Here is a 241,317-nt window from a genome sequence, read left to right as displayed (position 1 = left end):
CCTACTCCAGGGGATCTTCCTGACCCAGGGATTGAACCAGCATCTCTTATGTCTCCTGCATTGGCAGGCAGATTTTTTACTACTGTGCCAGCTGGGAAGCCCTCTATTTCCCTCTACTATTAAGGGTTAATAGCATACTTTTTAAGGGGGGCTATCTGTATAGGCTAGTGAAAAATATTTCTGTGTCGCGTAGTTCACTTTTTCCTCCCTTTATCAAGACAACCTGTGCTTTAGATATTTAAAATCTTAGGAACTCTATTATGTGGATAGGTTGCTGAAAAATAGACCAAAACATTTTATTCTATAGATAAAAATGAATGCTTAGGACATATTTGATATATGCTTAGTGCACTATGCTTTGTAAACCAAGACTATGCATTGTAGAAATCAGTCTTGCTTTAAGTTTACCAAAGATTTTGGTCAAAGTTGAGTCTTACTAATTTCTAAGTCACTGAGAAATAAACCAGTTTAATTCAAGAAATTACATCATTATTGGGAGACATTTCTTTATGTCTTAAATTCTTATAAGGAAGTGATGATAATTTTTAGAGACCTCAGGTCTATCCTTGCATTGCTAGTAAATAGCAGAATGGCTTACATGTAGGCACTGGTTAAACATTAGTTTAATTAATTAATTGTATTGGACAGTTTAACCATGATAAAAATACATGCATTTATACAGTTTTATATAACTAACTTTAATAAAATCTAGCTTCTGGATTTTTTAAAACAGTAAGCATTTGGTTTTAGCAGCACTGAAAATGTCTGAAAATTTTTAACTTTTAACTTGAAAATTTTTCACATAGTTAAATGAATTTTAGTCATTCTAATATGGGAATTTTACATACTAGGATGTTTTAAAATTTTATAAGTATTGTAACTTATGGAGATATTTAATTATGAAAAAGAAGACGAATTAATTTTCTGATATATGTTTAATAAGGTTTTATGCCTTTATGACAGATAATTCAGTCTTATATTTAGCAGTGTTTTCCAAATTATGACCCGTATACCACTCCTGGAACATGAGATGATTTTAAGTGGTACACAGGTGAACATTTTAAGAAGAATTATATATTTTTAATGTGTATCAGAAGAAAAATGTAACTCTAAGTAACAAGTAGAAAATAAATTGAATAGGTTAAGAAAGTTGATTGAAAACTGACAAGTTTACATACAACAAAAATTGTAAAAGTAGATGTGAGTGGCTGGAATTTAGGGAAAAAGGTATGATGTTTTCATTTTTCTTTGAAAATTATGTTAAACTTTCAAAGTGATGAAAGTAAATTACACAGTTTTAGGAAAACTATAAAAGGATGAAAAATGAAAGTAATGATTTCACCAAATACCTCCCCAATCTCTTAATGATTACTAATTTTATTTTTTTGGCAGTTACCATCATAATAGTAGCCAAGGTAAATAGACATTATTTTTTGACACCATATTATTACAGGCAAGGAATTTAGCATGATAATACATTACCTTAAGACTTTTACTTCCCAGTTTTTTAGTGCATTAGTCTTCTCATGCTGCCATAACACAAAATACCACAGACTGTGTGGCTTAAACCACAGAAATTAATTTTCTCACAGTTCTGGAGGCTAGAAGTCCCAGGTCAAGGTCCAGCAGGGTGGGTTTCTGGTGAGCCCTCTCTCTGCCTTTCAGAGAGCTGCTTTCTGACGTGGCCTTTCCTTAGTGTGTACACATGGAACTCTGACGTCTCTTCTCATAAAGACATGGAGCAGCTAAGCCTGTGAGCCACAATTAAGAGAGTCTGTGCACCGTGAGGAAAAAGTCTGTGTGCCACAATTAAGACCCATTGAAGGCAAATCAATAAGTATTTTTTAAAAAAATACATTAATACCATGGAATCAGAGTTTCACTCTTATGACCTCATTTAATCTTAATTACTTCCTTACTCCAAATACATCCTCATTGGGTTTAGGGCTTCAACATAGGAATTTGGAGGAGACACATATTTAGCCCACAGTAGTCAGTTGAGTTACATTGAAAAAAGTGAAAAAAAGTGAAAATGTTAGTCCCTCAGTCTTGTCTGACTCTCTGCGACCCCATGGACTATAGCCTGCCAGTTTCTTCTGTCCATGGAATTGTCCAGGCAAGAATAATGGAGTGGGTAGCCGTTTCCTCCTCCAGGGATCTTCCTGACCCAGAGATAGAACCCAAATCTTCTATATTGCAGGTAGATTCTTTACCATCTGAGCCACCAGGGAAGTATTTCAAATTCACCAACTCCTCTGCAGTTACCCTAGTCCATGTTACCATAGCTTTCACCTGAGCTATTGCAATACCTTCCTCACCAAGCTCCTTGAATTAAGTTCTATGCCTTTCATGACCCATTTTATATTCTTAAATGTACTGTGCTTGCGGAACCAAAAAAATTAAGCACATCAATGTCAAAATATACCAGTGACTTCTTGGGTTCTTATTCTAAGACTCAAATCCCAACCCTTCTTGCTAGTAAGGCCCCTGTATTCTGGCTTCCATCTGCTTCTCCAGCCTCACGTTGTACTGTTTTACCCACGTTTTCTGGGATTTGCCCACACTAACTTTTAGTTTTCCTAGCTTGTTTGTCCATTAACACCTACTCTCTTTTGTCAGATGTCAGCTCTATCATTACTTTCTGAAGGAAGGCTTCCCCTGATCTGTCTCGAAGTCAGTACCCTTTCTCTTACATTAATACTTTTGCTTCATGGAATATACCATGGTATTATTTTGACACTTGTGCTGTCCTTTGAATTGCATAAGATGGCAAGTCATGAAGGCAGGAATTGCCTTCCTGTCCATCTATCTATCCTTGTTCCCAAGCATTGCATATAAACCCTCATTAAATCAACTTTAAGTGATTATATAGTCTTTTCTGCTTTGCTTTTAGGTTGATTTTACATTAAAAGTCAACAAATAAGTTAAAATATTAAATTTATAGAAATATTATTGAAGACACAAATAGTATGATAGTATGATATTTTCTTTTCCATAATCCAAGGTTGCTAGAACGGGCTTTCCTTTCATTCCTTTCTTTTGCTCAAAAATATACATATTTTTGTCATTTTTATTCCTTTTTTGTACAGCTCATGGGATTTTGTTTTGTTTCCAGTTGCTTTGCTTTTCTCTTAATGTAATAAAGAAAATGTACTTGCTCTTATCAGATTAAGAATGTTCGTGTTCTCAATCATGTTTGTTATGAATTATTTTTTAAAAATAATTTTAATTTTTTATTAATTAATTCATTCACTTTAGTCATGCCACACGTGGCTTATGAGATCTTAGTTCCTCAACCAGGGATTGAATGAACCGTGGCCCTCAGCTTTGACAGTGAAAGCGTGGAGTCCATTGGACTGCCAGGGAATTCCTTATGAATTATTCTTGAAGACATTCTTCACATAATCATTTGCCTTCTGTTTTAATTTAGCCTGTTTTATTTTGAAATTCTTTCAAATTTACAGAAAAGTTATAAGCACAGGAAAAAAAATGCCCACAGTCCTTTCACTGATTGCTTAGCTGTTGATATTTCATATTTGTACTCTCTTTGAGTGTATATAACCATTTTCACTAGTCTTTTTCTGAAGCATTTAAGAATAACATGCAGACATGATGCCCATCCAGCAATAAATATTCCAGAGTGTATTTCCTCTAAGGACACTCTCCTATACAACTTCCATCCAACCCTCTGAAAAAAGGAAATCAGTATTGACTTTTATATTACCATCCAGTCTTACACACCCCATTCAAACTTCACCAACAATGTTTCTTTTCATTTCTGGTTCAGGATCCCTGAGGAAAATTTCAGAGGGCCTAAGAAATAGAAGCTTTGAGGCCTTCCTGACATGTATGAAAGTGTCTTTCCTATGCCCTCACACTTGACTGGTGGTTTGCCTGGGTCTAGAAGTCTGTTTCCTCAGAAGTTTGAAGACACTTGACCACTGACTTGTGTATGCAGTGTTGCTGACAGAACCCTAGTGCTAGTCTAATACTTAGGTCTTGGATAGTAAGGTGGTTTGTTTTTTTATTTGCTTGTTTCTGGAGACTTTACAGATTTTTGTCTTAGTTTTTAGATGTCTGAAATTTCACTTGCATCAATTTTCTTGATGTTTGGTGTGTCTACTTGTTTTGAAGTCTCAACATTTTCTATAGCTCAGGGATTTAATTTAAAAAATTAATCTCTGCACTGCCTCTATTCTCTTTATGATAATTCTGTTGGATGGTTGGTCCCCTAGACAAAGCCTGCATTTTGATTTTTTTTTTCATTTTTAAGCATTTAAATCTTTAAAAACACAGAAAAGTGAATATTTACAAAATACATATAGTTCAGGGACTTACCACAGAGCAAATCACTGTGTAAACTATTGCCCACATGAAGAAATATGAAACATTGTTAGTACCCAGAACTCATTCCTGCTTCCTACCCTTTCCCAGTCACTACCCCCTCTTCTCTAAAGGTAGCCACCATTCTTCCTTGCTGTGATAGTAATTTTCTTGCATTTTTTTTTTTTATGGTTTTACCACCTAAGCATGTATTCCTGCAGTTTTGCTTTACAAAAAACCTTTACTTAGTGGAATTGTATGGCATGTATTTACATGGCTTTTTTCATTCAGTGTTGATTGTGGGACTTATTTGGGTTGCATGTAGTTGTACTGAATTTTTCATCAATGTATTATTTTATCGAGTTGGTCAAAAAGTTCGTTCAGATTTTTTGTACCATGTTACAGAAAAACCCGAACGGTTTGGCCAACCTGATATGTGACTGTGCCACAATTCTTCCATCTACTGTTAATGGACATTTGGGTTGTTTTTAGCTCTGAGTATTACATACAGTGCTGCTGTGGACATTGGTACACATGTCTCTTGGAGCACATGTATACACATTTCTTTGGAGTCTGTGCCTAAGAGCAGAATTGCTGGATCACAGACCTATTAGATGATATTAATGAGTTTTCCAAAGTAGATTTTACCAGTTTATCTCTACTCATAACAGTTTAAGGGTTCCCCTCAGTTTAAATTTCATTTAAATACAGGATTCATTCATTCAATATTTATCGAGCCTCTGTGAGGTGTCAGATACTATTCTAAAGGCTGTGCACGTAGCGTGCTTTCATTGTGTGCTTATATTCTAGAGAAGGGAAACAACAGAAATAAACATGCCAGGTGGAGCATTGGTGTTAGGATGTATTTGTTTACTCGGGCTGTTGTAACAACGTACCATAGACTGGGTGGCTTAAAACAATTTATTTTCTCCCAGTTCTGGAAGCTAGAAGTCTGAGATAAAGAAGTTGGCAGGTTGGTTTCCTGTGAAGCCTCTCTCCATGGCTTCCAGATAGGGGTCTTCTCCCTGTATTTTCATGTTGTCTTCCCTCTATGGGCATCTATCCTCCTCTTATGAGGACACCCACTCATAATGGATGAGGGACCATTTGAATGACCTTATTTTAACTTAAATACCTTTTTAAAGGGCCTTTCTTCAATACAGTCACATTCAGAGGTACTGGGACTTAGGAGTTAAACATATAAATTTTAAAGAGACATAATTCAGAGCATAATAAATAGATGCTGTTATGATGTGGTAACACATTAACCCCCCAAAGCTCAGTGGCTTAACACAACAAAGTTTATTCCTCACCCCTGCAACTTCTCAGGCAACTAACTGCCTGATGAGGTGACTCAGTGATTCAGTCTGTTTCTGTTGTGTGGCCTGCCAGTGCAACACGTGGTCTCTGAGATTGCTGCAACAGCGGAAGAGAGCTGGAGGGTTGCATGGTGGCTCCAATATGCTTTTGCCTAGAAGCATAGAAGCATCCTACTGTTCACAGCCCATTGGTCGGAGCTAGGCATATGGCCCTACCTAACTGTAAGAATTGTGGGGGTGGGGAATGGATATTTCATGAGCTGGAAATGTCTCAGCCACAGATGGTAATAAGTGCTAAGACAAAAACCAAGCAGAGAAGAGTGACAGATATGAGTGCTGTTTTAAAAGGGTGGTCACGTACAGTCACTATGAGAAAGTTAACATTTAAGGAGAGTCACAAAGTGAAGAAATGGGGAGAAAGTGTTCCTTGCTTGAGGTAATGAAGAAATGAGGGCAGACAGAATGGAAACCACAATTACAGAAAATTAACCAAACTGATTGCTTGGATCACAGCCTTGTCTAACTTGATGAAACTATGAGACATGCCATGTAGGGCCACTCAAAACAGACAGGTCATGGTGGAGAGTTCTGAAAAAACGTGGTCCACTGGAGAAGGGGATGGCAAACCACTTCAGTATTCTTGCCTTGAGAACCCCATGAACAGTATGAAAAGGCAAAAAGATATGACACTGAAAGGTCGGTAGGTGCCCAATATGCTACTGGAGAAGAGTGGAGAAATAGCTTCAGCATTGGAAAAGACCTTGATTCTGGGAAAGACTGAAGGCAGGAGGAGAAGGGGCCGGCAGAGAATGAGATGGTTGGATAGCATCACCAACTCGACAGACATGAGTTTGAGCAAGCTCCCGGAGTTGATGATGGACAGGGAAGCCTGGTGTGCTGCAGTCCATGGGGTCTCAAAGAGTCGGACACGACTGAGTGACTGAACTGAATGAAGAAATACCAGATAAGCCTAGTGGCTGGAGCAAAGCAAGTGAGGGAGATGACAGGAAATAAAGGGCTATTTCATGGATGGGGTCTATAGGCAAGAACTTTGGGCTTTATTCTGAATTGAGAAAACTGGATTTAAGTTTTGAAAACTCATACTGGGGATAGTGTAGAAGAAAGGCTGTAGGATGGAAGTCAGGTAAAGCAAAGGTATAGCAGTTGTCCATGTGAGGAATCATGGGGCTGGGCTGTGTGGGGCTGCAACATTCTCCTGGATGATTTTCACCCTCTCCTGAAACCAACAGCAACATCTCTCCCCGTCAGCTTTTTTTTTTTTTAAACTATGAATAACTGGAGAAGAAATTCCACATGCTTCAAACAAGTCTACCAAGCTAACCGTATCTGTCTGCTCACCAGCCCTTGTTTACCTATCTACAGATGACTGACCCCTTGAGTTTTTTTCTATGGTTGTCACACTCTCCTGCATCAGTCTTTCCTTATCACTGGACTGTTTCTATTAGCATATAAATATTTAAACAGAAAAACCTTAACGCCCACATCTTTTGCCTGCTGTTGTGCCATTCCCCTGCTCCTCTTTACAACAAAAAACAGCTACTTGCTGTCACCATTTACTATCTCAAAAATCAAACTTGAAAGAAAAAAAATCAAGCTTGTATCCCTAGCACTTTTTTAAAAAAATTAATTCATTTATTTTAATTGGAGGCTAATTACTTTACAATACTGTAGTGGTTTTTGCCAACATTGACATGAATCAGCCATGGGTGTACAAGTGTCCCCATCCTGAACCCCCCTCCCACCTCCCTCCCCATCCCATCCCTCAGGGTTGTCCCAGCCTAGCACTGTCTTAAATGCTCTATTCTCAAGCTCTCAACAGACTGTAGTACTGCCAAACCCAAAGGTCAGTTTTCACTGCACTCAACTTCTCAGGACCAGTGACACACTTAGGCACTTTCTTCTCTCTCAAGCATTTTCTTCCTTCAGGATTTAGGATTCCTCTTTTGTTTCTCCTCTCACCACTGCTGCTGCTAAGTCGCTTCAGTCGTGTCCAACTCTGTGCAACCCCATAGACGGCAGCCCACCAGGCTCCCCCGTCCCTGGGATTCTCCAGGCAAGAATACTGGAGTGGGTTGCCATTTCCTTCTCCAATGCATGAAAGTGAAAAGTGAAAGTGAAGTCGCTCAGTTGTGTCCGACTCTTAGTGACCCCGTGGACTGCAGCCTACCAGGCTCCTCCGTCCATGGGATTTTCCAGGCAAGAGTACTGGAGTGGGTGCCATTGCCTTCTCCGACTGGCTGCTCCTAAGTTTCCTTTGCTGATCTTCTAATTTCTAAAGTGCCATGTGACTAGCCTTTGGATTTCTCTTTTGCCAGAAATTATGTAATTAATGTCCTTGGTCAGCAACTTTCAGTGATTTTCAAACTGTAGGACACAACCAGTACTCAGTTAAAAAATCAATTGAGTTGGGAGCAGAAGTTTAAAAAAACAAAAAAAAAACCAACAGAAGAAAGATAAAAGGAGAGTAAATTTGCTTCTTGAAACTTTTAAGTTATACACATGTATTTGGTCAGTATGGAAAATATATTTTGAATTCTGGATTGAAGTCAGAAGTTATCAAAGTTAGTGCTCTGTATGATCTCATTCAATCCTGTGGCTTTCTTTAATACACTGACCAATCAATTTTTATCTCTGTGCCTCCCCAGAATTCCACTATCTTATAATCCATTGCTAACTGTACATCTCCATTTCAATGTCTATTAGGCATGTAGAGTTTAACTGTTCAGAATCAAATTATTGATTTCCCCCCAAAACTGCACATATCCCTTCTTCTCTATCTAAATGACAGTTCTCTTCCTTTGGTTGTACAGGTCTGAAATCTTTCACATCCACCTCTAATCAATCTGAAAATCCCATTTACTCTATATTTGAAATATACCAAACACTATGTGAAAGAAAATTTTCACCAGTGTACTACAGGAAGTTCAAAATCAAGAAAAAATTGGCAAATAGCATGATGAAACCATAGACTTTTTAATTATTAATAAAAAGACACTTAGAATCAGGAAACAAATACAAGGGGTGCTGCTACCACTTCACAGCTTTGTGGCACCTTAGCAGGTTACTGTTCACTCTCTGTTTGAAAGTGAAAGTGAAGTCGCTCAGTCATGTCTGACTCTTCGAGACCCCATGGACTACAGCTTACCAGGCTCCTCCGTCCATGGGAGTTTCCAGGCAAGAACACTGGAGTGGGTTGCCATTGCCTTCTCCAATGCATGAAAGTGAAAAGTGAAAGTGAAGTCACTCAGTTGTGTCTGACTCTTCGCGACCCCATGGACTACAGCCTACCAGGCTCCTCCATCCATAGGAGTTTCCAGGCAAGAGTACTGGAGTGGGTTGCCATTGCCTTCTCCCTCTGTTTGAAAGTCCCCCATTATTCCTTTATAGTCATCATTCTGCTGGGTACACTTGTATAGCTACTGTGTTAGATGAAATGCCACTGTAGAGTTATATACAATTGCAGTATATCTTATATCTTGTTTGCAGTGAAACATTAAAAAGACTAGAAATGGTTACATGTGTTTAACCATTTGGTGGATGGTCAGATTTGACTGGCTCTTGGGTTAACACTGGTCATCTGGCTCAGGACTGACCCTTTGCCCACAACTTGTAGGTGATGCCTCTCTGTGGGTTTAGGCAATGGAAAGGTAGTATATTAGGAGTCCCCATCACCACAGACAGACTTGGAATTGTACTCCCCTTGGAGTGGGCACCTGGTCACCCATACTTCCCTTACCAGCAAACTCCCACTCTAGGTGCAAAGACTTCTTTCCAGTTGTTCTTATAATTTCCTTGCTGGCAATCTTGTCCTCAACCCCAGTCCCTGCATGCTGAGTTGCTTCAGCCTTGTCTGCCTCTTTGTGACCCCATGGACTATATAGCATGCCAGGCTCCTTGGTCCATGGGATTATCCTGGCAAGAAGACTAGAGTGGGTTGCCATTTCCTCCTCCAGGGTTATCCTACCAATCCAGAGATCAAATCCACGTCTCTGCATTGGCAGGAGGATGCTTTACCACTGAGCCACCTGAGAAGCCCCCAACTCCAGTCCATGTGGCAAGAATCCAGACCTAGGACCTGGATATATTCAAGTTGTCAGCTCCCATTCCCTTGGGACTCTGATCTGTTCTACTAGCCTGTTGCCAAAGGCCTATGATTAGCATTTAATGGGCACTGTATGTGCTGGGCACTTTAAAGTGGTGTGCCAGCATTATTTTATTTCATCTTTATTCAATAGGTATTTTCTTAGATAGATAGAGAAAGGGGCTCAAACGTTAAATTGCCTACACAGTAATGGGTGAGCCAGGACTTTCCTTAGCATCGCCTCTATGAGTACTGCCTAACTCACAGATCCTTCTGGATCTACAAAGGTTCTTTGCCACTTCCTACAGAAGAATGGCAGGATCCCCTGGCCATAGATCAGACAATTTTCTTTGCTTCCCAGATATGGTCTAGGCATAAGGTATACCAATGGAAGATACTGTTCCTGCCTTCATGGAACATCTGCTGCCAGAGGCAGTGAAAATCAGCCAAGTTGTGGTACCTTGCCTTGTAACCTATTTTCCATAGTACAGGATAAACATGCAGATGATTCATCACTATATTTTGTACTCTCTGTAGTGTTGCATTCTAGGTGTGTTATAGAAATGAAGATGGTATTTGACCTTGTCCCTGGTGGCTCAGACAGTAAAGAATCTGCCTGCAATGCGGGAGACATGGGTTCCATCCCTGGACTAGGAAGATCCCCTGGAGGAGGGCATGGCAACCCACTCAAGTGTTCTTACCCAGAGAATCCCCATGGACAGAGGAGCCTGGTGGACTACAGTTCATAGGGGTCACAGAGTAGGACACGACTGAGCGACTAAGCACACTGGGGGTAAATATTGACTTAGAGGATATTTTGAGTCCACTGTTTTGACCCTGTCAATTTGCTCATAGATAGCTAAGTATGCAAAGTGATCGGAAATAAATGGAGGAACATGATTATTCGATAGTTCACACCTTGACAATAGAAGGACTCTGGAATATTTAGGGGTATTTGCTCACATTTTACCCATGAATTCAGTAAGATAATATAAACTTACGTCTTTTACCCAGTTTATAGTGAATATTATGGGAGAACCTGTCAGTGGCTTACTATGCTTCTGCAAAGTTTAATCTAGGAAAAACTACACTTGGTAGAAGTAGTCACTACAATCAGAGTGACCTCGCTAAAATGAGAAAAGTCTAATGTGGACAAAAGCTCAACGCCAAATCAAATATATACTCAGATATGTTTCTACTTACATATACAAAGACCAATCATGGAAAAACTGATAGTACAAAATATAATTTAAAATAAAAATCGGAAGTCCATAAGCCATCCTCACACACACCCTTTCAATGGCGGGGGAGATGGTTGGCTGCGGACCTTCATTCCACAGTGGGGAGCAAAACCAAACAATTGTTCGTTAATGAAGCTCAAATCATCATTACTTATTCCTCTGCTCTCCGTTTGTTCGCTAGCTTTGGGTAGGTAAGGCAGTATTTTCCATTTTTCTCTCCAAGTTCAACATCTTGAAGCCGGACGGAATTCCCTCCCCCATCCAAGACACGAATAATACACGCAGTCAGCCCCAGAGGTCACTAAACGAAGAAGCCGGGTGGCGGGAGACTTTCCTTTTCCTCGCCGGGTCGGTCAGGGCGTGTCGTTGGTCGACTCTGTACAGACGCAGGTGAAGGGGTAGCACCGAGGAACCTTGTGGTCGCCAATCTCCCGCCCCTAGAGCGCCGTCGTCGCTGGGCAACGCCTCCGCCCCACCCTGGGCGAGCACGTGACGTATGCATCACGTGACGGGCCAGTCGGCGTCCTCCCGCGGAGGGGTGTAAACAGGCGCTGCGGTGGCCGAGCTGCAGCGTCTGCTGCGTCCGCGTCTCCGGCATGTTCCAGGCCGGCGGGGGCGGCCCTGCCGCGAGCTCAGCGCCCACTTGAGGTAACTCCTAAGGCCTTCAGGCCGGCGTACCCCGCGCCGCGCGCAGCAGCCGGTGCCAGGCGCCGTCGAGGCCGGCCGAACCCCTGGCCCTGGCAGGGGGTGTGGCTGCCGACTGTGTGGTCCGCGACAGGTGGGCGGGTCGGGGGCGGCCGTCGAGGTCGGCACTCCGTACCACCCTGGGCCACGGCCCGGCGCGGAGCCGGTCGCAAGTAGGCAGCGACCCCGGGATGTGGGCTCTTCCGCCCAGGCTCTCTAGCGTCCTTGGATCCGGCCAAGCTGGGGGCCTCAGGAGCCATCGGGAGCTGAGGGCCCAGGGCTGCCGACGTGGAGTCCCAATTGAAGTCCTGCCCCCGACGGGCTGTGAGACCTTGGGCAAGTCAGCCCTCCCCTCGGCCTGAGTTCCCACATCTGTAAAATGCAAGTCTGGACTATATAATTTGTGAGGACCTTCCGTTTCTGACGTGTGTGATCTCGAGAGAGACTTGCATACATTGGCAGCTGCCAGAGAGAAAGGATAGGTGGTTTGTCCTTCGATTTCTGAATTTCTGTTTGACTTTCAGTTTTTCATCCGACACAATTTGGATTGTTGTTCACTAGGGTGAAGTTTTTAATGGAAAACTTAGAGAAAGTCATAATGGTTTATGTTTCTTCCCCCCCCCCCCCCCCAGGCTTTTAGGAATGCAACGGAACCTTCTTTCTTAAAGTCTTGTTTGGGACCCTGATATGTCAAAAGCAAAATCTTTACCTGCCTACTGTCTTCCTCCCCCTTCCCCGGTTCCCACTACCCCTAAGGCCCCCAGAGATCCCAGGTTGAAAAGTGCTGTTATAGAGTGGCTGTTTTATGTAATTGTTAATTTGATGGGATCGGGAAGATGACTGTAATGAGTATATGAAGTTTTCTGTTTTTTCCTTTGATTTTGTCCAACCCTATGTCATGTAGTATGTTCCCCATATATAGTGGAACAAGGCCCCCAAATTTCCTAGAAAGACCTTTCTCTTTCCATCTTTTGTTGCATCCCTCTCCCGGAAAAGGAAGCATGTTGTGATAGTGAGACCTCGTGCCTTTTTGCTGGTTTAGCTGCTTGAGCACAGAATGGGAATGGAGGACTTTGAAAGACTTCTATTTGAGACCAGCTGAATGCACTAGGCTATTTCCTCTGAAAAATAGGAAAGTTGGGAGAGTAGAGGAACTAAAATCGTTAGAGCCATGGACTAATGTGAACACATTTCCAAATTTGGAACCCTGGGGCAAGAGAATTTTGGATTGTGAGAGAATTGTGTTTGGGAGAAAAGAAGATCCTGTTTCATGTAGTGAGGGAACATAAACAGAATCTGAGATGGTGGTGTGTAGGCAAAAAGATTTCCAGGAGGATTTTTTTTTTTAAGCCAAGAGAAATAGTTTCCTATTATTTTGTCGTTGTGTTGTTGTTTATCCATTCTTTTTTGTTTGTTTTATTTACTTTCGACTGTGCCTGGTCTTCGTTGCTGCAGGTGGCCTTCCTCTTGTTGTAGTGAGGGGGCGCTATTCTCTAGTTGCAGTATGGGAGCTTATTGCAGTGACCTCTTGTGGAGCCCAGGTTCTAGGGCGCATGGGCTTCAGTAGGGCTTCAGTAGTTGCAACGCGTGGGCTTGGTAGTTGCAGCTCCGGAGCTCTAAAGCAGAGGCTCGATAGTTGTGGCACCCTGGCTTGGTTGCTCTGTGTGGTATGTGGGATCTTCCCGGACCAGGGATCAAACCCGTGTCTCCTGCATTGGCAGGCAGATTCTTCACCACTGAGCCACCAGGGAAGCCCTCCTAATTTGTTTTTGAAGACTAAAGTTGGTAAGTGTATTAAAATTCACAGTTTGTTATTAAAAGTGAAAACCATAGTTGAGAGCTTGTCTGCCTGGTGCTTCAGTGAGGTGTATGAAAATTGGAGGTCTAGTGGACCATAAGTGGAACCCAAGGTGACTCTCCTAGATTTGTGTGTTCTCTTTTCAAAGCAAACTCACTTCCTTGATCTTTGGCTTAAGTTTAGGCAAGTCACTTCCCTTCTTATGGTCATAGTTTCTGCTACTAAGTGAGGAAATTGGACTGATTTTGGCTTCCCTTAGGGTTGCCAGATAAAATACAGGACACCCAGTTAAATTTGAATTTCAGTAAACAATGGGTAAGTTTTTAATGTAAGTATTGCATAGGGCTTGCTTTACTAAAAATTCATTGTTTATCTAAAACTTAACTTGGGTCAGTATTTTTATTTGCTAAATCTGGCAACCTTAGCTCCAACATTTTTGTCTTCTTTAAATTAGTTCCAGGAAGATTTTATAGATGCATAGACAGGGGTGAATTGATTCAAGCAGTCAAGACCCCTTGTTTGTTATCAGTAGCAGTGTCTAGTTCTTGAAGAATTGCTCTGTTTCTAATTGGTTTCCACCCCCACCCCACATGTAGCAATTCCCTTTCTGCTGTAATCGCATACTATTTAGGTTTATGTTCTTGGTTGTAAACAGTTTAAATAACTAAAAGGAAAAAAAATTGCCAGAATTTCTAAAAGCAACAAAACTGGGTCATGAAGTGATATATACTGTTTTTTTCCTAGAAGAAGTACTTTACAATCCCACTTATTCTCCAGTTATCTGACTGACTTGAAGACATTTTCCAAAGCAGTGGACTGCTCCAACAGTAAATAATCCTTCAGGAAGTCCTTAGGCCTTTTGCTTTGGCTGCCTGTGAGTATGGAAGTGACCAGTACAGGCACTCTAGACATGTAGTTTTAACTGTTTATCAATTTTGTGTTTGTTTTATTTTGAAGAGTTTCAATGTTGAAATTCTTTTTCAAGGAATATAATTTTTAAGTCTTCATTTTTGAGAATGAAAAAAAAAAAACAATCCTGGCTAGGCTGGATCTAGTTTCTCTGCTTAACTCACTTTGAAATTCCTGAAGTTTCTAATTCATGTTTTCATTTAGTAGCCAATTAACAGCAAAAGCATGAGTGTCGCCTTTGAGCCAGGCTCATGTGATCAGTGTTCTAGTTCCTCGGGTGCTTAATCTGATAGAGGAGTTTAATCACGTGCAATCTAGGGATAAATGTGATGAGGACCTTGAAGTGATACAAATGTTGTGGAAATTGAGAGGAGGATCAGTACCCAACAGGTTAGATTGAATGGCAGAACTTCCCGGAGGAGGTGGTATTTAATCTGAGTCATGGTGGGGTCAAGAAGACAGGCTTACAGAAGGGTGAGAAGATGCTGGAAAGGGCAGGGGAATCCATCTTCTCAGTTCTACAAAGCATACACATTGTTGGATTGAAAATAGTTGATAATTTTGTTTACATGTAGTTTTTGATTCACTGTGATACTTGTCATCTGCGTTAAGTTTATTAGCATGGCGCTGCTTCAGTGTGTATCTCTGTTATCACAAAGACCTTCAGATGTCAGTGTAGCTGTTTGGGAAAATGTTTATGAAATATGTCACTCATGAAACCATGTGAATGAGGAACTCACAGTGAGTTTTGAAATTTTATTTTAAATGAAGACATGTTTCAAAAAATTTTAAGGATTTTCTCTATATTTTTCTTACTTTTTAAAAAATGCAAAAGATTTATATTTATTAACATTAAAAGATACCTGAGATATTGTATGAAAAATGTAGAACGTAGAAGTTTTCATGTATGTTTTCTTTTTGAAAGCTTTATGGTTTTAGGTCATATATTCATATATTTAAATTTGTGATCTATTTTGGGGGGCTGATAGAGGTGTGTGGTGTGAGGTATGGGTTTGGGTTCATTATTTTCCTTTATGGATACACAGTTGTTTTTGTATTATTTGTTGAAAAGATTATCCTTTCTCTATTGAATTTCTCCATCCTTTGTCCACTGAATTTCATTTCTGTTGGAAATTAGCTGACGATACATGTGTGTGGTTCGTTTCTGGACTCTGTCTCCTCTTGATTTGTTAGGTCCTTATGTCAGTACCACACTGTCTGCCTTACTGTGGCTTTATGTATGGTTTGAAATTGGTCAGTATAAATCCTCCAACTTTGTTCATTATTTTCAAAACTATTTCAGATATTTTTGGTTTTATGTATTTTCATAAATATTTTTAAATCGGCCTGTTAGTTTCAAAAACTTCTTGGAATTTCAATTACAATTGCCTTGAGTTTCTGGATCAATTTGTAGAAAATTGCTATCTTAATAGTGAATTTCCCAATCTGTCATTTATCTAATTCTTTAATATTTTGCAACATGTTGTTTTTTGTTTTTTAGTGTATGCGGGTCCTATACATATTTTGTCAAATTTATATCTTTAATATTTTATGATTTTTAATGTCATTATAAATGGATTTAAAAAGTAATTGTCCACTTTTTCATTGCTAATATGTAAAAATGCATTGGTTTTGTATATTTCCTCTGTATCTCACAGCATTTCTAGATTCACTTATTATTTCTGGTAGTCTTTAGGTCCGTTTTTCAGGATTTCCTATGTATATAATCATTGAATAAAGACAGTTTTACTAATTCATTTCTGCTCATTACTTCTTGCCTTCCCTCCTGCCTTTCTCTTTTTTTCTTTTTTGCCTGAGTGGCTAAACCTGGCTAGAACCTCAAGTCCAGTATGATGATAGAAGTGGTAAGCAGATATCCATATTTTGTTTCCAGTGTGAGGAGTAAACATTCAGTCATATACATGATACAAATTAAAGCACTAGCTATAAAATTTTTTATGTTAAATTAGGCTTAATAAAAATTAAAAGCTTCTGTACTTTAAAATTTAAACTTTCTGTACTGTTTTAGGGCTTCCTAGGTGGCACAATGATAAAGCATCTGCCTGCCAGTGCAGGAGATGCAGGAGGCGAAGATTCAATCCCTGGGTCAGGAAGATCCCCTGGAGGAGGAAGTGGCAACCCACTCCAGTGTTCTTGCCTGGTGAATCCCATGGACAGAGGAGCCTTGTGGGCTACAGTCCATGGGGTCGTAAAGAGTCAGACACTACTGAGCGACTGAGCATGTACACATGTACTGTTTTAAGAAAAGGGAAACATATGCTCCAGTTAGGAACAAATATTTGCAATTCATATATCTGACAAAGAACCTTTATCCAGTGTATGTAAAGGACTTCCATAATCAATAATGGGCTTCCCTGGTGGTTTGGTGGTAAAGAATCCACCTGCCAATGCAGGAGACATGGGTTTGATCCCTCGTTTGGAAAGATTCCCCTGGAGAAGGAAGTGGCAACCCACTCCAGTATTGTTGCCTGGAAAATCCTATAGACAGAGGATCCTGGCAGATTATAGTCCATGAGGTTACAAAAGAGCCGGACATGACTTAGTGACTAATCAACAACAATAATCAATAATAAGAAGGCAGACAATGCCCAAATCACAACATTGGTAAAAGATTTAGACAGACACTTCACGAAAGAAGATATTTAAATTTTTTGATAGGCACTTTAAAAATTCTAAACGTATCTAGTCATTTATGGAAATGCAAATAAAAATGAACAGCTGTTTGCCTACAGAAGTGGTTAAAATTTGTAAGACTGACAATAGCAAGTGTTGGTCAGGACACCGAGCAACTAAAACTTGCATAAATTGCTAGTAGGAGTGTGTACAGAAACTTTGAATAACAGTGTGACAATTTTCTGTTAAAGTTATACATATGCTATGGTCCAGCAATTCTATCCCTGATTATAAAATAAAAACTTAATATCACAAATGACTTACACCTCAGTGTTAGAGATCAAAACTGGAAATAGGCCAATATCTATTAATGAATATACAAATGAAGTATTACTCAGTAGTATAAAGGGAACTACTGATAGTGTAAATTTTACGCTGAACAAAAGCCCCACACAAAAGAATGCATACTGTATAATTCCATTCATGTTGATCCTAAGCCAGCAAAACTAATCTATAATAAAGCAGATTAATGATTGCTTGCAATCAGAGGTGAGGGAATTGACTGCAGAGGTACAGGAAAGAACTTTTTGTGGTAATGAAAATGTTTTGTCTGAATTTTGAGTAGGTAGTTGTTACACTACATACACTTTTGTCAAAGCTTTTCCAACACTTAATATGGGTTCATTTCATGTAAAGTGTAATTTAATACACTTGATTTTTAAAAAGCAAGGGTCTAAACAGCATTTATAGACTAAGCAAATATATTTGTGTATATGTAATGATTTTATTTAAAATACTTTAATGTGTAAACACATGTACATGAAATGTCCTGAAGCATGTTCAAATTGTTACCAATTGTGTCTTGATGGTGGAATTTTAGGTGATTAAAAAATGATTGAACTTTTATTATTATTTGAATTATTTTTTCAATGAACTTATCTTGACAAAAGAAAAGATTGTTTTTTGTCATGTAGACATTTTATTCCTGGATGATTTTGTCCTTTAAATACTGAATAAACGTTGTAATAATTCTAAACTGTATTTTAGAATTTAAACACTATTACTCTGTAATCAGTGCCAGTTAAGACCAAAACCTTACGTTACCTTCAGTATCCCTTGGTCTTCCCTTCACCCCATCCTCTTACTTCCCCACAGACATGACTGCTACTCTTAAGAGTTGTGTTTATTATTTCTTTTTTTAAAATAGTTTTACCGCATGTGCATCTCTAAGCTATGTTGTTTCTATCCATGCACTGTTGAACTTACTAATTAGAATTATACTGAGTGTACATTTTTGTCACTTGCTTTCTTATTCTACATAATATGACTTGATATTCGTCTTTATTTTCATGTGTGGTTGTAGGTCATTGATGTTTCATCGTTGTATTACATTATTTTATATGAATATTCCACCATTTTACCTTTGCACTTTTAATGAATGAATAGGTTGTTGATTTTTTCTTTTTGTCATGAGCAGTGGTGACGTGAATATTTTGTGTGTGTCTTCTGGTGCACACGGACGAGACTTTCTCTGAATATATAATTACTTCTAACCATAGCTGCTGGGTTGTAGGGTAATGCATTTCTTCAGCTTTTCTAGAAGTATTTGTTTTTTATTGAACTCTAATGAATTACACAAACTTCAGAGGCTTAAACCAAGACGTGTTTTAATCTCGTAGTTCTGTAGGTCAGAAGTGAGTTCAGCTTGCTTGGGTGATCTGCTTTTTGTCTTAGAAGGCTGAAATCAAGTTGGATGGGTGAGTACATGCTGAGTCGTTTCAGTTGTGTCTGATGCAATGTGACCCCATGGATTGTAGCCCTACAGGCTCCTCTGTTCATGTCCAGGCAAGAATACTGGAGTGGGTTGCCATGCCCTCCTCCAGGGGATCTTCCCGACCCAGGGATGGAACCCTCTTCTCTTGTGTCTCCTGCATCGGCAGGTGGGTTTTTTCCCACTAGCGCCACCTCGGAAGCCCCCAGGTTGGGTACATTTATTTGTAATTAATTCAACTCTTCCCCTATTAATAGTAGATATTTAGTATGCTCTGATTTTTCTCTTTTTTAACAGTATTGCACTGACCATTCTTGTGTAAAAGTCTTTGAATATTTGTGGGAGTGTTCTTGTAGTATAGAATGCTAAAAGTGGAATTGTCTGGTTAAAGGGATTTAAATTGAGTAGTGGTAGTTGTCTCAGTTTTTATTTCATCTGCATTTCCCCTGATAATGTTTATCTTTTCCCCATTTCTTTGCCCATACTATCTATTGCCAATCTCTTTATTTTTCTGCATTTTAAAATTAATGTTTAAATTTTTATCACAGTAATACCTGGATATGATTTAAAAATAGTAAGAATAAATGCTTGTAATGAAAAACAGAGGTACCTTTTGTTTTCTTGTTTGTTATGGTGGTTACCTCCATATTCCATAACTTAATGCTTATCTCACTGTTAATGATTTATCAACTTTAAATGTTATGCATTGCTGTCCTGTTTTGAGAATGTAGGCATCTTGAACTCTCCTTACTTACCTTTTCTCCACTTCAATTATGGTTATAGTCCTATTTTTATTGAGATCAGTAATTAGTATTTAGTCACTGACTAAATTCTTTTTTTAACTATAGAGCCAAATTGTAGTCTGTGACTACATTTCCTTTCTTCAGTTCAGTTCAGTCGCTCAGTTGTATCCAACTTTTTGAGACCCCATGGACTGTAGCACGCCTGGCTTCTCTGTCCATCACCAACTCCCAGAGCTTGCTCAAACTCATGTAGTTGGTGATGCCATCCAACCATCTCATCCTCTATTGTCCCCTTCTCCTCCTGCCTTCAATCTTTCCCAGCATCAGGGTCTTTTCCAGTGAGTCAGTTCTTCACATCAGGTGGCCAAAGTATTGGAGCTTCAGCTTCAGCATCAGTCCTTCCAGTGAATATTCAGCACTGATTTCCTTTAGGATGGACTGCTTGGATATCCTTGCAGTCCAAGGGACTCTCAGGAGTCTTCAACACCACAGTTCAAAAGTATCAGTTCTTCAGCACTCAACTTTCTTTATGGTTCAACTCTCACACCCATACATGACCACTGGAAAAACCATAGCTTTGACTTTGTCGGCAAAGTAGAGTTGTTACCTCACTTTTTCACATACATCACATTTTTCATGTACCTTCTCATAGACAAATTATTACTTTTAACAGATGCTGTATCACATCATCTACAATATCACCTTTCCTGTCAGTCTCTATACTCTTCTGGATATTTTTCCTCGTAAAGCCTTTCATCATCTTGCTTTAATGTGAGTCTTACTGCTCCATCTCTGTGGGAGGCCTTTTCTCTGGGTCTTTCAGTTTCTCCAGAGAATCATCTGTTTTCCCACTGTGTATTCGTCTTGGTAGTTGAAAGCTCTTGCTCCTCACGGAGTATTCCGTAGACCGTCCACATTGGTATCATCTCAGTGGTTGTTCAAGATGTAGGATCTCAGGCCACATCCTGGACCTGCATCAGAACAAGATGACTTATTTGCAGCAGCATTTTTGAAAGTGCTGGCCTGTGCTGTGGCAACAGCAACAATAGCAACAAAATATTTTTTGTCATGCAAAGTCTAACACAAGTTGGATTTAACTCCTCCCTCTGTAGCCATGCCATCCAACTTTCAAGATGGCAATAGAAGAGAGCTGGAGGAGCTCAATGAATGTTTTTAAAGGCCAGGTCTGGAAGTGGCTAGTGTTATTCCTCCTATATTATATTGGTCAGAAATCAGCCATGTTACCTCTAACATAGTTGCAAGTGAGACTGGCAAATGTAGTCTTCTAATTTGCCCAGGAACAGGGAACAGTGTAGTGGGTAAGTAGCACTGACTTTTCTTTAGTTATCCATTCTGGTCCCCAAACTGTTTCATTCTCAGTTCAAAGTATGGGCATACCTTGGACATATTGTGGGTTCGATTCTAGATCAAAGCAATAAAGGAAATGTTGAGATAAAGCAAATCACATTTTTTTTTTTGGTTTCCCAAAGCACATAGAGATTATGTTTATGCTATGCTGTAATCTGTTAGTATGCAAGAGCATACTCATAATACTATGTCTAAAAACAATTTACATACCTTAATTTAAAAATAACGTATCGCTAAAATGTGCTTATCATCATCTGAGCCTGCAGTGACTCACAGTCTTTTTCCTGGTGGAGGGTCTTGCCTTGATGTTGATGGCTGCAGCTGACAAAGATGGAGGCATCTCTGAAGGTTGGAGTGGCTGTGGCAGTTTCTTAAAATAAGACAGCAATGAAATTTGCTGCTTTGATTGACTCTTCCTTCCATGAGCCATTTCTCTGTAGCATGCAGTGCAGTTTGATAACATTTCATCCACAGCAGAACTTCTTTCAAAATTAGAGTCCATCCTCTTAAATCTTTGCCACTGCTTTATTAACTAAGTGTATATAACCTTCTAAATCCTTTGTTGTCATTTCAGCAGTTCAATGGCATCTTCACCAGGAGTAGATTCCATATCAAGATACCACTTTCTTTGCTCATCCATAAAAGTAACTCTTTCATTAAAGTTTTGTCATGCATGTGTGCTAAGTCACTTCAGTCATGTCTGACTGTGCAACCCCAGGGACTACAGCCTTCCAGGCTTCTCTGTCCATGGGATTTCCCAGGCAAGAATACTGGAATGGGTTGCCATTTCCTTCTCCAGGGGATCTTCCTGACTTGTGGATCGAACCCCTGTCTCTGCATCTTCTACACTGGCAGGTTGGTTCTCCACCACTAGTGCACCTGGGAAACACATGTCAACTTCCAAACTCTCCTTAATTTTGATAAAGTTGATCAACTTCCAAATGCCTGTTAATTCTTTCCATGAATCATGAATGTTTTTAGTGATGTCTAGAATGATGAGATCCTTTCTAGAAGGTTTTCAGTTTTGCCCAGATGTAGCAGAGGAATCACTATCTATGGCTGCTGTAGCCTTCTGAGATGTATTTCTTTCTTTTTTTTTGAGATGTATTTCTTAAATAATGAGATTTGAAAGTCAAAATGACTCCTTAATCTATGAGCTGCAGAATGGATGTGTTAATGGTCATGAAAACAATACAATAATCTCATTACAGTATATCTCCCCTAGTGCTCTTGTGTAACCAAGTACGTTGTCAATGAGCAGTAATATTTTGAAAGGAATCTCTTTTCCTGGACTTTGGGTCTCAGTAGTGGGCTTGAAATATTTAGCAACATGCTGTGAAGCGATGTGCTGTCACCGGGCCTTTGTTGTTCCATTTATAGAGCACAGGCAGAGTAGACTTAGCATAATTCATAGAGACCATTGGATTTTCATAATTGAGCATTGGCTTTAACTTAAAGTAACCAGCTGCTGCTGTGAAGTCACTTCAGTCGTGTCCGACTCTGTGTGATCCCATAGACGGCAGCCCACCAGGCTCCACCGTCCTTGGGATTCTCCAGGCAAGAATACTGGAGTGGGTTGCAGTCTCTAATAAGAGTGAGTCTGTCCTTTGAAGTTTTGAAACCAGGCATTGACTTCCTTCTAGCTATGAAAGTTTTGGATAGCATCTTCTTCCAATATAATGCTGTTTCATCTTCATTGAAAATCTCTCATTTAGTGTAGCAGCCTCATTAATTATCTGGATTAGGCTTTGGCTTAAGAAAATGTGGCTAGTTTGATCTTCTATACAGACCACTAAAACTTTCTCCATGTCAGCAGTAAAGATATTTCTAGTCGATTCAGAGTACCAGTAACCAAATATATTTTTGGTTTTTGCTAGCAACAGCCAATAGTAAATAATAGCAAAAAAAAAAATAAAGTTTCATTTTCCAGTTGTTCCCCAAACAGTTTTCAAGTCATCATGTGTGTGATCTGCTTTCTGAATTATAGCCATCAACAGATTTTGTAACTATTTTTTCAGTCGCTAAAAGTGGATCATCATCTTTTCATTCTCTAATAAGAAGTTTATCGTTGCCTACAGAATGGTGACTAAGAAAATGCAACTTGTTCAGGTTTTCATTATGATAGCACCCCACTTCTGATAGCGGTTTCTTTTGGGGAGATGGCCAAGGTACAACTTGTTTTTTATCTCTATTTTTAGCCAATATTTTACTGCTACTCATAACCTGAGGCATAAGCTCTTTGGTATCTTATAGGTAAATTAGCTCATTCTGTATCCTTGTTATTTCATGTACTTTTTATTATGGCTTTCTCCATCTTGCAGATTTAATTACTATTCCCATATTTTCTGTCTTTAAAAAACAGTTGAAATCACTTTCATGTACGTGAATGCTCTCTTCCCTCATTTGTGGCCTTGTGATTTGTCTTTTTTCTTTCCTTTTTAAAAATTTTAATTTTTCGTTTTGAGATAAATGTAGGTTGATATACAGTTGTAATAAATAATGTGGAGAGATCCTGTTTAAGAGATCCAGTTTTCCCCAAAGTTAACAGCTTGCAAAATTTTAGTACAATATCATGACTATGATATTGACATCTTTATAGTCAGATGTAGAGTATGTCTGTCATCACAAGGATCCTTTATGTTATTCTTTGTAACTTCCTCTACTCTCCTTACTCCCACTGCCTTCTTAACCTCTGGCAACCACTAATCTCTTCTCCCACTTCTATATTTTGTCTTTTCAAGGATATTCTATGAATGGAATTATATATTATGTGACCTTTTCAGATAGGCTTTTATCACTCAGCATAATTCTCTGGAGATTCATCATGGTTGTTTCATGTCCAAATAGTTCTTTTTTATTCCTTTTTTATTTCCAAGTAGTATTCTGTGATATGAATGTGCCATAGTTTGTTGACTCATTCACCTGCTGAAGAACATCTAGTTGAATAAAGCTGTTGCTAACATTTGTGTGCAGGTTTTCCTGTAATGATATTACTTCATTTCTCTGGTATAAAAGTCCTGGAGTGCAGTTGCTGGGCTGTATGATATTCACCTGGTTTAAGAAGTTGCTCAAGTGTTTTCCAGAGAGAATGTACCATTTTACATTCCTACCAGTACTGAAAGGATGATTCAGTTTCTCCTTATCCTTGCCCACATTTTGGTGTTGGTACCATTTCTTATTTTAGTAATTCTGGTAAGTATGTAATGGTACTTCACTGTGATTTTCATTTGCTTTTCCCTAATCGCAGAGTTGGACATGACTGAGTGACTGAACAACAAGAATGGCTAGTAAGATTGAACATATTTTGACGTGTTTATTTGTCACTTGTGTATTCCCTCAGTGAAAGTCTCTTCATGTCTTTTGCCCATTTACTAATTGGATTTTTGTTGTTAATTTTTGAGAGTCCTTTATATACAATATCTTAGATACAAGTCCTTTGTCAGTGGTTTGCAAATATTTTCTCTCAATCTGTGGCTTACCTTTTCACCCTTTGAAGTTCAGTTTATAAATTTTTCCAGTTGGAAATCATGTCTTTGGTGTCAAGTTTAATAACTGTTTAGCCCTGAATTCTGAAGATTTTTTAAAATGCTTTTTTCTCCCTGAAAGCTTTATAGTTTCAGGTTGCACATATAATTGAATGAACTGTTTCAGTTAAGGTGTTGAAACATGACTTGAGGTTCACTTTTTTTTCCTTATTGCTCTGGCACCATTTGTTGAAAAGTTATTTTTCCTTCATTGAATTGCTTAATCAAAAATCATTTGGGCATCTTTGTGTGGGTCTATTCATGTGTTATCTATTCTGTTCCATTGAATTGTATGTCTGTCTCTCTAATGCCACACAGTCTTGATTAGGGTAGCTCTGTGTTGTCATTCAGTAGCTAAGTTGTGTCCTACTTTTTGTGACCCTGTGGACTGCAGCATTCCTGGGTTCCCTGTGTTTCACCATCTCTTGGAGTTTGCTCAAACTCATGTCCATTGAGTCAGTGATATTATTCAGTCCTCTCATCCTCTCTTGGAGAAGGCAATGGCAACCCACTCCAGTACTCTTGCCTGGAAAATCCCATGGATGGAGGAGCCTGGCAGGCTGCAGTCCATGGGGTCAACGAAGAGTTGGACACGACTGAGCAACTTCACTTTCATGCATTGGAGAAGGAAATGGCCACCCACTCCAGTGTTCTTGCCTGGAGAATCCCAGGGATGGCGGAGCCTATGGGGTCACACAGAGTTGGACACAACTGAAGTGACTTAGCAGCAGCAGCAGCAGCAGCATCCTCTCTTGCCCACTTTTCCTCCTGCCTTTGATCTTTCCCAGCATCAAAGGAAAGGGAAATCTTTCCTGTGAGTCGGCTCTTCACATCAGGTGGCCAGAGTATTGGAGCTTCAGCTTCAGCATCAGTCCTTCCAATGAATATTCAGGGTTGATTTCCTTTAAGATTGACTGGTTTGATCTCCTTGGTGTTCAAGGGACTCTCAAGAGTCTTCTCTAGCACCACAATTCGAAAGCATCAATTCTTTGGCACTCAGCCTTCTTTATGCTCCAGCTCTTACATCTGTACATTACTGCTGGAAAAACCATAGCTTTGACTATACAGACCTTGTCTTGAATTCAGTAGACTGATTTCTCCCATTCTGTTATCTCTCAAAGGTGGTTTAGCTTTGTCTTTCCATATACATTTAAAAATATTTGTGTCTGTGTCTACAAAAGTCTTTAAAAGAATTTAACAGGGATCTTCTTGAGTTAGTGTATTCATTAGGGAATAATAGACATTATTATTTTGTTGAGTCTTGTCCATGAGCACAATTATTTATTACTTTTTTATTAGTTCCCTAATTTCTTTCACAAGCATTTTATAGTTTTCAGCATAAACGATCTTTCTTACATTTATGCCTAATATGCCATTTTTTCATGATTGTAAATGATGTTGTGTTTTTAATTTCCATGTCCTTGTTTTCATTGCTAGTATTTAGAAGTACAGCTAATTTTTATATGTTTATCTTGTATCCTGCAACTTTGCTGAATTCTGTTAATCTGGGAGTTTTTTTTTTTTTTTTTTTTTGTAGTTTCCTTGGGATGTTCTGTGTAATCTGAAAATAGGTATGGTTTTATTTTGTTTCTTTCTAATCTGTATACCTTTTATTTCTTTTCTTGTTCTACTGCATTGGCTAGAACTTCTAGCACTGTATTAAGTAAGAGTTGCCTTTTCCTCAATCTTAGGGGCAGAGCAGTGATTTTCTCATCATTAAGTATAATGTTAGTTGTAGGTTTTTTGGTTTTTTTTGTAGATGCTCTTTTTCAAATTAAGTATGTTCTTTTTTATTCCTATTTTTCTGAGATTTTTTAAAAAATCATGAATTGATGTTGAATTCTGTCATATGCTTTTTCTTTGTTCATTGGTATCATCCTATGATTTTATTCATTAGCCTCTTAACACTGTAGATTACACTGATTAATTTTCTTTTTTAAAAAATTTTTATTGAAGTACAGTTAATTTACAATGTTGTGTTACTTTCTGTATAAATGATTCACTTTGTACAGCAAAGTGAATCAGTTATATAGCATATAACATATATCCAGTCTTTTTAAAGATTTCCTCAATAGGTCATTACAGAGTGTTGAGTACAGTTCTGTGTGATATATAGTAGGTCCTTATTTGTTACATATTTTATGTGTTGTAGTGTATATATGTCAGCCCCAATCTCCCAATTTATCCCTTCTCCTGATTAATTTTCAAAAATTGAAAAAGAATCTTATATCCTTGGGATAAGCCTCACTTGGTCATGGTTTATAATTCTTTTTGTATTTACTGAATTCTGTTTGCTAATACCTTAAGGATTTTTCTTTCTGTTCAGAGAACTTCCTTTAGCAGTTTCATCCTTTGAGGGTACATCTGCTGGTGACACTGTCTCTTAGTTTACTTTTATCTCAAGTGTCTTGATTTCCCCTTCCTCTTTGAAGGATATTTTTTATTGGATATTGGGCTCTGAGTTGATAATTCTTTTCTTTCAGTACTTGAAAGCTGTTGTGTCTTTCTGACCTCTCTGTATTCTGATGAAATATATGCTGCCATTTAAATATTTTTTCCCGTATAGGTAAGGTGTTATTTCTGTCTCATTGCTTTCAAGATTTTTTTTCCTTTAGTGTTCAGAAGTTTAACTGTTTACATGTCTTACTGAGAATTTCTTTGAGTTTATCCTGTTTGCTCAGAATCTTGAGTCTGTAAATATATCTTTTACCAAATTTGGATATTTTCAGCCATTATTTCAAGTACTTTTCATCTCAGTTCTCTCCAATGACATGAATGTTAACTCTTGAGTTATAGACCCACAGGTCCCTGAGGCTCTGTTCATTTTTCTTTTGCAGTCTGTTTTTCTCTTTGTCATTCAGATTGGGTAGTTTCTATTTGTCTATCTTCTGGGTTACTGCTTTTTTCTGTCTACACCATTCTGCTGAACCCATCTCTTGGTTTTTGAATTTTGGTAATTGTATTTTTCAGTTCTGAAATTTCCTTGTGGGTCTTTTTTATATCTTTGCTTCTTTATTTCTTTGCTGAGCCTCTTTTTTTTTTTTTTTTAAACCAAGACACAGTAGTGGTAAGGAAGAAAGTTCCAGCTACTTACCCAACCTCCTCTTGACACCACCCTGATGAGGATGTTGGGATGCTTGGTTACATCTTGGTGAGAGAAGATGTCTGATCTACCCTTGGTTTTTGCTGGCATGGGTAGGGATGTGACGACAGGTTTTTTCCTGTGGTGTTGTGGCTCAGTGGTAAAGAATCTACCTGTCATGCAGGAGACACAGGAGACACACGTTTGATCCCTGGGTCAGGAAGATCCCCTGGAAGAGGGCATGGCAACTCACTCCAGTATTTTGGCCAGAAAATCCATGGACAGAGGAGCCTGGTGGGCTACAGTCCGCAGGATCGCCGAGTCGAATATGACTGAAGTGACTGAGCGCAGCAAAATATGAGTACAGATTTGTCTGGAGTAGGGTGATTATCTTTTTTTTTTTCTTTCTAGGTTGACTCTTTCCTACTCCTCTGGTTAGAAAGAGCAAGCTTTTCTTGGAGCTTTTGTTCACTCCTTGATGTTTCTGGATTTGCCAATTCTTTGGCTCCAACTTTGGATTATATGAGGCAAAAAGAAAACTCAGGAAACTTAACAAGATGTCATTCCTTGAATCCTGAGATCCCTAGCTAGTCTGCCGCCTTCTTTCTGCCTTTGAAAGTCTTCTATTTGTTTTATATAAAATATGCAGAGTCTTTACTTGTCCTTATTGGAAAAGTACATTTACTCTAACTTCTGAGAAGTATAAGCTTCTTTTTAAGAAAAACCTTTTATTATTTTAATAGGGTCTTGATGGAAAAGGAACATAACCTAAGTATTCAGTCCACACCTTTATTACTTCTTAATATTTTATTACATTTGTGTGAATTAGGCAGATTGAATATATTATTTGCTTAGTGCTTATATATTATTCATGGCACACATCTTATGTGGAAGAGCCTTTGGGAAATAATTGAGAGCGTGAAGCTTTGCTTGCATAGGGTTTCTCAAAAAGCTCCCTGTGATAAATGAGTTCCTTCTGTGATACTCCCCAAAAGATTAGTTTGCTTCTTGGTGAATTTCTTTAGGGTAGTTGATGTAGAAGACGATACTGTAATACTATAACCTAATTTTTTAAGTTAAAATGACCTTTTATTTTATGCCAGGAGGCTATAAACTGTAAATCTTTAAATTTATCTTGATTTGTTAAAAAATAATGTAAATATTTTCTCAGGAATGCTATCTTTTATATTAGATTGTATCAAAGCGTTAACATTTTAAAGAATCACTGGAAGTCTTAAGTTAATTCAGTTGTGATGGTGTTAGGGACGTTCTAGTGCTTACCCATGTTGCCTAATGGTTTAAGGATGTGGCTTCTAGAGCCAGCTTCAGTGCTTACTGGTGACCTTGGAGCTGGGTTTCCTCATCCATAAAGTGTGAATGATCACAATTACACTAGTTCATAAGGTGATCGTGATACTGTGAGTTGTTTTGAACCTGTGCAAACTGAAAATATTTTTCTATTTTGTCATAAAACTTTAAAAAATGTCCATTCTATTAGTAAGAGCATCTAATACAACTTGATACAGTTCTGCGGAGATCAGACTTAAGAGTCAGGAAACCTGAGTTCCACTCCAAGCTTTCCTGTGTAGCTGCTTGACTTTTGGCAAGCAGCCTTGCTTCATCCTTTTCTATCTTATTTTACTCATTTGTAAAAGTAAGATTGAGTTTGAACTGGTTGATCTTTAATATTCCTTCTATTTCTTCCATTCTGGGGTTTTTTTGTTTTTTTTTTTTACCTCAGTGAATCATAATTGAGTTCATGAGGAGAGTGCATTTTACAGCCTGGAGAAGAAAAGGGTTTGGGGTGAGGAGGACAAGATAATTTTACAGAAACTTTTAAGTACTAATGTGTTGAAAGTAATTAAGTTTGTTTCTCGCAATTCTGATTGAGGGCAAAACTAATGCCTGTGGATGGAAGGAGGACTGCTCTTGTCTCAGGGTAATGGACACACTTCTAACACTTATTAATACTCCTGTCCAGCATTGAAACGGGCCACCATAAGTGCTGGACGCTTCGTAACCCTACAGGGATGAAAGTCAAGGTCAGACTGGCAAATGATGTATCAGAGTCAGGTCAAAATTATTTAAGTCTCAGCCAGGGATGGTGCTGGATGACTTCTCTAACCTTCTGGCCTCCCATGGGTGGAAGTCATGACATGATAAAATTGTTAAAATAATCAAGAAAAAAGATACTATAGTGTGCCACAGAGAGCACTGACCTTAACTGAATTATAATAATGGCCTTTTATATACTAAATTCCTTTTTATCTGTAGGTTTTTGTTGTTGTTGAAGTGCAGACTAAATACTTTTTGTTCTCAGTTTTGAAGATGTTGCTTCTCTTAAGTCTTATGTAGTTTTGATGATTTGTGTGGGGAAAAGAGCACTATTATTTTCTTCTCTTTGAATGATCTTTGAATATTTGTCACTTTTAAGCTAAGCTGGAAAGTGTGAGTTTGGGTTCTTAGGTCCTTGAGATAGGCAGCTAAATTTGTCATCAACTATGTGGGTGCATTGCCAACTTCTCTGGAGATGTTTACCAGTCTGGGCAATTTTGATAATATTATCTTCTTACAGTTTCTGCTATGAGGCAGTCTTTGAAGAAATATGTGACGTGTGGCAGAGCAAGCCCTTGAGGAAGAAGAGGTATTCTTATTACTTTTATTAAATTATAGTGTTCTTGTTCCCAACTCCTGCAGTAGAAATTTGGTCCAAGGGAACAACTCTCTCACTCTGCCTTAAGCATCTGGCTGAGGAGACTTTGTGTGCATGTGTGTGTGTATTTACATTTCCTAAAATGCCTCAAATCTCCTTTACCCACTGTGTGTCCTGTTCCTGCTGAGTTGGGTTTAGATCTGCTGTATTGGTGGATAAATCAGTTTACAGCAGGTTTCTCAACCTTAGCACTGCTGGCATTTGGGTATGGAGATTTTGCTGTGGGGACTGTCTGGCTCATTTTAGAATGGTGAGCAGCTTTCTTGGCCTCTTCACACTAGATGCCAGTAACATCCCGAGAGATAGGGCAACCAAAAATATCTCCAGGACTTTGCCAAAAGTCCCCCGAGTGGCAAAAGTCACCTCAGTTGGAGGTCACTGACTTATGAATACCTCTCAGGCAGCCCTGTGCCACAGTTGTGGTCATTCTCCTCCCATCTGGTTTCTCCATGTTGCCAACCTTGCTTACAGCCTCTTCCTCCTCACTGTGCTCTGCTCATCTAATTAGCTGGAAAGCTGCCAAGTGGAAGGTGGATTCGGTGGGGAATAGGGTGGGGCTGGAGTCAGGTGTGGCCCTGGGTAGTGGCTGAGCACTGCAACATGCAGATGGGTGTGCTTTTTTGGTGGCGGCTAATGATTAGACTTAAAAACAAATGTCCTTTGATGCGAGCCTGAGATGACAATGACACTGGTGGTCCTGGCACACAGCACTAATTAGGTAAGTGTCTGTATGTTTCCTGAAGCCTGCCTTGGGAGTCTGGAGTGTTGAAAGAAAGCTCTTTTCTCCTTAATGGTTTTATTTGAAAGAAGCAAAGCAAAGAGAAGCTGCGTCTTGGTGAACTTCCATATTCAATTTAGATTTCATTTTTGAGGTGACTTCAGTAGCTGGATGGAGCCAGTTTTTTTTTTAATGTGCATGAAATGAGGTGGGAGAATTTGTAAATATTAAGTAGCAGATGTTTAATGAGTGCAACTGGGGATGGTCCCATGCCCTCAAGAAATGCTCAGAGTGCTGAGAGGGAGCAAGAAACAGGTAATTGCAAATGTACCACCTTGGAAGGACTGGTGGCTCTATCTTGGGTAGGGGCAGGTGGTAAGGGGTGGGCAAGATAGATAAACTTGAGACTAGAACAAGTGTTTGTAGTCCTTGTTTTATTAATTTTCAGACAATCAATGTTCATTATTAGTACTTTTTTCTGGGTACTACTGATTGTTTTTTACCTAATTGGAGTCATCCTGAATGCCCGTTTTTATAAGCTTTATTCTCTTGACATTTGTTGCATGACATTTCCCATTTTTAGTACCTCTTAAGGACTGCACATTGCATTTTATGATTCTATCTCAGTTTATTTAACCACTTCCCTGTTGCTTAACATTCAGCTTATTTTAAAGAACTTTGCTACTGGAAATATCCTTTGATGAGTAACTTCGGGCATACACTTGAATCCACATTTCAGATGATTTCCTTAGGATAGTGTCATGAACTGGGTAAAGTGGTATGGATATTTTTAAGATTCTTAGAATATAGTGCTGAAGTGCATTGCTGAAAGTTTCTAATTAACATTCCCACAAGCAGGACGTTGAGTGGCCATTTTAGGATATTCTTGCCAATGTTGTGTGTTTTAAAAAAGAAAATAACCTATTTAACAGATGGAAAACATCTCATTGTTATCTTCCTTTGCCTGTTTAAATTATTAGTGAAGTTGGCTATTTGTTATTGTTTTTCCTTTAAAAGTACATTAGTTCCTTTTGTGAATTGGCTGCACATGTTTTTTCCCATTAATCTTTTGGGGGTGTTACTGCTTTTTTCTGATTCCTTTATACAATTTGTTTATATATTGAGGGAAGCGATCATTTGTCCTTCGTGTTTATCCAGACACTTTTCCAATTTTACAGTTGTGCCTTTTGCTTAATGTGTGACTTTTAATTTTGATACGATTTCAGGTTTAGAGAAAAAGTGTAAGACTGTGAAGAACTACCACATATTCTTTACTAAAATTTACCGATTGTTAGGATTTACCCCATTAGCTTTATCAGTGTTCTTGCCTGGAGAATCCCAGGGACGGGGGAGCCTGGTGGGCTGCCGTCTGTGGGGTCGCACAGAGTTGGACAAGACTGAAGCGACTTAGCAGCAGCAGCAGAATTTACCCCATTAGCTTTATCACTCTCTCTATGCATATATGTAAATGCATTTTTTCTGATTCATTTGAGTCTAAGTTGTGTATTTCTTAAGACCTGGGACAATCTCTTATATGACCACATAAAAATTTAATAATTGATACAGTACTGTTATCGAATTCAGACTTCATATTGCATTTTCAGCAGTTGTCCCTAAAATGTCCTTTATTGCTCTTGTGTTCTCTGTTCAGTGTGCAATCCAGAATGATACTGAATTTGATTGTCATGTTTCTTTAGTCTCTTTTGATTTGGAATAAATCCTTAACCTGAATTTTTCACTCTTGACATTTGACATTTTTGAAGACTATGGACCAGTTTTTTTCTTTTTTTTTCCCTCTCTAGAATGTTTCCCAATTTGTGTTTCTCTGAAGTTTCCTCCTCGTTAGATTCAGGGTATACATTGTAGATAGAATTACCTGAAAGTGATTTTATTGTTCTCAGCACAAGACGTTTGGAGCCTCCAGTGCTAGTTTGTTCCAATATTGATGATGACATTGGACACTTGATTAAGTCACTGTTTTCCATATTTCTTTACTGCCAAGATACAGATTTTTCCATTGACGTTATTAAGTATTGAAAAGTGAAAGTGTTAGTCCCTCAGTGGTGTCTGACTCTTTGCTACTCTGTGGACTGTAGCCTGCCAGGCTCCTCTGTCCATGGAATTCTCCAGGCAAGAACACTGGAGTGGGTAGCCATTCCCTTCTCCAGAGGGTCTTCCCGACCCAGGGATCAAACCCTGGTCTCATGTATTACAGGCAGATTCTTTACCGACTGAGCCACCAGGGAATCCTATTCCTCTTTGAACATTCACCCACATGTTTTCGCGTCCAGTGATGATTTTAGCGTCCAGTGATGAAATACATACTTCCTTCTGTATTTATTTGGAGAAGGAAATGGCAACCCACTCCAGTACTCTTGCCTAGAAAATTCCATGGATGGAGGAGACTGGTGGGCTACAGTCCATGGGGTTGCAAAGAGTCGGACACGGCTGAGCGACTTCACTTCTGTATTTATTAGTTGGTATTCTGCTGCAAAGAAGAGCTTCGCCCCTGTTTATTTATCTGTTTGAATTATTCGTAGATCTGTTCTTATTTGGGGCTTGCCTGGTGGCTCAGATGGTAAAGAATCTGCCTGCAAAGCAGGAGACGTGAGTTCGATCCTTGGGTTGGGAAGATCCCCTGGAGGAGGGCATGGCAGTCCATTCCAGTATTCTTACCTGGAGAATCCTCATGGACAGAGGATCCTGATGGGCTACAGTCCATGAGGTCACAAAGAGTCAGACGCAACTTAGTGACATAGCACTTTATTATTTAATGACCTATAATTCACTACACAGATTATTTTATGTATCTCCATAATTTGAACATTTTTTGCTTTCTGGTGCAACAAGCTACTCTGGGCCCATTTTGTGTGCCTCAGCCTTCAAATCAGCTTTTCTTCAGGGAGCCTTGTTCCTATTAGTGGGAAACAAGATCCAGGTGCATGGTGCATGCAACTAGCGTCATTACTTCTACTCCTGTTTTGTGGACAGAGCTAGGGTATGTTTGTAGGTATGTAGATACACATACTTGGAGAAGGAAATGGCAACCCACTCCAGTGTTCTTGCCTGGAGAATCCCAGGGACGGGGGAGCCTGGTGGGCTGCCATCTATGGGGTCGCACAGAATCGGACACCATTGAAACGACTTAGCAGCAGCAGCAGCAGATACACATACACATGCACATATACATTTGCGGTTTTTAGTTATATATTTTAAAAACTGTTAGCTCGTATTGATACTGCTGCTGCTGCTGCTAAGTCACTTCAGTCGTGTCCGACTCTGTGCGACCCCATAGATGGCAGCCCACCAGGCTCCGCCGTCCCTGGGATTCTCCAGGCAAGAACACTGGAGTGGGTTGCCATTTCCTTCTCCAGTGCATGAAAGTGAAAAGTGGAAGTGAAGTCGCTCAGTCGTGTCCGACTCTTAGCAACCCCATGGACTGCAGCCTACCAGGCTCCTCCGTCCATGGGATTTTCCAGGCAAGAGTACTGGAGTAGGGTGCCATACTGCCCAATGTTAATTAAGACATTCTGGTGCCCCTCCTTATGTTGAATTTGTCATATGCTTTTGCATCTTGTTTATACACAAGGTATAAAGATATTCTCCTGTGTTTATTTCTAGGAGTTTCATAGTTTTGGTTTAGGTTAAAATTAAGAGATACAAACTTTCAGTTACAAAATAAATGATTCATAGGTATGAAATACACAGTATGGGTAATATAATCAGTAATTATATATAATATCTTTGTATAGTGACATGATAACATGTTTATCATGGTGATCATTTTGAAATGTATAGAAATATTGAATCACTGTGTTGTGTACCAGGAACCAACAGTGTTTTAGGTCAGTTATACTTCAACAACAAACAAACTAATAGAAAAAGAGAAGAGATTTGTTGTTATCAGAGGCGAGATGGGAGGTGGAGAGAGAAATTGGATGATGGTAGTTGAAAGGTACAGACACTCATGTAAAAGATACTTAGGGATGTCATGTACAACATGATGAATACAATTAACACTCCTATATGTTATATATGAAAGTTGTTAAGGGAGTAAGTCCTAAGAGTTCTCATCAAGGGAGGAAACGTATTTTTTCTTTCTTTAATATTGTATCTATGTGAGATGGTGTATGTCCACTAAGCTTATTGTGGTAATGTTTCATGATGTAGATCAAATCATTATGCTGTATACCTTAAATTTACACAGTTCAGTTCAGTTCAGTTGCTCAGTCGTGTCCAACTCTTTGCTGCTGCTAAGTCGCGTCAGTCGTGTCCGACTCTTCACGACCCCATGGGCTACAGCCCACCAGGCTCCTCCATCCATGGGGTTTCCCAGGCAAGAGTACTGGAGTGGGGTGCCATTGCCCTCTCCGTCTGACACTTTGCAACCCCATGAATCGCAGCACGCCAGGTCTCCCTGTCCATCACCAACTCCCGGAGTTTACCCAAACCTATGTCCATCGAGTTGGTGATGCCATCCAACCATCTCATCCTCTGTCGTCCCCTTCTCCTCCTGCCCCTAATCCTTCCCAGCATTAGGGTCTTTTCCAATGAGTCAACTCTTCGCATGAGGTGGCCAAAGTGTTGGAGTTTCAGCTTCAACATCAGTCCTTCCAATGAATACCCAGGACTGATCTCCTTTAGGATGGACTGGTTGGATCTTAGAACCCCATGAACAGTATGAAATTTACACAGTGCCGTATGTTAATTATACCTCAGTAAGACTAGAAGGGAAAAAGAATTGCTGTGTATACTGAACTAAAACTTTTGAAGTTTACTGTCTCATAAAACCTGATACTTTGAAACTGACTTAGAAAAGTGAAGTGAAGTTGCTCAGTCGTGTCCGACTCTTTGTGACCCCATGGATTGTAGCCTACCAGGCTTCTCTGTCCATGGGATTTTCCAGACAAGAGTACTGGGATGGGTTGCCATTTCCTTCTCCAGGGGATCTTCCCGACCGAGGGATCGAACCCAGGTCTCCCGCATTGCAAGCAGACACTTTACCCTCTGAGCCACCAGGGAAGCGTAAAATTCAGAGCATGAAACTTACTTTATAAATTTTGACATCAGAAGACTATTTTATTCTTCAAAGTAAATGCATCAAAAATGTAAAAAAGATTTTGGATCCATCTCAAATTATTTTTGGTTTATGATGTCAGATAAGGGTTAAAGTTGATCATTTTTTTCTATATGAACATCCAATTGTTTCAGCACGTTTGTTGAAAAGGGTTTCCATTTCTGTTAAATTGCTTTTGTGCCTCTTATGAAAATCGGGTGACCATGTCAGCGTGAGTCTATTCCTGGACTCTCTGTTTTGATCAATTTGCCTGTTGTTAGACCAGGACCATGCTTTGATGATTACTGTGGCTTTACAATAAGTCTTGAAGTATAAGTCCTTCAACTTACTCTTTTTTAAGATTGTTTTGGGTCTTTTACGTCCTTCACGTTTTCCTGTATGTTTTAGAATCAAATGGCCAATTTCTGCAAAAACATCTATTTGGAATATGAACAGAATTCTGGGCAGAATCAACATCTTTACAGTAATGAATTTTCCAAATTACAAACAAGGCGTATGTCTCCATACCCTTAGATATTTAATTTCTCTTATCAGTGTTTTTTAGTTTTCAGTATATGAGACACGCATGTATTTTGTAAAGATGATTCATAATTAATCTGCTCTTTAACATTAAGATAAAATTTTAAAATTTCATTTTCATTTTGTTGTTAGTCTGTAGAAATGTATTTGGATTTTGTGGAATGACCTTGCATCCTGCTTGCTAAATTGACTTAGATTAATCTGGCTAGACTAATTTAGATTTCCTAGAAATTTCTTTGTTAGTAATTATGTACTCTGTGAAAAGAAACAGTTTTATACCGTCTTTTCCAATTTTTAGTCCTTATATTTCTTTTCTTGCCATATTATACTGGCTAGGACCTTCTATCTGTTGTTGAACAGAAGTGGTAAGAGTGGGCATCCTTCCCTTATTGCCAATCAAGTGGAAAGGGCCTCAGAATTTTACTATTAAGTGTTTTATTTGCAGTAGGTTTATATGATTAAGGAAATTTCTCTGTTTCTAAGTGTGCTGAGGTTTTTTTTTTTAAAAACTCAGAATGGATGTTGATTTTTGTCAAGTGCTTTTGTTGCATTTGTTATTCTTAATTGTGATGACATGATACTGACTTTCAGATATTAATGTAACTTTGTGTTCCTGGGATAAACTCCACTTGGTCATGATATGTTACTGTTTTTATAAGTTGCTGATTTTTCCAATAGTTTGCTAAGGATGTTTTCATCTGGGTTCATGAACTATGTTCATGATTTGTAGTTTTGTTTTTTTTTTTTTTTAGAATTTTCTTGTTTAGATTTTTCTGACAGTTTTATGCAAAGCATGTAAATGAGGTGGGAATTATTCTCTTCCTTATTGTTTGATAGGATTCACTAGTGAAACCATTTGAACTTTGATTTTTCTTTTTGCAGAAGGGTAGAATAACCAGTTAATTTATTTAACAGATATATTGCTATTCAGATTTTTAACATTTCAGCATGTGTCAGTTGTGGAAAGTTGTGTTTCTCTTTTTCCATTCTCTCTACTTTAGACCTGTATTTTTAAACTCAAAGTCTATCTCTTTGCATATCTTGTGAAAGATATGGTTGGGTCTTGATTTTTTGGTTTTTGTTTTTCTTTATCCCCATTCTGACAGTCTCTACCTTTTAATTGGAATATTTGGTCCCTTTATATTTAATGTTCTTACTGATACACAGTTGATTTTCTTTATTCATGTATTCTATATCTGCAAATACAGAATAGAATCTATAAACCTACTCACTAAAATTTAATTCTGATCCCCAAATCAGTACTGACAGTGCTCTCAGCATCATTCACCAACATGCACAAAGCAGTGAAATTTTTGAGTCATCTAGTATTCAGGCTCTCAACTGATGTTGAACAAGTCATACTCTACCTTCTTGTTTCATTTCTCATACTGTAAACATATGTCCTTTTTGTGATCTATTCATTACCATGTTCTTCACATTTGTGTGTGTGTGTGTTTTTTTTCTTATGAGTTCATTATTTAAAATTGCCCCTAAGCATAGTGCTGAGGTGCTGCCTAGTGTTCCTAAGTAAAGAAGACTGTAATGTGCCTTACAGAGAAAATAGGCTTGTTATTAGGTAGACTTCCTCAGGCAGGAGTTAAAATACTGTTGATCATGAGTTCAGTGTTAGTGAATGGACAAAACGTATTTGCTAAATAAGGTGTCTTCAAACACAAGCAAACTAAGACAAGCTTATGTATTGATGGTTGACTGAAGTGTTGTGACCAGAGACTCCCTGGAACCCAACCTTGTATTTCCCATAGGAGCAATGGTTCTGTGTTCACTAATTCCATGTTCATGCCAACTTTGTAGAAGATAACTGTGCACAGTGAGAACTGAATAAAGTCAGGTTTAGATCTTTTTTTTTTTTCCCCTCCCTTTTTTGTTACTCTTACTCCCTTACTCTATTGATTGTTTTTGATATTCCATTTAATAACTTTTTTTTAGTGGTTGCATTTGCAATTGTAGCATTCATCCTCAACTTATTGCAATCTGTCCTACTCTCTGAGTTAATGTTTTACCATTAACTTTGCAACAATATAATCCCATTCTTGTCACATTCACCTTACTGTTGTTTTCATATATTTTACATAAATCTGCATTGTAAGTGTCCATGTTGCACTTGCTGCATTAAGAGGAGAAAATGAGAGATAGTTCTTTGTTAATCCACATATTTCCATCTCTGGTACCCTTCTTTTCTTTTTGTAGACTCTAGTCTTTATCAGGTATCATTTGCTGGGAATAAATTTCCTTAGTTTTTGCTCACCTGGACTTCTTTATTTTGCTTGATTTTTGAAGGATATTTTTGCTGCATATGGAATTCTTTCAGCATTATGGATGTCATTTCGTTGCTTTTTGGCTTCTTTTTTCTGATAGCAAGTGTTAATTCATACTGTAGTTACTGTTATTGTTGTCATTGTTATTATTTCTTTCTAGGTGCTTTCAAGATTTTTCTCTTTATTTTTGGTTTCCCTCAGTTTATGATGCTCAGATACAGTTCTGTTTATATTGATCCTATGTAGGGTTCTTTCCTTTTCTCCTTTGCCTTTTGCTTCTCTTCTATTCTCAGCTATTTATAAGGCCTCCTTGACAACCATTTTGCCTTTTTGCATCTCTTTTTCTTGGGGATGGTCTTGTTCACTGCCTCCTGTACAATGTCATGAATTTCTGTCCATGGTTCTTCAGACACTCTGTCTATCAGACCTAATCCCTTGAATCTGCCACTTCCACTGTATAATTGTAAGGGATTTGATATAGATCATACCTGAATAGTCTAGTGGTTTTCCCTACTTTCTTCAATTTAAGTCTGAATTTGGCCATAAGGAATTCATGATCTGAGCCACAGTCAGCTCCCGGTCTTGTTTTTACTGACTGTATAGAGCTTCTCCATCTTTGGCTGCAAAGAATATAATCAGTTTGATATTGGTATTGACCATCTGGTGATGTCCATGTGTAGAGTCTTCTCTTGTGTTGTTGGAAGAGGATGTTTGCTATAACCAGTGCATTCTCTTGGCATAACTCTGTTAGCCTTTGCCCTGAGTTTGTTTTGTACTCCAAGGCCAAATTTGCCTATTACTCCAGGTATCTCTTAACTTCAAACTTTTGCATTCTAGTCCCCTGTAATGAAAAGGACATCTTTTTTGGGTGTTACTTCTAGAAGGTCTTGTAGGTCTGCATCAAACCATTCAACTTCAGCTTCTTCAGCATTACTGGTCAGGGCATAGACTTGGATTACTGTGATGTTGAATGGTTTCCCTGGAAACAAACAGAGATCATTCTGTCATTTTTGAGATTGCATCCAAGTACTGCATTTCTGACTCTTTTGTGACTATGATGGCTACTCCATTTCTTCTAAGGGATTCTTGCCTACAATAGTAGCTATAATGGTCATCTAAATTCACCCATTCCAGTCCATTTTAGTTCACTGATTTCTAAAATGTTGACATTCACGCTTGCCATCTCCTGTTTGACCTCTTCCAATTTGCCTTGTTCATGGACCTAACATTCCAGGTTCCTATGCAATATTGCTGTTTACAGCATTGGACTTTACTTCCATCACCAGACATATCCACAACTGGGTGCTGTTTTTGCTTTGACTCATCTCTTCTTTCTTTCTGGAGTTATTTCTCCACTGATCCAAAGAATTCCAAAGAAGAGCAAACAATAGAAGAGTTCTGCAGAGAATAGCAAGGAGAGATAAGAAAGCCTTCCTCAGTGATCAATGCAAAGAAATAGAGGAAGACAATAGAATGGAAAAGACTAGAGATCTCTTCAAGAAAATTAGAGATTCCAAGGGAACATTTCATGCAAAGATGGGCTCAATAAAGGACAGAAATGGTATAGACCTAACAGAAGCAGAAGATATTAAGAAGAGGTGGCAAGAATATACAGAAGTCTATACAAAAAAGATCTTCATGACCCAGATAACCATGATGGTGTGATCACTCACCCAGACATCCTGGAATGTGAAATCAGGTGGGCCTTAGAAAGCATCACTAGGAACAAAGCTAGTGGAGGTGATGGAATTCCAGTTGACCTATTTCAAATCTTGAACGATGATGCTGTGAGAGTGCTGCACTCAATATGCCAGCAAATTTGGAAAACTCAGCAGTGGCCACAGGACTGGAAAAGGTCAGTTTTCATTCCAATCCCAAAGAAAGGCAATGCCAAAGAATGTTCAAACTACCACACAATTGCACTCATCTCACACGCTCACAAAGTAATGTTCAAAATCCTCTAAGCCAGACTTGAACAGTACATGAACCATGAACTTCCAGATGTTCAAACTGCATTTAGAAAAGGCAGAGGAACCAGAGATCAAATTGCCAACATCTGTTGAGTCATTGAAAAAGCAAGAGAGTTCCAGAAAAATATCTTACTTCTGTTTTATTGTCTGTGCCAAAGCCTTTGACTGTGTGGATCACCACAAACTGTGGAAAATTCTTAAAGAGATGGGACTACCAGACCACCTGACCTGCCTCTTGAGAGATCTGTATGCAGGTCAAGAAGCAACAGTCAGAACTGGACATAGAACAATAAACTAGTTCCAAATCGGGAAAGGAGTACATCAACGCTGTATATTGTTACCCTGCTTATCTAACTTACATACAGAGTACATCATGCGAAATGCTAGGCTGAATGAAGCACAAGCTGGAATCAAGATTGCTGGGAGAAATATCATAACCTCAGATATGCAGATGACACCACCCTTATGGCAGAAATTGAAGAAAAACAAAAGAGCTTCTTGATGAAAGTGAAAGAACAGAGTGAAAAAGTTGGCTTAAAGCTCAACATTCAAAAAACTAAGATCATGGCATCTGGTCCCATCACTTCATGGCAAGTAGATGGGGAAACAATGGAAACAGGGACAGACTTTATTTTCTTGGGCTCCAAAATCACTGCAGATGGTGACTGAAGCCATGAAATTAAAAGACGCTTGCTCCTTGGAAGAAAAGCTGTGACTAACCTAGACAACATATTAAAAAGCAGAGACATTACTTTGCCAACAAAGGTCTGTCTAGTCAAAGCTATGGTTTTTCCAGTGGTCATGTGTGTATGTGAGAGTTGGAGTATAAAGAAGGCTGATTGCTGAAGAATTGATGCTTTTGAACTGTGGTGTTGGAGAAGACTCTTGAGAGTCTCTTGGACTGCAAGGAGACCCAACCAATCCACCCGAAAGGGAAATCAGTCCTGAATCTTCATTGGAAGGACTGATGCTGAGCTGAAATTGCAATACTTTGGCCACCTGATGCTAAGATCTGACTCATTGGAAAAGACCCTGATGCTGGGAAAGATTGAAGGCAGGAGGAAAAAGGGAACGACAGAAGATGAGATGGTTGGATGGCATCACCGACTCGATAGACATGAGTTTGAGTAAGCTTTGGGAGTTGGTGATGGACAGAGAAGCCTGGTGTGCTGCAGTCTATGGGGTCACAAACAGTTGGACACAAATGAGCAACTGAACTGAACTGAATATAGAGTTCACTGAGTTTCTTGGATTTGTAAGTCAGTGTCTTTTAATCAAATTTGGGAGGTTTCTAGCTATTGGACCTTCAAATACTTTTTCTGCTCCCGTATCACTCTCTTTGCCTTCTGATCTCCAATTATACATATATTATATTCCTTGATGTTATTTCACACATTTGTGAGAGTGTTCATTTTTCTACAGTCTGTTATTTTTTTTTCCAGCTTGGATAATTTACATTAGTCTGTTTTCTGATTTCCTAACTTTTCCATCGTCTCCAAATTACTGTTAAGATCACCCATTAAGTTTTCATTCTTTTCAGTTCTAGGATTTCTGTTTGGTTCTGTTTCATAATTTTCATTTCTCAGCTGAGATTTCCGTTCTTTAAGACCATGTTTTCTCAACTTTCTCTCACTTACAGTGACTAACAGATAAAATAGGCCTATTTTTTGCTATTAGAGCTATTCTTATTTTCTTTTGGTTAATGTTTAACACTTTAAATTCTTTTATTTTCAACTTTTTATGTTATTATTCATCATAGGTCTTCTGTAAGCAGTATATAACTGGAACTGTTTGTATTTTATAAAATTATCTCATAAGTTGTATTTTAATTAGCAATTTTAAGTAAATTTTGATTGTGAGCTTCTCTTCTTATTCGGATTTAATCTGTGAGAGTCCAGAGGATCTTAATTGAAGATATTTTCCTCAAGAGACCATTTGAGTACGAATTCTGCCAGGAGGTAGGGTGTACCTTTGTCAAGGATAACACTGTCCACTTTTCCGAGTACTGTACTTAAGTACTCATCACAGGCGCATTTTATTCACGTGACCTTGTGAGTGGAAAGGGGTTCTAACAATTTCTTGATTGGCCTGTTACCCTCCTGATTCTCACTTTACCTTCAGTCCTTAGTCCTTCTGGAGCTGTCCGGTGTTAACTCCTCAGACCTTTGGAAGTTCTGCAGTGTCATTATCACCCATGCCACTCTCAGTTTTGTGACTAACAGCTGCTTCTTCCTGTGCTGTCTATTCCTTGAACTTTCACTGTTCTACAGTCTTTTTGAGAAGTGCCTTTAACTCTATATTTATAACTCTCTTGTCTTATGCAGTGTAGTGTGAATGACAGGCACCATGTTCTCCAAACCACATTCTGTTCTCATGCTCTGTGGCTTTCTTTGGACTAAACTCAGACTTTTGATTTAGAATGAATGGTGCCCTACCCCCTGTCCCCCCACCTCTTGAGAGTTCCCAGACTTCTGTAAACTGGCCTTTAGCAGGACTGACCCTGCGCATAACCTCAGTCATGTGCAAAATCCCTCTTATCTTTCCTGGAGCGGTCCCAGTGCAGGATCAGCTGGGAGTCAGGCTTTGGAAGAAAATGTTGTATGTAAGTGATTTTCAAAGCTAGTGATTTAATCAGGATTCATCTTTCTAAAATAGAAACACCAAAGTTACATTTAAAGTATAGTAACAGGGAGAAAAATATCAGTGATACTTTTATTTGTTAAGCACTTATACTGTGGTAGGTTATTTTACTAGATTTATAGTGAAGTCATTATTATTATTATTGTAATTATTTTATAGGCCTGAATAGGCATATTTAGCTAAAAGTCTGTTGAATGAGGCTTGGCACAGTGCACCTGTTAGATTGGCACTTTATACTTCCCAACAGTCGTGCCATCCTTACTAGGGGGCAGCTGGAGGAGTGGTAAACCCCAATGAACGCAGTCACCAGAGGACTACTGCTTTGGTAGTTGGTGCTGCCTCATTTGACTTGTTGGAGAAGGCAATGGCACCCCACTCCAGTACTCTTGCCTGGAAAATCCCATGGATGGAGGAGCCTGTTAGGCTACAGTCCATGGGGTCACGAAGAGTCGGACACGAGTGAGCGACTTCACTTTCACTTTTCACTTTCATGCATTGGAGAAGGAAATGGCAACCCACTCCAGTGTTCTTGCCTGGAGAATCCCAGGGATGGCGGAGCCTGGTGGGCTGCCACCTGTGGGGTCACACAGAGTCGGACAAGGCTGAAGCGACTTAGCAGCAACAGCAGCATTTGACTTGCTTTAGCTGCGGGCCTGCCTCTTCTGACTCCTCACTTGCATTCAGAGTGACTATGAAGCTATATTCCAGCTGTGTCCTCTCTCTACACAGGGGTTCATATGGATCTTCTGTTCATAGTCATACTTCTGACCTCTTCCATTTCCTTGAATGATTATTTTTTAAATCTACTGTTATTCTGCTAGTAGTCCATAAAGTTTATTATGAAAATAATTTTACTTCATGTATAGAATAAAATAGGCAGTGGGTAGGAAGTAAGAATAAGCATCTTTTTTGCTGTTGGTTTTTTTTTTTCCAGTTTTATTGAGGTCTAATTGGCATACAGCACTGTATAAGGTTAAGGTATACAGAAAAATGATTTGATTTACATGCATCATGAAATGATTACTACCATAACTTTGGTGAATTTATTGCATCTTTTGTTTAAAGGGTATAGAGTTTCAGTTTTGGAAATTGAAAATGTTTTGGAGATCTTTTCCTGACAATGTGAATATAATTAATACAACTGAACTGTACATCTAAAGTGGCTAATTTCATAAATTTTGTTACATTTTTTTTCCTACAACAACAAAAAAAAAGAGTATCTTTTGTGGAATATAAATTTAAACGGTTAAGGGCAGAGTTTTGAATTTTTTTTACCTTATTCATTGTATTTGGTTCTATTTACTCATCCTTTACCACAGATTGAATCAACAGATTAGAGTTATTGGAGAGTCCAGAGCAGAGGAGATGTTTACCAAACAGAATTTATAGGTGCTGAGAAAATATTAGATGAGTTATTTCAGCGTTTGGTTCATACTGATTTTCTTGTCTGTATGAAAATACATGCTTGTATTTTTTTTTGATTCAGATGTTTTATGTGTCTTCTCAAAGAGAAGGGTTTTATAATGAGGTGAAAATCTCTGAGAAGTGATAGCTGACTTTAAAAACAAATAACTGTTTCCTCGTTTACATTTATATTATTTTTAAATTAGATCTTGGGTTACTTGGGCTTCTCTTGTTGCTCAGCTGGTAAAGAATCTGCCTGCAGTGTGGGAGATCTGGGTTCAAGCCCTGGGTTGGGAAGATTCCCTGGAGAAGGGAAAGGCTACCCACTCCAGTATTCTGGCCTGGAGAATTCCATAGAATGTATAGTCCATGGGTTTGCAAAGAGTCGGACACGACTAAGCGACTTGCATTGGGTTACTACTTTGATGATTGATTGAAACGTTTTTCTCACTATAGTTTTTTTCCCCTGAAAAGTGCTATCTAGAGGGAGAAAGTAACTGAGGGAGGGAGAAAGTAACTGACTTTCAGGATCATAGAGTAAACAGTAAACTGTGCAAATTAATATTAAAATTCTCAATTCTTAATAGACTTAGCCACCGTTGGGATTTACCCAGAGGAAAATGGGGCCAGAGTTGCTTTTCTTTCTTTCAGCTTATGCTTTGTAATACATTATAATGCAGATCACAGTAATTAAGGCAGAAAGATTAGGAAACTGGGAGGATTCAAGGTTTAGTCATAAAGAAACACCAGTTAAATTTTCAGAAATATTTCACCCGTGCTTTATATAGAACACTGTGGGAAATGCTTAAAAGAAATAGAGACAATCCAGAACACTGAAGGGAATGCTAAAGAAATATGTAATGGTCCAAAGAGAGTTCAGCCTTTTTCACTTTTACAGTTCACTGTAGGGAGTGATCTGTAACTAGATAGTATTTTGTTTTAGGGTTCACCAAAGAAACAGAACCAATAGTATATACAAAGATAGATGGATAGAGAAAGATTCTTATTGATAGATTTTAAGAAATTGGCTCATGTGATTGTAGAGGCTGCCAAGTCTAAAACCTGCACACTAGGCTGGCAGATTGGGGAACTGAGAGAAGAGTTGAATCTGAAATTTGAGACCACAAGTCTACTGGCAAAATTCTCTCTTCTTCCAGAAGAGACTAGGGGTTTTTTGTTTTAAGGCCTTCATATGATTAGATGAGTCCTACCCACATTATAGGCACTTCCCTGCTGGCTCACACAGTAAAGAATCTGACTGCAATGCAGGAGACCTGGGTTTGATCCCTGGAGAAGGGAATGGCAACCCACTCCAGTATTGTTGCCTGGAGAATCCCATGGACAGAGGAGCCTGGCAGGCTACAGTCTATGGGGTCACAAAGAGTCGGACATGACTGAGCAACTAACACACACCCACATTATGGAGGGTAATATCTTTTACACAGAGTCTCTTGATTTAAATGTTAATCATATCTATGAATATACCTTCACAGAAACACCTCGAATAATATTTGACCAAATGTCCGCGTACTGTGGCCTATTCAAGTTGATACATAAAATTACCCAGCACGTATATCGAAGAAGCATTTTGTGTATAATTAAATGTCAAACTGTAAACAATATTGGGTACGTGTTATGGGTGGTAAGATAGGAGTAGGGGAGCCTCTTTTGACGTTTCTTTGCTCACAGAGGAGATAAATTCTAAGATGTGCTCTGAAAGCCAGGAAGTTTTTGGCCTGGTGTGCAGAGTGTATACAACATCCCAAGAGGGTGGATTAGAATGAACAAGGGTGGAGCTGACCATGGCATGGGCAGGAGAGGATTTGTCCTGGCTGGAGAGATAGTTCTTAGATGGTGAGGCAGGCCCTGCTCTGATTTCTCTACCTTACTTACTGCGTTAAGTAGAGAAGATGCTTGCTCCAGCCTGAGATGACAGATGGCTGGTGCAGGGCTGTCTGTACCACCAGCATTATATGCTACATTATACAGTGTAATGAGATGAGAATTCTTCTGCATAAAGCATTTCAAATGAGATAGAGCTGCCTTAGATTTTTGTTATAAAATGTGCCCAGAATCCTTTCTTCAGTTAGTTTAATTGCTTCGAAAGATGTATATGTTTGTGAAGAAACATAAGATCTTCAAATGATGTGAATTGCTGCCAGATCTTCAAATGATGTGAATTGCTGCCAGTTGCTGCCAGTAGTAATTCTAATCTTTAAGCCTTGAAATGTTTTAGGATCCATTCTGAAGTAGAATAGAGCCCAGTAACTCCCTCTCCCCCCACATTACAAATTAAGGAACATAATCAAATTTTTAGATGTAACAGGTGTAAAGACACTTTGTAATAAAAATTCTTCCAATGAAAGTAGTTATCAGAGAGAAAAATAGCAAAAACAATGTATGTTAAATAATGGCACAAAATAGCCCCTGAGTGAATCACCTCTCCCTGTCTCTCCCCCTTTGCAATGTGGGTCTGCTTGTTTTTCCAATCAAGTGGTAGAGTCTGTTTCCATACCGTTTGTACTGGAATGTGCCATGTGGCTTGAAGTGGCCAGGGGAGCATAAGCAGACACGATGCAAGCAGAGGCACGATGTGCAGTAGGCCAGCTTCTTGGCCTGCTGCTGCCATCCTGTGAAGAAGGCTGAGAGGAAGGGCACCTGGAAAGGGAGGCCCAGCCTTCCTCACTGAGCCCAGTCCCCAGCTGAACTGGGCCCAATGCAGCAGCACGTAAGTTAGGTAAGAGCAGCAGAAGAGCTGTGCAGTCAACCCATGGAATTGTGAGAAATAGGAAATCGTTGCTGTTAGGCAACTAAGGCTGGGGTAGTTTGTTACCCAACAATGGCAAACAGAAACATCCTGTGACTAATAGCAGGAATTCATCTCTGTAATTCTAATTCTGGCTTCACTCCTGAACCCCCAAGGAGCCCACAGTCCAGTGAGGGAGGCAAGAATGTAAGCAAGTCACTCCAATCCAGTGTGGTGCATGCCCAGGAAGGCCTCTGGACTGCTGCAGCCTTGACTTTTTCTCTGTCCCCTTTTCTTCATCTGTAAGGATTAGATTTTTCCCTGCAGGACAAGCATTGAAGAACGCTTGGAGGAACTAGAGGAAGAAGATTAGTTCTGTACTTCATTGAAGGTGTTTTCCATCTCTTATGTCTGTCAGACTCACACTTCCCTTTCTCAGAAGAGAAATGCTGAAAGAACCCTAACAAGTCTCCTCTTTTCCTTTTGTTAAGGACTAGTGTTTTCATTATCCTTGTATTTGTCCTGAAGAATGCCCATGGTTATGCCCCCTTAACTTTCCTCTGGTTCAGACTCTGCTGGAAGATTCAGACATTCGAGTCCAGGCCCTTTCCTTGTAATCATCTCAGGTTCACCTAATTCACACACATGGTAGAGTGGTTCTGCTGAGGCCTCTCTGGGTCACTGGGGAAGTCACAGATGGCCTGCAGTGTTTGAATCTGAGTCCTACTTGCCTCACACTATCTGCTACTCACTCACCATCAGCTTTGGCCTGCCCCTCACGCTGTTCCTTGAGATTCTCAAGTGCACATTGCAGCCTGCAGCACTCTCGTCTCCTGGCCCAGTTGTGTTTGCTCAGGACTTCCAGCACCAGGCTCCCTCAGTTTTCTTTAGCGGCCCATTCTCCTTCCGCTGGCCAGCATTTTGGGGGTATACCTAGAGTCCACTCTGTCTTTCTTCTTGGCTGCCTCATGGCTCAGATAGTAAAGAATCTGCCTGCAGCACAGGAGAACAGGGTTCAGCCCTTGGGTCAAGAAGATCCTCTGGAGAAGGAAATGGCTCCCCACTCCAGTATGCTTGCCTGGAGAATTCTATGAACAGAGGAGCCTGGCAGGCTACAGTCCATGGGGTCGCAGAGTCGGACACGACTGAGCGACTAACACTTTCTTTTCACCAGCCTTTCAGGTTGCATGTTAGAAAATTAATCTTGAATAATCTACTGGAGTAGTTTAAAAGATACAGCTTTAGTTTTAAATAGTTGTACTGGTTTAAGGTTATGTTATTGTGTATGTAATATATGTGTAACATAATAGTTTAAGATATGCACTGTAATTTTAAAATGCAGTATTTTTCTGTGGCTTGTGATGTATATTTGTAAATCAACTCAAAATGATAAAGTTAAATATCCAATTTTTGTTATAAATTGGACCTAACTTTTCAGGCATGTCTTGCAGCCTTGAAGTATATAAATTATTATTTTGTCAAATTTTTAACAAGTATATCCATTACTTTGGTCAGATGACCTCCTATGCAGACAAAATTGCAGCAAAAAGCATGTTGCTATTTAATACTTAAAACTGTGGATTCTGTGTTATTGTTTGTATCCATGTTGATCATACCTCTTCTTTATCATAATAAAGCCAGCAACACACCAGGTTTTGTCTTTTTCTAACAGCTGTGCTACAGTGAGATGAAAAAGAAAAAAACCTACATATTTTAGATTCACCTTGTAAATTGCCACAGGCTACTACAGCTAGTGAAATATGGCTGAGCAGCCTTAGGCAAGTTGCTTAACTTCTCTGAGCCATGTGTGAAGTGAATATAAGACAGTTTCTCTATTTTCTGGCACTGCTGTGAGAATTAAATGAGATAATACGCGTAAAGTATTTACAATTTGTCAGTGCTTTCATCTGTTGTGTTTTTAGCCAGCAAATTACTCTTCAGAAATTCTATTTCTATACTTCTCAGCTTGTTTCTCTTACATTATCATTTTTAAATTTTTTATTCTTTGGATTTCATTTTCTAGTTATCCTCAGCATTGCTTATTTGTTATTTTTCATGTAGCATTGAAATTATTCTTTATTACCTTTGGTCGTACTCTGAATTATTCTAGAGGATTTTATTTTATTTAACATTTCTATCTTTAATTTTATTTATTTATTTATTTTTGACTGTGCTGGGTTGTTGTGCGGGCTTTTTCTAGCTGCGGTGAGCTGGGGCTAATCTCTAGTTGCGGTGCCTGAGCTTCTCATTGTGGTGGCTTCTCTTGTTGCAGGAGCACAGGATCTAGAGCATGCAGTCTTCAGTAGTTGCAACACATGGGCTCAGTAGTTGTGGCTCCGTGGCTCTAGAGCACAGGCTTAGTAGTTGTGGCGCACGGGTTTAGTTGCTCCCTGCATGCAGGATCTTTCTGAATCAGAGATCGAACCCCTGTCTCCTGCACTGGCAAGTGAATTCTTTACCACTGAGATAGGTACCAGGGATACCCTTTAGGGGATTTTAAAACTAACAAAATCTTTTTTTGTTTGTTTCTGAGTAAACTTCATTTAGTCTTTGGGATATGTTTGTGTGTTTTATCATTTTTTTCTTCGCTTTTAGTAATTGCATCTATATTTTCTGGTAGTTACTACTTTATTCTGATGCATTTAACTTTTTAAAATTCATTTTGATATTTTTAATAAGCTCATTGTTCTTGAAGGTCATAGTGTTAAACAGACCAAGTCAAAGCTTTGTCTCAGACTGTTTTTTAGTGGGTGGCATATGGAGGCCTTGTAGTGTTACTCTGCCATCTTCCCTAAAATTCTCAGAACCCTGAACTTTAATTTTGACCTTAATTTCAATAAAGAGTGGATTTAGAGTAGTCTTGATGCCTTGTTACCTGTTGGTCTGGTGTGGGCTTGACAGTGGCCAGATGTGAGTTGCTTGTGAGAGAGCATTCTTCCCTGGTTGAGTGAGGGGAATAGGCCTTTAAGGATACTGTTAGTGAAATAGCATATTTTACGCCCTTCTTTAGTAACTTGTCACCTATTCTTCACTGTATTTCTGACTCAAAGATTGAAATTGCTAAACTGTATTTTATGAAACTTGTTTTTCTCTTTCTTAAAAGAACTCTTATCCGCAGTTCTTAACAACTTATAATTGTAACCTTTTAGACTTATTCTTAAAAATACTTGGATTGCATTTTGAGTTATTACAATTTTGGACTTAGTCTGATGTGGTCAAACTGTTGCACATATTTAAAGATCAGTTGTTTCTTCCCAATTGATATGAATTGTACCAGGATAAAAAATACTGAATTTTTGTGTTATCTAAATTTCCACTGTGCTACTTGATCAGCATTTGAGACAGTAAACAGTGTTACTTATAGTTTGAGTTATAAATGAAATTCCCAGTTAGTCCTGGTTCTTGTGGGAGAAAAGTTGATTTAGTCAGGATTTACTGAATGGATATTATGTGACAACATTGGGCGAGAGAGCGCTAATACAAGGATGAGCAAAGTGAGATAGGATTTCTGCCTTTAGGGAGTTTACTTCCCAGTAAGGGTGAATGTTATTAATTAAAGAATTTAACAAAAGTAAAATTCCAATTGTGATCCTTGTTAATGAAGTAGAGGTTCTTCATCAATGCTATAAAGACCTGTAAATGTGGGATTTCCTGAGTTTGTTGTTGTTGTTGTTTAAGTTTACGTTTGACTTATAATAACTGTCAAGACTGTTTTCCAAGGTCTCTATACCACTTCACATTCTCAAGGACAGTATATGAGGGCTCCAGTTTCTCCACATGCTACAGTTAATATCGATGGTCTTTTTGATTATAGCCCTTCTACAGGGGATATGTTCGTTACTCAGTCATGTCCAACTGTTTGTGTCCCCACGGACTACAGCCTGCCAGGCTCCTCTGTCCGTGGGATCCTCCAGACAAGAATACTGGAGGGGGTAGTCGTTCCCTTCTTCAGGGAATCTTCCCGAACCAGGCATCAAACCTGGGTCTCCTGCATTGCAGGCAGATTCTTTACAGTCTCAGGGAAGCTCAGGAAGGGAAGCTCAGGAGGGATATAGTATTATCTTGTGGTTTTAATTTGCATATCATTTCATGAGCTTACTAACTATTCATTTATCTCTTTGGTGAAATGGCTATTAAAAACTTTTGCCCATCTTTAAATTGTATTGTTTGTCGTAAGTTGTAGGCGTTCTTTAGATATTCTAGATACAAGTCTATCAGATAGATGATTGTCACGTTTTTTTCTCCCAAGTCATTGTTTTAGCTTTCTTGATGATGACTTTTAGAACACAGAAGTCTTGTTAAATTTGGTCATCTGATTTATCAATATTTTCCTTTGGAGTAAAATGCACAGAGGTGGTCATTGATGCCAGAGATACGGATTTGATAACTTGGGAAAAGGGAACACAGAATGAGAGTGGGAGAGGGTAAAATGGAGTTTTGAGGAATCAGAAGATTTACTGTCATGTGAGTATGCAGGTCAGGAAGCAACAGTTAGAACTGGACATGGAACAACAGACTGGTTCCAAATAGGAAAAGGAGTACGTCAAGGCTGTATATTGTCACCCTGCTTATTTAACTTATATGCAGAGTACATCATGAGAAACGCTGGGCTGGAAGAAACAAGCTGGAATCAAGATTGCCGGGAGAAATATCAATAACCTCAGATATGCAGATGACACCACCCTTATGGCAGAAAGTGAAGAACTAAAGAGCCTCTTGCTGAAAGTGAAGGAGGAGAGTGAAAAAGTTGGCTTAAAGCTCAACGTTCAGAAAACTAAGATCATGGCATCTGGTCCCATCACTTCATGGGAAATAGATGGGGAAACAGTGGAAACAGTGTCAGACTTTATTTTTTTGGGCTCCAAAATCACTGCAGATGGTGATTGCAGCCATGAAATTAAAAGACGCTTACTCCTTGAAAGGAAGGTTATGACCAACCTAGATAGCCTATTTAAAAGCAGAGACATTACTTTGCCAACAAAGGTCCGTCTAGTCAAGGCTGTGGTTTTTCCAGCAGTCATGTATGGATGTGAGAGTTGGACGGTGAAGAAAGCTGAGCGCCGAAGAATTGATGCTTTTGAACTGTGGTGTTGGAGAAGACTCTTGAGAGTCCCTTGGACTGCAAGGAGATCCAACCAGTCCATCCTAAAGGAGATCAGTCCTGGGTGTTCATTGGAAGGACTGATGTTGAAGCTGAAACTCCAATACTTTGGCCACCTCATGCGAAGAATTGACTCATTGGAAAAGACCCTAATGCTGGGAAGGATTGGGGGCAGGAGGAGAAGGGGACGACAGAGGATGAGATGGTTGAATAGTATCACCGACTCGATGGATATGGGTTTGGGTAAACTCCGGGAGTTGGTGATGGACAGGGAGGCCTGGCGTGCTGCGATTCATGGGGTCGCAAAGAGTTGGACACGACTAAGCGACTGAACTGAACTGAACTGAGTGAGTAAATGTGTCAAGTCAAATAACATGGGCCTAGAAAATGTCCTTTAGGCTTAACTGCCATGGAGATGGCTGTTGACCTTACTGTACTGAAGCTAGATTGTGATGAGGTGAAATGTGCATGGGAGGTAAAAAAATGTCAATTTGAGTGTAGAAGAGCTCTAAGGTATAGAAGAAGAGCCTTATTTTGCTTTAGAAAAGCAAGATAGATGGGATGATCCCAGGAGACAAATGATGAGTCAGATGAAGTTTTATCCCTTTCTTTTTTCCTTTCTTTTTAAAATTTTCATTGAGAGAATGAATATCCTTATTCAGCACCTAAATCGTGACCCAGGTATAATGTCACATTTGATAAAAATATGTGATATAGGTATTGTTCTATTTGAGGTCACATGAGTCTCCTGCCTGTTTTCTGTTTATACTTTCTCTCCATTTGTTTCTTCAAAATATTTTCAAAATGAAAAAAGTAATAAATGCACACAGCTTTTTGAAAAGTGTAATGGAGGCCCAAGCTCTCTCATCCAGACATCTTAGGTCGGAAATACTTTAAACTTCAGAAATTTTCAGATTCTAGAAAGGTAATCTATACATGGTGTGTAATAGTGAGTGCTGTTATTGGGGTAATACCCATAAAACTCATTAATATTTCCTTATTGAAGTATAATATTTATACTGAGTTGCATAAGTTTTAATAGAAACTATAAATAGCTTCCTATTAGTTCAGGTCAGGTTTTGGCCCCTAAAGAGTTTAAGATTAGGTCTTAATGTTAAATAAGACCTAATACATAATGTTAAATAAAACTTATACATTTCTTTACTAAATATAAATAAATAAAAGTTAGCTTTGTTTTGGTATTTGTCTGAATTTTGGAAGTGTATGTAGGAGATGGTAGTACCCAACCTCCTATAATGAAAAACAGTAGTCCTTTGCTCCACTCCTCCACCGCTCTTGTCCTGCTCCACAGAGGCAGCTTCGTATATGTCATCGTTGCATCTTCTGATTGTTGCCTCCATGTTTTCAAATGATACACTCATGCTATTTCTTGACTTATAAATATTAGACATTATCTCTTGCTTTTATACCCCACCTCTCTTCTCCCTATCCTCCGGATTTAGTTATGTCATGATGTTGTTTATATATCATTATAATATTTACACCATAATCAATATTGAACCATTGTTCACTTTAGAACCAAATGATTATGCTATCTTTCTACTGTAGTCTTGTTGTTGTTACTTTATATTTTCACTGGTATGATCGTTATTAGACTTATCCTTAGTTCTTCTAAGATGTCCATGGTATTATCTGTCACTCCGTCTTCCCTGTTGAGACTTCTTTTGTTCTGGAGACCTGCTTCTGGAAGTTTTCCATGAGTCTGCTCCACTCTGTACCAGTAGTCTGTAGGCCTGCAGTGCAGTTACAGTCCTGGAACTTGCACTCTCTGCCCCTTCTAAGTTATAATGGCTGTTTTGTGCATTCTTTGTTTTTCTCTTCCTTGATTTTGTCCTTTATTTTGCTAGAGTACATCTTCCACGAGTTTACCATAAAAGGGTGCATGGGAAATTTATTACCGGCTGTACATCTATAAGGATGTTGATTGACTTGTTTAAAAGGATTTTTAAAACTTTAGAAAGTTATCTTTATTTCCCCGAGGTTTTTTTTTCTTGTTTTCTTTTTGTGGGTATGTATTATTTTGGTTCCTTCATTCAGAGCTCTTCTCCTAAGTTTGATCAGTAAGTGAGAAAGGCCAAGAACAGGGAGCAGAGATTAGATAGACTGCATTGAACTGAGTTGTGGGAGCAAGAAAGTGAAGAGCACTGAAATGTAACTTAAAAAGTGGTTATAGAGGGAAAGTGAATAGAAGCGTTGAAAGCATTTTCTTTCTACTTCTGTTTTTAAAGATGCTGCTGCCGCCGCTGCTGCTATTGCTGCTGCTGCTGCTGCTAAGTCACTTCAGTTGTGTCCGACTCTGTGCGACCCCATAGACGGCAGCACACCAGGCTCCCCCGTCCGTGGGATTCTCCAGCAAAAACACTGGAGTGGGTTGCCATTTCCTTCTCCAGTGCATGAAAGGGAAAAGTGAAAGTGAAGTCTCTCAGTCGTGTCCAACTCTTAGTGACCCCGTGGACTGTAACCTGCCAGGCTCCTCCGTCCATGGGATTTTCCAGGCAAGAATACTGGAGTGGGGTGCCATTGCCTTCTCCTGAAATTCTGTATCAGTGTAGATTTTTATTATTTTTCTACAGCATCTAGTGATATAAACTACTTGTTCAGTGCATTTTTGGGGAAAACTGATTCTGTTACTTTGTTGACGTGAAGGAGTCTTTAGAAAGGATGGGATGACAATATGGGGTAAGGGAGGTGGCTGGTAGAGTGAGGCCCCGAATAGCCAGGTGGGGAGGATGGCAAAGAGCCCAGGTACACTTCCAGAGCTGGGGCTACTTCTTCCCTGAAGTGCATAATATAATTTATTTAATTCATGAAAGGGTTGAGAGCAATGGGCAGGTTTATATGGTTGGTGGCGGGAAATTGAGGGACTTTTGCAATAAATTGTCATTTAAACAACAAAAGTGCCTGATCTCATGGTCAAGTACACAGGGGCTTCCTTCACACAAGGAAATCTGTTATTAAGAGAGAACAGTCTCTTTTCCTCTGGTGGAGAGAAGTCTTTCACTATCTTGAAACGAGATTTCTTTTATAACCATCATTAAAAGAAAAAAAACATTTACTAATAGCCCATGTTTATTATTCTTTTCTGTGTTCTGTAAAAGATAATGGTTCCTGCTGCAGATTTTTTTTGCCATAGCAACAAGGACAAACATATACTGGAAAAGCAGTGTAAGCAACAGGTAGTCTTAGTGCTGGGCAGATGCTCAGATTTATTGATAGTGGACAAGTACTAACCTCCCTTTGTCTGCCATGTTAATAATGCTGTGTTCCTAGCACTGCATGTTCTGAGCCACCATTTCTGAGGATGTATAAAGGCCATCCCATTGCAGTTGCATTTTGTGGGAAATATGTGAACTGAAAGTAGCGTGATATGGAAATATTAATAAAGGCTTGTGTTGCGAAAGTGTTAAGTCAGTCAGTCATGTCCAACTCTTTGTGACCCCATGGACTGCAGCCCACAAGGCTCCTTTGTTCATGGAATTCTCCAGGCAAGAATACTGGTGTGGGTAGCCATTACCTTCTTCAGGGTATCTTCCTGACCCAGGGATCAAACCTGGGTCTCCCACATTGCAGGCAGATTCTTTACCATCTGAGCTACCAGGGAAGTCCAGTAAAGGCTTACTATTCATAAAATATGAAAGAAAGCAGTCTTCAAAATCAGTAACTGCAATGAAAGTCAGATGTAATAAAACCCTGCAAAGAAAGGCAAGCTATTCCCATAATACACTATACTATTTTTTTAAGGAAAAACACTCTGCAAAAATATTAGAGGAATTGCTGGAAAAAATCTAAAGGGAGCATAAAACAAACACTGCAGTAGTTGAAAACATTAGTGTCCTGAGAATGCATCTTCCTACTTTATTCCTGTAGGAAAATTAGGCTTTATTTCTGTGAGGTCTTCAGAAATGTATTCATCACAGAAAATAAGCCCTCTTAACGGTTGTATACATTCATCAATAACATAAAATTCTGGCTATTACCGACCTATGTGGAATGACTTGAGCTTTTAAAAATATGTATCTAAACTATAAAAGTATTGCATTGTTACTGAAAGTTTAGAAAATAGAGAAATGAAAAGTTATGAGTATTACCACATCATTAAACTGCTGTTACCATTTTTATGAATTTCTCTCCTAGTATCTAACTATATATTAATATTAAATAATAGTGACAAGGATATGCTTATTTTGCTTTATAATTTATTTAAAACTCTAAGAGTTTTGCTTGTAAATATAATGGTACGTTTTGGTTGAGATAGGTTTTTTTTTATAGTTAGGCATTTTCCTTTGCTTTTTCCTAAAAGGTTTTAAAATCCTGTGTTGGTGTTGAGTTTTATCATTTGATTATATTAATAGCATCTAATGACATAAATGATTGATTCTGCAGGTTTTCCTTGGAAACCGGATTCTATTCCTGTGTATTCAGATGTGATGATATGCTGGTGTCTCCTAGTGTGCACTGTGTACATATCTTGGGTTTCCCACAGGCATGTCAAGCTCAATGTGCCCATGGCCAAACCCTCATGCATCTCCCAGTCCTCTCTGCATTCCAGTCTTGTGAAGGCACAGCCAGAAACCAGGGGATAGTTTAGACCCCTCACTAGATCATGTCAGCCCTCCTTTTCTAATGGTCTCTCTCCTCCCTCTAAGTTCTGTTCTTGGTCTGGTCTTGGTCATTCAGTGCTGTGTGTTACAAGTGGTCTCCTCACTCCTAATGCTTTTGTGTGTGTGTGTGTGTCTGCTAGCTGCTGTTCACAGGCTTCTCATTTCTTATATGAACCATTCTTCTGATAAAAACAGGCTTAACTTAAGTTGTTTATTTAGAGTGCCAGTCAGGATACTGCGATTCAACAGCTTACAATGGGGAGGAGGAGGGCACTGCTGGAGCCTGGTACCCTGTGTGCAGGGATGCATGGAGGCATGCAGACCCGGGGTGATCGTCTCCTAGGGGATTTGCCACTGATATCTTGTGTCTTCTCCTGGCTGCCTTCTTTGTCATCTGTATTTGTCCCCAGCATTGTTGAAATGGGCAGAATCCTTCGCTTATCTTGACCATCTGGGAAGCACACAGAATAGCCTGATTCTTAAGCCACTCTGGTTGTCTTCTGGATTGGGCCTTCCTGCCTCTCCCCTTATAGGGATAGCATTGTCAGCCATACTTCCCCTTGGAGTCATGCTGCGAGAGGTCCTAAGTAAATGTCAGAAAGGATTTGAGGTCCCAGTGGTGTATATCTTGTGTCAGACTGAGGTGTAGAAGGACAGAAAATAGTACTGGAAAGACAAAGCCAATGAACTGGCCTTTTTAAAGCAGTAAGAGGCATCATTTCAGAAGCTTGAAAAAGCAGACTGGAAAATATGCTGATGCTAAAAACCCTGATATTTGTGTATGTGGACGTAATTTTATTTGGCGTCACAATAACTCTGTGAACTGAGTAGAGATTCTTACCTTTCTGTTTTACAGATGAAGAAACAGCCTTTGAAATTCAACAGTTTGCCCAACATCACGTACTTAGTATTAATACTTAATAGAATCATGACTTGAACTTAGGTTTCTGATTGCCAATTTTATGTACTCCCTGTTACCTTTCTTAAATCTAGAAGAGTGATAACAGTGGCCATCTGCATGTCATCAGATAAATTACATTAGGGATAGCACAAAGGAAAAATCAAAAGTAATCTGTCTTAATCCATGTGATTTTCATATTTTTACACATTGTTATTGAGATACGGGCTCCCGTGGTGATTCAGATGGTAAAGAAGCTGACTGCAATGCAGGAGACCTGAGTTTGATCCCTGGGTTGGGAAGATCCCCTGGAGAAGGGAATGGCAACCCACTCCAGTGTTCTTGCCTGGAGAATCCCAGGGACGGCGGAGCCTGGTGGGCTGCCGTCTATGGGGTCACACAGAGTCGAACACGACTGAAGCGACTTAGCAGCAACAGCAGCTTCTCTCTGATGTAGGACCCAAGGATTGTGGTGCCTAGTGTGGGTATAAACCCCTTACTTCTTGGGGAGAAGGTCCATTTATTTGCTTGTCTGTAGATTTATTTTTTGATTAGTTTATTAAGATTTCTCTTGATTGTGTGTCACCACACGAAGAGTGGGAGTTTTTGGTGAGAGCATGCCTTTTCTACCCGTTTCGATATGACCTTTTATCCTTTGTTGTGGAGCCGGTGTTCAGATAGTTCTCAGGTTCTGTTCAGAGGAATTTATCCTCCTGTGTAGCTGTCTATTTGTTGTGTCTGTAGAAGGAGGTGAGTTTAGGATCTTCCTATGCTTCCATCTTGAACCCAACTCCACACTGGTTTGCTTACCATTCATTTGAGGTAGGTTTTGAAATCAGGAGATATGAATTATCCAACTTTGTTCTTTCAAGATTGTTTTGGATATTCTGGGTCCATAAAACTTTTAGGATCAACTTGTCCAGTTTCTGCAAAGAAGTCAGCAGAGTTTTCGATGGGGATTGCTTTATTTGTAAGTAAGTTTTGGGAGGATTGCCATCTTAACAATAGTAAGGCTTCCGATCCATGAACATGCTGTATTCATTCCCATATTCTCTTCAGCAATCAGTTTTTTCAGTTCAGTTCTTCTAAATAATGGGTGCTCATATTATGTGTGTTGTATTTTGCAAGGTAACTTTCGTGGAATTAAAGTCCTCATGCCTGGATTGTCAGACGTAGCGCAAAGGTTTTAACTATTGCTCTTAAGTAAGCATGACTTGAGTTGATATAAAATGATTCTTGGAAATTATGTAAAGAAAATAGTATGAGTAATACCTGCTTTATGCTTTTTGTATGAAACTTCACATGCAAAGTGGCATGGTTTATTTTGTAGGTTGGTTTTTTAAATTATCATTTTTTATCCTAAGTATGTCTGGCATAGGACAGGGATTTCTTCAGGCAAGCTTTCAGGTATAGTACCTGAAGTAGGGGTGTATAGCAGAAGAGTAGCTTATGTGGCTGTAACGAGGGAGGTCCTGTAAAACTTTGCAATAAAATTTAAAATTTAAACCACTCGCAGTTTGTGTTTCTGTGGCATAAATAGTCTTCCCAGGCTTGACATGGTCAGGTACCAATGATGTAATAATGATGATTATACCAGAAGCACCAAAGGCTACTCTTGGTATGCCATGTGGTGGGACTCCAGGCATGGTTAGTTTGAGTAATCATTCTGAGTCCACATGGAGTTTTTCATCTCTCACAGAAGAATTTAATTCATTACTGTAATACATCGCAGCAGTAGGTGAGTGCCTCTTGTCTTATGTAATGTGAATACATGTATTCAGACCACTTGTTTGAGCACGGTGCTCCATCTTGGGTCAGCCTCATACAAAGGCTTGAAATAGAGTACGTGATGTATAATGTCTAGTCTTTAACATTTTATATATTATTGAATATAATATCTAGACACAGGTGAAGAATCTGCCTGCAATGCTGGAGACCGGGTTTCGATCCTTAGGTTGGGAAGATCCTCTGGAAAAGGGAATGGCTACTCACTTCAGTATTTTTACCTGGAGAATCCCATGGACAGAGGAGCCTGGCAGATTAAAATCCATGGGGTTTCAAAGAGTCAGACATGACTGATAACTTTCACTTTCACTTTTTTCAATATTACTGACTCTCTTTTCCTGTTCTGTTGGTTATCAGTGATTACTTGCCAGTTATTAAACTGGGCTTTTTAAAAACAGGGTATTTTTTTAGCTTATTTTCTCACGTGTGTTGATTCTCTCTGGCTTCTTGTTCCTTCCTGTTGCTTGTTGATCAGAGTCCTGTGGAAGAAATCAATTTTGTGAGTCCTGCTGCTCTTCAGTTTGGTTAGTAACACTGTTAGAGGTGGGAGCAGCCACTCAAACACCTGCTTTGGTCCTGAGCACAGTTAGGGGAGAGGTGTAACAATGGCTGCTTGACAAATGTGAACTTAGTATTATCAGGCCCTAAGTTGTTCATCCTCCCTGTCTAACGCCCCAGCTCCAGTACATGTTTAGTAAATGAAAATCCCCAAATTAGAGATTCATTCTTTTTTTTTTTATAAATTTATTTATTTTAGTTGGGGGCTAATTACTTTACAATATTGTAATATTTTTTGCCATACATTGACATGAATCAGCCATGGGTTTACATGTGTTCCCCTTCCTGGACCCCCCACCCACCTCCCTCCCCATCCCATCCCTCTGGGTCATCCCATTGCCCCGGCCCTGAGCATTTGTCTCATGCATCGAACCTGGAATGATGTTCTGTTTCACATATGATAATATACATGTTTCAATGCTATTCTCCCAGAACGTCCCACCCTCACCTTCTCCCTCAGAGTCCATAAAATTGTTCCATGCATCTGTGTCTCTTATTCTGTCTCGCGTATAGGGTTATCGTTACCATCTTTCAAATTCCATATATATGCATTAGTATACTGTATTGTTGTTTTTCTTTCTGGCTTACTTCACTCTGTATAATGGGCTCCAGTTTCATCCATCTCAGTAGAACCGATTCAAATGTATTTTTTTTTTAATGGCTGAGTAATATTCCATTGTGTATATGTACCACAGCTTCCTTATCCATTCGTCTGCTGATGGACATCTAGGTTGCTTCCATGTCCTGGCTATTGTAAACAGTGCTGCGATGAACATTGGGGTACACGCGTCTCTTTCAATTCTGGTTTCCTCGGTGTATATGCCCAGCAGTGGGATTGCTGGGTCATATGGCAGTTCTATTCCCAGTTTTTTAAGGAATCTCCACACTGTTCTCCATAGTGGCTGTACTAGTTTGCATTCCCACCAACAGTGTAAGAGGGTTCCCTTTTCTCCACACCCTCTCCAGCATTTATTGAGATTCATTCTTTTGGATTAAGGCTTCCATCCTTTGTTAAAATTCAAGCAGCATCAAGCATTATCTTGTTAAACATTGTGGATTGTTTGGATAATTTATATTTAATTGGTTTTGTACACAGAGTTTGATAGATCTCAGTGTAGGCAGAGATAAAGAACACATAATTCAGTTGCTAGGCACTTTGGAGGAATGTAGGAGAAAACTAGAAAAAAAAGGAAGAGCTGCCTGGAATCGTGAATATAGCTTATTCAGACATGTTACTTTACCTACAGGCAGGCTTCAATGGTTCCAGGAATGTCTGGGATGACCCTTATCTTCCCTGTAATATTCTTAGAGCAGGGTTAGCAAATCCCAGGCTCATGGGCCGAATCTAGTTTGCCACCTGTTTTTGTAAGTGAAGTTTAATTGGAACGTGACCATTCTCATTTCTTTACATACTCACTATGGGTACTTTCATGTTACATTGGCAAAATTGCGTAGTTGTAACAAATAGGCCCACAATGTATAAAATACTTCCCTCTGGTTCTCTGTAGAAGTTTGCCAGTAACTGGTCTAGAGAGTCTAGACTTTCAGAAGGTTAAGCATGGATCATAGATATCTGAAACTTATTTTAGACTTCTTAACTTATAGTCTCACCATTATATGGACCCAAGGTCTGTGGTTTTAAGAAAAGATCACTACTATCAGCTGGTTCAAGAAAAAATGTGTAACTTCAAAAATATTCTTAAAGGATGACACTGCTACATTTAAAAACTAAGTAGCCATTGGAGGATTAATATCTGATTATACATGTACCTGGGGGTTTCCCATGTGGCTCAGTGGTAAAGAATCCACCTCCCGGTGCAGGAGACGCAGGAGACACAGGTTTGATCCCTCGGTTGGGAAGATCCCTGGTGAAGGCAGTGGTAACCCACTCAAGTATTCTTGCCTGGGAAATCCCATGGACAGAAGAGCATGGCAGGCTACAGTCCATGGGGTTGCAAAAAGTTGACAGGACTGTGCAACTGAGCATGCACACATGCATACATGTACCTGATCCACCAGACTTTTTCAGGTGCTCCCACCTTATATGAGAAAAGTGTTGCAGTTTTTCCCCCACATAGGCATTTATAGTCTGTCATTTTTGAAGATGAAGTATTTATGTTAGACATTGTAACTTATTTAAATAAATATGAATATAAATATAAAATGCTAATCTCACTGTTGGAAATTTTAAGTGTTTCAGTTATGTCTTGTCTTCCCTTCTCTCTCTCAGCTTGAAGTCCATGGCCCAAAATGACTCTACCACTGGAGACTTTCTTCCGTAAAGAGGAAGATCAGACAGGAGGCTGGGATGAACATGCCACTGCATCAGATCTCTGCCATTCCATCCCAGGATGCCACCTCTGCTAGAGTCTACAGAAGTAAAACCAAAGAAAAGGAGAGGGAAGAACAGGTATGGGGGGAAATACCACTTTTAGCTTTATTATTTTTGTTGTTTTTATTAAAACAGTCTAGAATAAGTTCTGATGATCCATTTTTTTTCTGATAATGATTTATAAAAGCATATGGTGTGAACAATTTCACTCAGAAGAAGTTGTCTTTTTGTAGGTTTCTAGATCTGAAAACCTCCTCTAGGTTTTCAGATTTTGCAGTCATCTCTAGTGGTAGAGTACATGGTTTCTGGATGTCATATGTTCAGTATTTTAGTTTTTTTCAACTTGCTGCAGATGCAAAAATATCTCCCAATATGTTTCCCACATTCTATCAATTGTCACTTAAGTTAGTAGTCTTCATTTAAGGTTCAATTAAGTTATAGCCTCTTCTTACAATTCTTCTTAGCCCAAATGGATATTTAAATACTACTCAGTAGAACATTTCCTTGGTCTAGAGTACTTGCCTATACCAAGTTGAGGCTGTTAATTCTTCATTCATTGTAGTGTCTAATGGGTACCAGATGGGAATTTCTTAGTATGTATTTATATGTGGCATCTGTACATATTTGTGTGGAATAGAGAAAGGAAAGTGTCCAACATTGTAGCAGAGGATGTCTTTTGCATAAAACCCTATTGCAGATTTGTTGTAGGTGGGTATTCAATAAATACTTACTGAATGATATGATCTATTTGATGGAATTTTTAAGGTTAAAATAAGTAACGTTTCCCTCTTGTGCTTATTTATCATCCATATGTCTTTTTTTTGTTGGACTGTCTATTCAAATCTTTTGTGCATTTAAAAAAAACCCACCAGTTTTCTTACTGTTAATTTTGAGCATTTCTAATGTAACCTAGATACATGTCCTTTGTCAGATATGTGCTTTACAAGTGTTTACTCCAAATGTTCAGATTGTCTTTTCATGCTTCTGCTGGTGTCTTTCAAAGATGAGAGGTTTTTAATTTTGGTCAAGTCAAATTTATTGATTTTTTTCCTTGTTTGCATTGTACTTTTGGCATTCTATTAAGAAATCTTGGCCTAACCCAGGGTTGCAAATAATATCTTCTGTGTTTTCTTCTAAAAATCTTATGCTGCTGCTAAGTTGCTTTAGTCGTGTCCGACTCTGTGCGACCCCATAGACAGCAGCCCACCAGGTGCCCCCGTCCCTGGGATTCTCTAATAGTTTTGGCTTTTTGTGTTTATCTATGATCTATTTTGAATTAATTTTTGTAGACTGTAAGAAATATATATCCAATGTTATTTTTTTACATGAATATACAGTTGTGGCCAGTAACATCTGTTGAATGGATTATCTTTTCTCTACCACATTACCTTAAATCTGTTGCTTATATAGGGGTGTGCTTATTTTTGGAGTCTCCTTTTCCACTGAGGTATTTGCCCATCTTTACATCAATACCTTACTGTCATGAACATTCTGACTTTACAAGTCTTAAAAATCAGATAGTGTTCTTCAGCAAACTTGTTTTGCCTGTTTTAGATTTCTTGCATGTTTATATGAATTTGAGAATCGGCTTGTCAATTTTTACACAAAAAAGTCTACCGGGGTTTTTGTTGAATCTGTAGTTCAGTTTGAGGGAGAACTGACATTTTGACAATATTGAGTCTTAACCCATGAACCAAATGTATCTTCTCTTTAAAGTGAAAGTGAAAGTCACTCAGTCGTGTCCGACTCTGTGACCCCATGGACTATACAGTCCATTCCAGGCCAGAATACTGGAGTGAGTAGCCTTTCCCTGTTCCAGGGGATCTTCCCAATCCAGGGATCAAACCCAGGTCTCCCGCATTGCTGGTGGATTCTTTACCAGCTGAGCCACAAAGGAAGCCCAAATTATTTAATTGCTCTCAGCATTGTTTTGTAGCTTTCAGTGTATCTTTACACATCTGCTGTCAGATTTATCCCTAAATACTTTGTAATTTTGATGCTATAGTAAATGATACTGCTTTTAAAATTTTAATTTCCTCTTGTTCATTGCAAGCACAGAGAAATAAAATTGATTTTTTGTGTCTTGATCTTATATCTTGCAATTTTGCCAAACTCACTTGTTAGTTCTAGTAAATTTTTTGTAGAGTCCACTGAATTTTCTGCATAAGCAGTCATGTCATCTGTAAACAAAGATAGTTTTATGATACCCTTTCTCTTTGGATACCTCTCTCCATCTTTCTTCTCTTAGTGAAAATCTCCAGTACTGTACTGATTAGAAGTGGTGAGAACAGTCATCCTTGTGTTTCTTGTGACCTTAGAGGGAAGCATTCATTCTTTCAGCACTAGATATGATGTTAGTTACATTTTTTGTAGATAATCTTCAACATATGGTTCCCTTCTGTTTCTAGTTTCCTGAGAGTTTTGATCAGTTTTTATACCAGTAATTTGTATCTTCTCTCTCTCTTTTTTCTTTTTCTTGATCTGGCCAGAGGTTTATCAATTTTATTGATCTTCTTAAAGAATTCTTTTGATGTCATAGATTTTTCTCTCTTGTCGTTCTATTTTCTGTTTCTTTCACTTCTGATGTAGTATTTATAATTTCCTTTCCTCTGTTTCTTTTAATTTGTTACTCCTTTTCTAGCTTTTTAAGGTGGAAGTCAGGATTATTTGAGATCTTTCTTATTTTCTATCATAGGATTTAGTGATTATAAATTTCCCAAGTTTTGTTTTCATGGCACTCCACAAATTCTGCTATGTTGAGTTTAATTTTCATTCAGTTCAAAATACTTTCTAATCTCCCTTTTCATTTTTTCTTAGATCCATGGGTTATTTTTAAGTATGCTATTTAATTTCCAAATTTTCTGGACTTTCCAGAGATCTTGCTCTTAATTCATCTCTAATTTAAATCCATTTTGGTCTGAAAACATATTTTGAATAACTTAAATCCTTTTAAATTTATCAAGACTTGTTTCATGGTACAGAATGTGGTCTCTTTTGGTAAATATATGTGTATACTTTAAAAGAATATATTTCACTGTTGTTGGATGTTTTATTTTGGATAATTCTAATTGTTGTGTTTTTAAGTTCATTGTATGTTAGTCACTCAGTCATGTCCGACTCTGCAACCCCTGGACTGTAGCCCATAAGGCCCCTCTGTCCATGGAATTCTCTAGACAAGAATACTGGAATGGGTTGCCATTCCCTTTCCAGAGGATCTTCCTGACCCAGGGATCGAAGCCGGGTCTCCTGCATTGCAGGCAGTTTCTTTACCCTCTGAACCACCAGGATAATCTTTTCTCTTTCAATGTCTGATCTGCCATTAACTCTACTTAGTGTATCCTTTATCTCAAACGTGATATAGGGTTTTAGACCATGCCTAGTTTCTTCCTAGAAATACGTGTAAATAAAGAGATGAATATACATCTTTAAAATATTCCTGTCCCAAATTACTGCCTTTGCTTGGGTGTCATCCACCATGAGATCATTTGTATGGCTTCTTGAATCATCTATCTGCTTTACCTGCAAGAGTCCCATGAGTTTTAACCTCATACCTAGAAACCAGGATTTCTTTTGTCATCTGTTTACCTTTTCTTGGTTTCTGGAGTGGTTTTTTTCAAACTTGCTTCAAAGCATGTTTTTCCTGTCTAGCAATCAAATATCACTGTGACAGGGTGGGAGCTATTCTAGTTGCTCAAGTACACACAGGAAGTCATAGCATGGTTGCAGTTTGAGAAGTATATATATATATACAATATACTTGTTTTCTTTGAGAATGAAGGGATAAGATTAGATGTTTTTCTAGTAATAACATTATCAAACATTAAATACAAGTTGATCTGTCTGAACCATTACATTTTCTTATAATGTACATACATAGATTTTGAAGCTTGAATGTAGATAAAATTATATACAACTATGAGGTCTCGCCATTTTAAATATTCTTAGTCAAAAGCCAGCAGTATTGGTTCTAGCTGTATTAACAACTTACCTTTCCCAGCCAACTTGCACATAAGTCTTAAACTGGTAATGGTTTGCTCTTTACTTATTTGGGGTATAGAATTGGACAGATGTGCAGAATAACTGTAGCTGACCTCTGTGTTGTTGGTCTGTTGAGAATTTGCTAGATAAGAGTCTTATGTCACGTGGGTCAAACCAGGAGTACAGTTTGGGCATATGGAAGTGAAGCACTAGCAGTTGGCTTCAACATGTTATGTATAAATTGAGTGAAAATGGCACATGAATATATTTGTGTGGTACCAATGCAGGACTCAGTGATTATGGTTTATTGGTTGTCACTTTTCTTTTACAGATGTCCTATTAGTTAAATGATTGAGAGGCAGATCATTTTTCAGATTTTCTGTCAGTAAGCCTATTGAAATAAGAAAACCACTCAAATTTGTTTTTAAATGCAGAGGCTTCAAAAAATAATATATCTGTCGCATACTATAATAGTTGTTAATGACTTTTATATTTGATGTCAAGATAACTCCTTTATTTTACACAAATGGAGAAACAGGTTCTCTTTAGAAACATTTCTAAAGAGAAATGTCTTGCCCATGGACACTTGAATTTGTGTATTTTTTTCTAGATTATTTTATTTGCTCTTTAAAAACAGTTTCACATGAATACAGATGCACTCCATACATTTATTCTTTCACTCAATTATATGTCAAGCAGGTATTCACAGAATATAATATACTGGAAGGGGTCCTGCCCTCATGGAGCCTGTCATCTAGCAGGGAGATGGGAAAGAGAATGCAGAATGTAACACTGCATGTTGCAGAATGCAGTGAATGTTCTGATGGCAGCCTCCTCAGTGTGTTGTAACAGGAACTTTTTGATCTGTGATGCTGTAACTGTGCTTTTGTTTATCTCATTTCTGCTTGGGATTTAGGTGTTCTTTTTCAGTTTTTGAATTTGAGGACCCAAACGTTTCTTCACTTTTGAAATTTTTCCACCCATTATTTCCTCAAATATTGCCTCCCCTGCATTCTCTTCATTCTCTTCCTGGGAATAAAGCTCACTGTGTCTTCTGCCATGTTTCATGGCTGTCTGTGCACTGGACTCTGGGTGATTTCTTCACTGTCTTCTTCTGTTCATTGATACTCTCCTTGGCCAAGTCTAGACCTTCCGTTAAGATTTTAACATCTACATGTTTTTATTTCACATATTTTTTCCCATAATTTCTGGTATTTGCATTATGTTTTCTTATTTCTCATTTATCTCTGTGAACATATAATTCAAGTTTCTTTCCTTTAGTTTTCCTAGTGTACTATGAATTTTGTGCTTATGTATAAAAACCTGAAACTCTAGATGATAAGAAAATTCTTCATGGTTTGCAGTAAATATGCTTGATACATTACCTTCAAATAAGTAGAGGTGTGCAGTTGTCCACTAATTAATTACTCACTTCACATGTGGCCATTTTTACAGCATCTGAATAGGTGAAGGCACCACTAAGGATTTGTTTTATTTAATTTAATATAGTATACTTATATATACTTGGGCTTTCCAGGTGGCGCTAGTAGTAAAGAACCCGCCTACCAATGCAGGAGACATGAGAGATGTGGGTTCTGTCCCTGGGTCAAGAAAGTTCCCTGAAGGAGGGAATGGCAACCCACTCCAATATCTTTGCCTGGAGAATCCCATGGATAGAGGAGCCTAGCAGGCTATATAGCCCATGGGGTTGCAAAGAGTTGGACACGACTGAAGCGACTTAGCACATGTATATACTTATGTCATGTTTATTCTGTACAAAGCACTGTTCTTCTAAGGGCTTTACAAATACTAATTCGTTTGATCCTCATATGAGCCCTATGAGGTAGGTATTGTTGTCACTCTCTTTTTATAGGTGTTCAATTCAATTCAAGAAAAATTGAATGAGCTGCCCAAGGCTCCCTGGTTGGTGATTGGCCCGTTGTGGAAATGGTATTCAGATCCAGTCTTCACACCCATGCTGTTCACTCTCTTGCTCTTTGCATGCCACTCAGCCAGCCACTATCTCTTCAAGCCACATGTCCCTCTTAATGAACCTCACCCAGCTCCACTCCCTTTGTGTCTACATTCCTGTAGCACTTAATAAGTCTGTACTGAGCCCATTTTAGGTATTCTGTTTACTTTGTATGTCTAAATCATGTCTTCATTAATTTATTCATTCTTTGAAAAGTAATTAAGCAACTGTTACATGGTGGCTTTCAGTATAAATGTGGTATAAATACAGAGACACTCTCTGTGCTGCTTAAATCTCTCTCAAGCCGTGTGCTTGTGTCAGCCCCCATCACAGCTGTGGTCCAGGACCTCCCTATTTCTACTGCTGCAGCAGCCAACATACTGGCCTCCATGCTTCAGCCTGTCTCTTCCTGCCCTGGGCACTGCTGGTGGGGAAAATAGTATGCAGTTCAGTGTGGTAGGTGCCATAGTCCAGGGAAGCACCCCTGTTCCAGTCTTGTGGTGACAAGGTTTTTCTGGAAGAAGAAATGTCAAAGATGAGTCCTTAAAAAGTAAGAGTTAGGTGAAGGTAAAGGAGAAAAGTGCTTAAGGCAGAGAGAGAGGTACAAGGCCAGAACTCCTAGGGACACATGGCATGTTTGAGATACTAAGAAAAAACTCACTGTGCTAGAACTTGAAGTGTGCAGGCCAGGCAGTGAGATAAGTCAGGCGTGGCCACATCGGTGCTGAGGGTACTGAGATGTCAATGCAGGTATAGAGTCCAGAGTTGAAGTTCTGTTTTAGTTAGGTGACCGTGTAGTTTGGTGAGGGAAGCTGGGGAGGAGACCACTAGTTTTAATTTGCTAAGTCATGTCCAACTCCTTGCAACTCCATGGACTGCAGCATGCCAGGCTTCTCTGTCCTTTACTATCTCTTGGAGTTTGCTCAGACTCATGTTCATTAAGTCAGTGATGCCATCCAGCCATCTTTTCCTTTGTTGTCCCCTTCTCCTCTTGCCTTCAATCGTTCCCAGCATCAGGGTATTTCCAGCGAGTCTGATCTTTGCATCAGATGGCTGAAGTATTAGACTTTCAGCTTCAGCATCAGTCCTTCCAATGAATGTTCAGGACTGATTTCCTTTAGAATGGGCTGGTTGGATCTCCTTGCTGTCCAAGGGACTCTCAAAAGTTTTCAGCATCACAGTTCAAGAGCATCAATTCTTCAGCGCTCAGCCTTCTTTATAGTCCAACTTTCACATCCATACATGACTACTGGAAAAACCATAGCCTTGACTAGACGGACCTTTGTTGGCAAAGTATGTCTCTGCTTTTTAATATGCTGTCTAGGTTTGTCATAGCTTTTCTTCCAAAGAACAAATGTCTTAATTTTGTGGCTGCAGTCACCATCCACAGTGATTTTGGAATCTGAGAAAATAAAATATGTCACTGTTTCCATTGTTTCCCCATCTGTTTGCCATGAAGTGATGGGACCAGGTGCCATGATCTTAGTTTTTTGAATGTTGAGTTTCAAGCCAGCTTTTTCACTCTCCTCTTTCATCTTCATCAAGAGGCTCTTTAGTTCCTCTTCATTTTCTGCCATTAGAGTGGTATCATCTGCATTTCTGAGGTTATTGATATTTCTCCCAGTAATCTTGATTCCAGTTTGTGATTCATCCCACCCGGCATTTCACATCATGTACTCTGAATATAAGTTAAATAAGCAGGGTGACAGTATACAGCCTTAATGTACTCCTTTCTCAATTTTGAACCAATCAGTTGTTCCATGTCTGATTCTAACTGTTGCTTCTTGACCCGCATACAGGTTTCTCAGGAGACAGGAAAGGTGGTCTGGTTTTCCCATCTATTATAGAAATTTCCACAGTTTGTTGTGATCTACACAGTCAAAGGCTTTAGAATAGTCAGTGAAGTGGAAGTAGATTATTTTTCTGGAATTCTCTTTCTTTTTCTATGATACAACGGATGTTGGCAGTATAATCCCAGGTTCCTCTACCTTTTCTAAATCCAGCTTGTACATCTGGAATTTCTCTGTTCACGTACTGCTGAAGTGTAGCTTGAAGGATTTTGAGCATTATCTTGTTAGCATGTGAAATAAGTGCAGTTATACAGTAGTTTGAATATTCTTTGGCATTGCTTTCTTTGGGATCAGAATGAAAACTGACCTTTTCCAGTCCTGTGGCCACTGCTGAGTTTTCCAAATTTGCTGGCGTATTGCTTTCAGCACTTTGACAGCATCATCTTTTAGGAATTGAAACAGATCAGCTGGAATTCCATCACCTCCACTAACTTTGTAGTAATGCTTCTGAAGGCCCACCCCACTTGACTTCACACTCCAGGATGTCTGACTGTAGGTGAGTGACCACACCATCGTGGTTATCCAGGTCATTAAGACCTTTTTCCTACAGTTCTTTTGTATATTCTTGCCACCTCTTCTTAATCATTTCTGCTTCTGTTAAGTCCTTGCCGTTTCTGTCCTTTATTGTGCCCATGTGTGCATGAAATACTTCCTTAGTATCTCTGATTTTCTTAAAGAGGTCTCTAGTCTTTCCTCGTTTATTGTTTTCCTCTATTTCTTTGCATTGTTTTCTTAAGAAGGCTTTCTTATCTCTCCTTGCTATTCTCTGGAACTCTGCATTCAGTTGGGTATATATTTCCCTCTCTCCTTTGCCTTTTACTTCTCTTCTTTTCTCAGCTATTTGTAAGGCCTCCTCAGACAATCACCTTGCCTTCTTGCATTTCTTTTTCTTTGGGATAGTTTTGGTTACCACCTCCTATACAATGTTACGAACCTCCATCCATGGTTCTTCAGGCACTCTGTCTACCAGATCTAATCCCTTGAATATATTTGTCATCTCCACTGTATAATCATAAGGGATTTGACTTAGGTCATACCTGAATGGCCTTGTGGTTTCCCCTACTTTTTTCAATTTAAGCCTGAATGTTGCAACAAGGAGCTCATTATCTGAGCCACAGTCATCTCCTGGTCTTGCTTTTGCTGACTGTATGGCGCTTCTCCATCTTTGGCTGCAAAGAATATAATCAGTCTGATTTTGGTACTGACCATCTGATAATGTCCATATGTGAAGTCGTCTCTAATGTTGTTGGAAGAGAGTGTTTGCTATGACCGTTGTATTCTCTTGGCAAAACTCTGTTAGCCTTTGCCCAGCTTCATTTTGTACTCCAAGGCCAAACTTGCCTGTTACTCCAAGTTATCTCTTGAATTCCTACTTTTGCATTCCAATCCCCTATGATGAAAAGGACATCTTTTTTTTTTTTTTTTTTGGTGTTAGTTCTAGAACATTTCGTAGATCTTCATAGAACCGTTTGACTTCAGCTTCTTCAGCATTAGTGGTTGGGGCATAGACTTGGATTACTGTGATGTTGAATGGTTTGCCTTGGTAAGGAACCAAGATCGTTCCATCATTTTTGAGATTGCACCCAACTACTGCATTTAGGACTCTTGTTGACTATGAGGGCTACTCCATTTCTTCTAAGGGATTCTTGCCTACAGTTGTAGATATAATGGTCACCTGAATTAAATTTGCCCATTACCGGTCCATTTTAGTGGCTGACTCCTAAAATGTTGATGTCCACTCTTTCCATTTCCTCCTGGATCATGTCCAATTTACGTTGATTCATGGACCTAATATTCCAGGTTCCTGTGAAGTATTGTTCTTTACAACATTGGATATTACTTTCACTACTGACACTCCACAACTGAGTGTTGTTTCCAGTTTGGCCCAGCCTCTTCATTCTTTCTGGAGCTATTTCTCCGCTCTTGCCCAGTAGCATATTGGACCCCTATCAACTTGAGGGGCTTATCTTCCATTGTCATATTCTTTTTGTCTTTTTATACTGTTTCTCAAGGCACGAATACTGGAGTGGTTTGCCATTCCCTTCTCCAGTGGACCTCGCTTTGTCAGAACTCTCCACCATGACCTATCTGTCTTGGGTGGCCCTGTAAGGCATGGCTCATAGCTTCATTGAGTTAGCAAGACTGATCCATGTGATCATTTTGGTTAGCTTTCTGTGATTGTGATTTTTGTTGTGGAGGCTGTGGAGTTGTAGTTCTTACTTCTTCTGTCTGCCCTCTGATGGATGAGGATAAATGGCTTTTTCAGGCTTCCTGATGGGAGAGACTGGCTATGGGGAAAACTAGGTTTTGCTCTGGTGGGCAGGGCCATGCTCAGTAAATCTTTAATACAATTGTCTGCTGATGGGTGGGGCTTTACTCCCTCCACATTAGTTGTTTGGCCTGACTCCAGTCCTGGAGTCTACAGGCTCTGCCTGCATGCTAAGTCACTTCAGTCCAACTCTTTGTGATCCTATGGACTGTATTCCACCAGGTTCTTCTGTCCATGGGGATTCTCCAGGCAAGAATACTAGAGTGGGTTGCCATACCCTCCACCAGGGAATCTTCCCCACCCAAGGATCAAACCTGTGTCTCTCATGTATCCTGCACTGGCAGGTGGGTCCTTTACTACTAGCACCACCTGGGAAGCCCTAGCTCCTATAGGCTCCATGGTAGCACTAAGACTAGGTGATGATGGTCTGAACCAAGGAGGTGGTGCTGAGAATGAGAAAAGTGAGCAGATCGCAAGGAGATGATCAAGAGATCAGGAGACTAGAACAACAGTGCTGGTGGCTGATAGATAGTGGTGGTCAGATAGAGGGCCAGATAAATGAGCTCTGGCCCAGATTAAAGGCTAACATCATTCACTTTGAGAAGGGTGGCAGGTTAGGGGAAAGATGGTGAGTTGGGTGGCAGATGTGCAAGTATGAGGTACTTGTGGGGTGTCCAGCTGAAAGTATCCAGAATTCAGTTTTGTCTGAATCTCTGGAGGAAAATCTCTCTAAGCCAGAGATAGAAATTTTAGAGTTGGTAACATATAGACAGTAAAGGATGCCCTAGGAATGGATAAAATTTTCAGTTAGAATGAAGAGCCTGAGGAGAAATCAAGGTATGTGGTCAGACCCTAAGGAAGCAGAGTCACCATGTTGCATCACTGGGGGTCACAGACACCCTGTGCTGATAGTTATCTTTGGTGCTTGCTGTATTTTAGAGTATTTTATATCTTTCTTCCATGCCTCTTCTGCAGAGAAGAGGCACCCCTTTCATTCAATTATCCTTGTGCTTTGTGCATTTTTTGTGTTTGCTTGTGAACTCAGTTGACCACGTTTCAGAAGCCTGTCTGTTTTAAAGCATCAGGAGGCTACTTCTGGGTTCACAGCATCTGAGTATATGTGAATAACTAGTAGTGACTACAGTTACAGGAACGTCTTAATATTATCTTCTCCCTCAGGGCTTTGGTTTTTGAATTAGGCTTAGGTCAGACACGGCTGAGTGACTGAACTGAACTGAAGTAGGCTGATTAAGGCATAATGCTTGTGTATTGCTAGCTATCGTATTAGCTCTTATAATATATAGCAGAATCACCACCCAAATTGTGAAAGACACGCTCAGGTTAGTCATCCAGTACCCTAAGGTTCATCTCTATTTGCTCCCTGAGAGTGAAAATCTTCTCTTCAAATTTGCTGTGTAAACCTTTGCTTACCAGCATGGTGTTTGTGGCCACTCAGTGTCACCATCTTTCTCTCGGGGCATCAGTGGTCCTCCCATACCAACCTCCAGATAGCAATTGTCATCCTAAATCTAACTCACAGGTGTAGAGACTAGAATCTTTTACCAAATGAAGTTTGAAAATGCCTTTGAAAAAATTATTCCTTTTTTTTTTTTTTTTTTTTAATAAATTTATTTATTTTAGTTGGGGGCCAATCACTTCACAACATTGCAATAGTTTTTGCCATACATTGACATGAATCAGCCATGGGTTTACATGTGTTCCCCCTCCTGGACCCCCCACCTACCTCCCTCCCCATCCCATCCTTCTGGATCATCCCATTGCCCCGGCCCTGAGCCCTTGTCTCATGCATCGAACATGGAATGGTGTTCTGTTTCACATATGATAATATACATGTTTCAATGCTATTCTCCCAGAACGTCCCACCCTCACCTTCTCCCTCAGAGTCCATAAAATTGTTCCATGCATCTGTGTCTCTTATTCTGTCTCGCATATAGGGTTATCGTTACCATCTTTCAAATTCCATATATATGCATTAGTATACTGTATTGTTGTTTTTCTTTCTGGCTTACTTCACTCTGTATAATGGGCTCCAGTTTCATCCATCTCAGTAGAACCGATTCAAATGTATTTTTTTTTAATGGCTGAGTAATATTCCATTGTGTATATGTACCACAGCTTCCTTATCCATTCGTCTGCTGATGGACATCTAGGTTGCTTCCATGTCCTGGCTATTGTAAACAGTGCTGCGATGAACATTGGGGTACACGCGTCTCTTTCAATTCTGGTTTCCTCGGTGTATATGCCCAGCAGTGGGATTGCTGGGTCATATGGCAGTTCTATTCCCAGTTTTTTAAGGAATCTCCACACTGTTCTCCATAGTGGCTGTACTAGTTTGCATTCCCACCAACAGTGTAAGAGGGTTCCCTTTTCTCCACACCCTCTCCAGCAGCTCAGGGCCCGCTCCCCGGCCGAGTAACCTGAAAATTATTCCTTAAAGCTCAAGATAATGCTGAGAGATTTTTGAAGAAAATTTGAGCTCTAAGCCCCTTACTTAAAAAGTATTTATTATGAAAAACAGAAAAATTGTGGGGAGACTACTTTAGGTTTAAAGAAACTAAATAGGCATAGCAACCAAATATAATGTACAAACCTTGATGCAACCTGCTAGGAAAAATTAGCATCCATAAACTGAATTTTTTAAGACAGATGGGAAATCTGAATATTGTCTATATATTAGATGATAATTATAGAATTATGACTAATGTTCTTAGATGTGAAAATGGCACTGTGGTTATACAGGTGAATGTTCTTGTTCTTAGGATGTGCATGCAGAAGTATGTAGAGGTATGTGTGTCTGCAACTTACTTTCAAATGGTTCAGCAAGGAAAAGAAAAAAGTGTGTGTGTGTGTGTGTGTCAGAGAAAAGAGAGGAAGAAAGCAGTTGTGGCAAATTCTTTAACAGTTGTTGCATCTTGTTGAAGGATAATAGGGTATTCATTATACTGTTTTTTCAGCTTTTCTGTGGATTTTTTAAAGTTTCAAAATATAATGTTTTGGGAAATAAAAGAATAGGCCATTTTCTAATATGAAGTAAAGCTAGAGTTGATAGATAATTTAAAAAGCTGGTTGATGAATTATCTAATGAGTTGCTTCATAGGTATTCAGATACTTAAAAATCTGATTCCACATGTTTTAGGATTATGCTATCATTGGTTGATATTTATGTCCAGTTGTTGAAATAGAGTTCTATTTTTAAATTGTTTATTGCTGATCATTGATGTTTCTCACCCATCTTATTAGAATATTCAAAATGTAAGTTGTGACTAGATTAGATTTTCTCTGTGTTGTATTTGAGGAGGTGTACTTCCTTTGTTTAGATTTTCATGCTGTTGAATATCTGTGCTTGAGGTGTTCTCAGATGTGTGTCTTACTCTGTCTCTTGTTGCCCTTTCTTCTGTGATGTACTAAAGAAGAGCCTTCAAACTAGTGTGTCCAAGGCTGGGAGGCGTGTACAGTTTTTCCAAAGGGCACACAAGCATGAGTAGGCTTAAGAGGATCTGTGTCCAGATCTTCCTTTTCCACATATACTTGAGCTAAAACTACTCCTATAAGTTTTCCGCTTATGTCTCCTCTTCTACTTGAAGAAAGGAGATGCAAGTGGAAAACTCACTCAGCAACATTGTCCTAGGAAATAAAAATCTCAAGCCATCAAAGGGACAATCAGAATTACTGTTTTGGGGAATCTCCTTTTACTAAATAATCAAATGACTGTGTGCCTGCCTGGTTATTTTCTCTCTTCCTGTCATATAAACTATATTTCTGAGGCTTCAGAAGTAGGGTATGTTGGCCTATGATTACATGTTCTGAACTCAGATACACTATAGATACAGGTTGGTATAAAAAATAACTTCATCTCTTCTGTCCCCCCAAAATGCCATTCTCCAATGAAGATTTTTTGAGGGAGAAACCTTTAAGAGCAAAGCAAAGGAAACTTCAAGTGACAAAATGGCTTTTTAAAAAATGGTACTGATGAGCCTATTTGCGGGGCAGGAGTAGAGACAGAGACTTGGGAGAATAGATTTGTGGACACAGTGCGGGGAGTGGGGGGTGGAGGAGAGGGTGGGACGAATTGAGAGAGTAGCATTGAAATGCATACATTAACATACATAAAATAAATAGCTAATGGGAATTACTGTATGACACTGGAAGCTCAGCCCAGTGCTCTGTGACAACCTGAAGGGGTGGGTTCTGGAAGGGAGTGGGAGCAAGGTTCAAGAGGGAGGGGATGTGTGTATACTTAAGGGTGATTCATGTTGTACATCAGAAACCAATACAACATTGTAAAGCAATTATCCTCCTATTGGAAATAAATTTTTAAAAATGTAACTTATTTAAAAATAGCTGATTTTTTAGCTATTCTTGGTTCTTAATTGCTAGGATGGTCATTAGCTATAGAGTAGTGCACATTTGAACAGCTGTAGTAGCACTTGCTAATGAACCAGTTGTTTTAAATGTGACTGGAATATTTTCTTGGTCTATACAGTTTTTCAAGATATTCCAGGTAAAATAAGAGGATAAAAATGTTTTGATATCTTTCTGATAAAATGTATGTCATTCAGTAAAGTAGTTAATACCTCTTTTACTGAGTCATGTCATGAAATATCTATTTCAATTATACTTAATTCTCATAAAATAATTTATGTTCTCTACCTCCTATTAATAAAAAATGAAATTTTATTCTTGCCGCCAGACTGATTTATTTTTATCAATGTTGTAATTACTGTAAGTTATTAGTAATTTCACCTTGTATTTGCTCCACACTCTCTCATGTGGTAGAATGGAATTCATAGCCTACATAAGTTTTTAGATCATAACAGAAGCACATGATTGAGTTCTCCTGGAAACGTGGTGATTGGCCCAAGCCTGACTCCTACGTCACACCCAGTTTAGACCCTAGTCCTTTTCTGAATCTTAAGTCTGACTTGACTTTGCCCAGATCACACATATCTTCATTCATACATTTTATTTTACCTGGCCAACACTACTTCAGCATTGATTTTTCCAGCATTGAGGAAATTTAACCTGCTATTAATGTAGTTTAGATTAAAAGTGCCGTGTACTGGGTCACGTATTCAAGGATCACTTAAATGCTTAAGCATGTTACTATTGTGAAACTGTGTTTTTCCTCTATTTAAGTGGGTTCTTTATAAACTCTCTATAATGTGTATGTTCAATAGAGACTCCATTCTTCCTTTTCATTCTCCATTCTTCCTTTTCATTCTCCATTCTTTTTCTCCATGGATGGGTGGTAGTGGGTAGATATATAAAAGTGAAAAAGAGAAGCTAGCATCTCTGTCTCTGATGTGGCATTTGAGAAATTCTGCTATGTAGTTGTTACCAGTTAGTTGTTTACCTGTTTATATCCCACAGTAGAGTATGAATTCCTTACTGGTAGGGATGATACCTTCTTCATCAACAGAAATCCCTTGTAACTAAGGATGGTGCTGTCCATGTTTGAATGAACATATACCCTGTCTTTTGTGAATGATAATTGTAATTCTTACACAATATTTACATTTTCATGTTAAGAGTAGGTCAAAAAAAGTATAAGATGGCAGTTGGAAAAATCTGGCAAATATTTTCTTGTTTAAACTTCCTGCCAATATATCTGTTAGAGCTTCCATAGCTGTGGGATTCTCAATTCTTCTGTTATAAAACTGACCCATTCTCCAGGTCTCTGACAAGTTCAGTGGTTTGAAAGCTAAGTCATTTTAATTACTGTATGATGCACCCTTTATTAGAAGCATTGTGGTCTAGAGCAATGATACGATACTGATGACTTCAAGAATGCTCTTGAATGTGACATATAAAGAAGAAGGTCATAGGTAGAAAACTATACCAGTGTCTGAGGATATGGTTTCCAGCTGAGCTGGAATCAACTGACCAGGTCGGGACTGACATTATAGAGATAATGTGGAAAGGTTCCCACAGGGTACTCCCTCAGGCAACCTGTTAATAGCTGAGAAAGTCCAGTCCTCTTGAAATGCTCATATAAGCTTATAATAAAGGTCAGAGCAAACGGGATATCTCGTTCAGTTTTGGGCAACATTTGAGGGAACGAGTTTCGAGATTATGGGGAGTAAAAGTTCATCAGATGAAGGGTATTCAGAGCAATGGCAGAGAATTCACCAGTCCATGAATGGGTGTTGACTGTAGGCAGGCAGGATTATTGATACTTCCCTTTTATAATTTCTACTGCTTCAGGGATGTGTGATTGCATTTGTCTTAAGAGTTTGAAGGTCTTGGTTGGAATGTCAGTAGTAAGGAGAATACACATATCCTCAAGTGTGGACTCTGCATTCTGTCTCACTTCGGTCTCTCTTTTCTACATTTCATGTGGCACTATGATCATAGAATCAAAAGTGCTCTGGGGCAGCCCCAACTTTGATGCAGAGTTCTTATGAAAATTGAAAGGATTTACCTGACAACTATTGCCTTGCCCTGCATCAGAATTCTTACAAAAACCTGGCCCTCCATAATCAAGCCTTTCACCTCACACACCCAAAGGGAATCAGAATTCTTTATGAGATACTTGGAATATGTGTGAGTCCATCACTTGTATTAACTGCCAGGGAGGCTACTCTGTGGAAAAATACCTTTACCTGTATACATGTAGGTTTTAAGGTCTTCAAAGATGGTTCTGTCAGTGGGACTTCTAAATCCAGCGACAGAGATATTTGAAAAGAGGATATGAGTCAAGGAATAGATGATAGTAGTTGAGAGACAGTAAGAACAAACAAAATAATAACTCAATAAATTTACTTTACAATTTAAAATATAGAAGAAAGTGGATTGGTGACCATGGTGATGATTTTCTTAAAACTGGAGAATTAGTTTATCACATAGAATTCATGTATTACCTCACAATTCCTTGTGCTTCTCTGATGTTTTGTCATGGGGAGAATGTTGAAAACCCTTTCCTGTGTTATATATATTTAAGATGTGTTCACCTAAGCCTTAACCTACTAAGGAGGACATGGAAAACACAGGAAAATGTGAATGACACTATGTTCCAACATCTTCCCTTGTAAAGTTTTAGTTTCTTACAACATTTACAGGCCCTTCTTATAGAAGTTCTCCCTTTACAGTATTCGCTCAGTCCTCTATATCCATAGGCTCCACATCTGCGAAGTCAGCCAACTTTGGATCGAAGATATTTGAGGAAAAAATTCCAGCAATTTCCCAAAAGCAAAATTGAATTTGTCACAGCTATTTACAAAACACTTACATTGTATTAGGTATTATAACTAATCTAGGGATGAGTTAAGGTATATGGAAGGGTATATATAGACTATATGCTAATGCATTTTATATAAAGAACTTGAGCATCTGTGGATTTTGATATCCATGGACGTCCTGGATCTCTAACCCCTCCATGGATACAGAGGGACAGCTATATACATATTATCATTCCTGGAGTAAGGAGTAGAAGAAGCTTCTAAAATCTAGGGTAGATTTATACATGTATGTGGTCCATAAGAAAGAGTTTTAATAACCTGGTTAAATGCTAATGAAGTCATAATCCTGCTGCCCGCTGACTGATAATCTAGGGAAAATGGGTGTCCATGGTGTGCTTTGTTAATGCCATCGTGATGGGTTTCGGGGGTGGTTGATCCAGCTTCTCAGGGACATACGTAAAGACCCAGGTTCTGTCTGTCCATCTTCTCTACCATTAATGGGGTTTACTTCATCTCAAGGCAGATTTTCACTGATGTTGTAGTTAGCCTTCATGGCTGTACATGAAGGAGCGTGTTGCTCTCTCTGAGGAAGAGGAGCTTGTTGCTCTCTCTGAGGATGAGAAGGTATTCCCCGGATGCTTCCTGCAGATCTCACCTCCTGAGCCAGAAGAGGGTTCTTTCCAGTCCACCTACTCCAGGAGAAAAATGCTGAGGTCAGCATCCTGAGATGGTAACTGGGAAGAGAGGACTACTGAAGAGAATTGGGGCTCTGTTGAGGAGGAAGAAGGGGAGGCAGGCTAATAATACTCACTCTCGTCATTTTATTTTAATGCTACTCTTTTGATGTCTATTATTGCCATAAGGTTTTTGAGTTAGAACTGTTTTTTTATGTGGCCACGTCAGGTGTCTTTCTTTGTTTCTGAGTAGTGTGACTTCTGTTTTAAGATGGCAGAGTGAAACCAAATTTCAAAATATCCGTCCTTTTAGACTTAAATATATGAACAACAAATGGATAAAAAATTAGCAGGAATATGCTAGCAACAAATTCAAAGAACACAGCTGATGGTCAGTGAGAGAAATGAAAAGTTTCCATAAATTCAGAGGGTTTGGCTCAGGGTCACAAAGAATGACCCTCACTGTGCAGAAGCTCTATGAGAGAAAAGTATAGTGAGCAAATACTGCAAAATCACTATCGGGTATAGCAGGAGAGTGGGTGAGGACAGGCAGTGCTGTGCTGTAGGAGCACTGGGACTTCCAGGAGACTGGAAACCCTCCCCTGGGTGGTTCTCTCATGTGACAAAGAAAAGCAAACTGGAGATCATTACTTTGAGATGTCCAGGCTGGGAGAGAAGTAGAAAAGAAAGATAGAATGACACTATACCCTGGTGCTGATTATCTGCATCAGTAAACCAGGAGTTAGCAGAACACCTGACAGCGGTAGCTTTGATAAAGTCAGTCTCTGGAGCACAGTAAGTGGAGGAAGGGGCACAGAGTGAGCCCAGGATGACAGGGCTCCCTTATCTCACTCATGATTGAGGTGGGGGTATACAGGGGGTTGTCAGAATTAGGAGGAAAGGGAGTGATTACAAAGGAACAACCTGATTCTGATGGGAATGAAATCTCACAAGGATTGTGGAAATTAGAGAATGTTAGAATACATCCCTGGGAGAAGAGAGCAGAGTGAGGCTGCTTGGAGCCCTAGCCCCAGCTGAGCTTTTTCCTTTATCACACTCCTGAACTTCCCTTCCACCCAGCACACCTGCACAAAGCTGCTGACAGCTGAGGATGTGGCTGGGAGGGGACAGGTTCCCCTGGACTACATAGTAACACCAACAGAAGTGCTCCACAGAACGTCCTGTGAAGAATGCCCTGAGCCAAACAGAAGACACGGCCAGGCCCCTGCACTCAACAGCAAGGCAAAGAGAAAGGCACAGTGCCTGAGGAAACAAGATGCAGTCTGTTCTGAAAGAAATAATAATTTCCCTTCAAAAAAGAAGAGAATTCCTGCATGAGCTATTAAGAACCTGAGTTTCATAGAACATTGGCTTGGAAATGATGATGATAATAAAATAACAGAATGAGGTGGAAAGGGGAAAATGCGGAGCCAGGGAGACTCAGAGAGAACCAGTTTGCAGAACACACAGAAGCAATTACGAATGGAATGACCTTCCCTAGTGGCTCAGTGATGAATCACTGAGTGACTAAACAACCACATAAACAACTATGTCAACTCCTTATAGATCATTTTTTAGGGCTTCACTGGTGGCACAGTGGTAAAGAACCCACCTGCCACTGAAGAAGACACAGGTTCAATCCCTGATCTGGGAAGACCCCCTGGAGAAGGAAATGGAAACGCACCCCAGTATTCTTGCCTGGAGAACCCCATGGACAGAGGAGCCTGGTGGACTGTGGTCCATGGGGTCTCAAAGAGTAGGACATGACTTACTGACTGAACAACAACAAAGGAATGGAATAATCATGGATGAAAAATTAACTTACTGACAGAGTGCAGTCTTGAGAAATTCAGTGAGTGCGGAAGAAAAAACAAAGATTGAAACAGGTGAAAATGATAGGTGTGGCGTTGGAGTTCCTGGAGGCAGAGCTGAACTAGAAGTATGGGCCTTCAGGTTTTCTGTTCAAGTTCCTCTTGGAATTAGGTTTTTTTGTCACAGAAAACTGACCACTTTAGACAGCACTCATTTGGAAATGTGTAAGCATTGACAAATGGTGAAAATGAATGTTCATGTTCTTCCTAGAAGAATACCAATGAGATGAAAGATTTATTTATAGCCTGAGAGACCAGGAAAATTCCCCTTTGAAGCAATTTGTTTCCTGGCAGTGATACTAAAAGCTCCCTTCCCCCACCACACGATGATTTTCTGTGCTTTGCAGGAACTGGTCTTTTGTTAAATGTAAATCCTGACCTGCTGAGCTCAGGACAAACTGCTTTTCCTGCAACCAGAACCCACTTTGTAGGACAGGTTCTATGGAAAAAAAAATTTTGTGTGTGTGTTCTGTCAGACATCTATGGTTAATCATTGACATTTTCTACATTAAAAAAAAAAAAATCTCTCAAGTAAGTCCGGGTGATAGGTTAGCATGAAAGAAGAGCAAACAAATCCACCAACGTTTACTTTAGTTGACCAGAATACTGAACTTTCGTGTCTTGCATGTCACGAAGTATGGTTTAGAATCCTTACACTATAAATTGCTGTGGGGAGTGAGTAGTGGATCGTAGAGCAGAAATTGGTTGCTGGAATGGACTTGTCATGAATTATTCATTCACTACCTAGTTCCTAGGAAATCAGCTGGAGGAAGTAGTTAGTCCAGTTTGATCACAGGAGTGGTATGCCGCGGGCTCCAGCAAGCCCTCACAAGTCCAGCAGCAGGGACGGGGTGCTTCTGCTGGCGGCTGTAGGGCCGCAGCTGCTGTGCACTGCAGGCGGAACCAGGGAGCATGCTGCTGGCGGAGAGCTTCCCTGAGGACTCCCTGATGCTTCTTGCCAGAAGATGAAGCTTCAGGTAGGTGGGCCGAATTTCTCATCCAGCTTAGGGATGCCATTAGGCCTCATGGAACAAGTCTACATAGAACTGGAGTTGCACCAAGGGTGCCTCATTAGTAAGGTCACCAGCTAGAGAGGCTTAATAGTTTATTTCCATTTTTCAAGTGTGTACTTTGTTTCCGACAAAACTGTTCCTTTAAATTGTGAAAAATACACATGTAAGTCTGTAAGCTATAGTGTATTTTTTAATGATATCTCCTACTCTTGGTGTAAAAAACGTGGCTTTTTAAAAAAACAGGGCTTTTTTATTGACTTAATACTGGTCATGTAATGTAAAATCATGGAACTATGGCTTTAGAAAATCATGAGAAAGACAACTTAGTTTATAATGTGAGTGAGCGCAGCTGCAGGGTCCATTGTGTTTTCTAGAGGAAAAGCACCTTGGTCCTTTCTGCCGGAGCATTCACTCTGGGAAGGTCTTTTAGCTTCTCGTAAGATGGAAAATGCATAAAAGATGGAACAGTAACAAAGGGCCTTTGTTCTGTTTGTTGGTATTATTTACTGTGTGTTTGTGTGTCTGCGTGCGTACACTGTCTCGCTCTTGCCCTATCTTTCTCAGTAAGCCAGATATGTAATTTCATTTGTCAGGGACATTCTAATGTTGCCATTTGCATATCTGTCTTATTTTGTATGGATGCTCTGTCTATTAACTTTGCTGAGGCTATGAAATGCTCTTGAGCTGGAGGGACAAAAATAGTAAAGATGAAAAGAGTCAGTCTCCAGGAATCTGGGCCAAATGGGATATATGTATTTGATCATGAAATACTAGTTATAGTTCGAAACTCTTAAGTAAGCAAACATCCCTTAAACCCATACACTGTGAGCTCTGACACAATCAGAGAAGATCAGCAGTCTCCTTCTGCATCATTTCTTAAGCTCCACAAGAGAAAGGGATCTTTATTTTGTTCACTCATCATTCCCAAGGGCCTGGAATAGTACAGGCAATAGTGCTTGATAAACGTGTTCCCTTAATGAGAATATTCTTTACTAAAGAATGGTTAGAACCATTCCTACAAAGGTTGTAGTAGTTGCAGTGTTACAGTTTCTGTAACTTTTAAAGTAACAACTAGTATTTATTACTAGTCATATCTATATGGATTGTAAACTGGCATAAAATTACACATGAATATGAGTGCATAATATTCTGAGCCAACAAAAAGAATAAACTGAAGCAACAGTTACTTACTCGAGAACCCTCAAAAACCCAATATCAGGGAAATTGTTTTATAATAACTTTTATAAAAATGTAGTATGAATTTTATTGATAAAGATTTTTCAGCTGACTTCAAGGATTTATGTATTTTTTGATATATAAAGAGTTTTAAAATAGCAGGAATTAAAATTGTTCATTTTACTTTATATTCAAAAAATGAAAATTAATGGAAAAATAGATTTGAAAAGGATTATTTTCATCAATACATTATTAGGGATATAATCATGCCATGTTACATGTAACATTTTAAAAGGTATTGAATTTATTTGTCTATGTCAGAGGCTTTTTAAACTGTAAACCTGTTTATTCATAACTTCTAGGGTAAGTTTAAGACAGCAGTATGTGTGGTGCTGAGTGGAACTAAGCAGGGCAACTTATTCCTCATAGATAGTATCACATTTGAGAGCTCTGCACAATGAAAAGAAGTTATCTCTGTTAACCTCTCTCTCCTCCCCACTCCCACACAAACCCACTTTATAAAGAACAAAACTGAATCCTGAAAACATAGATGAATGGCCCAAGAACAAATGGTTGGTTAGCTGATAGGGTTTTATGCTTGACAAGCTCAAATTTTTTAGTTGCTTGTTACTTTATTGTTGTCACAGTAAAATTTTAAAAAATGAAGCAGATAATCACACTATTATGAATTTGGATTGTATTTCACTGAAGGCAACTATTTTGCATTACTTATTGCGTTAGTCCATTTGTTGAAATACAGTTTTAGAAATTGTAGTTTTTTCACCATATTTTTTTCTGAGTTAAAATTGTAATGATTAAATATGCCCTAAACTTTATTTTAAATTTGAATTTTTTTGTAAAATGATATTTTGTGCTGTTTTTGTTATTCCTTAAAACTTCCTGCTGCTGCTGCTGCTGCTAAGTCTCTTCAGTCGTGTCCGACTCTGTGCGACCCCACAGACGGCAGCCCACCAGGCTCCCCGATCCCTGGGATTCTCCAGGCAAGAATACTGGAGTGGGTTGCCATTTCCTTCTCCAATGCATGAAAGTGAAAAGTGAAAGTGAAGTCGCTCAGTCGTGTCCGACTCGTAGCGACCCCATGGACTGAAGCCCACCAGGTTCCTCCATCCATGGGGTTTTCCAGGCAAGAGTACTGGAGTGGGGTGCCATTGCCTTCTTTGGTAAAACTGCCTAGGTTTTGCTTTTATTTTTCAGGTAGAGATTGTTGCATAATTTTTCCAAATCCTTTCTACCAACTGTGTTAGTCTGCTTGGGCTGCCTTAATAAAACAGTATGTGTATAGAGACAGAGAAGGATCTCTTTCTCTTTCCCTTCTGAAAGGGATAAGCAAAATGTGGTAAATCCAAACAATAGAATGTTAGACCCGCAAAAAGGATCGAATATTGATACATACTGCAGCATCAGCGAGCTTTGACAGCATTATATTAAGTGAAAGAAACCAGATTCAAAAAGCCACATTATTTTTTGTCTGACTCCATTTATGTAAAATACAGAGATAGAAAGCGATAAATGATTGTTATGGAGGGGCTTGAAAGAGAAGAGTGGGGTTTCATTTTAGGGGAATGAAAATGTTTTAGAACTAGACAGTGAAGATGGTTGCTGCATGTTGCAGGTGTACTAAATTTCACTGAATTGTGTACTTTAGAATAGTTGAAATTATAATTTTTCTATGTGTTTCACCACACACAAAAAGAATGAAACAGATAAGATGAGCTTAAAAGCAGAAAAAATATTTCAGGAAAGGGTAAAATCATGATTCTCATGAACACATATTAAGGAATTTATTATATTCATGTGATACGAAAGAACTAAGTCGATGCTTAACCAGTTCAAAGGAAGAGTCAAAAGAACATCAATTTATGTAAAGGAAATATTGAGATAATTTCAAATGGAGATAAAACTGGTTTTTCCATGGGGGTGAGGGTGGAAGTCAAAGTCACTCTCAGATAGGACATCTATCAAGTATCTACAGTGTAGAAAGAATTGCACACAGCTCAATAGTTTTCCACTGAAACTCAACATTTTTTCCTTCTCTCTTTTGATAAAAAAATAAAATCTCATAGAAGAATTACTATTGATCAAAATTAAGATACTATTATATTTAGCCTGATGATTTCTATATATATATATATATATATACACACACACACACAATAAAAGTGTTAATTTCTCTTACAGTCCTTCTTAAGTTTGCTTTACTGTAAGTTTTTCTAAGGACTATCAGGCTGGATTTTTTGAAGCTTCATTAATTGTGGTCCTAACTTTAGGTAGCTAAGCCAAGAAGTTGCTATCCAGTTTTACCTACAGTACCTATAAAAGTTTCTAATTTCTTGAGATCTCATAAATATTTCAAGTTTTCTGGGCCTGCTAGGAAGTGGCTTTCCTTCCTTATCTGTAAGGCTGGAAACCCTGTAAGCCAGTTTTCCCAAAAAGGCTTTGCATTCATGGCTCCGAGAATGCAACCTAAGTTCCTGAAATGTGTCTCATCATATCTGATTGAATGAACAGCATCCTCAAATGTGAGCTTGGTTGCAAACTCAGTGTTTCCAATTATGTCCTGCTAAGAAAGAGGACAGATTCTTATTGAAACCTATGCAGATAACTTTATTTCTATGAAAATAAGAATATGCAGTAAGAGTTTCTGAATTCTGGAGGGCTCAGACAGGAAGAATAAGATCATTGACAGGGATTATTTCATTTCAGTTTATGAAAGCAGAGTCTATTGAATTGTGAGTTAAAGGAAAGAGAAAGGGCTTCCTTATATATTTAGAAAATAGAACATTCAGACAATATCAAGAAAGCTTAAAACAAAACTAGCAATATTCCAGCAATTCATTTAACCTTATTCAGTTAATTTTTATTCCATTGAATCTTGATAAGAGTTCTGGAAATTATGACCTAGTCCACTGGTGTGGTCTCAGGGTTGTTTGAAATGATGCTGTCAGAAGGCTGTACTGAAAAGTACCTGGCAGAGTCCTTTTCATTGAGCCTCTGACACAGCCATCTAGCCTGTAGCTGATTGCAAGGGGTTTCAGGGAAACATCAGACTAAAATAAACAAATAGAAAGTATTTGTAGATGACAGAAGACTTAAATGGTTCTGCTTACTCTGTTAGTGATCATTTTAAAAATGAAATATTTGATGAGAGAATTTCTTTTAAGAAAAATGAAACTGGCAGAGAAATTTGGTTATTTCTCTCACATGCAAAGCGTGATGATTAAGTCAACTCCTCAATTTTAGAGAAATAATTATAAACATAATTAACTCTGTGTTCAAAGAATGCAGTGAACAGTATATCTGGTTTATAAGAATGAGTGAGCATAAACTTTGCAGAGAAAAAATCTTGAGATATAATGATCCTTAGACATTAACATACCATGAATACAACACAGATTTATCAGGACTGTCAAGTAAAGAGATTCAGTAATCCTGGAATAGGTCCTAAACTTTCTGTATATTAATGAAACTCCATAGTAAGTGTTGGGAATCCCCAGCTGAAAACCATGGCCTAGATGATGCTAGATTCAAATATTTGAAGTAGTGACCAAGTTAACATTAAAAAAACAGAAATCATGTCTGATAACAACGATATAGTATAGAGCATGAATATATCTTGCTCATGAATCTCTTGTCACTCGTAACTTCGTACGCATTTCATCAGTAGTAACAAATCAAGTAAACGGAGTCTCAATACCTCTCCCTTCATAGGATAGGGATACAAAAAAAGATACATTTTTGTCACTTTTCAGGGCCCCTTGGGAAATCTCAAAGACAGGTTTAGGAGCAAAAGATATCATGAAATTTTTATTGTATTTTATTTTACATTTGGGATTTGATTTTGTGTAGACAAAACCCAGAAGTTTTCAGGAGATTTGAACATTTAAAAGAGAAATCACATCATGGGTACTTGAAAAGCAATGACTACTCATTTTAAAAGTGATGATAAACATTATCCACCACTGTGAGCTTAGTAGCTTTTCGATAATTAAAGATTCTTCTGATACAGTTGATGGTCATATTAATGAGTGGTTTTTTTGATATTGCATAATACAATGTGTTAGTCTCGGAGATTTGCATAATTCAGTGAGCCAGTAATTTCTAAATGGCCAGTGTGTGATGTTACAAAGTCATGCATGGTTAAGATATTGTTTCAAAGAAAGATGGAGCAGCTGATTTTACTGGAGTATTAAAAGTTCATTAATATCAGAGTCTGAATCCCAGGTAATTACTGAGTTTTTGTGTAGTACAAAGTAATATCCACAATTGTTTCATGGTTATTAAAATACATACTCCTTTTCTAACTTCATAACTGTATAAAGCCAAATAGTCTTTACTTCAATCATAACAATGTATCAGAGGAGATTGAATGCATAAGTAGATATGAGAATCCAGCTATCTTCTGTTAATTAGACAATAACAAGATTTATAAAAATGTAAAAACGTGCTACTCTGCTAACTTTTTTTGTTTGGAAAAAATAGTTGTTTTTCATAGAAATGTTATTTAACCAGGTTTATTATTGTTAATTCTAAATGAATTGAGAAATTCATATTTTTTAAATTGTCCATTTTAATTTTGAATATAGTAAATATCCATAGGTATAATCCACATAAACAAAAGGTTTTTGGAGTTCTCAATAATTTTTTATGTTGTAAAGGAGTCCTGAGACTAAAGGTACTGCTGTACCCCCTGGCATGGCATATATATTCCAGGGTGGAGGAGGGCAGGAGGAATGCTAGAGAATGGAATAGCGGCTGCATCAGGAAAGGAAAATGTGCTCCCAGAAAACATCAAGGGTGATATCTTTAGAATTGTGTTACATATTTACCCTTAACTGCAAAATAGTGTGAGAAAGTGAGAACTTTTGGTTCTGTTGCTGTTCAGAACAATGTTGGAGTTCTGCTGGAGATGATGGATTTTGGTTAGATAGTTACCAATGTCTTTTACACGTAAATTGGGGTGTGTGTGTGTTTAATGACAACTGGTCCTGGTCAGAGTTTCAGGGAAGTTCTATCATTTGACTCTTTTGTGCAGAGTCCCCAAGACTTGCTTAGACATCTCACTTCATTGTCTTCTTGTTAATTCTTGGCTTCTTCCATGGTGTGTTTGGTCTCAGAAGGCTCTGCATCTTGGCTCTGCCCCCAGGTCCATTTTATTGGAGTCACACATAGACTTGCAAAATCATTGACAGAACTGATTAAATTGGGGAATGTCCCATATTTTTCAACAGAGATTCTCTTTATCTTTGTGATTTGGTAACTTCTTAACATTAACAAAACTTTGCTTTCTTATACCCTTAAACTGTTTTTCTCAAACCTGATTGTCAGTCTGTTTCCTGGCTGATTTATTTATTTGTATTAACTCAATTATGAGCTCACTGCCATCTTTTAAAGAGAAATTTACTTTGTCAGGAGTCATGATTCACTTTTTAAAAAAATGAGTCAGAGCCTATATGGATTATTCTGGCCCAGGATTTACACTCAGACTTGCATCTTAAAATGTGACCTGGGGGCCAGCAGCATGGGAGTCACCTGGGAGCTCATTAGAAACACAGAATCTCAACTGTCCTCAGACCTAACAGTCTGCATTTTAGCAAGATCCCTAAGTAATTCAAATATACAAAGTTTTGGAAGGACTGGTCTGAGAGAGGCAACAGATGAGAAGAGGAACTGTGTTCTGAGGAGTTTTCTTGTTTAATGTAGAGAAAAAGAGCCCATAAAGAGAGGCAGAGATGAGAGTCAGCTGGGGAGGTGTGTGGTATGACATCTCCATGCTTCTCTGAGGAAGGAGCAGGCAGTGAGGCTCTCTTCTGTCAAAATGGTGGTACCCACTGAGCAGTGACAGAATATATTAGAGACTGTGTGAAGATAATTTGCCAGGGTTTTTATCACTTGGGCACTGAAGCTTAGTTCAGCTTGAGCTGCAGTGAAACTCTCTCTCTCTTTGTTATTCCTCATTCCAGTTCTTGATATTGATGTTCGGTGAACTTTCCTTCTTCTCATGTAGAAACTTGATGTTCTTTGACTGTAGGAGAGAATGATGTCACCCACTCTACCCACTGGAATTTATGTATGTGCTTTTTTGTGTCATTCTTTGCCTCTTCCCTAGTTGTACATTCCTCATCGAAACACTATTTCAAGGCACTTCTGTGGTAATGTTACCATTGGTGCAGGCCTCAGAGTTAGATTTATTTTTGTCAGTATTCTGTGCCTGATACAGTTGTTTGTATATGGCAGTTGCATAGTAAATAAATACGGAATGAATGAGAAACTGATTTGAATGAATCCTGGGATTTGCTTCCTTTTAGTTAGTCCAAATAAATGTAGCAATGTTTAAAAAAAAACTACAGTCTGTTGGAACTGAATTGTTAATTTCCTACCAAATAGTAGAGAAGCAATACCAAATATTGAGGGTTTAAAACATCTGTATCTTCCGGGACTCTGGGGCTAGTTATTTGTTTTTACCCTGTAGAATACTGAATTGTTCTAACAAGGAAAACAGGATAAAGTTTACATCATTAAGCTTATTTCTCAAGTTCATAAGGTAAAGAGCAACTTTTAGATCTCAATCTTGATTTATAACATTACCTAGCTTAACAGCTAGGCTCTCCCCACTCAGTACCATTTTCTGTGGAATAATGAATGTTGGAAAGGTCTAGGACATGAATTATTGCTGCTTGGAACTTCTCTGTAGATTTCCAGATGGTGTTAAACTGGCTATTTCTTGTAAAGTGAAAAATGAAAGTGAAGGTGAAGTCGCTCAGTCGTGTCCAACTCTGCGACCCGGTGGACTGTAGCCCACCAGGCTCCTCCATCCATGGGATTTTCCAGGCAAGAATACTGGAGTGGGTTGCCATTTCCTTCTGCAGGGGATCTTCCCGACCCAGGGATCGAACCCAGGTCTCCCGCATTGCAGGCAGACGCTTTAACCTCTGAGCCACCAGGGAAGCCCATTTCTTATAAGGTAACGGGTTATTTGATAGCGGTTATAATTGGTTTTCTGTACAAATAATACAAAGCAGATGATATCTTTGTTTTAATTTAGTAGACTAAATTAAAATTTAGTAGTAAATCGCCAGTAGATGAGCCTTCAAGTTGGATTTGCAACAGTGTCCTGTGTTTGTCCCTAGTGTGTTCTTGACTCATGAATGAAACTTCGATGTTTGTAGATTTACCTTTCCTGTGGACTCTCATTTTCCAGGGAAATAGATATTGGTGATATATTGCCAACACCTTGAACATTCTTTATAATTTTATTCTTTTCTGTTATAGCTAGCTAAGTGATGAGCTTAAGACCAAGAAACAGTCCATGAAACTAAACACTTAATAACATTGTCATATTGTATTACATTTAAGAGATATGAACTTCTGTTTGTACTCAGATTTATAAAGTAAGGGAGAATATAATAAAATTATTCCCAAAATTACACAAACACATTGCTATAAAGACAAGACAATATTGCCAAAACATGTTCTGAGTGGCAGGCTACTTGGGAGGTCTTGAAACATTTCTTCATAATCATTTTAGTGATACCAAGTGTACAGAAGCAAAGTGTATGAAAGCAAAGCAATCTGTGACTTGATGGATTGAGGGGAAGGAGAAAATCAGAATTTTCTTTGTGGCCAGCTTGCTTGAAGGGAGAGCCTTAGTGATGGAATCAACTCTTCCTCAAAGGAGTTTTTATATGATCCACTTGCTCTTTTGTACTTCCTTCTGATAAAAGAATTCTACCTCCATCTCAGCATTTTGTGGTCTTTGCCGTGGTTATTGTCTGGCATGTGAACTGAATGGAGAATAGGTAATCTTAAAAATACACGTAAGATCGTCTCTTCCATTTCCAGTAGTTTTTTTTTTTTTTTTTTTAACTCATTTGATTTAGAACAAGCCTGAGTGGATGCAGGGAAAGTTACTGTATTATTTTTAAAAATCATATTACATTTGGAACGTTCTCTCTCTCTCTCTCTTTTTTTTTTTACAATTTTATAGTGTGGAATATTGCTGTATTCATTTCTAGAGATATCATAACAAAGTACCATAGACTGGATGGTTAAAACAACAGGAATTTATTTTCTTATTGTTCTGAAAGTTTTAAGTCCAAGATCAAGGTGTCAACAGGTTAGGTTTTTCCTGTGGACCTCTTTCCTTAATATGTAGATAAATGGCTGTCTTCTCCCTGTGTCTTCTGTGTTTGTATATCTGTGTCCTAATTTCCTCTTCTCATAAGGACACCAGTCATATTGCTTTAGGGCCCACCCTAATGGCCTCGTTTTAGTAGTTTCTTCTTTAAAGACTTCCATCTCCAAATGTAGTCACATTCTCAGTATTTAGAGTTAGGCATCAACATAATTGGAGGTGGGTGGGGTAACAATTCAGTCTATAACAATTCTGTATCAGGGAGGTCAATTTAAAAGCAGAAAGACCAGGAAGAAAGTTATTCAAGAACTCCACGTAAGAAATGAAGGGAACATAAAGGCATTGACAGTAGAAACAGAGATGGGATTTGAGATTGAGAGACATTGGTGGAGAAGAATTTGATAAAAAGACGTTGTAACTTGAAGGTAGAGGAGTGTGAGAGGGAGGAGGCTAGCAGGACTCTCAGTTTTCTCTAATCCAGGAGGAGAAATAGGCTTGAGGGAGTAGGTGTGAGCTGTGGAGTGTCCCTGCAGAGTACTAGCACTTTTCAGCCAGCCTTTGTTAGGGTCTTTTGTCTTGTTTTCTTTGTCCCTGTCTTACAGCAGCTCCTCATCGCATGGACTGCATCATACACAACTGAAAACCCAGTTTAACCCCTCTGAACCTCCTCTTGAATGCTTCTTAAGATACGTTTTGCCCTCGTATTTTTACAGTTAGCTCCAAATTCCTGTCCTTTTCTTATTAATAAGTTCCTTTAGGGAAAAGACTCTTGTTTTATTCATATTTGCCAAATTCTCCAGTGTCTAATAGCTGGCCCTGTACAAAATAGTTGGTGCATAGCAAATTCTAATTGAGGGAACAATTTGTTAGTAGAATTGTTATGTTCAGTTACTTGTTTGCCCATTTTAATCAAAACTTGATGCCTTAGGTAAAGTAAACCTGTTTGGTTTTCTTGCAGAATGAGAAGACTTTGGGACATTCCATGAGTCATTCAAGCAACATTTCTAAGGTAGGGTGCCAGTGAAATATGTTATTTTTGTAGCTTGGGGTTTTTGTATTCTTGTTTTTATATTCTTTTATATTTATACCTGGCATGTGTTTTATAATCTTTTCAAGACATAAAGATCTCAATACATTGCTTTAATCTGCTCTGGAACCAGATTATATGTGAGGTATATAATAGTCATATTTTTCTAGTGAGGCAGTTCTGAGCATGTGTTTGAGGGGAGTGAGTAATAGGAGAAAACCCTATTTCTTCCAATAGAAATCATTTACTTTCAGATAAGAGAATTCTCAGAGAGCTGTCAGAGAATCTGTTGCCTCAATTAGGAATGCATTTGAGAGACAATAACAAAACAACAGTTCTGCTGACTTAAATAATTGTGGATTTATGTGGTTCTGATGACAAGATGTCTGGAGGTGGATGGTTCATGGCTGATGTGTTGTTGCTCATAGATGTTGCCAGGGACCCAAGCTCTTTCTGTTTCTTTTGTGCCATCTTCCTTGGCACACTGTCGTCCTTTTGTTTGACGCCTTATGGTCTTGGGGTGGGAGCTGGACCTTAGCTGACAGTCTGGTTGTGCAGTCTGTCAGCTGAGAGTGACCCTTTTCAGCCAGAAGGCAAAAGCTTTCCCAGAAGCCCAACTCAGTTGCCTGACTTCTGCTTAGATCTCAGTGGTGAGAACTGGATCACAAGACCACTGCCAGCTGGAACGTGGCCAGAAAAGGAGGGCAGAGTGGGTGAATCAGCCAGCCAACAGCACCTGATCACCTGTGGGATAGTCAGTTGGGTAGTCTGTCAGGAGTACATCAAATGCTTGGGGTGACCCCAGAGCCTACAGACAGTATCTCCCATGCCGTGAGCTTGCTCACATGCCCTGCTCATCTCTCAGCCCAGACACAGGCTCCGACCCACCCCTTGTTCGTGCAGGTATGTCTGTGAAGATTCCTGGCAAAGGTGGACCTTCTCCCCAAGTCTGTGTCAGGTCTGGACAGTATGGCAAAACCTGGCCTACTGCCTCAGGCCTTTAATTTCTTTAAAATAGTCACATCATAAGCTGCTGCTGCTGCCAAGTCGCTTCAGTTGTGTACGACACTGTGCGACCCCATAGACGGCAGCCCACCAGGCTCCTCCGTCCCTGGGATTCTCCAGGCAAGAATACTGGAGTGGGTTGCCATTTCCTTCTCCAATGCACAAAAGTGAAAAGTGAAAGTGAAGTCGCTCAGTTGTGTCTGACTCTTAGCGACCCCATGGACTGTAGCCTACCAGGCTCCTCCGTCCATGGGATTTTCCAGGCAAGAGTACTTGAGTGGGGTGCCATTGCCTTCTCCCATCATATGCTAAGTGTTTTTTATTCAGATCACTCTGTATTATACTTTGGAATTAAAAGTAGAATGTAGAAAATCCTTTGAGACATTAATCAGTCTGTTCTTAGGCATGCTTGTGATCTAACCATGACATTCTGCCACTGAATTTTGCATAAAAAGAAAATCCATAGTGCTTAGTGTGCCTGAACAATATTTACAGAGTGCTTCTTGGTTCATTGCTTCTTGGTTCATTGCTGACTTGTGTGTGTAAAGTCGCTCAATCAGACACGACTGAAGCAACTTAGCTTGTTGTTTAATCGCTAAGTCATGTCTCTTTGTGACCCCATGGAGTATAGCCCGCCAGGCTCCTCTGTCCACGGGATTTCCCAGCCAAGAATACTGGAGTGGGTTGCCATTTCCTTCTCCAGGGGATCTTCCAGACCCAGGAAGAACCTGCTTCTCCTGCATGGGCAGGCAGATTCTTTACCACTGAGCCACCAGGGAAGCCCTGAGGACCACTGTACTTCGACCAGAAATCCTTTAGAAGAAGATTGGGATTCCCTGAGGCTTGAATTCACTCTGTCCAAATGAAATTTTTTAAGATAACAAGGAATGAGCTGAGGCCAGGTTCACTGTGGGGGGTGTACTTCCTCAAGCCTCTGCTGACACCTCTCCGGGAGACTTATATGCAGGAAAGTGCAGCACCCAGACACGGCATTAGTTTACCCCAAGGGAAGCATTCTCATTCAACTCTGGGAACTGGATTTGGTCCAGGTGACACAATTTCTTGAACAAGTTCATGACTAGCAGTGCTTCCCACAGGGAGATGGCAGTGGCAAGCTGGGCATTGCTTATGAAGCCTGAAGCATGTGTGCCTCCTCCTCCCTGCAGCCAGGTGAGGTGACTAAGCTCCAACAGTTTCCAAAGGCTGGTACCGAGCAGAATATTTTAGAGCTCTGCATAATTTTATTCAGGTATTTCAAGAATCATGTGCCTGCCTCTGGTTAATCACATATTCCTAGGGAGAAGTCAGACTGGACATATTTAATGATCACTTAAAATTATAGCTGCTCTGTTGTTTGGCAAGCAGATCTCAGTGAATTTGAGCATTGACTCTCCTAGAGCTCTTGAATATTTTCCTGTTAATGTTGCCATTAGATAGGAATGAGGAGTAGCAGAATGTCACATGTCAGATGTAAACACAGCCTTAGGGTGGTGAAACTCGCTGGCCACACACCTTGATTTGATTGTCATGACGAAGTTCTCCTCTCTGTTTCTGAATACACAGTTAACCAGTGATAGTTTACTCAGACCTATGGGTTAAGTATAAGGCAGATGTGCCTTTCTCAATTTATACTGAAGAAAGCAGCTATCTCAAAGACAGTGTACTTATTTCATTCAACAGAAACAAGGAGAATGAATTGGCAGGGTTAATGGCATCAGGTGGTGATGGCCTGCTTCATGTGTATCATGAATACCACGTAGCCTCACTTTGGGTCCTGATGAAGCTCCATGGTCAATGTCTTGCTATTTGGCTCTCCTTTTGCACAAATTGACTGACTCTATTTGCTTTTTTTTCCTCCTGATTTGTTACAGTTGAGTTTTTGGCTATAGCTTTAGACGAGCAGTTTTCAGTTTCAGTTTTCTGGACCCCCTGGCAGAGCAAGGGACCAGTCTAAAACCGGTTTCACAATAATACGAAGACATGATTTGCTTGTGTTACTCTCGTTGTCTCACAAGTGTACAGTGGAGTTTCCAGAGTCTCAGTGGCATACAAGATGGTATCTTCTCTCTGTCACTAACAGAATGTGTGCTGGTTCAGTTCAGTTCAGTCTCTCAGTCGTGTCCGACTCTCCGCGACCCCATGAACTGCAGCACGTCATGCCTCCCTGTCCATCACCAACTCCCGGAGTCTACCCAAACCCATGTTCATCGAGTCGGTGATGCCATCCAACCATCTCATCCTCTGTCGTCCCCTTCTCCTCCCACCCCCAATCCTACCCAGCATTAGGGTCTTTTCCAATGAGTTAACCCTTTGCAAGAGGTGGCCAAAGTATTGGAGTTTCAGCTTCAACATCAGACCTCCAATGAACACCCAGGATTGATCTCTTTTAGGATGGATTGATTGGATCTCCTTGCAGTCCAAGGGACTCTCAAGAGTCTTCTCCAACACCACAGTTCAAAAGCATCAATTCTGCAGTGCTCAGCTTTCTTCACCATCCAACTCTCACATCCATACATGACCACTGGAAAAACCATAGCCTTGACTAGACGGACTTTTGTTGGCAAAGTAATGTCTCTGCTTTTAAACATGCCATCTAGGTTGGCCATAACCTTCCTTCCAAGGAGTAAGCGTCTTTTAATTTCATGGCTGCAGTCACCATCTGCAGTGATTCTGGAGCCCAAAAAAGTAAAGTCTGCCACTGTTTCCACTGTTTCCCCATCTATTTCCCATGAAGTGATGGGACCAGATGCCATGATCTTAGTTTTCTGAACGTTGAGCTTTAAGCCAACTTTTTCACTCTCCTCCTTCACCTCCATCAAGAGGCTCTTTAGTTCTTCTTCACTTTCTGCCATAAGGGTGGTGTCATCCGCATATCTGAGGTTATTGATATTTCTCCTGGCAATCTTGATTCCAGCTTGTGTTTCTTCCAGCCCAGCATTTCTCATGATGTATTCTGCATATAAGTTAAATAAGCAGGGTGACAATATACAGCCTTGACGTACTCCTTTTCCTATTTGGAACCAGTCTGTTGTTCCATGTCCAGTTCTAACTGTTGCTTCCTGACCTGCATACAGGTTTCTCAAGAGACAGGTCAGATGGTCTGGTATCCCCATCTCTTTCAGAACTTTCCACAGTTTATTGTGATCCACACAGTCAAAGGCTTTCACATAGTCAATAAAGCAGAAATATATGTTTTTCTGGAACTCTCTTGCTTTTTCGACGATCCAGCGGATATTGGCAATTTGATCTCTGGTTCCTCTGCCTTCCCTAAAACCAGCTTGAACATCTGGAAGTTCACGGTTCACGTATTGCTGAAGCCTGGCTTGGAGAATTTTGAGCATTACTTTACTAGCATGTGAGATGAGTGCAATTGTGTGGTAGTTTGAGCATTCTTTGGCATTGCCTATCTTTGGGATTGGAACGAAAACTGACCTTTTCCAGTCCTGTGGCCACTGCTGAGTTTTCCAAATTTGCTGGCATACTGAGTGCAGCACTTTCACAGCATCACCTTTGAGGATTTGAAATAGCTCAACTGGAATTCCATCACCTCCACTAGCTTTGTTCGTAGTGATGCTTTCTAAGGCCTACTTGACTTCACATTCCAGGATGTCTGGCTCTAGGTGAGTGATCACACCATTGTGATTAGAAGAAATGGAGTAGCCATCATGGTCAACAAAAGAGTCCGAAATGCAATCTCAAAAACGACAGAATGATCTCTGTTCGTTTCCAAGGCAAACCATTCAATATCACGGTAATCCAAGCCTATGCCCCGACCCGTAACGCTGAAGAAGCTGAAGTTGAACAGTTCTATGAAGACCTACAAGACCTTCTAGAACTAACACCCAAAAAAGATGTCCTTTTCATTATAGGGGACTGGAATGCAAAAGTAGGAAGTCAAGAAACACCTGGCGTAACAGGCAAGTTTGGCCTTGGAGTACAGAATGAAGCAGGGCAAAGGCTAATAGAGTTTTGTCATGAGAACGCACTGGTAATAGCAAACACCCTCTTCCAACAACACAAGAGAAGACTCTACACGTGGACATCACCAGATGGTCAACACCGAAATCAGATTGATTATATTCTTTGCAGCCAAAGATGGAGAAGCTCTATACAGTCAGCAAAAACAAGACCAGGAGCAGACTGTGGCTCAGATCATGAACTGCTGATTGCCAAATTCAGACTTAAATTGAGGAAAGTAGGGAAAACCACTAGACCATTCAGGTATGACCTAGATCAAATCCCTTATGAGTATACAGTGGAAGTGACAAATAGATTTAAGGGACTAGACCTGATAGAGTGCCTGATGAACTATGGACAGAGGTTCGTGACATTGTACAGGAGACAGGGATCAAGAAAATCCCCATGGAAAAGAAATGCAAAAGAGCAAAATGGCTGTCTGAGGAGGCCTTACAGATAGCTGGGAAGAGAAGAGAAGCGAAAAGCAAAGGAGAAAAGGAAAGATATTCCCATCTGAATGCAGAGTTCCAAAGAATAGCAAGGAGAGATAAGAAAGCCTTCCTCAGCGATCAGTGCAAAGAAATAGAGGAAAACAACAGATTGGGAAAGACTAGAGACCTCTTCAAGAAAATTAGAGATACCAAAGGAACATTTCATGCAAAGATAGGCTCGATAAAGGACAGAAATGGTATGGACCTAACAGAAGCAGAAGATATTAAGAAGAGGTGGCAAGAATACACAGAAGAACTGTCCAAAAAAAAAAAAAGATCTTCACGACCCAGATAATCACGATGGTGTGATCACTCACCTAGAACAGGGTGCATAGATAGTGAATAATATGGGTGGAAAGCCTTTTTTGAGGAGAAACCGGAGGAAGGGCTAGTCATGCTGGGTGGGGTGTGAGCGCACCCCCAGGAGGAGGAAGGAGGGGGTGAAATGCTAGGTGGTGGCCAATGCCAAGTCACAGAGCAGACAGGGAGGCAGGGCCTGGGATGTTGAGGCAGCAATGGGGTTTCAGGGAGGTCTGTGAATATTCTTTTAGATTTTGGGTCGGGGAGGGCATGTGCTTAAAGAGATTACTGATTTCATTTGTTACCTAACATGTTGGCTTTAGAAGAAGAGCCTTAGCATTAAGTTTGAGTTCATCTTTTTGTCTCCCGAGTTCCTCTCAGTTGCATTTCCCAGGGCAAAGGTTTACCTGCCAGGTGAGTAGCCTGAGCAGAAACTCTTTTCATCCCAAGTGAGTGGAAGGTGGTAGCCTGTTGGAGTGGGGGCATTTCATCACAGAAACACCTACAAGTTCACTCTGCAGACCAGCAAGCAGCGGTTAGTAGTATAGCTGGAAGCCTTCTTCTCAGTAGAGGCTTTCCGAGAATGGTATGTCACATTTCTGCATCTTTGATTTTATAAGATCCGCATAGCAGCCCTATGGATTATTGACCTGATTTTTAAATGATTAAATTCCTGTGCCAAGTGGTGTGCTCTTGGGAGGTAGTGTGCTTAGGTGGGTGGCCCCAGAAAACACACAGACTGAGGACTTAGGAGTCAAAAGCCACTGCTTTTGCTACCACCTCAGAATTTTATCCAAGAATTATTGGAAATAAAAATGTATTTCAGCTATATTTGAAAAGTTAAATATTTAAAGGAAGTCAGTAGTAGTAAAGGGTCCTTTTGAGTAGTAAATGACTCAGAAACCCAGCCCTTCTGTCATGGTATTTCTGGTGATTTCAGTTCAGTTCAGTTCAGTTGCTCCATTGTGTCCGACTCTTTGCGATCCCGTGGACTGCAGCACGCCAGGCTTCCCTGTCCATCACCAACTCCCGGAGCTTACTCAAACTCATGTCCTTTGAGTCGGTGATGCCATCCAACCATCTCATCCTCTGTTGTCCCCTTCTCCTCCTGCCTTTAATCTTTACCACTATCAGGGTCTTCTCAGATGAGTCAGTTCTTTGCATCAGGTGGCCAAAGTATTTGAGTTTCAGCTTCAGCATCAGTCCTTCCAATGAATATTCAGGACTGATTTCCTTTAGGATGGACTGGTTGGATCTCCTTGCTGTCCACGGGACTCTCAAGAGTCTTCTTCAGCACCACAATTCAAAAGCATCAATTCTTTGGCGTTCAGTTTTCTTTATAGTCCAACTCTCATATCCATACATGATTCCTGGAAAAACCATAGCTTTGACTAGATGGACCTTTGTTGAGAAAGTAATGTCTCTGCTTTTTAATATGTTGTCTAGGTTGATCATAGCTTTTCTTCCAAGGAGTAAGCGTCTTTTAATTTCATGGTTGCAGTCACCATTTGCAGTGATTTTGGAGCCCCCAAAAATAAGTCTGTCACTGTTTCCATTGTTTCCATCTATTTGCCATGAAGTGAAGGGACCGGATGCCATGATCTTAGTTTTCTGAGTGTTGAGTTTTAAGCCAACATCTTCACTCTCCTCCTTCACTTTCATCAAGAGGCTCTTTAGTTCTTCTTCGCTTTCTGCCATAAGGGTGGTGTCATCTGCATATCTGAGGTTATTGATATTTCTCCCAGCAATCTTGATTCCAGCTTGTGTTTCCTCCAGCCCAGCGTTTCTCATGATGTTCTCTGCATATAAGTTAAATCAACAGGGTGACAATATACAGCCTTGACGTACTCCTTTTCCTATTTGGAACCAGTCTATTGTTCCATGTCTAGTTCTAACTGTTGCTTCTTGACCTGCATACAGATTTCTCAGGAGGCAGGCCAGGTGGTCTGGTATTCCCATCTCTAAGAATTTTCCAGTTTGTTGTGATCTCACAGTCAAAGGCTTTGGCATAGTCAATAAAGCAGAAATAGATGTTTTTCTGGAACTCTCTTGCTTTTTCTATGATCCAGCGAATGTTGGCAATTTGATCTCTGGTGACTTTGGGGGTCTTTGTATGGTTACAGTTAGAGCTTCTGGGAATGTGAATCCATCTTTGCTCAGAAACTATTGCCTTCAATGTAATTTATTGAAAACAAGTTATATTTGCAAGATTCCCAACAGTAGTTTAAAGACCTGCTTTGTGAGATGGGCCATGATAGAGCCCCTTCAGCTGTTGCTTTCCCTCTAGCAGTGCTGTGACATAGGCCTCTCATTATGCTGGGGATATATTGTTATTCACGTAATTCCAACCCTCTCTAAAAGGCCACCAAAGAAAAGAATTGAGTGTTTGTGCTACTCACTAGACAATACTGAGAGTCATTTGTAATGGAAATCATTTTAGAATTCAGTACACTCTCCTCCATGAATTCTATATTGTACATATTCTATATTGACTTTTTTAATGTCAGTTTTAATTAATTGCTATCGAGAAAGCTCATTCTTGGCACAGCTCTTCATCAGGAGTCAACATGTATTTATCAGAGCAGCCACAGAACTGGCCTCTCCTCCTTTAATTGTAGATCATTTTGGAAGTTGAATACAACTGGGTGTTTATTTTTAGAAATCAAGAATCTCTCAGAATGAAGCATTTCTTTTCATAGAGAAACTTCTGTGCTAAGCAGAAAGTTTGCTGAAATGCTGTCTCAGTTTGTACATTGCAGTATCTAAAGACCAAGTGAGACGCTATTTGGTTTTATTATTTGAAGTCAGACCTGCTGAGTGGCAGTAAGGACCCGATCTCTATCTCCTGCTCTGAGGGCAGGAGGGCAGAATCATTTAGTAACTTCCTGAGCAGAAAGTAAAGGTAAGGTGGTCTGGTAAGCAGAATTTCTAAAGTGCTGCCGCCCTCAAGATGTCCCACCCTGATGCCTGAAGCTTGTCACTATGATGAGAGATATTGCTGACAAGATCATTGTAAGAAAGGAATCATGTGAGCTCTTAAAGGCAGAGAGCTTTCCCTGCCTTGGGGCAGAGACTGGAAGCAAGAGTGGGCTTGAAGATGGGGAAGGATGGATGGGGAATGCAGGCAGCCCTTGGCTGACAGCCAGGAAGTAAATGGGTCCTCAGTCCTAAAGCTGCCGGGAACTACCTTCTGCCAGCGGCCTGAATGAGCGTGGGAGTGCGTTCTTCCCCAGAGCCTCCGCAAAGAACGGAGGCCCTGAGCAGAGGGTCCCATCGCTCTGTGGGTCAGATGACATATTTGTGGTTTTGAGCCACTAAGTTTGTGGTAATTTGTTAACAGGATAATAGCGATCTGATACAGGTGGCAAATGCCATCTTTGTAGAGGAAAAACCTCTCTTGGTAGCTGTCAGAGCTCTTTACTTCCGAAATCTCTGTGCTGACAATGTAACATGCTTTCTTAATTTAGCCATATTCTTCTAAAGGAGGAAATATACATGGCTCTTACAACATTTATTTTGATGTTTTGGGTGTTTGTTTTTTTGGTAGAAATACAGTAGTGCAGTGACTTGCTATACTAGTATTGACATTAGTGTCCAAGCCCACAGACAGTGAGGTTATGCCAGCCCTTTGCTCCCAGACAGTTTTGTACAAACCTTTTCGTGCCTTCTTAGGAGTTGCTGGGACAAAGTACACATGCATTTGCAATTCTGAGCGAAATTGCCAATTTGCCGTCTTAGGTGGGAGGTTTACCAGGTTGCTTTCAAACCAGCAATGTGTGAGAGTGATTGTTACCTCATACTTTTGCCAATGTGGGTATTTGATTTTTTAAAAACTCTTGTTAATGATGAAGGCATTTCTCATTTGAGTTTAATTTGTATTTCTCATTGTGAGAAAGGCTAAGCATCTTATGTTGTAAGAGCCATCTGTATTTCCTTTCCTATTTTTTTCATTAAGTCATTGTTTGATATGCTATAATTTGAGATCCATTGTAAACACAAGCCCTCTGTATCTTGCCCTCCTTCTCTAGTCCTTCCTCAAGTTCCTCCTGGCTTAAAAAGCAGACAGGCCCAACCAGACCATTTCCTGTGGCCCTACACCTGTTGATGAAAATCAGGTGGACAGATTCACTTTTAGTAGAGCACAAAATGTATTAAAAATAGCTTTGTTGGTAAATGAAAAAGGGCCCGGGTGGAGTTTTGTAATAGAGAAGAAGGAGGAAGTGGCCGAGAGGGAGGTTGGAAAGTAATGTAGTAAAAGGAGCAAGGGAAGGAAGTGAAGCAAAAAGCAGGTGGGGAAGGTTAGGGTGAGGGAAGGTACAGCTGGTGTCCCGCAGGGAGGAAGTGCTTTCCAGCATCAAATTGCCAAGTTCCTTCCGGGGACTGAGAACACTATGTGGTGAGTCTGTTATGACCAGCCTCCCAGTGGTGATTTGTTCTCTTAAAGGGAAACAGAGGTGGGGGGCATGCCAACTTCTACCAGGGATATGTGAAAAGTTTTCTGTTCGCTATAAGTGTTCGTCAGCCTTGATAAAATCATCTAGAACAGTGATAGAAAAGCCGCCATTAGGTGACTTGAGGACAGCAGAACAAACTTGTCATTCCTAAGAAATACGAGCAACCGGGATTTAGGCCTAGACAGAATCCAGAGGTTTGTTTGGACATAATTGATTACAACATCTTAAAAAAGGGGGATTTTTACAAAAATTTTTTTGCAGTGAGATTGCTTTACATTCTTTTTCATGACTGGAATGTCTCTTGTTTGAGAACCAACAAAGAACTTCAGGAACAGAGGGCTTCAGTTTTCTCAACACATTTGAATCTTCTCGTTATGAACATTCACACCTTTTGTCAGTAACTGCAGAGTCGTGTGTGGCCTGATGCTCCCTCAAGGAGGGGAGAGGGTGTTCCCCCGTGTTGTGTGGGGCACAGAGTCTCCTTCTCCCTTAAGCCAGCACTGCCCTACAACCTCCCACATGTCACCCCACTTGCTGTCGCTGTCCGGAGGAGCTAGGGAGCTATTGGCTGAGCCTCTGAGAGGGGACTGCAGCCTCTTGACTTACCTAGACCCCCCTGGTTGGACACTGGAACTGTGTTTGAAGCTGTCTTCCTCATTTCATTGTCACCATTAAATCCTTGAGGGTAGGTTGATAGATTTTACTCAGCCTGATACCAGCAACAAGTTGAGCTCTTGAAATATGCTGTCGCTGTGCTTGGGGCTCATTCTGCACGAGGACTGGTCCTGACTTTCACCATGTGCTCTTCTCTAGCTGGTAATGAAAGGAACCTCTCCAGGGGCTGTGATGGCTCCATGAATCTTGCCAATTTTCTTGCTCTTGAGAAGGATAAGGCATTTGGTGGTTTGTGTGTATGTAAATCAACAGTTTTCCCATAACCTCATGATCTAATAAGAAGGGAGAGTTTACCTCTGCCATTGGGAGGCTTGTTGAGGCTGGGATGTTACCTGCTGAGAACGTCTTGTGATGTCCTTTGTGGGACCGGAGAGGATGAAGTGAGGGCAGGAGCACAGATAGAGGCGGCCGGAGCTGCTCCTGTTTGCTAAACAAACAGAGCTGGGTCTCGGGGCCGCTGCAAGTGCAGACGCGACTGTGTGGGAGTCCCCTTGGCACACCTAAGACAGGAGACTCGCGGGGAAAGGATGACAGGTGTCAAGTGTGTGGCGAGTCTGGCTGCCTCCTCAGTGCAGGTTCCTGTTCCGCTCTGAGGCTCTTCCCTCTCACTGCTGAGCCTTGCCCCCTTCAGGGCCTGGGATAATGTGAATTGTTACCCTGGATGTCCCTTTTTCATGTGAATGACTTGAGGTTCAGAACAGGAGTAAGAGAACATTTTGTCTTGATTTCAGCTTCCCATCTGACTCCTGCTTCCTCTCAAGGACACTGACCCTGGGAGCATCTCATTCTGCAGATGAGACCCCGCTCTCCTTTCGCAGGGTTTGCCTTCTCTTCAGAATACAGAGAGTATGTGTGTTTCATGAGGCTCCTGTCCTCAGAAGGTAACAGGGAAGGAGACAACAAGATGTTACCTTGTGTCTGGATGAGCATGCACTTGGCCATTCCTCATGTGGGGAGGGCGCTTCCTTCTCTGCCTCAGTCTGAGCAACTCAGCTTGACCCAGCAACCTCGAGGAAGGAGAGCTGAGAGCACAAGGAAGGTGTGTGAGGGCACAAGGATGCTAACTTACTTTTCTGTCCTCCCTGCCTCCCAGGTCTGCTTGGGGAGGCTCATTCTCTACACCAGGACGGGCTTTGGGCCCCGCCTACAGATACTGAACAAAACTGGTCACGCTCACAGATTAAAGAAGGGAGCGAGAAGTTCAAGGAGGCTATCCATCTCAGAGTAGGGTGGGGACTGAATATTAGAGACCAGGCCAATTGTAGGAGCTAGGGACATTAGTGTGGCTCTCCTTAGCCCGCCTCCCTGTGATATAACAGTAAATGCTCCCTGTTCCCATTTCGGGAGAATAGAGGAGCCCGTGACAGCTGTCTGGGAGGAGGGCACAGGAGAAAGCGGGATGTGGGGAATGGGTAGCTCATGCTATGGGAATGTAGCAGCAAAGTGTTGGGAACCACCCTCACCACCCCCCCCCGCTTTTGTTTTAGAAAGAATCGTAACCAAGTAGTGCAAGATTATTTGCACATTTTTCTGGCTCCAAATAAACTTTAGATTCTTAAGAACTTTGACCAGAAATGCTTTTAGAAAATAAATGTGGATTCTTTGGTGACTCAGAAGATATACTTGTTGAGTAATGCTACATAATTTTAGCATATACACATGGCATGATAATGTATAACTTCATGGATCAAGTTTCATTTGGTTGACTTGGGTTTACGATGATGTTTCATCTCCATGTTGAGGAACAGGAGTCACTGTCCAATGAACACCTCAGGCAGAGTACCGGTTCTCTCTGGTTCTGTCCAGGCTGATGCATTTGCTAGAGAGGGAAGTTGGTGATGCAAGTCAGGGGTTCTTTAGCTGCAGTGCCAGGATGAGAGTATGCCCCGGGGGTGATACTTCGCAAGAGTGGAGGCTTGGCCTCAGCTGGGGAATGGTGGCCAGAGTGGGGCTTTCCAGAATCAAGGGACAGGGCTGAGGGCCATTTGAGTGGGCCTGGGGAGGGTGGAGAGGAGATGTTGGCTTGCCCTTGATAACAGACTCAATACTGTCTCCACGTGGCTCCTGAGGTTGCATGGAGCAGATGCTCCCTCAGAATAACTGTCCTAACGAGGGAAGAACACACTTGGCTGCTGTAAGGGCCGAGGAAGCTCAGGAGTCAGTCTTGATGAGGCCTCGCAAGTGCCCCGCAGAGGCTGGAGTGGAGGTTGGGGGACGCCCTAAACAGTAGTCATGCAACCTCAACTCAGCTGTACTCCCTGTTCCTATTTCTCTCCTCTGCTTCTCTTTCCACCATGGTATTTCCTCACTGTCCCAGATCTTTTGTCTAAGTTTGGCATGTTCAGGGAGTCTCCCTTCTGTATAAGGAGCGCTGGCAGGGGATTGGGGGTTCGTGGACCCACTGCCAAGTGGTGAGGGCAGAGGAGCTCTCGTGTCTTGCCAACCTCCACAAGGATGACCCCAGATGCAGGGTTAGAAAGTGCTGGCTGGGAGAAGTAAGGCCGGCAGGGAAGGCACCTCACGTTCCTTTTGCATTTGCATGTACCTGTGGTGCTCAGTTTCTTGGCTTATGTATGAACTAATTTAAGGTTAGATGCTTAGCAGATGAATGACCGTTGAACCCATACAAGGTGGGATGTTGCTGTTCATGGTCTCAGATATTCTTGACTACAGTTTCACCTTCATCTGAGAAAAGAAGAATGCTGGTGGTCTGTTCTGGCCTTGGCTCGTAGGGACCTAACACAAGTACTATTCACTGAGCGGTGGGCAGCAGCAGACCCAGTGCCATTCAGGAGATGGTGTTCGTGGTCCCCTGGCTCTTCCTAAAAACTGACCAGAGGTATGTGTTGCAGGCTGGGGGCTCCTCGGTGGCATCAGCTCCAGTGTCCGCCTTCGCTCGCACTTCTGTCACGCCCTCCAATCAGGACATCTGCAGGTAACACACTGCACGCTACCGTGGCTCGTGTGCATCCTGGGAATATGCGTTAATGTCTGCAGATTGTTGATTCTCCGTATGCCTCTGCTCTAAACAGTCAGCCTGGTTTTATGTGCTGTGTGCTCACCAGGTTACCATGCGAGCCTCATTTCCTCACTTTGATGTCTGTTCTCTTTTAATATTGTTTTTACTTTCTGTGCTTTTATTCCACTGTTCTCTGCATGCAGTTCCAGTGCAGTGTTTTCTGAGTGTTGTCACCACAGTCCCGTGCCATCTGCTGTTGTCTTGAAAGCTCCTCCCTGCCAGAGTTCTCTGACCCAAGGGCTCACTGTGACAGTTGTCTGTCAAGACACAGCGCAGGCGTCAAAGAGAAATTCCCATGATTCAGAGTGGGTCCAGGCCTTGAAGCCTGCTAAGAATACCAAAGCCAGAAGAACGCTAAAGTGCTCAAAATCCCTAAACGATGTGGGCGAGAAGGTCCAGGATGCCTTGGAAAGTTTTGACTACGTGGAGAGAACCTGCTCTGAAGAGAAATTGGTACTCCCTCAGGACCCATGTCTCAGAACCAACAGGTTCCACCAGAGAGAAAGAAGAATACTGAATCGCAAAGCCCTGGGCAGTTCCAAACATTCCTGTGTTTCATCCCTTTCTGCCAATCGTTCAGCAGCCTCAGAGGCAGGAGCCAGCAAGGGGGGCATGCATGTCCTGCTTCTGGACGAGAAGGCGGATGGCGAGGCCCTGTCCCGAAGCCGGAAGCTGCTGCGGTACCTGCTCTCACTCTCGCACGGCTCGAGCACCAGCAGCCTGTACCGTTTCCACGAGCCGGAGAGCCGTGCCACCAGCCTGCAGCCCACCAAGTCCTCCAGCAGGCTGGCGGGGAGCACCGGCTTCTACTCCGATGAGATGGGGGACGATGACGTCTTTGAGGACAGCACATCTGCAAAACTGAAGAGCGGGGTGTTGCGGGCGCCCCTCTGCTCCGTGGAGAAGGACAGTGACCTGGATTGTCCTTCCCCCACCTCTGAAAAGGGCCCCCGCATCTCTCCTGTGTCCACATCAGGGGATGCCTGCAGGTTGGTTTGCCGAGAACCACCCTCCTGGCCACCTGTGCTCCCCGTAGCTCCACGGCCTCATCTTGCTTTAATATGTGAAGTTTCCGGAGAATGTATAGGCAGTTGTACACAATTACAGATTAATAGTTTTTCTCCAGAAGAATATATTATTGCTAGCATTTGAAAATCCAATTTCTATGACATGGGTCCCCAAGATAGTTTCATAGATGGTAAAAGATGAAGAAGCTACACATATTAAAGGCCAAGCTGACTCTTCTCAACCAAAAATAAGTAGCCTTTGCATAAAGAAAGTGGAAGAAGGACTAGTACCTCCAGTCTTCCAGCTTGATGGTCTAGATGTTAAGTGTTGCCTTGACCCCCTGCTTCACCTGCAACACCGTGTGCGGGGGAAGGGCTGTTCTCCAGCAGCTGCTTCCTTCCTTCTCTTTAACTTGGATGCAGCAACTTCTGCCCAGGTCCTTACCTACTTCCCAACTTTATCTTCCCAGATGTAGCATCCTTGTCAGGCCTCCAAAATCTTTCAGAATTCCCGTTTGTTGCCACTCTTAGCCTTCTTCCGCATTCTAACCTTTCCACAGCATCCCCTCCTCAGGATCAGCTGTTATCATTTCTTTCAACAGTTGGATCAGATGCCCCCTCACAGACACAAACAGCTGAGAGCCTGGCCTGGGCCAGAGCCCAGCTCCTTTTAGGCCAGGTATCCCTACCTGCTCTCCAGCTGCTGGAAAAGGCCCTTCTGTTTCTCAAAAGTCTGTTAAGTTTCTTGAGGTTAGTGTCTACATCCTGTTGCATGCACCCTTAGAAATAACTATTTAAATTTCTCATTCATTGCTGCTGCTAAGTTGCTTCAGTTGTGTCCGACTCTGTGCGACCCCATAGACGGCAGCCCACCAGGCTCCGCCGTCCCTGGGATTCTGCAGGCAAGAATACTGGAATGGGTTGCCATTTCCTTCTCCAGTGCATGAAAGGGAAAAGTAAAAGTGAAGTCGCTCAGTCGTGTCCGACTCTTAGCGACCCCATGGGCTGTAGCCTACCAGGCTCCTCCGTCGATGGGATTTCCCAGGCAAGAGTACTGGAGTGGGATGCCATTGCCTTCTCCGATTCATTGCTGAGTGGTCCTGAAAAAGAAATGAAATGGCAGTATCTTATAATGGTTTTTCAGGTCCAGGAGAAGCTCTGTGGTTTCTCTGTTTACTTGCTGATAGAGGATGGGAATATGTAGTGTGGTCTGTGAAGGTGAGGTCAGTGATTATAGCTACCAAGCAATGTTCATCATCCTTTCAAGTTCCTGGTATTTTTGAAAGGTAGAGTGCTGGTTTGGTTTTACACAGAAATTTTACCTCTGATTATTTTAACATAATAAGTTCTGGAAGATGCTTCCACATTGCCTTAAAATCACCTTTTAGTGAAGTTCTTAAGTCTTCCCAAAATGACTGCTTTGTCATTTCTTACATCATTTTTTCCTCTCTGATGCCAAATGCCATCCAGACTTTCCGTGTTGGTGCGGTAAGCTAGAAAGTTTTAGTTTGTAGTAGCTGTTTTTCTTTTGTGTTTGTATGTTTTCGTGCTTATAGTCATTTTGTGATGTTTGTTTCTGAACATTTTCCTTGGGCGGACTGACCTTCCACTGAAGCGTCGTCTTCCCTGTCGTGTGGCCCTCCTCGTAAGGACCGACTTTCCTTCCACCGCAGGATCTGTCACTGTGAAGGGGATGACGAGAGCCCTCTGATTACGCCCTGCCACTGCACAGGGAGCCTCCACTTCGTGCACCAGACCTGCCTGCAGCAGTGGATCAAGAGCTCTGACACGCGCTGCTGCGAGCTGTGCAAGTACGAGTTCATCATGGAGACCAAGCTGAAGCCGCTGAGAAAAGTACGTGCAGGGCCACCCTTGGAAGTGATTCAGTCTCGCAGAGATGAGCTCCTGAAGAGTCAGCACTTGGAATTGGGTGGGCCACAGTTGACTTGTGTTCACTTCTTTCGGAAGTGGAGGCCAGTGTGTACATTCATGTTACTAGTACTGATTTCCAAGTCCCTCCTCTCAGGAACAAGCTCTTTCTTTCCTGTCAGTCATCGTGTTTTCTTTTTCCTTGAAACTAAGACTGCCTGCTTGTCTGTATCAGTCATTTGGCCCTTGACCACACACCGTTTTGTGATGTCTTAGTCAGCATTAGACTTTATATGTATTAACTATTCAGGCCTTGCCTCTAATTAGGACCACATTGTGGAGATTAGTGCCTCCCCTGCACGAAGCACAGCCTAATGTAGTGAATTTATTTTTATACACTTGTGACAGATATTTACTAGATAGGAGGTGGGGGCAGATGGGAAAAGAAAGGAACCACAGGCATTACATGAAATACAACTCTCATCAGGTCTCGTATCCTTACTTTTTCTGAGAGGAGCCTCATCCGGCACTCCCCTCCTGTGTAAACACGGGCTGTTTTATGTTCTTTGTGCCCAGCATATGGAGAAGTTTTGTTTGGAAGAATAAAAGACTTGTTCTTATCTCAGAACTTTAATACGTAAATTGCAGGGAGAATCACATAATCAAGTAATAGCACTTGATGTGCCAATAAAACGCTAACTTCCATGGGGACAGCGCATATCAGATATTCGGGGAAGGAAGTGTTCATTGTGGATTGAAGTGCTAGGGAAGCAGAGTGGGGTAGCATCATAGGATGTTTGGTGTTGAAGCAGTTCTTGAAAGATCACTAGGATTCAGAGGGAAAGTGAAAGGAGCCTAGAGAGGTTGCATTGTCTCCAGAGGAAAGCATCCACCTAAAGGTAGGTGAGCATTTAGGAGGAAAGGCTGGAACTGAATGTATCTTAGAAACTCAGGGGAGTGTTTTAGGAGGGAAACCAGGTGAAGAAACTGTATCACACCACAGCAGAAAGCAATCTATATGGTAGAGAAGGCAGGCCCAAGCTACTTTAAAAAAAATGCTTTTCCCCGTAAAAGCCTTATCATTTATCAGGTACCTTACTCTATACTGATCCCTCAAGCAGGTCTTATGGCACTGTGACCTGTATAGGTAGTCCACGAGGCTCTACTTTCAGCTTATCCTACATAGAACCATCTGGAAAGGCTGTGACTAGGGCTGGCAGAGGATATGCAGTGTTCACACTTGTTCTTTTTCTCTACCTTTATGTGTTTTCTTCTGATTCGGAAACCAGTAAATGAAAAAGAAAATCTGGCTATTTGGAGTAAATTAATGAGCTCCTAGAGGAGATGGGACTGGGACAGACTGCTTGTACCAGGAACTCTTAGCATCGATTTCACGGTGTTGCTGCCAAAGTAGCAGAGGACCAAAGAGTGAGCGCCTCCCGCCATCACCGTCACGCCATAGTGCCACCCATCTGCTAGTGTGTTGTGGTGTCATCCGCCCCCCTTCTTCCCCTCACTCACGCCAGTCAGCAAGTCAGGAAACAAAAACGTGCTACCTGGGTCTTAGCCCAACACGCTGTTTTCATCCGGACCAAAATCATAAAATCTTATCAAGCCAGTGAATGCCTGCTTGCAGGACTAAGCAGCCAGGGGGATTGGACTGCTGGTGGTGATTCATAGCTCATCTCAATCCCAGCTTCTCTTCATTGCATAGAAAGTTGGCTGTCGACAGAATACCAGTGCCTGGTACCTGGTTGAAGCCACGTGGTTTAAAGGGAACAACTCAGTGTCTGGGGAAATTCATCTAGCTTGGGCAAGGGGGAGAAGGGAGGGAAGCTGGTCTTACCATCAACAAAGGCCCGGGAGCCTGAGCCTCACGTTGTGTGCTGTCTTTCCAGTGGGAGAAGCTGCAGATGACGTCTAGCGAGCGCAGGAAGATCATGTGCTCCGTGACCTTCCATGTCATCGCCATCACCTGCGTGGTCTGGTCCTTGTATGTGCTCATCGACCGTACCGCCGAGGAGATCAGGCAGGGGCAGGCAACAGGTACATGGTCAGAACGAAAGGTGTGCCCAGCCAGGGTATCCTGAATGCCACAGTGGGTCTTAGGATTGGGGTATTACTCCAGGTTGATTTTCAAGTCTGACCTCCAATGTCTGGGCTTCTAGAGGGAGATATCAGTTACGACACATCGTACATCCTTTTTGGATGTTTCTTGTGCTGTGGTGGTAGTTTGTATAACCCTGTCAGGGGGTTTCCCTGGCAATCCAGTGGTTACGACTTTGCCTTCCAATGCAGGGGGCACAGGTTCGATCCCTGGTCAGGGAGCTAAGATCGATCCCACATGCCTTGTGGCCAGGAAGCAAAACATTAAGTAGAAACAGTATTGTAACAAATTGAATAAAAAGGCTTTAAAAATGGTTCATATTAAAAAAAAAAAAAAAAAAACTTAAAAAAAAGAAAAACACCCAGTCAGAAGAGATCAAATCATGGAGAGAATTTCCACGAATGCCTCCTGGAAGCACAGGATGAAAGGGCATGGATGAGCTTTTCCATGTCTCCTCCAACAAAACTGGATTTGATGAGTTAAGAATCTGCTTTACTTCACATCTTAAATAAGGTCTACTGATAGGCTAACTGGGTTTTTTCCCTTCTAGGAATCCTAGAGTGGCCCTTTTGGACTAAGTTGGTGGTTGTGGCCATTGGCTTTACTGGTGGACTTCTTTTCATGTACGTTCAGTGCAAAGTGTACGTACAGTTATGGAGGAGACTCAAGGCCTATAACAGAGTAATCTATGTCCAAAACTGTCCAGAAACAAGCAAAAGGAATATTTTTGAAAAATCTGCACTAACAGAGCCCAACTTTGAAAATAAAGATGGACATGGAGTCTGTCATTCCGATACAAACTCTTCTTCTTGCACAGAACCTGAAGACACTGGAGCAGAGATCATTCACGTCTGATGGCGCGGAGGTTGTAGTTCTCCTGGACAGCTGAGAACAGCTGAAGGAAATTGTTTACTGCCAATTGTATACATTTTCTTATGTCCTTTAATAGCATAGACTGGGCAGGTGACTATTTTTAATGGCTTCTCTTTTTTCTAAACCCTCCTTAGTGACTCTCCTGGAAAACTCTCATCAGCTGTGCCCGGCTGGGTTCTGCTTCTGCCAGCGAGTCTACGGGAAGGGAGGGTGGACAAGCCTGTGACACCATGATGGGGTGCTGGCTGGGTTCTGGCTCGTGGTCTTGAGCAGAATGAGAGAACAAGATGCCAAACCTGAGGGAAGAATAGGAGCAGGTGGTGCCTGGGCCCTGCCGCGCCTCTTCTGGTTGGCAGGTCCCCACCTCCTGCCCACTAGGTGAACTGTTGGGAAGGACCAGCCTGGGGAGAGGCTTCTCCACCACTGAACAGGGTCCGGGGAGGCTGCCACTGACAGTTCCCGAGCAGACGGGCCGTGGTGCTCTGTGCGTGGTGGTGAGTGATTCACTAAGCAAAGCAAAGCACTTTACAAAAAGAGAATCTTTATTTTGTAATACGTGTGTCACGTGGGATTGACATTTGAGAGAACGTCTCATTTAGAAACCTTCCTTTCATGACCCTGATTATCTCCTTCACACTGTCATGGATCTGAAACCCTTTTTGCCTTATATATGCTAAGAAATGTGACTTCTCCTCTGTGTCCATAAAAGGGACTTGTAAAGCGGAACAAACAGGTCGGAGGCATTTTTCATAACATTTTGTGGGGATGAATGGAGAGTAAATGGCAGTTCGAGCATAATTCCTGTGGTTTTGAGCCTGTTTTATGACAAGTCTTCATGTCATAGGGCTGCCCTAAACGTTTCTTTTTTAAGTCAGTCCTGAAGAAGAAGGGTTCATGAGATCTAAATGAAAGGAAGTGAGGCATCAGAACAAAACGGAATATTTAAAAACTCTTCCTTTACAGACAGACCTCTCCAGTTTGTGCTGACTTCACAGTGAAGGAGTAGGCATGTATTGCCCAGCTGGGGCACAGGCTGAAGGTGCTCTCAGGGGCCCCTGCTCCTGGCACCTTCTGTGGGTCGCTGCCCAGAGCAGAGAGGCAGATGGGCTGTCTCTGGGCTGAGGGCCAGGAATGAGCAGCAGACTGCCACGGTCCACCGTGTCCCTGCTCCCAGCCACACCCCTGCCCATTTGTCGCCTTAACTGGACTGAACCCCTGGCCCTGCTTTCAGTCCATTCTGTCATCAGGGATTATCTCCTGTACCATTTTTTCATAAAACCAAAATCACTACCATCAAATGGCCTTTGTACCTTTAAAAAGGTCTGCTTAAAATTCTGTTTTTAAAGACCAGTTTCATCATACCAGGCAAAAGAGAGTCAACTCCAGAAAAATAGCCCAGGGAGTTCTGCAGTGTGAGATGAGTGTGCCCAGGCACTTACTCTCTGGGCAGCTCTCTGGGTGTCTCGGGTAGGAGGCCCTAGGGTCCTGCCCTCCATCCTCTGAGCCTCAGGTGTTTTGTCCAAGTAGGAAGCAAACAGAAAATGATTCCTTTGCATTTCAGCATGGAAGCCCTATGGTTTGTTTTGAAAGCCAGGAGGTTCTTAAGCCCTTGGGGGCGGGCTTTGCCTTGCTGTGGCTTCTCTGGCCTGGCAGGTGCTATCCAGCTGTAGCCCACCCCTGGAAATAGGTCAGCTTGTCCTCTCCGTTTCCCAGGCCACATCCAGCACGTGCCTGTGCTCACTGTGCCCCAAAGTGCAATTACCTACGCCCCTTCCAAGCCTGGGCACACCAAACAGCTACAGACGGTCTGCTCAGGAGAGCCACATCCCAGGTCTGCCTTTCCGGTGCCCTTTAGGAACTGCCCAGGCAAGGCCCCTTGTCCCTCTTGACAGCAGGTGAGTCGTCAGGGAATACTGAGAGAGATTTCTAAGTGGCCACCATTCCCCTTCCCCCCAGTGGAGCCCCTTGTGCTGTCCCTGAAAAGCACTGAGACTTCTGATAGAGAGGAGAGTGTGCTCAGGCGGGGATAGCCCCAGGACAGCCCAGCCAGTGTGGCTGGCGCCCCACCTATGGCAGAGGTGCCTTCATAACCAGCACTGTTGTGTTGCTCCCATGGCCCACCCAGGCTCTCACAGGATGCTCTCTCACACCATCTCCCACCTCCAGCCAAGCTCCTAAAAGCCTCTGCCTATGGATGGTCAGCCCCATGTCCTTTTCCTTCCTGGGATGGCGCACACACAGCTACCCCATTGCCTTTTTCTGTCCTCGCAGGTTCTGTTGACCACCTCTGACCCCCAACTTAGTCCCAGCACTAATCCCCGCCCCCGCCAGGGACTGACAGTGAAGTGTGAGGCCCTGGTGAAGTGGTGCTGTGCTGCCACCTAGTGGGAGCTGTGGATCTGCCAGGCGTTCCTTTAGTCTGTGTCAGCTTGCCCTCTAGGTTCCTTGAAGAGTTAATGATTCCCCATTTCTTCATCATTTTGCACCTGGCTGAACAATATAGAAACGTGGGGTGAGCTTGCAGGTCTCAGGGCCCAGAGGGCTGGTATCTGAAGGCCAGGCGAGGGGGAGAGGGAGGCAGCCTGGGGTGTCGCCAGCCAACCGTCTCTGACTCAGCCTCTGCTTCTCCTCAAACTGTAGTTCCACTGAAGCACTTTTGTGCCTGAGTTTAAAATTTTACTGAGAATTGTAAAAGATCTCTTCATCCTCCAGACCTGTACTGTCTCTTGCTTTTTTTTTTTTTGGCTTCGGTCCATTCTTTTCAATCTTATGGGTCCAGTTTCAAAACCTGCAGGTGTGCCCTACCTGGCTACAGACACACAGGCCCCGGGCAGTTGGGTGGGCCCGAAAGCCTTGTGTAGAGCTGCCCCCCTGACTGGTGGTCGGCCCTGGAGCCAGAGGAGGATAGGACACACGGGATGAAGATCCACGATGGTGTGGATTTGGCCTGATGCAAACACACTTCTGAGATACTTTCCCTCTTGGATCTGATTTGAAGTTTGCAGCTTCTATCTCTAGCCCAAGGAAAGACTGAAACATAGGGTAACAAAAGCATTTGTCTTTGTTTTGAAAGTAATGAAATTGTGCAACTCATCACCTATGTAGATGCAATGTTTATAGGATGTTGATTGTTAATAAAGACCAAATTTACACTGGCATGTGTGGTGTAGTTTCTAACAGGCACTTCACACTTGAAGTTTTTCTCAACTTAGAAACTTTCTAGTTATCTAAATGTCTAGTTTTGTATCATTTTGTGTATGTTCACTGTTTCTCAGTATTACTGCTTGAATAATTCTCTGTATGGGTGGGGGTCTGTTTGTACTATACACGGAGTGTCTAATTGCAGCAATAAAGCATTTCTTTAAAAAGGAGCTTTGCCATATGAGTGTTTTCCTGCCAGAAAGCTGGGAATATTGACAGGCGCTCCAGTGGTCTGATCTCCTTTCCGGGTTCCTCTGGCTTCCATATCAGAGAGGATCATGCAGCCTAGGTCTGTCCCTGTAAGGGAGGCTGGATCCCCCAGACGCTGGCGGTCAGTGGGGAGGAGTGGGTTCTGGAGAGCGTGTGAGCATGAGAGTGAAAGCTGAAGTCATTCTCACAAGTATGCTTGTTCCAAATATCCGGACTCTACTTGGATTCACCACGGTGAGGAAAGCCAGACTCAAGTTCAGGGTGTGTATGGCAGCATGACCATTGGAGCGATCCATGGCTTAACTTGCCTCATCTTGCTAAACCATTGACTGATGCAGTCCAGCAGAGTGAGGAAGTGTGGCAAGGCTGGCAGGATTGCTGGCGATAGCTGAGGCTAGCTGTACTTCCTGGCTCCTGGTGAAAGGTTGTTGCTGAACCATGAAAGACACCGGGATTCTTGGCCTCTGGAGGAGAAAAATTCAATCCAGGGCCAGAGACAAGGCTTGATCGCTCAGAGCTTTTGTGTAATAAAGTTTTATTAAAGTATAAGATAGAGAAAGCTTCTGACATAGACATCAGAAAGGGGCAGAAAGAATACCCCCCTGCTAGTCTTTAGCTGGATTTTATATAGCTACTAGCAGTCTGCTAATTAAAGAAAGGAAATGTCTCAAAACTCAGACAGTGGCACCAGGTGAGTCATCCAGGGCCATAGAAGATGGACAGGAATCTTGAAGAAAGGCAGATTACCATAAAAATAGTTTCATTAACATAGATTAGGAGAACCGTACTGGTTTGTCAAGTTAGTTCTGAGCCTTTAGGCGAACCGACTTGAAGACAGAGTCTGGGGTAAACGCATAGTATATTAACATAGCTTAAACATTTCCATAAGAAAAATGCATTGGTTAGCTCAAGGTTTGAGAAAAGTTCGGGTGGACCCCGGTGTCGTATGGCAACACAGAGCTTTAAGAGAAACCTCTTTTTAAATTTGTATAGAGAAGGGGAAAAAATACAACACTAGTTTGTTTCCTCCTGCCGCTTAAGAGAGAGAAAAAATGTCGGACACTTGCAGCCTATTTCCTCTGTTTGGAGACCCCTGGCCTTCATGCCTGTTACCCTCTCACTGGTGGGGCTTCCCCGAATAATGCCCATGTGGTTGATCCTCCAGTCTTGGGACTGCAAACCACTCCTGGGGCTGGGAGTGCTTCCTCTGTGCACACGAAATGAAAGGAGGGAGACCAAGGTCGCCCCAACATACTGTGTGGGTGAGCCGGGAGAATTGGCCCACAAGTTCAGGGCACCACAGAGGGCTGCCAGGAGACTGGGGAGCTATGCAAGGGGCTGCTTTGCTAGTGTCCTCCTCGCCTGACTTGGGAGAACAGGACCCGGAAACTGAAGGCAGCTGTGGAAGCTCCTAGAGGAGGGGACGGCCGCAGAGCAGCCGGACCTGCTGGACCTGCTCAGGCGTGCGCTTGCAGGAGCGATAGAGACTAGTGCCCCCCGGGCTCGCTGGAGCTCAACTGTTTGTTGGGGGGAATGTTGGGAGCCTGGAGCTGGAAGAGAGATCTTCCGTAAGAATGTGAGGAGGGGGCTTCCCGTGAGGGGCTTCGATTCTTTGGGGACCTGATGAATTTTAGTGAGTTTGGCTGAAGAGAAGGAAATGGCAACCCACTCCAGTTCTCTTGAAAATCCCATGGACAGAGGAGCCTGGTAGGCTACAGTCCATGGGGCTGCAAAGAGCCGGACATGACTGAACAACTTCTCTTACTCACTTACACTTTGGCTGAAGAGACACCGAATAAGGTCTTGTTGCAGCGAGGCTTTGAAACAATGCCACCCCCAAGCCTCTTCGCCCTTCGTTGTGAGCCACAGAATGATGGGTTAAGGCACACTGCTAGGGGAACTTCCAGTCCTCTAGGTCAGGAGGTGGCCACTGGTGCTCACAGAGCAGCCTCCTGTTTGGTAAATACACTTAGAGACACACAGCCTTGTCCCTTCATGGACATACTGTGTTCAGCTTATTTCCTGCTACACTGGCAGATCCTGTGTCCTGGAAACCCTACAATATTTACACGCCCTCTTATAGAAAAAGTTTGCCAGCCCTTGGTCTGTGTGATGGGTGCCCCTGGAGTTGTTGGTGCATAGCCCATGTGGTGACAGAGATGTAGACGGCCCTCTTCTAGGGCCTGTCCTTTCTCCCAGGCCTCAGAGGTGCCCCAGTGACCAGTTGTCCTACTACGCATCTCTGTTGCTGGTTCTGGAAAGAGCTGAGGTTAGTTCAGGAGTAAAAGGAAGAAGGGATGAGACTACTGTCCTGAGCTGAGAGCTCCCACGGCCCCTCAGCTGTCAGAGAAGCCTCGTCTGGCCTGCCTCGCCAAGCTGCTTCTGGGAGCTGAAATGAGAGCAGCAGAGTCCAGGCTCTCTGGGGGCATCTCAGGGTCCCCTCTGCATGAAGCAGGTGTCTGGAGGTCCAGTGGGCCAGGGAGCCGAGCCGAGCTCCACTTTGGTCCCCTTGTCCAGCTTCCACCCTTTCACTTGAGACACACAGACACAGGCTCTCGGCAGAGGGGAGCTGGCCTCACTGTGTTGCCTGGCACCACTGTGGGGGAACCAGGGGGTAGATGTGAAAAAGGCAACACAGGTTGTTGCAAGAAAGAGTAGTCTGTTACCCTCATTCTTCCACTTTTCTGTTGTTAAATGCCCTGTTACAGAACAGTGATGAGGGTAGATGGTAGCTGTTGGTGGGGGTGATTTTTTATTAATTTATTTTTTAATTGAAGGATAATTGCTTTACAGAATTGTGTTGGTTCCTGCCAAACATCAACATGAATCAGCCATTGGTAAAGTTTGTCCCCTCCCTCTTGAACCTTGCTCTGGTGGGGGTGATTTTGTGGATTGGTTGGTTCATAGCAACAAAATCTTGGTAACAATATCCCTCCTGATTTTTCCCGCAAAACTTTTCTGGCCCATATAATCCAGTCACCTGAGAGCCCTGGTCCTGGGGCTCTTTCCACAGACATAGGGGTGTCCTGAAGGAAGTGTGTTCTGAAGGAAGAGTAGGAACTTTCTGGGCAAAGAAGAGAGAAAAGTACCTTTTCTCCAAACAGAACGGGGGCAGCTTTTGCCTAGATGGGATCACAAAGATTATGGCTTTTTTGTGTGGGGAGGGGATGTGAGCTGTTTGGGGTGATTGGAACATAGCATGTTGGAGACTTGTTTTGAGCAAACTCCTTTATTTTTATGACAACCAGTTCTTAATTCATTCAACAAGAATTTATCTGGGTACCTACTGTATGCAAGAGATTAGACTAAGCATAAATAGAACAGAAAATCATCTTCCCATTTCTCAGCAAGAACATCCATCCGTCGTGTTGCTCTGCTGGGCTGCCTACCGTGAAGCGCTGAGCTGGGTGTAAGGGATAGAAGGGGCACAGTCTTATTCTGTGTAGGAAAGGTCCCTGCAGTCTTTACACACTCTGATCAAAGTATGGCATTTGCTAAAGACTGGGGGACAAACAGGAAAATGCTCCAAAGCAAAGTTACAAAAGCTGAGCTACATCGTGGTCCAATCTGGGGAGTGTTTGGTTTGAAGCCAGGAGCCTGGGTTCTGCAGGCCACTTCCCAGGAATCCGAAGGTCCACCCCTTGGCGGCCCCAGGAGCCTGCCCACCCTGGCAGGCTGCAGTCTGGGGGCCGAGCCCAGCCTCGAGCAGCTGGCCGTCCTGCAGTGAGACAGGCTCAGGCGGCTACTCAGATGGCCACGCTGTTGGGAATCCGGTCTGGGGACAAGTAGTAATAAGGCAGCTTCTTGTTCTTGTTGCGCTCGGCAATCACGCTGACGATGGAGTCGAGGTTCTTATGGAACCGGGCCATGGCCTCCTTTACGGGCTTCTCGATGAAATGCTCCTCTGGATACATGCCCAGGAACAGCTGAGACCCAGACAGACAGAGACAAGTTAACCTGTGATGAGGTGATGTAAACCGAAAGAACTCATCCCCCCCGCCGCCCAGAGCCCAGCCTTTGGGAGGCAAGGCCTGTGCTCATCACCGCTCCCCGCATCTCCACCCACTGCCACCAGCTGAGAGCCCCCGAGTATGCTCTTGGGCTGGGGCCTCACAGATCAATGCCCTGCTGCAGGGAGGCTATAAGGACCGGTAATGGCTCAGGCAGATGTGGAGGCTGGGGGTGGTCCTGGCTGTGGTGGGCACGTGGCCAGGTCCCCAAGCACACTCCCGCCTAGTGTTGGGGCCACAGGGGCACAGGGCCAGTCTGGCCTTCTCTCCAGCTCAGGTCAGCCACAGCCAGGCTCTGCTGAGGTGGTGTGCCCATTTGCACACTCACACAAATGTCTGCAAATTGAAACTAGGGTATCTTTTAGAAACAAGATCTGAGAATGTTAAAATTGGAAAGTTTCATAGCCAGGGCTGGGCAGGGTGGGAGAAGTGTTCTGCACTGTTGATGGGATGTTGGATTCAGCTTGTGGAGGCCCATTCAGTCTCAACATTCTTTGACCAAGAAATTCCTCTACAAGGAATGTACTGGTTCTGTTGGAACACATGTGCTGAGACCTATATGTGAAGATGTTAGGGACCAAGACAAAGGTCCCAAAGCAACACAGTGCCAACAAATGCTGGTGGGTCTGCGGCCAGTTCAACCAGCCGGTCATTCTGAGCAGCACTGAGCTAACACCAGGGGGTGGTGTTTGAAAGCCGGCTTTGGGTTTTGGAATTAGGTTCAACGGGTTGTGTGAGTATGGGAATGTCTCAAAAGATACCCAGAAAACTCAGCCCTCACCTGTGGGGTGCCAGGGAGAAACCCACATGAAAGAGCTTTGCCAACAGTGGGGATGGGTGGGGTGTGCCCTTGTGGGGAGCGTCACAGTGGAGCAGTGACCCCTGCTCTTCTGCCCCATCCCACTCTGAGCTCCATCCAGGCTCTGGCCTGAGGACCTCACAGGTCCCTCCAGCCTTGCAAGTCAGGATTCCTGGCCAGCAGGGGTCCAGCCTGAGCCCTGAATCACAAAACCCTGGGACTGAGGAAGGGGTTAAACCTGGTCTCACCTCATTGTCCTGAAACTGGCTTAGTGCCCACACTGCGCCCAGATGCCAGCAGGAGCGGCCACGGTCGGGCAGCGTGTCCACGATCTGCTCGATGGTGACCGTACCCTTGGCCGTCGGTGGCGGGGCTCGCATGGTCGGGGGGGCGTTGGGGATCCAGGAACACCAGTCATACTGCAGGGACGGCACCGACCCGGCTGGGTGCCACTGCAGTGCAGCCATCACCCACCTTTGCCTCCCATGCCACCTCCCTGAGCCCCCTCCTCCAACTTCAGCGGGGCCAGGAAAGCCCCCTCCCTCATACTGGCCTCCAGTGCTTAGCACAGAACTGAACTCCACTGGCCACTGGCAACACCAGACTCCTGGCCCCTCCGCCCCCGCCCCTGTTGAGGAAGTTTGGTGGCCCACCCAGGGCCCTCAGAAACAGCTGAGGTGGCCCTGGCCATCTCCCACCCAGAGGGCTCGCCCTGCCCTTGCCCACCTGGCCGAAGTTCACCGCCGCGTGCTGGGCTGAGGCCGTGAAGATCACCACGGTCAGGTACTCACACAGCTTCTCCTTGCTCTTGATGGACTTGGGGAAGCCTAAGGGAGAGTCCTGGGCTGGCTGAGGCCCCAACCCCAGGGAGGGCCACTCGACCAGTAGACTCCCACCCATGCAGGTCCCTGGGTGCCCACACACCAGCATTGGGAGGGCCCGGGCACGGGCAGGACACATTGGAAGAACTTGGCTGCTTGGCCCAGTGTTCCAGGTGCTTCTGCCCTGGCTCTTGGAAAGCCCCTGAGATAGCCCCATGGGGCACACTGAAGGTCAGGTGTCCCCTGGGAGCTGTGGCCTCAGCACCAGGTGCTAAGATGGAGGCCGACGGCCAGCATCACCTAGAGCTATTCAGCGGTACAGGGGAGAGAGAGGAGAGGGCCGGGGGGTGGAGAGCAATCCCCACCTGAGGCCTTCTTGCCCCGCATGCCATACATATAAACGTCCTTCACAAACTCCTGTAGCTCCTGGTCCTCCTCCACCACCTGGTCGCTCTCGTAGTAGATGTCCACCACCTCGGCCGTGAACCTGGCTCAGGAGGAGAGGCCCAGCCAAGAGTGGGTGACCAGCCAGGGTCTGCAGAACTGGCCCCTTGGCCCCCTCTGTGACCCCATCACTTCTTGATGTCTGGATTCAGGTCACACTCTCCCCCACCCCTGTCAAACCTGGCATAGCCCCGTTCCCCCATCACTGCCCTGACAATGGAGCCAGGGCTCCTGGCCCACTGAGTCAGCGGTCCAGCACCCCTGGTCATGACCATCAGAGCCCCGCCCACTCCTCCTGCAGGCCCGCAGCTCCCGCTGCCCAGAGCTGACCCCCCAGCCCTGTAGCTCACGTCTTGATGGCCTCCCACACCAGGAGCCCGTCGTCCCGGTAGAAGTAGTAGGGAATGTCTTCTGTGTTGTCCATGCCCCGGGCCTTGATGGCCTCAGGGAAGCACAGGGAACTGTAGGTCAGGTCCTGCATGGCCCTCTGCACCATCTGCACATGCCCACCGCCCCCGGTAGCGTTGGCCTTGAGCAGGAGGGGAGGAAGTGCTGTGAGCCAAGGCCAGTTCCTCCAATGCCAAACCTCAGCATGAGAAACTGTGAAAGGGCAGGGAGATGTCCAGGCCCACCAGAGCAAGCCCATGTCCAGTGAGGTGGAGGGGGAGGGACATTTAACTCGGAGCATGCCCAGGGCAGCCCCAGGAGGAGTTATGGGGAGGAGCCTTGTCCTGATCCCAATATGAGGGGCTGAGATGCAGGAGGGAGGGGTGAACTCCCCACCCAAGTGGTGCAGTGAGGACAGCAGGTAGTGTGGAATCCAGGCCAGAGCGGCCCCTGGACCAGACCTGCTCTTGTTCTGAGCACAGGCTGCCCGGAGCTGACCATTGCTTTCAGAGACCTGACCTTTGAGCACAAGACAGGGGCATACACTGGACCCCAGGACACACACCACTCTGCTGAGGGCCTCTTGTGTGCCTAGTGAGGGCTGCTGGTCATCATCCCAGCTGCAGAGATGCTGGTACACGTGCTTGCAGGCAGGCATACATGTGGCTGAGTGCTCAAAGCACAGAATCTTCCAAGGAGAACTTGGGGGTTGGGAACAGACACTGGTCCACGGTGGGCATTTGACCCGAGCAGGACCAACAGAGTTGCTCCCCGGTACTTTCTATTTGCATGGAAGATGATGTCACTGTGTGGGAACGTAAGCTTGGAGCTCGCTGTGATGTCCCCCCTCCCACTGGGGGAAGCCTGTCTGCAGAGCCCGTCTCGGAGAGTGAGGCCCAGACAGTTTAAAGAGCGGAAGAGTGCCTGCCAATGGGCTTGTACCCTAGGGACACTGAGTCCCAGGCCCCGTGTATGAGGCATCCTAGAGGGCAGGGGTTGCCTGGGGGCTTTGGGCCCAGCACCAGGTGTTGAGGTGGAGGCCACGGGCCAGCATTGCCCAAGGGAACATGGAGCGAGGAGCTGACGCGCCCGAACATGTCCGGGTGTGTGAGATGACATAGTCCCATTCCAGCTGTAGCTAGCCTGAGATGAGTTTTGTCATTTTCTGCCCAAATGGTGACTCGACCCTTGGGATGGTCTGGCTGGCTTACTAACTGGAGGTGGGAAAGGAGGAAGGTTGAGGGTAAGGCTGTGGGAGGGTCCAGGCTCAGTAAGCCTCCAGAGGGGTCACAGCAAGGGGTACTGCCTGAGAGGGTGTGATGGGTGGGTGGGGACCCAGGCCCCACTGAAGGGAAGAGTGAGCTGGGAGTGCCGACGGCCTGGAAGGGAGGAAGGGTAGGAGGCTGTGCTGAGTGATAGACAGCAGAGTGGGTGGGAGATGTGGGGGCAGGCAGGCACGGTTTACACGCACATGTCGGGGGAGGGGAGGGGAGGGGAGGGAGGAGGTGACAAGGATACCGTGGTGAGGAGGAAGAGAGGGTGCATGGAAGGGGCGGACCGTGGCCAGAGAACATGGTGGGCTTCACTCGGAGCGCCCCCAGCCTCCCACCCTTCCCAGGCCTCCACCTGTGTGGTGCCTAGGGGGCTGGTCTCCCAAGAGGAAATCTGGGCCTCAGGTCGGGTGGGGGCCGCCCAGGTTCTTCCGGCACTGGGGTGGGCGGGAGGAGGCCCTCACCTTGTCAAAGAGGCCGTACTCGCAGATGAGCTGCTCCCGGGCCTTGGTGTTGATGGCGATGGTGAACCGCACGTGTGCCACCAGAAGCTGGTGCAGCGACAGGAGCAGACCTCAGAGGTGGCCAGGGCAGGGGCTCCCAAACCAGTCTGCGCCTCCTCGGGGTCCCCAGCCCCCCAGCCCCACCCCACCCCAGTGCACTGTGGAGGAGCGATGCCAGGGCTCACGGAGGGAGTGAAGCTGGCGTGTCGACCTGCACTGCTGCGAGCTGCTGGCATGGCAGCCTGGGGACTGCGCTCTGATGCTCAGCAAGAATGATCATGATGAAAATGACCATCGTCAATGCTTACACAGAGCGTAACTGTGCGCTGGGCACTCTGAAATTCTCTGAATTTGTCTACTATTTCAACCCTGACAGTGATCCTAGGAAGCAAGTGTACTATCTGATCTCGGTGTTACAGATGGGGAAATGGAGGTAATTTAAGCCCGCAGTCACTCCAGCAGGTACTATCCCCTGCCCCATGTCCTCAGGACCCAGCAGGCTCCAAGCTGCTTTCTTCCTGTGGGTGCCTCATCTCCTCCCCAGCCTCTCCAGGGCTCTCTTACAGCTACTCCCAGCCACAGTCCTGTGGGGATGTCGGTGCCCCTCCTCCCTTCCTTCTGTCCTCTACTCCCATATCTGATACCTCTCCCCCTGGGTGAGGCAGGAGCTCGCTGTACCTTGAAAATGGGGTGCACGGCAGGCAGGTGGCGGTACATGGCGATGCCAAACACCTCAGACACCAGATGAGTGCGCAGAAGGTGGGTGATGGTCTGGTGGACATGGAAGTCACTGGAGCGCACCCAGATCTTGGCCAGGAGCCAGTCATACTTTGCATCCGAAGGGAGAAAAATGGGATTCTCTTCTCCCGGCACCTGGTTGAGCTGATAAGTTGGAGAAAGAGAAGATATTGCAATATTTCGCTCCAGACTGTAACTGTAGGAGAGTCCGGCCTCTCAGGAAATTCCAGGAAAATCCATATTTCTGAAACAGAGACTTTGAATCATGAAAGGATCACGGAGGAGGGCAGAGGCCCAGGGTTTGTAGCAATTACTCCTCCCGGCTACATCATTTACTACCTGTGGGACCCTGGACAACTTAGCCTTTATGAACTTCAGCTTCACTGTCGTTAACAAGGGGACAGGGTCTACTCACCTGGCAGTTACTAGAGGAAGCAAATGAAAGGGTGTGAAGGCATCAACACGGGGTGAATGCTATGGTGTGTGAAGGTGTGGGCAGTGGTCTTCCACCTGCTCCCCATCTCTGCCCCTTCCTCCTGGTCCCACCTACTTCTCTGAAGCTGCTTTCTGGTCTCCTGATTTTTCCTTCCTTGGCTCTCCCCTTAAATGCTGCTGCTCCCCAGGCTCTGTCTGGGTGCTTCTGAATCCCCTTCTTGCCCTTGATTGATTAGACTGGTGGGAGGTGTGTGGCATGGGGGGGACACAAATTCTGGAGCCAGATGACCTGGCCCCAATCTCAGTTCTGCTGCTGACTATGTGCCCTGGTGCCTTGGTTCCCTTATCTGCTTAAAATGATCAGTAAATGGAGTGCCTGCCTACTCAGAGGGTTGTAGTGACAATTATGTAAATAAAGGCAGGCTTTCTGGTCTGAAACCCTGATGGTCAAATGTTTCAGAATCCAGGATTTTTAGGATTTTAGCAGTGTGTACACATCATTATGTGTCATCTGTCTTCCTCTCCCTGGGTCTGAGGCAACACAATATTTTACACTCAAACATGCTAATATTTCTGCATGAAACATACACCTTTCACACTGAGTGGGAGAAAGCCTCTTAAGTATTCTCTTCTATCAGGAAGATCCCTTGGAGGAGGAAATGGCAACCCACTCCAGTATTCTTGCCTGGAAAATCCCACAGACAGAGGAGCCTGGTGGGCTAGTCCATACAATCGCAAAGGGTCAGACATGACTGAGCGGTGGAGCATGTATGCAAATTGGTTCAGAGCAAGCTTTGCTGCCAATGAATCTGCTACAGATTTTTTGAGAATCTGTTTTAGATTTCAGAACTGAGAGTAAGAGATTGTGGACTGTGCAGGCAAACCCTTGGGATAATCTTGGCATGTGGTTAACATCTGGCAAAACTAGCTGCTATCATGGCCACAGCACCCAGTGCCCGGTTCATGATTGACTCAAAGTGCTGTTTGCTGAGTGCTTGTCTGCTTTCCCCTTGGGGGCCCTGTGAAGCCTCCCTCCTTCACAGACCCACACCTGTTCCTGGCCTCGGTGTGGTTCCCTGCTGTTTGTGTACCATCTCCCACAGTGCTGCAGTGGCGTGATACCCTGAGAAAGCAGATGCAGCCAGGAATGGGGAGAGAGGAAGCTCTGGTCCTGCCTGTCCCTTCCCCAAACTGCACCCCTCTCATCCTCCATAATTCTCGGTGGAGACAAGAACCCGGGAGCATCTTAGGACTGGCATGGCTCCTGACCTCCATGGTCCTCCCTCGGCAACCTCAGCTGCGAGCTCATCTCACAGCTTCACCTGCTCAGGCTCTACTGGTGATTTTTTTTTTAATTAATTTATTTTTTATTCAAGGATAATTGCTTTACAGAATTTTGCTGCTTTCTGTCAAACCTCAACGTGAACCAGCCATAGGCATACATATATCCTCTCCCTGTTGAATCTCCCTCCCATCTACCTCCCATCCCACCCCTCTAGGTTGCTGCAGAGCCCCTGTTTAAGTTTTCTGAGCCATACAGCAACTTCTCGTTGGCTATCTATTTTACATATGGTAATGTAAGTTTCCATGTTACTCTTTCCATACATCTTACCCTCTCCTCCCCTCTTCGCATGTCCATAAGTCTATTCTCTATTCTGTTTCTCCATTCAGTTCAGTTCAGTCGCTCAAATGTGTCCGACTCTTTGCAACCCCATGAATTGCAGAACACCAGGCCTCCCTGTCCATCACCAACTCCCGCGGTTTACCCAAACCCTTGTCCATCGAGTCAGTGATGCCATCCAACCATCTCATCCTCTGTCGTCCCCTTCTCCTTCTGCCCCCAATCCTTCCCAGCATTAGGGTCTTTCCCAATGAGTCAACTCTTCGCATGAGGTGGCCAAAGTATTGGAGTTTCAGCTTCAACATCAGTCCTTCCAATGAACACCCAGGATTGATCTCCTTTAGGATGGATAGATTGGATCTCCTTGCAGTCCAAGGGACTCTCAAGAGTCTTCTCCAACACCACAGTTCAAAAGCATCAATTCTGCGGTGCTCAGCTTTCTTCACCGTCCAACTCTCACATCCATACATGACCACTGGAAAAACCATAGCCTTGACTAGACGGACTTTTGTTGGCAAAGTAATGTCTCCTCTTTTAAATATGCTATCTAGGTTGGTCATAACCTTCCTTCCAAGGAGTAAGCGTCTTTTAATTTCATGGCTGCAATCACCGTCTGCAGTGATTTTGGAGCCCAAAAAAATAAAGTCTGACACTGTTTCTACTGTTTCCCCATCTATTTCCCATGAAGTGATGGGACCAGATGCCATGATCTTAGTTTTCTGAACGCTGAGCTTTAAGCCAACTTTTTCACTCTCCTCCTTCACCTTCATCAAGAGGCTCTTTAGTTCTTCTCACTTTCTGCCATAAGGGTGGTGTCATCCGCATATCTGAGGTTATTGATATTTCTCCTGGCAATCTTGATTCCAGCTTGTGTTTCTTCCAGCCCAGCATTTCTCATGATGTACTCTGCATATAAGTTAAATAAGCAGGGTGACAATATACAGCCTTGACGTACTCCTTTTCCTATTTGGAACCAGTCTGTTGTTCCATGTCCAGTTCTAACTGTTGCTTCCTGACCTGCATACAGGTTTCTCAAGAGACAGGTCAGATGGTCTGGTATTCCCATCTCTTTCAGAACTTTCCACAGTTTATTGTGATCCACACAGTCAAAGGCTTTGGCATAGTCAATAAAGCAGAAATATATGTTTTTCTGGAACTCTCTTGCTTTTTCGATGATCCAGCGGATATTGGCAATTTGATCTCTGGTTCCTCTGCCTTTTCTAAAACTAGCTTGAACATCTGGAAGTTCATGGTTCACGTATTGCTGAAGCCTGGCTTGGAGAATTTTGAGCATTACTTTACTAGCATGTGAGATGAGTGCAATTGTGCGGTAGTTTGAGCATTCTTTGGCATTGCCTTTCTTTGGGATTGGAACAAAAACTGACCTTTTCCAGTCCTGTGGCCACTGCTGTGTTTTCCAGATTTGCTGGCATATCGAATGCAGCACTTTCACAGCATCATCTTTCAGGATTTGAAATAGCTCAACTGGAATTCCATCACCTCCACTAGCTTTGTTCGTAGTGATGCTTTCTAAGGCCTACTTGACTTCACATTCCAGGATGTCTGGCTCTAGATGAGTGATCACACCATCATGATTATCTGGGTCATGAAGATCTTTTTTGTACAGTTCTTCTGTGTATTCTTGCCACCTCTTCTTATTATCTTCTGCTTCTGTTAGGTCCATACCATTTCTGTCCTTTATCGAGCCTATCTTTGCATGAAATATTCCTTTGGTATCTCTAATTTTCTTGAAGAGATCTCTAGTCTTTCCCAATCTGTTGTTTTCCTCTATTTCTTTGCATTGATCGCTGAGGAAGGCTTTCTTATCTCTCCTTGCTATTCTTTGGAACTCTGCATTCAGATGGGAATATCTTTCCTTTTCTCCTTTGCTTTTTGCTTCTCTTCTCTTCCCAGCTATCTGTAAGGCCTCCTCAGACAGCCATTTTGCTTTTTTGCATTTCTTTTCCATGGGGATGGTCTTGATCCCTGTCTCCTGTACAATGTTTTGAACCTCTGTCCATAGTTTATCAGGCATTCTGTCTATCAGATCTAGTCCCTTAAATCTATTTGTCACTTCTACTGTATCCATTGCTGCCCTGTAAATAAATTGTTCACTACCATTTTTCTAGATTTCGTATATATGTGTTAGAATACAGTATTTATCTTTCTCTTTCTGACTCACTTCACTCTGTATAGTAGTTCTAGGTTCATCCACCTCATTAGAACTGATTCAAATGCATTCCTTTTTATGGCTGAGTAATATTCCATTGTGTATATATACCACAACTTCTTTATCCATTCATCTGTCGATGAACATCTAGGTTGCTTCCATATTCTAGCTATTGTAAATAGTGCTGCAATGAACAATGGGATACATGTGTCTCTTTCAATTTTGGTTTCCTCTGGGTATGTGTCTAGGAGTGGGATTGCTGGGTCTTATGGTGGTTTTATTCCTAGTTTTTTAAGGAATCTCCATACCGTCTTCCATAGTGGCTGCATCAATTTACATTCCCACCAACAGTGCAAGAGTGTTCCCTTTCCTCCACACCCCTTCCAGCATTTATTGTTTGTAGACTTTTTGGTGAGGGCCATTCTGATCAGTGTGAGGTCATTGTAGTTTTGATTTGCATTTCTCTAATAATGAGCGATGTTGAGCATCTTTTCATGTTTGTTAGCCATCTGTAGGTCTTCTTTGGAGAAATGTCTGTTTAGGTCTTTTGCCCACTTTTTGATTGGATTGTTTGTTTTTCTGGTATTGAGTTGTATGAGCTGCTTGTATATTTTGGAAATTAATATTTGTCAGTTGTTTCATTTGCTATTATTTTCTCCCATTCTGAAGGTTGTCTTTTCACCTTGCTTACAGGTTCCTTTGCTATGAAAAAGCTTTTAAGTTTAATCAGGTCCCACTTGTTTACTTTTGTTTTTATTTCCATTACTCTAGGAGGTGGGTCATAGAGGATCTTGCTTTGATTTATGTCATCAAGTGTTCTGCCTATGTTTTCCTCTAAGAGTTTTATAATTTCTGGTCTTACATTTAGGTATTTAGTCCATTTTCAGTTTATCTTTGTGTATGGTGCTAGGAAGTGTTCTAATTTTATTCTTTTACATGTAGCTGTCCAGTTTTCCCAGCACCATTTATTGAAGAGGCTGTCTTTGCCCCATAGTATAGTCTTGCCTCCTTTGTCAAAAATAAGGTACCTGTAGGTTCATGGAGTTATTTATGGGCTTTCTATCTTGTTCCATTGGTCTATATTTCTGTTTTTGTGCCAGTACCATACTGTCTTGGTGACTGTAGCTTTGTAGTATAACCTGAAGTCAGGAAGCTTGATTCCTCCAGCTCCATTCTTCTTTCTCAAGACTGCTTTGGCTATTCGGGGTCTTCTGTGTTTCCATATGAATTGTGAAATTTTGTGTTCTAGTTCTATGAAAAATGCCATTGGTAATTTGATAGGGATTGCATTAAATCGGTCGATTGCGTTTGGTAGTATAGTCATTTTCACAATATTGATTCTTCCTACTCAGGAATGTGGAATATCTCTTCATCTGTTTATGTCATCTTTGATTTCTTTCATTAGTGTCTTATAATTTTCTGTGTACAGTTCTTTTGTCTCCTTAGGTAAGTTTGTTCCTAGATGTTTAATTCTTTTTGTTGCAATGGTGAATGGGATTGATTACTTAATTGCTCTTTCTGATTTTTCATTGTTAGTATATAGAAATGCAAGTGCTTTCTGTGTATTGATTTTGTATCCTGCAACTTTGCTAAGTTCACTGATTAGCTGTGGTAATTTTCTGATACTATCATTAGGGTTTTCTATGTCCTACTGGTGTTTTGGAACAACAGACTGGTTCCAAATAGGAAAAGGAGTACATCAAGGCTGTATATTGTCACCCTGCTTATTTAACTTATATGCAGAGTACATCATGAGAAATGCTGGGCTGGAAGAAACACAAGCTGGAATCAAGATTGCCGGGAGAAATATCAATAACCTCAGATATGCAGATGACACCACCCTTATGGCAGAAAGTGAAGAAGAACTAAAGAGCCTCTTGATGAAAGTGAAGGAGGAGAGTGAAAAAGTTGGCTTAAAGCTCAACGTTCAGAAAACTAAGATCATGGCATCTGGTCCCATCACTTCATGGGAAATAGATGGGGAAACAGTAGAAACAGTGTCAGACTTTATTATTTGGGGCTCCAAAGTCACTGCTGATGGTGATTGCAGCCATGAAATTAAAAGACGCTTACTCCTTGGAAGGAAGGTTATGACCAACCTAGATAGCATATTTAGAAGAGGACACATTACTTTGCCAACAAAAGTCCGTCTAGTCAAGGCTATGGTTTTTCCAGTGGTCATGTATGGATGTGAGAGTTGGACGGTGAAGAAAGCTGAGCACTGCAGAATTGATGCTTTTGAACTGTGGTGTTGGAGAAGACTCTTGAGAGTCCCTTGGACTGCAAGGAGATCCAATCTATCCATCCTAAAGGAGATCAATCCTGGGTGTTCATTGGAAGGACTGATGTTGAAGCTGAAGCTCCAATACTTTGGCCACCTCATGCGAAGAGTTGACTCATTGGAAAAGACCCTAATGCTGGGAAGGATTGGGGGCAGAAGGAGAAGGGGACGACAGAGGATGAGATGGTTGGATGGCATCACTGACTTGATGGACATGGGTTTGGGTAGACTCCAGGAGTTGGTGATGGACAGAGAGGCCTGGTGTGCTGCAATTCATGGAGTTGCAAAGAATCGGACACGACTGAGCGACTGAACTAAACTGAACTGGTGTTTTGATTCGGGGATGGTCAGAATGCTGAGGTGGGGAGCCCATATCATCCCAGGGCAGGTCCTCCCCAGAGCCAGGAAGTGCTCAAGGGTATCTTGTGGAGTGGAGCCCTTTCTGCCCACTATGGTCAGCCCTTCCCACGACTGGCAGGAAGCCTTATGTTCTTGTTTGTCCTGTCCACTGGCAGAGCCTTAAGCAGGAGATTCCAGGCAGGGCTGCTGCCTTTCCCTCCTGGAGATTTGTTGGACCCACCCAGGAAAGCCTCCCTGAGCCTTTGCTGCTGAGGATGGAGCCACCCAGGATGAGAACTGGGCTGGGCTGCCTACCTGGATGGCAATGGGGACGATCTTGTTGGCCAGATTCTTGTACAGCAAGCAGATGGGCGCGGCCAGGAACTGCAGAGTGCAGGGGTCTGTTTTGTTGGCATCGATGCCATCCAACAGTTTAAAGTCCACGATGAAAATGTTCCCTTGCTGCAGGAGGTAAGAGGAAATACATCCAAATCAGGTTCAGTCTGAGACGGACCCAGGAATCAGGCCCAGTGGGAGGGATAGTAGGTCCAGTCAACATAGTGGAGTTCAGAGCTTAGAGTTCTTGCAGTCCTAACTCCAAGGCTGATTGACAGCAGTTTTCATAGACTATGGTGGGGCTCAGCAAGGTGAAGAAATGCCAGGGGCCCCTAACACACTTGCTGTTCCTGCAGTCTGCCTGACCCTCATGAAAGATGTTGAAAGACCACCCAGAGTGACAGTTAAGAAAGAAGACAGAATTTAGATGAAATAAATGAGAGAAGTCACGTGCCAAGAGTGACGCTGCAGGATTCCACTTATAAGAGTTCAAAGCTGGGCAAACTCAAGTGTCAGAATCAGGACAAAGGTTACCCTTGGGAGGAGAGATGGAAAGGCGGCAGGAGGGAGGTTCTGAGGTTCAAAAGCGGGCATCCACCGTGTCAGGAGGGGGTCGTCAGGGCTGGGGGACCCTGAGGTTTTAAGGGAGGGTCTTCAGGGGTAAGGAGGTCTACAAGGGTTGGGGTGGGGTCTGCAGGGGAGGTGTGTGTTCTGTGTCCTGGTGTGAGGCTCTGGCATGGCTGGGTAACTTGGTGCTACCAAGCCATCACTGAGCTTGCTGCCACTCTTGATTCCTGTAGATATCACACTTCAATATAAAACAAAAATGCATGTGGGGAAGGTAGCAAGTCACCCATCCCAGGTTACACTTGAGTCCCCTGCGTGTGTTAGTCACTCAGCCGTGTCCGACTCTGTGACCCCATGGACTGTAGCCCTCCAGGCTCCTCTGTCCATGGAATTCTCCAGGCAAGAATACTGGAGTAGGTAGCCATTCCCTTCTCCAGGGGATTTTCCTGATCCAGGGATCGAACCTGGGGGTCTCCTTCATCACAGGCAGATTATTTACCATCTGAGCCACCAAGACGGAGCCTAACCTGAGCGTCGTGAGGGCTCTTTTTGCAGGGCAGGAGCCTGCTCAGGCCAGAGCTGGAAGAGTCTGGATGGAGGATAAGTGGTGCTTCTTCTAAAGCCTCTTGTGTTTTAAGCTAGAAATGGAGGCAGGGGTTGCGATCCAGTTGGGGAAGGGGGTCAGGGTAGATGTGGTAGAGACCTGTCAAGTCTCAGGTGCTCAAGCCAGCTGCATGTCCATAAGTCTGCCAGCAGAGGGCGCCGGGTGACCACAGCTCACAGGCTTCAGGACCGCCAGCTGTGGGACCCTGCAGTTGTCTGACGCCAGTGATGAGCTCTGAGCATGGGCCTGAGTGGCACTTGGGGCAGGAAGGGGACAGGGTGGGGGAAAGAGGTAATGGTGCCCTTGGCCAGTCAGAGAAGAGGGAAGGTGGGGACAGGCTGCCTCCAGCAGAGTATGTGATGGTCCCTTAGGACACCTTGGCCAGAAATTGGAGACACCCAGGCCTGGTGGGTCACGGGGCTGGTTGGGCTTCTGAGATGGGCTGGACAAATGGACTTTCAGAGCAGAGTGGCCATCAGTGACCACTGTGCAGAAGAAATGGCTGCCAATCAACTCTTGAGCAGACCAAATTATTTAAGTTCATGAATGACAGGCTAAAGGGAGACCCTGGGAACCAGGAGGCCTGGCATTTGGGGCTGCCTATGGGGCATTTCTCTGTCATTCCAGGCCACCTCCTCTCTCTGGGCTGTGATTTCATCCTTCTGGAAAGTGAGGAGCCAACTGTATCTCTCAGTTATGATATTCTAGGTTCTGTAGAAGATACGGGTGGTCTCGCTTGTCTGGTGTTCCTGTCCTCTCCTTTTGGTCAGCATTCTCCATTCTCCTGGCTGTAGTGACTGGCTCAGGGAATTGTCTCACAACTCAAACTGGACCCATGACACTTGCTGAAAGTGTTGGGAAACAAGGACTTTTTTTCTGGGATTCAGCAGTGTTTGCTAAAATGATGGAAGGTAAATCTGAAGCTCTTAGTAGTCATCTTTACCTCCACATAAGGACACCCTTAGAAAAAAAAAATCCAACAGCGGCAGAAAATTAATAACTGGAAAAATGATGTTAATGGATTATCTGAATCTTAGACCGAGTTAGTTCAGTCTGCTTTATGCTGTTGCCCCAGCCAAGGCATTTCTTAGATTAAATTGGTTTTAACTTGAAATCACAGAATCCTAATATAAAGTCTAAGAACTAAAACACTCTTGAAGAGTTGTGACAATGACTCAAAAACAACAATAGGGGTAGAATTTACGTATTCATATTGCAAAAAAATAATTGCATAGGTAAAAATGAAAAAAAAACTTAGGAGTTTTAGTTGGCCACAAATCTATGATCTTTGTAGATCATAAGATGCTGCCAAAGAGAGGTAGCAGAAAAGATTGTGGGGATTGAGAACTACATCATAGGGGATGGAGCCATGTATGCATAAGAGATGGGTGGTGCACGTCTAAGGATCCAGTCAGTGGTGGCTATTGGATTACTGCTTCACTCTTGAAACCACAGCTGAGCACCAAGACCATTACTCAAAGGAAAGGTGACCATTGTGATGGCAAGGACTCCTGAGTGGTGGCTGATCCCCCTGCCAGGGTGGCTGGGTACATGAGTGGCTGCTCAGTCCCTTCCAGTTCTAGAATTCTCTGACTTTCAAGGTTCAGTGATTCTCTGACTTGAAAGTTGAAATCAATATCACTGAATCAATGTCACAATGTCCAGCAATTAAGTCTACAGAGAAGCACTGCTGTGTGTGCCTATCTGCGTGGAGGTATGTGTTGTCACCTGTCCATGTGACTGGGTGGGGCAGGAGCCCTGCCTGGGGACCTTACCTGGGCAGGTGGCTCTCCGGAGTCAGGTGGGCAGGGTGTGAGGGCTAGGAGGTCTATCTTCAAATGGCACTGACCATCCCTCTCTTGCCAGGCCCCTAAGATGAGCCAAGCAAGCAACATGGGGTGCCTAGAAACAGCAGAAGGCCTCCTAGACACCTGAGGGGCAGCTGGCAGGAGGCCTGCTCATCCTGGCTCTAGGGGGAAGGGGCCAGCTGATGAGAGACTAAGGGCCACTCCCAGAGCCTCAAGCTCCCGGCATGGAGGTGGCTGACACCAAGTCCCACCAGAGGGGGGACTCTTTCTGTTCAAACCAGAGGTTTGAACTCTTTCTGTCTCAAAACCAGATGAGTCTTGGAACTGGAGAGAGCTGATCCTGCAGATGAGGGCCAAGAAGAGGGGTGGGAAGAGGGTGAGGACAGGAGCAGAAGACCAACACTTCTAATTAAAAAGTCAGAGTTCCATCAGTTTTCTCCTTTTGTTTTTGTTTTGTTTTGTTGTTTCCTAATGTAAGATTAGCTTTTTCTTCAGTTTCTTTACCTTTGCAAGGTGGGTAACAATTGATGGTTCTGCATGTAAAGCATGTCTCACAATACTTGACCCATAACAGGCCCTTTGTTAGAGCGAGCTCTTTTAATTATGATATTGATACTGAAAACATTGATCTCATGCTCTCAGACCCAAGCATCATGGAGAAATATTACTCTCAATTCCCTCACCTATGTTGGACAAGACCATTTTCATAAATGCTCAGGAAAAGGAAGAGGTCACTTCACCGAAGGCAGCCAATCTGGCCATCAACCAGAGCCCGGAGATAGTGGCCCAGGGGCCAGCAAGCATGGGCCAGCAGAAGTGGTTTCTGCCTGACTGAGTGTGACCCGGCCACCCGAGCTGCCTCTGGCCCGGGCCACTGTCTCCAGCCGACCACGTCCTACCTCGAGACCAGGTCCTACCTCGACCTCCTGCTCCAGGGTGAGCTGCCGCTCCAGGCTGCACTCCACCATCTCTGTGGTCACCGGCAGATTGTCTGGCAGCTTCAGACAGCGCTGGATCATCACAGGGTTGCAGCCGTTCAGGAACTGGTAGCCAAACATGAGGTCTTCCTGCCAGTGATTCATGACCCGCTCTGCGGGGAGAGAACTGCAGCTCAGCCTGAGCTCTGAGCTGGGCTGAGGTTGTCCTGATGCAGACCGAGGGCCAGAGTCCCTGCTGGTACCCTCTCCCAGGCGTTCACTGGACAGCCCACCATGCTGAACTGCTTGACCACTCAGTCAGGCCAGGGCAAAACCCCATCCTCCCTGAGCTAGCCTTTAGTGGCTCAGAAGGAACAAAAATAGACAAATGGGACTGCATCAAATTAAAAAGCTTCTGCATAGTAAAGGAAACAATCAAGAGTGAAAAGACAACCTACAGAACAGGAGAAAATGTTTGCAAACCATATATCCAATAGGGGTTACTCTTCAAAATATATAAGGAATTCCGACAGCTCAATAGCAAAAACACCAATAACCTGATTAAAAAGGGGAAAAGGATTTGAACAGACATTTCTCTGAATAAGGCATAGAGATAGCCAGCAGGCATATGACAAAATGCTCAACATTACTAATCGTCAGCAAAATGCAAATCAAAATCACCATAAGATACCACCTCACACCTGTCAGGACACTATTATTATTATTATTTTTTAAAGGCAAGTATTGGTGAGGCTGTGGAGAAGCTGGAGCCCTTGTACATAGTTGGTGGGAATGCAGGATGCACAGCTGTCATGAAGAACAGTGTGGAGCTTCCTCAAAAGGTTCAAAATAGAACAACCACATGATCCAGCAATCCCAGTTCTGGGTATTCATCCCAAAGAATCAAAATCAGGATCTTGAAGAGATATCTGTATCCCTGTGTTCACTGCAGCACAATCCGTAACAGCCAATATGAGGAAACCATGTAAAAGCTCATCTACAGAGGGATGAAGAAAATGTGGTGTATACATACAATGGAACACTATTCAGCCTTGAAAAAGAAGTATATTTGCAATATATGACAGCATAGATGAACCTGGAAGACATTATACTCAATGAAAAAAGCCAGTCACAAAAGGACAAATACTGCATGATTCTACTTACAGGAAAAATCGAAATTAGTCAAACTCATAGAATCAAAGAGCAGCACAGGGACCTCCCTGGCAATCCAGTGGTTAAGACTTTGCCTTCCAATGCAGGGGGTATGAGTTTGATCCCTGGTTGGGGAGCTAAGATTCCCATATGCCTTATGACCAAATAACCAAAACATAAAACAGAAACAATGTTGAAAAATATTCAATAAAGACTTTTTAAATGGTCCACATTAAAAAAAAAATCTTGAAAACATCTATACAAAAAGCAGCATAGCATGGTGATGGTTAGGAGGGGTTGGGGGAGTTACTAATCCATAAGCATGAAGTTTCAATCAAGCAAGATGAATAAGTTCTAGAGATCTGCTATGCAACACTGTACCTACAGGAAGAAAAAGAACCCAGGTCCTGTGCCCAGGAAGGACGGGGGCCCGGGATGCAGAAGAAGGAGCGGAGCAGGGGACAGCCTGGGGAGGAGTCAGTGAAGGCAGCTGTTCCCTGTGCTTGTTTCCCTACTGTCTCCTAACTTTTCTGTTGCTGCATGGTCCATCCTACGCCATTCCTGGCAGGTATACGATGCTACTGCTCTACCGAACACATCCTAGTCCGAAGGAACCCACTGTTGCTTTCATGTAAATGCTTAAAAAACCACTCTAATTCCTGCCTTTTCTTTGTTAAGAAGCATAAAAAATGATTGATTTATGTAAGGAAAAAATTCTGATATTTTCAAGACTTTTGATGGTGGAATGAGGTTGAGGGTGCTCAGCCTTGAACATCCAAGGAGTAGAAACCTCTGGCCAAGGGAGTGGTCCCCAGGGAAGGGCGCTGTGTGGGTGCAGGCAGTGCTAGCCTGGGGGACAGGGAGGGCCCAGACTGGAGCAGGTGAATCAGCCCTTTCCCATGCCCAGGCAAGGCTCCCCCAGCACCATGAGAGTGCCCCAAAACACTCACCAGAAATAGTGTTGCTGATCCTGACAAAGATTTTCTCAAAGTCGGCGAAGTCGCTCCAGGATGACTGGAACATGTGCATGAAGCGGTTGATGAACAGGTTCTCCATCCTGCAGATCGAGACATGGTGGCCCCCTGGCACACACTCTGGCCTCACCTCCCCCTGCCAAGTCCCTTTGCACTCGAGTCTTATGGGGCCTCCAGGGGCCTTGAACCCAGGGCAGCTACAAGGGGCAGCTGATTGGCCTTGTGGAAAGCAGGATGAAGCTGGCACCCATGCCCACGTGCTTCCTTCTGCACTCCCCAAAGAAAGAGCCCAGGGGCCTGCCCTCAGCAACAGTCTACAGTGCTCATGTCTTCATTCATTCATCAAACTTGTTGCTACCCTCCATCAATGCAAGCTTCCAGGGACAGATCACTGTTATCTCCTCTGCAGCTGCTCTCTTGGGTCTCCTGGATTTGGGAGGATGAGCAGTTCAGTGGAGTTTAGCCATCCTTTACTGTCTGCCTAACCCTGGCTCTTTGCTGGTGCTGAGGAGGACACAGCTCCCAAATATTCATTACATAGGAAAGCAAAGTAACCCAGGATAGGAACTTACTAAATTCAAAAGGCCAGCTGCAGGCAACAAGGAGAGAGATCTGAGTGGCCTGAGCAACCCGGGGGGGCTTCCTGGAGGAGGCAGGTGTGGGATGGGTCTGGGAAAGGTGGAGAAGGCAAGAAGGGATATCCCAGTCTTTCCTACATAACCTAGGCAAGATGCAGGATGGAGGTGTGGGAACTCTGGCCAGTGCTCATGGTGATGGCCTCTGCCTCATTTTCCCTCTCTGGCACATGCATAGCTGAGAATGATGAGCAGTCACCCTGTTTCCTGCCTACCGTCCACTCCTCCAAGTTTCAGGCCTCCCCACCAGCTCTGTCTCTTTTATCCTGACTTGGTGGTGTTGGCATGCATGGTGCCCCATTTGGAATGCCGTGTGCCCCTCTTTCTCCTCCTTCCGAGCATATGGGGTGAATGTATCTGGAGGGCTTGCCTAGTGAACCCCACTTCTCCTGTGATCTCATGAAGCCTCTCCTTCCCCACAGGCCTGTGATGTTACCTCCACATCGCTGATGGCAGGTTAAATACAAACACATTCACATGAAAACCTGCCTGCTGCCCAAGCACCAGGAGGGTGAAGGTGGGTCTGCATTGCTCCGTTGGGCCTGGGCTCTGGGCAACAGTGGGCTCAGGGCTCATGGTCATAGCATAGTCAGGGCCTGCGGTGGGGGACCTTCCCAGTGCTCCTCCGGTGGGCTGCCTGTCCTGCCCACCCATCTTCCCCAAGGGTGCCTCCCCCAGAAAACAGCCCTTATGCAGAGGCCCCAGCCCCCTCCTTGCATTTATTCCTGGGGCAGTGTGCTGGTGGGGACTGAGCATGTCTGCAAAGGTCTGGGAATCCCGAAGCCTCCTCATGCCTTCTCTGTCTCCGCAGAATCCAAGGACTGAAGTTTGGGTGTTTTGTCTGAGTGAACCTGGCTGACGGGCACAGAGGGCTCTGAACAGCATTGCGGAGTGGCGGGGGGGACACCCGTGAGCATGCACGAGGGCAGCAAGTCCCAGTGACCAAAGACGGGGACTCAGCAGACAAGCAGGAGACCCTAGGCCCCTCCTGGCCCTGCCAGTTACAGGAAAGGCACCTGATGCAGAAAAGAACACACCTGCCTGAAGACTCCTGTTCGGGTCCTGCCTCGGTTTAGCAAATGCTTCTCTTGTTGGTCCTGGCTACCTGGAGACCTGGGAGCCCACTCTGCTTGAGGATGGGTCCTGGGGCCATGAGGCCAATGACCTCAACGAGTTAGAGGAATCAGCTGCCTACAGATGGTTGATACACTGTGAGGCCTGGAATGTGCTAGAGCACAGCCTGGGCTGTGGTGGCTGCACACAGTAGGTGCTAAGCGCCTCAGAGCCTGAAAAGAACCGTGGTGTCATTCTGTCTATTATCATCAGCAGTTTGATCCAGCCCTTCATGGGGAAGGGGGAGCTTTTACTTACATACTTGCTTTACTCACGTGCTTGTTGCAGCCTCACCACGGCCAGACAGGCCTCCAGGAATGCCCCCAGCTAAGCTTCTATCAGCCATGTTCCTCCTTCCTCACCTAGCACCCAGCCCTCCTCCTCCAACCTCCTTTGTTAGCTGAGCTTCCTGGGACAGGAATCCTTGTTAAGGTGGAGGACTAAACCTCTAATGATCTCTGGTGTCTGGGTGTGGAGAGGCCTTCCCAGGCCTGTACAATACTCCCTGCCCGGAGGATGGCCCAGCACCACACATTGCCCTGGAAAGAGGTCTCGGACCCCAGGGCACCTTGTGGGGGATTGGGAGTGTGTCACAGCCCCACATGGGTCACGGGTCTCCCTAGCTCTCTCTTTGACCTTAAAACAGAAGGTTGGCACCGAACATAGGGTGGGGTGTGGTAGGACTACCCAGAGGAAGCCAGAGATCCAGGAAGAAGAGGAGTTAGGAGGAAAATTATTTGCAAGTCATCGAGAAGCAAAATATTGCTACATACTCACAGACAACTGGATATTAGGGACTCTAAAGACGTGTTATCACACAAAGCAGAACCCGCGTCCAGAGAGGGCACCTGGCTCGCTGAGGTCACACAGCCAGGTGACAGCAAGGACAGGTAATGGCACAGCCAGGTAAAAACAGAACCAGATATAGATACAGCCAGGCGGGAACTCACATGGAGCCACTGGCTGGCCTGGGCTGGGCACCAGCTGTGGGCCCTGTGCTAGCAGAGGTGAGAGCTCCTGCTTCCTCCCCCTCCTCCACCCCTTTCCTTCTTTGAACAGCTTCTCCATTTTCCATTTCATGGTTTTGCTCTTTGGGGTGGGGGACTAAGCTTCCTGAACAGGGCCAGCCCTGTTCCAGGCAGAGCAGGTGGCTCCCAGGAAACTTGCCAGTTACCCAGAAGTGGCGCGGAAACGGAGCTGTCCAGAGGTGGAGGTTCAAGAGGGAAGGGCCCTGATGATCTCCTCCCTGGGTCTGTTTTCCATAGTTAACGCCGGCCGAGGTTAGCTAAGGGCAGAGTGGCACCTCTATGGAGGGAGCTGTGGGGAGGCAGGCCAGGCCCCAGGTCAGGTCAGATCACGGACCTTCGGGGCAGTAGGGTTGCCACATGCGGGGTGGACACCTTTTCTCCTTCAGATCACTGAAGGGATGTACCAGAGGGTCTTGGAGCCCCAGCTCCACTGCTGGGGTCTGGACACAAGAATCCTGAGTGGGGCTGGAGTCCATATGCAAGCCCAGGTCAAGGCCAAAGAGGACAGCTGAGATGGATGCAGATCACCACAGCCTGGCTGAAGATCCTAGCCCCATCTCTTCCCAGAAGTGTGGTCTCAGGAAAATCCTTAACCTTCTGTGCCTCAGTGTCCTCATCCATGAAATGGGTATAATGATTGTCCCTGCCTCACAGGGCTGACATGATATACAAAAAGCACTGGTATGTAAAATGAGTTCAACAAATATTAGTGACTAGTACCCTGATTATCACTTACTGCTAATATTAATATTAAAGTCTGTAGTCTTAAGCTATGGTGTTCTGGGGGGACCAGTAGACAAGTTCACAACCCAGGCTACAGCACAGCACTTGCCCTCTCCTTCCTGCCCTCTCCCTCCTGGGGTCCTGCTGTCTAATTCACTCATCCCTTTCTTCCTTCACACTCAGTTCACCAAGGAATCTGTACATACTGGTTCCTCTTTGCTTCCTTTCCTCTGCTGCCCCTGAGTGCTCTCCTCCATGACACTGGGTGTCATATCCTAGTCACTGTATCCACAGAGTCAGCTCTAAACTCCCCTGATATCCCCGAAGCATCTGACAACCAACTTCTCTTTCCTTGACACTAAAATACTGACTCCCATGGACCTCATCCCTGGTGAGGGTGCTTCAAACCTTCATAGTCCTGCAGCCTCATCCCAGTAAAGGCTGGGATCCTTGCCCCATTCCCGCATTGGCAGCCTCAGTCCCACTTCCATATACAGGCCCCCCACTCCAGTCCTCATGGATCAAGGAGTTCTCACTGTCCTGAATGCCATCCGGCTACTCCTCCAATCAGCCTGGTGAACTCCTATACATCCTTCAAGACCCAGGTTGGCCTTCCATCTTAGAAAGCTCTTTACTGATGCTGTCTCCTAGAGCTTCCTCCCTGCCTCCCGCTTCCCCAGTGCTCCTTTCCTAAGGAATATCCATCACATGCCATCATGATGAGCTAGCTGTCTACAGCTCGGTCTCCACTAGACCGTGAGCTTCTTGGAGCTGGGACTGCTTTTGATTCATCTCAGGCCCCTCACTCCTAGGAGCTCAATAAACATTTGTCGAAGGATGAGCAGCAGATAGCCTGCTTGGGCCAGCTTCCACAGGGATGGAGGAAGCCCAGATGAGCCAGCAAACAGGCAGTGACAGAGCCCCAGGTGGCAGCTCCCTGGCTAGTCTCCTTCCTTGGACTCAGGAAAGAGAAGGAGGTCCCCGCCAATCACCCAGAATGGATCTACTAGAGGCCACACCCCTACAGTGTGCTAGACCTCCCCTCAGCGGCAGTGCCTGCATTTCAATCTCACAACAATTCTAGCAGTTAGGCAGCATCAGCCTTACTTTATCATCAGAGAACTTTTACGTCAGGAAACTTAAAAACCTCTCCAAGATGGTGCAGCTAGAACCTGAAATGGCCACTGCTTTCCAGGCTCTAGATAAGGCGACCTCTTCCTTGTAAAGGGTACTTAGATGAGATAACACTTGTTATAATTTTAATAGATTAATAGATCCCCCCCCCCACCTCCAGGGTCGCCATGAAGGTTAAAACAGACGATTCTATGGAGAAAGTACCCACACCTACATCCTGGCACTGAGTAGGGGCTTGGTAAGTGTCAGGCCCTTATTACTTTCTTCCTCCCAGAGACGCAGCCTCTGGAAGACAGATGAACTGGGTCTCTGGATCTCTCTGGTATGAGGGGATTCCCTGCAGAGTTTGCTTGTCAGGCTGTGTGTGTGTCTGTGTAGGGTTTTTCTCAAATGTCCCAAGGAGGAAGACCTGGGGATGTGGCCTCCCATCCTTTCTTTACAGAAGTTCGGAAGTTTGACCAAATGAGGCAACTTCTTGAGGGGAGAAGCTTTGCAACTAAGCAAATGTTGCCACAGAAGCTAACTGAATGAGCACTTCTCAACCTGTGTGCCTCCTGGTTATGCCAACCCAAGGCTAGGGCCCACTTGGGGAAACTCTCACCCTGCCCATAGGGAGTGGCCAGCACGAGGAAGTGCTGAAGCTCCTCAGGGCAGTCCAAGGCTTGGCCAGGTAGCACGTTCATGGATTTAGGGCTTTTCAGATTTGCATGACTGGGAGAATTCCCTAAGGTGTCAGCGTACTGATTGAAAGACCCCTCCACTATCCCCGGGGCGGGCCTGGGGCTCCATGTTGGTAACAAGCACCGGAGAAGTCTTTGAAAACCGTCAGTAATTCAGCCGCCAAGAAGGAGCACAGAAGTCAGATTTCTGCCATTTATTAGCAGGATCTATTGGGCAAATATCTGACTTCCTTCTTCTGCAGATTCCTCAACTGCAGAATGGGGTTAAGAACTGTGCCCACCTCATGCAGCTGCAGTGAGACAAACAGAGATGCCCGTGAGCCACCAGCACAGGCATGTTGGCCGTTATTACTGCAGGACCCTGCCAGTTAGGGGACAGCTTACACCTTGTCTACCCTAGAACTGGCCCAAGGGGAGATGAGACACTCCAAGTAAAGACCTCCACTCTGAGACCTCCACTCCAAACAGAAAACAGCTCTCATTGGCGTCTGGAGTCCTCTGTGCTATAACTTTGTTTAGATACAGGCTCCCCTGTGATTGCACATTCAGGATCTGTGCTATGACCAAGATGTAATCAAGTGATTTGGGAGGAGTTGCTCAGCAGAGCTGCTCCCTCAGCCCAAGCTCCCATGAGGGGAGGAGTGAGAGTCCCGCCTCTGGCCCCAGCTGCTCAAGTTCTCACACACTTACGCTTTGGAGTAGTTCAGAACAAAGTCCACTCCCTTCTCACTATCGAACTGGATATCTCGGGGTAAATCCTTGTGGCATTTGGCATCAATACTCAAGGGGAAGCCAGGGTTCCACTCCATCCATCTGAGCATGAAAGCGAAGGAGAAAAAACAGAATTAAACATCTGGCCTTTGGGCTGGACCCTCAGGCTGAAGGCTGCCCATCAGGTGACCACGTTGTGGCTAAGTGTAAGCCTGGTGAGGTATTGGGATGCTTCCCAGGGTCTGGTAGCCCCCCAAACTTGCTGTGTCCTGAGCCTCCCAGTGGGAGGCCTGAGGTCTCCTGAACCTGAGGCTGGGCTTCCAGCAGAGGAGTGGATGGTAGGTGCATACAGAGAGCATCAGAAGACCTCATTTTTTTTGAGGTGACATTCAAAGGTGATGTCCCCTCAGCCCAGAGCTGCCTTGCTGGTCACTGGAAGTGGAAATGGTAGCCCCCACATCTGACCTGGACATCCAGTGTCTCACCACCTTGGTCAACACCCTTGTATTGTATGTGGCGGTCAGGGGAAAGGGGACAGTGGTCATGCCTTCATACACGGGGCACAAGGCAGCCGGGTGGTTGGGCAAGGACCTCCAGGCACAGACTGTTGCCAATAGTGGGTTCAGACATTGCTATAGTCAAAAGAGTTCCCCTCAAACACAGGCCATGTACTCTACCCCACCAAAGATTTTAGAGTCTGTTATCCCTGAAATTTATCCTGCAGCATTGGGCATTTAATTTTTTTTTTGCCATGTCTCATGGTTTGTGGGGTCTTAGTTCCCCAACCAGGGATCAAACCCAGCCCCTTGCAGTGGAAGCTCAGAGTCTTAATCACTAGACTGCCAGAGAATTCTCTTAAGTCTTTTTAAAATTTTCTTTTTGTTTACTGTAGAAGCAAACCAAACCAAAAATCTGTTAACTTCTTTAGGGCAGGAAGAATGATCTTATATTTGTTTAAAAACGAAAATTTACATTCTGGGATTTCAGCTTTTCCATTTGTATTCCTAATTATCTTTCCTTTTTAGTCTCTCCTATGAGAGGGAAGTAAAACACTGAGTGTACAGGTCATTAAAAAGTCTTAAGGCCCTTTAATATCTTGTACTTTTATTGTCACAAAAATTCCCAGTGTTTTTTGAGGCGTCCTGTTTGTCCAGTAAGCCTCTCACTATTATCATTAGAGGTGAACAGGAGTTGGATATGAGCACTCTTATAATCACTCAGGGTGCATTTTGAAAAGTGTTTTCTGTTGCATTTTCCTAGACATTAAGAAAACCTTCTATTTTTGTTGTTTGTATTAACACCAATGCTGGGACACTAACCAGACTAAAAATGCAGATGAGTGCACAAATATCAACCAATTTATTGATTTTTTTCCTTTGTTTAAAAAATTATTCAAGGCATCTCCAATATATGTCTAAAACTGAGACAGTCATCTGGTAGCCCCACTGGTATTAACTGTCAACTGTGGGTGCATGCCTGCTCAGTTGCTCAGTCATGTCTGACTCTTTGCAACTCCATGGACTGTAGACTGCCAGGCTCTTCTGTCCATCGGGTTTTTTAGGCAGTAATACAGGAGTGGGTTGCTACTTTCTCCTCCAGGGGATCTTCCCGACCCAGGGATTGAACCCCCGTATCCTGTGTCTCCTGCATTGGCAAGCAAATTCTTTATCACTGTGCCACCAATTACTGTTGGTCAAATCCATTTAAACATTACTAAACATTTTCTCTTAGCCACTGGAAGTCCAAGGGCTCTAATCAATTTTAAGAGCTTAGTGGAGCTGGATTTTTTTCAGTATGCAAGCACTGAGCCCAATGAGAGGAGATGTGTCAGCTAATGCCTTCCCATTTTTTTTTAAGTGCAGCGTTTACCTGGAGCACATTTCCTCAGGACCTCCCTGACTCCCCCTGACCCCAGCCTCCAAAATGCTTCCATCTCAGGTGGTCATGAGGCCACAGCCTCTCAGTGCATGGAGACAGTACAGTTTGCCAGACAGTACAGTTAGTTTACAATTGGCACCTGAAACCAAATGCTTATGTTCCTTTCACTCAAGGACTGTTGCCTGAGAGAACTGACAGGCTGACCTGTGCAAGGCCCAAAGACCTTCACATCCATAGATAAATAGGCAAAGAAAAATCATACTCCGTTGGGAAGACCACGTTGAACAAACAATCAGAAGGAAAAAGCAGAAAAGACATTTAATTTCTTAAAAAAGAGAGAGAGCTAGAGAGGTCTTAAGGAGATGTAATTAGAATCTAAAAAGACTTTCTGCAACCATAAAGCATGATTTCTGAATTGAAAATTCCATAGAAAAATGGGAAGAGAATACCAGTCACTGTGAGATCTGGTCAGTCTCCTGGAAGACAAAATCTATTCATTATCTAATTATTGAGCACCTGTTATATGACAGGAACTGCCCTGTGCCAAATGGAAGAAATTGTAACACCGATATACAAAGAAATGGAAGCCATGGACAAAAACACAGGAGATATGAAAGTTGGGTATACAGGATTTGATATGTGGAGAGTCAGAGTTCCAAAGGACAGAGAGCAATATATGGAGGAGTAAAAATCAAAAAAATAGGAGAAAAACTTCCTTAAGCTGAAGAGACCTCAATTTTCTGAGTAAATCCTATACAGAAAAAAATAACAAAGGAAAAAAAAAAGGCATTCCTAGATATATTCTAATTATATTGTAAATGTCAAATAGGAGAATGTTGGAGGGAGGGAGGGGAGAGGAAGGAAGGGATAAAGAGGGAGGAGAGCTGCTCCTACAAACACGAGCTTCTGGGAAAAGGAAACGAACCAAACTATCATTAGGTTTCTTATTTGCCACAGCGACAACAGGGAGACAGTGTTAGGTGTTTAATGGACATTTTTTAGATCATCATTTAAGCCTCTTATATCAAGTCAAGGAATTCGTGAGGGCAGGAGAAATATTTTTGAGGGGAGGGGTTGTGGGGACAAGTATGGACTGGGACACTATATTACCCACTTTTTCATATATTAATTGAAAGTGTGCGTGTGTGCATGCTCAATTGTTTCAGTCATGTCCAACTCTTTGTGACCCTATGGATTGTAGCCTGCCAGGTTTCTCAGTTCATGGGATTCTCCAGGCAAGAATACTGGAGTGGGTTGCCATGTCCTCCTCCAGGGGATCTTCCCAACCCAGGGATTGAACCTGTGTCTCCTGCACCTCCTGCATTGCAAGAGGATTCTTTGCTGCTGAACCACCAGGGAAGCCCCATATTAATTGAACAAGTTCCGCTAAACAAACATGATGTTAAAATGAACCATGAAGTTACTGTTTATCAGAAACAGTAGCAAATATATTGAACAAATAAATAAGCAAAGAGTGTTTATTAGAAAACAACATATTGAACAAATAAAAATATCAAAGGCATTTTCTCAAAAATCAAGACTCATAAAGGATGTTTGTCCTTGCTACTGTTACTTTGTTCTGGCAATAAGAAAAAAATTATCATTGATGTAAATAATGTAAACTGAGACAAAAGTATCATCAGTTTTATAACAAGGTCAAATAACCAGACAATTAAAAAGACTCACTTAAAAATAATTAGAACCAATAAAATAGTTTAGCAAGGTGTCAATACAAAGTAAATAGTGAAAAATGAGTAATTCATCTTTATCCCAGCAATATTCATTTAAAATGGAAAAATATCCCAGTTAGAATGGTAACAGCTACAATTTCCTTTGGTATAAAGTGACTGGAAAGGTGAAAGCACTTCATGAATAAAACTAGAAATTCTACTGAAGGATATCACATAGATCTAAGTGGGTAGAAAGATGGAACATTATTAAAATGCCTGTACGGGACACATTTATTTGTAATTCAAAGCAATTCTCATCATGAAAAACTAAAAAGAACAGTGAGATAACAAAACAACCATTCACATTTATCAGAAAGTTCTGATCACCAAAAGATGGTGCTGGGTCATGGAGTAGAAAAACAGACCCAGATACAAAACTAGCTAATACTTACCCAGTGTTTTCCATGTGTTGAATACTAGTCTGTGTGTTTTCATAGTGTAACTTATTTAATTCAAAACCCTAAGAGGTGGTATTATTATTTCTCCCACTTTACAGATGGGGCAGTTGAGGTGCAAAGAGACTGAACAGCTTTCACAGTGGCAGTAAGTGGGGCTGAGCCCAGGCATTGACTGCAGAGCCTGCACACGTGCTTGCCACATCAGCTCCGTGTGCTGTGGGTGTCATCGCAAAGCAGCAGGAAGAATCTTATTACTTAATAAATGATACAAGAAACATTTGACTCCGATTTCACATCACGTATAAAAATACATAGCAGATGAATTAAAAGCCTAAAGTTAAGAACAAAATTATAGAAACATTAGACAAAAATATGAGTACTTATGTAACACTGGGATGGGGAGGGCCTTCTTAAGCAAAGCAGGAACCCCAAAAGTTACAAAGAAAAAGAGTGCATATATTAAGCAAAAAAAAAGAGCTAAAATCTGTGGCAAGAGCAACAGAAGACAAATGACATACACTATACATATAACAAAGGGATACTATCCCAATATATGAAGAGCTCCTTTAGATTAATAATAAACTCATAGAAAAATAAACTGTATAAATAGGCAATTTGAACAAGAAGCAAAGCAGAGGCTAAACTCACTAGTGGTCAGAGGCATGCAGATTAAGTCAGCAGTGGGCTCGTACTTCAGGGTAAGGGCCTTTTGTTTTGTTAAAAATTTAAAAGATTGATGTCATCAGGCATTAGTGAAGGTATAGGTAATAGCATATTTTCATATACCATTGTTGAGACTGAAAACTGCTGTAAAATTTTGGGAAGAGAATTTTGTCATTATTTCTCAGAGTGAAAAATGATGATTTGACCCAGGTATGTGAGTTCTGGAAATTAATCTGACAGTAATTCAAGCACCAGTACATCAAAAATGTTTGTACGAGGTTGCTTCTTGCAGCACTGGTTTTAATACAAAATATAATCCAGTATACAAATGGGAAACAAACTGAATGTCCATCAATAGGAGAATGGTTGAATAAACTCTGGTACTGTCACATAAAGCAAGAAATAGTGGCAACTTAAGGATGAGGAAAACAGTGAGATGCTATTGCACATACATTAGATTGACAAGGATGAAAATGTCTCAAGGTGTGAAGTGGGTGGATGATGTAGGGAAACAGCAACTCAGGAACAGCTCCTGGGGTGAAAATTGGCAGAACCCCTTTGGAAAACAATAGGTTATATTTAGAAAACTTAACATGTGGTCTTCAACCCTGCGTGTCTGCTCCTATGGATGTTCCCTAGAGCAACTCATTAAAGAAATCAGGAGACAAGACGTATGAGGAACCTTATGGCATTGGCTTGTGACAGCCAGAAACTAAAGACTTCCCACATGTCCACCAGCAGGGGAGTGGGGGAGCATGATGGTTTATTCACACGATGGTGTGCTACACAGAAGCTAAATGAATGGATGGCACCTATCAATTGGCAGCTCTTTGCAACAGAATAATGGGGGAAGAAAAAGCAAGTCATGGAATGATTAGATTAAATGATGTAGATGAAAACCCACTACACTATAGTTTGCTCTGTGTGTGTGTGACTGTGTACCACACACGCAATCACAGTGAGAGAACATGGGTGCTGGGTTATGAACTGTGTGGGCTTTTTCATCTTCCAGCTTGGCTGATTGCATGAAGAGAACCAGCTGAATTTGCCAGCTTCTGACATACTGGAGACTATTCTTAGCTGTTATTCTTATCTGGAAGCCTGAGGGTTCATGTGAAAGAGGAACTCTAAGAACACGCAGACAGTGCAAATTCAGTGTTTCCTAAACGGAAACGGAGCAGGAGGTCTGAAAAGAACAGATGAGCAGAAGGGAGAAGAAAAATGATGATTAGATCTACGAAAGGGGCAGACAATCTCATCAGAATACCCTCTGCCCTGTGTCCCTGTGCGTTCGTGCGTGGTGTGTGCTCAGTCATGTCTGACTCTTTGTGACCCTATGGACTGTAGCCCACCAGGCTTCTCTAGACCCTGCCAAAGCCCCATCCCTGTAAGACCAACACAACACTGAATCCACCTCTCCCTGGGGAAGGGGTGTTTCCCAAAGAGGCTTCACAGAGCACTCCTTTTCAGGACATTGAGTCTTACATCAAATTCTCTTGGGAAATCTTGGGTTAAAAAAGATCAACCAGGGATCATTACCCCAAAACATCTCAGAATTCTCAGTGCTTATGTGCACTGTGAACCTCCAGGAGGAGAATGTGATAAACGGTTTCCCAAACTTGTTTTACCATGGAACCCTTTTCTGGAGAGAAAGTTTGGGGACCAATGCTCCAGGGTGCATTTTGGAAAATACTAGGTTAAGACAAAATGCCTGTTACAAGAATTAACATCTTAGTCTGAATTAGTGTGGAACTGATAAAATCTGCTGTCCACTCTCTTAATTGGACATAAACTAGCAGATTCTCTGGAAGCTGCTTAACTCACCATACTATAGGACTCCTTCCTTCCATAAGCAGGTGGAGTACTTGCTGTAGGGGCTTTCCACTGTGGTTGAAATGGGAAGGGAAGGGGTATAAGAACACCAACCCTTTAGGATGGGAATGGGCGGTGCAGTGCTCTTGGGCAATGCCGTGTGCACCGCATCAAGCACAAAAGTCTCAAAGCTCATATGGTGCCTGAGCTGAGAGGCTTACTCACAAATATTCTACAAGTCCCAAATTCATAGATCCTTCACATTACACATTGCATTATCAGATTATTCTCCCGAGTGTGTGCGTGTGTGTGTGTGTGTGCGCATGTGCACACGCACGCTCAGTTGCTCAGTCGTGTCTGACTCTCTGTGACCCCACGACTGTAGCCCACCAGGCTCCTGTGTTCATGGTATTTTCCAGGCAAGAATACTGGAGTGGGTTGCCATTTTGGTGATCTTCCTGAACCAGGGATCAAACCCACATCTCCTGTGTCTCCTGCATTGGCAGGCGTATTCTTTACCACTGTGCCACCTGGGAAGCCCTTTATTCTCCCATATGTGGTACTAAAATCATAAAAGTTTCATTAAAAATTTTTTACTATGGAAAAGAATATATAAACATATGTGTGTGTGTATATATATATGCACACACATACTCATATATGAAAAATGCACAAAACATCTGCATAAGCAACATCCAGATCAAAAATCAGAACATTGCCAGTAGCCTCAACCCCCCCTTGCCCACTCAACCTCCCCAATCACCTCAACTTTGTAACAATCATTTCCTGCTACTATTTATTGTTCTTCTGTTATACAAGTTTCCCTAAACAATATAATTTCAAACCTTATGAATTGACCAGACATGTGGCTGGCTTCTGTTCTTCAGCACTGTGTTTGTGAGGTTTGTTCATGTTGCTATGAGTAGCAGCAGTTCATTGCTCTTCCTTGCAGGGTAGGGTTATCATAATTTATTTATCTCTTCTACTGCTGATGGACAATGGGTGGTTTCTATTTTTTTTGCTCTCATAAATAATACTGTTGTGACCATCTCTGTATATGTATCCAGGTGCACCTCACACCTGGATTTAGATCCAGGAGTAGAACTTCTGAGCCATAGATCATAGTGTAGCTTGACTTCCATACAAAACTATGTTGTACAGAGGTTGTTTCAATTTTTAGCCCTGTTAGCAGTGCATGAGCCTTCTCATCCCTTCATACCTTCTTTGACACTTGGGTATTGTCAAGTTGTTTCAACTCTGCCTCTGTGTGTGTAGTGTAGTAGTAGTAGTAGCAATAGTTCATTGTGATCTTTTGATTTCTTCGATTACAAATGAGGCTAGGCACCTTTTTGTATATTTGCCGTTCACATTTTGTGCAGTGACTGCAAGTGTCCTTTTTTTTTTTTTTTTTTTTACTGAACCGACAATCCTCTTCTTGTAGATTTGTAGAGCTCCTTGGTACACGGTGAATAATAATTCTCTTTGTGCTGTTTTGTAGGGAACAGGACTTCCTCACTTTGAAATAGCTGAGATTATTCTTTCCTTTATGGTTAGGGGATTTTGAGTCTTATTTGAAAAATCTTTTTTCCTGAGGTCATGAAGAAGAATCTTTTATGGTTTAAAAGTGTTAACAGTTTTGCCTTTAATATTTAAGCCTACTCAATCCAAAAATAAGTTTTCTGAACAACATGATGTAGAGTTCAATTTAGTCTCCTTTTCCTCTTTCTCTCCATTCTGTATGATGCTTAACAGCCTCATACAGATTATGGTGCCTTTGTAATATATCAAAATATATTTATAATATATCAAATATAAGTGCCTTTGTAATATATCAGTGCCTTTGTAATATATCAAAATATATTTATAATATATCAAATATATCCACATGTGTATGACTCTCTCATTTTCCATTCTGTTTTATGGAAATGTAAATTTTTGAAGGAAAGAGGGATAGAGCTAAACATAATTTTGAGACTGGGGGAATCAGTGGTCTCAATGGGGATTTCTCAACCACTGGACAGGAGTGGGTCTCTGAGAAGGGGGGAAGAATAAGGAACTAAGAGATGCTTTCACAAATTAGGAAAGTTAAAAAATAAATGATACTATTCAGCTTTGGCTAGTATTAAGTGAAAGGGATGCCCACACACGGATCCTGAAAACTTAGCTGAAAGATTTTTGAAAAGAAATTTGTCAATATACATTAATAATTTCTACTATTTGATTTAATAATTTCACTCCTGGGCATCTATCCTGAGGAAATACTTAAAAATGCACACAAAAATGGAAAGATAATAAAAGCCCCTTTCACTCAGAATTCCACAATGACCCATTAAATTATAGGCTGCATACAGCCCACTGAGCATCACATTCCAGATGTGATCTCTTGCTCATGTGTATTATTTTTTAAAACAGTTGTATTAAGGGACTTCCATGGTGGTCCAGTGGATAAGAGCCCACACTTCCAATACAGAGGGCCTGGGTTCAATCCCTGGTCGGGGAACTAGATACCACAGGCTGCAACTAAGAGTTCGCCTGCCACAACTAAAGATCCTGTGTGCCACAACAAAGACCTGGCACAGCCAAATAAATACATAAAAATAAACATAAAAAACAGCTATATTGAGATATAATTTACATACAATAAAATTCATCCCTTAAAATATCCAATTATAAGGTTTTTATATTTTCAGAGTTGTGCAACCATCACCATAATCTAATTTTGGAGTATTTTCACCCCCAAAAGAAACTTTATATTCAACTAAATAGTCATTCCCCAAGTCCCATTCTCAACTTTCAGCCCTAGCTGATGACTAAGCTACTAGTGTCTGTCCATAGACTTGCCTATTCTGGACATTTCACAAAAACAGATTCACATAACATACAGCCTTTTGTAAATAACATTTGGCATAATGTTTTTGAGATTCATCTATAGTTTAGCATGTATTCATAATTCAATGTCATTGAATGGATGTTCCAGTGCCCACTGCATTGGAAATGCAGAATCTTAACCACTGGACCACCAGGGATGTGCCTCATCTAAGTTGTCTGACAGGTTGGTATACAGTTATTCATACTGTTCCCTTTCATTCATTTTAATTTCTGTGAGGTTGGTATCGATGTTCTCTCTTTTCTTTCTAATTTTAATAATTTGAGTCCTCTTCTTTTCTTGGTCTGTTTGCTAAAGATTTGTCAATTTTCTTGTGGATCATGTATCACATTTATAACTTAAGTATGATAAGAAGACATAAAAAGTGAGGGGTAATCCCTACAATGGGAAGTGAGAGAATACCAAGGTGAGTTCAAGCCTTTGCTGTCCCATTCCTTCTAAATGTCAATATGGTTGATTCCACATTTTTCATAACTCTTTCACCATCCCTGCTTGGAGTGGTGGTAAGGTGGAGCTTGGGTATTGAGGATAATCAGAGGGATCTGGTGCTTTGGTCATCACATACCAACACCGATGGGCCATAAACTGTGGGCAGAGTCATGCCTCTGAGAAGAAACCATGGCTCCATGGCTATTTGGCCTGATGTCACAACTCACCGATACTGTTTTTGCCGTGTTTCCAGTTCTTTGCGTCTGTGCTGCTTGAGAATGTGAATTTGGTCATCACAGGCCAACTTCGCTGTGAAGAAAGCAGATGTGTGAAATGAGCCTAGAGAAGGACAGAAATAACATCCAGTGTTCAGGCTTCCCCCAGAAACCTGCTTGTGCCAATAGAATACGGTGGACGTTACACTGAGCCAGTTTCCAGAGTCAGGCGTGAAGAAACTGGCAGCATCCACTTTCTGACTCTTGGAATATTTGCTCTTGGAAGTCCACCACCTCTTAAGAAGCATGGGTCCCCTGAGACCACCAAACTGTGAGAAGTCTAAGCTCTATAGGGAAGCCTTAAAAATGAGATGCCATGTGGAGAGCGAGAGACCCATGGAGCCCTGAAGCTCTAGCCACGTGAGAGAACCACCTTAGAAGTGGGCCCTCTAGCCCTCCCCCCTCAGTGGATGCTCATGGCTCACAGAGGAACCACCCAGCTAAGTTCTTCCTAACTTCCCAACCCCTAAGATCATGAGCAAAATAAAATGGCTATTTGAAGCCACTAAGATTGCTACACAGCAATGGATCAGTGAGGCATGCTGGGTGGCTTTCATGTGCCCCTCCAGACCCACCCTTCATCTTGTCCTATCCTTGAGGGTCCCTGATCAGTGCATCAGTGGGCTTCACATTAGGTCAAGCCACTGGGAACCCTGGCTGGAGAGTGGAGGGCATGGGACAGTGAGGAGAGGACATTTCTTCCCCAGCCTCTCTGTAGTGTCTCCTCAGACTGTCTGCATCTCTGCTGAGGGCTACAGCTCCTCCCAAGGCAGCTCTGGCTGCAGAACACTCCCCTTCTGAATTATTCTGGCATTTTTTCCCTCCCCTACCCCACTAGGACTAGCAGTGCTAATGGCCCTTCACACTGGCCTACGCCTTCTAAATATCCCAGTTTGGAATAGAACTACCATATGACCCAGCAATCCCACTGCTGGGCATATACACCGAGGAAACCAGAATTGAAAGAGACGCGTGTACCCCAATGTTCATCGCAGCACTGTTTACAATAGCCAGGACATGGAAGCAACCTAGATGTCCATCAGCAGACGAATGGATAAGGAAGCTGTGGTACATATACACAATGGAATATTACTCAGCCATTAAAAAAATACATTTGAATCGGTTCTACTGAGATGGATGAAACTGGAGCCCATTATACAGAGTGAAGTAAGCCAGAAAGAAAAACAACAATACAGTATACTAATGCATATATATGGAATTTGAAAGATGGTAACGATAACCCTATATGCGAGACAGAATAAGAGACACAGATGCATAGAACAATTTTATGGACTCTGAGGGAGAAGGTGAGGGTGGGACGTTCTGGGAGGATAGCATTGAAACATGTATATTATCATATGTGAAACAGAACACCATTCCATGTTCGATGCATGAGACAAGGGCTCAGGGCCAGGGCAATGGGATGACCCAGAGGGATGGGATGGGGAGGGAGGTGGGTGGGGGGTCCAGGAAGGGGAACACATGTAAACCCATGGCTGATTCATGTCAATGTATGGCAAAAACTATTACAATATTGTAAAGTAATTAGCCCCCAACTAAAATAAATTTAAAAAATAAATAAATAAATAAATATCCCAGTTTGAATGTGCCATATGTTTTCTTGCTGGGAAGAGATTTGGGGTCTGTGGGAAGAAGGACTGGACTATACAGCTGAGACCTTGGGTGGCAGGTGGGCAGGAGGAAGTGGAGTTCGTGATTTTAAAATCTGGTAGAAGAGAAGTGCCCTGTCTGCAACCTTTTCCATGGTGGCCACCAAAAGATAGAATGACTTTTGTGATCTTTTTCCTGCCATGAGGACAGAACGTAAAAATCCTTCTTGCCCCGATCATTTAGTTCAGAAATGCTCCTGAAATTTTCTTTCTTAAGTTAAATTCCAGGTCAGAAACAACGGGATGTGGTCTGAGAGTTTAAGAGCATCAGGCATGGGTTTGAATCATGCTAAGAGGCTGGTGAGCAAGTGGGGAGGGGCATTGTTCAGAGGGAAAGTGGCCTGAGCTGACCCCACCATCTGCTTCTCTCTCCTCCACCTCCAACCAAGCCAGCTGTGTGTCTCTTACCAAGAATGGCCTCTACACATTTGAGGATTGGGGTCTGCACATTTGAGGGTCTTGCTTAAGAGGGCACATTTTAGGTTCTTCTCTCTTTCAGCAAGAAAGTGAGACTTCAGGTTTAATGACTGGTGACCACTGAGCATGAGCCCTGCCCATGATTCCTCCGAGTTGGCACACAGGCACTCCTGGTCACCCCCTTCCTTTCCCTGGCCTGAGTGGGATCCCTAGGAGCCCAAGCCCCACCGTGACCTCCCAGAGAGGACAGCCAAGAACTAACCTGGAGAACCGTCCATGCAGGGACATGTCCTAGGGGTATGTGCTACTAGAGATCCTGGTTACCCTCTGACAAAAGTGGGGGGCTCATAATCTTCCTCTGAAGGACTGTATGGCAGAGAGGGGACATGGCCGGATGGAGCTTGGAGCCTGTCACTCCACCCTCTGAGCCTGGGACTTATCAGTACCCAGAGGAAGTCCCATCTCCTGCAGGTGCATCAGGGCACAGAGCAGGTACTCAGCCATGGGTGGCATTGTTATTATTCCCATGGATACAGTTCTTCGGGGATGGAGGGCCTACAAACACTCTCATTCCCTGGAAGCCCAGGAGGTGGACAGGGCCTGAGCCGCTCACCTCGTCCATCTCTCAGGACAATCTCGCCCTCGCCCGACATCCAACGGTAGCAGGGGAACTCGATGTAATCCCCACAGGGCGTCTTCACTGTGATGTACTTCAGGTACCAGTCATCATGGAGCCAGTACTTGCGCTTCTCGATTTTGATCAGTTGGATGTCACCTAGTTCTTCATCCACTGTCACATCATAAGAATCAACCTGAGAAGGAGAAAAGGCAAATCAGACGGTCTGGGAGCCCCTGAGCCTTTGTATCATCCTCAGTTCATTTAGCAGAGATTTCTGCCCTTGGCATGGCTCTGTGCTGCGCCCTGGGTGACAGAGATGGCCAAGTCCCCCAACTCTGCCCTCAGGAGATAGAAGTGAGTAAGTGACAGCGCTGCTCGGAGGGAGACCTTCTGCTGTCTTTGCAAGGCCCAGGGTGGAGAAGGTGGAGGCTCCATGCAGGAGTGCCCTCCTCCAGGCTAGGCTCAGTGAGGGCCTCTGCAGCTGACCCCACTCACAAGGGAAGCAGGCTGCTGGCCCTGCTACCCCATAGGGCTGGATGAGGCAAACTGGCCCTTGCACACAGGGACAACTGGCAAAGGGCTCGCTGATGCTGCTATCAATTCCACAGGCACTTTGGCAGGAGGGAGGGTTATGACCTGTGTCTCAGATGCAGACAGTGAGACTCAGTCCCACCTCCATTACTAATTGGCAGAGCTGGACTTTCAATCCAAGCCTTTCCATATGTCTCTCATTATCAGTGGGGCAAATAACTGAGTGAAAAGGCAAATAACTGAGTGAGGAGGCTCAGGTAAAAGTGAAGTCACACAGATTCAAGTTGTCCCGGGGCCTCTGCAGTTCCCTGAGCCACAGTGATGCCAAGAAAATCAGATGGGCGGTTCCCACTATGTTGGAGGCATAGTGGTGGGCTGAGGCTGGCCTTGCTGCCCCAGGCTACGTGCAACACTGCACCCCAGGCTGTTGCCAGGCTCCTGACCCCAAAAGGCGAGCTGGCATGGCGGCAGTGCTGCTGGAGGCTCTCCTCTCCGTATGTGTAGCTGGGAGAGAAGGATGGGGGCTCAAACACTGCATCGGGTGTTCTGAAGACCAACAGGTTCGGGAAACCCCAGACTCAGTGACATCTGAGGCACTTTCTAAGCCAGATTTCACCCATCTCTGAAGTTTTTCGTTGGTGGCAGAACTTAAGAGAGTTCTCAGTGCGATAGTGAGGTAAGTTGAGGAGATGGGTGTTCATTGTGCACAAGACCCCGTGCATCCCCATTTCCATCCTCTCCCTTCAAACCCCAGGACATCCCTGGGAGGACTTCTTAAGAAGAGTGGGAAGTTGGATATTTTCAGCAAACCCACTGGCTCCGAGCACAGGGAGCTGCTTGCGTGTCTTTGCTGCTGCGGATACTAGATGCTTATGGTCAGAAAGTGGAAGCCTCTTGCCAGTTCCCTGTGGTCTGGGCATTTCCTCTCCCTCCTCCCAGCTCCTCTGGTCATCCAGCTCCTCACTGGGACTCCTCTCCCAACGTGGGGCCTGCCACCTTCTCCCCAGGGATCAACAATCTGTAGTACAGACAGCCCCCTCCCTGCCCCAGGCCCCATGGGCCTGGGGGTCACTGTTCTCTGTCAACTTTTCTGTGATCCCTGCTCTCTCACGAGACACACTGGGGGACAGGAGGGTTCTTTTGCCTGAAGGATGAGGCGTCCGGCAGAACAGATAAGCTGGCTCACCTGTCAGGGACCCACCACATGGGCTGGCTACTCTGTCACCAGAAACTGTTTCTCATTGAGAACCCAACTGAGGCTGAGTGAGACCTGCAGGCATCCTGCTGCTGGCAGCGCAGACCCAGCAGAGGGAAGTCAGCATGTGATGAAGTGCGGTGAATCCGGGGCCCCGGGTGGTGGCCCCAGGGGAAGTGGCTTTCTTGTGGCTCCGTAGGGGTGGGGGTGGGGGGCTGCAGGTGTCTGGAGGCTGACGCAGGAAGGGTGAGGTGAAGCGGGAGAGAACAGCCACTGTCAAGTAACAAGAGCCATGAGCATCTGAGGTGGACATTCTCAGGGAAGTGGGATGGAGCTCTCGGAGCCTCTCCAGGGCGATTCTCAGAGGGAGGGCCAGATGTCCAGCTGTGGGTAGTGACTGATAAAGAAGAGATGGAGTAGCTCTCTGGGAAGGGAGAGCAGGGTTACCCTATGCACGCCTGTGGTGCAGTTGCAGGAGAATGGATCCTTCAGGTCCCCCAGCCCCGGTGGCCCCTACAGGTACCTGGTGGAAGGCCCAGGAGCTTCACCTGGGATGAAATCAGTAGACAGACTTACAGGGACTCAATATGCTATCTGACGGGGAGGGGGAAGGACAGGCTTGCGAGTCTGACTGGTCTCCGGCAGGCCCTGGCTTTGGAGCGGTGCCCCAGGAGGTGAACGAGGGTCCAAGGAGTTCAGTCCTCACTCGGGCAGTCTAGGGACAAAGTCCGGTGACTGGGCACTGGCTTCTGAGGGAGTTACTGCTGGAGAGTCACAGAGAATAGAGGGGGCCTCCGGGAAGATCTCAGGGTCCTGTACATCAAACAGAAAGTCAGGTCTTAGGAAGGAACAAAGAGCTAGAAGGTGTAATGACCTTCCTCCCTCCTCTGCCTGGGCCAGTATGCCGGATGGATACTATGTTTGTTGACTCATTTGCCTTGACTCATTAACATCACATGTCCATTCTGCACATTCTACAGTGCCAACAGTGGATGGCATGACACACAATAAATACAGTACATGTGCATGGCCGAGTGGATGATTATCTCCTTTTACAGCTGGAAACTGAGGCTCATGCTAGTAAGTAACTGGTGGCCCCATGATTAGAACCCATACCTGTGTGATGGCCCAGTTTGGGTTCCTCTCACTTTTCCCGATGATCGCATTGTGGAAAAACCCTTGGCCTGGGAGCCAGGTGACCTGGCTTTGAGCCTGGGTTCAAGCCCTGCATGGAGTATGAAGGTGATGTGGAGTGGGGTGGAGGACATGGAAAAGCTTCCTACGAGATGGGATTTGAGGCAGCTCTTAGGACTTGGTAAGATTTCGGAGGTGAGCTGAGTGGAGAAGAGGAATGAGCAGGGCATTCTGAATGTGGAGAAAGGAGGTGAGGAATTCATATGTGGGAGGAGGAGGCTGGTGCATGGAGTTCTTGGGGCAGAAGTGGTGGGTGCAGCAGTCAGGCACTGGGGAGAGACGTGGAGGCAGGGAAACCTGATATTCACTAGCCTCCTTTCTCAGAAGGGCCAGCTTGCTGATTTCGTCCAGTTGCTCTCACTCAACTTTTGACATACAGCTCTAAAGCTTTGGAATATTTCAGCAAAGTGTTAGTTGGTCAGTTTTTGTTTTGATCTTTACATCGGCATTTAAAGAAAGGTTCCATTAGTCTCTGCCCCAGATTCCTGCTACAGCAAGGACAGAGAACAGTCATGATGTGGTCCAGTGTGAACTGCCTGTTGTGGAGGGGGCTAACGAGGGGCTGATGGGGGGTGGGAGGGGAGAGGAGGGTGCTGTGGAGCAGAGAGAGAGAGGGAGGTGATTAAGGGGTGGATAGGGAGAGGCTAGGGCAGAGACAGGGAGAAAAGGGGCAGTGGTTAAGGAGATTAAAGAAGCAAAGAATTGGGGAGCTGGGGGAATCTAGGAGACAGCAAAAGGGAGAAACTGGAGCAGAAAAGACAGAGATTCAGGGCATTGCGGAACTGTAAGGAAAACGGAGCAGAGGAAGGAAGAGAAGGAGGAAGAAGAGGCAGAACATAGGGAATAGATGGCGCAGAGAGGGAAGGTGAAGGATAGGCTGAGGATCAGAAGGAAATACTTCTTCTTCAGATTTCCCAGGCAAGAATACTGGAGGGGTTGCTGTTTCCTTCTCCAGGGGATCTTCCCTCCCTGGGGATTGAACCTGAGTCTCCTGCTTGCAGGCAGATTCTTTACCATCTGAGCCACCAGAGAAGCCCTTATTCTTCAGTAATATAGTCTTTCTGGGAAGGCAGTATTCTAGAATATATTCTTCATGAACATATTGTAAGAATATTCACTGAAAATATTTAAGAAGTAAAGCTATAAGACTTGTTCACACTTACTGACTACGTTCAAGGAGATATACTAAACATCACACTGCCAGGGAATGAAAAACGCTCAGGTTAAGATTTCCCAGAAATCTTCGGATCTGTGAAAGTCAACCCACCTGGAGTTGAATTACTTTAAATGGACAGAGTTAAAGAAACAACAATTTGCTAAATTTGCCTTGACAGGAGAATCTCACCTGTGAAGGACTTTGATTCTCTCTCCAGTCCTGAATCACTCTGCAGAACTCTGATGAGAATAACCAGTGATTTGTGACTCAGTTTATTGCAGGGGAAAAAAAGCAGTCCTGTTCATTACAGAGACTGAATTTTGAGTGAGGGGAGTGCGGTGTTGACCTGACACTGATGTGGAAATGTCTGAATTGGTTGCCTGGAAAAAGTCTTTATTGTTACCATTACTGTTATTATCAATAATGACTAAAAGATTTCTCCCTCACCTTTACCCCAAAGGGACAGATTGTCCTCAAAGAGACATTGGCTGGAGAATGAGGAAGTAACTCTGGGCTGTGCAAGACCAAGTGTGGAGTAACTTTGCATCAACGGGAACTTTCCCCAAAGCTGATTTTTTTCAAAGAGCCTTTTGGAGCCAGCAAGTCCCCTGCAGTGCTCCTCCTGAGGTGCCCCTTCTCACTCCAATGGAAATGTGATATGCAAATCTCTCCTGAAATTTGCTTCTGGGACTCTCACCGAGGTGTGTAATCACAATGTCATTTGAATGAATTCTCAGGGTGGGGAAATAATGAACAGAGGGATGCTTTCATCTCTCTTCCAAGGACCCTGTTATGGTCACATCCTTATGACCCCTCTGAGAAGCCACACCCAGGTGCCCCATGCTGAACAGCATGAGCACACCGATATGTGTAGTGTATGAAGGAGAATGGACTCACTGAAGACAGATTATAAAGATCAAGCAGTCTGTACCCTGTCCTCCTCGCATAAGTGTTGGCAGAATCCACAAAATAATGGAAAAATGACATGACGGTGCTTCAGAAATAGCTGAGGGTATCATCACCCCAAATGGATGATTCATTAGCCCTCCTGCACCACCATCCTCTGGGCCAGGTCCCTGGTTGGGGAAACCAAACAACAGGAGGTAGTTATTATACTCAATGCTTAAGCAGAAGGGTACTCTCTAGCCGCATAAGTATGCTGAACTTGGCTAAGTGTCAGGTGGGCTTAAAGAGCGAGGTTCTGAGGCTCCTGGGTAGGAATCAAGCCCATTATGAGATTACAGTCTGGAAAAGGAATGGACTATTACTGGCTGACTTTAGGCTCTGCAGACCTAAAACATGCTTCATGAATATTACCCAAGAAGTGTTTGGTTGAACCATATGTAATTGCCAGTTTTATTTGTCAAAAATAGTCAACTATGAGTAATTCCTTTTGGTTCAACAAAATAATGAAGAAGTAAAAAGACTGCTTTATGAAATCTAAATCTTTATGGTCCAGTTCAGAAGTTGGGAGTGGTGGAAGGGAAGAGATATTTTCTGGGTACCTGTAGTGTGTTGGGACTATCACCACATTTAATGAGCACTTAAGTAACGATCATTTAATAAACCCAGTGGACTGGGCACCAAACACCTGGTAAGGACCAGTTGTGAGCACCTCTGTGCTCACAGAGAACGCTACAGGCTAGAATTCACTCCCAGGTCAGCACTGGGAATCCACTTCTGAATGAAACCTCACTGCAGTGCCTGGCACCACAGACTAGAGGTGCGGTCAACAACGGGGTCCCTTTGCTCCCTGTACTCCCAGGGCACCAGGGTCTCTGGTGAGGTGGGGAAAGGGGAAGCCCTCCTCCCTCTTCCTCCTCTGAACACTTACACCCTGGGGGGAAGTGTTCCCGGGTGTACCCTCTACCAGGAGCCAGTGAAGACCTCCAGGTTTGCAAAAGGCTTCTCCTGGCCTCGGTCTCTCGTTCCTTCGCTCTGCATCCCTCTGGGCACCTGGCCTGGGAATGTGAGCTACCCAGGTGTGGAGACATCAGCTAGTGCCACCCTGAGCCACTGGCCGGGACTCCTAGACCAGCCGGAAGCCCACCCTTGCACTTCACCTCTAGGGAAACTGACGTCCAGGATGGGGGCAGAGAGGGCTAGGAATCAGGCCCTGGTGGAACTCAGGTCTCTGGATCCCTAGCCCTACTCATTCTCCCCACTACTGAGGTGCCATCTATGGAGTCCCACGAAGTGGGCGCACGTAATGGTCACAGCACTTGCCCAGTTAAGGATTCTCTTCGAGCCCTTCGCCCCCAAGCTTGGGTCCCAGCCACCCCGAGGACGCGCCCGCACCCCGTCCCGCGGCCGCCTCAGCCCGTGCCGGCCGCGCGCCCTCACCGCGCCGCGCTCGAAGTCGTTGTAGAAGGGCTTGTCCAGCAGGTGCTTCTCGCTGCAGCCCGCGGAGCCCACGAGGCTCAGGTAGATGTAGTCGTCGGTGCCCGCGAACCACTGGCTGCCGGTGGCCACGGTGACGGTGTAGGAGGGCATGGCAACGGGCAGCGGGGACCGCGCGGCGCGGGCGCAGCCAGCACGGGGAGCCTCGGCGCTCCTCCGCAGCTCTCCCGCCAGGCGCCGCAGCTTCCTCACTCCCAGCGCCCCGGGTCCCCGCCGCGCCCCCCCCCCCCGCCCCCGCCCCGCCTCCGGGCCCGCCCTCCCGCAGCTCTGACCCCTCCGGACTCGCCTAGGACACCTCGAGCGTCACCCATTCCTGCACCTCACGTCCTCGACTTGGCGTCTGTTTTAGCAGTCAGGGAACTGGGGCCACCTCAGCTGCCACCCCTCCGTCCCTGTGTTCACTCACTCAGTTTCTCCTTCATTGTATTCACTCTTCACCCTTCCCTCCTGCCTCGGCCTCCCTCAGTCCCAGTTCATGTGAGGCATTAAGGCTGGGCTCTAGGGACCCCTAGAAAACCAGACATAGCTCCCGCTCTCACTGAGTCCCCAAGGAGAGTGGGAGGCCTCGCGACTGAGGCAGTTCTGTGATTCTTGAGAGCAGGGGTGCTCTGGGAGTCTAGGGCGGGAAGAGGAGCCCACGTAGGGAGTCAGCAAAGCTTTTCAGGGGTGACACTTGAGTGGATACTTTGAGACTTCCGTGGGCATTGGCTTCCTCCACGGCCTTGGTGGAAGGTCACAACAGGCCGGGTGTAGGTGGGTACTGAGGGGAGTCAGGTGCCAGCCACGCTCAGGCCTGGAGATGGTCAGTGTGTAGTGGGAGGCAGGGCAGCCAGAGAGGGAGGGAGTCCAGGCCAGGAAAACCGGAATCCGGACACCTAGGAGGGTGTATGGAGGGGGCTAGCGCTTGGAAGAGTTGCAGAAACTTGGGGGCAGGGAGGCTGGGCATGCAATGGGACTTGGTTGGAGACGGTTTGGGAGTGGAAGCATGGCCAGAAGTCTAGGGAAGATAATGTGGACTCCATAGCAAGGATGTTCCAGGAGTTAGAGGTGGTTTTGGAAAACCCGCTGCCTGGCAGAGTCTTATTTATTCTATTTTATCTTTTTATCTATTTTATCTATTTATCTATTTTAATTATTTTTTAATCGGCTTTGTAACTGATGATGGGCAGAGGCCTGGAAGGGATGGTAGTGAAAGGCTTTGTGTGCTAGAGGGAGGAGAAAGCAATGGCAATCCACTCCAGTACTCTTGCCTGGAAAATCCCATGGACGGAGGAGCCTGGTAGGCTGCAGTCCATGGGGTCGCTAAGAGTCGGACACGACTGAGCAGACTTCACTTTCACTTTTCACTTTCACGCATTGGAGAAGGAAATGGCAACCCACTCCAGTGTTCTTGCCTGGAGAATCCCAGGGACGGGGGAGCTGGGTGGGCTGCCGTCTATGGGGTCGCACAGAGTCGGACACGACTGAAGCGACTTAGCAGCAGCAGCAGCAGCAGTGCTAGAGGGAAACTTTCCTCCGGTGGTCAGCTTTCTAACTGCTGTGTCCTGGTCTCAGAAGTCTTCTGTATTCCCCTACACCTCGCCCATACCTAACTGCAAAACTGACTGTGGTATGCATTCAGTAATGAGTTAAACTAAATTTAAAAATAAATTCATTCCACCTGAGGTAGTGGGTCTATCAAGTTGCCTGTTTTACACACTCACTTTTGGGGACAAGTAGAGGCAGGCTAAAGGCAGACTTCTCATTCCTGGGAGCTGAGACTACATGGTGGCAAATTCTGCTTCCTCCTCTGCCTGATACGATCACCACTCTGGGCAGAGAGAAAGTGAGTACCTGCCATTCTCTACAGGTGGGAAATGAGGTCAGATTTCAGTGGGACTGGCTTTATTTATCAGAGGACAAATACCAGAGGGATTCTCTGGGAATCAAATCATAGGACATGAAAGACTGGCCACTGTTAAGATAGGGTAGATGATGATAGCACAAATGTGGGATCCAGCCCCTGCCAGCCAAAATATGTGCTCCAGGGAACTCTGGAGAAGGTAGGCAGGATGGCTATGGAAATGTTCTTCAAATCTAAGAATAAAGTGGCCATTATTTTTTTAGAAAAAGGAAATACAGTATGTTTTTAGATGAAAGTAATGAACTATCTTTGTAGGAAATAGAAGTTTGATACACAAATAAAACTCATAACAATGTGCAGAAAAAGCAATCAGTAAACACTTACTAACATTATATATTTTTACATTAAGAGCACACTGTATGTGTAATCTCCTGTCATATTTCTATTCTCCTTGCTATTATAAGATATTTTGTTATGTAATTTCATGTTGTAACTATTTTGTTAACTGTGTAATATTTACTTATAATTATATGGATATACCATCATTACCTTAATTAATCCATTATTACTGGGCATTTAGATTGCTTTCCTTCATAAATAATGCTGTTGTACATATTTTGTGCTTAAGGCATTAAAAAAGTTTTTCTTAATATAGGGACCAAAGTGTATGAACATTTTGAAATCTTTGTAACATGTTATTAAGCTACTTCCCCAAGCACTGAGGTAATTTACACTCATGCCCTTTCCTCTCAATGAAATGAAATGTCTGTTTCAACAGCAAATTTGCCATCTTGGGATATTTTCCAAAATATCTCCATCTTGTCCTTGCTGCTCTGCCCTGGCTCATTCTTTCAACATCTTCTGTATGGATTATAGTGACTGCGTCCTATCTGATACCTTTATGTCTAGTCTAACTGCCATCCCCCCACTCCATCCCCCAATTCTCTGTAGCATAGGTGAAGTCATCTATTGCCTTACTTACAGTCTGTTGTGGTTTGCTTTTTTCCTTATGTCCCTTCCTTCCTTTCTTCTTTTTTTTACAGCTTTATTGAGATGTAATTAGCATGCCATGCATTTCACTCATTTAAAGCATACATGTCAATAGTGTTTAGTAATGTAATGTTCAGAGAGTTCTGAGACTTTCACCACAGTTAATTTCAGAATATTTTCATCACTCCATTAGCAGTCACTTCCCATTGGTGGTGGTGGTTTAGTCGCTAAGTTGTGTCCAACTCTTGCAATCCTGTGGACTGTAGCCTGTCAGGCTCCTCTGTCCATGGGATTCTCCAGACAAGAATACCGGAGTGGGTTGCCATTTCCTTCTCTCCTCCTTTTTCCAGTCAGGGCAAACAAATTTATTTTCTATCTTTATAGATTTGCCTGTTCTAGATATTTCATATGAGTGGAATCATACAATATATGACCTTTTGTGACTGACTTCTTTCACTTAGTATCATTTTTTTCCAGGTTGATCCATGTTGCATTATGTATCAGTACTTTACTCCTTTTTGTTGCTGAATAATATTCTATTTTATGGATATACTACATTGTGTTTATATGTTCATCAGATGATGGAAATTTGAGTTAAGGCTATTATAAATAATGGTGACATGAACATTCAAATGTTTGTGTATACATATGTTTTCATTTCTCTTCAGGAAATAACTATGAGGAGAATTGCTGGATCATTCCCCTTGATCTGGGGGTCCAAATAACTTGATGTATTTATCATTTTGAGGAAATCTCTGATTGTTTTCCAAAGTGGTTGTACCATTCTGTGTTTTCATCAGCAATATACAAGGTTCCATTCTCTCCATATCCTCATCAACACATTATATTCTTTGTGAAGGGGTCTCTCTTTGTGGTTTTGATTTGCACTTCCCTAATTGCTAATGATGATGAGCATCTTCTCTCATGCTATTGGTCACTAGTATATATTCTTTTGAGAAATGTATATTTAGATCTTTGACTTATTAAAATGTTTAGCTTGTCTATCTTTTCATTATTGAGTTGTATGTGTTCATACATTGTGGATAGAAGCCCCTTATCAACTCTTTTATAGATACTTTGTTGCTTTCTTTTCAGCTTTTTAAATGGTTATATTTGAAGCATGAAAGTTTTTAATTTTAAGTAAGCCCAAATTATATATATTTTCTTTTGTTGCTTGTGATTTTAGTGCCATATCCAAGAGACTGTTGCCTATGCTAAAGTCACAAATATTTACTCCTATGTTTTCTTCTAAGAATTTTATCATCTGAGTCTTCATTTAGACCTATGGTCCATTTTGCTAATTTTTGTGTATGGAGTAATATAGGGATCCAAATTCATTCTTTTGTATATGAATATACAGTCATCCTGGATTGTTGAAAAGAAGATTCTTTCTCCACTGAATTGCCTTGGCATCTTTGTAAAAAGTGAATTCACCATAAATGTAAGGGTTTATTTATAGACTATCAATTTTATTCCATTGACCAATATGTGTGTCTTTTGTCAGTGCCACACTGTGTTGATTACTGTAACTTTATAGTGAGTTTTAAGTTGATAAGTGTGAATTTGCCCTTGTTCTTTATTTTCCAAGAATGTTTTGCCTATTTTGTGTCCATTGCATTTTCATATAAATTATAGAATCAACTTGTAAATTTCTGCAAAAAATAAAAGCAAACTGTGACATGATTACCACAGTCAAGCCAGGAAACACATCCATTACTTACTTTTTTTTTTTTGGTGTGGCAAGAACACTTAAGATTTACTCTGTTAGCACATTTCAAGTATACAAAACAGTGTTATTAACTATAGTCACCATGCTGTGCATTAGATGCTTAGAACTTATACATCTTATAACTGAAAGTTTGTACCCTTTGACCTACCTTTCCTGATTTTCCCTACCGCTGCCCTGGGTAACTACTGCTGTACTCTCTGGCTTTGAGTTTGACTTTTTAAGATTCCATATAGAAGTGAAATCATACAGTATTTGCTTTCTGTGTTTAGTTTGTTTTACTTAGCATGATGTTCTCCAGGTTCATCCATGTTGTCACAACTGGCAGAATTTCCTTTTTTATGGCTGAACACTATTCCATTGGGTGACACACACAATTTACATACCAGCAATGTACAAGGATTCCCTTTATTCCACATCCTGACCAACACTTATCTCTTATCTTTTTGATAATCCTAACAAGTGTGAGGTGGTATCTCATTGTGGCTTTGATTTGCATTTCTCTGCTAAGTAATGCTGAGCATCTTTTCATGTACCTATTGACCGTTTGTTCATTTTTGTGAATCTTCAGATCCTTTGCCTATTTTTATTTTATTTTAGCCTATTTTTAAATTGGACATTTTGTTTTGTTTTTCTACTGAGTTGTATGAGTTCCTTGTCCCTTGTATAGCTTTAAGGTTAACCAATGGACTGTAGCCCGACAGGCTCCTCTGCCCATGGAATTCTCCAGGTAAGAATACTGGAGTGGGTTGCCTTTACTTTCTCCAGGGAATCTTCCCAACCCGGGGATTGAACCCAAATCTTCTGCACTGCGGGCAGATTCTTTACCATCTGAGCCACCAGGGAAGCCCCTCTTATCAGTTACATGGTTTACAAATATTTCTCCCATTTGGTAGGTTGCCATTTCATTTGGTTAACTGTTTCCTTTGCTGTGCAGAAGATTTTTAGTTTGATATAGTCCTATTTTATTTTTACCTTTGTTGTTCTGTGTGGTGTCATATCTAGAAATCATCGCCAAGACTGATTTTAGACAGCTTTTCCCCTATGTTTTCTTCTACAGTTTTGTGACTTCACATGTTACATTTAAGTCTTTAATCCATCTTGAGTTGATTTTGCATATAGTGTAAGATAAGGATCTGACTTCATTTTGCTTGTGGATATCCAGTTTTCCCAACATCATTTAATGAAGAGGCTATTCCTTCCCCATTGTGTGTTCTTTCCACTCTTTTCATAGGTTAGTTGACATGTATACACACACACACACACACACACACACACACACACACACACACACACACTTATTTCTGAACTCTCTACTCTGTTCCATTGATCTATGTGTCTGTTTTTATGCCAGTATCATACTGTTCTGATTACTCTAAATTTGTAATATAATTTGATACCAAAAATACCTCGGTATTTGTTCCTCTTTCTCAAGATTGCTTTGGCTATTTGTGGTTCCATATGAATTTTTGGATTATTTTCTTTATTTCTGTGAAAAGTCATATTGCAATTTTGTTAGGGATTGCCTGAATCTGTACATTATTTTGTGTAGGTTGGAAGTTAATCCCTTATCAGATATATACATATAAATCTTCACAATTATAATTCTTTTAATCTGAGAACATGGCGTATCTTTCCATTTTTTTGTGTCTTCAATTTCTTTTATTATAATCTTACAGTTTTTGGTGATCTTTTGCCTCCTTGGTTAAATTTATCAGTTTACACCAAGGGGGACCTTCCAGTGCCCCCATCCCTGTGGTGAGCCCTTGTCCGCTCTCGCCTCCACAGGAAGCTCTCCAACACTAGCCGGTAGTTTTGGTTCAGTCTCCTGTAGGGTCACTGCTCCTCTCCTCTGGGTCTTGGTGTGTGCAAAGTTTTGTTTGTGCCTTCAAGACTGGAGTCTCTGTTTCTCTCAGTCCCCTGGAAGGCCTATAATCAAGTCTTTCTGGCTCTCAAGGCCATTCCCTGGGCATTCCCAGGGAATTCTCCTTTGTTGGATCCCCAGGCTGAAAGCCTGATGTGGGTTTCAGAACCTTCACAAAAGTGTGAGCATTGCTTTAGAATTATTGTTCTCCAGTCTGTGGGTTACTCACCCAGAGGATATGGGATTTGCTTTTATCATGATTGCGCCTGTCCTACTATCTCTCTGTGGCTTCTTCTTTGTCTTTGAACGTGAGGTATCTTTTTTTTTTTTTTCGGTGGGTTCCAGCATCCTCCTGTCAATGCTTGTTCAACAACTAGTTGCAGTTTTGGTGCTCTTGAGGAGGAGATGAGCGTATGTCCTACTCCACTATCTTGAACTGGAAGCTCCTGTGTGTTGATTTTGTATGCTTCAGCTTTGCTGAATTCAATTATTTTTTCTAACATTTTATTTTTGGTGGGTGTAGAATCCCATGGGTGGAGGAGCCTGGGGGGCTGCAGACCCATGGGGTCGCTAGGAGTCGGACACGACTTAGCGACTTCACTTTCACTTTTCCCTTTCATGCGCTGGAGAAGGAAATGGCAACCCACTCCAGTATTCTTGCCTGGAGAATCTCGGGGACAGCGGAGCCTGGTGGGCTGCCGTCTATGGGGTCGCACAGAGTTGGACACGACTGAAGCGACTTAGCAGCAGCAGCAGAATCTTTAGGGTTTTCTACATATAAGATCATGTCATCTGCGGTGAAAGATAATTTTATTTCTTCCTTTCCAATTTGGATGCCTTCTATTTCTTTTCTTTGCCTAATTACTTTGGCTAGCACTTCATATATCATATTAAATGGATGTAAGATTCTTTATTGACAGTTTTTCCCCCCATTACTTTGAATTTCCATCTCACTGCCTCCTGGCCTCTATTGTTTCTAGTGAGAAGTTAGTTGTTAACCTAACTGAGGTTTCCTTGTGTGTGGCAAGTTGTTTTCTCTTGCTGTTTTCAACATTTTCTCTTTACCTTCCAACATTTTGACCATAAGGTATCTGAGTGTAGATTTCTTTGTGTTTACCCTTCTTACATTTCATCAAGCTTCTTGGATGTGTAGATTAATATTTTTCATCAAATTTGGGGAACTTCAGCCATTACTTCTTTGAATATATTTTTCTGTACATTTCTCTTTCACCTCTCCTTCGAATGTTCTTATTGGTATATGTAGGTACGTTTAGTGGTTTCCCATATTACTCTGAACCCACTCTAGTATTCTTGCCTGGAAAATCTCATGGACAGTGGAGCCTGGTGGGCTACAGTCCATGGGATGACAAAAGAGTCAGACATTCAGTAACAGTTCTGTTCAGTCGCTCAGTCGTGTCCAACTCTTTGAGACCCCATGAATTGCAGCACGCCAGGCCTCTCTGTCCATCACCAACTCCCGGAGTCTACCCAAACCCATGTCCATCGAGTCGGTGATGCAATCAAACCATCTTATCCTCTGTCGTCCCCTTCTCCTCCTGCCCCCAATCCTACCCAGCATTAGGGTCTTTTCCAATGAGTCAACTCTTCGCATGAGGTGGCCAAAGTATTGGAGCTTCAGCTTCAACATCAGTCCTTCCAATGAACACCAGGATTGATCTCCTTTAGGGTGGATTGATTGGATTTCCTTGCAATCCAAGGGACTCTCAAGAGTCTTCTCCAACACCACAGTTCAAAAGCATCAATTCTTCGGCACTCAGCTTTCTTCACCGTCCAACTCTCACATCCATACATGACCACTGGAAAAACCATAGCCTTGACTAGACGGACTTCTGTTGGCAAAGTAATGTCCCTGCTTTTAAATATGCTATCTAGGTTGGTCATAACCTTTCTTTTAAGGAGTAAGCGTCTTTTAATTTCATGGCTGCAATCACCATCTGCAGTGATTTTGGAGCCCTCCAAAAATAAAGTCTGACACTCTTTCCACTATTTCCCTATCTATTTCCCATGAAGTGATGGGACCAGATGCCATGATCTTAGTTTTCTGAACGTTGAGCTTTAAGACAACTTTTTCACTCTCCTCTTTCACTTTCATCAAAAGGCTCTTTAGTTCTTCTTCATTTTCTGCCATAATGGTGGTGTCATCTGCATATCTGAGGTTATTGATATTTCTCCTGGCATTCTTGATTCCAGCTTGTGTTTCTTCCAGCCCAGCGTTTCTCATGATGTACTCTGCATATAAGTTAAATAAGCAGGGTGACAATATACAGCCTTGACATACTCCTTTTCCTATTTGGAACCAGTCTGTTGTTCCATGTCCAGTTCTAACTGTTGCTTCCTGATCTGCATACAGGTTTCTCAAGAAGCAGGTCAGATGGTCTGGTATTCCCATCTCTTGAAGAATTTTCCACAGTTTATTGTGATCCACACAGTCAAAGGCTTTGGCATAGTCAATAAAGCAGAAATAGATGTTTTTCTGGAACTCTCTTGCTTTTTCGATGATCCAGCAGATGTTGTCAATTTGACTTCTGGTTCCTCTGCCTTTTCTAAAACCAGCTTGAACATCTGGAAGTTCACGGTTCACATATTGCTAAAGCCTGGCTTGGAGAATTTTGAGCATTACTTTACTAGCGTGTGAGATGAGTGCAATTGTGCGGTAGTTTGAGCATTCTTTGGCATTGCCTATCTTTGGGATTGGAATGAAAACTGACCTTTTCCAGTCCTGTGCCACTGCTGAGTTTTCCAAATTTGCTGGCATATTGAGTGCAGCACTTTCACAGCATCATCTTTCAGGATTTGAAATAGCTCAACTGGAATTCCATCACCTCCACTAGCTTTGTTCATAGTGATGCTTTCTAAGGCCCACTCGACTTCATATTCCAGGATGTCTGGCTCTAGGTGAATGATCACACCATCGTGATTATCTGGGTCGTGAAGATCTTTTTTGTACAATTCTTCTGTGTATTCTTGCCACCTCTTCTTAATATCTTCTGCTTCTGTTAGGTCCATACCATTTCTGTCCTTTATCGAGCCTATCTTTGCATGAAATGTTCCTTTGGTATCTCTAATTTTCTTGAAGAGATCTCTAGTCTTTCCCAATCTGTTGTTTTCCTCTATTTCTTTGCATTGATTGCTGAGGAAGGCTTTCTTATCTCTCCTTGCTATTCTTTGGAACTCTGCATTCAGATGGGAATATCTTTCCTTTTCTCCTTTGCTTTTCACTTCTCTTCTCTTCCCAGCTATCTGTAAGCCCTCCTCAGACAGCCATTTTGCTTTTTTGCATTTCTTTTCCATGGGGATTGTCTTGATCCCTGTCTCCTGTACAATGTCACGAACCTCTGTCCGTAGTTCATCAGGCATTCTGTCTATCAGATCTAGTCCCTTAAATCTATTTGTCACTTCCACTGTATACTCATAAGGGATTTGATCTAGGTCATACCTGAATGGACTAGTGGTTTTCCCTACTTTCTTCAATTTAAGTCTGAATTTGGCAATAAGCAGTTCATGATTTCAGCCACAGTCCACTCCCGGTCTTGTTTTTGCTGACTGTATAGAGCTTCTCCATCTTTGGCTGCAAAGAATATAATCAATCTGATTTCAGTGTTGACCATCTGGTGATGTCCACATGTAGAGTCTTCTCTTGTGTTGTTGGAAGAGGGTGTTTGCTATTACCAGTGCGTTCTCGTGGCAAAACTCTATTAGCCTTTTCCCTGCTTCATTCTGTACTCCAAGGCCAAATTTGCCTGTTACGCCAGGTGTTTCTTGACTTCCTACTTTTGCATTCCAGTCCCCTATAATGAAAAGGACATCTTTTTTGGGTGTTAGTCCTAGAAGGTCTTGTAGGTCTTCATAGAACCGTTCAACTTCAGCTTCTTCGGCGTTACTGGTCGGGCATAGACTTGGATTACTGTGATATTGAATGGTTTGCCTTGGAAACGAACAGAGATCATTCTATCATTCTTGAGATTGCATCCAAGTACTGCCTTTCAGACTCTTTTGTTCACTATGATGGCTACTCCATTTCTTCTAAGGGATTCTTGCCCACAGTAGTAGATATAATGGTCATCTGAGTTAAATTCACCCATTCCAGTCCATCTTAGTTCGCTGATTCCTAGAACGTTGACGTTCACTCTTGCCATCTCCTGTTTGACCTACTTAGTGACTAAACAACAACAATATTACTCGGAGGTTCTGTTCATTTTTCTTTATTCTTTTTTCTTCTTTTGTTCTTCAGGCTTTATAGTCTCTGTTGGACTGCCTTCAAGTTCTTTGGTTATTTCTTCTACTAGCTCAAGTCTACTATTGATCCGTTGTAGTGAAATGTTAATTTTGGTTGTACTTTTTAACTTTAGAATTTCTGTGTTTTTACTGATATTCCCTCATTAACAAGACATTTCATCATATTTTCCTTTATTCTTTAAGCATGGTTCCCTTTAGTGTTTTGAACATTTAAAAAATTGTTGCTTTGACGTTTTTATGCTATGTCTTACATCTGGACTCTTTCAAAGGTGGTTTCTGTTGCTTGCCTTGTTTCTTCTATATGGGTCATTTTATGTTCAGAACTGGATGTTTTAAATAATAAATTTTTTTAAAAAGAAATTCTGTATACTCATTTCTGTCTCATCATCCAGAGTTGTCATTTGATTATTTATTTTTTATTGATTTGATGGACTTGCCTGTAACATATATGAAGTCTATTTCACTTGCAATGTGGAGAGGACTTGCCTGTAACATATATGAAGTCTATTTCACTTGCAATGTGGAGAGGACTTGCCTGTAACATATATGAAGTCTATTTCACTTGCAATGTGGAGAGGACTTGCCTGTAACATATATGAAGTCTATTTCACTTGCAATGTGGAGAGGACTTGCCTGTAACATATATGAAGTCTATTTCACTTGCAATGTGGAGAGGACTTGCCTGTAACATATATGAAGTCTATTTCACTTGCAATGTGGAGAGTGCTCTGATGTCACTCTCCAGGGGCACAGCCTTGGGCATGTGTATTCTTAAGGTGGGATGACAGGATTTTAGCAATGCTTTCTTTGACTGTTTCTTTCCCTGATCTGTTCAATTATTCTGCCTCTTTTGGCATCATACTCCACTATTGAGCTCCACTAAATACTGGTTAATTGCTCTCTGAGGCATAAATTGCTCCAGAGTCTGACCTGAATAGTGAAGAAGAACTAAAGAACCTCTTGACGAAAGTGAAAGAGGAGAGTGCAAAAGTTGGCTTAAAGCTCAACATTCAGAAAACAAAGATCATGGCATCCAGTCCCATCACTTCATGGCAAATAGATGGGGAAACAGTGGAAACAGTGACAGACTTTATTTTCTTGGGCTCCAAAATCACTGCTGATGGTGATTGCAGCCATGAAATTAAAAGACGCTTGCTCCTTGGAAGGAAAGTTATGACCTACCTAGACAGCATATTAAAAAGCAGAGACATTACTTTGCCAACAAAGGTCCGTCTCGTCAAGGCGATGGTTTTTCCAGTAGTGCCGGAGTCCAGCTCTGACAGCCAGGGAAGCAATGAAGGGATGAACGGGGTCGGTGGAGAAAATGATGCAGTCTCTTGCTCAGAGCACTGGGCTGCATGTTTATTTTAAGCATCAGGTCTTCTTTTATACTTTTACAAAAGCATTAGGTCAGTGGTATGACATCTTCAGTTTCCCCTCACCCATATTTACTGTCTCCATAAATCATTGTTGTCCTTCAGAGTTCCTTCTTAAATGTCCTTGTGATAACATCATAACTTGTTTGTCTCTGGGCTGTATACCACATTCCTCAGTTTATTTCTTATCTTTTAAAATCCTGCTTGAGCTCATTAACTCCTAAAAAGACTTCTTTAGCTATTAGTATCTCTAAAATTCCTAGTTTCTATAAGCTATAGTAAAATATGCCAACACTACAACATACCTTAAACTTTTAGCTTCTAACTATTCTTAATTATTCCTAACCCCTAAACTCAGCAAACTTCTTTTGCCATAAACATTCACCTTACAGGCAGGTTTCAGATAACAATGTTTCCCATGGCCTCAAGCTGCAGCCTTTGTGCTCATCCTGGAACATTCTTTGTAAAGATCCTTGAACAAATGTCAATAGTTAACTTTATGGATTATAACATTCTTTCCAGCCAACTCAACCAGAGGAAGGAAAGGACAAGTCAGAATCACAAGACCTAACTCCTTCATCCCGGGACCATGCCTGCGGGATGAGTAGAGGGTGTTGAGGCCGTTCCTCCGTTTTGTCAGTAATGCCTATCGCGGTTCCCGACACAGTAGTCATGTGAGAGTTGGACTATAAAGAAAGCTGAGCGCTGAAGAATTGATGCTTTTGAACTGTAGTGTTGGAGAAGACTCTTGAGAGTCCCTTGGCTGCAAAGAGATCCAACAAGTCCATCCTAAAGGAGATCAGTCCTGAGTGTTCATTGAAAGGACTGATACTGAAGATGAAACTCCAACACTTTGGCCACCTGATGTGAAGAACTGACTCATTTGGAAAGATACTAATGCTGGGAAAGATTGAAGGCAGGAGGAGAAGGGGATGACAGAGGATGAGATGGTTGGATGGCATCACCAACTCACTGGAGATGAGTTTGAGTAAACTCAGGGAGTTGGTGATGGACAGGAGGCCTGGTGTGCCATGGTCCATGAGGTCGCAAAGGGTCGGACACGACTGAGCAACTGAACTGAGCTGAACTTAGAGGAGTAGTCTTTGTAAACTGCCTTTGAATTTTGTTTAAACTTAGGAAGTCTCTCCTTAACTGTCTCCCTACTTAGTTCCTCTTATACATGTCTAGTTGGTTTATGGTTTAGACTGTTGTTCTCATAAAGCTGCCATCCTCTTCTTAATTGCTTATCACCAAAATCTCCTGTTTTTGAACATAATAGTGTTAAACTTCCCCATGCTGTCTTCCAAATAAAGTTAGTCCCCTTAGGGAGATGTATGGAAGTTTTTGTTGTCCTACCTCTCTCTTTGTGAGCCGATTCTCCATGCCACTGCTCTTGACCTGGGTTGGAGACAGTGACGTACTTTTCTCAGATGGATTTCCTTATTTATGAGTAGGGCAGTAGCCCTTGTTCTGCATCTCCTGGTATGGAACCATTTCTTTTGGCATGTAATTTCCACCCTATAAGTGATCCAAGGTGATATCATTCAAGGTCCATTCTTCTCAGTCTGCTGCACCTGGGATAGTTTGTGTTCTGAGAGTAGAGGTTGAGTGGAAGAAAGGAGCTTCAAGACTTTTCTGCCAAGCTTGCCTGTGAAGGAGTCTTTTGGGCCTAGAAAAGAAAACAACAGTCTCAAAGGCCCTTGCTGAATCATCTAACTTCGGAGAAAACAAGACAGAACTTTAGGTCCCGCCCTGATGCTCCAGGCCGGTTGCATCTATCTGAGACTTATCACCCCCTGTCCGAAAATCTTCCACCCCCTACACCTGCCCAGAAGACTTATTACCCCCAGTCCAGAAACCTTCCACCCTCCACACCTGCACAGAAGACTTATCACCCCCTGCCCAACTACAAATGCCATCTTAACTAAAAAATACCCAAAACATCCCGCCTGATTAACGTTTCCCTTATAGCTTCCACAAACCCCCTACAAATATGGAGCCTCCCTGATCCCTCTCAGCGCTCAGCCTGGTCGTTAGGCCGACTGTTGCCCCTCCTTGCCTGAATAAAGGTAACCTACTTACGTTGAGGTCGTCTTTCCTTTTCTGCCTCGGCCTGAACTATACCCTACAGCCCGGGATAGACCTTTTGCAATGTAGAACCGGATGAGATGAGAAATGGTGATTGCCCCTCAGGGTGAAATTATAACTCTAGTCTGGGATCCAGGGAACAGGGCAGACCTATCGTCTTGGCCACACATCGCCAGAGCAGAATTTCGATTTCATTGGGCTGGGTGGAAAGGAGGGAGAAAGCAGGTCAAGGCTTAAATGTCACAGACTCTCACTTCTCTTACTGAGATTAGTAGATTTTCTTGGATAAATGGGTCTTCATTTGCTACATGCCTTTAGGACAATTTCTACTCACTTTAATATTTTTTGTTTTGTTTTTAATTTTTACCAGTTATGATTGTTTCACTCTGGAGAATGTTTGTGGAGCTCTTCATGTCATTGTTCTAGAAATATTTCTTGCACCCTTACTCCCATAACCTGAAGAGTGAATTCCTTTTTTTTTTTTTTTTTCCCAAATGAAATCCTGTAAGGAAACAGATAAAAGTGGAGACACTCTGGTTGAATATAAAGTGAACTAATGTTCTTGGCTTTTCTCTTATTTTATCCCTTCCCCTCACCCTTGTCCTCTAGGTCATTTATGCAGGTGGAAACACTTTGAGAATCATCTGCCTTTAAGATAAAGTATTTACTTTGTGCATTGGCCCTTCACTGTCTCTTCCTACCTGCCCTCATCCACTCACTGCTTTACATTTCCATATGTATCTGAAGGGGTTCCTTCAGAGAAACAGGGCCAGAAGGATATGTGTACAAATGAAGAGATTTATTACAAAGATTGGCTTATGTGATTGTAAGAGCTGGGTAAACTTGACTCTTGTGGGTCAGGCTATCAGGAAGACAGGCTGGAAACTCTCAGGCAGGTGCTGATGCTGCTGGAATTTCTGTTTTCTTAGGGAAAACTTATTTCTGTGCTTAAAGCCTTTCAAAGGACTGAATCAGTTCCATCCAGATAATCCAGGATAATGTTTTCTAACATAAAGTCAGTTGATTGTAGATATCAATTATGTCTTCAGAATATCTTCATAAAAACACCTAGATCCGAGTTTGATTGAATAAGTACTCTAGCCACGTTGATGCATAAAGCTGACCTACTCTGGTTCACCTATTCTGTTCTTTCTTGAACACTCTACATTTTCTCATCCCATGAAATTCTGGCACATTTCCTTCCCTTGGTAGGAAATACTCCTATTCTTCTTTGTCTCTGGATTTCCTCCTCCAAAAAGCTGCACTAATGTTGCTTCTTCCATAGATCCCTTCTTGACTTCCCCAGGCAGAGTTCACTGCATGTATTCTGAGTCCTCACGACTTCGGCTCTTGCCATAATTTGGCGGATTGCCTCTCCATCTTGTCAGTATTTGCTATTGTCTCCATCTCCTTTAACATATTCTGAAGTACTTGAGGCCAAGGATTGTCTTATTCATGTCTTGGTCTCCAGCACAATGCTAGTCATTTAGAGAAGCTGTAAATAATTCCTAGGTAGGCTGTTACTGGAGGGCCTGAAATTTGCTAAGAAAGCATGTTTTTTTTTTTTTCCCATGACATGTGGCATGTGGGATCTTAGTTCCCCAACCACGGATTGAACCTACATCCCCTGTGTTGGAAGTGTGAAGTCTTAACCACTGGACCGCCAGGAAAGTTTTTGAAAATATGGTTTTTGTGGTTGGCAGAGCAGACAGGCAGCATGAGCCTAAACTCAAGAGAATAACTCTAACTTCCCCTCTAGTTGGTCACATGATGCCATGAGTCATGGAATGAAACCGGTGACATGTCCACAGGAAGCCCTGCAGTGACGGCATTCCTAACTGCAACAGGACCGTTGTGTCACTCCTGCAGGACAACAGCCCTGGTGCTCTAGCTGGCCAAGAACATCACTGGGCACAGGTGCTTTAAGCAGTCCTTTTTCTCTGGAGGATGTTTTGTAGGACCACTCTGTCTTCTGGCTCCAAGCGTTTATAGCTCATTTCAATTCCTCCTGACCCATTTGCTGTTAAACAGAATTAAACATTGTCTACCACTGAGCAGTAAAAAGAAATGCTCATTCATTGGGGATTTAGAGAAAGAAAAAAAAGAAGTCTTGTCCAGACATCCATCCCTGCAGTAGAGTCCTAGGATAGATGTCTTCATAATTCTGACCAACTTCCCCTCAGTGTAGATATTATCAACTCCTCCCAGACTCATTGTTTATTTATTGCCATTTGTTCTATCCCAGGAAGGATAAGAGGGATGAAACTAAGTCTTAAGAAGCATGAATGTCTTTCTTTGTAAGGATCCTGCTGAAAGGATAACAATGAAATATCTATTTTACCTTCTTCAGTCTGTGATGGGAGCTCAGACACTTTTGATGAGAGCCTCCACTTCCCTCACTTTCTCCCTCTTTGTGCTTTTCAGACTAGGACCAGACTCTCGCTGATTTGTCCCTCTCCTCTCCCTCAAGGCTGTTAAGCAAGAAGCAGGGTGAGGAAACCCACACTGCATTACCTTGCCTTATGCTCTCCTTTCCTAAGACCAGGGTAGGTTTACTATCTGCAGCTCAGTTCAGCTACTCTAGTTATATACTTCAAAGGAGAAGCTAATGAAGGTTTTTTCCTTTGAAACTTCTCGACTAAGTACAAAGATACTTTTTGACCCATGAAGGACAAGATTCAAACAGAATTTGTGATTAGTGTGTTTTTTCAAAAAGGAGAAAAATTCAAATTGTGATTAGTGTGTTTTTAAAAAAAGAGAACAAGTCAAATTCTCAGACTCAAATGTGTCTAAATTTTTTTTTTATCCCAAGATTTGGTAATCACAGAAGACTATGCCTATGAGCTCAGATTGAACAAGCATAAGAGAAATAATTTACTCCAAAAATCTGAGCATCTCTCTCTTTCCTCAGAGTCCTGCCCTAATGCCATCTGAAAGGACCACAGGCTGTCCTTTATCTCTTAACACCCTTATTAACTTTCTTCATTGCACTTACTTAACATTGTCTTCTGTTTTTCCTTGTTTATCACCTGTATCTCCCGCTAGAGGCTGAGCAATGTGAGATCTTAACAATTCCGTTCACTTTCATACATGTGATCCCCATGATGACTTGTAGTGACAAATAGGTAGGGAAAAAGGGAACTAATAATTTTTTAGGTACTCTATGCTAAGAAATTTTACATACTCTAGCTCATGTATTCTTTTAACCCCCCAGCAAGTAAATAAATTACTCAGTTTTACAGAGAAAGAAGCCCACATTCAAATATCCCCTGAATAGCAGTGTGTGTATGTTTGTATATACATGGCTGTGTGTGATTTAAATGTCTCAAATCTGGGAGAAGTGCAATCAGTATTCAAGAAAGTTCCAAGAAATCTTAAAGAAGAAAAATCATCCTGTATGATTAAAAACGCAGTATCTGAAAGTGTCAATCATGTGTGTGATGTTAGCTAACATTTACTTGGGGTTGCGTGCTGCCAGGCACTGTGCTGAGCATCTTACTTGGGTAGGTACTATTCTGACCCTCATTTTATAGATGGCAAAACTGAGGTAAAGAGGGACCAAAGAGCATTCCCAGGGTCACATAGCTAGTGAGTGATGGAGCTGGGATTTGAATATTGGCAGTCTAACCACAGGATCCTAGCTCTTAACCAGAGATGTGGGTGAGAAGGTAGGTGTGATTTGTAAAATGAATGAAAAATAATATTACCTTCAAAGGATTAGATTTCGAGTTTCAACTAACATTTGCATAACACTTCATATAATACAGAGCATTTTCATATAACAAGACTTGTGCTTCTCATGATGGCTCTGACAGGTGGCAGAGGTGAGTTCTAGTTGTTACTCTCAGCTGACAATGGGAAGAAGTTCAGAAGGGTGAAGTGACTTACCCTGAAGTCTATTCCATGAGGCAGTTATGATGGAAGAGTTCTCACAAGAACTGGAATTGACTGGTATTTGATCTTGGATTTTCTAGACTCCAGATCTGTGAGAAGATTTTTCATTTCTGTTGTTTAAGCTGCCCAATCTATGGTATTTTATATGACAGCCATAGCTGAATAATACAATATACTAATATAACACCAAATTTCGTATGGTAAAACTGCAGGAAATATAAGCGCAAACAGATAAATTCAATTCATTTCTTTTATAAACAATAAATGAATCAAGAAATATAAAATTTGCAAAATTAAGTAAGAATGATGATAGAGGAAAAACCTATTTATAACAGTCACAAAAAGGATAAAATAACTAGAAATACACCTGGTAATACGTGTTCAAGATTTATACATCAAAAACCTTTAATCTTTTACGAAGAAATATGAAACAGGAGATTAAAATGGAAAGATATGGTTAATGGTTAACTCTTAGAGAGGAGGATCAATATTGTGAAAATGTCTAATCCTTTTAAATTGACTCATAAGTCAGTGTAACATCAGTAAAGCTACCAAGGTTATGTTTGAAACTACACAAGGTGATTTTAAAGTTCCTGCTGGGTAAAGATAAGGTAAGAGTCAAAAACATTCTGGATACTATGTTAGTACATATCATTTTACTACAATAAATAAAACAGTTTGATAATAAAGGAGAAATGGGCAGACAAGAATTGAGAATTTCAATATAATGGTGGAAATTTGAAGGAAGATAAATACTGCATTTCAAAGCAGTAGTGAAAAGATGATTTTTTTCAATAAATGGTTAAAATAATGGCTACCATCTTCCCGTCTTAATACTTAGATGAATCACAATTTTTTTAAAAATTTGGTAAAATATACTTAAAGTATATTTTACCATCTTAGCCATTTGTGACTATATCATTCAGTCACATTAAGTTCATTAACATTGTGGGCAACCATTGTCACCATCCATGTCCAGAACCTTTTTTGTCTTCCCAATCTGAAACTTCATACCCATTAAACAATATCTCTCCATTCCCTTCTCCTAGAACTTGATTACCACAGTTTTCCTTTCTATTTTTATGAAAGTGGCTACTATAGGTACTTTATATAAGGGGAATCATAGAGTATTTGTCCTTCTGTGACTGGTTTATTTCACTCAGCATAATGTCTTTAAAGTTCATTCATGTTGCAGCATGTGCCAGAATTCCCTTCATTTCTAAAACTAATAATATTCCATGTATGTATGCATCAAATGTTTATCCATTCATTTATAAATGGACCCTTGGGATGCTTTCATCTATTGGCTATTGTGAATAATGTTGCTATGATCATGTGTGTACAAGCATCTGTTTGAATGTCTGCTTTTGCTTCTTTTGAGTATATACCCAGAAATGGGATTGATGAATCACATGATAATTCTATGCTAAAGTTTTGAGGAACTGCTGACTTATAGTTTTAGGTATAAAATAGTAGACCTCAAAATTGCTAAGTAGAAACACTATTTTTTAACATTCTAGAGTAAAGAATGCTTTTCCCAGCAAGAGAGAAAAGCCAAAGCTCACAACAGGAAAGACTTTTTAATTTGACTACATGAAAAGTTCAAAATTTCTGTACACACAGGTATATACATAGATATACACACACTAAAAAAAAGCTATTTGTAATGTGTGGTAGATAATAACTTCTAAATATAGCAAGACTCCATGCAAATAATTGGGAAAAATAATATCTATGCAAATTTAATATGTATGAAAAGCTGTTCAACCTTTCTAATTAAAGAAATATAATATAAAGCAAGAACATATTTTTTCACTTAGCAAAGATGAAATACCAAAATAGTATGGGTGTAGTTGTAAAAACATTTCCTGCTTGGCAATTAGGCAATATGTATCAAAATTCCTTGTCATAGAATTTTAGTTCTAAACATTTGTCTTATATTGCTATATTTATTGTCCTGTAACCACAGATTTCACAGTTGCTTAGTGATGATTTTATATTTAAATGCATTTCATGCTAACTCTTAGTATTTATTTTTTTTTTGCCATAGCTTCTTCATTCTGAGTCATTTATTTTGATTCATTCCTAGACAACTGCAACTTGCTGTCAGGTAGGGGTTTTTTTTGTTGGTGGTGGTAGTTAAAAATAAATTCTTAACTGTATTGAAATATAATTGACATATAACAAACTGCACATATTTAAAGTTTACAATATGAAAGGCTCAGTCACAGGTGAAACCATCACCAGAAACAAGAAAATTAGCAAACATATTTATCACTATCAAAAGTTGCCCTATGCTTTCTCCTAATCATTCCTCATTCCTTCCCCAGGCAACCATTGATCTGCTTTCTGTTACTACAGAAGAGTATACATTTTTCTAGAATTTGTATATAGACGGAATCATGTAGTATGTACCCTTTTCTCTTCACTCATTCTGGTTACTTTGAGATTCAGCCATATAATTGCATGTATCCATTGTACATTCTTTTTATTTTTGAGAGGTTTTCAATTGTATCACTGTTGTTTATCCATTCACATGTTGATAAACATTGCAGTTTTTTTGATGGTTAGCATTTTTAGCAATAAAGTATTTTATTATTTATTTTTTAACTCTTAATTTTATATTGGAGTATAGTTGATAACAATGTGATAGTTTCAGATGTACAGCAAGATGATTCAGCTATACATATACATATATCTATTCTTCTTCAAATTCTTTTCTCATTTAGGTTGTTATATAACATAAAGCAGAGTTCCCTGTGCCATACAAAGGTCCTTGTTGGTTATCCGTTTCAAATATAGCAGTGTGTAATGTCAATCTCAAACTCCCTAATTATCTCTTCCACCCACCCTTAAACATTTCAGTTTTGTTCCAGTTTTTGGCTAGTAAAATGAAGCTGTATGAACATTTATATATAAGTTTTTGTAAGGACGTGCATTCTCATTTCTCTTGGGTAAATGCCCACTTGAATGGGATGGTAAGTGTTTAAGAAACTGACAAACTAACTGTCTTCCAAAGTGTTATACCATCTTCATTTTTATCAACAGTGTATTTTTAACACTTGGTGTAGTTGTTTTAATGTCAACCATTTAGGTGTGTATGGGTATCTCATTGTGATTTTAATCTGCTTTTTCCTGACTAATGACATTTACATGTTTTCATAGGCTTTTTTTTTTTGATGATTTAAAAGCATATTTCATTATATTTTAATGGAATGAATTGGCATTAAAAGGTAGGAAAACCAATTACGTTTATATTTTAATAAAGGTAAATAAAAGCCAAATTACAGTCAACTGTTAAAATTTTTTTCTTTTTTTAATTTTAGGGTGCACATGTGTGTTAGTCACTCAGTCGTGTCCGACTCTTTGTGACCCCATGGACTGTAGCCCACCAGGCTCCTTTGTCCCTGGAATTCTCCAGGCAAGAATACTGGAGTGGGTTGCCATTTCCTTCTCCATTCATAGGCTTATTTGTATATTTTCTCTGGTGAAGTATCTGATCAAATCTCTTGTTCTTTTTTCTTTTTTAATTCGATAGTTTGTTGTCCTACTTACTATTGAAATTTGAGTATTCTTTTCCATTCTGTATAAAAGTCTTTTACCAGGAATGTGATTTAAACATATTTTATTTCAGTCTGGGATTTATCTTTAATAGGTTTTTTTTTTTTTTGAAGAGCAAAACTTACATAGTTTTGATGAAGTACAATTTATTAATTCTTTTTCTTTTATGGTTCATACTTTAGATATTGCATTTAAGAAATCTTTGTCTAATCAAAAAAATTAAAAACCATTTTCCTATATTTTCTTCTAGAAGTTGTATAGTTTTAGGTTTGTATACATTTGGGTCTCTGATTCATTTTGGGTTGATTCTTATATATAAAGTGTGGTATAAATCAAAGGTGATTTCTTTGCCCACAGATGTCCAGTTTATCCAATACCACTTGCTTGAAATGACTATCCTTTCTCTACTAAACTGCCTTTGCACATTTGGCCAAAGTCAATTAACTATATATGTGGAATAATGCTTCCATTCTATTGATTTATGTATTTATCTTTTCACCAATAGCACATTTTCTGAACTGCTGAAGCTTTATAATAAGTCTTGAAGTAAGGTAGTGGTAATTCTCTAACTTTGTTCCTTTTCAAAATTCTCTGGCAATTCTAGGTTGTTTGTAGATTCGTATACATTTTGGACCTTGTTGAGAAATATCTACAAAAAAAGCCTGCTGGACCTTTGATTTGGATTATTTTAATCTGTAGATCACTTTGCAGAGAATGAATTAACACTATGGAATCTTTTTGATCCACAAATAGCTTATCTCTTCATTTTATATTTTAAGCAATATTTTGTATTTTGGTGTATATATATTGCATGCTTTTGTCAGATTGATTTCTATATATTTTATATATTTAGGAAAGTTATTAGTTTTAATTTCTAGCTGTTCATGGCTAGCACATAGAAATACAATTAATTTATATATACTGATCTTGTACCTGCAACACCTCTAAACTCACTTATTCGTTCTAGCAGGGATTTTTTTTTTTTAATAAATTTATTTATTTTAGTTAGGGGCTAATTACTTTACAATATTGTAGTGGTTTTTGCCATACATTGACATGAATCAGCCATGGGTTTATGTGTGTTCCCCATCCTGAACCCCCCTCCCACCTCCCTCCCCATCCCATCCCATCCCTCTGGGTCATCCCATTGCCCCAGCCCTGAGCATTTGTCTCATGCATCGAACATGGAATGGTGTTCTGTTTCACATATGATAATATACATGTTTCAATGCTATCCTCCCAGAACGTCCCACCCTCACCTTCTCCCTCAGAGTCCATAAGACTGTTCTATGCATCTGTGTCTCTTATTCTGTCTCACATATAGGGTTATCGTTACCATCTTTCAAATTCCATATATATGCATTAGTATAATGTATTGGTGTTTTTCTTTCTGGCTTACTTCACTCTGTATAATGGGCTCCAGTTTCATCCATCTCAATAGAACTGATTCAAATGTATTCTTTTTAATGGCTGAGTAATATTCCATTGTGTATATGTACCACAGCTTCCTTATCCATTCGTCTGCTGATGGACATCTAGGTTGCTTCCACGTCCTTGCTATTATAAACAGTGCCTAGCAGGGCTTTTATTTGCTTTTAGATCTGTAGGATTGTTTGCACATACAACCAACTTGTCTGTGAAGGCACGTATGTTTTTGTCTTTTTCCTGGTCTTCAGAGGAAAGCATATAGTCTTTCACCATTAAGTGTGGTATTAGTTGTAGGAATTTCATAGAATTCCTTTATCAGAATGAGGGTGTTTCCTTCTATTTCTTGCTTGCTGCAAGTTTTCATCACAAGTGGATGGTTCATATACTGGATTTTGTCCATTTTTTTCCTGCATCTATTGAGACAATCATGGTTTTCCTTTTTTAATTTGCTTATATGGTGAATGACACTGATTAATTTTCATTTGTTAGAACCATCCTGCGTTTCTGGGATAAACCATACCTGGTCATGATGTACCATACTTTTAATATATTGGTAGTATTTGATTGACTAAACTTGTATTTTACTTAGAATTGTTGTATCTATTGTGCTTTGGGTTTATTGAACATATTAGGTCTGTGACTTTATATTTTTCATTAAGTTTGGAGAAAATTTAGCCATTATTAATTCAAATTTTTTACATTCGATCCTACTTTTTATCTACATATGGGGTTTAATCAAATACATATTAGTTTGTTTGAAGTTTTTTTTTTAATAACTCACTGTTGCACTAATCTTAGTTTTTTACCCCCCATCTCTGCTTAATTTTGATAGATTCTACTGCTATTTTTTTCAGTTCACTAATCTTTTCTCCTGTAATACCTACTATGCTGTTAATTCTATTCGTTGAATTATTGATTTCCGATATTTTAGTTTACATCTCTAGAAATTAAATTTGTGTCTTTTTTTACATCTTCTTTGTCTCCAGATGGTATACTTTTTTCTAGCTTCTTGAACATATGGAATATACTTTTAATTGTTTTAATATCTTTGTCTACTAATTTTTGTCATTTTTGTCATTTCTAAACAGATTTTGGTGTGTTTTCTTTACTATGTAACCAAAAGTGGGGTCTGGCTGCTCATTTCTCAAAAGCCAATAAAGAGGCTAGGTTGGTGGAAAGGAAAGTTTGCTTTATTTTGGATGCCAGCAACCAGGGGACAGGTGGACAACTCTCCAAAGACTGACTCCCTGCTGCTACAACCAGTGGACAAGAGCTTTTATAGGCTGAGGGAGGGGGCTACCTGCAGAAACAGCATAGTCAGTTCTGACAGTCATCTTGAAGTTAGTCATCGATGGTCTGATCCGTGTAGTCTTGATTGTTGTAAATACAGTTAATCTTCAGTTCCTGGGTCAGTTTGTTCCCATTTCCTTGAGGCCAAGTGGAACTGTGGCAGCTTATGCCATGGCTGTGATCTGGGCACTCTGTAGTTAACTTCTTCCACCTGGTGAGTGTTTCAGTACCTACAAGACAGCTCACAGGATAGGGCTCAGAATATTATCTGTAGCCCTTGAGAAAGGACTAAATGTCCTTAATCATGCTTAATGACTTAGCTATTATTATTTAGTTTTGTTGGACTGTTTTCCTTAATTTCTGCATTTCCTCACTTCTCTGATTAAACTCATTCTTTGGCTAAAGTTTTTCCACAGACAAAAGACAGGTGGAAGACATGGGGGGCAAGGACCATAGAGTCCTGCTCCATCTCAGCAATGGGTACATTTCCCTACTTCTTGGAGTATTTGGTATGCAAATTATGATTGATATGAGAATTATTTTAAGATTCTGTGGAAATCTTTAAAAAATAACAATCTTCATCATTTTGTTCTAGGGGAAAATGAGCCTTTCTTGATTCTTCAGCTGGTTTTTCATAGAAATTTGAGAGAGGACAGGATTCAACAAAGACTGAGGATTAAAATGCAGAAAGATTTTGAGGTGGGGAGGGGTCTCTGCTAGGATGGAATTTCTCTTCTCAGGAAAATAAGAGGCAAGGCCGGTAGTTGTGTGGGAGGGAAAAGCAGAAGAGGAAGGACTTGAAGAGTATGAAAAGTGCTCAGGGCTACAGCTGGGTGATAAAGAATCAATTAAAAATTAAAAATTGTATTGTTTTAAGAGCTGGTCCAATCTGAGGTTAGGCAGTGGTATTGCCTAGGCAGGACTCCTCATGATGTTCTGTAGATCCCTAAGTTTGCATGAGTTTCTAAGCGTCTGCTTGGTCAGAAGGCTCCCCTGTCTACTGTCTCATAGCACAGATCCTATTCTCATTTAGTTAGACATGCCACACTTCTGCTTGACACTCTTTTCTATCAAATGGCAACTTTAGGAGGTCATGCTTCACATTTCAGTGTCTCATCACTCTAGGACTTATTCTGGATATTTCATAAAGATATTAGAACTACTGCATTCGTTTTCTTACTCTCCTCTTTTAACTTTCATTATTGATCCTTTGCCTCTCTACTTTTTTCACTTTTGCCCTCCTTCCTGAGTGACTGTATAATCATTCCTTTTTCCTGTTTTGAAACTCTGTTTAGAGAGTAACATAAAATTCATTCTGACTGCCAGTCTGTTTTATAAATTTGCTGTTTTCAGTTTCCTCTTGCATATTTGTGGCAATTGTTAATTTTATACAAAAATGTATCCTTTTTTTTCTGTACCTATGACTTCCCAGCTTTTGGCTACATTTCCCAGCTACCTTTGCAGCTAGATGAGGCAATGTTACTAAATTTCTGCTAGTAGAATGTGGCCAGAAGTTATGTGTGCAACATCTTCCTTACTTGCTTAAAATAAATTACTTTCCCTAGGCTTCCTATCTCTTCCCTTACTTCAAGGTGACGTGTAGAGGTTATGACAACTTTCACTATAGTGAAGGGGATAACAGCTTAGGAGGTTAAGAATTATTGACCTGTGGGTCCCTTAATGACTTAATTGAGCAAGCCTACCCCATCAGTCTGGAAACCACCCCATCATTTATGCACACTTCAGATTGTTGAGTGAAAGAGAAAAAATTAGGCCACCACATATTTGTGCCTTTTCATTATAGCAGTTTAGCCCTTAACTAATACACATTTGTTCCCGAATGGTAGTATATCAGTAACATCATTGAAAAGGGATTCTTTGTTTATATATCTTTATTATTTTTTTTGGAAAAGAAGATAACCTACTTGGACTTAACACTGCCAAGCTAGCATTTTTCTATGTAGTTGTTTCTATTGATGACCGACCTACCCATACTAATGACTAAAATGGATTCGTATATAGCATCATTTTTAGTCTAAGGAAATATGTTGAGGGTATATATTATTATTCCTATTCTGTAGACTAAAATTTTTGGATTCAGAGGGATTGTGAGAATTATACAAATTTACCCAGCTACTCGGTTTCCCTGGTGGCTCAGTGATAAAGAATCCACCTGCCAATGCAGGAGACGTGGGCTTGATCCCTGGGTCGGGAAGATCGTCTGGAGAAGGAAATGGCAACCCACTCCAGTATTCTTACTGGGGAAATTCCATGGACACAGGAGCCTGGCAGGCTACAGTCCATGTGATCACAAAGAGTCAGACATGTCTTAGCGACTAAACAACAACAACAGCACAGCTATTTAACTAACAAAGTCAAGTCTCAGAGCTGGGTCCAAGTATATCATACTGCTTATAAAATTAGAACTCTTTGGAGTGTCTTTTAATGGCAAACCCACTTAACACTCCAACCAAATAAGTCAGTCACTTAACCAACTGTCATGTGTTAATTTCAGAGTGTCAGACAATAGATATCTAGCCTGTTCTCTGATTGCTAACTAATACAGAACAACAGATATATGTAAATAAATGCCAAGTTGGGAAAAGGAAACAAAATATTACCAAACTCTTCTCATGTGTTAGGTAATGTGATAATGAGGTAGGTCTTATCTTTATTATAATGAAGTCCTGGAATGGTTAAGAGACTTGCTCACAGTCACATAACCAGGAACTTTCAGGGTTGGGATTGGTCCTTGGGTCTGTAAAGACTCTGAAGCCCATGTTTTTACCATGAAAGCATGGTAAGCGAAACCCTGACTATGACAGAGATTTAGCAGAGTGATCATTTCTCTTTTGGGAGTCAGAGAAGGCTTGATAGAGGAGACAGAGTTAGATCTGGGTGGAATTTGGGTAGGGAGAGAAAATATGGGAGTGGGGAAGGGAAGAGAGCTTGGGAACGGAGCCAAGGTATGAACGGTGGATGGTGAGGGGCCAGCTCATCCTAGGTAGAGCTGTTTTACAAAAGGGAGCATGGGGATGTTTGCTGCATGCCTCTACTCTTCCAGGGAGTCAGTCCAGAAGTGCTGGCTTCCTGCCAGCACCCTCTCTTCAGCCCACATGTGTGAGCACATTATTCTCAATACCTGAATCTGGATATGCTCTGTCCCAGTCCTGTGAACTAGGAGAGAGATTTGGTTCTGTCCCCTGGTCAGACTTATACCCCTTTTCATACATTTTAATCAGAAGTCTGAATTGGCCTTTGTATCAACAGTGATGACAGCCAAGTACCCAGCAAAGAGACACTTAATTGCTCCTTCAGGGTCCACTTAGAGAAATAACTGGGAACATCTCTCCCCAGTGTCTCCCACAGGCAATGACAAACTTTGCTAAAGAGTCACAAAATCTTGCCAATATCAGCTTAAGTAGGGAAGGAAAGCTTTCATCCTGTCTAGGCTGCTCTTGACTTAGATTACACACTGCCTCAGTGTTACCATGTTTCCAACCTTGATTGTGGTTGACAGAGAAGGGACGCCTTTACTTAAAATCCACAAAGCTGAAAGAATTTTTTCACAATAATTAACAATATTCTGAAGGTGGTTCATTTTGCTCATAACTGTAAGTCTGCTTAGTTTGGATCATTATATAAAAGATCTAAATTTTTGTTTAGCTGATCCAGAGTCAGTAACCTTTGTGGATTTCTCACTGTGTATAATTACCACTGAATCAGTAAGTGAAATAATGGAGCAAATAGGTTGACAAAACTGGTTGAGTGTTTAGGGTTTGCATTTCCGTAACTTGCTCATAATAAATTGTCATATAAATGGCTGGTTGATTTTTCTTTTTCTTGACTTTTTTTTTTGACATTTGGCAAGATTGGATTCAGCAGGGCAAATAACAAATTACATAGCAAAAAATTCTAGGCTAGAATTCCGAAGCCCTGTACTGGATATCAACTTCATCACTACTACTCTGTGTGACTAGGATAAGTCACTTAGATGCCTTTGTGATTTTATAATAAGTAGGTTGAACTGGGTCATCTTCAAACTATCTTTCAGATTTAAACCTGAACATATGAGATTTTGACATTTTCTGATTTTTAGTTTTCTGTTCTTGGATTACGTTTATAATAAGAATATTTACCTTCCTATATAATAGGACATTGGATTAATTATATGGTGTCTGTGAACATCTTTAAACTCCTTCAGAGATGAAAATGATGGAAGTAGTCAGTTTACTCGTTGTTAGTTAAATATCTTAAAATAGTAATAATTCTCCATTTGTAAAATTAAGAATAGTAAATTGAAACTAAGATAAAAATTCACTAAAATAAATTGCCTTCCACAGAAAATTCAATCTACCTTTTTGCAAAAAAACAAAAAAACCAAACCTCAATGAAATAAGTTTTTAATTTCAGGAATACTGAGGACACTGCCTACTGTTTCTTTAAAGTGATTAAATCATCCAAGATGCATTTGTCTTTTCATTGAAAATGGAGTGCCAAGTGGCCTGGTGGGTGTGGAAAATGACCACTGTTTAAATGCCTTATCACCTTGCATTTGGTGAGCCATGTTGTCTGAATGTAGAATGTGTTAAAACTTGACTGTTAGTACTTGAAATCTCTTTTTCCCCTTGCATCTTTGGAATAATCTTGTGATGCTTGATGAGAATTAAAGCCAATGCCCTCTGAACCTCAGGAGAGAAAACTTTCCAGGAGAGGAAATGACCAGCTGAGGTCCAACAGAGATTTTAAGGTCATTCTCACAGAGAGAGTCTTGGTGCCCTGACTCTTTGATCTTCCTGTTAATCAGTTGGATAGAGAGGATGTTCACCTGCCTTGGAAATTACAGTGAGAGGGCAATTATCTGAGAGGTCATTTGTTCTTTGAATGTGAATCAGTTTTTTGAAACTTCCTTGTACTCAGTACCTGTTCAAAACTTCCATTTATATTGTAGTTTATTTAAAATTTTAAAATCTTCATTCTGGAGCTGAGTTCAGAGAAGGAACAGGTTTAAAGTTTCCTTCATAACCAGTTCTCTTGATGCTCTGCTAATGGTATGTGATAGGCCTGCGCACCGCGGCTCAGTGTCTGTCTCCTCCTAGGTGCGGCCACAGCATCTTGAGTCTCTGGTTTGTGATCTGTACTGTGGAGTGACTGAGAGTGATAACTGGAGGCATCAGATGGTTAGAATTCTAGGGAGGACACTAGCAGGAAATGCAGAAAACTTGTATAGTGACATCCATGGGGGTAAACCCAGCTCTGTTCCTTTTCAGCCTGCCTCAGCTTTTCAGGCTCACAGGAGTCCCTGGACTTAAACAGGAATCACTCACCAGATTGGTGAGGAGCAAAAACAGTTTCAGAGGAAGCAAATATTATCTCTAGATCCTCAACACAAACTGGGCAGAAGTAGTATATATTATTTTTCGTCCCAAGCAAAAATGAAATAAGCTGAATCACATTGGGTTTATTATACCCACCAAGCTGATTAATGGACAGGATATTTTGCTGCAGAGAAGAAGCAGGTGGTGCTCCATCATTTGCATCTGCTTTGAACAGACTCCACACTAACATAGCCTATTGCTCTGAGTCAGAGGAATTTTATGCTGTTCTTGAAAAATGCAGTTTTCACCGTACAAAGATGGTGAAATGATTCAATTGTAGGCAAAATTTAGTCATTTCATGTAAACCTTTGAATGCTTCAGAGATAATTGCATTCATTGAATTTTGATAAGAAACAGAACGCTGAATTGAAAGTGAGCATCTTCCTTTAATTAACTATTTTAATGAATAAAAAGTTGAAAAAAAAGAAGAAACAAATGTGGTTAAACATATCATGTTAAACAATACAGAATGTACCCTGTGTTGAGAATAGAAAGGACTCTGCTTTTATTTACACCTGACTATGTGCTCAGTTGCTCAGTCGTGGCTCTTTGCAACCCCATGCCTGTAGCCTGCCAGGCTTCCCTGTCCATAGGATTTTCCAGGCAAGAATACTGGAGTGGGTTGCCATTTCCTTCTCCATACTAGACTATTCTTCAACGTTATTTCAACAAACATATCAGAAGGCCTACCTGTTCCATGGCAGGCATTGGACTGAGTGCCCAAAAAGGAAGCCCAGAGAGAAATGAGGCAGATATACTTATCATAGGGCAGATATTTGGATACCTTGATCACGAAGTGACTTGTAATGGATTCTACAATAGAAGTGAGTTCAGAATCCTGAAGCGCTACAAAGGAGAAAATGGTCCTTTGTTCCTAGGGAAGGGATATTTGAAAAGTGTGGGGTGCTGGTAAGAAAGCTGGTTCATGAGAAGGAGGGCATTCCAGGCTGAGTGGGTTGCAAGAATGAAATCACAAAAGCCTGGTGTGGTTCATGCACTGACAAGACTAGGAGTTGTGGGTGTGGTTGGAGCTTTGGCTTTGAGGGGTGAGACCACTGGGAAGACACTGGCTGAAGAGGAGGTGGATCCAGGAGTAGCAGGTGGGAGCCTTTCTTCTGTCAGTGATGAGGAGCTACAGAAGAATTGTTAGAAAGAGAATTCCATGATATATATGCCTTTTAGAAAGATTAGTAAATGGAAAAATCAGAAAATACAGAGCAGCAAAAACAAGGACAGGAAATCAACTACAATCCATCCTCACTGTTCAAATTCTAGTCTATCACTCACCAGTTGTTTTTTTCTACAGGTACATACACAGACATGCTTTTTTAAAACTCAAAATGATCAAAAGTTGTACACACTTATTTTGAAACTTTTTCATTTATTTTCACAAGCATCAGCATTTCATAAGCATTCTAAAGCTTCATTCTTATAAGTACACTGCAATATATTATATCAATGTATCATACAGACTCATCGTTAAGAGTATAGGTTACTTTAAAATTTTCGCTATTATAGATAATGCTCTGATGACAGCTTGAAGATCCTCTTCATTATTTCTTTAGGATAAATTCCCAGAAGTGAATATTCTGGCTCAAATGAAATATGAATTGTAAGAGGCTTATATCTTGGCACCTGTGCTAATGTTAGTCAATATCATACATTTTTAATTTTGCCAAATCATGGCTGATGAAGAGTGGATTGTTTATTTAACATGCATTTCTTTGAGGCTGAGTGATGCTTCATGAGTTCAGTTGGACATTTTTACCTGATTTTTACGAACTGAATGTTCTACCCTCTGCCTATTGTTATATTTTTGTGTTTATGTTGACTGAGTCTTAATACATCTATTTAATATTGCTTGTGTATCATGTTGGGTATGAATGAAACAGGGTAGCAGCTTTCCTCAGGACACCTCTTGTTTCTCTCTCTAGCCCTGAAATCACATGAAGCTGTGGTTGGAGATTCACCTCATAGTCCCAGAAACCCCTTTCAGCCTGAGGACCATGAGTAACCAGACTCTGGTAACAGAATTTGTCCTGCAGGGTTTCTCAGAACACCCAGAATACAGTGTGCTCCTATTCAGCTGTTTCCTCTCCCTCTACTCTGTGGCACTTGCAGGAAGTATTCTTATCATTTTGGCTATCGCCTTCAACCCCGGGCTCCATACCCCCATGTACTTCTTCCTCTTCAACTTGGCAACTATGGACATTATCTGTACATCTTCCATCATGCCCAAGGCACTGGAGGGTCTAGCATTAGAGGAGAACTCCATCTCCTATGGGGGCTGCATGGCCCAACTTTACTTCCTCACCTGGGCTGCATCTTCTGAGCTGCTCCTCCTCACGGTCATGGCCTATGACCGGTATGCAGCCATCTGCCATCCACTGCACTATGGCACCATGATGAGCAAGGCATTCTGTGGCACTCTGGCCGCAGGTGTGTGGGTACTGTGCGCCTTCAACACGGGCATCCACACTGGGCTGATGCTGCGCTTGAATTTCTGTGGCCCCAAAGTTATCACCCATTTCTTCTGTGAGGTCCCTCCTCTGTTACTTCTCTCCTGTAGCTCCACTTATGTGAACAGCATCATGATTGTCCTGGCTGATGCCTTTTATGGTATATTGAACTTCCTGATGACCATCGTGTCATATGGCTTCATCATCTCCAGCATCCTAAAGATGCGGACTGCGGAGGGGAAGAAGAAAGCCTTTTCCACCTGCTCTTCCCGCCTTATTGTGGTGTGCATGTACTACACTGCTGTCTTCTACGCCTACATAAGCCCTGTCTCCAGCTACAGTGCGGAGAAGAGCAAGTTGGCTGGTGTACTATACACCATGCTGAGCCCTACTCTCAACCCCCTCATCTATACTTTGAGAAACAAGGAGGTCAAAACAGCTCTCAGGAAGCTTTTTCCCTTCTTCAGAAATTAACCTGTGTCTTTTTAAGCTCTTCTTGGAGACTGCAGTTTAAGTGGGAATTGACCTTTCTATGAAGGGTCTGATGAGAAAGTTTCTGGCCTGGAAAGTAAGTAAATTTGTCTCTTCTACCCAAAAGAATGGATGAGCTTCAAATTCTGGGGCCCTGAGGCTGGCTGACATGAAGACTGTGGTTGAATGTGAGCCTCCAGTAGGTGGGGTGTCATGGTCTGACCCCAAAGTAATGTCATTGCTAAGTTGGCAGGGAAACAAAGATCTCCGGGAGAAGAGAAGGCACCTTGTGTTGTAGAATTACAGCTATATGGAAATGTTTTCCTTTTTTCTTTTTCTCTTGTTTGTACCACGTTCAGACTGTAAATCTTGCAATGACACCAAAAATTTAGGTGTGTGGACTTCAAAAGAGTTAGGCAGCATGTGTGGACCTTATGGCACTTGGAGAATTGCCAGACTGAAGAATTTCTTAAAGGTGACCACCCGCTCCTAAGAAACCTACTCCTGCTATCTTACCTCAAGTATTTCCCCCGGAGCCAATTAGACTTTAAAAATAGTTTCTGATTCTAATGAAAACTGTTGCTGTTGTTTTTGTTTCTCTCTTTTCTTCTCAGTAACACTCAAAGTGAAGCATACTATTAGGATCATCACTTTGTTTCAACAACTTTGAAATAAAAACTGTGCATACTTAATGCATACAGTTTGATGAGTATGACACATGAAATCACTACTTTGTTTTGAACGTAGAAATTTCAGCTTTAAAATCTGGGCTAAGCATTTAGAAAAATCCCTGTGATTTCTTTTTTTTTTTTTTTATAAATTTATTTATTTTAGTTGGGGGCTAATTACTTTACAATATTGTAATAGTTTTTGCCTGTGATTTCTTATTCTTCCTTTTCTTTGTTCTTAAATCATGAATATCTGACCTACCTCACTGACCTGGAGTGGGGACAACTGCTATGATTTAGCTTTAAAAGTTACACAGCTTTGCAAGAAGGCAATGCTACCCTCCTATTGTTGCAGAATACTACTGGGTGGACAATTTCTCTGTATCTAATGGGACTGAAAGATTGATTCTCTTTATTATGACCCATTAAAAATGATAAGAGCAAGTCATGACTATTTAGCTGAATCTTTGGGATTGAAGAAAAACAAATATTTTTTGCTATTGTGTATGGGGACTGGAAAAGGTCAGTTTTCATTCCAATCCCAAAGAAAGACAATGCCAAAGAATGCTCAAAGTACCACACAATTGCACTCATCTCACATGCTAGTAAAGTAATGCTTAAAATTCTCCAAGCCAGGCTTCAGCATAGTATATAGTACACCAGCCAACTTGCTCTTCTCCGCACTGTAGCTGGAGACAGGGCTTATGTAGGCCTAGAAGACAGCAGTGTAGTACATGCACACCACAATAAGGCGGGAAGCTGCTGCTGCTGCTGCTGCTAAGTCACTTCAGTCGTGTCCGACTCTGTGCGACCACATAGACGGCAGACCACCAGGCTCCTCCGTCCCTGGGATTCTCCAGGCAAGAACACTGGAGTGGGTTGCCATTTCCTTCTCCAATGCATGAAAGTGAAAAGTGAAAGTGAAGTCACTCAGCCATGTCCGACTCTCAGCGACCCCATGGACTGTAGCCTACCAGGCTCCACCATCCATGGGATTTTCCAGGCAAGAGTACTGGAGTGGGGTGCCATTGCCTTCTCCGAAGGTGGGAAGAGCAGGTAGAAAAGGCTTTCTTCTTCCCCTCCGCAGTCCGCATCTTTAGGATGCTGGAGATGATGAAGCCATATGACACGATGGTCATCAGGAAGTTCAATATACCATGAACCGTGACCTTTCAGATGTTCAAGCTGGTTTTAGAAAAGGCAGAGGAACCAGAGATCAAATTGCCAATAATCGAGGGATCATCGAAAAAGCAAGAGAGTTCCAGAAAAACATCTATTTCTGCTTTATTGACTGTGTGGATCACAATAAACTGTGGAAAATTCTGAAAGAGATGAGAATACCAGAACACCTGACCTGCCTCTTGAGAAACCTGTATGCAGGTCAGGAAGCAACAGTTAGAACTGGACGGGAACAACAGACTGGTTCCAAATAGGAAAAAGAGTACGTCAAGGCTGTATGTTGTCACCCTGCTTATTTAACTTATATGCAGAGTACATCATGAGAAACACTGGGCTGGATGAAGCAGAAGCTGGAATCAAGATTGCCAGGAGAAATATCAATAACCTCAGATATGCAGATGACACCACCCTTATGGCAGAAAGTGAAGAAGAACTAAAGAGCTTCTTGATGAAAGTGAAAGAAGAGAGTGAAAAAGTTGGCTTAAAGCTGAACATTCAGAAAACTAAGATCATGGCATCTGGTCCCATCACTTCATGGCAAATAGATGGGGAAAAAATGGAAGCAGTGGCTGACTTTATTTTTCTGGGCTCCAAAATCATTGCAGATGGTGATTGCAGCCATGAAATTAAAAGACACTTACTCCTTGGAAGGAAAGTTATGACCAACCTAGACAGCATATTGAAAAGCAGAGACATTACTTTGTCAACAAAGGTCCGTCTGGTCAAGGCTATGGTTTTTCCAGTAGTCATGTATGGATGTGAGAGTTGGACTATAAATAAAGCTGAGTGTCAAATAATTGATGCTTTTGAACTGTGGTGTTGGAGAAGACTCTTGAGAGTCCCTTGGACTGCAAGGAGATCCAACCAGTCCATCCTAAAGGAAATCAGTTCTGAATATTCATTGGAAGGACTGATGCTGAAGCTGAAACTCCAATACTTTGGCCACCTGATGTGAAGAGCTGACTCATTTGAAAAGACCCTGATGCTGGGAAAGATTGAGGGCAGGAGGAGCAGGGGACGACAGAGGATGAGATGGTTGGATGGCATCACCGACTCAATGGACATGGGTTTGGGTGGACTGCAGGAGTTGGTGACGGACAGGGAGGCCTGACGTGCTGTGGTTCATGGGGTCGCAAAGAGTCGGACATGACTGAGCGACTGAACTGAACTGAACTGATGGAGACTGAGAGTAGAATTTGATGTTGATTTATAAGGCATGAGTTGTCCATGATTCTTCATCCAGTGTTCTCACTGGCATTCAACAAAAGCACAGTGACATGGGGCATGAAATTCAAGAATTTGATGGACCACAGGCTGACTGAGGCAGGGTACATAGGTTGGTAGAGACTGAGTCTAATCACCTCTAGTGGAGTTCTGACACCCAAATAGCATGTTCAAGCCCTCAGTGGTCTCGGAGACTTTGCAATAAATAGGGCTTTGAAAACTACCACTAATGACTCAGTGTGTTCGCTGATTTTCAACACGCATTGAAGACCATATGTTGTGTTTTTCGTCTTGGTTGCTTATAACTTTTATATTTTCTACATTTTGAAATGGGTTAAAAAACAAATTAAATGCTTAGACACTTATTGAGTGTTTAACAGAGCATTACTCATTTGACAAAACAGAAATATGAGACTTGACTTATATCCTTAGAAAACTGGTAACCTAATTAAGAAGATACTAGTACCCACATTGATGAATATAAAAAGACAAGGCATGCAGAGAGCTGTATTACAGGGTGTAGTGTAGTGGTGCTGCAGATGCACAGAGACATGTGTAGTGTAGAAAGAGCCCTGAACTGGGAGGAAGAAGATTTGGGTTCATATTCAGGCTCTTTCAGAGTACTCAGTCCATCTGAGCTCTAGTTTACTTATTAGAATAATGAGGACAGTAAGTCAACCTAGAGATGCAGCCAAGACTGAATGAGAGAACTTAAGCCAAAGGTATTAAGTGCTATGTGAGTTTAAGATGTTGCTATTGGTGAATGATCACCGAGGATAGGAGCAGCCAAGGAAGCCTGGATGTCACAGCTCCTCACCCCTGCCTGTCTCAGAGTGATGTTTGCAGTGGTTAGCTGGAAAGGGTGAGTGGAGGCTAAGTGGCATGGGACCACACAGAAAGGGGCCTCTGGACCTGCAGAGGATTTGACTGTGAAAATGACCTGGTAAGGAGAAGCAGTTGGGATGGATGAATGAGAAACCATTCAGTGGTCCCTGATGTAAAGTGGATCCTGTTTATCTCAGGAAGCCTCAGGCTCCTGAAGGACACCACCCTGATTCAGGAAAGGCCAAAAAAAGGAGTTCCTTGATGGAGATAGATCATCAACCTTTCTTTAGTCCTAGATTCTCTTCAAGCTCCCAAAGCCCATCTTCTTTCGGACCCAATGTTTTCTTTCCTGCTCTTTAAATTCAAACAGGTCCTTTTTTTGTTTTCAGGCAACCTTTTCACTTTCCTGTTCAGTTGAGTCCCCTGTCTTAGGTTCTGTTATCTTATCCATCTGAGCAACTGATCCTTCTCTCTATAGCCCTTCTGGTACAGGTAGAGCATCCCTCCCTGCTGAGCGTTGTCTTGCTTGGAGTTTGCCTTCTCAGAAAAAAATGATTCTTTTTTTTTTTTCTTTAACTGACCTGGCAACTGAGACTTTGTTCTTTTTGTGAGAACTGGCACCAATGTGAGAGCTTCCCAGGTGGCGCTAGGGGTAAAGAACCCACCTGCCAATGCAGGAGACATGGGTTCAACCCCTGAGTCAGGAAGATCTCCTGGAGGAGGGCATCACAACCCACTCCAGTGTCCTTGCCTGGAGAATCCCATGCACAGAGGAGCCTGTCTAGCTCTGGTCCAGAGGGTCGCAAAGAGTCGGACACGACTGAAGCGACTTAGCACGCACGCACACCACCAATGTACCTCACTTAGCTGATACAGAGAAGTGGTTCTTGCTTTCATGTGTTGTCTCTTAAAATTATTCAGTTCTGTTCAGTCGCTCAGTCGTGCCCAACTCTTTGCAACCCCATGAATCGCAGCACGTGAGGCCTCCCTGTCCATCATAATCTTCGTGATTTGATACAGATAAACTCGTGATCCCATAGGCATCCAGCAGGCAGCCCTTTCTATGACTTTACATTATCAGTCCTTTGAAGAGTCACAGAGAGGAACTGATAGACATTTCACTTTTTTCCTTTTCTCTGCTTTTTGTCTTTGGTGATAAATATCAGTCACAGGAAAAGGAGACCACTTCCTTCTTTAAAATGATTCATCAGCCATGAGCCCTTGCCATTTTGGTTTCCCTGACTCAAGCAGACCTCCTGCAAGTGATAGGAATCGGACCGGTCTACCAGCGCCAACAACCACAAAAGAAGGGTGTGCTGATGAAAATAAGATATGGGCCTGTGGTGCATCCAGCTCCCTCTCTGTGGAGGCTGCTTCATGAACTTCAGTCTTAGCCACATTCCTGACCTCTGGGCCAAGACAATATGGTAGGTGCATGGTTGTGTTTTAGACTGGCTTTCATTTTTCTTTGGGGTTTGTCAACCTCAACACTATGGACATTTGAGCTGGATCATTGTTGTGGTGGTTGTCCTGTGCATTGTAGGATATTTAGCAACAAACTTCGCCTCTACCACCTAGAGGCCAGTAAGACAAACCCCAGTTTAAGACAATCAAGAGTGTCTTTAGGGATGCCAAATCTCCTTGGGAGGTGAGTGGGGAGGGAGAAAAATTGTCCCTGGGTGAGAACCATTGAACTACAGTCAACCAGAGATGTCCTCTCTCACATTTGAAAGATTCATGATTGCTGCTATGCTGCTTTTGCCACTGTGACAACTGCAGCCAACTAATATGAGAGTCTCTGTATGTCAGATCTGGGATGAAGTACTCCCACAATTTGTCTCTGGTTTTCCAGCAATGCTGTAAGAGGCTAGGTAACATGGCTAAGTCACAAAATGAATGGGTGTTGGAGATAGGATTTGAAAGGAAGCTCTATGAATTAAGAGCATAAGCTCCTAACCATCAACATATATTATAGCTTATCATGGACTCCAGCTTCTGGTACTGTCCTTAGTTGTGACAATAAGGTGTTAATAAGTGGCAAACCTGTTGAAGCTCGTGGCAAACCTGTTGAAGCTCCTGGCCAACCTGGCCAATGAACCTGGAAGAGCAACTTGTTTGAAAGTTTTTGGAAAATGCTACTACACTAGCCTCTGCAAAGGACACAGGATTTAGATCCTGCTAACTTTTGTCAGATCTATTGAACTGGCAGAGTGCTGTCTGCCATTCAATTAACAGAGACAGCATACCTGAGCCACTTTCCCAAATGTGGATTTCTTAGAGCTCTGTGCAGCAGGTGCAGGCATTTGTTTACAGAGAAAAAGCACTCCATAAGACTGGAGAAGTCCTATCACATTTAATTTGATAATGATAATGAAACAGATTTTTAGTTTATCTTTTAAATTTACTCCGAGAACCCCTCTTCTCTTGGAAAAGGAGGCTGGAGGGATTGCTTTTATCAAAGGCAAGTAAAAGGTATTTGGCCCACTCCTCCTGGAAGAGGACATAACCCAGAAGCATGGCTAGACTTTAGTCTACCACTGCCAGCGAGGGTGAGCCCAGTACTCTCCTCAGAGGAGAGCTCTACCCTTTAGCCAGCCACCACAGCTGGATTGTACTATTCTGGCAGCCTGGCTAGAGTGCTCCTGGTATTTTCTAGAGAAACATACTGGGAGGAGGGGACTTGGGCTCCTGAGAACAACATTTCTTTACACTGGCTCCGTGTCACATTCGCAAACTAAGTCATGATTCTGTCTTGCTCTGTTCCTTTTGAGGGGTAAGCAAGCCTCATGCTTTTAGCATGTTGTTATATGCATACAGCTGAGTCTCAGCATGTTGGTAGTATGACATTGAGTTGATCAGCCTTTGTGTGCTCCTATATGCTGTCTTTTCCTTTTCAAACACTTGTATTCAGACTGTGATAAACTAGTCAGAAAATTGAGAACTTTTAAAATGCTTCATTTTCCTGAATTGTAATGAATTATAATCAACAGAGACTTTCTTTTCCTTCTTTCCTTCCCTCCTTTCTTTCCTTATTTCTTTCTTCTTCCTTGAATGCAGAGAGTTAACACCTTCTTCAGTTCATGATGCATTATCATTATTCATCTGTGCAAAAACTCTGTTACATTTTTTATTTGTCAATATACTCAGTTTTATCCCTTTTTAGTAAGTCCTTTCTCTCTTTCATATGCAACCATTTTAATATAGATATAAAAAAATTTGTGTTCTTGTGAAAAGGTATATTTGTTTTGTATGTATATATTATTAATTTGTGTAAATGATATTATTTTATTTTTCTCATTTCTTTTTTCACTTGGCACGATTTTTAATATAGTTTTGGAAATCCTTCATATAGAAATCAGAGAAGAAAAAGAAATAAAAGAAATCCAAATTGGAAAGGAAGAAGTAAAACTGTCACTGTTTGCAGATGACATGATACTATACATAGAAAATCCTGAAGACACCAACAGAAAACTAGAGCTTATCAAAAAATTCTATAAATTTGCAGGATACAAAATTAATATACAGAAATCTGTTGCATTTCTATACACTAACAATGAAATATCAGAAAGAAAAATTAAGGAAATGATTACATTTACCATCACATCAGAAATAATAAAATACCTAGGAATGAACCTCACTAAGGAGATAAAAGACCTGTACTCTGAAAACTATAAGACACTGATGAGAGAAATTGAATATAACACAAACAGAAAGATGTATCATGTTCTTGGATTGGAAGAATCAATATTGTTAAAATGGCCATACAACCTAAAGCAATCTACAGATTCAGGCATTCTTTATCAAAATACCAATGGCAGTCCTTGGCTAAGAGGAGACTCTGCCTTGGGCCCGCCGGTGTAATAAACTGCACTTCACTATCTGCATCGTCCTTCTGAGTGAGCTTGTTTCCCGGAACGCGTGGCTATAACATTTGGTGCGTTGGCCGGGAAACTCCTCACTTTGAGGAGACAGGTCTCGTTTGAGGCCACCCCGAGGCTTTGTAGCTTGAATCTCCTAGAGGGGGGAAGGCGCCTCGCCCCTCTGGAAGAACTCGGCCTTTCAACGCCCGGTTTCTTCGCTTTGGCAGGTAGTGAACGGCAGCAAGGGAACTGAGCGCTCAGGTAGGGAGGCACCCACCCGGTAGGGTGGAAGAGGGGGCCTGATCACCCCCCTGGGAGGGACCAGAAGGGAGACACATAGGAAACTGGTTTACGCTGGCGACAATAGCTACTCGGCACTTGGGTCGACTGCCTTGCCAGGGATAAAGAAAGGGAACTTAGGGTTTAAGAAAGCCAGTTAGGAGGTGTGTCCACGCCGTCTTAGGGAACATGCCGAACGGTCGCCACAGGGTTTTAAAAAGGAGATATTGAATTCCGTGTGCGCGTATTCTGCCCTCCCTGAGGAGGTACCCATCTGCTGTGTGACCCATCATCTCCCCTACCAGTGGAAACAGGTAGATTGGCTTCTTGGGAAGGCCCTGGGACCGGGAAATCCAGAGGTAAGAAAATGGGAGGAAGCGGATCTAAGGCCACTGTATTGGAGAATATGATTAAGAATTTTAAGAAAGGGTTCGATGGAGACTATGAAAAGAAAATGACACCAGGCCGGCTCCGTACCCTTTGTGAAGTCGAATGGCCTTCCATGGGATTTGGCTGGACACCAGAGGGAACTATGGACTTAAATCTCATAAAGGCAGTCTATGCTATAGTTACGGGAAAGCCTGGACACCCCGGTCAGTTCCCGTACATAGACTCTTGGCTGGGAATAGCCCAAGACCCCCCCCAAATGGGCCCGTTTTTATGCTCATGGCGGGGAAGGAAAAATCTTGATGGCCCAAAAGATAACCAAGGATGAGGAGGAAATTTTACAGTACCCTGAAAGAGATGAATTTCCCCCACCACCGTATTGGATGATGGTCCTGCCAACTAGTATCACCGCGGCTGCCGGAGGCCCAACCGGAGGAACCAGCCCGAGACCGGTAAGCCTCCCGGACTCATCAGCGGTCCCAACAGCTCCACAGGTTGTAGAGCCGCCCACTCGGCAGGCTCCAGCCTCAGCTGGAGGGACAATGAGCCCACCGGACTCTACCACCCCGGATGCTGCCTCTACGTTCCCTAAACTCTACCCTCCACTCCTGGTAAGTACTCTGGGACAAGGGGGAGGAACCACTGGAATTAAACAAAGGCTCCGTCCTGCCAAAGAGCCAGAGGGAAGGATAAGGAATAAGATTGCTAGATCAATCTAGAAAAGAGGTAATTCTGAGGCTCCCCACGCCTAAGACTCGGCAACAAGTCAGGGAGTTCCTAGGAGCCACTGGATTCTGCAGGGTTTGGATTCCAAGGTATTCTCAAATAGCCCAACCCCTATTTGAGCTCCTGACAGGGCCTGAAGAAAATCCAGTAAGTTGGACTGAGAAACAGCAAAAAGCTTTTGAGGAGCTAAGACTAGCAATCACCTCTGTCCCCGCCTTGGGATTGCCAGACTTCACCAAAGCATTCACCTTATATGTGACCGAGAAAGATAAAACAGCCATGGGGGTTTTGACTCAAACCTTGGGAACGTGGGACAGGCCGATAGCTTACCTTTCAAAGTGACTTGATAATGTTGCCACCGGCTGGCCTAGCTGTCTGCGGGCAGTAGCCACGGTCGCCTTACTGGTACATGAAGCCACAAAATTAACTTTCGGTCAGGACCTGATCGTAAAGGTCCCACATGAAGTCAACATCCTCCTTCGAGGAGATCCCCACAAATGGCTGTCCAGTTCCCGGATTATTCAATACCAGGGACTGCTATGTGAAAACCCCAACCTCCGTATCGAGCCTTGCCAGGGTTTAAACCCGGCAACGCTTCTCCCAACAGGAGGTGGACCCACTCACGATTGCAAGGAAGTCTTAGAGGAGGTCTATGCTAGCCGTCCAGATCTCCAAGACAGGCCAATTTCAAATCCTGACTGGACTCTGTATACTGATGGCACCAGCCTGGTAAAGCTAGGACAGCGAATGTCAGGCTATGCTGTAGTCACAGAGAGGACTGTTATCGAGGCCGGCTCCTTACCACAACACCGGTCAGCCCAACGAGCTGAATTATGGGCCTTAGTCCTGGCACTGCAATTGTCAAAGGGTAAGAAGGTGAACGTCTACACCGACTCCTGGCATGCTTTTGCTACGCTCTGCGTACATGGGGCGCTATACCGGGAGAGAGGCCTTCCCCACCCGAACTGAGAGAGCATCAGAAGTAGCTCGGAGCCTGCTTAGGGAAATAGTTCCCCGATTTGGATTCCCCACCAGCATAGGATCAGATAACGGCCCAGCCTTCATATCAGATCTGATACAACAAGTAAGTAAAAGCCATGAATAAAAAATGGAAGTTACACACCGCCTACCGGCCTCAGAGCTCCGGAATGGTAGAACGAACTAACCGGACACTAAAGGCTGGACACTAAAGGAGACACTTTCTAAATGGATTATAGAAACTCACTATTCCTGGGTAGATTTACTTCCCATGGCCTTGCTCAAGCTCAGGATGACCCCACGGTCCCATGGCTACTCTCCCTATGAAATTGTGTATGGGAGGCCTCCTTCCCTAATAAGACAGGTAACAACTGATATACTTCAGGTAAGGGGAGATGGGATATCACAGCAGATGCAACAACTAGGTAAGGTAATTAATCAAGTAACTAAGTTTGTGCAAGAAAGAATACCGTTCCCCTTGGGGGAGCAGATGCACGAGTTTATACCAGGGGACCAGGTATGGGTGAAAGACTGGAAACATGACTCACTGGCCCCCCGATGGAAAGGTCCTTAAACTGTTGTTTTAACCACCCCTACCGCAGTTAAAGTTGCAGGCATTGTCCCTTGGATCCATCACACCAGAGCGAAGAAGGCATACCACGCTGACCCAGAAGACGCAGAGTTGACCACCAAGAAAGACCCCACCGCCCACGGGAAACCAAGATCATTCTGAAGAGGAAGAAGAAAGCGAGGTCCCAGATGAGCCCTCTCTAGGATGGAGCTGGGTAAACGACTCCTGCTACTCGGCCTCACCAACGCAGTTCTGAACCTGACCACTGTTCCTGCACAGGACAACATCTTCATCTCATGGGCACATTCCTACGCGGACTTCCACAACTCCTCCGACTGTTGGGTATGTGGGGCTATGCTCCTGTCAGTTATGGATGGACTCCCCTGGTGGGTGTCGCCGCTTCATTATGGAGACTTTATACCACTGTGCTCCTTCTTGGAACAACAAAAGGGAACTTTCCTTTCTCTCACTAATCATAACCTTTCTTTGCTCTCCTGGTGTAAAAAAAAAAAAAAAGCCATCAATGGGCCAGGGACATGGGGTTACATTTAATATGAACTCTAGTCTTATGGAGATAACAAGAGCTTATACCTCATGTATGAAAAAAAAGAGAAGGGCTCTCTTGCAAGGGGGACAGGCCTCCCGGTACCTTGAGCAATACTACCAGGTCTGGGATGAATATTTCTGGATGACTACTGAGAAAGGACAGTTGATTGCTCCCACTACTATTTGCTGGGAACAAAAAAAAAACACACAAAGTTGGATTTGGAGACCGCCACCTAGACCCAAAAGAATTAAAATATATGGGTTATTTGTCTCCTGAACAATGTAAACAAATCATAGAAGTTACCTATCACCCCAATCAGTCGGTTCAGTGGCCCGGTTCTGACTGGAAATATAATCCCGGAATCTATTGGGTAGCCCCCAACGGGACCCAGTGGCTCTGTGGGCTTAACTTATGGCCATGGTTACCAGTTGGCTGGGTAGGGCGTTGCACACTGGGATTTACTTTCGCCCATGGCAGTATTAAGCCTAGCCTACATCAACCTCCAGTAAACCTGCCCTATCTGCATGCAAGATGGACAAGATCTGTGTTCCAATGGTATGACTATCTTGCTACCTTGTTTGTACCCTCTGTAGGGACAACGGATATCGGATATCATGATTAAGGTGGAGGCCTTAACTAATTTCACTAAATAGGCCCTCTTAGACAGTAGAAAAGCCATTCAAGCCTTGAACGAAGAACAAATTCAGATGAGGAGGGCAGTAATTCAAAATAGGATGGCATTAGACATACTCACAGCAGCCCAGGGAGGGACTTGCGCCATAATTAAAGTCGGATGTTGTGTATACATCCCTGACCTGCCTAAAAATGTATCTACTGCCTTGGAAGATATGCAAAATCAAGTGGAAGCCATGTCTGATGAAAATATTCCCTTTTGGACTTCGGTCCTGTCCTGGGTAAAGGGAGATTGGTGGAAAACTATTGTTACTGTTGTCATAATAGTTCTAATCATACTGCTTTGTGGGTCCTGCTTCTTACAATGTCTTGAACTCTGTAACCCAGAGGTTGATAGCCTTCTCTCATGTGGGTGGCCAGAGGGCTAAAGTACAATATATCTCAATGAGTGATGCTCGTTATGGAAACTAGGAGCATCAAGAGGGGGGAATGAAGAAGGAATTCAAAGGTCCTGGACTCCATCTTAGGCCTGTTCGTGCTGATTATGCTTGGCCACCTCTCTAATGGACTCTGAACTCTGTGCTTAGTGCCTGTGGAAATGACAATAGAAGGATAAGACCCCCTCTGGACAGGTCATAAATTCTTATCTGTAACCTCAGGCTTATTGATTACTGACTGTTTGAACACATAACACATGAATGATGGAGTTACTGTGATTGTATTTACCTTTCCTTTGTTTATGTAAGTCACAAGGAAGTTGGGTGGTGGGTTCAGACACGTACACATGGGGTATAAAAGATTTTCACAAATGCTGGTTGGGGTCCTTGGCTAAGAGGAGACTCTGCCTTGGGCCCGCCGGTGTAATAAACTGCACTTCACTATCTGAAAAAAAAAAAAAAAAAACCAATGGCATTTTTCACAGACCTATAAAAAATAATTTTAAATTTTGTATGGAAACACGAAGACCCAGATTAGCCAAAAAAAATCTCAAGAAGGAAGAACAGAGCTGGAGAAATCATGCTTCCTGACCTCAGGCTGTTCTACACAGCCATAATAATCAAAAGAGTATGGTACTGACACAAAAACAGACATACAGATCAATGTAATATGATAGAGAACCCATAAATAAATCCATGCACTTATGGTCACTTAATCTACAACAGTTAGAACCGGACATGAAACAACAGACTCGTTCAAAATTGGGAAAGGAGTACGTCAAGGCTGTATATTGTCACCCTGTTCCTTTAACTTATATGCATGGTACATCATGTAAAATTCAGGGCTGGATGACTCACAAGCTGGAATCAAGATTCCTGGGAGAAATATCAACAACCTCAGATTCCCAGATGCTGCTGCTGCTGCTAAGTCACCTCAGTCGTGTCCAACTCTGTGCGACCCTATAGATGGCAGCCAACCAGGCTCTGCCGTTCCTGGGATTCTCCAGGCAAGAACACTGGAGTGGGTGGCCATTTCCTTCTCCAATGCATGAAAGTGAAAAGTGAAAGTGAAGTCGCTCAGTCGCATCCGACTCTTCATGACCCCATGGACTGCAGCCTACCAGGCTCCTCTGGTGATACTACTCTAATGACAGAAATCAAAGAGGAACTAAAGAGTCTCTTGATGAAAGAGGAGAGTGAAAAATCTGGCTCAACACTCAACATTCAGAAAACTAAGATTATGGCATCCAGTTCCATCATTTCATGGCAAATAGATGGGGAAAAAGTGGAAACAGTAGCAGATTTTATTTTCTTGAGCTCCAAAATCACTGTGGATGGTGACTGCAGCCACAAAATTAAAAGACTTTTGCTCCTTGGAGGAAAAGCTATGACAAAACTAGACAGCATATTAGAAAGCAGAGACATCACTTTGCTGACAAAGGTCCATGTAGTCAAAGCTATGGCTTTTCCAGTAGTCATGTATGGATGTGAGAGTTGGGCCATAAAGAAGGCTGAGCACTGAAAAATTGATGCTTCTGAATTGTGGTGCTGGAGAAGACTCTTAAGAGTCCCTTGGGCAGCAAGGAGATCAAAGCAGTCAACCATAAAGGAAATAAACCCTGAATATTCATTGGAAGGACTGATGTTGAAGCTGAAACTCCAATACTTTGGCCACCTCATGCGAAGAGTTGACTCATTGGAAAAGACCCTAATGCTGGGAAGGATTGGGGGCAGGAGGAGAAGGGGACGACAGAGGATGAGATGGTTGGATGGTATCACCGACTCGATGGACATGGGTTTGGGTAAACTCCAGGAGTTGGTGATGGACAGGGAGGCCTGGCATGCTGCGATTCATGGGGTCGCAAAGAGTTGGACACGACTGAGTGACTGAACTGACTGAACTGAATGCTGGGAAAGATTGAGGGCAGGAGGAGAAGGGAGTGACTGAAGATAAGATAGTTGGATGGCATCACTGACTCAATGAACATGATTTTGAGCAAACTCCGGGAGATAGTGAAGGACAGGGAAGCCTGGCATGCTGCAGTTCATGGGGTCAAAAAGAGTTGGACATAACTTAGCAACTGAAGAGCAGTCTACAACAAAAGAAGGAATTTAAAATGGAGAAAAGACAGTTTTTTCAATAAGTGGGGCTGGGAAAATGGGACAGCTACATGTAAAAGAATGAAATTGCAACATTCTCTAACACCATATACAAAAATAAACCCAAAATGAATTAAAGACCTAAATGTAAGACTGAATACTATGTAACTCTTAGAGGAAAACATATGCAAAACACTCTTCTGACATAAATAGCAATATTTTTTGATCCATCTCCAAAAGTAAAGGAAGCAAAAATAAACATATGGGACCTAAATAACTTAAAAACTTTTGCATAGTGGAGGAAGCCATTGAAAAAATGAAAAGACAACCTACTGAATGGAAGAAAATATTTGCAAATGATATAACTGATATCCAACATATATAACCAGCTCATACAACTCAACATTAGAAAATGAAACAACCTGATTAATAAACTGGCAGAACTGAGTAGACATTTTTCCAAAGGGGAAATGCTGGTGACCAATAGGCTCATGAAAAGATGGTCAACCTTGCTAATCATCAGGGAAATGCAAATCAAAACCACAATGAGATATCATCTGACACCTGTCAAAATAGCTTTCATCAAAAAGAACACAAAGAACAAATGTTGGTAAGGATGTGGAGAAAAGGGAACCTTTGTACACTGTTGGTGGAAATATACATTGGTGAAGAAAACAAAGAAGAAAACAAAACTAGTGGTTACTGGTTACCCAGCTTGAGAAAGCACCACCAATGATCACTGTCACCCAGGCTCTTTTCTGGGAATGGATTACCTCTGCATTCTAAGGCTAAGCCTTGTCCCTGACGCTGGCCACCTCAGATTCAGTACATGGAGTGAGCTTGGCCAGAGTGTTCCCTCAGCTTGGGCTGGGTCATGCGGTGACGGAGTTGTGGGAAACCTAGGGACCACTAGGGCAGACGTCTCTCCACTCCACCTAGTGTCAAGGCATTGTACACACACTCCTCATGAGCAGAGTCTAGGCTTCTCTAGCTTTTCCATCTGTCCCGGTGGCCCTCCAACCAGCCAAGAGGGTTTGTCTCCTCCGTGTGGGACCCCAGGACTTGGATGCACAGTCTGGTGCTTGACCTGCTCAGTCCCCAGTACAGGCACAATCTCCCTTTTCTTCTGAGTCCCCTCCCAGGAACAGAAGTCCCAACTGTCACTTTTCTTCCTCTCCTACCCAATGATGTGTGTGTTTTTCAGTTTTGGTTGTAAAAGTCCTTCTGCTAGTTTCCAGTTAGTTTGCACTGAGAATTATTGTAAACACAGATGTGTGTTTGATGTCTTGTGGAGGGAAGCGAGCTCCATGTATTCTTATTCCGCCACCTTGATCTCTCCTCTCTAGTTTTCAAATGCACGAACATAGTGTATCTCTTTACTATTTTGATCTTCTTTCTTTTTCAGTAGCTTGTAGTTTTCATTATGTAAATTCTACACAGGTTTTGTTAGATTAACACAGAAGCATTTCATTTTTCCTGAGTGATTGTAAGTGTTTTGTACTTTTACTTTCGATGTCCACATGTTCATTGCTGGTGTACAGAAATTCCTTAATCTGTTTTTCATATTTTTAGACTCCAAAGATAAAACTGTTAGATCTTTTAAAAATAGTTCCACAGGCCCATGCGGCTGTATTTAGATTTTTTTCAGTCTATTTTCTTTTTGTCGCTCCTACTGAATAATTTCTATTGTTCTATCATTTCACTGATTCCTCCCTCTTTCCCTTCCATTGTGCTGTTGAGCCCACCCATTGAATTTTTAAAAATTTTAGCTACTGTATTTTTCAGTTCCAAAATTTTCATTTGGTTACTCTTTATGCCTTCCATTTCCTGACTGAAATTTTCTACAAAATTGTTTCAAGTATGTTTTTAATTTATTGTTGAAGCATTTTTCATAATGCTACTTTAAAGTCTTTGTCATATAATTCTAGTATCTCTGTCATCTTGATATTGGTGTTAATTTTATCGTCTTTTTTTCTTTTGAGTTGAAATTGTCCTTGTTCTTGTTAGGACTAGTTACTATCAACTGAAACCTGGACGTTTTTTGGTATTAAGTTATGAGACCCTAGCTCTTATTGAAATGTTTTGTTTTATTTGGTGTCTTTGACACTGCTATGACAGAATAAGGGAGAATTTTACCTTATTACAGCCATGTATGGATCCAAATTCTCCATTTGACTTTACAGCTCCACCTTAGTAACATAATGCAATGGGACTTTATGAACTCCAGGAGGATTATATGTAGTTCACCACTGAAGATTTTCGTGGAGGAAAATCCATACCATTGTGAGTCAATATTGTTATATTTGCATACATAATGAAAGACTAACTATACTGTGTGTGCTATAATTTTATATTTCCAACAATGCCCAATTAGCAGTCACCAGGGATCCTGGAGCAGCCTTGATCTCTAGAAGGCTTTGTTCTGTCTTCTTCTAATGAGGTCAGGTGTGCCCACTGGTCCTGGTGGATCCTAAGTGGTGTCGAGAGACAGTCCAGTGCTAAAATATAGATGGGAAAATTCATTTCACTTTCATCTCTGCTCCCAGAGACATGTGCATTTTCCCAAAACTAGAGAGGTGGGGAGTGGTAATGCATTTTACCTGCCCTGCAAGTCATTTTTGAGAAATTTTAGAGAAGTGTGTGTACCAGGGACCAGTTTGAGAGGAGGCTGTTGTCTCCCTGTAACATTTCCCAGCAAGCGGCGTCTCCTGCTGGTGGTGGCTTGAGGTAGGAGCAGAATGGGAGTCTGGGAAACTGGGAGTCTGCAAGGAGAGTATGATAGCTTTTTTGAAATTCCTAGAGAACTCACTCCCAGATTCCAGTAGAGAGTCAAGGGCAATATGTGCTCTTCTTTCTTTCCCAGAATTTCTTCTGGAAAGATTGCCATGAAACAGTCACTTTGGTTTACCCCAATTTTGGAAAACTCTGGATTCATATGCAGAAGAATGCTTAGCAGACATGGTACACATGTTGAAATTTTCTCTGGGGCAAATTAGGGTTATTTCGAATACAGGTGTCTCCCTTTCTTCTTCCCTCCTTCCTTCTTTTCTTCTCGCTCACTCTTTCCTTCCTTTATGCCTTTCTTTCTTTTTCTTTCCTCCCTTCCTTCCGCCTAAACCAGCATCTTCCTTTGTTACAAGAGTAGAGGAAAAGTCTCTGGTTACTGTCAGTTGCATGTGAGTGAGTACATGACCTTAGTGTGATTGGATAATTTTGTAATTTATTTATTTTAAACTGAAGCAAAGTCTGCTTCTCTTAAAGCTGATCTTACATACTGGGTTGTATCAGATGGCTAGTTCAGAGATCAGAGATTAACATTAATTGCGTGAGAAAGGCTCACGTAAGAGAAATTTATGGATTAAAGAGTGAAAGGTATTATTTTATTTAGGTAGACAATTGGAGAGAAAATGAATCAGAAAATAATTGCGGGAGTCAAAGCATGCACTCTCTTTTTGTCCTCACCCTGAGTGAAAGGGTTAGTCACTCAGTCGTGTCTGACTCTTTGCGACCCCCATGGACTGTAGCCTGCCAGACTCCTCTGTCCATGGAATTCTTCAGGCAAGAATACTGCAGTGGGTTGCCATGTCCTTCTCCAGAGATCTTCCCAACCCAGGGATCAAATCTGGGTCCCCTGCATTGCAGGCAGATTTTTTTTTTTTTTTTTTTTTTTTACCATATGAGCCACCAGGGAAGCCCAAGTTTCCCCAAATATATAAACTGAAAGGATCAGGAGATATTGATTCTCCCCTAGACTGACCGCTGTGTGCATGTTAAGTTGCTTCAGTGGTGTCTTACTCTTCGTGACCCTATGGACTGTAGCCTGCAAGGTTTCACTGTCCATGGGATTCTCTAGAGTTGCCATGCCCTCCTCCAGAGGGGCTTCCTGATTTAGGGATTCAGGGATTCAGGAAACCTGCGTCTCTTACACCCCCTGTATTGGCAGGCGAGTTCTTTACCATTAGCGTCACCTGGGAAGCCTGCACAGGGCAAAGGAAAAATTCTCCTCTTTTACTGGCTAGTCTCAGACTTTGTAGAAAACTGACCTTGGTTGGCTTTCCAACAATCTGATCAGAGTCTGTCTGTTAACTCTTCTAATCTGACTCACTTTAGAAAGCAGCTCAGATCACTAGAAATTTTCCTGCAAGTGATGCTATAAGTACAGATGTCAAATCCTAAGTACATCAAGGGGGGATTTTTTTTGTGCAGTGACAGACTCCATGACCGTAAGTTTTTTTAAGGCTATAATTTTCCTTTTGCAATATTCACCTTGTAGATGCATGGTATGAGAGATATCTTACCAGGAATATGTTGCATAAGTAGATACGCAACTAAAAAGAGGACTTTTTTCTACTTGGCAATAGACTATTTAGGAAAATGACTAGCACTGTTAAAATGATTTTATGAAAACTTGTAGCTACATGCAGTTCTTATTTATCCAAGATTTTAGGCTGTGTCTCCATAAGTATAATCAAAGATAGAAATCATTTATATTTACTTATTAATGGACAAAAACTATACAAAAAAATGTTTAAAATAATAAATCTAATCACCATATCTACATTATTTTATATATGTAATAAAATAAGGTTCCTCATTCTTTAGTCATGACACTGCATAGCACAAGGAGAGTTTATTGAAGAAATGGAAAAGTCATTAATGGGGGATGCAAGAAATAGGACAGCAGCTCAGGAATTCACCCTTGAGGGGTTTCCTGCTGTCCAGCACCTGGGGAAGGTCCTCTTCTTGGTGCACCTGCTGATGTATCTGGCCTCTGTCACAGGAAACATACTCATCATCACCATCACCTGGGCTGACCATCACCTCCAGACACCTATGTACTTCTTCCTTAGCACTTTTTCCTTTTTAGAATGCTGTTTTATGACCACCATTATTCCTAAATTGCTGGCCATCTTTCTGTTGGGAAGGCAAAAAATTTCCTTTGCTGCCTGCATCACACAAGCCTTTGTCTTTCTTTTCCTGGGAGCAACTGTTTTCTTCCTTATGGCTGTATTATCCTTGGATCGGTACATGGCCATTTGCAAGCCTCTTTATTATCCAACCATCATGAACTCAAGGATGTGTTCCCTTCTGGTCACTGCCTGCCTAGTTTTGGGGTTCTCCCTCATGGTGGTTCCAGTTACAAAGCTTTCTCAGTTATCCTTCTGTGGCTCCCATGTCATTCCTCACTTCTTCTGTGATTTGGGGCCCTTGATTAATCTCTCTTGTTCTGACATCAGATCTATTGAAATGTTGTCCTTTGGCCTTGCCTTGTTTATCCTTTCAACATCCTTCATTATAACCATCATTTCATACAGCAACATAGTAGTCACAATCATGCATCTCCCATCAGCCAAGGAGCGACAGAAAGCTTTCTCCACCTGCTCTTCTCATCTCATCGTCCTCTCTCTTATGTATGGCAGCTGTGTCTTTATATACATGAAACCAAAGGGAACAAATCAACTGTACTCCAACAAGGAGGCTGCCCTTGTGAACACGGTGGTGACCCCGCTGCTGAACCCTGTCATCTACACTCTACGGAATAAGCAGGTCCACCAGGCTCTGAGGAATGCCCTGACCAGGGTACGATTACAGAAATAGAACCACAGACTCTAGGAGGGCAAATCCATCTTTTCCATCTAATACAGTCTCCCTCCTATTTCTGGAATTTCCTATATAGACTTGCAAATATGTTTTTTAAGGTTCTGCTTATTTCTTCTTGTAATAGGGACTAGTTTGTCTTATGAATGTCCATTATTTGAAATCACTAATGTTTTTCTTTACATTGAGATGAAAAATCTTCCTGGACCTTCTTCTATTTATTAGTTTTTGAAATTAATTTATTTTTATTTTTGGCTATGCTGGGTCTTCATTGCTGCATGCAGACTTTCTCTAGTTGTGGCGAATGGGGGCTACTCTCTGGTTGTGGTGTGGGCTTCTCCTTGTAGTGGCTTCTCTTGTTGAAGAGCATGAACTCTAGAGTGTGCAGGCATCAGTTGTTGTTGCACGTGAGCTCAGTAGTTGCAGCTCATGTGCCCTAGAGTGCAGCCTCACTAGTTGTGGTACTTGAGCTTAGTTGCCCCACAGCATGTGGAATTTTCCTGGATCAGATATCAAATCTGTGTCCCCTACATTGGCAAGTGGATTCTTAACAACTGGACCACCAGGGAAGTCCTATTCATTTGTTTTAGATCAATAGCATTCAACAAATTTTAATGAAGAACCCAACATACATAATTTCATTTGATGCATGTGGAATCTCAAAGTTGAAAAAATGTGGTTTTAAGTATCTACTTGTGATGAGTGCAAGGGGATGGAGAGCAAAATTCACAAGTATTAAGAATATCAAATTGATTTAGGGATAGATGTAACATAGTCACTATATTGAGTTTTGAAGGACACATATGTACATAATTGTCATAATGGTAATAAAAATTATTTAAACTGATTCAATAAAATTATTTCAATGTTGAATATGTTGTAGATAAGTAGAATATAAATCTTTACAACTCTTGTTCCCACTGTGATGAAAATTTATATGTCTGTAGTTGAAATTGAAAGTTCCCATTGGTTTTACTGTTTTGCCAGGTTGAGTTCACTACAGAAGACCTGAAGAAGAAGGAACACAGGAAGGGAAACTATAGAAAATTTAAGGAAGTTTAATCATAGATGGAAATAAGTCTAACTGTAATTGAAAAGTCTCATCAAATAAATCTATAACAAGGATCTATGTTTATGAATGAGAGATTTGATACAATAACCTCTGGGTGTCCGTTGTTAGTTCTAACGTGAAATAACACTATTGCTACCTGATACGACACGTGCAACATGCTATAATAGAAACACAATTTGAGCATGGCAGAGAGATAATAGGATGTTTTAATGAAAGAATTACAACTGTAATTTAATTAGTCAAGATTTTGATAGGAAATGATAAGTTTGGGGGCAAAACAGTGAGGAAAACCCTGGAGCTAGAATTTACCTGGCTTGGTTGGTTGATAGCCACAATGCTTTTCTCTGACCATATTATTCTGTGACTGCAGACATAATAAAACTCCATATTGTGAAGACTTTTGGCAAATGATTATGTAAGAATTTGAAGAACAGATTTACTCAACTTACAGAACACATTTTTGTCTAATCTATGCATATGCATTGGGCTCTCCTAGTGGCTCAAATGGTAAAGAATCTGCCTGGAATGTGGGAGACCTAGGTTCAATCCCTGGGTTGGGAAGATCTCCTGGTTGGGCATGGCAACCCACTCCAGTATTCTTGCCTGGAGAATCCCCATGGATAGAAGAGCCTAGTGGGCTATGGTCCATGGGGTCACAAAGAGTCAGACATGACTGAGCAACTAAACACACATGCGTATGTAAAGATCCCTGTATTTTTTGTGTAGGCATCTCTCTTTTTCTCACACTTGGGATACTCCTTTGGCTTGAGGTATTGTGTCAACAATGATTTTTCCCAGAACTACTAATGAACTGTGTAGTTACTGACAGCAGGATCTCCTCACATGAGGGTGCGTGGCAGAGGAGGCTGGGGGGATTGAGGGCATGCAGGTGCACAGCTAGGAGGGGCTAGCTTAAGGTGAGCCTTGTGTGCAGGGTAATGAGAAGAGGTAGTGCTGAACTGGGGCCATACACAACCTTTAGTACCCCAACTATATGAAGAAAACATATAAATCAGTGACAAAACCCCCAGAAATAACCCTGATAAGATAAGGGTTTTGTAAAAGAACTAAGTAGACATTTTCCCAAAGAAGACATATCAATGACTAACAGGCACATGAAACAATGCTCAGCATCACTAATCAAAAGGGAAATGCAAATCAAAACTATGGTTAGATCTCATCTCACACCTGTGAAGATGTCTACTACCAGAAAAATCAAAGGACAAGAAGTGTTGATTAGGATATTGAGAAAGGGGAACTGTTGTGCACTTTTAAAAAGTAATTTTATTTATTTATTTTGGCTGTGCTGGGTCTTTGTTGCTTCACAGGCTTTTCTCTAGTTGCAGGTAGCAGAGGCTACCCTCTAGATGTGGTATGCAGGCTTCTTGTTGCAGGGGCTTTCTTGTTATGGAAGATGGGCTCTAGGGTGTGCAGGCTTCAGTAGTTGCAGCACATGGGCTCAGTAGTTGCAGTTCCTGTGCTCTAGAGCACAGGTTCAGTAGTTGTGGTACATGGGCTTAGTTGCTCTGAGGCACATGACTCTTCCCAGGTCAGGGATCAAACATATATTCCCTGTGCTGGCAGGTAAATTCTTTACCACTGAGTCACCAGGGAAGCCCCTGTTGTACATTTTTGATGGGGATGTAAACTGGTGAAGCCAGTGTGGAAAATAGTAGGGAAATTCATTAAAAAATTAAACACAGAACTATCATATGACTTCCAAATCCTCTTGTGGGTATGTATTCAAGAAATTGAAATCCAGGCACTTCCCTGGTGGTTTAGTGATTAAGAATCTGCCTGTAAATGCAGACATGGTTTCAATCTTTGCTCTGGGAAGATCCCACATGCTGCTGAGTAACTGAGCCCATGTACCACAACAATTGAAGCCTGTGTGCCTCGAGCCCGTGCTCTGCAGTGAGAGGCCACCGCAATGAGAAGCCCTCACATCACAATGAAGAGCAGCCCCTGCTCTTTGCAACTAGAAAAAGTTCACACACAGCAATGAAGACTCAATGAAGCCAAGAATAAATAAATAAGAAATTGAAATCCAGATATTGAAGAGACATCTGCACTCCCAGATTCCTTGCAACATTATTCATAATAGCCATGTTATAGAAACAATTGTACCCACTGAAGGATGAATGGATAAAAACATGTGGTATATACATCAGTAGAATATTATTGAACTGTAAAAGAAGGAAATCCTAAAACACATGACAACATGAATGGACCTAGAGAACACTGTACTGAATAAAATAAGCTGGACCTAGAAAGACAAATACTATCTGATCTTTTTTATGAGGAATCTGAAATATCCAAACTCAAATGACAGAGAGTAGAACAGTGGCTTAAGAAGGTCTGAGGTGAGCCAGAAAGGGAGAGGTAGGTGTCAGTCAAAATATACAAATTTCAGCACTGCAAGATGAGTAAGTTTTAGACTCCACCATACAACATTGGGCCTAGTGTTATGATACTGTACTGTGTTGTTAAATTTTTGGTTAGAGGGCAGATCTTATGTTGTGTTCTTAACTACAAAAGCAAACAAAACTAAAGGGATTGGGAGAAACTTTTGGAGGTGATGTATAGATTTATGGCCTTGATTGTGATGATGTTTTCATGAGTGCATTCTTATCTCCAATGTCATCAAGTTGTATACATTAAGTATGCAAAGCTTTTTACCTGTCAATCATACCTCAATATGGGGCTTTTAAAATGCAAAGTGCACCTTCTTTTAGTCAAAACAATATGGCTCAGATGAAAATTTTATTGGATGGAATGAATAGCATATTGGACATTACAGATGACAGAATAGCAAATTTGAGGATGTAATTATAGAAAATTTTAAAAATAAAACACAAACAAAAATCATTCATTTAAGTTGAAAAGAGCATCAGTGAAGTTTGCTCCTTGGAGAAAAGTTATGACCAACCTGGACAGGATATTAAAAAGCAGAGACATTACTTTGCCAACAAAGGACCATCTAGTCAAACCTAGGGTTTTTCCAGTAGTTATGTATGGATGTGAGAGTTGGACTACAAAGAAAGCTGAGCACCAAGGAACTGATGCTTTTGAACTGTGGTGTTGGAGAAGACTCTTGAGAGTCCCTTGGACTGCAAGGAGATCCAACCAGTCCATCCTAAAGGAGATCAGTCCTGGGTGTTCACTGGAAGGACTGATGTTGAAGCTGAAGCTCCAATACTTTGGCCACCTCATGCGAAGAGTTGACTCATTTGAAAAGACCCTGATCCTGGGAAAGATTGAAGGCAGGAGGAGAAGGGGATGACAGAGGATGAGATGGCTGGATGGCATCACCGACTCAATGGACATGAGTTTGGGTAAACTCCAGGAGTTGGTGATGGACAGGGAGGCCTGGCATGCTGCGGTTCATGGGGTCGCAAAGAGTTGGACATGACTGAGTGACTGAACTGAAATGAATCCAAGAGGATGGGATATCTCCCCATTTTCTTCAATCATCTCCAATTTTCTTTATCAGTTTTTACAGTTTTCAGCATATAAGTCTTTCACCTCCTCAGTTAAGTTTATTCCTAGGTATTTTTTGGTGTAATTTAAATGCGATTTTTTTCTTTACTTCTTTTTGTGATATTTTGTTCATAAGAAACTATCTAATTGTTCTTTTACACACATAGTGTTGTGTGGTATTTTGTACACTCTAGGGTAATTATGACTAATTTTATTTGAAGATGCTACAAGGATAATATAGACTTTGAGAGCACATATTACACTGTTTTCATTCAGAATTCATGCAATTCATTCCCTGTTAATATGACAATGTTTTGCTTCCAACAACAACCAATGAACTTCCTCAGACTTATGTAGTATGTTCAGCGTCTATCCAACTGTATTGTAAATTCTCCTAATGAGACCTCGGTATCTTTAAGGTTTGCTCATAGTCTCTGTTGCATCAACATTGATAAAAATTCCATGTCACTTGAGTTTCTCTTTCTGACTGCAATGGTGTATATTTAAAGAAATTGAAATTTGGATTTCAAAAAGATAACTGTACTCTTGTTCACTGAAGCATTTTTTAATAGCTAAGATATGTAAATAACCTAAATGTGCATCTACAGAGGAACAGATAAAGAATTTGTGGCATATATATATATATACATACATATATATGTATATATGTAGTGTAATATTTTTCAGCCTTAAAAATAGAAAAAACTCCTGTTATTTACCACAACATGGATGTAACTGGGGGATATTATCTAAGTAAAATATTCCAGATGCAAAAAGACAAACGCTATTTGATCTCTGTTATATGTGGAATCTAATCAAACACATAGAAGCAGAAAATTGAGTGTTGGTTGTCAGAAGCAGGGGGAAGAAAATAGAGAGGTATTAGTGGAGGAACACGGAGAAGGCAATGGCACCCCATTCCAGTACTCTTGCCTGGAAAATCCCATAGATGGAGGAGCCTGGTAGGCTACAGTCCATGGGGTCGCTAAGAGTCATACAAGACTGAGCAACTTCTCTTTTACTTTTCCCCTTCATGCACTGGAGAAGGAAATGGCAACCCACTCCAGTATTCTTGCCTGGAGAATCCCAGGGATGGGGGAGCCTGGTGGGCGGCCGTCTATGGGGTCGCACAGAGTCGGACACAACTGAAGCGACTTAGCAGCAGCAGCAGCAGCAGTAGAGGAACAAAGTTTTAGTTACACAAAATAAAGGGGTTCTGGACAGCTGTATGACATAGAGCCTATCGTTAACAATGTTCTGTTGTCTATTTAAAATTTTTCTAAGAGGGTAGATCTTATATTAAGCGCTTTTACCATATAAGGAAAAAACAACAGCAAAAGCAACAGGATGAAACTCTCAGAGGTGATAGATAGGTTTATGGCATTAGAGTGATGACAGTTTCACAAGTGTATCCTTATCTTCAAACACATCAACTTGCATACATTAAATATCTACAGCTTTTTGTGTTTTAATCTTATCTCCTTGAAATGTTTTAAAATTTACTATTGGAATTTTTTTTTTTTGGTATAAAATTAACTCAGGAATCTGTCTCAAGAAAATATTTTACATCCCCAGGATCTAATGTATTAATCCTCATATTAGAATTCGTCCTTCACTGGGTGTTACCTGTGGCGGGCAATGACCAGCCTGGATCCATAAATTCAATTTGAGATTTCTGGTCTTCAATTTTCTATTTGTTAGGCTCACCCTTTAATCATAGTGTGTCTCAAGTAAATGAAAAGTACAACTGATTAGTTTAAGTAAATTATCATAAAATCTTGATTAAAATCTTGGCTTACCCCTTTCTCAGTAGATTTATCATGATTTGCTCCTAAAACACTAGACCTCAACAACTTCAATACATTTTCCAGTAATTCACCTCTCACAGTGGAACTTACTAATAATTTCCAGATTCTTGCAGCATCTGGAATCTATCTATCTCCAGGATATTTTCAAATGGACTCTAGAGATTATCTAGCACAAACCTCACATTTGATGGATAAGGTACCTGATGAGTTTTTGGAACTTGATGAGTTAGTAGCAAGCTTAGAACCCAGACTTGTCCAGAGAAAAATCATTCAGAATTTACTATTGGTCTCTGTGTATTCCATTCCCACTGCTACTTCCTAAACTATCATTCTCTTTCTCCCAGTTTCTGTAACACTCTCTGTACCCACTTTCCTACTTTGACCTTGGCATTTCCAATCTCTTTTTAATACAACATCCATAGCTATGGCATATAATATGTAGCTAATTATAACATATACGTGATTTTTTAAGAGAAAATTTAGTACTTCTTGATTGTCAATAAGGTGAAATATAAATTCTGTAACAGGACCTTCAAGATAAGTATGATCCAATCATGATGTGGGATGTATTTGTGATTATCTAACTTCAGACATTGGTTTAAAAAAAAAACAAAAGAAAAATATGTCAATCTTGCTTGTGGTGTTTCTTCTGAAGGAAAAATAGACATATTTCTACTCTGGCAAAATGACTAAATTTTGGAAATTTCAAGCACATGGTTTATAACAGAGGGAAGAGTAAAAATTCATTAAAGGATTTGGCAATTAAATCAGCTGTCATCAACATGTGGTATATTTAGGAAGAAATACCATGATGAATGTGGCCTTGAGAACACAGAGATTTCCATTTTACTGGGGACGAGTGAACAGATTAAGTGAGGTCTGCAAGAGACTTTCAATTATGAGCTCTGGAATGAAGATGGATGGTTTTTAGAAGACTTCCACTCCAAGGCTAGGTGATTTTTTTTTAAATCTTGATAGTTTCTTTCTGCTCATGGTCTCCCTCAGAGCCTGGCTGACCTGCTTGTTCCGTAGAGTGTAGACGACAGGGTTCAACAGGGGTCACCACCGTGTTCACAAGGACAGCCTCCTTATGGGAGTCCAGCCTGTTCACCTGCTTTGGTTTCATGTATATAAAGACACAACTGCCATACATCAGAGAGAGAACAATGAGGTGAGAGGAGCAGGTGGAGAAAGCTTTCTGCCGCTCTTTGGCTGATGGGAGTCCAGTGATTGTGACTACTATGTTGCTGTATGCAATGATGGTTATGATGAGGGATGTCAAAAGGACACATAAAGCAAGGACAAAGAGCAATGTTTCAACAGACCTGGTGTCAGAGCAGGAGAGATGGATCAGGGGCCGAGGTCACAGAAGTGAGGTATGACATGGGGGCCACAGAAGGATAACTGGGACACCTTCACCACCAGACTAGTAATGAGAATGAAGCTCAAAGCAAAGCAGGCTGTGACCAGGAGGCAGCAAGTCCTCAGGTTCATGATGGTCGTGTAATGAAGAGGCTTGCAAATGGCTAGGTACCGATCCAGAGACATCACTGCTATGAGGAGGAACCCTGCTGCTCCCAGAAATACAAAGACAAAGGCTTGTATGAAACAGGCAGCAAAGGAAATTGTCTGCTTGCCTAAAAGAAAGATGACCAGCAACTTAGGAATAACAGCACTTGTGAAGCAACACTCAAAGAAAGAGCAAATGCTTAGAAAAAAGTACATAGGTGTCTGTAGCCTGGAGTCAGCACAGGTGATGGTGACTATGACTGCATTGCCTGCAATGGATGCCAGGTATGCCAGAAAGTGCACAAGGAAGAGGATTTTGCCCAGGTGCTGGACAGCAGGAAAGCCCTCCAAGGTGAATTCTTGGACAGTTGTCCCATTCCTCATTTTCATGGACATCTTTTTCCACTCAGCATCACCTGCTGGTCTTAACCTAAAATAAAGACATTACAATGAGCTCAAAAGTTTTAGAGAAGCATAAGAACAAGTATTTGGCTCCTCAGAAAGGAATTAGGTGCATAGCAGAGTGGCTCAGTGAATTGATTCTTGACCCAGAAGAAGCTGAGTCCCTACTATTTCAATACTGAGTCCAACTTTGTAGAGATGGATCATCTTTGGAATGTTTGTTCTTTCGTGGACTTCATTTTCACTTCTGATGCTTGTTCATGTTATAAGAGTTAAATATGATAAAACATGTAACTCACTTGACATGTAATGTCCACATTTCCTATGTGTCCCTTAATGTCCAATTTCAATATTAGGGTCATTATTATACTCTTAAATATAGTTGGATCAGTAGATGGACTTATTGACATTTATTTATTAATCCAACCCAGGGATTGAACCCAGGTTTTCCACACTGCAGGCGGATTCTTTACCATATGAGCTACCAGGGAAGCCCTTATTGACATTGGCATCTTTTAAAGCCACTTTATATGTTTTACAGTATTATCAGTTTGTAATAAATTCAACAGTAGTAGTAGTAACACTTCTTTTAAATATCCAATTTAAAATATACAGCAAACTCTATGGTCCAAATCATCATTTGATGAGGACTTTACCATTGCCTGATACTTTGCTGGTCACCAAAATTCAGTATTTCTGTTTCTATCCACCATAATCATGTTAGGTATTATGTTTTCCTCACCTGTTCTTCTATAAAAGGAGAAATTGAGAATTAAGAGAGTTCCAGGGGGTTTATGTCACCTAGGTGAGACTTTAGCTCTATCTCCTAGAATCCAGAGCTCCTGCTGTTTCCAAATACTGTGACCAAAATATTTTAAAATAGGAAGAAATATATTGTTGATGATTTCAAGCTTAAGTGAAAGCTTAGGTGTATTTATCTTAAATTTTCCATCATCCTGTTAATAGCATTGATTAATTGTGCATTAGTCGCTCAGTCATGTCCAACTCTTTGTGACTCCAAGGGCTGTAACATGCCAGGCTCCTCTGTTCATGGAGTTCTCCAGGCAAGAATACTGGAGTGGGTTGCCATTTCCTTCTCCAATCATTGATTAATGCTGCCCTACAAAAAACACAGGCCTTAGAGATGATTTTCTTCAGAACAATCGATTTATAGAAGAGACTGGAGGCCAGAGATATTGGAGGTTGGTCAACAGCATGATATAAGTTGTAAATCCAGGATGGACTCTGCCGTTCTCAGGCTCCTGCTGGCATGTAAGTAAGATGAAGAGTAATAGCGGTTCACAAGATTGGCCAATTTACAAAGGAGGTCTGGGAACATGGCACCAGTATGGCATTGCTCATATCAATGGTCAATGAGCATTCTCTTTCTCTCTTCAGTCTCCTCAGTGAATTCTATCTATTTTGAGAGTGTTGGGCTCTAGAATCTTTATAATAAGCTGAAAGCCTGCAACCTCTCATCGGTCAAGTTGTGAGAAGTGGTGCTCTTACAACCAAACTGCTCACCCTAGAGTGGCAATGCCCTCAGGGTAGCCTGGAGGAGCAACTGCATGTCTTCCACTAACTGCAGCAGGTCCTCCAAGGTACCACTGACTCTGAGGCCAGGAATATACTCGTCATCTCATGAGGGGTAGGGCTTCCTCCTCCTGCAGTGATTCTCTTCCAAGAAATCCCGTGCTTGCTCTGGGCTGAGCAGAAAGTAGAGGAAAAGGAAGCTCAGTTGCCACAGCCTGTTGTCACAGAGTGGGGTGAATATGCATCCCATGTTCCCAGCGTTCCTGACTGAGGAAATCCTATTTCTAAAGCCCAGGTTCTTTCATACCACAGCAAGGCTTCACAGAGCCTTGACCACTGAAGTCCCAGAAAGGAGCAGAATTGAATAAAACAACCACATTTCATGGCCTGCAATTCTGGGTGAGAACTTGACTCTGGGACTACTTAGGGTTCTGACAGTAGGTCTGGACTGGCCTCCCTCAGTGGGTAACAGATCATTTAACATGCAACATTTCTGCCTCATCCTGTATCAGCTAATAGGAGCAGGGGTCTTCTTCTGAACCCAGCCCCGGGTGATGCTGAGACAAAGATTCTTCTTCTGAAGCACATCATTTTGCTGACATGTATGCTCTAAGTCACCTTCTGTTACACTGGCCTCCTCCACCATATGCTCACCTTTCCATGTGCAGAAGCCTGCTTGGTCCACTGCATTAATGTCAAGATGCTCCCGACATGCACATCTGGGGCCTCTGTGGTAGTTTTCCAACAAGATTGTGTTTGGTCACCAAGCAGGATGTATTCAGCCAGTGAGTAGTGAGGACAGGCTCCCTTGCTGGGAGCTGAAAGGACATGGGCCAGAAGTAAGGGCAAGGCCAGTGCCCTGGGTGCAGCCAATTGCTCACCATTGAGAATAATAGTTATTCGCACAAACCTTATATTTATCTTCTTTTGTCTGTGATGACACTGGCTCCCATATGTCCAGAGTTCTCTGCCAAGATTTTTTCAAAGAAATCACATGACTTCATTTCCCAAGGGCTCCTAAATCCCAATTTGAACGTTGCTACTGACGTGAAGTAGAATTCCAGACTAAAATTTCTGCGTGTGATGTGTACACTGAGGCCAAGAATTGAAGGTTAAAAAAACAAATTTTATTGTGAGAAAGAGCTTAATTGACAGAGCTATGAGAAAGGCTTTTGGGAAATATACTGGTTACTGAGAAAGGAGATGGTAGAAATCTACTTACCTCTCTCAACCATCTTCCTGCCTCTGTCAGCTTTATGATGTTATGACTCTTTTCACTGGCTATTTCTATCTGAAGAATATTTTTGTTGCCCTCCTCAATCATCTTGAAAAAATAAGATGTCTTCCTCTTTCACACATATTCCTCTTTCAGGAAGAAAAGGGAACACTAGTTGCTTTCTGTGACATATCTAACCTGTCCAGATTCTCTCTTTTTAAAGAATCTATAAAGTGGGGTTTGAATTTCTTCAAGACACAGGCAAGGAGAATGAGATGCAAGACTCAATGTGGAGAAAGTGTGAAAGTGAAAGTGTTAGTCGTTCAGTTGTGCCTGACTCTTTGCAAGTCCGGGGACTGTAGCCCGTCAGGCTCCTCTGTCCGTGGGATTCTCCAGGCAAGAATACTGGAGTGGGTAGCCATTCCCTTCTTCAGAGGATCTTCTCAATCCAGGGATCGAACCCAGTTCTCCTCCATTGCAGGCAGGTTCTTTGTCGTTTGAGCTAACAGAAAGCTGTTGCCATAGTAATCACTGGCTTGGAAGGCTACTTTTCTTACTGGGTACCTCAGTTGGGCTATTGTGGCCTGAGTGACCAATTTTTCTGTGGCCTCTGGCCTCAAAACCATAATGAGGTATCAGCTCACACGTGTCAGAATGGCTATCATCAAAAGGTCTACAAATAACAAATTTTGGAAAGGATGTGAAGTAAAGGGAACCCTCATACACTGTTGCTGCTAAGTCGCTTCAGTCGTGTCCGACTCTGTGTGATCCCATAGACAGTAGCCCACCAGGCTCCACTGTCCCTGGGATTCTCCAGGCAAGAACACTGGAGTGGGTTGCCATTTCCTTCTCCAATGCATGAAAGTGGAAAGTGAAAGTGAAAATGAAGTTGCTCAGTCGTGTCCGACTCTTCGCAACCCCATGAACTGCAGCCTATCAGGCTCCTCCATCCATGGGATTTTCCAGGCAAGAGTACTGGAGTGGGTTGCCATTGCCTTCTCCGCATACACTGTTGATAGGACTGTAAATAGGTGTATCCACTATGGATATGTATGCAGGTCAGGAAGCAACAGTTAGAACTGGACATGGAACAACAGACTGGTTCCAAATAGGAAAAGGAGTACGTCAAGGCTGTATATTGTCACCCTGCTTATTTAACTTATATGCAGAGCACATCATGAGAAACGCTGGGCTGGAAGAAACATAAGCTGGAATCAAGATTGCCGGGAGAAATATCAATAACCTCAGATATGCAGATGACACCACCCTTATGGCAGAAAGTGAAGAAGAACTAAAGAGCCTCTTGATGAAAGTGAAAGAGGAGACTGAAAAAATTGGCTTAAAGTTCAACGTTCAGAAAACTAAGATCATGGCATCTGGTCCCATCACTTCATGAGAAATAGATGGGGAAACAGTGGAAACAGTGTCAGACTTTATTTTTTTGGGCTCCAAAATCACTGCAGATGGTGATTGCAGCCATGAAATTAAAAGACGCTTACTCCTTGGAAGGAAGGTTATGACCAACCTAGATAGCATATTTAAAAGCAGAGACATTACTTTGCCAACAAAAGTCCATCTAGTCAAGGCTATGGTTTTTCCGGTAGTCATGTATGGATGTGAGAGTTGGACTACAAAGAAAGCTGAGCACCAAGGAACTGATGCTTTTGAACTGTGGTGTTGGAGAAGACTCTTGAGAGTCCCTTGGACTGCAAAGAGATCCAATCAATCTATCCTAAAGGAGATCAGTCCTGGGTGTTCATTGGAAGGACTGATGTTGAAGCTGAAACTCCAAAATTTTGGCCACCTCATGCGAAGAGTTGACTCATTGGAAAAGACCCTAATGCTGGGTAGGATTGGGGGCAGGAGGAGAAGGGGATGACAGAGGATGAGATGGTTGGATGGCATCACTGACTTGATGGACATGAGTTTGGGTAAACTCCGGGAGTTGGTGATGGACAGGGAGGCCTGGCGCGCTGCAATTCATGAGGTCTCAAAGAGTCGGACACGACTAAGCGACTGAACTGAACTGAACTGACTATAGAAAACAGTATGGAGGTTCCTTAAAAAGCTAAAAATAGAATGACCAAGAAAGTGAAAGTCGCTCAGTCGTGTCTGACTCTTTGCGACCCTGTGGACTATACAGTCCATGAAATTCTCCAGGCCAGAATATTGGAGTGGGTAGGCTTTCTCTTCTTCAGCGGATCTTCCCAATCCAGGGATCGAACCCAGGTCTCCCTCATTGCAGGCAGATTCTTTACCAGCTGAGCCACAAGGGAAGCCCAAGAACATTGGAGTGGGTAGCCTGTCCCTTCTCCAGGGAATCTTCATGACCCAAGAATCAACCCAGGGTCTGCTACATTGCAGGCATATTCTTTACCAACTGAGCTATCAGGGAAACCAAAGTGAAAGTCACTCAGTCATGTCTGATTCTTTGTGACCCCATGGACTATCCAGTCCATGAAATTCTCTAGGCCAGAATACTAGAGTGGGTAGCTTTTCCCTTCTCCAGGGGATCTTCCCAACCCAGAGATCAAACGCAGGTCTCCTGCATTGCAGGTGGATTCTTTACCCACTGAGCTATCAGGGAAGCTCAGAATGACCATATGATCCAGTAATTCCACTCCTGGTATATATCCAAAAAAGCCTGATGTAACTAATTTGAAAATATACATGCACTCCAACGTTCACAACAACACTATTTACAATAATCAAGACATGGGAGCAAACCAATTGCCCATCAACAGATGAATGGATTAAGAAGATGTATATATACAATGAAATATTAGCCATAAAAAGAATGAAATACTGCCATTTGCAGGAACTTGAATGGACCTGGAGAATATTATGCTTAATGAAATAAGTCAAAGAAAGACAAATACTATATAATATCACTTACATATGGAATCTAAAAAATAATACAAATGAATGTATATGCACAAGAAAAACAGACTCACAGATGAGAAAACAAACTTGTGGTTGTCAAAGGGGAGAGGAAAGCATGTAGGGAAAAATCAGGGTTATGGGACTAACAGATACAAATTACTATAAAAAATAGATAAGCAATATGGATATACTGAATAGCATTGGAAGTTATATCCATTGTCTTGTAATAACCTATAAAATATTGAATAACTTTGCTATACATCTGAAACTAACAGAATATAACAGTTCTAAATCAACTATACTTAAGAAAAACAACTTACAAGATCAAGTGTTGGAGTGAATGTGTAGCACCTCCATTTATCATGCATTGTACCTGAGAGCCCTACACCGAATTTTGGAAACTGTTTTACAATCTCTTATAATGTTAACTATCCTATAGTTAATTCAGTATCTGTACTCCAAGTTATATACTCAGAAGAAAATGAATGGTATAACTTCAAAAATACATATAAAAATATTTATAACAGCTTTATTCATAGTAGCCCTTAACTGGAAAGGAAACAAATGACCTTCAATGGAGGCATGGAAAGCTGTGGTGTACCTATACACAAACGTTGTAGTGGACTACTACAAAGCGATGGAAAAGGATGACATTGATACATGAAATAGTATGGATAACTCCTAGAAGAAACATGTTGAAGAAAAAGAGCAGACAAAGGAAGACATGCTCTGTTCAATTTATGTGATCTTCTAGAACAGGCAAAAGTAAATTTTGATGATAGTAATCAAAGATGTTTTGTCTTGATGTGGACTAGTGACTCAGAAGGGGCAAAGCAAACTTATGATGAGATGGAAATGTTTTGTAGTTAGATTCATTGGTGGTTAAATGGCTGTTTACATATGAAAAATTACTGATCTGTACAGTGAAATGTGGGATTACCTGGTGGCTCAGCAGTAAAGAATCCGCTTGCAATGCAAAAGTTGCAGGAGATGCAGGTGCGAATCCTGGATGGGGAAGATTTGCTGGAGGAGGGCATTGCAACCCACTCCAGTATTCTTGGCTGGAGAATCCCACAGACTGAGGAGCCTGGTGGACTATAGTCCATAGGGTCGCAAAGAGTTGGACATAACTGAGATGACTTAGCTTGCACAAATGCACAGTTAAATGTGGAACATTTTATAGAATGCAAATAATACCTCAATAAAGAAAATACCAGGTTAAAAAGATAAAAAAGCAAAGATAATTCTAATGTGGAAAAGAGTTTCTGTTGTTTAAGCCTTTCTTGATGTATGTAATTTGTGATTCTGTAAATTTTACAACTCTAGGACAGTTGTGCAAAATCTACCTTTAAGGACTTTCACAGAGGACTGTGCAGCCTATTGAGAAAGATAGTAGATATGCAGTGAAAGGGTAATTATAACACATGTCAGCTGGAATTTTCCATTTCCAAATATGAAGCAATTAAATGTCCTCTGGGACTCTGCTGTGATTTTAGCTCCTATTCCATTAAAAACAATTCCCTCTAATGAATTTGAAAGTTCCAAAGATGTGTCCATTGGACCCTGAGCATCCTCACTGCTGATGGTAAATAAGCCTGTGATAAGTATATCATAAGGGCATTTGAATGTGTTCTCGTTTATGACTGCTGTAATCCTTCCCTATATGAAGTGAGGTGTCTGGTTGATGGAAAAGTGACTGATAACAGGGTCATTAAACAGGAAATTGTCCTTTGTTGTTTCATCTTTTTTACTCTCTTCTGGGATGGATACACAAAGAAGTTTGATGTTCATGATGCATCGTAGAATGGAAATAAATATGTCCAGGTATTCCAAACACAGAAAGTGCTAGTGGATGACTGGGGCAGCTTGCATTGTCTTAATGGTCCAGAATTTATCAGATTGTCATGGGGGAAAACTATGACTGTAGGTTACTCTGGAGTTTGGAAATGTGTCTTTTTAAAAAGTGGAGCATTAGTAATTTCCTATTAATTTAGGACATTAGGCATCCATTAATTTCGTATGAGGTCCAAGAAAGGTATATCTCAACTAAAAGTGTTTTTTACCCTTTTCCATTAGCCTCGGAAAAACATCCTAGTTTGTTTTAAGAAGTGAAGCATATTTTCAACGAAACACTGTTTCCTGTGAGCTGCTTTGTGGTGAGTACTTGATCATGGGGCTAACCTGCAACCTAACAGGTCAGATATTTTAATCAGAGACTGGCTATGTTTAAGTTTCTAATGTGGCCCATGCATAGTTAAAGTAATAGATGTGGCCAAAAGGAATTAAGTAAAATACAATTAAATTATGGTTATTTATTTATTCAAGCACTGACCACTTCCCCAAAGATTACATCAATATACTTGGATTCTAGTTAGGCATTGGCATTTTTTTAAGAAAAAAAAGAGTGTTCCTCTAGGGATTGCAATGAAAACAGGTTTAATTCTGCCATACTGAATACTTACAATGTAAAAAACTATTCCCAGAAAAAGGAATGTTGAAGAGTAATCTATAACTAATAGCAGAATGAAACACTGCAATTCTGCTAGTTGGTAGAGTGTGAGGGAATCTGATTCACCCATTATATGTGTGTTCATTGAATCTGAATAAGCAAGTCACGAAACCATTTCCCTCTCAAATTTAGATATGGTTTCTCTAAACCCAAAGACTAGGTGGTTATGATAGTATAATATATTACCTTTATTGCTCACCCTAGGGTCTTGAAAAAAGAACTCAGGCTGAACAGACTTCAGGAAAATAACTGATTTGAAACATGGTAATAAGAAAATGGCTCTTTCACATTTTCTATTTTCAAAGGGCTAAAATCAGTGCATAGGACGGTTCCTACATTGCATGTCTTGCTGAAGCATAGAATGAACAAAGTGAGTCCATGAGATGTAATTCTGCAGGATGATAGCTTTCATTGTTAAACCATTAATTGTGGATGTGTCTGCAAAAAATCATTTTCATTTTGTGTTGTTTATCTTGTGGACTGTTATTTACAGATATTATTTTCCAAAGAGTTAAGTGACACATTGAAATTTATTAGCAAAAACAAAAATACATCTTTAATTTTATAATTTGATAACTATTATTATTATTAATATAATAAGGTAATGATAATAGAATATCATTTATAGTAAAATATTTCAACATATGAAATCATCTCATTCAAAAATATAGCATAAAGTAGTGTTTTTATATTATTTAATAGTTGACATCATTTAAATTCTTTATTCTTCAGTGATAGTATTTTCTGCTTTACAGATTAGGCAGAGAATGATAACAAACAGAGAAACAGATAACTATGGAGGTAAAAAATGAGTCTACCATTCAGGAGTTCATTCTGGAGGGGTTTCCTACGGTCCAGCATTTGGGAAACCTCCTCTTCCTGGTGCATCTGCTGGCATACCTGGCCTCTATCATGGGAAACATGGTCATAATCATCATCATCTGGGCTGACCATCACCTCCAGACACCAATGTATGTTTTACTGAGCACTTTCTCCTTCTGCGAATGCTGTTTCATCACCACAGTTATTCCTAAACTGCTGTCCATCTTCCTTTCAGGAAGGCAAACAATTCCCTTTACTGCTTGTCTCACACAAGCCTTCTTCTTTTTATTTCTTGGAGCAGGAATTTTCTTTCTCATGGCTGTGATGTCGTTGGATCGATATCTGGCCATTTGCAAGCCTCTGCACTATGCATCCATCATGAACCTGAGGGTTAGTTTCCTTTTGATTTTCTTGTGCTATTCTTTGTCCTTCATCTTCTTCACTGGTCTGATGCTCAAAGTTTCCCAGTTATCATTCTGTGGCCCCAACATCATCTCTCATTTCTTCTGTGACCTTGGCTCTTTAATTCATCTCTCCTGCTCTGACACCGGCTCTGTTGAAATGTATTTCTTCTTTGTTACTTCGTTTGTCATTCTACTATCCCTCACTGTAACCATCATTGCATACAGCAACATAGTAGTCACAATTCTGCGACTCCCATCAGCCAAGGAGCGACAGAAAGCTTTCTCCACCTGCTCTTCTCACCTCATTGTCCTCTCTCTGATGTATGGCAGCTGTGTGTTTATATATGTGAAACCAAAGCAGGTGAACAGGCTGGATTCCAACAAGGAGGCTGCCCTTGTGAACACGGTGGTGACCCCGCTGCTGAACCCTGTCATCTACACTCTACGGAACAAGCAGGTCCACCAGGCTCTGAGGGACACACTTTCTAGGATGAGGTTGAAGAAATAGAGTTTGGAGGCTAAGTGGATCTGCTTGATCCTCTAGTTCAGTTTCCCACCATTGGCAAAGTCTGTTCTCAAGAAGCTCTCCATATAGCAATCTAGCTTGTGCTACTTTTCAGCTGGATGGGTACTGTCTTATTTTGCAAATCAATACCTTCTTCTATTTGAAAATTTCATTTGTTCTGTATATTCTGCTAAAGCTATCTTCCTTGATTTTTCTATTGATTGGTCTTTAATGAATTCATTTCAAGCAATATTGTGAAGCAACTATTATACATGAATCATAAGCTATGAAGTCTTTAATGCAATAATAAAAATGTTTCAAGATTTTATCATTTCTATCCATGATACATTTTTATGCTCAAAGTTTATGATACCTTAGAAAAGACAGATAGATAACCTTCTTTACCATTTGATACTCAAGGTTTGAAAATTCCAGCTACAAATTATTTCTGAAAATTATATAAAGTCATAGTCCAAATTAATGGTGTTTTATTATTTGAATCTACTTATGTGAATGCTCACTAGTTCTTCTTCATGTCTAGTTCTTCTCCGTATCTATTGGTTTTAGCATACAAACAGCTCAGTGTAACTCCAAAGTTTTAGATGGGCTCTTTCAGTGTATCGTCTTCCAGATGTATCAAATTTTATCAATAACATTTTCCTTCTTTCTTGAAATATAAACAAACTGAAAAGCTTTCAAATTTGTCAAGTTTATTTTTTCTGTAATTGATGTTGCCAAGTCCTAGAAGCAAAAATTGCTCAAAGGTAGGTGATCCCAGTAGCAAATTCCTTCCTTCCATCTAAGAGGTATTTTCAGCTTAGTGTGATCTTGGGTGTAGGAGATGCCAGTGTCATCTATGTTAAGCTAATTTGTGGTTGACATTTTGTGTGGCAAAAACTAATAGAAATCATAATTAGAAAAATATAAAAGGAAAATGAGTGCATTAATAATAAAAAAAGGAGGATCAAAATGGAGTAATTTGCTGTGTTTGAAGTTTCATTGAGGAACTGGCTCCCACCTGAAGGTAAGTGGCCCTAAAGGGACATAGATCCCATCACATCTAACACTGCATGTGCATAACGTGCATTTGATTTTTACTATGTCTGATGTGAGTGCATATTTTCCTTTTAGCTTGATTTGAAAATTACTTCTAATTTAAGGCATAATATTATTAGGAAGAGTTTTAGATTGTCAAAAGTACTGGGTGATTTAAATTTTTATATTTGGGAGTGATTTGATGATAAGTTGTCCTAGGAATTACAGTCTTCCAAGGACATCTGTGCCTTTGTTTCTCACTTTTCCAAAATAGAAGTTAAATGAGTAATTTTTGAATCTGACAAAAGTTGGGAAGTCCTGAAAGTCCTCTGTGTTGGTTTCTGCCCATTAGATAAAAGAACCAATCTTCACAGCCTAGCCCAGACTTGTACAGGAGATAGACATCATCAGTCACCCAAAATGACCCAAACCTTGTCCTTATCTAAACCACTGTCTCTGTTGTTAGTGTGTCCCAAGAGACTAGGGTGTGTCATCCCTATTATCCCAGCCCTAAGACTGGTAGATAGAATCCAACCCTATTAACAGCTGGGAAAGTTGGGGTACTAGAAATGTTGTCCAATTCCTTCTATGTTCAGGGGGAAGCTAAGAGCTGGTACACTTGTCTGTTCATACTGTATTGACTAAGAGGGTGGAGCTGTGAGAAGTGACCCATTACTCCTTAGGAGAAGCCGTAAGTTGATAGTTCTGATCAGATTGTAAGGTGCTGTGTTGGGTTGGAACTCACAGTTTCTCCTTGCCTAAGACTGGCTTGCCTCTGACTGCTTAGCCCATGTGGACCAGAATAAGTCAGAATGAATATGTTCAGGAGTTCCATCATAACTTTAAGTCACCGGTATGATGAGTTTAAACTGTGTTTCCTGTGTTTGAACTCTAGTTAGCCAAGACTTTCATAGGAATAAAACTTTAGCTTCCTCATGTGTTAGAAAGCTCCAAGTACACAAAAAAATTGCAGGCATTTCTTATTGTGGAATCTTTTGAAGCTATTAATGAATATAGAATTTTAAGCTAAAATAAAGATAGAAATATCTCCAGTTAAAATTTTCTTCCTTAATATCAGTTTAAAGCATAATTTTATTATTTTAGACAGGAAAAAAAAGCAAAACAAAGTTCAAACTCTGTGAAATACATCTAGCTGAGTACGTGACTTCGATGTGATTGATCAACTAGTATGTTATAAACTAAATCCAGCTTTGTGGGAAACACAACAGTTGGGCAATGAGCTTGGCCACATCAGATAATTTGTTTAGACAACTAAGCCCTAAACAGTAGAGACTTCCATGATACTAAAGGAGAACTTTAAGGGAGAAAAAAAGGGAAGCTTTTTATTTTTTGCCTAGGTCCAAGTGAGGGATAAGAATCAAAGATAACATTGGTGAATTGTGGATCACAGGCTCTAGGTGCTCGGGCTTCAGTATTTGCAGTGCATAGGCTTAGTTGCTCTGAGGTATGAGGAATCTTCAAGGAACAGGGATCAAACCCATGTTCCCTGCATTGGCAGGCAGGTTCTTAACCACTGGTTCACCAAGGAAATCTCAGTGGTTCACATTTTTAAAATATTATGCTCAATTTATTGTTTTTAAAAATATGGGCTATTTTTTTCTGTGTTGTACAGTCTATCATTGTAGCTTATTGCTTTATACATAGTGGTTTGTACCTCTTATTCCTGAACCCTATCTTGCCCTTTCCCTCTTCCCTCTCCCCACTGGGAACTACTAGTTTTTGTTCTACATCTGTGAGTCTGGTTTATTTTTTTTAATATTCACTAGTTTGTTTCATTTTTAGAGTTTACATGTAAGAGATAAAATATGGGTGCTTGTGTATACATAATTGCTCAGTCTTGTCTGACTCCTTGCAGCCCTTTGGACTGTAGCTCGCTAGGCTCCTCTGTCCATGGGGTTTCCCAGGCAAGAATATTGGAGTGGGTTGCCATTTCCTTCTCCAGGGGATCTTCCTGACACAGAGATCGAACTCGTTTCTCCTGTATTGTAGGTGGGTTGTTTTATTTGCCACTCAGCCACCAAGGAAGACCTATAGAGTTCACATTCTTGATTAAAAGCGTACAAAAACTAGAAATTAGCAAGAGTCTTATAAAGAATACTTTGCTTGACAGTTGAAAACCTTCCTATACAACTTCAAGGCTTCCTAGGTGGCACAGTGGTAAAGAATCCCTCTGCCAAAACAGGAGACACAGGAGACGCAAGTTCAATCCCTGGGTCAGGAAGATCTCCTGGAGAAGAAATGGCAAAACACTCTTGCATTCTTGCCTGGGAAGCCGCATGGAAAGAGAAGCCTGGCGGGCTATAGTCTGTGGGGTCACAGAAGAGTCGGACACACCTAGGTGACTAAACAACAGGCAGTTGTGCAAAATGTACATTTGAGGACTATCACAGAGGACTGTGTAGCCTATTGGGAATTAAAGTAGTATCTTACCATATACAGTGAAGGGGTAATTATGATACATGTCAGCTGGAATTTCCCATTTCCAAATATGAAGCAATTAAATGTCATCCAAGACTCTGTTCTGATTGTAGTTCCTATCCCATTAACAAAAAATCCCCTCTGATGAATTTTAAAGTTCCAGAGGTGTGCCCTTTGGACCCAATGCATCCTCACTGGTGATGATAAATAAGCTTGTGATAATTATATCATAAGGGCATTTGAATGTGTTCTCGCTTATGACTCCTGTGATCTTCACCTATATTTGGTGGAGTGACAGGTTGACTGGGAAGTGACTGATAACAGGGTCATTAAACAAGGGAATTGACCTTTGTTGTCTCTTCTTTTTGATTCTCTTCTGGGATGGATGCAAAACCAAAAAAGTTTGTTGTTCATGATGCATTGTAGAATGGAAATAAATATGTCCAGGTATTCCAAATAGTAACATCAGAAAGTGCTAGTGGATGACTGGGGCAGCTTGTATTGTCTTAATGGTCCAGAATTTATCAGTCAGATTGCCATGGAAAAAACTATGCCCTTTAATCCTCCAGAGTTTGCAAATGTATTTTTTAATGGAGCCTTAATAATTTCCTACTAATGTAGAACATAAGGCACTCATTAATTTTGTATTAGGTCAAAGAAAGGTATATCTCAACTAAGAGTGTTTTTCCCCTTTTCCATTAGCCTAGGAGAATTTTACATTAGACTGCTTTGTTTTAAGAAAAGAAAGAAGCACATTGTCAAAAACACACTCTTTCCTGTGAACTGCTTCGTGGTGAGTACTTGGATCATGGGGCTAACTTGCAATCTAACAGGTCAGATATTTTAACCAGAGACTGGCTATGTTTAAGTATCTGATGTGGGTCATGCATAGTTAAAGTAATGAAAAAAAGTGCTAGTCACTCAGTCATGTCCGGCAGTTTGCCACACCATGGACTGGAGCCGACCAGGCTCCTCTGTCCATGGGATTCTCTAGGCAAGAATACTGGAGTGTGTAGCCATTCCCTTTGCCAGGGAATCTTCCCGACCCAGAGATCGAACCCGAGTCTCCTGCATGGCGGATGGATTCTTTACCATCTGAGCCACCAGTTAAAGTAATAGTTTTGGCCAAAAGGAAGTAAGTAAAATACAGTTAAATTAGGGTTTCTTATTCACTTAAGCACTGATTCACAGCAGATGCCCAGACCCCTTCCCCAATGATTCTATCAATATAGTTAGTTTCTAGTTAGGCTTTGGCTTTTTTTTTTTTTTAATAAAGACAAATGTTCGTCTAGTGATTGCAGTGAAATACAGGTTTAATTCTGCCACACTGAATGCCTCCAATGTAAAAATTTATTCCCAGAAAAGGAATGTTGAAGAGTAATCTTTGACTAATTGCAGAATGAAGCACTACCATTCTGCTAGGTAGGTAGAATGTGAGGGAATCTGATTCACCCATTCAATTTCTGTTCATTGAATCTGATTAACAAGTCATGGAACCATTCCCCCCCCAATTTTAGATATGGTTTCTCTTAAATCCACAGACTGTGTCGTTATAATATTTTAACATACTAGCTTTGCTGCTCAAACTGGGGTCTTGAAAAAAAGAACTCAGACTGAAGAGACTTTAGGAAAATAACTGATTTGGAATATGGTAATAAGAAAATGGCTCTTTCACACTTAACATTTTCAAAGGGCTCAGTCCAGTGCGAGGAGGGTTCCTACACTGCATGTCATACCTGAAGCATAGAAATGAACACTGTGAGTCCATGAGATGCATTTTATGCAGGATGACAGCTTTCACTATTAACCATTAGTTGCAGATGTGTCTACAAACAATCATTTTTATTTTGCCCTGTTTACTTTGTAGCCAATTATTCAGATGTTATTTTCCAAGAGTTAAGTGACACATTAAAAATAATTATCAAGAATAAAAAAATGAATCTTTAATTTAATAATTAGCATAGATAATATAATAATGTTATAATAGTAAAATGTCATTTATAGTAAACTATTTTAAAAATATGAAATGATCCCTGCTTCACAAATACAGCTGAAAGTAGTGATTATTTTATTTTCTTTTAAGACTTGTCATTATTTAAATTTTTTTTCAGTAATAGTATTTTCTGTTCCACAGGTTAAGCAGAGAATGATGAGAGTCAGAGAAACAGAGATAACTATAGGGGTAAAAAATGAGACAAGCATCCAGGAGTTCACTCTGGAGGGGTTTCCTGCTGTCCAGCACTTGGGGAACTTCTTCTTCCTGGTGCACCTGCTGGCATACCTGGCCTCTATCATGGGAAACATGGTCATAATCATCATCACCTGGGCTGACCATCACCTCCAGACACCAATGTATGTTTTACTGAGCACTTTCTCCTTCTGTGAATGCTGTTTCATCACCA

The 241,317-nt window shown here is 42.0% G+C and overlaps 6 protein-coding genes, 1 long non-coding RNA gene and 2 pseudogenes across 38 annotated transcripts in view; 7 read left to right on the top strand and 2 right to left on the bottom strand.

Moving 5' to 3' along the window:
- The first annotated feature begins 11,495 nt into the window (after positions 1–11,495).
- Positions 11,496–117,163, top strand: MARCHF8 (membrane associated ring-CH-type finger 8). 29 transcript variants are annotated; one of them, XM_081560636.1, is made up of 10 exons: positions 11,691–12,005; positions 14,212–14,341; positions 62,756–62,935; positions 93,970–94,020; positions 105,652–105,959; positions 107,773–107,855; positions 108,083–108,928; positions 110,620–110,800; positions 112,714–112,861; positions 113,473–117,163. In XM_081560636.1, exons 5-10 carry the CDS (start codon positions 105,714–105,716, stop codon positions 113,775–113,777), a joined length of 1,809 nt encoding a protein of 602 aa, XP_081416762.1. In that variant the 5' UTR covers positions 11,691–12,005; positions 14,212–14,341; positions 62,756–62,935; positions 93,970–94,020; positions 105,652–105,713; the 3' UTR covers positions 113,778–117,163. The 29 variants fall into 29 exon arrangements, with proteins under 29 accessions (XP_081416749.1, XP_081416780.1, XP_081416999.1 ...); XM_081560676.1 differs by lacking the exons at positions 11,691–12,005; positions 14,212–14,341 and adding an exon at positions 59,815–59,920 and having other exon boundaries at positions 113,473–113,545; positions 113,740–113,893; XM_081560623.1 differs by lacking the exons at positions 11,691–12,005; positions 14,212–14,341 and adding an exon at positions 11,496–11,633.
- A 3,256-nt stretch (positions 117,164–120,419) lies between these two features.
- On the bottom strand, positions 120,420–164,879 carry ALOX5 (arachidonate 5-lipoxygenase). Of its 4 annotated transcripts, none has more exons than XM_081560577.1 (14): positions 164,605–164,879; positions 158,180–158,378; positions 155,432–155,513; positions 145,387–145,509; positions 139,360–139,466; positions 137,258–137,430; positions 133,341–133,487; positions 126,120–126,323; positions 125,403–125,489; positions 123,631–123,809; positions 123,202–123,323; positions 122,742–122,842; positions 122,264–122,434; positions 120,420–121,132 (listed from the first exon to the last, which is right to left on the bottom strand). In XM_081560577.1, exons 1-14 carry the CDS (start codon positions 164,752–164,754, stop codon positions 120,953–120,955), a joined length of 2,025 nt encoding a protein of 674 aa, XP_081416703.1. In that variant the 5' UTR covers positions 164,755–164,879; the 3' UTR covers positions 120,420–120,952. The 4 variants fall into 4 exon arrangements, with proteins under 4 accessions (XP_081416703.1, XP_081416714.1, XP_081416721.1 ...); XM_081560588.1 differs by having other exon boundaries at positions 123,631–123,722; positions 164,605–164,859; XM_081560595.1 differs by having other exon boundaries at positions 123,631–123,713; positions 164,605–164,859.
- LOC145533376 (uncharacterized) lies at positions 136,124–149,688 on the top strand. Its single transcript, XR_014074035.1, has 5 exons — positions 136,124–136,246; positions 140,441–140,535; positions 140,830–142,021; positions 144,177–144,254; positions 149,512–149,688. It is a non-coding gene; the product is annotated as an uncharacterized LOC145533376 (long non-coding RNA).
- Positions 164,880–196,302: 31,423 nt separating the features above from the next.
- Positions 196,303–197,289, top strand: OR13A1 (olfactory receptor family 13 subfamily A member 1). Its single transcript, XM_081563895.1, has one exon. The coding sequence runs from the start codon at positions 196,303–196,305 to the stop codon at positions 197,287–197,289; it is 987 nt and encodes a 328-aa protein (XP_081420021.1).
- Positions 197,290–208,187: 10,898 nt separating this feature from the next.
- On the top strand, positions 208,188–209,634 carry LOC145532698 (endogenous retrovirus group PABLB member 1 Env polyprotein-like; annotated as a pseudogene).
- Positions 209,635–216,356: 6,722 nt separating this feature from the next.
- On the top strand, positions 216,357–217,298 carry LOC145526721 (olfactory receptor 6C2-like). Its single transcript, XM_081543045.1, has one exon. It carries the CDS (start codon positions 216,357–216,359, stop codon positions 217,296–217,298), a length of 942 nt encoding a protein of 313 aa, XP_081399171.1.
- A 7,287-nt stretch (positions 217,299–224,585) lies between these two features.
- Positions 224,586–225,551, bottom strand: LOC145539529 (olfactory receptor 6C74-like; annotated as a pseudogene).
- LOC145533355 (olfactory receptor 6C74-like) lies at positions 224,977–235,444 on the top strand. The gene is made up of 3 exons (XM_081560565.1): positions 224,977–225,034; positions 233,278–233,357; positions 234,466–235,444. The coding sequence occupies exon 3, from the start codon at positions 234,506–234,508 to the stop codon at positions 235,442–235,444; it is 939 nt and encodes a 312-aa protein (XP_081416691.1). The 5' UTR covers positions 224,977–225,034; positions 233,278–233,357; positions 234,466–234,505.
- Positions 235,445–239,623: 4,179 nt separating this feature from the next.
- Positions 239,624–241,317, top strand: part of LOC145533344 (olfactory receptor 2AP1-like) — a 2,407-nt gene continuing 713 nt past the window's right edge. Inside the window, exons 1-2 of the mRNA XM_081560557.1 lie at positions 239,624–239,708; positions 241,050–241,317. The exon at positions 241,050–241,317 is cut by the window's right edge and continues 713 nt beyond it. Of these exons, the coding sequence (XP_081416683.1) occupies positions 241,062–241,317 (256 nt within the window). The 5' untranslated portion in view covers positions 239,624–239,708; positions 241,050–241,061. The remainder of the gene's footprint in view (positions 239,709–241,049) is intronic.

The sequence above is a fragment of the Giraffa tippelskirchi genome, chromosome 2 (assembly GCF_054371585.1).
Source record: "Giraffa tippelskirchi isolate mGirTip1 chromosome 2, T2T-mGirTip1v1.2.pri, whole genome shotgun sequence".
Lineage (NCBI taxonomy): Eukaryota > Metazoa > Chordata > Mammalia > Artiodactyla > Giraffidae > Giraffa > Giraffa tippelskirchi.
The sequence above is the reverse complement of the archived record's forward strand: the minus strand, read 5'-3'. Positions and strand labels throughout refer to the sequence as shown.

Bases quoted from the DNA above. Each gene is read 5' to 3' on its own strand.
- ALOX5 (XM_081560577.1), bottom strand. From the start codon at position 164,754: ATGCCCTCCTACACCGTCACCGTGGCCACCGGCAGCCAGTGGTTCGCG. The intron at 126,324-133,340 runs GTAGGCAGCCCA...CCAACTTATCAG, and splicing joins TCGTCCCCATTGCCATCCAG to CTCAACCAGGTGCCGGGAGA. The intron at 125,490-126,119 runs GTACAGCGAGCT...TCGCTGCACCAG, and splicing joins CCGTGCACCCCATTTTCAAG to CTTCTGGTGGCACACGTGCG.
- LOC145533355 (XM_081560565.1), top strand. From the start codon at position 234,506: ATGGAGGTAAAAAATGAGTCTACCATTCAGGAGTTCATTCTGGAGGGG.
- MARCHF8 (XM_081560623.1), top strand. From the start codon at position 105,714: ATGAGACCCCGCTCTCCTTTCGCAGGGTTTGCCTTCTCTTCAGAATAC. The intron at 107,856-108,082 runs GTAACACACTGC...CTCTGCATGCAG, and splicing joins TCCAATCAGGACATCTGCAG to TTCCAGTGCAGTGTTTTCTG. The intron at 112,862-113,472 runs GTACATGGTCAG...TTTCCCTTCTAG, and splicing joins CAGGCAGGGGCAGGCAACAG to GAATCCTAGAGTGGCCCTTT.
- OR13A1 (XM_081563895.1), top strand. From the start codon at position 196,303: ATGAAGCTGTGGTTGGAGATTCACCTCATAGTCCCAGAAACCCCTTTC.
- LOC145526721 (XM_081543045.1), top strand. From the start codon at position 216,357: ATGGGGGATGCAAGAAATAGGACAGCAGCTCAGGAATTCACCCTTGAG.